This window comes from Pseudophryne corroboree, chromosome 3 (genome assembly GCF_028390025.1).
Source record: "Pseudophryne corroboree isolate aPseCor3 chromosome 3, aPseCor3.hap2, whole genome shotgun sequence".
Classification (NCBI taxonomy): Eukaryota; Metazoa; Chordata; class Amphibia; order Anura; family Myobatrachidae; genus Pseudophryne; species Pseudophryne corroboree.
This window is the reverse complement of record NC_086446.1, coordinates 400,311,622-400,545,698: the sequence shown is the minus strand read 5'-3', so window position 1 is coordinate 400,545,698 and position 234,077 is coordinate 400,311,622. Positions and strand designations below refer to the sequence as shown.

The following is a 234,077-nucleotide window of genomic DNA, read 5'->3' as shown; positions in this document are numbered from 1 at the left end:
TCCGAGTTGATCACACGTAGCAACTTTTTGCTGCTCATGTGATCAACTTGATGCCGCCTATGGGGGAGTGTATTATAGCATAGCTGGGCTACAGTCGCTTGTGCAGCCATGCTATGCTAAAAAAGTTTCCTGCAAAACAAGACCAGGGTCAGAACTACTTACTAGAGATGAGCGGGTTCGGTCTCTCTGAATCCGAACCCGCACGAACTTCATGTTTTTTTTCACGGGTCCGAGCGACTCGGATCTTCCCGCCTTGCTCGGTTAACCCGAGCGCGCCCGAACGTCATCATGACGCTGTCGGATTCTCGCGAGACTCGGATTCTATATAAGGAGCCGCGCGTCGCCGCCATTTTCACACGTGCATTGAGATTGATAGGGAGAGGACGTGGCTGGCGTCCTCTCCATTTAGATTAGAAGAGAGAGAGAGAGAGATTGACCTGATTTACTGGAGCTTAGGAGTACTGTAGAACTGTAGAGAGTGCAGAGTTTACTAGTGACTGACCACAGTGACCACCAGACAGTGCAGTTTTATTTAATATATCCGTTCTCTGCCTGAAAAAAACGATACACAGTGACTCAGTCACATACCATATCTGTGTGCACTGCTCAGCCCAGTGTGCTGCATCATCTATGTATATATCTGACTGTGCTCAGCTCACACATCTTATAATTGTGGGGGAGACTGGGGAGCACTGCAGTGCCAGTTATAGGTTATAGCAGGAGCCAGGAGTACATATTATTATTAAAATTAAACAGTGCACACTTTTGCTGCAGGAGTGCCACTGCCAGTGTGACTGACCAGTGACCTGACCACACTGACCACCAGTATAGTTAGTAGTATAGTATACTATATTGTGATTGCCTGAAAAAGTTAAACACTCGTATCTGACTGTGCTCAGCTCACACATCTTATAATTGTGGGGGAGACTGGGGAGCACTGCAGTGCCAGTTATAGGTTATAGCAGGAGCCAGGAGTACATATTATTATTAAAATTAAACAGTGCACACTTTTGCTGCAGGAGTGCCACTGCCAGTGTGACTGACCAGTGACCTGACCACACTGACCACCAGTATAGTTAGTAGTATAGTATACTATATTGTGATTGCCTGAAAAAGTTAAACACTCGTCGTGTGACTTCACTTGTGTGGTGTTTTTTTTTTTATTCTATAAAAAACTCATTCTGCTGACAGACAGTGTCCAGCAGGTCCGTCATTATATAATATATACCTGTCCGGCTGCAGTAGTGATATATATATATTTTTTATATCATTATTTATCATCCAGTCGCAGCAGACACAGTACGGTAGTTCACGGCTGTAGCTACCTCTGTGTCGGCACTCGGCAGTCCGTCCATGATTGTATACCACCTACCCGTGGTTTTTTTTTTCTTTCTTCTTTATACATACATACTACTACTACATCTCTTTATCAACCAGTCTATATTAGCAGCAGACACAGTACAGTACGGTAGTCCACGGCTGTAGCTACCTCTGTGTCGGCACTCGGCAGTCCGTCCATAATTGTATACCACCTACCCGTGGTTTTTTTTTCTTTCTTCTTTATACATACATACTACTACTACTACTACATCTCTTTATCAACCAGTCTATATTAGCAGCAGACACAGTACAGTACGGTAGTCCACGGCTGTAGCTACCTCTGTGTCGGCACTGGGCAGTCCGTCCATAATTGTATACCACCTACCCGTGGTTTTTTTTTTCTTTCTTCTTTATACATACATACTACTACTACATCTCTTTATCAACCAGTCTATATTAGCAGCAGACACAGTACAGTACGGTAGTCCACGGCTGTAGCTACCTCTGTGTCGGCACTGGGCAGTCCGTCCATAATTGTATACCACCTACCCGTGGTTTTTTTTTCTTTCTTCTTTATACATACATACTACTACTACTACATCTCTTTATCAACCAGTCTATATTAGCAGCAGACACAGTACAGTACGGTAGTCCACGGCTGTAGCTACCTCTGTGTCGGCACTGGGCAGTCCGTCCATAATTGTATACCACCTACCCGTGGTTTTTTTTTCTTTCTTCTTTATACATACATACTACTACTACATCTCTTTATCAACCAGTCTATATTAGCAGCAGACACAGTACAGTACGGTAGTCCACGGCTGTAGCTACCTCTGTGTCGGCACTGGGCAGTCCGTCCATAATTGTATACCACCTACCCGTGGTTTTTTTTTCTTTCTTCTTTATACATACATACTACTACTACATCTCTTTATCAACCAGTCTATATTAGCAGCAGACACAGTACAGTACGGTAGTCCACGGCTGTAGCTACCTCTGTGTCGGCACTGGGCAGTCCGTCCATAATTGTATACCACCTACCGTGGTTTTTTTTTCTTTCTTCTTTATACATACATACTACTACTACTACATCTCTTTATCAACCAGTCTATATTAGCAGCAGACACAGTACAGTACGGTAGTCCACGGCTGTAGCTACCTCTGTGTCGGCACTGGGCAGTCCGTCCATAATTGTATACCACCTACCCGTGGTTTTTTTTCTTTCTTCTTTATACATACATACTACTACTACATCTCTTTATCAACCAGTCTATATTAGCAGCAGACACAGTACAGTACGGTAGTCCACGGCTGTAGCTACCTCTGTGTCGGCACTGGGCAGTCCGTCCATAATTGTACACCACCTACCCGTGTTTTTTTTTTCTTTCTTCTTTATACATACATACTACTACTACATCTCTTTATCAACCAGTCTATATTAGCAGCAGACACAGTACAGTACGGTAGTCCACGGCTGTAGCTACCTCTGTGTCGGCACTGGGCAGTCCGTCCATAATTGTATACCACCTACCCGTGGTTTTTTTTTCTTTCTTCTTTATACATACATACTACTACTACATCTCTTTATCAACCAGTCTATATTAGCAGCAGACACAGTACAGTACTGTAGTCCACGGCTGTAGCTACCTCTGTGTCGGCACTGGGCAGTCCGTCCATAATTGTATACCACCTACCCGTGGTTTTTTTTTCTTTCTTCTTTATACATACATACTACTACTACATCTCTTTATCAACCAGTCTATATTAGCAGCAGACACAGTACAGTACGGTAGTCCACGGCTGTAGCTACCTCTGTGTCGGCACTCGGCAGTCCGTCCATAATTGTATACCACCTACCCGTGGTTTTTTTTTCTTTCTTCTTTATACATACATACTACTACTACATCTCTTTATCAACCAGTCTATATTAGCAGCAGACACAGTACAGTACGGTAGTCCACGGCTGTAGCTACCTCTGTGTCGGCACTCGGCAGTCCATCCATAATTGTATACTAGTATCCATCCATCTCCATTGTTTACCTGAGGTGCCTTTTAGTTGTGCCTATTAAAATATGGAGAACAAAAATGTTGAGGTTCCAAAATTAGGGAAAGATCAAGATCCACTTCCACCTCGTGCTGAAGCTGCTGCCACTAGTCATGGCCGAGACGATGAAATGCCAGCAACGTCGTCTGCCAAGGCCGATGCCCAATGTCATAGTACAGAGCATGTCAAATCCAAAACACCAAATATCAGTAAAAAAAGGACTCCAAAACCTAAAATAAAATTGTCGGAGGAGAAGCGTAAACTTGCCAATATGCCATTTACCACACGGAGTGGCAAGGAACGGCTGAGGCCCTGGCCTATGTTCATGGCTAGTGGTTCAGCTTCACATGAGGATGGAGGCACTCAGCCTCTCGCTAGAAAAATGAAAAGACTCAAGCTGGCAAAAGCAGTAGCACCGCAAAGAACTGTGCGTTCTTCGAAATCCCAAATCCACAAGGAGAGTCCAATTGTGTCGGTTGCGATGCCTGACCTTCCCAACACTGGACGTGAAGAGCATGCGCCTTCCACCATTTGCACGCCCCCTGCAAGTGCTGGAAGGAGCACCCGCAGTCCAGTTCCTGATAGTCAGATTGAAGATGTCAGTGTTGAAGTACACCAGGATGAGGAGGATATGGGTGTTGCTGGCGCTGGGGAGGAAATTGACCAGGAGGATTCTGATGGTGAGGTGGTTTGTTTAAGTCAGGCACCCGGGGAGACACCTGTTGTCCGTGGGAGGAATAGGGCCGTTGACATGCCTGGTGAAAATACCAAAAAAATCAGCTCTTCGATGTGGAAGTATTTCACCAGAAATGCGGACAACAGGTGTCAAGCCGTGTGTTCCCTTTGTCAAGCTGTAATAAGTAGGGGTAAGGACGTTAACCACCTCGGAACATCCTCCCTTATACGTCACCTGCAGCGCATTCATAATAAGTCAGTGACAAGTTCAAAAACTTGGGCCGACAGCGGAAGCAGTCCACTGACCAGTAAATCCCTTCCTCTTGTAACCAAGCTCACGCAAACCACCCCACCAACTCCCTCAGTGTCAATTTCCTCCTTCCCCAGGAATGCCAATAGTCCTGCAGGCCATGTCACTGGCAATTCTGACGAGTCCTCTCCTGCCTGGGATTCCTCCGATGCATCCTTGCGTGTAACGCCTACTGCTGCTGGCGCTGCTGTTGTTGCTGCTGGGAGTCGATGGTCATCCCAGAGGGGAAGTCGTAAGCCCACTTGTACTACTTCCAGTAAGCAATTGACTGTCCAACAGTCCTTTGCGAGGAAGATGAAATATCACAGCAGTCATCCTGTTGCAAAGCGGATAACTGAGTCCTTGACAACTATGTTGGTGTTAGACGTGCGTCCGGTATCCGCCATTAGTTCACAGGGAACTAGACAATTTATTGAGGCAGTGTGCCCCCGTTACCAAATACCATCTAGGTTCCACTTCTCTAGGCAGGCGATACCGAGAATGTACACGGACGTCAGAAAAAGACTCACCAGTGTCCTAAAAAATGCAGTTGTACCCAATGTCCACTTAACCACGGACATGTGGACAAGTGGAGCAGGGCAGGGTCAGGACTATATGACTGTGACAGCCCACTGGGTAGATGTATGGACTCCCGCCGCAAGAACAGCAGCGGCGGCACCAGTAGCAGCATCTCGCAAACGCCAACTCTTTCCTAGGCAGGCTACGCTTTGTATCACCGCTTTCCAGAATACGCACACAGCTGAAAACCTCTTACGGCAACTGAGGAAGATCATCGCAGAATGGCTTACCCCAATTGGACTCTCCTGTGGATTTGTGGCATCGGACAACGCCAGCAATATTGTGTGTGCATTAAATATGGGCAAATTCCAGCACGTCCCATGTTTTGCACATACCTTGAATTTGGTGGTGCAGAATTTTTTAAAAAACGACAGGGGCGTGCAAGAGATGCTGTCGGTGGCCAGAAGAATTGCGGGACACTTTCGGCGTACAGGCACCACGTACAGAAGACTGGAGCACCACCAAAAACTACTGAACCTGCCCTGCCATCATCTGAAGCAAGAAGTGGTAACGAGGTGGAATTCAACCCTCTATATGCTTCAGAGGTTGGAGGAGCAGCAAAAGGCCATTCAAGCCTATACAATTGAGCACGATATAGGAGGTGGAATGCACCTGTCTCAAGTGCAGTGGAGAATGATTTCAATGTTGTGCAAGGTTCTGATGCCCTTTGAACTTGCCACACGTGAAGTCAGTTCAGACACTGCCAGCCTGAGTCAGGTCATTCCCCTCATCAGGCTTTTGCAGAAGAAGCTGGAGGCATTGAAGAAGGAGCTAAAAGGGAGCGATTCCGCTAGGCATGTGGGACTTGTGGATGCAGCCCTTAATTCGCTTAACAAGGATTCACGGGTGGTCAATCTGTTGAAATCAGAGCACTACATTTTGGCCACCGTGCTCGATCCTAGATTTAAAACCTACCTTGGATCTCTCTTTCCGGCAGACACAAGTCTGCTGGGGTGCAAAGACCTGCTGGTGACAAAATTGTCAAGTCAAGCGGAACGCGACCTGTCAACATCTCCTCCTTCACATTCTCCCGCAACTGGGGGTGCGAGGAAAAGGCTCAGAATTCCGAGCCCACCCGCTGGCGGTGATGCAGGGCAGTCTGGAGCGACTGCTGATGCTGACATCTGGTCCGGACTGAAGGACCTGACAACGATTACGGACATGTCGTCTACTGTCACTGCATATGATTCTCTCAACATTGAAAGAATGGTGGAGGATTATATGAGTGACCGCATCCAAGTAGGCACGTCACACAGTCCGTACTTATACTGGCAGGAAAAAGAGGCAATTTGGAGGCCCTTGCACAAACTGGCTTTATTCTACCTAAGTTGCCCTCCCACAAGTGTGTACTCCGAAAGAGTGTTTAGTGCCGCCGCTCACCTTGTCAGCAATCGGCGTACGAGGTTACATCCAGAAAATGTGGAGAAGATGATGTTCATTAAAATGAATTATAATCAATTCCTCCGCGGAGACATTGACCAGCAGCAATTGCCTCCACAAAGTACACAGGGAGCTGAGATGGTGGATTCCAGTGGGGACGAATTGATAATCTGTGAGGAGGGGGATGTACACGGTGATATATCGGAGGATGATGATGAGGTGGACATCTTGCCTCTGTAGAGCCAGTTTGTGCAAGGAGAGATTAATTGCTTCTTTTTTGGTGGGGGTCCAAACCAACCCGTCATATCAGTCACAGTCGTGTGGCAGACCCTGTCACTGAAATGATGGGTTGGTTAAAGTGTGCATGTCCTGTTTATACAACATAAGGGTGGGTGGGAGGGCCCAAGGACAATTCCATCTTGCACCTCTTTTTTCTTTTATTTTTCTTTGCGTCATGTGCTGTTTGGGGAGGGTTTTTTGGAAGGGACATCCTGCGTGACACTGCAGTGCCACTCCTAGATGGGCCCGGTGTTTGTGTCGGCCACTAGGGTCGCTAATCTTACTCACACAGCTACCTCATTGCGCCTCTTTTTTTCTTTGCGTCATGTGCTGTTTGGGGAGGGTTTTTTGGAAGGGACATCCTGCGTGACACTGCAGTGCCACTCCTAGATGGGCCAGGTGTTTGTGTCGGGCACTTGGGTCGCTGAGCTTAGTCACACAGCTACCTCATTGCACCTCTTTTTTTCTTTGCGTCATGTGCTGTTTGGGGAGTGTTTTTTGGAAGGGCCATCCTGCGTGACACTGCAGTGCCACTCCTAGATGGGCCAGGTGTTTGTGTCGGCCACTAGGGTCGCTTAGCTTAGTCATCCAGCGACCTCGGTGCAAATTTTAGGACTAAAAATAATATTGTGAGGTGTGAGGTATTCAGAATAGACTGAAAATGAGTGGAAATTATGGTTTTTGAGGTTAATAATAATATGGGATCAAAATGACCCCCAAATTCTATGATTTAAGCTGTTTTTTAGGGTTTTTTGAAAAAAACACCCGAATCCAAAACACACCCGAATCCGACAAAAAAAATTCGGTGAGGTTTTGCCAAAACGTGGTCGAACCCAAAACACGGCCGCGGAACCAAACCCAAAACCAAAACACAAAAAATTTTAGGCGCTCATCTCTACTACTTACCCTGTGCAACGGATCCAGCGACAAAGGTCCCGGGATTGACGTCAGAAATCCGCCCTCCAAACACCTGAACACGCCTGTGTTCGGATCTCCACGCCCGGAAAACAGTGAGTAGATGCCCCGGAACGCCTCCCCGCTACCAATCTTCTTGTGATCGCCACTGCGATCACTTTCAGCGCTGGTGACCATCGCCAGGCAACAATGCGCATGCACATTGTGGCCGCCGTGCAGCCGCGGCCCCGACCCGTTCGCACCATAGCGAAGACCCGTTGCGTGCGAACGGGTCGGAATGACCCCCATTGTCGGCCATGTCTTATATAATCAGAGTTGATTGTTTTACATGTCCATTGACAAAAATTTGCTGTGTTCTCCACATTAGATGTATGTATATCCAGGGAAGAGTTTTGTGCCGTATACCAGTATGTTAATAATAAATTTCTTTATAGGAATGGCTGAAATATACAGAAGAAATCTGTATTAAGAGCTCAGAGTGCTGGGCATGCCACCATAGTGACGAAAATGGGGGCATTGCTCTCGGTCATGGCTAACCTGCAAATCCACACCCCCTTCTTATGGGCGCACACCTTCGGCATGCAGAAGTGTTTCAACTTGCATATGAAGAATGTTGGGAGGTATGCCACTGTCTCACTTGTGCTCCAATAATTACATATTTTGGAATTTTAGATATGGGATTCTCAACATGTACTTTTGTGGGTCAATGTGCAGGGTTTCAAAAGTTTGCACTGAGATCACCTATTTTATCTCATCCTTTTATCTACTAATTGGAAATACTTTGCAACTTTCAGAGGCATTTCTGCAGGAAAGTGCATTTGGGGATTCCACTCCAGTGAGTTAAAAAAAATGTATACACTCAAAAATGACAGATGTTTTTTTAAAACCTAATGAGTGTAAACTAAGCAATACAGTATTTTAGATTTTACATTTTGCATTGGTCGAAGCATAAGGGGGTCCGAGGCAATAGACCACAAAAGTCCTGTGGTTGAAAATGTATGTGTGCGTTTTGTGTGTGTGTGGAGGGCGGGGTGGGGGTGTTAATGTCATCGCTGCTTTTATCTTTTTTTCTGTATTTACCTTCAAATTAATACCATGAGAAAATAAATTACTTAAAATATTAAAAAGCTAAAAACAAATAAAAACAGCAAAATAAATATAAATAAAACAACACTTTGTTACACAATATCCTTTTTGGGACTGTGAATGACATTTTATTTTTTTCTGTGCTTTAAAATCATAGGCCCTCATTCCGAGTTGTTCGCTCACTAGCTGATTTTAGCAGCATTGCACACGCTAAGCCGCCGCCCTCTGGGAGTGTATCTTAGCTTAGCAGAAGTGCGAACGAAAGATTTGCAAAATTGCGAATAGAAATTTCTTAGCAGTTTCTGAGTAGCTCGACACTTACTCTGCCACTGCGATCAGTTCAGTCAGTTTCGATCCTGGTTTGACGACACAAACACACCCAGCGTTCGCCTAGGCACTCCCCTGTTTCTCCAGCCACTCCCGCGTTTTTCCCAGAAACGGCAGCGTTTTTTCACACACACCCATAAAACGGCCAGTTTCCGCCCAGAAACACCCACTTCCTGTCAATCACACTTCGATCACCAGAACGAAGAAAAATCCTCGTAATGCCGTGAGTAAAATACCTAACTTTTGAGTAAAATAACTAAGCGCATGCGCTCTGCGAACAATGCACATGCGCAGTAAGCGACTAATCGCAATATAGCGAAATTCGGCAACGAGCGAACAACTCGGAATGAGGGCCATAGTCCCATAGGTTTCTAGTCTTGAAATAGGAAACTAGGACACCCATGTGCAAGGCAGGACACTGGTTTTAGTGTTTACATGACAGCTTGGGCTCCCCCTCAGACTCTCCACCTCTCTACAAAACATCAAGCGGGCTCTCAAGACCCACTTCTTCACCAAATACAGCCAAATCTCATCCTAAGCCTTCTGTGGCCCATGCTCACTTTCTACCCCATCTGTGTCACCTCCGTTTGTGTGCCCCTCTCCTTTAGAATGTAAGCTCTCACGAGCAGGGTCCTCTTCCCTCATGTGCTTTTACGTCTCTTACTTAACTTATCTTCTTTTCAATACTCCCTTTGATGGCACCAAATACTTCAGTTCATACTTGCCTACTTTTGAAAACTAGTTTCAAGGAGATTCCAGGCGGCAGCAGAATGCGCAGTTGAGGTATGTCTCTAGCTCCGCCCCAAGGGCATTTCTAGCTCCACCTATGGGCGTATTTTTGCAATCACGGGTGTGTCCTGCAATGGCAGGTGAAAACTATACTACTAAAAGCAGCAAAAAAGAAAAAGAAAAAAAAAAGAGTAATAATATACAGTAGGTGCACGATATATTAATGTACCATGTACATTTGAGAGACATTTGTGAGAAGAGATGGACAAAAATGAAATCTACAAACACTGGTGTGGGTTTGTGTATATATGTATCTGTGTGTGTGTATATATATATATATATATATATACATATACACATATACACACACACACACACACTACTACACCCATATTTACATACTGTATATACGTATTACATCTAGTACACACAGGACCATAATACATTACATTATACACACAAACCCTCTCCCATATTATACCCAGTACTTTACAATACCGGAGGGACATCTGTGTGCGCCGTAGGCGTGCGGCCAAAATTAGGGGCATGGCCTCGTGGATAGAGGTGTGGCCTCACAGGAAGTGCCACGATTACAAGCCATGCCCCTGTTTTTGTTACTATGGGGGCATGAACAGCGCTCTGTGAGTTGCTGGTCATGTCCTGCATCCTCTCTACTGGTGAATAGACGCTGTGCACATGCGGACAGTGTCTATTCCCATGTGAGAGGGTCTGCCAACTGCGGGACACTGATAAATGGGAAACAAAGCGCTGTGAATAGCAATGCCTTAAGAAGATTTAAGAAGAGGAAAGAAAAGAATAAACGTTAAAGAAGGAATAGTAATTAAAAGAAGAAAAAACTAAATATTAAAATTAAATAAATAAAAATTAAATAAATAAATTTAAAAAATGAATAAAATCAATGTTTACAAGCTCTCTGTTGTAATTAAGCAGCTTTTCCGGTCCGTTTATATGAATAATTGCTGGAGTCCATTTTTTTCCATTCAGCAACCCTCATACGCTAACTGTCCCTGCAATCTACCTGTATATTGTGGATCCGTGACAGGTGTCTGTGATGCCGGGTGCTGTGCTGTGTTGAGCGGTCTGTGCGTGGCTGGTCTCCTTGCAGCTGGATGCGTATTCTCCGTGCTGGCGTCTTGTGCTCCTTCCGGTGTGGCTGCTGGCTCCCGTGGGTGGGACAACGGTACAGTCCGTGAAAAACTAGACTGTCCAACCAAAATCAGGACATTTGGGAGGTATGACATAAACATACACAGCGCCCCTCGCCCATATTACACCCAGTATCAGATTACATTGCATTATACACAGCCCCCCCCCCCCCCCCCCCATATTACACCCAGTACGACATTGCACATAGCACACACAGCTCCTCCATATGGGATGTAATCACGTTACCGGCGGTCGGCATCCTAAACGCTAGAAATCCTGACTGCATTCCAACCAACAGGGACTGTTCCCACTCGTGGGTGTCCCAAAACCCACAGACTTGGAATAGTACCTGTGGCGGACGCAGCGAGCAAGCAAGGAGCTTCGTTGCGCTCACCCCCATCCACCGACAATCTGGCAGCCGGGACCCTGGCGTCGGTATGCTGAACGATAGGATCCCGACCGCCGGTCACCCAATCCCAACCTCCCCATATTACACCCAGCACATGACATTATACACAGCCCCCCATATTACAACCAGCACATGACATTATACACAGCCCCCCATATTACTCCCAGCACATGACATTATATACAGGCCCCCTCCCCCATACTACACCCAGCACATTATACACAGCCCCCCATATTACACCCAGCACATTACATTATATACAGGCCCCCTCCCCAATATTACACCCAGCACATTATACACAGCCCCCCCATATTACACCCAGCACATTACATTATATACAGGCCCCCACCCCCATATTACACCCAGCACATTATACACAGCCCCCCATATTACACCCAGCACATTACATTATATACATGCCCCCTCCCCCATATTACACCCAGCACATTATACACAGCCCCCCCATATTACACCCAGCACATTACATTATATACAGGCCCCCTCCTCCATATTATACCCAGCACATTATACACAGCCCCCCCCCATATTACACCCAGCACATTATACACAGCCCCCCCATATTACACCCAGCACATTACATTATATACAGGCCCCCTCCCCCATATTACACCCAGCACATTATACACAGCCCCCCATATTACAACCAGCACATTACATTATATACAGGCCCCCTCCCCCATATTACACCCAGCACATTATACACAGCCCCCCCCCCCACATATTACACCCAGCACATTACATTATATACAGGCCCCCACCCCCATATTACACCCAGCACATTATACACAGCCCCCCATATTACACCCAGCACATTACATTATATACATGCCCCCTCCCCCATATTACACCCAGCACATTATACACAGCCCTCCCATATTACACCCAGCACATTACATTATATACAGGCCCCCTTCTCCATATTATACCCAGCACATTATACACAGCCCCCCCATATTACACCCAGCACATTATACACAGCCCCCCCATATTACACCCAGCACATTACATTATATACAGCCCCCCTCCTCCATATTATACCCAGCACATTATACACAGCCCCCCCCATATTACACCCAGCACATTATACACAGCCCCCCATATTACACCCAGCACATTACATTATATACAGGCCCCCTCCCCCATATTACACCCAGCACATTATACACAGCCCCCCATATTACACCCAGCACATTACATTATATACAGGCCCCCTCCCCAATATTACACCCAGCACATTATACACAGCCCCCCCATATTACACCCAGCACATTACATTATATACAGGCCCCCACCCCCATATTACACCCAGCACATTATACACAGCCCCCCATATTACACCCAGCACATTACATTATATACATGCCCCCTCCCCCATATTACACCCAGCACATTATACACAGCCCCCCCATATTACACCCAGCACATTACATTATATACAGGCCCCCTCCTCCATATTATACCCAGCACATTATACACAGCCCCCCCCATATTACACCCAGCACATTATACACAGCCCCCCATATTACACCCAGCACATTACATTATATACAGGCCCCCTCCCCCATATTACACCCAGCACATTATACACTGCCCCCCATATTACAACCAGCACATTACATTATATACAGGCCCCCTCCCCCATATTACACCCAGCACATTATACACAGCCCCCCCCCCCCATATTACACCCAGCACATTACATTATATACAGGCCCCCACCCCCATATTACATCCAGCACATTATACACAGCCCCCCATATTACACCCAGCACATTACATTATATACAGGCCCCCTCCCCCATATTACACCCAGCACATTATACACAGCCCCCCCATATTACACCCAGCACATTACATTATATACAGGCTCCCTCCTCCATATTACACCCAGCACATTGCATTATATACAGTCCTCCCATATTACACCCAGCACATTACATTATATACAGGCCCCCTCCCCCATATTACACCCAGCACATTACATTATATACAGGCCCCCACCCCCATATTACACCCAGCACATTATACACAGCCCCCCTATATTACACCCAGCACATTACATTATATACAGGCCCTCTCCCCCATATTACACCCAGCACATTATACACAGCCCCCCATATTACACCCAGCACATTACATTACATACAGGCCCCCTCCCCCATATTACACCCAACATATTATACACAGCCCCCCATATTACACCCAGCACATTACATTATATACGGGCTCCCTCCTCCATATTACACCCAGCACATTGCATTATATACAGCCCCCCCATATTACACCCAGCACATTTACATTATATACAGGCCCCCTCCCCCATATTATACCCAGCACATTATACACAGCCCCCCCCCCCATATTACACCCAGCACATTATACACAGCCCCCCCCATATTACACCCAGCACATTACATTATATACAGGCCCCCTCTCCCACATTACTCCCAGTGCATTACATTATACACAGCCCCCCCATATTACACCCAGCACATTACAAACAGCATACATACCCCCCTCCCCCATATTACATACTATTATACACAGCCCCGCCTCCATATTACAGCCAGTGCCATATTACACCCAGTGTCACATTACACCCCCAACCCCCATGACACTCTGCAGTCTGCACCCCTGCACCCACCTGGCTATCTTGCTCCTTCCTGTATGGACTGGGAGCTGTGTGGGAGGGCAGCACAGTACAGGAACACCCAGTGAGAGCCGAAGAGCAGTTAGACTGGTACACGCTGCTGAGTGAGGTGGGAGGGGCTAGGCACAGGGAAGCAAAACACTGCTTCAGAGGGCCTCTCAGTGTGCACAGCAGGACAGCTGACGCTGCGGCTGCACACAACCCTGCGGTGGCTGCCTGAAGTCTCCCGTGCAGGCCCCTCCCCCGAGCCTCTCTGGAATTGCGCATGCGCAGTCCAGATTTTTAATTACGGACCTTAAAATCCGGGAGGGCGGACAAGGTATGCGGGGCAGCGGGATGCTCTTTTAAAAATCGTGAGCCTCCCGCTGAATGCGGGAGGGTAGGCAAGCCTGCTTCAGTTTTCTGCCACCCTGATAATTATTTCAGTGCTGTTTACTGGCGCAGCTATGTTTATATACCCTGTTCTTGTCCTATATTGTATTGAACTGTAAGTCACTGTCTTCATGTTTTGCTTATTTGATTACTCTGTAATTGCAGATCCCATGTGGCACCATATAAATAAAGGATAATAATAATATATACAACAAAACACCATAATGGACGCTAGCAATGCAGTGCAAATGTTATTGTGGTGTTATTTCCAAATCATATATATTTTACACTTCAACTAATACTGAAGTGTCGGATTCCTTGATTGAGTCTTGTCCCAGACAGGGACTGTGCCTGGATTATCATTATATGTCTTGCTACCTTGAGAGCCAAAGGGTGGGGGAGTTGCATAGCAGAGCAGCAGGTGAATAGATGCTGTATGCGGAATACATATGGGAGACCGGCAGACGGAATGCCGGCTGTCACTATACCGATAGCAGCATACCGTCAGTCGGAAATCCGGCTTTGAGACAGCTCGTCACAGGTTATATTCCCATTAAGGTGGTGGCATGGACCCACCACCCGAGTAGGAATATGGGGCAGCGGTCTGCATTTCACCAGCTGTTGGGATTCTGGCATCGGTATTCTGAATGCCGGGATCCCAACAGCCAATATAGTAACTGCATTCCCTGTAAGCATGTGCATGGCATTACACAGTGCTATAGAAAGCCTGGGGCAGCCCAGCATCTACCATAATGCTGGGCTGCTTCCAGGGAAATTAAAAAAAAAAAGGATGTGCCCCTTCAAGCATGCCCATACTGGCTTTCAGGGCACACATGTACATTTGGAGCCCACAAGCATAGGCGTGCGCAGCAAATTTAATTAGGGGGTGCACCGTCAGAGGGGTGTGTCTAGCACTGCCTTTTGGGCGTGTCTAGCACCATCTATTGATGTCAACACAATATAAAATATCCACCCTTCTGCCAATCCTAATAAAGCAGATACATTGTCAGATGTTGTGGTGTGAACCAAACAAACACCCCTGATGGCACTAGCTGCAATTAAACTGCTCCTCCTCAGCCTGGTCTGGCTGCTCCTCTCTTTCCCCCGCAAGCTGCAGCAGCTTGCTTACAAGTCAGTCACTCACTGACACTGACAGTCGCAGACTAGTACTGCTGTTGCTGGAAAAATGAGTGACGTGTCAATGCTGCTGCCGGCCGCCTGCCAGTATTGAATTTGTCTTCCTAAGAGGAACACTGGCTGCATGCTGATCCTCAACAGTGTCTGGCGTTGGCATAGCATCGAAGGAGAGAGGTGGGCATGTGGCGGGTGTGACGGGTGGGTGGTGGCATCCTTGATTAACCCAGGCGTCCGGTCAGTAATGCAGTCCTGACAGGGTGCAGCACAGAGTGGACAGTAATCGGCCTGCTCGGCAATCGCTGCATCAGGCATGTGAGATCGGGGTGCCAGACATTAGGGGATGCCTGTGCGCACCAGGCACCCCCCCTGCGCACACCTATGCCCACAAGTCCAGATTTAACTAAATGTTGGAAGGTATGCTATGGAGCCTACTGAGTTTTAAAATATGGCTCTATACTTTTTATTACCAACACAGAATTAAGGCAAATCAATACTTTCTTAACTTCTTGAGTTTTTTGACTAGTGGAACTTCCAGTGCATGTGTTGGTGGGACTAGTATCCTAGGTATAAAATAACTGCCTTATACTCAGCCAAACACTATCCATTATAATAGCAATATACCACTTAAACTAGAGTATTTATAGTGGTTCTAAAGACTTTGGCTGGCAAATGTTACTTTCCTACCTGGGAAATTGTAAGCTTTGTGTTTTGAGCATAGAATTCAAATGATAGTGGATGCTGAAGCACAGGATAAAAATATAAAACGAAGAGAGTGATAGAACAGTAGAAGACAAGTACTGAGTTCTTGACAGATGGATGTGCATTAATCAAATGCTTGGGTAAACAGATGAATGCGAAGTCTGTTTTTTTTTTGGTTTTTTTTTAAATAGTTGCAGGGAGGAGGCCTCTCGGACTGTACAGAACAGGAAGTTCTAAAGGGAATGTGGGAGTGTAAGGGTTAGAGGCTTGGGCATTGAAGGAAAAAGACAGATACTGTTAATTGTTGGAAAGCTGTTCATTTACATAACTTAATGCCTTCTGAAATTATGCAGCAACAATATTAACAGATAAGGTTCAGATCATTTGTGGGTGTGTATGTGTGTGTCTGTGCGTTTGTCTGTGTGTGTTTGTCATCTATTCAGCTGCCACTCCACATCTTCATGTATGCAGTATATGCCATGTATTGACAATCTTCCCCACATTATAACACTAGAAGATACAGTATAATGTGATTCCAATAATAGCGGCCATGTGAAATCCAAATGACTAAAGGGCAGATAAAAGGGTCTGTTTATAGATATCAGTGTAGGAAACAAACAAAACACATCCTTAGAATTATAGGACTGATGCATTTTGTATCAGACACAAGTAGGTGTATTATACGCTCATCCAAAAATGTGATTGTCTCACACAATGGAAGTTACCCCAAATCCACAGAAAAATCTGCCAGTCCTTCTACACTTCTCCCACCAAATGAGCTTTTGCAAACTTAAGTTCCCTCTTTCTTCCAGTGACGTAGAAAAAATACTATTGGGTTGAGATCCTGTTCGGACCTCCCATTGGCATACACAGTCCAACATTGTGAAACATTCCCCAAGGCCTAATCCCTGCAAGTTTCATTGACTTTTTTTATTTTAAATGACATGATAACCAACTTTTCTGGACTAACTAATTTTTTACTAAATTAGTTTTCAGTGTATGAATATGGTAATGGCGTGACTCTTAGGCAGAACACATTAGTTTTGCTTTTCTTTGAAAGGCATGGTGTCTGTAATAAACAATTAAACAAATAGCAGACATGATATGTATTTATAATTGCACTGTAGTGTCAATAAGTAATAATGTGTGACATAGAATATTTCATAATTTCATGCTCTCCAGCATCTGCAGATGCAGCTCTACCGCCATGCTGAGTGTGTTCCCATTCTGCTTAGGCAAGAGCCTGCTCCTTTCTATTTCATTGTATAGTGCCTTAAGCCTTGATTCTTAGCTGTTGTACCTTGGAGCCAAAACCTGTGGGCATCCCATCACAAGGCGCATCACATCCTTGTTTCCTAGTGATGACTGCCTTGTCATTTAGACTCTGTCTCTTAGATGGGCCATGACTAATTACATGGATACAGTGGTTCTTATCATACAGTCAATGACACATCCTATAGTCATGTTAGTTTGTTTAGGCCATGAACTCTGCTGATCTTTTTTTGCCTACGTTGGCTATTTATGACCTCTCTGAATGAAAGAAGAAGCCTGGTGCCAAACAAGACAAGATTAACCAGTGTCTCCAATTTTGACTATGCGATTTCCCCAGAGGCCAGAAACACAGATATTGACTATTTGTACTTTCGATTTTGACTATGTATGATTTTGACTAAGTGCCAATTTTGACTATACTTTGTATAGTACACTATATAGTCAAGATGACTTGCCTGTACAGTCTATCTAGCCTTGCGATACCGACCAAGCGGTTTGCACTAACTTTCCTTGCGATTTTGACTATATAGTCAAAATTGTAAGGATAAAATCTCACCATGTGTACACACCTTAAGGCATGTCTACCAATATGGCTTCTCTTTTTAGTTTAGTATCGTCTTGTGCCACTTATGTTACTATACCTGTAATGCTTGCACCTGAACTGCAAGGGGCTTTTTGATAAAACCAAGGTGGAATTAGCAGGTTGTAATGTTCCAGCATCTTTTGATGAACTCTTTATCCTTTGTAATAAAGCATATTTGCTGAGTTTAACCTGAAGTAGCTTTCCCATATAAAGCATGGAGGAACTTCTGTAGCAAACATCAAAAGGTTATGTTAGATATAAAAAGTTTATTGTTTTAATAAAGCATTTTCTTGAGTGGTAAATACTTTTCAACAATTTTTTTAAATAAATGTATTTTTTAACTTTTCAATTTTTTCCCAAGTGGAACTGAATGCTGAAGTGTAACAGGTTTGCAAATAATAGCTTTGCAAATGCTTTATCACTGTATATTAATAAACATACCCCCATGATATGCTGTACAGACAATTTACAGTACACTGGGGGTAATTCCAAGTTGATCGCAGCAGGAATTTAGTTAGCAATTGGGCAAAACCATGTGCACTGCAGGGGGGGCAGATATAACATGTGCAGATAGAGGTAGATTTGGGTGGGGTGTGTTCAATCTGCAATCTAATTTGCTGTGTAAAAATAAAGCAGCCAGTATTTACCCTGCACAGAAACAAAATAACCCACCCAAATCTAACTCTCTCTGCACATGTTATATCTGCCTCCCCTGCAGTGCACATGGTTTTGCGCAATTGCTAACTACATTCCTGCTGCGATCAACTTGGAATTACCCCCCCCTGTCTGAAATGTGCATCTGTCCATGGTCCTGAATTTATCTCTAAACAGTACTTAACATACAGGAGTCAATTCTATTCCCTGAATAGACATTGCGGGTACAAGTGCGACACTGTAGTTGGGCACTAAAAGTCCCAATGGATAGTAATATCAATATTTTTATTATGAATGGTACGCATTATTATCTATTATAATAAGAAAGGAAGCAATATGTTTCTTGATATTTATATAGCGAGGCCCATACTATTTATTCTAAATATAATTGGAACAAGTATATTTATTACTTTTATTGAGGCAGTATGTTTATTACAAATATCATGCATTAGATTTATTTAAAATTAACTAAAGGGCAATATATTATGACTTTTTAACATTATGGGGCAGATTTAACGAGTGATATTCTTATTATCACTTGTCCCGAATGATAAATAGTGCTCCATCTAGTCAGCTCTTATCTGTCATATTTCACATAACAGGAGCTGGTTGGCTGGAGCATCATTTATCATTTGTAAGGAGTGATAACAAAAATATCACTTGTTGTTAAAGCTGCCGCTATATCTTGAAACATATTTTAATTTCATACTGTGCAGTGAATGGAGGGGGAACCTTGCCCCTTATGATGGCAGTGTCCTGTTAGCATCACCAGCAGGTTTCAAAGCACATTCAAACCGCTAAATTGTAAACCTGGTGGTTTGGAGTTTAAACTGTCTCCATACTGTACATGCTGTAGTAAATTTGCCCTTGGTTCACAAACCTATATATTAGTGTTATAACAGCAGACCCTACTATCTTTTTAACAGCTTTTTTCAAATCATATTGCAATTCATTATAAGCATGGCAGTAGAGAGCCTGGCCCAGGAACTTTTCAGGGGGCGTGGTCTAATCACAAGAGGTGCGGCCATGCACCCCTAGGGAAAAAAACCCAGAATAAATTGTATTTTAAGCACTACCCTGGCCACACTGCAGCCCAGCACACTGCACCATAGGCGTGCACAGCACATTTCATTAGGGGGTCCACCATCAGTGGGCATGTCTAGCACCACCTACTGGGCGTGTCTAGTAATGCATGTTGGGCGTATCTAACACCGCCTATTGACAGTCCTTTTCATTCCATATGCACCTTACCTATATGGTGGTTTGTCACAACAGGGAACCTCTGAAGAAATGTATCCTTCCAGGGTAGACAGCTTCTTCAGTAGGAATTCACATGGTACGTAGGATATCACATGTTTGTGTAGGAATATAATAGTGTCATCATCATACAACAGAGGTTCAAGCAGACTTGTGTCACCTCCTGCCCTCTGCATCTCTCAGCCACACCATCATCTCCTCCCTGTGTCTCTCAGCCACACCATCATCTCATCCTTGCGTCTCTCAGCCACACCATCATTTCCTCCCTGCGTCTCTCAGCCACACCATCATCTCCTCCCTGCGTCTCTCCACCACGCCATCATCTCCCATCTGCATCTCTCACCATCCCCATTCACCTTACACTTACATTACACCGCACAGTAGTGTCTGTTTAAGTCACATTACACCACACAGTAGAGTCCCTTATACACTTTATACCACAATAGTATCTCTTATACATGTTAAACCACAGTAGAGCACTTTATACACATTATGGCAGGTAGCCCCTATACCTCTACCTTATTCCTCCTTCTCATCACAGGGGGCAGGGAGGGGGGATGGTGTGTGTGTGGGTGTCTCTGCCCAGCAACAGTTCACTTACATAATTCTAGCAACCGACAACGATACTCTGAACTCCCAATTCATAACACCAGAAGTGGGGGACAGGCGCACAGAGAATCCATTCTGTCTGCCCAGCGCTGCCTGCTACAATGGCTGCAGCACTGGCAGACCAGAAGAGGAGGGACAAGCACACAGGGAATACACTCCCCCTGCCCAGATCTACTGGCTGTAATGTCTGCAGCACTGCCAGAGCAAGAGAGGGGGGACAGCAGCCCTCAGCACACACAAAGGAGGCCAAAGAGGTGTACATTTTTGGTAGATGCTAGAATCAAGTGGCCTAAAGGACCTATTATTTCAAGGGGAAGAGCCACGACACCAGGGGAGGAGATAGGCCAGCGGGATAGTTCTTCTACTATCCACGCCACCAACTACTACCTCTAGCAGAAGCGTGGCGAGCGAAGTGAGCCCGCGACTGAACATTTCAGGTACCCTGTTCATGCATGGCTCCTCCCCCTGGTGATGTGGCTCCTCCCGTTGGTGATGGCAGAGGTCCCTTACCCAACTTGGATTTAGAAGTAACCATACATTTTTGTTATAGTACAACACTGCCAATCCTACCAGGTTCCTGTTCCCTTGCTGACTCACCTTGCCCCCTCTCTAGTGCTGCCCAGGGGTTGTGCTTATTTGTAGTCTATCTGCTGATTTTTCCTATATATATTATGAATTATAATTTATTATGCTGTCCATGTAATAGTTTTTAAGCAGAGGCATGCAATTTATACCTTTATCTTTTGTCAGTTATTAATGTATGCATGTGTTTAGAATGCTGCTTTTACCTGGACTGCACAGGAAACCCATTTTCATTCATAATATATAGGAAATCTGCTTAACTGCCTGGCCTAGTCCCCAGCCTGTGGTCAGGGCCAGCAGCAGAAATCTTGGGGCCCGGCACATGTCTACGGCCCCTCAACACCCCCCACCCACCTTGTCCCCAGACCCACACATCCCTAAATTATTAATATTATAAAAAAAAGAGATAGTATTAATTAAACTGGGCCACTTGCCAACACAGCCTGGTAGCGCCGCTATAGTGCATGGCATATATTCTAATCCTCAGTGGATTGGACAGTACAGCAGTGACATATCAGGGAGGGAAGAACGGGTGACCGCAGAGTCATGCGGTGCATCATGACGTCATTCGGGGATCGGACCAAATGACCAGGGGGCTACCAGAGGGGGGTGTACGGCACTGTATGCCTAATTAAATGGGTTTTATTTTGCCTACCTACATTACATGGCCCACATCAGGTGTGTGGCTGTCACGATCCTTTCATAATCCACCACTGGGTTCCGCAGACTATGTTTAGTGCACAGAACCTCAGGCCCGGACACAGGTGTCCCCTTTGATCCCCCGGTTGCTGGGCCTGCCTGTGGTAGGGTTGTGATTTGTGGCTATCACACCCTGTATCAGTGCCCTGTGTTTATTTATTACCTCTGGAACCAGATTTAACTAACCCCTACATGGTGGCCGCTTAAACTGAAGCATCCACTAGTTATCACCTAAGTGATATTTATTACCTACAGCCCCACACTGGCCTGACACTCTCTCTGCCTCTGCATTCTGCGCACAGCGTGGCTCACCTCTACAGCAGCTGGCACTGCGGGTTCGTCGACTTGCAGATGGTGTCCACTCCAGTTTCCTCCAGCCTGGACACAGCAGCATCGCCTGACAGCTTTAGGTACATGCGGCTCTCCCCTCCCTTCCCGGCCGTGGGCAGAAGTCTCCTACTCGGACACATGCCGGCATCACAGAGACACTCCGCCTCCTTGCTGCTCTTCCCCGAGCCCCGACCACGCTGCTAAGCAGGCAGGGGGAGAGCCCTGCCACCCGCCCCAACGCCGGAGCCTGTCTGCCCACTGCCTGCTGGACTGGGGATCAGGACAGAGACAGGCAATGAACCTCCTGTTGCTGCACTCCACGCAAGTTCCCGATGACAGCAAGCATTTTTGAGGGGGGTGCCAGACATTAGGGGGTGCCTGTGCGCACCAGGCACCCCCCGTGCGCACGCCTATGCACTGCACCATGTGCTAGCCTGAGGAGAAGAGCTGCAGCTGCTGCCAGGTAAGTAGGGGGGGGGGGGACCTGGGCCTCCACTGGGTCCCTCCATCAGATCTGGGCCAGGTACTTAGAACCCCCCCTCTCTACGCCACTGATTATAAGAGATTAATGCAAATGGTATTACCTGTAAACAAATAATAAGAATTTACTTACCGATAATTCTATTTCTCGTAGTCCGTAGTGGATGCTGGGAACTCCGTAAGGACCATGGGGAATAGCGGCTCCGCAGGAGACTGGGCACATCTGAAGAAAGCTTTAGGATCACCTGGTGTGCACTGGCTCCTCCCCCTATGACCCTCCTCCAAGCCTCAGTTAGGATACTGTGCCCGGACGAGCGTACACAATAAGGAAGGATTTTGAATCCCGGGTAAGACTCATACCAGCCACACCAATCACACTGTACAACTTGTGATCTGAACCCAGTTAACAGCATGATAATAGAGGAGCCTCTAGAAAAGATGGCTCACTACAACAATAACCCGAATTTTTTTGGTAACAATAATTATGTACCAGTATTGCAGACAATCCGCACTTGGGATGGGCGCCCAGCATCCACTACGGACTACGAGAAATAGAATTATCGGTAAGTAAATTCTTATTTTCTCTGACGTCCTAGTGGATGCTGGGAACTCCGTAAGGACCATGGGGATTATACCAAAGCTCCCAAACGGGCGGGAGAGTGCGGATGACTCTGCAGCACCGAATGAGAGAACTCCAGGTCCTCCTCAGCCAAGATATCAAATTTGTAGAATTTTACAAACGTATTTGCTCCTGACCAAGTAACTGCTCGGCAAAGTTGTAAAGCCGAGACCCCTCGGGCAGCTGCCCAAGATGAGCCCACCTTCCTTGTGGAGTGGGCATTTTAAGATTTTTGGCTGTGGCAGGCCTGCCACAGAATGTGCAAGCTGAATTGTACTACAAACCAACGAGCAATCGTCTGCTTAGAAGCAGGAGCACCCAGTTTGTTGGGTGCATACAGGATAAACAGCGAGTCAGATTTTCTGACTCCAGCCGTCCTGGAAACATGTATTTTCAGGGTCCTGACCACGTCAAGCAACTTGGAATCCTCCAAGTCCTTAGTAGCCGCAGGTACCACAATAGGTTGGTTCATGTGAAATGCAGAAACCACCTTAGGTAGAAAATTTGAGGACGAGTCCTCAATTCTGCCCTTTCAGAATGAAATATTAAGTAAGGGCTTTTATATGATAAAGCCGCCAATTCTGACACCCGCCTGGCTGAAACCAGGGCTAACTCGTCACTTCCATGTGAGATATTTTAAGTCCACAGTGGTGAGTGGTTCAAACCAATGTGACTTTAGGAAACTCAACACAACATTGAGATCCCCAAGGTGCCACTGGAGGCACAAAAGGAGACTGTATATGCAGTACCCCTTTTACAAATGTCTGAACTTCAGGCACTGAAGCCAGTTCTTTTTGGAAGAAAATCGACAGGGCCGAAATTTGAACCTTAATGGACCCTAATTTTAGGCCCATAGACAGTCCTGTTTGCAGGAAATGGAGGAAACGACCCAGTTGAAATTCCTCTGTAGGGGCCTTCTTGGCCTCACCCCACGCAACATATTTTCGCCAAATGCGGTGATAATGTTTTGCGGTTACGTCTTTCCTGGCCTTGACCAGGGTAGGGATCTTCAGGATCCGGCGTTCAACCGCCATGCCGTCAAACGCAGCCGCGGTAAGTCTTGGAACAGACAAGGCCCTTGCTGGAGCAGGTCCTTTCTTAGAGGTAGAGGCCACGGTTCGTCCGTGAGCATCTCTTGAAGTTCCGGATACCAAGTCCTTCTTGGCCAATCCGGAACCACGAGTATAGTTCTTACTCCTCTCCTTCTTATGATTCTCAGTACTTTTGGTATGAGGGGCAGAGGAGGGAACACATACACTGACTGGTACACCCACGGTGTTACCAGAGCGTCCACCGCTATTGCCTGAGGGTCCCTTGACCTGGCGCAATATCTGTCTAGTTTTTTGTTTAGACGGGACGCCATTATGTCCACCTTTTGTTTTTCCCAACGGTTTACAATCAGGTGGAAGACTTCTGGGTGAAGTCCCCACTCTCCCGGGTGAAGGTCGTGTCTGCTGAGGAAGTCTGCTTCCCAGTTGTCCACTCCCGGAATGAACACTGCTGACAGTGCTATCACATGATTTTCCGCCCAGCGAAAATCCTTGCAGCTTCTGCCATTGCCCTCCTGCTTCTCGTGCCGCCCTGTCTGTTTACGTGGGCGACTGACGTGATGTTGTCCGATTGGATCAATACCGCCTGACCCTGAAGCAGGGGTTTCGCTTGACTTAGGGCATTGTAAATGGCCCTTAGTTCCAGAATGTTTATATGAAGAGATGTCTCCAGGCTTGACCATAAGCCCTGGAAATTCCTTCCCTGTGTGACTGCTCCCCAGCCTCGCAGGCTGGCATCCGTGGCCACCAGGACCCAGTCCCGAATGCCGAATCTGCGGCCCTCTAGAAGATGAGCACTCTGCAACCACCACAGGAGGGATACCCTTGTCCCTGGTGACAGGGTTATCCGCTGAAGCATCTGAAGATGCGACCCGGACCATTTGTCCAGAAGGTTCCACTGTGCGTGGAATCTTCCGAATGGGATTGCTTCGTAGGAAGCCACCATTTTTACCCAGAACCCTTGTGCATTGATGCACTGAGACTTGGTTCGGTTTTAGGAGGTTCCTGACTAGCTCGGATAACTCCCTGGCTTTCTCCTCCGGGAGAAGCACCTTCTTTCTGGACTATGTCCAGAATCATCCCTAGGAACAGAAGACAAGTCGTCGGAACCAGCTGCGATTTTGGAATATTGAAAATCCAATCGTGCTGCCGCAACACTACCTGATATAGTGCTACACCGATCTCCAACTGTTCCCTGGATCTTACCCTTATCAGGGAATCGTCCAAGTAAAGGATAACTAAAATTCCCTTCCTTCGAAGGAATATCATCATTTCGGTCATTACTTCAGTAAAGACCCGGGGTGCCGTGGACCATCCCTACGGCAGCGTCCGAACTGATACAGTTCTGTACCATAACCTGAAATACCCTTGGTGAGAAGGGTAAATTTTGACATGAAGGTAAGCCTCCTTGATGTCCCGAGACATCATGTAGTCCCCTTCTTCCAGGTTTGCAATCACTGCTCTGAGTGACTCAATTTTGAATTTGAACCTCTGTATGCAAGTGTTCAAAGATTTTAGATTTTAGATTTTAAAATCGGTCTCACCGAGCCGTCTGACTTCGGTACCACAATAGTGTGGAATAATACCCCGTTCCCTGTTGCAGGAGGGGTACCTTGATTATCACCTGCTGGGAATACAGCTTGTGAATGGCTTCCAAAACTGCCTCCCTGTCAGCGGGAGACGTCGGTAAAACAGACTTTTGGAAACGGCGAGGGGAATACGTCTCGAATTCCAATTTGTACCCCTGAAATATTATCTGAAGGATCCAGGGGTCTACTTGCGAGTGAGCCCACTGCGCACTGAAATTCATTGAGAACGGGACCCCACCGTGCCTGAACTTGTAAAGCCCTAGCGTCATACTGAGGGTTTGGCAGCGGCGGAAAAGGGTTTCTGTTCCTTGGAACTGGCTGATCTCTGCAGCCATTTTCCTCTCCCTCTGTCACGAGCAGAAAAGAGGAACCCTTTTGTCCGCTTGCCAACCAGGACTGCGCCTGATAATACGGCGTCTTATTTTGAGAGGCGACCTGGGGTACATCCCCTCTTTTAAGGCAATACTTCCAAATGCCGTTTGGAATCCGCATCACCTGACCACTTTACTGGAATAATTGGACAACGCACTTATACTTGATGCCAGTCTGTAAATATTCCGCTGTGCATCCTGCATATATAGAAATGCATCTTTTAATTGCTCTATAGGCAATAATATACTGTCCTTATCTAGGATATCATATTTCCAGTCAGGGAATCCGACCACGCCAACCCAGCACTGCACATCCAGGCTGAGGCGATTGCTGGTCGCAGTATAACACCAGTATGTGTGTAAATACATTTTAGGATACGCTCCTGCTTTCTATCAGCAGGATCCTTAAGGGCGGCCATCTCAGGAGAGGGTAGAGCCCTTGTTTTTACAAGCGTGTGAGCGCTTTATCCACCCTAGGGGGTGTTTCCCAACGCACCCTAACCTCTGGCGGGAAAAGGTATACTGCCAATAACTTTTTAGAAAATATCAATTGTTATCGGGGGGAAACCCACGCATCATCACACACCTCATTTTATTTCTCAGATTCAGGAAAACTACAGGAAGTTTTTCCTCACCAAACATAATACCCCTTTTTTTTTTGGTGGTATTCATATTATCAGAAAAGTGTAAACTTTTTCCATTGCCTCAATCATGCAATGTGTGGCCCTATTGGAAATCACGGTTGTCTCTTCACCGTCGACACAGGAGTCAGTACCCCTGTCGGCGTCTGTATCTGAGGTAACGGGCGCTTTAGGGCCCCTGTATGAGACGTCTGGACATGCACAAGCTGAGTAGCCGGCTGTCTCATGTCAACCACTGTCTTTTATACAAAGCTGACACTGTCACGCAATTTCAACAGTACATCCACTCAGGTGTCGACCCCCTAGGGGGTGACAACACTATTTCAGACACTCTACTCCGTCTCCTCATCATTTTTCTCCTCATACATGTCGACACCAACGTACCGACACACAGCACACACACAGGGAATGCTCTGATAGAGGACAGGACCCCACTAGCCCTTTGGGGAGACAGAGGGAGAGTTTGCCAGCACACACCAGAGCGCTATATATATACAGGGATAACCTTATATAAGTGTTTTTCCCTTTATAGCTGCTGTATTGTTATATACTGCGCCTAATTTGTGCCCCCCTCTCTTTTTTAACCCCTTTCTGTAGTGTAGTGACTGCAGGGGAGAGCCAGGGAGCTTCCCTCCAACTGAGCTGTGAGGGAAAATGGCGCCAGTGTGCTGAGGAGATAGGCTCCGCCCCTTTCTTGGCGTCCTTATCATCCTTTTTCTGTATGTTTTGGCAGGGGTTAAATGCATCCATATAGCCCAGGAGTTATATGTGATGCATTTATTTTAGCCATATAAGGTTTTTTTATCGATTTATTGCGTCTCAGGGCGCTGCCCCCCCCAGCGCCCTGCACCCTCAGTGACCAGAGTGTGAAGTGTGCTGAGAGCAATGGCGCACAGCTGCGGTGCTGTGCGCTACCTTATCTGAAGACAGGATCGTCTTCTGCCGCCGATTTTTCCGGACCTCTTCGCTCTTCTGGCTCTGTAAGGGGGACGGCGGCGCGGCTCCGGTGACCCATCCAGGCTGAACCTGTGATCGTCCCTCTGGAGCTAATGTCCAGTAGCCTAAGAAGCCCAATCCACTCTGCACGCAGGTGAGTTCGCTTCTTCTCCCCTTAGTCCCTCGATGCAGTGAGCCTGTTGCCAGCAGGTCTCACTGAAAATAATAAACCTAAACTAAAACTTTCACAAAGAGCTCAGGAGAGCCCCTAGTGTGCACCCTTCTCGTCGGGCACAGAAATCTAACTGAGGCTTGGAGGAGGGTCATAGGGGGAGGAGCCAGTGCACACCAGGTGATCCTAAAGCTTTCTTTAGATGTGCCCAGTCTCCTGCGGAGCCGCTATTCCCCATGGTCCTTACGGAGTTCCCAGCATCCACTAGGACGTCAGAGAAATATAAAATTATTTCTTATTTGCATATGCTGTCTCAAGAGGTACCTCAAGTAGGCAATCTGTGGCACCCCAGCTGCTGTGAAATTACATATCCTAACTTGCCCTGCCACAATTTTAGCATGAACTAACATCAAATCAATGGGTATGCTGGGAGGTGTAGTTCCACAACAGTTGTAGTGCTCTAAGTTATCAGCTACCTAATGTATATGACACACTAAGAAATTACCCTTAAGGCATTGCCACACTGGACGACATGAACGATGAATGGTATTGTTCATTATTTTAACTTCCCAGACTCCCGGATGAACAATAATGAACGAGATTGAGTGGCCACACTGAGCGATTTCATGAACCACTGAACGATATGCACCAAGTCGTCAATTATATAGCCAGAATTGAGCTGACAGGAGAGACTACAGATGACCTCATTGACGACCCGCAGGAGCGCGCATTGTTCATCATTCACACCGGCCACACTGGGCGATATTTTAAACGATGTCACTCAGAAGGGTGAAAATGAGCAATATCACTTTTAATTATCTTCCATTCTGGCAATGCCTTAAGTCAAAGACAGTGGAGTTCTTGAGCAGCACTATAAAGAAAACTCTACAAAGTGACACTGCACCATACAAATGAACCATAAAGTCAGGGCCGTAACTGGGGGGGCTAAGGGGGCATGCGCCCTGGGTGCAGGATTTGAGGGGGCGATAAGGAGTTACAGAGTAGCAGGGTTTTTTTTTTAAAGCGGCAGTGTTGTGCTGCTCCTGTAAGACAGCAGACGGCTCCTGGGGCAGTGTCTCTGATCCACCTGTCTGGCTGCAGCTGCCTCCGATGCTGTTCAGGTGAGCTTCAGTACCTGGGATCTCTCCTATGTCGGCTACTGTCTTAAACTCTCGTCTTTGCCATACAGTGCTGCGACTAGTGTGCGGTGCACTGTACAAGCTATAGAAGCAAGCTGCTGGTGCTGTGTTATTCAGCAGGCTATGATTCCGGCTGCCTGCCCAGCACCAACCGATAACTAGCTGCAGGCTACACCACACTGCCCAGGGCTTATGCTTGCTAACAAGTGCAGTAACTGATGTTACAGAAATCAAAGGTTCAAATGCTACCTGACTACTTGACAGTGGAAACTTAGAGCCTGGACAACCTCCAGCTCTCACCGAGTGTCACTACAGCAGCTTTGTGGTGAGTTTAAAGACAGACTTTATTATTGGCACTGTGCTCCCAGGTAGCAGTATCAACCTCCGCTTTGCCTACCAGATGGGGGGATTTGGTGTACTATATAGGGTATGTAGTGTAGTGTATAGGGGCATGTAGTGTAGTGATGTAGTTCAGCGTCTAGGGGATGTAGTATATCGATATAGTGCAGTGGATAGGGGAATGTAGAGCAGTGATGAAGTGTTATGATATAGGGCGTCATTCCGAGTTGATCGCTAGCTGCCGTTGTTCGCAGCACAGTGATCAGACAAAAAAATTGGCATTTCTGCGCATGTGTGCGTATGCACCGCAATGCGCACGCGCGACGTACTGGTACAAAGTTCTTTGTGGTTTTGCACAGGTTCTGGCGAAGATTTCAGTCGCATGGCACAAAGCAGGATGATTGACATGAAGTGGGCGTTTCTGGGTGGTAACTGACAGGTTTCAGGGAGTGCTTAGCAAAACGCAGGAGTGCCAGGGAAAACGCAGGCGTGGCTGGGCGAACGCTGGGCGGGTGTGTGACGTCAAAAGCCGTCCTTCCAATGTTAAAATCAACGCACACGAAGAGTAACTACAGGGCTGGTCTTGTTTTGCACAAAATGTTTTTGTAGGCGCTCTGCTGCACAAGCATTCGTACTTCTGCAAAGCGAAAATACACTCTCCAGTGGGCGGCAACAATGCGTTTGCACAGCTGCTAAAAACTGCTAGCGAGCGATCAACTCGGAATGACCACCATAGTGCAGTGATATAGTGCAATATATGGGGACACACAGGGGAGCATGTAGTGGGGCATGTGACTCATAGGGCATTTGAGGCACATAGGGAATATTGTCCAATAGTGTCCCCCTTTTTTTTTCTTCAACATTTTTCATAACCTAAGTATTTTAGTCTGACAAGGTGTTTTTGTGTGTGTGTGTGTGTGTGTGTGTGTGTGTGTGTGTGTGTGTGTGTGTGTGTGTGTGTTTGGAGGGGGGGGGGGGGGGGGGAATTACTGCCTTGCCCTAATGTCGAAAATCCTAGTTTTGGCCCTGCTAAAGTGTCCTATAGCCAATCACTTAACAAAAAACAAAACTATCCTAAATGGTTCATACTGTAATGTGCTGTATTAATTAGACATTTTATTGTATTCATTTTATACATTTATAGCAGATCATTTAGAAGAGTATGCTGAGCATGATTCAAGCTTTAAAGAAAATCTTAAATAAAAAAAAACAGTAAAAAATGCAGAAAATCATAATCTATTAGTTTAAAGGAGACATTAATGGTTTCAACATCTTTTGTAGCACTGAACAAAATAGATAAGCTGCAGGAAAATATTTTAGCGTTATAATAATATCACTTTATCTACACCTACATTTCCCATTATATATAAAACAAAGATAACTATATGTTTATTTTTTCTGTGTACAAATATACTGAAAACATTGTCAAAAGACATTCAGCATTGCAGGTAGCTATATTTAATGTGCCAAAGATCTGATATCATCCATCTGCTTGTGTGTTTATAATAGACTGTAGAATGTCATTGGTCTTCAGACTGGATAACACATGTTTGGGTAGTCTAGCCTGCACTATGTAGCCTGCTCTGATAATAGATCAGTCTGGCTCTATTTATTTTATGTATGACATTCTTTCTTTTTTAAATCAATCAGGTTAATTTAGTTTTGTTTAGTTTTTTTTGGCGGGGGAAGAAGAGTTTGCATTATCAGTGGAAGGCTGTGGATGGGGGTGGTCATTCTGAGTTGATCGCTAGCTGCATTTGTTTGCAGCGCAGTGCCCAAGCAAAAAAATGGCAGTTCTGCGAATGCGTATGCGGCACAATGCACACGCGCGACATACGGGCACAACGAACGATGTAGTTTTGCACAGGGTCTAGCGATGCATTTCAGTCGCACTGGTTGCTACAGAGTGATTGACATGAAGTGGGCGTTTCTGGGTGGCAACTGACCGTTTTCAGGGAGTGTTCGGAAAAACGCAGGCGTGCCAGGGAAAACGCAGGCATGGCTGGGCGAACGCTGGGCGGGTGTGTGACGTCAAATCCGGAACTGAATAGTCTGAAGTGATCGCAAATTTTTGCAGGCGCTCTGCGATAAAAACGTTCACACTTCTGCTAAGCTGAATAAATAAATTACACTCCCAGTGGGCGGCGGCATAGCGTTTGCACGGCTGTTAAAAACTGCCAGCGAGCGATCAACTCGGAATGACCCCCCGGATGCAAAGAGGAGAGCAGAGCTCTGTAATGGTAACACAGGTCTAATGAGCATTCCCTTTATTTCTCATATATCTTTAAATGGGTTTCAGTGGATACACATATGGTTTCTTTATAATTATATGCGATTGATATACACAGACTTGTTCTTCTCTTAAAGTGAGAGGAAAATGTTATCTTGTGCAGCACCATCATAGGGGCTCCATGCCTTCCGGCATCCAATCTGCTCCTATCCCCCACTTGCCATACCTCAATAGTTACCACAAGTACTGATTACAGTAGGGTGCACAGTACAGAATGACAACCAACAACATGAATATAGGAGGTGCTTTTTCTCCCTCCTGGTACCACCGTTCTTCTACTCACTCTGCTAGTTATTATAGCTCAAATCCATTGAATTTATAGAGCATAAGTAAGTGGTATTACATTGCAAATCCTCCCATATTCAGCACATTGGCTGGGGGCAGAAACAAAGGCTTTTCTTTGTGCACAATAAGGATTGGGGATTGTATTGGAGGTAACAATACAAATACCTCTTCAGATTGCTTAAGTAGTAGAAAACCTCGGAATACGTGTGTAGTGATTGCTTTATAAATGTATACAGTATACCACATTCAGAGATAAGACATTACCAGTTACTGGGCCAATTACTGTAGGAGACAGTGGTAAGTATGGGAAAAAGAAAAAGCACCTACCTGTATATTATATTTAAAAAATATATTTTTGAGACTTCCAAAAGATTAAGGGGTCTGTTCATTAAGATCCCCCACACACACACATGCACGCACACACACACACACACACACACACACACACACACACATAGTCACAGACACACACACACACACACACACACACACACACACACACACACACACACACACACACACACGTAATTGAGTATCATACTGCCTTTCAGTGGTGAATGCAAGTGTCCCAGACCAATTTGTCACTGCAGGACAGCCACTCGGAAAAGCTACTGTCCTGGAACCTTGGCACTGCCATTTTTACAAAGTTTACAAAGTTTGGCAATGTAAGGTGTGAGTACGCAAGTATGCATACAGTAAGGGTCGGATCACGCAGAGAGATCTGAATGGATTCCTCTTCACAGTCCAGAACTCCTTTACAATATGATTTGGGAAGTAATGCCTTCTGAAGATGGCATCAGTTCTTGTTGTAATCAAACTATGAAAACTTTTCAAGAATGCCCTTTACTTAAAACATGTGGAGACTACTATTTCCTTGTGTGTAACAGGCCATTCACATTAACAGGCCCCTATCAAAGTGTAGCTGGAACCTTACGGTGATGTAAGATAAATATACAAAATGCTGGTTGAAAGAATATAAAAACACAATAATGGAGTACAATCTACAATCAGAAAGGTGGAAAATTGCCTTCAAAGAGATTCAACTTTCCCTCCTCCCATTGATGTCATCCTGATTGTCTGCTAGACACAAATGCTATGCCCTACTCATAGATGTTGTTATTGAAACCTAAAATGGTAGACAGTAGGAAAGGTCGACAGGGTCAAAAGGTCGACATGGAAATGGTCGACATAAAAAAGTAGGCACAATTTTTTTGGGGGGGTGTTTTGTCACTTTTCTGCCACAAACAAGCCCCATTAGTATACTGTGTCCCCTGGCATAGCTTGCTTCGTTCAACATGCTTTGGGCAAGGTGTCTCGCTCTGCTGCCGCTGCTCTCTGCACAGGTTACTATTCCCAATCGTACTGTAGTCCACATGGATGGTAAAGTATGAAAAAGTTGTAAAAAAAATAAATAAGATTTTACTCACCGCTAAATCTATTTCTCGTAGTCCGTAGTGGATGCTGGGTACTCCGTAAGGACCATGGGGAATAGACGGGCTCCGCAGGAGACTGGGCACTCTAAAGAAAGATTTAGGTCTACCTGGTGTGCACTGGCTCCTCCCCCTATGACCCTCCTCCAAGCCTCAGTTAGGACACTGTGCCCGGAAGAGCTGACACAATAAGGAAGGATTTTGAATCCCGGGTAAGACTCATACCAGCCACACCAATCACACCATATAACTCGTGATAGGAACCCCGGTTAACAGTATGATAACAATGGAGCCTCTGAACAGATGGCTCGCAATAACAACCCGATTTTTGTAACAATAACTATTTACAAGTATTGCAGACAATCCGCACTTGGGATGGGCGCCCAGCATCCACTACGGACTACGAGAAATAGATTTACCGGTGATTAAAATCTTATTTTCTCTGACGTCCTAGTGGATGCTGGGTACTCCGTAAGGACCATGGGGATTATACCAAAGCTCCCAAACGGGCGGGCGAGTGCGGATGACTCTGCAGCACCGAATGAGAGAACTCCAGTTCCTCCTCAGCCAGGGTATCAAATTTATAAAATTTTGCAAACGTGTTTGCCCCTGACCAAGTAGCAGCTCGGCAAAGTTGTAAAGCCGAGACCCCTCGGGCAGCCGCCCAAGATGAGCCCACCTTCCTTGTGGAATGGGCTTTTACAGATTTAGGCTGCGGTAGTCCCACCGCAGAATGCGCCTGCTGAATAGTGCTACAAATCCAGCGCGCGATAGTCTGCTTAGAAGCAGGTGCACCCAGCTTGTTGGGTGCATATAAAATAAACAGCGAGTCAGTTTTCCTGACTCCAGCCATCCTGGAAATATAAATTTTCAGGGCCCTGACTACGTCCAGAAACTTGGAATCCTCCAAGTCCCTAGTAGCCGCAGGCACCACAATAGGTTGGTTCAAGTGAAAAGCTGATACCACCTTCGGGAGAAACTGAGGACGAGTCCTCAACTCTGCCCTATCCATATGGAAAATCAGATAGGGGCTTTTACAGGACAAAGCCGCCAATTCTGACACACGTCTGGCCGAAGCCAGAGCCAACAACATAACCACTTTCCACGTGATATATTTTAAATCCACAGTCTTAAGTGGCTCAAACCAATGTGATTTCAGAAACTCCAAAACCACATTGAGATCCCAAGGTGCCACTGGGGGCACAAAAGGAGGCTGAATATGCAGAACTCCCTTGACAAAAGTCTGAACTTCAGGCAGTGAAGCCAGTTCTTTCTGGAAGAAAATAGACAGGGCCGAGATCTGGACCTTAATGGACCCCAATTTGCTTGCAGGAAATGCAGGAATCGACCCAGTTGAAATTCCTCCGTTGGGGCCTTCTTGGCCTCACACCAAGCAACATATTTTCGCCAAATGCGGTGATAATGTTTTGCGGTGACATCCTTCCTGGCCTTGATCAGGGTAGGGATGACTTCCTCCGGAATGCCTTTTTCCTTTAGGATCCGGCGTTCAACCGCCATGCCGTCAAACGCAGCCGCGGTAAGTCTTGGAACAGACAGGGTCCCTGCTGCAGCAGGTCTTGTCTGAGCGGCAGAGGCCAAGGGTCCTCTGCAAGCATCTCTTGAAGCTCCGGGTACCAAGCTCTTCTTGGCCAATCCGGAGCCACGAGAATAGTTCTCACTCCTCGCTTTCTTATTATTCTCAGTACTTTGGGTATGAGAGGTAGAGGAGGAAACACATAAACCGACTGGTACACCTACGGTGTCACTAGAGCGTCCACAGCGATCGCCTGAGGGTCCCTTGACCTGGCGCAATATCTTTTTAGCTTTTTGTTGAGGCGGGACGCCATCTTGTCCACCTGTGGTTTTTCCCAACGGTTTACCAGCATCTGGAAGACTTCTGGATGAAGTCCCCATTCTCCCGGGTGGAGGTCGTGCCTGCTGAGGAAGTCTGCTTCCCTGTTGTCCACTCCCGGAATGAACACTGCTGTCAGTGCTAACACATGATTCTCTGCCCATCGGAGAATCCTTGTGACTTCTGCCATTGCCCTCCTGCTTCTTGTGCCGCCCTGTCTGTTTACATGGGCGACCGCCGTGATGTTGTCTGATTGGATCAGTACCGGCCGGTTCTGAAGCAGGGGCCTTGCTTGGCTTAGGGCATTGTAAATGGCCCTTAGCTCCAGAATATTTATGTGAAGCGAAATCTCCTGATTTGACCACAGTCCTTGGAAATTTCTTCCCTGTGTGACTGCACCCCAGCCCCGAAGGCTGGCATCCGTGGTCACCAGGACCCAGTCCTGTATTCCGAATCTGCGGCCCTCTAGTAGATGAGCCCTCTGCAGCCACCACAGCAGCGACACCCTGGTCCTTGCCGACAGGGTTATTCGCTGTTGCATCTGGAGATGGGACCCGGACCATTTGTCCAACAGGTCCCACTGGAAAGTCCTTGCGTGGAACCTTCCAAATGGAATCGCCTCGTACGAAGCTACCATTTTTCCCAGGACTCGTGTGCATTGATGTACCGACACCTGTCCCGGTTTTAGGATGTCTCTGACTAGAGATGACAACTCCTCTGCTTTTTCCACTGGAAGAAACACTCTTTTCTGGTCTGTGTCCAGAATCATTCCCAGGAACAGAAGACGTGTCGTCGGGACCAGCTGTGACTTTGGAATATTGAGAATCCAGCCGTGCTGTTGTAGCACTTCCCGAGAAAGCGCTACCCCCACTACCAACTGTTCCTTGGACCTCGCCTTTATCAGGAGATCGTCCAAGTACGGGATAATTAAAACTCCCTTCTTGCGAAGGAGTATCATCATTTCGGCCATTACCTTGGTAAAGACCCTCGGTGCCGTGGATAACCCAAACGGCAGCGTCTGGAACTGATAGTGACAGTCCTGTACCACAAATCTGAGGTACTCCTGGTGAGGAGGGTAAATGGGAACATGGAGGTACGCATCCTTGATGTCCAGGGAGACCATGTAATCCCCCTCGTCCAGGCTCGCAATAACCGCCCTGAGCGATTCCATCTTGAACTTGAACCTCTTGATATAAGTGTTCAAGGATTTTAGATTTAAGATGGGTCTCACCGAACCGTCCGGTATCGGTACCACAAACATTGTGGAATAGTAACCCTTTCCTTGCTGAAGGAGGGGTACTTTGACAATCACTTGCTGTGAATACAGTTTTTGAATAGCCACCAACACCGCCTTCCTGGCAGAGGGAGTTGCCGGTAAGGCAGATTTTAGGAAACGGCGGGGGGGAGACGTCTCGAATTCCAGCTTGTACCCCTGAGATATTACTTGAAAAACCCAGGGATCCACTTGTGAGAGATCCCACTGAGCGCTGAAATTCCTGAGCCGGGCCCCCACCGTCCCCGGGTCCGCCTGCGCAGCCCCAGCGTCATGCTGTGGACTTACCGGACGCGGGGGAGGACTTCTGCTCTTGGGAACTAGCTGTGTGTTGCAGCTTTTTTCCTCTACCTTTGCCTCTCGGCAGAAAGGATGAGCCTCTAGCCCTCTTGCTTTTCTGGGGCCGAAAGGACTGTACCTGATAATACGGTGCTTTCTTTTGCTGTGGGGCAGCCTGTGGCAAAAAGGTCGATTTCCCAGCAGTAGCTGTGGACACGAGGTCCGAAAGACCATCCCCAAACAGTTCCACCCCTTTATATGGCAAAACTTCCATGTGCCGCTTAGAGTCGGCATCGCCAGACCATTGCCGAGTCCATAACCCCCTTCTGGCGGCAATGGACATAGCGCTTATTCTTGATGCCAGCCGGCAAATATCCCTCTGTGCATCACGCATGTATAAGACTGCATCTTTTATATGCTCAATCGTCAGCAAAATATTGTCCCTATCCATGGCATCAATATTATCTGACAGGGAATCTGACCACGCAGCAGCAGCACTGCACATCCAAGCTGATGCAATCGCTGGTCGCAATATAATGCCCGTGTGTGTGTAAATAGCTTTTAGGGTAGCTTCCTGCTTTCTATCAGCAGGTTCCTTCAGGGTAGCCGTATCCGGAGACGGTAGTGCCACCTTCTTTGATAAGCGTGTCAGCGCCTTATCTACCCTAGGGGGTGTTTCCCAACGTGACCTATCCTCTAGCGGGAAAGGGTACGCTGCCAATAACCGTTTTGAAATTATCAATTTCTTATCGGGGGAAGTCCACGCTTCCTCACACACCTCATTTAATTCCTCAGATGTAGGAAAAACTACAGGTAGTTTTTTCTCACCAAACATAATACCCTTTTTTGTGGTACCTGGGGTATTATCAGAAATGTGTAATACATTTTTCATTGCCTCAATCATGTAACGGGTGGACCTATTGGAGGGTACACTAGTCTCATCATCGTCGACACTGGAGTCGGTATCCGTGTCGACATCTGTATCTGTCACCTGAGGTAGTGGGCGTTTTAAAGCCCCTGATGACATTTGAGATGCTGGAACAGGCACAAGCTGTGTAGCCGGCTGTCCTATGTCGTCAAACCTTTTGTGTAAGGAGTTGACACTTTCACGGAATTCCTTCCATAAGTCCAACCACACTGGTGTCGACCCCGCAGGGGGTGACATTACATTCACAGGCATTTGCTCCGCCTCCACATCATTTTCCTCCTCATACATGTCGACACCGCAGTACCGACACACAGCAGACACAGAGGGAATGCTCTTACAGAGGACAGGACCCCACAAAGCCCTTTGGGGAGACAGAGGGAGAGTATGCCAGCACACACCAGAGCGCTATATATCACAGGGATATCACCTATAAAAACGTGTTTTCCCCTTATAGCTGCATAATATATTTATACTGCGCCTAATTTGTGCCCCCCCTCTCTTTTTTACCCTTTTCTGTAGTGCAGGACTGCAGGGGAGAGCCAGGGAGCTTTCTTCCAGCGGAACTGTGAAGGAAAAATGGCGCCAGTGTGCTGAGGGAGATGGCTCCGCCCCTTTTTCGGTGGGCTTTCTCCCGCTATTGTAAAAGTTCTGGCAGGGGTTAATAAGCACCCATATAGCCCCTGGGGCTATATATGGTGCCAGTTTGCCAGCCAAGGTGTTAATATTGCTGCTCAGGGTGCCCCCCCCAGCGCCCTGCACCCATCAGTGACCGCAGTGTGTGGTGTGCATGAGGAGCAATGGCGCACAGCTGCAGTGCTGTGCGCTACCTTGGAGAAGACAGAAGTCTTCAGCCGCCGATTTTCCGGACCTTCTTGCTTCTGGCTCTGTAAGGGGGACGGCAGCGCGGCTCCGGCAACGGACGACGAGGTCGGGTCCTGTGTTCGATCCCTCTGGAGCTAATGGTGTCCAGTAGCCTAAGAAGCCCAAGCTACCACCACTTAGGTAGGTTCGCTTCTTCTCCCCTTAGTCCCTCGATGCAGTGAGCCTGTTGCCAGCAGGTCTCACTGAAAATAAAAAACCTAACATATACTTTCTTCCTAGGAGCTCAGGAGAGCCCCTAGTGTGCATCCAGCTCGGCCGGGCACAGAAATCTAACTGAGGCTTGGAGGAGGGTCATAGGGGGAGGAGCCAGTGCACACCAGGTAGACCTAAATCTTTCTTTAGAGTGCCCAGTCTCCTGCGGAGCCCGTCTATTCCCCATGGTCCTTACGGAGTACCCAGCATCCACTAGGACGTCAGAGAAAAGTATTTATTTTTTAAACTTGTGTCTTATGTGTGTCGACCATTGTCATGTCAACCTTTTGACCATGTCGACCTGTTGAACTGTCTACCTTTTACAGTACTACTGAGCCACTTCCTTCCTTTATGGGAGATGTATCAAGTATTCAAGCTCTCTCTAAAAAGTGGAGAAGTTAACAAAAACAATTAATTGTCATGTCAAAGACATTTCAAAGAGTGCAAGATAAATGGCAGAAGCTGATTTGTTGCTTTTGCACAACTTTCCCCATTATTTCCCTCCAAGGCTTGATACATCTGTGACTGTGTGACATCAACACACTGAGCAGGGCCTCAGAGCACGTGTCTATGGGCTGAGAGGGGTCCCCCTAGCTTCTTGGCCGTCAGATGTGTCCTCTCTTGAGCAGCCCTGGGTCCAACACATAACCTTGATCTGTAGGAAGATAAAGATAACCTTTACAGGGCCTAATGACACTTGTGGTTGTAGTACTAGTTGAACAATTCTTTTACTGCCGCTTCCCTTGGAAATTAAAGAGAGCTCAAGCTGGGTTGCTATTACCTATTGCTATTTTTATGCAAGGTCATTAGATATAGACTGCTAATCTACAATTGTAATCTACTTCATGTCATTTTTTTTCTTCTCATTCCCATAGCCAAGAGATAACAACAAACAACATCAAACAGGCACCCACCTTATGTTTTACAATAACAGCAGCTTAAAGATCTCAACAATAATACTATATGGTAAAACATTCTCTTACTCCAACTACATACCTCCAAACATGACCCTCTCCAGGAGGGACACAATGCTCTGCTCCTGGACTTCCCTCTTAATGTATGATTGCCAGCACCTGTAGTGAAACACCTTTCGTATCCATTACCCTGTTAAACTGTTAGGATCTCCTGCTCTGTGCTGCCACGTCGTCATGGCAACAGGGAGGCAAGTGTTAGCGAAGTAACCTGAGCGCAGCTGATACTCCGGTCCGGGTTTTTACTGTGTAGTGGTTACAGGCTCTGTGCACGGCAGGGAATCCGGCGCTGGTTTTGTGCTCACAGTCTGTGAGGTCTGAGTGGGGCGTGGACAGCACCTGCTATATAAACCATCCTCTCAGGCTAGGCAAATGCTGCTGAATCTTTGTTTGTTAGTCAGTTCCAGAGAGTTAGCTAGTACTGTGTGACTTTGTATTTACTTGTTGCTTACTGCGAATAGGCCTTGGGATTCGGTACTTCATTCTGCCAATCCGGACCTAGCAGTAAGACTGGAGTCAGTTGTTTGACCTGCTGGGGTTCTTTTGCTATTCTGTGAACCCAGCAGGTTTGCGGCTGTACTCTCAGACCTGCTTGCTTAATCATCCCTCACTGTGCAGGGCGTCCAGGTGTCAGTTTAGTGGCAGTAAGCTGAACCTGTGCCCTGCAAGTGGGGGTTAGGATTGTGGATACTCTCCTTGTGTCTATATTTCTATCTCTGACCAAGGAGTTTATTCCCACACCCGTTGGTAACCCTTTGGGGTTTTTTCTGTTGCTCTTAGCAACATCATTTCAGGTGCTCCACATGTTAAATCACTACACCTCGCTTCATTGTCCGCTCTATTCCATCTGAGCATTCCTGACACTAGGGAGACACCCAATTCCTGAGCCTTTGGGCTTCTCCGTTCACTTTGTGTTTATTAGTTATTCCATCACCTCCTGTGTATGTTATGTTATAATGTCTGTGAGTTCGTTTGCTTCGCTTCCCTCTCTGTTCATACACCGGTATACTCCTGTTAGCACTGGTGTGTGTAACATAAACACAGGTGACTGCAAGCATAAATTAAGAGAAAAGTCCAGGAGCGGAGCATTGTGTCCCACCTGGAGAGGGTCATGTTGGGAGGTATGCAACTAGTAGAATGATGAGGTATATGCCTGGAATCTCACAGTCTGTGACTGACCCCGGGTGACCCAATTGACTCAGCTGCAGCATTCATTCCTAAACACTCAGGTGTACTCCTGCAAGATCATGGACTATTAGAAGCACAAGTGGAGTGAGTGCCTGGGAAACAGTAATGGTCCCAATCACTAGACTTGTAATTGATAGCAGAGGAGCTTTAAGAGAGGAGGGGACCCATGTGCAGTCTCGGATTGGGCCCCCTCCTCTCCGGCAGTGCAGTAGACTCTGGCATTGTGCTAGAGTCTACTGCGCATGCGCAGGTCTGCAGGAACATGGCACCTGAGCCGCATTTCCAGTGACATCTCTATTGCACATGGGTGAATCACTGGAAAATAGCTCCGTGGTCCATTTTCTGCGTAATATTTGCTGCTATGCTGCCAGCTCACGGCCGACGGAGAGGTGAGTGTGATTAAATGGGTGCAGGGTGTGCAGTGTGTGGCCCCCTTGGACACAGGGTCCGTGTGCACCACACACCTAGCACCCATTATAGATACACCAGTGGTTAATAGCAAGATTTATTCTGGGGAGGGTGAGGGTCGTTTTCACCCTTTTTTTTTTTTTTTAACTTCCTCTTTATCTTCAGATTTGATGCTAAAATATCTTGATGTTTGGACCTTTTCATTATGCCCTCTATCTTTACTAGCAGGTCCTAGCTGAAGAGAAACAATCCCACAACCACCATGGTTTGAGAAGATGTGGTGTTTGCTGCATTAATCCTACATTTTTAATTTAGGCCCATACATTTATCCTCGTTCTCATCAGGCCATCAAACATTTTCCACTTAGCTTGTGGTGATTGAATGTGTTTGCAAAATATGAACAAGCTTGGATGATCTTCTTATAAATAATCATCTTACCACCATAACCAAAAGCCGAGATACAAGTATGTGCAGAATACAGGAGATTGTTGTCATATGCAGGGAGTGACCAGTTCCTGGCTGAAATTCCAGCAGCTTCGTTCATGTTGTCATAGGGCTCTTGGTAGCCATCATAATGACTTTATTTCTTGTCTTATCACTATCTTTGGAGGGATGTCCTGGACTTGGCAATGTTCCTGTCGCACCTCAATTTCTTCACATGTTGCAATGCTCCACAGTTCATATTATGCCTTTGAAGCCTTCTTCTGATTTGAACAATGAGAAAGTGAAACTGTAATTATTTTGAAAGCTCCTTCAGAACATCTGTCTGAGTAGCATGTACAATAACTTTCAATGCTATCAAGTGTGCTGATTCTCTTTGCACATGACTTTGTGAATGTGATTAACTCTAAACACAGCTACAGTCCTTTTATGAAAAGGTGTGTACATTTATGCAAATTGTGTATTGTAGGTTTTATATTTAATGTATATTCCCTAAACAATGTCTATTGATTTTTCAATGATATTCGATTGGATCCAATGGATCCAAGGTTACATTGGGAGGTGGAGTCTTGAGGGGGTACACTGTCCATTTTTACTTGTAGTGTACAGAGTTTCTGACATTTAACTAGCACATTCACTATAATGGGATATTACATTTACTGGAAGCCCCATTGAAATTAATAGGCTTTGGAGATAAAATGGGAAATGCTCTGTGCCACTTGCATTCTGGAAATATGGTTAAATAAATGTGACATTTTCCAGGGTGTATCAATCATGGATATTCCACATGAGAATTGCCTATAAAACTAATGCACAAACACATGGGGCCGGTGTAATGAGGTCCGAGTTGGCTGGAGGTGAGTGGCCGAATGTGGAAGTTATTTCAAAAACGTCAATCATGTATAAGGCAAAACCATGCCTTGTACATGATTGCCACTTTAAAAAAAAGTCCGGGTTCGGCCAGAAAACCTGCTGGCCAACTTGGACTTCATTACATCCAGCCCATAGCATTTATATGCTTTTTCACATGTTGTTTGCACTTGCTTTTTTTCCCCTCAAACCCATCACCCAAACCAATGTGCCACAGGACTTAATAAGAAAGCCAGAAGCAGGGAGGGGGAATATATAAGCAATTTAATGCATTTGAAGAATTGTACTACACATTGGGGGTCATTCCGAGTTGATCACTCGCTAGCAGTTTTCAGCAGCCGTAAAAACGCTATGCCGCCACCCACTGGGCGTGTATTTTAGCTTAGCAGAAGTGCGAACAGTTGTATCGCAGAGCGCCTGCAAAAAAAATGTAGTGTAGTTCCAGAGTAGCTCAAAACCTACTCAGTGCTTGCGATCACTTCAGACTATTCAGTTCCGGATTTGACGTCACAAACCCGCCCAGCATTCGCTCAGCCACGCCTGCGTTTTCCCTGGCACGCCTGCGTTTTTCCGAACACTCCCTGAAAACGGTCAGTTGCCACCCAGAAATGCCCACTTCATGTCAATCACTCTGCGGCAACCAGTGCGACTGAAATGCATCGCTAGACCCTGTGCAAAACGGCATCGTTCGTTGTGCCCGTACGTCGTGCATGCACATTGCGCCGCATACGCATGCGCAGAACTGCCGTTTTTTAGCCTGATCGCTGTGCTGTGAACAACGCAGCTAGCAATCAACTCGGAATGACCCCCATTATCCTTACAACTAATCACAATCAATGCCTTTGTATAAATACCTCACCATACTGTAGTAGTAGTTATACTTATGAATAGATATACACATGTGCCATCCTGTATAATACTGACTAAGGGGCTATCCTCTGTGACTTTGCATCAATCTAGGCCTAGGGATGACAGGTCCCTTTTAAAGTTTGATTTTTATTTAAGTAATTTGGAAAAACACATTACCATGTACTGCACTTAGTACACCATATATGTTAATTATATTTCCTTTGTATGAAATGTAACTAACGTTTTGGTTTGCTAAGGAGACATCTACTATATGTCTCCAAATTGAGTAAATGAAAAGATCTTTTTATCAGCCGCTGGAATTAAATAATTTGTAGGGCATTTTATTATTCTATTAAAAAAGATGACGTTGGTGTTGAGGTTAATTTCACAGACACACAAGAAAGGTGATTTGCAGATTTAGCCTTAAGTGTTTGTGTCTGTGTGAATTATAAGCAATCTGCTGTAGTCAAGGCTAATAACATTAGGCTACACCAATATCACACTATATATGTATGAGTCTAGACTACCAAAGGAATTTACTGATTTGTATGAAGGTCAGACATCAGAACGTATATCTATATATCTATGACAATATACTCATCAATAGGAAAACAGAAGGCAAACAAACAATATAACAGAAGGATTGCGTTACATCCACAAAACTCAGGATAATTATGTGGCCTCTCATCACTTCTACCATGAGAACTCTAGGATCAGGTAAAAGAGATAGATCAAAGAAATATAAAAAAAACAGGCGCTACTTGAGTTGGTTTTCTAAGCAGCTGTAACAGGAGATAGTCACACTCCACAGGTTGAAACAATAGACATAGACAACAGCGCTTAAAACTGAATTCACATAAATCAGATACACATGTGGACCACACAGTAATCCTCAATACTAAACCATTTAATAATGAATCTACAAGTGTTAAAATAGCATAGTCATGCACCTATAAATGTAAAAATAAAAATCAACAACAATGATAAGATGCATATGTGTGGGTTCAATAGAGAAAAATCCTGGACTGAATGAGTGCCAGATGAGGGTGAATATTTCAGTCATATGACTTGTGGCAAATGTTCAAATGGTGGAAATAGTTACCGGTCCTTAGGCAATTGCCAGGGTGAGTTCCAATTAAGCGTTGATCCAGATGGATGCCAGCGGATATTCAGCGCAATTTAAGGAGTCCCTTAACCTTCAGTGCTTGGACCGTGCACAGTTGAAATCCATGTAATGAAGTATCCAGATGGATGATGACGGCACACTTTATGTCCTCTGAACACAGGGGTAAACACCTGACGCGTTTTGCTGTCTATGGGCAGCTTTATCAAAGGTGACACTGTATGGCATCAGACCCCTTTATATAGGGTCACTGATTAGATCACTGCTGGCACATATGTACCATAGCATATTTGTGTAAAATAATTATAAAATCCTATATTAAACATAAACAAGGAGGCAAACTCCAGGATCAGGCTTACTTTTAGCCAGTTAAGTAGTTAAAAATAACAATCAAAAAACAAATACTCTCTCAAATAAGGATGCCCGGTATCCGGACTCCAGGTCGACAACAAAAAGGTCGACACACCTTAGGTCGATGCCAATTGGTCGACACACCTTAGGTCGACATGGGCAAAAGGTCGACATGGGCAAAAGGTCGACAGGAACAAGGTCGACATGGAAAAGGTCGACATGAGTTTTTCACAATTTTTTTTCTTTTTTGGAACCTTTTTATACTTAACGATCCACGTGGACTACGATTGGAATGGTAATCTGTGCCGAGCGGAGCGGAGCAAAGGCACCATGCCTGAAGCATGGCTAGCGAAGCGAGCCATGCGAGGGGACGCGGTGCACTAATAGGGGTTCCCGGTCACTCTACGAAAAAACGACACCAAAAAAACATAAAAAACTCATGTCGACCTTTTTCCTTGTCGACCTTGTTCCTGTCGACCTTTTGTCCATGTTGACCTAAGGTGTGTCGACCAATTGGCGGCGACCTAAGATGTGTCGACCTTTTTGTTGTCGACCTGGAGTCCAAGACCCGGATGCCCTTTAGTCTATTGATGCCATTTCTATAATGGGTGCACACCCTGCACCTATATATTATACTGATCCCTTTCGGAGTCCTGCGGTGGCGGCCCTGCACTGCATACACAAATCACTTGGAAAATGTCCGCCATGGCCATTTCCGAGTGATTTGCACATGCGTACTGGAGATGTCACTTGGAACAAGCGCGGATGCCATGTTCCCGGAGACCTGAGCAAGTGCAGTATTCGCTGCAAGAGAGGAGGGGGTTTGAAACTGAGGCTGCACGTGAGGCGTAGGCCCTCTCCTCTCTTAAAACACCCCTGGTTGATGTATTGCATGTTGCGCTAGTCTTTAGCACTGAAAATGTTATGAGGCAAAAATATATATAAATATATAAATCAAATCAATCTATCAACCAACCAACCAACCAACCAACCAACCAGCCAGCCAGCCAGCCAGCCAGCAATAAGCTTTGAAGACAATGAAATCAAGTGTTTAATTGACTGCTACTGCTTAGTGTAAATGTATTATATCGTTACTATGTCAACATTCAGAATGTTGACACTGTAATGTACATAAACATGTTGACATTATGTCAGCGTCGGCATGGCAAATATAGACATTGTGACCATGTCGAAATCCTAAATGACGACATTCAGACCACGCTGACAATTCCGGTATTAACATTATGAACAATAACATGGTATAGCACACACTAACTTTTACCCCTGAATGCAATTTAAGTAAATTAGCTCTTTTGACCCTCAAACTTGTTTTTTAAAGATATAAAATAAATGAAATTGACAGAAATCAAGAAACCAAGGAACAGGGGAGGAAGAGGCTTTTCAGATGTCATGCTATATTATTTATCTTCACATACAGTATGTACCAGAGGCGTCACTAGGGTTGGTGTCACCCGGTGTTGTAACTCATGGTGTCACCCCCCCCCCCCCCCCCCCATCGACCTACTCTCGTATCAGTTCATATAGAAATCCCTGAGAGCAGGGGCCAGTGCTAGGGTGTTTGGAACCCCCAGCAAATGACAAATTTGCACCCTCCCTCCATACGCAATAAAGGGACAGTGCGTGCTGAAGGCACACATAGCAAAAAGAGGGGTGTGGTCTAACAAGGTAGGGGCGTGACCACCAATAGTACCCCCAATTCAAATTATGACACACAGTAGCACACAATAGCATACAATATTATTCACATTACACTGCACGTAGTGCCCATGATCCATGTTACATTACGTTACAACACATAGTAGTGGCCCTTATACACAATACCCACAGTCAGGGCTGGAAACATAAATGGGGGGCCCTATACACTGATATCTCTTGGGCCTCACCCCCTAAACTCCCCCCCCCCCCATAGGGCAGAGTTTGTAAGGGGGGGTTCCAGAGATTTACTATATTGATAGTGTTTGTGTTGGTAGGCCTGATAATAATTTTCTTTTAATTAATTTGTGGGCAGCCCAGAGTGCATGCTTTAAAAAGCACTCTTAAGCACTGTGTCCCCATTTATTGTTCCCCTGATCCTAGGGACCCCTCTGGGGACTTGGGGCCTGGTACGGGTGTCCCCTTTGATCCCCCTGTTGCCGGGCCTGCCCATAGTCCTAGTGTCCCTTAGAAAACAGTAGTAGTGCCACATATAATGCCCACAGCAGTAGTGTCCCCTACACATAACGCGAACAGTAGTAGTGTCACATATAATGCCCACAGTAGTAGTGCTCCTTACACATAACGCCAACAGTAGTAGTGCACCTTACACATAAAGCCAACAGTAGTAATGCCACACATAATGCCCACAGTAGTAACATAGTAACATAGTAACTAAGGTTGAAATAAGACAATCGTCCATCGAGTTCAACCAGTTTTTGGTCTTCTATGCAGTCTTATTATAGGACTAGTTATTTTTATGTTAGGACTAGTTAAATTAACTATAATGCGTGCCTACGCACCATAACCCTGAATATCTTTATCCAATAGGAATTTATCTAACCCATTCTTAAAGGTGTTGACTGAGGGGGTAATTCCAAGTTGATCGCAGCAGGATTTTTGATAGCAGTTGGGTAAAACCATGTGCACTGCAGGGGGGCCAGATATAACATGTGCAGAAAGAGTTAGATTTGGGTGGGTTATTTTGTTTCTGTGCAGGGTAAATACTGGCTGCTTTATTTTTACACTGCAAATTAGATTGCAGATTGAACACACCCCACCCAAATCTAACTCTCTCTGCACATGTTAAATCTGCCTCCCCTGCAGTGCACATGGTTTTGCCCAATTGCTATCAAAAATCCTGCTGCGATCAACTTGGAATTACCCCCTGAGTCCGCAGTTACTACTCTCTCAGGCAGGGAATTCCAAACACGTATTGTCCTTACTGTGAAAAAACCTTTTCGCCTCAATGTGCGGAAACTCCTCTCCTCTAACCTAAGCGAGTGACCATGTGTTCTCTGTGCTGATCTTATAGAAAACAGGTCCCTCCCAAGCTCTGTGTATTGACCCCTTATATATTTGTAGATGTTGATCATGTCCCCTCTTAGTCTCCTCTTTTCCAATGTAAACATGCCTAGCCTTGCAAGCCTTTCCCCGTATTCCAGCGTCTCCATGCCCTTGATTAGTTTGGTCGCCCGCCTCTGATCCTTTTCTAGCTCCAGGATATCCTTTTTGTAATATGGTGCCCAAAATTGCACACAGTATTCAAGATGTGGCCTCACTAGTGATTTATATAATGGGAGTATAAAACTCTCGTCCCTTGCATCAATTCCCCGTTGTATGCATGCTAATATCTTATTAGCCTCCTTTGCTGCACTCCTACTTTGGATACTGCTGCTTAATTTGTTATCTGTGTGAACCCCTAAGTCTTATTCCAGTAAAGAATCCCCTAATATTACCCCATTTAGTATGTAGGTGTAATTTTTGGTCTTGCCCCCACAGTGCATTACCTTACACTTGTCTATGTTGAATCTCATTCTCCATTTTGCTGCCAATGCTTCCAGTTTAGTTAAGTCGTTCTGAAGAGACTCGGCATCTCCCTCCGTATTTATAACCTTACACAATTTAGTATCGTCTGCGAAAATTGACACCATGCTCTCTAGCCCTACTGTTAGGTCGTTGATGAAAATGTTGAACAAAAGTGGTCCAAGTACAGACCCTTGTGGCACACCACTTAGTACTTTAGTCCAATTTGAAAATGATCCATTGACCAAAATGCGCTGCTCCCTATTATCTAACCAATTACTGACCCAAGTGCATATTGTGCTCCCTAGCCCTATTTCTTGTAGCTTATAGATAAGACACATGTGTGGTACAGTGTCGAAAGCTTTGGCAAAGTCTAAAAAGATTATATCCACCTCCTTACCCTGATCCAGGTTCATTATCTTTGTTGAGATTTTGTGTTAGACCCTGCTTTTGGTCCTCTCTAGTAAATACCATTGAAAAAAACTTGTTTAGTTTGTTTGCTATGTCATTATCATTTTTGATTGAGACTCCCGTCTTGTCCTTTAAAGGGCCTATACTCTCCTTCTTTAGTCTCTTACTGTTGATGTACTTAAAAAAAAATTGGGATTTGCTTTGCTTTCATTTGCTACTAGTCTTTCAGTTTCTACTTTAGCCACTCATTCCTTTTTTGCATATTTTGTTACAGTCCTTATAGTGTTGAAATTACTCCGCATCCCCCTCAGATTTGTATTTTTTAAATGCTCGTCTTTTTTTGTCCATTAATTCCTTTATATTTTTGTTAAACCACATTGGTTTGGGATTTTTATTCCTTTTTTTGCTGCTGGTGGGAATAAATTTATGAGTAGTGCTTGAGGACCCTCCCACCCCTTTCCGTATATATATTTAGCGATTTTGTGCTCCGTATTCCCCTTCCCTTATATTTATTTAGAATTTTATACTACCTCTTATGTTTTTTATGCTCATTATTACCCATATATATTTTATATCCATCACACTCCACTCCTATTTTTTGCCCATCAACACCTTAACCCACCCCTAATATATTTTATGCCCATCAGACCCCATTAGTTATATACCTTTAGCATATCAGCCCCCTCACCATCCCCTTATATAATGAATACACATAGTAACATAGTATCTGAGGTTGAAAAAAGACAATTGTCCATCGAGTTCAACCTATTTGTGGTCTCCTATGCATGATGATTTGACTAAAATTTCTGACTGATGCTGATGTCAGCCGTTGCATTTTATCCCTATTTATAGTAACTATAATGCATGACTATGCACCATACCCCTGGATATCCTTATCCATTAGGAATTTATCTAACCCATTCTTAAAGGTGTTGACAGATTCCGCCATTACAACTCCTTCAGGCAGGGAATTCCAAACACGTATTGTCCTTACCGTGAAAAAGCCTTTACGCTGTATTGTGCGGAATCTCCTCTCCTCTAACCTGAGCGAGTGTCCACGAGTCCTCTGTGTTGATCTAACCAAAAACAGGTCCTGCGCAACCTCTTGGTATTGTCCCCTTATATATTTGTAGATGTTGGTCATATCCCCTCTTAGTCTCCGCTTTTCCAATGTAAACATGCCTAGTCTTTCAAGCCTTTCCTTGTATTCCATCGTCTCCATGCCCTTAATTAGTTTGGTCGCCCTCCTCTGAACCTTTTCTAGCTCCAGGATATCCTTTTTGTAGTACGGTGCCCAGAATTGTACACAGTATTCAAGGTGTGGCCTCACTAGTGATTTATATAACGGGAGTATAATACTCTCGTCCCTAGCATCAATACAGGTTGAGTATCCCTAATCCAAAACGCTTGGGACCAGAGGTATTTTGGATATCGGATTTTTCCGTATTTTGGAATAATTGCATCGCATAATGAGATATCATGGTGATGGGACCTAAGTCTAAGCACAGAATGCATTTATGTTTCATATACACCTTATACACACAGCCTGAAGGTCATTTTAGCCAATATTTTTAATAACTTTGTGCATTAAACATAGTGTGTATACATTCACATAATTCATTTATGTTTCATATATACCTTATACACACAGCCTGAAGGTCATTTAATATAATATTTATAATAACTTTGTGTTTCAAACAAAGTATGAGTACATTGAGCCACAGAAAACAAAGGTTTCACTATGTCACTCTCACTCAAAAAAGTCCGTATTTCGGAATATTCCGTATTTCGGAATATTTGGATATGGGATACTCAACCTGTACCACGTTTTATGCATGCTAATATCTTATTAGCCTTCTTTGCTGCAGTCCTACTTTGGGTACTACTGCTTAGTTTGCTATCTATGAGGACACCTAAGTTCTTTTCCAGTACAGAATCCCCTAATTTTACACCATTTAGTAGGTAGGTGTAATTTTTGTTCTTGTTACCACAGTGCATTACCTTACACTTGTCTGTGTTGAAGCGCATTCTCCATTTGGCTGCCCATGCTTCTAATTTAACTAAGTCGTTCTGTAGAGACTCGGCATCCTCCTCTGTATTTATAGCCTTACACAATTTGGTATCATCTGCAAAAATTGACACCATGCTCTCTAGACCTTCTGTTAGGTCGTTAATGAAAATATTGAACAATAGCGGTCCTAATACTGAGCCTTGCGGCACACCACTTAGCAGTTCAGTCACATCTACCCCTTATCTATCCTACACTTTTTTTAATGTTCCTTTTAGTTGGCTGTAACTTGGGGCAGTTCTTCAAGGAATGCAGCAGGCTGCTTCAGGCAGCAGAGTGCTGGATGTAGTGCCAGCCAGGGACATATAGATGCGGGTAGCCAGAAACAGCCGAAGCCAGGACAGCGCACTGCTGCATTATAAACATACATCAGCTGTGGTAGACTACCCACCTCGTGACCCTCCCCACATACTGCCAGCGCGGCCAGTTAGACAGTCACTGGAGCCTGTGTTGGATGGCAGAGGCAGTAGCTCTGTGATAGGGGCCGGGGATTTAGCAGTGCTTTATGTTAGCTGAGAGGGATACAGTGCAGAAATGAGTGCAGTACTTGGTGTCACCCCCATGGAGTGTAACATCAGAGCCAGTGGCGGAACTAGCGAGCGGTGGGCCCATGTGCGACAAAATGGCTTGGGCCCCCCCCTATCCCTATCCCATGAGGAGGACCTGCTCAGGGAAGTGGATACCTAGCAACAGTGCCGTAACTAGACATTTTAGCACTGTGTGCAAGAAACGGCATCGGAGACCCACCCCTGCATGCAAAACAGGGGCAGTGCGCGTCGTAGGCGCGCGCAAAAATACATAGTGGCGTGGCTTCGTGGGGATGGGGTGTGGCCACAAAATAATACCAATTCGTAAAACGGTGCACAGTAGTCTCCATTATTCAAATTACGCCGCACAGTAGCACCACTACACCAGGTAGAGACCCTTTTACACCTTACGGCGGACAGATTCCTCTTTTTACACATAGCGGCAGACAGCGTCCCCTTGTTACACATAGCGGCAGACAGCGTACACTTTTTACACATAACGGCAGACAGCGTGCCCTTTTTACACATAACGGCAGACAGCGTCCCCTTTTTAAACATTACGGCAGACAGCGTGTCCTTGTTACACATTACGGCAGACAGCGTGCCCTTGTTACACATTACGGCAGACAGCGTGCCCTTGTTACACATTACGGCAGACAGCATGCCCTTGTTACACATTATGGCAGACAGCATCCCCCTTTTTACACATTGGGGCAGGCAGATTCCCCCTTTTTACACATTACGTCAGGCAGATTCCCTCTTTTTACACATTGCGTCAGGCAGATTCCCCCTTTTTACACATTGCGGCAAGCAGATTCCCCCTTTTTACACATTGTGGCAAGCAGATTCCCCCTTTTTACACATTGCGGCAAGTAGATTCCCCCTTTTTACACATTGCGTCAGGCAGATTCCCCCTTTTTACACATTGCGGCAGGCAGATTCCCCCTTTTTACACATTGCGGCAGGGAGATTCTCCCATTTTACACATTGTGGCAGGCAGATACCCCCTTTTTACACATTGTGGCAGACAGTCCCCCTTTTTGTAGAAAGAAAGATAAGAAAGAAAAGAAAGAAAGAAGAATTATACTTACCCTCTCCGCTGGCTCAGGCTCCTCGGTGCAGCTTCTGGTCACTCACGATTCCCGGGCAGGAGAGAAGGAGGAGGAGGGAGGTGGAGGAGGGAGCCGCAGCAGCACTGTATTATTGGTGGAGGCGCTGCTGCTGCCCCTCTGCTTCACTATAGGCTGTTCTCGGAAGACAGCCTATAGTGAAGCAGAGGGCCAGCAGCAGCAGCGCCTCAACCAGTAGTAAAGTGCTGCTGCGGCTCCCTCCTCCACCTCCCTCCTCCTCCTTCTCCCCCCTACCGCTGCTCCTCTCCTCTCCGGGCGGCTGTGTGCTGCGGGCAGCGGTTGCCCGCAGCACACAGCAGCATGTAATGAGTCAATTTGACTCATTACATGCTTTGGGCCCCTGGACAGAGGCGGGCCCGAGTGCAACGCACTGGTTGCACTGGCGGTAGTTCCGCCTCTGATCCGATCGCTCTTCACTGCACTCCAGGTCCTTCCTCTTTTAACGCAGCAGCACTCAAGTCTCCTTCCGTTTGTCCCTCCCAGAATGGTATGCGGTGCTGGAGTGCGCGATGACATCATGAGTGATGTACAGCACCCGGCATCATCTCCAGAGAGATTGCGGCAGTATGGACCTGATGGCGCGCAGCGGTGAATGTGTTTGACAGTCCGGCTCATGAGTCAGTGGGGGTGTGGGAACTTGGTGCCCCAGGGAGGAGTGGGTGCTGCCACGGGCATGTCTGTCAAGTCAGTGGTTGGGATGGGGGTGCGTGTGTGCAGCTCTTTTTGGTGTCACCCCATTGAAGGGTGACACCCGGGTGCGGGCCGCACCCCCCTCATGACCCCACTGGGATGTACCAAGCAGATGTAACATTTGTCCCACCCAGATCTACTGGAATTTGGCTGGATCTGTCTTTCCATGAAAGAAGGTGTTTTGGGGCAGCACCTGAACATTGCATGGAACCGCCCTACTTATGGGTGTTGTGTGTATGGGAAATCAAGCCTGTTTCTGACGGATCTCTTGCACCTAGCCTCAGGTTGGTGCAAGTGTAGATGCTAATTATGACGTTTGCAGCTGTTGAAGTAAAATCAATGGCAGCATGCAGTCACATAAAGCCACATTATCCCTATGGAATCTCGCATTACCATAACGCCGTAAGGCAGGTATCCATGGCTGTCCGCAAACACAGAAACTTTGCATGCGACTCAGAATTAGCCCCTTAATCTAAATTTACTTGGTTAAACTTTCTTGCATGTCATCCTAAATAGTGTAGACTGCCCCAAATATATTCCATCTCCTCCAATCATTTTTGTTGTTCTGTTTGAGACAACAGTAAACTTAAATTAAACTTACACACTGCAATTTATTTATTCCACTGTACTGTTTAATATTATTTTGTCTGCAACAGTTTCTTCAAAAAACACAAAGTTAAAAAATAAAATAATAGTTTAACACCTTGCAATGATACATCAGGCATAATGTCATTATTGCATTTCTCTGCTTTGGCTAGCACTCATATTTACCAGCATTCCCTTCTGGAATTAGACCATAAATATACAATCTATAGTACTGAAACACACACGTCATGTCCATTACAGATAAGGCCACATCTCTCTTCCAGCAGGCTGCTGTACCTCCAAGTACATCTGAACCTTTTGGTCAGATTATCTACCACAGCAGTTGCCATCATGTCTCTTTTGTTGTATATCATTATTAAAAATAAAAATTGTATATTAAATATTCCACTAAATAATAATGTATTTTTAACTTTCATAAGTGGGAAGATTTGCAGCTAATATGTACAAAAGTGAAAACTTATTGTGCATATTGTCACTATTGAAATATAAGAACATTTTAAGGGACAAACACTCAGTTTGGAAATTAGTAATTGGGCAACGTAGAATTGTACAGTTAAATAGTAATTAATTCTCTCAGGAAATTTCCATGAAAACCATCTAATATCTACAAAACAGTCAACAACTAGGATGCAACCAAGTAAATCCTCTACTCCCACAATGTTGACACTGAAATGTATACTTGACTTTTATAAAATCAGTTATGGAGTATGATTAATAACTGACATATAGCGTTCCATCTGCTTTCTCTAATTGATCATTACCCATTCTCAGAAAACATATAGATCATACAGACTCCATGCTTACATTCATCATCCAATAATGTAATGATCATCTGTGAAAAAGAACACTTTATTGTATGATATTCAAGTAAGAAAGAGTTCTAGTACACCCAGTAGCGGTTCTTGCCACAGGAAAGCAGGCTTTTGCCTGGGGCACTGCTGTCCCCAGGGTGCCGCCGCCGCCATGGCAAGAGCTGTTACTGATCCCCGCTCCCCTCTCCCCAGTTGCAGCAGACGCCGTGGGCTGTGTGGGCGCCTGCTGTAGCCGGCTCCACTAACAGACACTAGAGGTCATAATTGACCTCCAGTGTCAGTGCGGCATTGCTATGGGAGCCAGAGATGGAGGGCAGTGCAGCAGCGGTCCAGAAGCAGGAGTGGGGCTGGTAAGTTTTGTGTAGTTGTTGTTTTTTTATTGTGTGTGTTTGTATTCGGCGCTATGGGGCACAGCTACAGGGATCACAACTACTGGGGGCACAGCTACTGGGGGCAGAACTACAGGGGTCACAGCTACAGGGGGCAGAACTACTGGGGGCACTACTATTGGGGGTACAACTACAGGGGGCACAGCTACGGGGCACAACTACTGGGGCACAACCACTGGGGGCAAAGCTACTGGGGGCACAGCTATGGGGGGCACAGCTACAGAGGGGCACAGCTACAGGGGGGCACAACTACTGGGGGCACAGCTATGGGGGCACAACTACAGGGAGCATAGCTACTGGGGACACAGCTACAGAGGGATAACTGTGGCCATGTCCCTACTTTTGGCCACATGCCTTCGTCGCCCAGTAGCTCTACTTTAAAGGGGGGGGGGGGTCACAGACACTTTCTCCCTGGGCGCCACAAGGTCTAGAGCCGGCCCTGAGTACCCCATTCCCCGCTATATTTAGCAGCCATGTACATTATGCTGAAAATAAAGCATGAAAGCAGGAATCACTGCTTGCTTCATTAGACCTTGGCAGGGCCAGCACCACCATCAGGCAGCTTTAGATAATTGCCTATGGTGCCAGCGCCTGGAGGACAATGCTGGGTCCAAATTAACAATTGTACAGTAGGATGACTGATTATTGGTGGCCGGTCTCTGTATTTGTGGTTTCTGTGATTGGCCTGAGTAGCCACACTATCACATTCATAAAAAGTACACCTGTGATTGGGGAGGGGACCGGGGGAGAGGCTCCTTTGTAGAGAAAAGTGTTTCCATCGGTGATAGATCACGCATGCTCCTAGAGAACTCACAGTAAAAACTGACTTGCAGACCAAGCAAAGTGGAAGAAGAAAGAAATGGATCTGATGACATCTCTGAAACACATACAACAAACAGCCTTGTGGTTAGTGTGAATGTGTAAAGTACTGTAATGTGAATTTCTATGTAAAGATAAAATCAAATATAGTGTTAATTTCAGTTTATTATGTGAATAAGCAGCACTTTCTGATTACTGCTGCCCTATCTCGATTAGACTACTGCAATGCCCTCTAACTAGGTCTCCCAACAAAAGAACTGCACCTCTTACAGCTGGTACAAAATGCAGCTGCCAGCCACATACTGTAACACACATTCTCTACTCCCTCCACAGGCTGCCTGTAAGATGGCGAATCGTCTTCAAGATTGGCTTACTGACTTTCAAAGCCCCAAATAACCAGGGCCCTAGGTACCTTACGCAGCGTCTGATTCCATACTGCCCTACTCGTTTACTGCGATCTGTAGATGAAGGACTTTAGCAGTACCTATAATCTCCCGTAATTCATCTGGGGGTCGACCTTTTAACCATGCGGCTCCAACTCTATTGAACTCGTTTTCCCGCACAGCTTGAGAGTCCCCCACTCTAGAATCCTTCAAAAACAGACTCAAGACTTTCCTGTTTACATGAATATTCCCTTAATTGTCCCTTTAGTATCTCCATGCTCTCTGTATTTTCTGAAAAGCTTTTCTGTACTTCATTGTTTATGTACTGTATTATGTCATTCTAGCTGTTAAGCGCCATGAGTCCTATTGGGGATAGAGCTGTATATAAATAAAATTATTATTATTATTATTATTATCATTATTATTATTTGTTGTTCTGCTTTAGAAATCCAGCTCTACAGTGTAGCATATTATATTACTGCACTTCTGCTCAGCTATTCTGTTCGCCCCCCCCCCCAAAAGCCAGCATGTCCCCCCTATCAGTCTGCTCCCGGCCCTGTCATTCAACCCCTCCTTCCCCCTTTCAGTATTTTTCCAGCACTGTCCCCCACCTCCCTTGGTTTATCCTTCAATGTCAATGCCCCATTGCCTGTCTTATCCCCTTCCACTTCTTAGTCAGCACATTTTTGACCCCCTTCTAATACCCCTCCCGTTTTTCCCCATCCATTGTGTTGTTCACACAGACACCATTTGGGGACAGCCCCATCATGCTGCTGGCAAGGGAGACTCTTACCTGTTCTGGTTTACCCCTACATACACATCCAGCACAGGGTCCTGCTCTGCCCAAGTACAGTTCATTCCCCTTTTTTGTCAGACACTTTAAATGGTCATCAGCATGCAAATTTTCAGTCTGTCCTCCCCCGATGCTTTCTATGTACATTGCTGCCACCCCTACCTTCCTGTACCAAACCCCACCTCCCATAGTCCCTTTTACTGTTTCTTGTGTGACCTGCCAGGATGATGCTGATGTGGACATAAGATCAACAGGGTCATAAGGTTGACAGTAAAAGTAAATATGTAAACACAGTCAAAATATCTACAATAAATAAATGTAAACAGTAAAAACGTTGACGCCGTTTGAATTTCAACAGTCATAAGGTTGACAACCAAAATGTTAACAGTTCACAGACAGGACAGTGGAGCTCAGGAGAAGCAGATGGCTGCACGCTGCAAAGCATCAGCACAAACACTCATCCCATACAGGCTATCATACTCTCATCAGCGTGACCACCCACAATGGTGGTTCACACATCAGGACACATAAGGGACTGCTGCCTAAAAGGCTAAAAGCAGATGTGATTCCATCCATAAGGTTGGCTGTGTCTGCTCTCTCACCTCATTGTGCACAGTGAGGAAGCAGGGGTAGCGCAGTTGTACACCTTTTGCCTAGCTATACACGTCTAACCCATAAAGGATTTACTCATGACAACTAATAATCTATGACAAGCGTACTTGTTTATACTGACTGTGATGCATGCTGCTAACATGGAATATGACAGCATTTTACTAATGCTGTCTGGAGCATTAAGATGCGTTTGCTGTCTATGGACAAATATATATTATCTGTGATGCATGCTACTAATTTGACATACAGTATGACTGCATTTATTTTCACCTGGGGGTAAATTTACTAAGGTGGGAGATTTTTAGAACTGGTGATGTTGCCCATAGCAACCAATCAGATTATATTTATTATCTGTTAGAAGCAGCTAGATAAATCGTAAGTAGAATCTGATTGGTTGCCATGGGCAACATCACCAGTTCTAAAAATCTCCCATCTTAGTAAATTTACCCCCTGCTGTCTATGAATTGTACTGTCTTAGTTGATACCTATTATAATTAATTATTGGGTTACCCAGTAGAGAACCCTATCATATTGCATTAGGGTCCAGAGCTCCCAACAAGTTTTGCACAATTTATTGGTTACATTGCTTAATTTGATATATGATTGCATTTATCTGTTGGATTTTACATGACACTGAGATGAACCTGTTTTCTATATGCTCAATAGATAATTGTTGTGACTCCGATTACCAGTATTAGGACACTCATCAAGCCTTATAAATTTGTACTGGGGTCCATAGGAATATTGGCCCTCATTCCGAGTTGTTCGCTCGCAAGCTGCTTTTAGCAGCATTGCACACGCTAAGCCGCCGCCTACTGGGAGTGAATCTTAGCTTATCAAAATTTCGAACGAAAGATTCGCAATATTGCGAAAAGACTTCTCTGTGCAGTTTCTGAGTAGCTCAAGACTTACTCTTCCAGTGCGATCAGTTCAGTGCTTGTCGTTCCTGGTTTGACGTCACAAACACACCCAGCGTTCGCCCAGACACTTCCTCCATTTCTCCAGCCACTCCCGCGTTTTTCCCAGAAACGGTAGCGTTTTTTCACTCACTCCCATAAAACGGCCAGTTTCCGCCCAGAAACACCCACTTCCTGTCAATCACACTCCGATCTCCAGTACGAAGAAAAAACCTCGTAATGCCGTGAGTAAAATACCAATCTTCATAGCAAATTTACTTGGCGCAGTCGCAGTGCCAACATTGCGCATGCGCAGTTAGCGGAAAATCGCTGCGATGCGAAGAAAATTACCGAGCGAACAACTCGGAATGAGGGCCATTGTGTCATATTATTTGTATCATACCTGATGCCATATGTTTATTATACCCCTTTCACACCGCCAACGCCGGATCCCACCCAGGAATTGGAAACCGGTCCTTCCCGGGTGGGATCCGGCATTGGACGCTGTTGCTGGCTTCCCCAACCCGGGAATATGCCGGGCGGGTTGCCATAGTGGTGGGGGGCGGAGCCGGCAGTGGGGGCGGAAGCGGCGCTGGGAGATGAGATCATCTCCGCGCCGCCTCTCCCTGTTGTAGTGAACGGGTGGGAGCCCGTTTACACTGCCATTGACGCGGTATTCAACCCGAGAATAACACTGCTTTATTCCCAGGTCGAATTGCCGGGTCAGGGGACCCAGGATTTCGGCTGTGCCGCTTTCACACCGCATGCTGACCGTGTCGACCCGGCAATATGCCGGGTTGATACCAGGTTATTTGTGCGGTGTGAAAGGGGTATAATTTGGACCATGTTTCAGATGTGCAGCTGCAAAACTCCTGCAATGTCTGTAAGAGCTCCTCTACCACTTTCACATCGCAAAAATAACCCGAGTTATTGCCAGATTGTTGTCGAATTGACCCGGGTCAAGGTGCAGTGTGAAAGCGCCAAAGTGAATAACCCGGGTCAAGCAACCTGGCATTTCCACCCTGGGTTAAAAGAAGGGTTTAACACGGGTCGGTCCAGGTCGTTGTGCAGTGTGAAAGCCTCTGACCTGGGATATTCAACCCGGGTCTCAGAAAAAGGTGCTGATTGGCTATTTATGAGTCTGCTCAGAGCAGTCCCCTACCCTCCTTTTATTTCCTTTGAAACCTCACCAAGGTGAGCCAGAAAAGTCCATTAAATCACATCACACTGTTTGACCCGGGTTCAGTGTGAAAGGCACCAACACAGGAAAAATCCAGGAATAGCCCAGGTTGAAACTGCAATGTGAAAGGGTCTGAACCTGCTCGGACCCGTGTCGGGCCTGAGTTCAAAAGCCGGGTCTGACCTGGGTTTGCGATCTGAAAGCTGTATCAGTGACAGTACTGGCATCATTTAGAGAACGTGCATATTATTTTTCATTCACATGATGCAGTATCAACTATGTAAACATTTTCGCTTATGAAACTTTCACTCTAAATCCTGATGAATTAACTTTAAAACTGATTTTGTGGTGGCTGTGTGAGTTATCCCTGTTCCCTTAAAGGTGTTACTATTTTTTCACAACCAGATAATTATTAGGGAACATAAACACACACACAACTTTGACCACAGTAAATGTATTGACTTTTTTGTGACACGGTTAAATTCCTTGTGACAACAAAGAAATAGTATAGTACATATTACAATAGTACTATACAACACCCATAGGGGGTAATTCTGAGTTGATCGCAGCAGGAACTTTGGGGGTAATCCCAAGTTGATCGCAGCAGGAGATATAACATGTGCAGAGAGAGTGATAGGCCCTACACACTGGCCGATTTTTTGAAAGATATGAACGATCTCGTTCATAAATGAACGAGAACTCGTTCATATCTTTCAGTGTGGAGACTCCAGCGATGAACGATGCGCGGCCCCGCGCTCGTTCATCGCTGGTCTCCCGTCGGCTGTGCATGCAGGCCAATATGGACGATCTCGTCCATATTTGCCTGCACTTCAATGCAGCCGCGTGACGGGGGGAGTGAAGAAACTTCACTCCCCCCGTCACTGCCCCCCCCGCCGCCGGGTCGCTCATCGGCCATATCCGCCGTCGGGCAGCTCGGCGGCGGGTCGGCCAGTGAGTAGGGCCCTTACGATTTGGGTGGGGTGTGTTCAATCTGGAATCTAAATTGCTGTGTAAAAATAAAGCAGCCAGTATTTACCCTGCACAGAAACAAAATAACCCACCCAAATCTAACTCTCTCTGCACGTTACATCTGCCCCCCCTGCAGTGCACATGGTTTTGCCCAACTGCTAACAAAATTCCTGCTGCGATCAACTCAGAATTACCCCCATTGGCCCTCATTTCGAGTTGTTCGCTCGTTGACGATTTTCGCAACGGAGCGATTAAGGCAAAAATGCGCATGGTATGCAGCACGCATGCGCTAAGTATTTTAGCATAAAATTTAGTAGATTTACTCATGTCCGAACGAAGAATTTTCATTGTTGAAGTGAAAGGAGTGTGAGTGACAGGAAGTGGGTGTTTCTGGGCGGAAACTGACTGTTTCTGGGAGTGTGCGGAAAAACGCAGGCGTGCCAGGATAAAACGCAGGAGTGGCTGTGGAAAAGGGGGAGTGGCTGGCCGAAAGCAGGGCGTGTTTGTGACGTCAAACCAGGAACGAAACGGGCTGAGCTGATCGCAGTGTAGGAGTACGTCTCGAGATACTCAGAAACTGCTAAGAATTACTCTTTCGTTCGCAATTCTGCTAAGCTAAGATACACTCCCAGAGGGCGGCGGCCTAGCATGTGCATTGCTGCTAAAAGCAGCTAGCGAGCGAACAACTCGGAATGAGGGCCATAGTGCATATATGCTTTAAGGCCCTCATTCCGAGTTGTTCGCTCGCAAGCTGCTTTTAGCAGCATTGCACACGCTAAGCCGCCGCCTACTGGGAGTGAATCTTAGCATAGCAGAATTGCGAACGCAAGATTAGCAGAATTGCGAATAGAAATTTCTTAGCAGTTTCTGAGTAGCTCGAGACTTACTCTGCCACTGCGATCAGTTCAGTCAGTTTAGTTCCTGGTTTGACGTCACAAACACACCCAGTGTTCACCCAGACACTCCCCCGTTTCTTCAGACACTCCCGCGTTTCTCCCAGAAACGCAAGCGTTTTTTCGCACACACCCATAAAACGGCCAGTTTCCGCCCAGAAACACCCACTTCCTGTCAATCACACTACGATCACCAGAACGATGAAATTTCTTCATTAGGCCGTGAGTAAAATACCAAACTCTTTTGCAAATTTACTTGGCTCAGACGCACTGCGAACATTGCGCATGCGCAGTTTGCGACTAATCGCTCCGTTGCGAAAAAATCTTACGAGCGAACAACTCGGAATGAGGGCCTAAAATGGGTTTAATTTCTATATAACAAACTCTCCTTCTTTCAATTTTTATGTTTGTCTATGCCCAATTTATTTTAACTTTCATAATAAAAGCTAAGTTTTAATTCTTTAAATCCTTTAATTACTGTAAGCATGATACTTCTGTCTTCTCTTCATATACTCTATGGTCAAAATGTTGAGAGTTATAAGAAAATAACATACGCTGCTACAAGACAGCCAGCAGGTCAGGTGCTGCTAATAGTCTGCTGCTTAGACACCTGTGAGAGCCACCAGGCTAAGAGCAGTTAAATAGTTCATTTTAAAAAGAAATTGCCTAGGATCCCCTCTCCCAAATCCATAACCAGCTCTGGACCTCTCAGCCTGGGCTGGTATTGGAAAATCGTGGGGAGAAATGAAGTGGAGTTTCCCCTATTTTCCAGCACTGGGCTACATCATCTGGGGACATAACCAGGGCCGGACTGCACTTCTGGCAATTGCCCGCCGGAAGGGCTGATGGGCAGGTGGGCCGGTCCAGTCAAAGAGATGCCGGAAAGGCAGTGCGCACCACAGCTCCTGGCTCTCTGTTTGTGCCCCCACCACTGGAAGTACCTGATTGTAATGTGCGGACATGGCTCCATCCGTCATGCGTGCGTGCCTCCATGCCGAGCACACACGCGCCTTCGACACTCAGATGCCAGAGCTGAATTCTGGCCCCAATCCGTCCCTGGACCTAACAATATAGCAGGGTATCAATATAGCAGTGTGGGTATAGCAGTGTGGGTTCCCATTGCCAACACTTTAACCAGACCTAAACTAGTCAGCCCAGGGCTGTAATCCCTTGGAAAAAATGGGGTCCCCCCCCCCTCTCAAGGTACGACCAGCTCTGGGATGAAAGGCCAAGGCTATTTCCTGCAACCCTGGGCGGTGGGTGCGGGGTTAAGTTCCTGAATGCCTACATGGAACAAAGAGGACTTAATTCCTTCATTGTATATTACATTGGAAAATGAGGGTGTGTGGGGGAGTGTATTTTCGATAAAATACTAAAATATGCGGAATGTATGTCCTGTCTTTATATTAATATTTTCTTTATAAGCGGATCACAGGTGCCAGCGGTCCATCAATATCCAGGCATGCTGGCACTTGTGGTTCTAGAAGTGTCATCATTCCGGAGCAGGCTATTAGTCCGCCTGTAAAGTACAATATTATTAACTCTTTAATCCCCATTAACTGCTTAGCTACTGCTTAGCAGTGCTGTTTCTAGACAATTTGGCTGCCAGTGCGAACGGCGAACAGTAACAAAAATGTACTCCCCCCCATAGACATTCTAAAATTCACACCCACTACAGACATTAACAAAACTATTTTGCGCGTGCCTTTGCTAAAATGGGCGTGGCCTCGCTAAATGGTTGTGGTCTCGTTAACATGGGTGTGGCCTTGCAGGAAAAGATTACCTTACACCCCAGTTTTTGTCCCTGCACCAACAGAACTCAGCCACCACAGGAAAGAAAAAAATTCCACCATATTAAGCCCCACACAATAATGCCTCCTGCACCATATTATGCCCCCTGCACCATATTATGCCACATACTGCAATGCCCATGATACATTATGCCCTACAGTAAGTCTTTTAATTACTTTTAAATTACCTGTTCGTTACCAGGGGTTTTATGCTCTGGGTTCCATGTTTGTTGCCAGTGGTTTCATGCTGTGGGTTCCATGCTCATTGGCAGGGGTTTTATGCTCCAGGTTCCATACTCATTGCCATGGGTTTCATGCTCTGGGTGTCATTGCTCATTGCCAGGGGTGTTTAATGCTTGTTGCCAGGGGTTCCATGCTTGTTGCCAGGGGTTTCATGCTCTGGCTCTGGGTGTCATGCTCGTTGCTAATGCTTGTTGCCAGGGGTTTGTAATGCTCCTTGCCAGGGGTGTATACACATTTGCGCCAGGCCACCAGCACTGCTATCCTACTCCATCTCCTCCCGCCCATAGTACTGTGCTCGGGATGATATCATGATGCAACCACGTAATTTTGTGAAACTCCGCCCCCTGAGTGCAGTACTATGGGTGGGAGGAGTGGGAGCACTTTAGCAGCCAGCAGATGTCACGGCGGGCGCCCCATGTTATCGCAAGGCTCGCCTGCCACTAGAAGCAGCACTGCTGCTCAGCACATGTCAGCTTTTTACTCTTTTGTGGTTTGTTTTAAATTTTGCACTAATTAAAATGGAGATGTGGTTATGTAGATATATAAGATTGTTGTTTTTGTGTCTTTTCCTCTATTTCTTGGCAGTTGTTGAATGAGAAATTAAGACAAATTCCTCCATGAACATCATGTGCTTTTTTCTAGCAGTTAAAGAAAAAAAATGATGTATTATATTAAGGTAATTATCTCCAAACGTTCTGCTTCAAAGCAAATTTTGCAGTCACAGAAGCAAAAACACAATCCTTAAAAAAAGAAGAAGAAAGAATGAGAACGAGCCTGCACACATATCTATTGTACAGGCTTTCTAATATAATTTAGAAATTCTGCTGTAGTAGCAGAAAACACTCTCAATTAAAATAGCAATTTCCCTGCAGTTTACAGCAATCATTTACGCTAAACCATGATAAAAATGTAGACTAATAACATACCAGCTTACCGGCTTCTTTTTACAAGCAAGTTTTTTAATACAAGATGTGGCTGGCATTGGGGGAATTGGTGTATCTTCTCTGAATTAAGGGGGTTATTTATTTGTTATTACTAGTTACTTATATAGCGCACACATATTCCGCAGATCTTTACAGAGAATATTTGCCCATTCACATCAGTCCCTGCCCCAGTGGAGCTTACAATCTATATTCCCTGCCACACATACACATTCACGCTAGGGTTAATTTTGTTCAGAGTCAATTAACTTACCAGTATATTTTTGAATTGTGGGAGGAAACCGGAGTACCCGGAGGAAACCCACGCAAGTACGGGGAGAATATACAAACTCCGCACAGTTAGGGCCATGGTGGGAATCGAACCCATGACCTCAGTGCTGTGAGGCAGTAATGCTAACCATTACACCATCCGTACTGCCCTACAGTTATTCAGATCTGATCGCAGATGTGCTAAATTTCGCACATCTATGATCAGTTTCTCAGACATGCGGGGGGACGCCCGGCACAGTGCTAGTCCGACCTGCATGTTTGACCCTACATCCCCCCCCCCCCCCCCCCCCCCGCAAGGGTGCAAAAGCATTGCACAGTGGCGATGCTTTTCCACGTGCTGAGTAGCTCCCTGCCAGCGCAGCTCCTGCGCGCTGGCAGGCCGCTACTCGCCGCATCCCATGTCGAAAGGGCTGTGTGTGATGTCACGCAGTCGCCGCGGCCCGCCCCTGCAATGGTCCGGACACGCCAGCGTTGGCACGCCCCTTCCCGCTCCGCACCCGCCTCTGCCTATCAATCAGGCAGAGGCGATTGCAGCCCTGAGATGCTGATAGCATCTCACTGCAGCGGGTTCTAACACCATTGGCATGCCCCCTCCCGCCCTGGGTCCGCCTCTGCCTGTCAAACAGGCAGAGGCGATCGCAGCCTTAAGCCCTTGCTGGAGTGTGCACACTCCAGGAAGGGCCTCAGACTGCAGCGATCTAGTCTGAATTAAGCCCTAAGAAAGCAGATAAAGAATAATTTAAGTAAATATAACAAACATATATTTATATATAGCCAGGGCTGCCATCAGATATTGTGGGGCCCGGGACTGACAAAATCCTGTAGGCAGTGGCCCCAGGCTCTGTACTCCATCCCTATTTGACAACATGGGGTATATTTACTAAAAGTCAATTTTGGTTGATGTTGGGTCAAGCTTTGATCGCTTTTGTGTTTCAGGATGTAAATCACACATTTACTAACAGATGATTTTTGACATCCTTTTTAAAAAAATATGTCAAAAATCATCTGTTAGTAAATGTGTGATTTAGAGGTATTTTTACTTAAAAATTGATCTGGGTAGATTTTTGGTCAATGTTTGGTCGATTTTTTATTTCAGGTTCTAAATAGAGATGAGCGGGTTCGGTTCTCAGAGAACCGAACCCTACTGGACTTCACGTCATGAGCCTGGATCCGAGTCAGGCTTCAGTTTTCCCGCCTGACTCGGAAACCAGAATGAGGCAAAACGTCATCATCCTGCTGTCGGATTCTCGCTGGATTTGGATTCCATATAAGGAGCTGCACGTCGCGGCCATTTTCCCTCCTGTCTCAGAGAGTGTAGTGAGAGGATGTGGCCTTTTTTATATATTATCTGCCCTCCTGTCAGACACTGCAGTGCCACTCCTAGATGGGCCAATTGATTGTGCCGCTTAGCTTACTCGTACAGCTACCTCATTGCACCTCTTTTACATCTTTGCATGATGTTCTGTTTGGGGCCTTTTTTATATTTGTCCTCCTGTCTGACACTGCAGTGCCACTCCTAGATGGACCAATTCTTTGTGTCACTTAGCTTAGTCATACAGCTCCCTCATTGCCCTCTTTTACTTCTTGGCATGATGTGCTGTTTGGGTACTATTTTTTTTAAGTGCGCTTTTATCTGACACTGCAATGCCACACCTAGATGGGCCAATTTTTTGTGTTGCTTAGCTTACTCATACAGCTACCTCATTGCACCTCTTTTACATCTTTGCATGATGTGCTGTTTGGGGCCTTTTTTTAATTCTGCCCTCCTGTCTGCCGCCACTGCAGTGCCACTCCTAGATGGGCCAGGTGTTTGTGCCGCACACTTGTGTCGCCTAGCTTCGTCATACAGCAACCTTGGTGCACCTCTTTTTCATCTTTGCATCATGTGCTGTTTGGGCCATGGTTTTTTAAGTGCCATCCTGTCTGACACTGCCGTATAAGTCCAGGGGTACTGCTGTATTAGTACAGGGGTACTGCTGTATAAGTCCACCAATTACAGAATTTTTGATAAATGACAGGGGCGTGCGGGAGATGCTGTCAGTGGACTGAAAAATTGTGGGCCACTTTCGACATTCAGCCACTGCATGCCACTACTAGATGGGCCAGCTGGTTGTGTCGCTTAGCTTAGTCAAACAGTAACCTCGGTGCACCTCTTTTTCTTCTTTGCATCATGTGCTGTTTGGGGCCTATTTTTTAAATCTGCCATCCTGTCTGCCACTGCAGTGCCACTCCTAGATTAGCCAGGTGTTTGTGCCGCACACTTGTGTCGCTTAGCTTAGTCATACAGCCACCTCGGTGCAACATTTTGGCCTAAAAATATTGTGAGGTGTTCAGAATAGACTGGAAATGAGTGGAAATTAATGTTATTGAGGTTAATAATACCATAGGATCAAAACTACCCCCAAATTCTGTGATTTTAGCTGTTTTTGTGTTTTTTTTCCAAAAATCATGCAGATCTAAAACCAAAACATGAAAGGGTGGTTTTGGCAAAACCAAGCCAAAACCAAAACACGAGGGGGGAAATAGAACCAAAACCAAAACACGAAAGTGCCCGCCACACATCTCTAGTTCTAAATTCCACATTTACTAACAGATGATTTTTGCCATTTGGTAAATGTGTCATTTACAGTAGACCCTTAAACACAAAATCGATAAAAAAAATCTAACAAACATTGACCAAACATCGATCAAAATTGACTTTTAGTAAATATGCCTCCACATGTTGTGATGTCACATATAGGTGGAACGCCGCAGAACTCCAGGAACAACTTAGTGAGCCAAGGCGCAGGAAAGGCTTGATTTTAAGAAGACCTCCCTGCCGTAATTGCACAGCTTGGTGAAGTTCTCCAGGTATTGGCGGTAGGAGCCAAGGGTGGGCCCACCTTTCTGCCTGGACCCAGGACTTCAGTCCCGACAGTCCTACCCTGATGGAGGCCCTGCAAATGGGTGTGGTATGTTAGATAGAATAGTCTTAGGTCGACAGTGTCTAGGTCGACCACTATTGATCAACAGCAAGTAGGTTGACAGGAACTCTAGGTCGACATGTACTAGGTCGACATGAAAAAAGGTTGACATGCGTTTAAAAAAAATGATGTCATTTTCTTCGTAGAGTGACCGGGAACCCCATTTAGTGCAGCATGTCCCCGGTGCCTCGCTGTGCTACCGATGCACTCGGCACAGGTTACCATTCCCAATTGTAGTCCTCGTGGATCGTAAAGTATGAAAAAAGAGTCCCTGTTGACCTAGAGACCATGTCAACCTACTTACTGTCGACCAATAATGGTCGACATAGACAGTGTCGACCTAGAGACCGGATCCCCTGCAAATAGCACTCCAATGGTTACTATTATGTTTGATACATATATATAATGGACACCCTTCTTTCAAATGGTTGCAGCAGATTCTTAATTAAACTTGCCCCATTGTCGGTATGAGATTTGAGGCTTGCCCCATTGTCGGTAAGGACTGAAGAACTATTGCGAAGTGCTTGATGAACAGAATCATAGATAGGCATTAAAAAAACATAACAAATACATGTAATTGAATTTTTAGAGTAACATTTGGAAATGTTTTATTGAAAAAAGTTCTGCAAGAAGTGAACATGTGTGTGCTGTCTGATTTGTAGTACAGACTTGTGTCCTGCGTGTACAGCATAACTGTGTAAATAGTGCTGACTGGTACAAATCACAGATTTTTTTTCTGATGCGTGTAATTAGTACCATTAACTATAGAGGATATAAAATGTCTACACAACCTTACTACAATTGTAGGTTATAGCTGTGTTCAATTAATGAATCACATTACCGCAACCACATCATTATAATCAGAATAATTAACCATCCATTCAAGTAGTCATCAACATCCGCATAATCTGTATTAACCCCCAACCACCACCAATACCAATACTCAGTCACCACTAACCCCTCCTTCCTATGTTATCTTTTACTCCAAAACTTCATTATCAACTCCATTATAAACCTCTAAATTATAACTAAGGGGGACATTTACTAAGCAGTGATAAGAGCGGAGAAGTGAGCCAGTGGAGAAGTTGCCTATGGCAACCAATCAACACTAAAGTAACATCTATAATTTGCATACTATAAAATTATACAGAGCTGCTGATTGGTTGATGAGGACACTTCTCCACTGGCTCACTTCTCCGCTCTTATCGCTGCTTAGTAAATGCCCCCTTAACTCCTCCATTTTGCATTCAGGCATTTCTGTGTGGACTTTTCATTTCTCTTTTAAATCCTTCTGCAGAATTAACCTGGGTTGATTTACATCATGTGTAATATAGAAAACAATCTAATATACAGAGTGTAGCGTCTTGGAATATATATTTTTTCATGAAGTAAATAGCCACTTTTGTGCATCAAGTTGAAAGCGTAATTGTTACATAAAGAGTCCAACTTTGTACCCTCATAAGTGGGATCCAGACAGAGGATCTGATTTACACTCAAACACTGGGCTGATTCAGTCACAGCTGTTCAATGTTTTGTTTGTGTCTGCATTGGTGCTGCAGTGTACGTGTGCCGCAATGCTGCTGCGGCTCCAGTCGCAGTTTGGGGTAAGCCGCAGCCTGATTGACATGCTGCAGCCATATGGAGGCGACCATTTTAGGGGCATGTGGAAGCCAGTGGTTGCATCTTTCGATGCAGATTCACTGGCCTCAGCAGTTTTCTTGTGATTAATATTTTGAGCACCCTATGTTCACCATGATGGTGATACGATGCTGCCGATGATAGAAGCCAGGGGTGGTAGTCTCATTATACAAGACACCACCTTCAGCATTACTATAACTTCACTGCTCTGCTGCGGCTAAAGTCGCAGCACCGACACTGCTTTAGTCCACCTCTGAATAAGGCCCAGAATCTTTAAATAAAGTTGCTCTTACTAGGCATAAAGCATACCCGCTTACATTGTTGTATTTATGGTTTGCCCAGGAGGAGTTTGTGTCAGATAATGGGAAGAGTTTTATAAGTGAAAGGTGCACTGCATCATGGGAGGGCCCACAGCTATGTACACTCAATAACATACCTCCCAACATGACCCTCTCCAGGAGGGACACAATGCTCTGCTCCTGGACTTTTCTTTCAATGTATGATTGCCAGTACCTGTATTGAACAGGTTAATGGATAAGAAAGGTGTTTCAGCACAGGTGATGGCAAGCATAAATTAAGAGGGAAGTGCAGGAGCAGAGCATTCTGTCCCTCCTGGAGAGGGTCATGTTGGGAGGTATGCAATAACACTCCATTTTTTAATCCTGGGTGAGGGGAATTTGGGCAAATCTGCCAAACTGAATCTCTTTAGATTTATGTATCTTACATCCAATATCTCAAAGTCATTTCCACAGCTGTCTTGATGAATACACTATAGGAGCCTAATTCTGGGTTGGATGTACTTCTGTTACAGAAGCAAATAGAGAGTTTTACCATACAAGGCTTGTGCAAAGGTGAATTTACACACTTTTGCACACCTGCGATCAATTTTGAGTCAGATGGATCTCTGCCGGATTTCGCTTAGCGTGAAATGGGCTGAAACTAGGCAGCAACATGCAAGAGGTGTCTAGATTGAGTGTCATAGGCATGTAGGTAAAGCTCAGTGTGATTCTGAATCACACACATGGAGAAGGGAAGATTGTTTCTCAATGCCGGTTCTCACATTAACTGAACGTAATCTTATATTAGCATAATGCAGTAAATCAGGCTAGCGCAGCTTCACACAAAACCAGTCAGTGAGCTTCCGACTCAGGCCCTAGATCTCAAGCAATGGTCCTGTAGTATCTTTCAGCACTGTAGCTGGGATTCTCTAATCAGCTTTATTTATTATCTAATGAATAGGGTTGCTCAGAAGTCAGTAATGATGAACTGTTACATGTCTGCTAGTGACATAAATATCTAGTGACTTACATACTGTATCTCCAAACAAACTAGTAGGCAGTATGAACTGTTATGTAAGGATAAAACATTCAGGAAATGCAATTTTCTTTGTGACTACATATTGAACACATTCATGGCTAATTAAACATGTAGTTAAAAATACCATCCTATGATTCAGACTCATGGTAGATAATTTGATCTGCAATTGCTATTTGTATATAGGAGTGTCCCGAATGTGGGCAATTCTAGACAACAGATGTACAGATCCTGCATGTGAAACAGGTTCCTCAGTCCATCACAGTGAGGAACATTCCTGTGCAGATCATGCAGCATTTGTAATAATATTATTAAAGGAAATTCAGTCATTGATCTTTTAGAAGGCATGTGGTTGATACAATCAAAACATTTTGCTATATGGCACAGAAAATGCTGTGTATTTCAGGCAATGCCCCTGCACAAGGCCATCCAATCAATATTGTAGACCCTGGGCAAAGCAATTCACTGGTGTCCCTACCCACTGCATTCACGGGAGTAACTTGAAAATAAATTACCGCCCATTTGTCTAGTTTGCCTATGCCTAGGGCCGGCTCTGGCTGAGGGACAATATCAAGGTCTCCCGTCAGTGGGCTCAGTTGCAGCACTAAATACAGTACAGCAGCAGGGAGGTGCGAGCAGAGGCAGCAGACGCCTCGTACAGTGTATCAGCAGGCAGTAGATCCAGGGACTACTGGGACTGATCCCAGTTTATGCTGCACTTGGGGAGAAGGGGGTGTGGAGGCATCAGTGCTGGGACCAGCACTTCATGGGCTGACAGTGTAGTATGTGGGGTGACAGAGTCCCAGAAAGGTGATGGTAAGCCCTGCGAGCTGCTGCCACTGCCAGCACCATGTAAATGAAGGGTATCTCTTTGTGAGATATGCGTAATTATTTTTGATAGGTGGCTCAGTGGCTGGCCCTGCTTCTTCCCTACAGCAGCGCGGCCATTGTTACCCCAGGGCCATTAATAATTGTGTGCCAGCGGATCACTGCGGACCCCACAATCCCCCTGCCTTGAGAGAGATGGGGATGAAGCACATATAAATGTCATGTTCCTGGTGGCTCAACCTGCAGCAAGTGGTGGGTGTCAGGCATTACTGCCTGTGGCTTAGTGTAAGCTCATGTAGGGGTGGGGTGGGGTTGAGGCATTACTACCTACCGTTCATTGTAAGCTACGACAGAGGTCGGGCATTACTGCCCCAGGCTGCAAGCTCTGGGAGTAGGTCAGCAGATGACAGGCCCTTAGGTTATTAAGCCCATGCAAAGAGACAGCCCTGCCCCTGCAGGCTGTTGTTCAGACCAGACTCAGTGTGAACGTGAGAATTTCAGGAAGACTAGCTAAGAGGAAAGATGCTCCAGTACAGATGAACTGTAATTATTAGAAACCTAATGTTGCAGACACAGAGTTCAACGCAAGTCAGTTTGCCAAGCATATCTTGTGTTTTTTTCACACTGCATGCTGTAGAACCAAGTCTATGCCACTGTGGGCAATGCAGAATCCTACTTATCTCATACCCATCTCCACTTGTGATTGAGTAGATGAAACAGGGGAGGTCTCGCTTAGTCTATGTTTATATGTGATACTGTATGTTGAGGAGATTATGGGCTATGTGGAGTTCAATGTACATGTAAATATGCCTGTTTTCACACTCATCTTTTGTCTTAGGTATAGGGTGGTATAAGTAAGTGGCTAAAATGATGGCGGCTAAAAAACATGCATGTGGATACAGAAAGTCCAGCTGCATAGATGCTTACAACTTAGCGGGAACAATTGTGTCCAAAAAAGAAAAGAGTACCAGCGCTGGCTGTTTTGTGAAAAAATGAATAAAATCAAATATAAACAGCTTGTTAAAAATAACACATTTACTGTATTTGACACAATAAAACTCACAGTAAGAAAATAAATAAATGAATAAAATGCCACATATAAAACTGTGCTAGTATGCAATATTGCCACAATTATTGGTATTCCACAGTGCTGGCTAGGATTCACTCATGTGGGAATAATGTCACTGGAATGTGCATCAATAATCGGCTAAATTAGCATAGATCCGATATTTTGCAATCATGAAGCTGTTACCAGTAGTCCAGATGCATATGTTGTCCACCTTAATATCAGCTGGAAAAGAATGTCCTTTATTGGTGCTGCATATTTGGACCAACCTAGGAAGGTGCTGGAGTGTTATTGGTCCCATTAATCATAGGTGGATGTATCACATGACCGCATTTGATTCAGTGGAACCACATACTCTGATTGGTCATTACTAATAAGTCCCGATCACGTGACCTTACAAGTCACCCGACCGGAACTATACAGCCTAAATAGACTAATTAAAATCTGTCTAACTCTGATTTGTAATATTTTTTTATGTTTTTTTATGTTTTTTAACCACCTATGAATAATTGTACCAATAATGATCTCCTAAGTATACATTTTAGTATGTTTATCTAAACGGCTTGTTTTAGTGTTAATGATGCATATCAGGTGCAATTAATTATGCCACTTAACAGGGTATAAAAGGAATCCCTGTGAGCCACCACACATATGCTCCTGAGGAAGCTGGGTCTAATACACCAGCGAAATGCATTGAGCTTCTTAATTTACTGTGCCTGCCCCTTGGAATACACCACTATTGCTGGCGCCTATTGGTCACTCGTCTGCAACTCCGGGAAACCTACACTGCAGCACCTTCCTGACAATGTCAAATGTTTTGAAGGGTTAACTCACCACTATGTGAGAGTGCTGAGCTGCAGACAACACTGTGGAGATAAGAGAAACAGAAGTGCAGAGACTGAGGGGTATATTTACAAAGATTCGTGTTTTGGCCGTTTTGGAGGGCGTTTGAACTCGAATGGTATCGGGTGCATTTTACTGCAACTTTTTGAATCCTGATACGGTCATTCACTAAGCTGCCGACTTTTCACAATTCGTATTTTCCGATGTCGATGTGATTCGTAACGTAATATCAGGCAGTGTTTTATGGGAGTGATGAGTAAAACACTGCCTGACAAAACACAAGGAATCCCGGCCGGATCTGTGAGATCCATGCAGGGCTTCATTGTGTACCTTAAAAAGGTTTTTAAAGTGTTTAAGAATCTGGAAAAAATTGCGTGAGGTCCCCACTCCTAAGCATAACCAGCCTCGGGCTCTTTGAGCCGGTCCTGGTTGAAAAAATATGGGGGAAAAATTGACAGGGGTTCTCCCGTATTTGATCAACCAGCACCGGGCTCTGCGCCTGGTCCTGGTGCAAAAAATACGGGGGACAAAAAGCGTAGGGGTCCCCCGTATTTTTTGAACCAGCACCGGGCTCCACTAGTCAGAGAGATAATGCCACAGCCGGGGGACACTTTCCTGATTGGCTGTGTGCTCCTGTAGTGTCTGTGAGGCAGCACACGGCAGAGATACAGTGTAGCGCCTATGCTCTCCATTGTAGCCAATGGTGAGAACTTTGCGGTCAGCGGTGAGGTTACTTTCGGTCAACCGCTGACCACAAAGTTCCCACCATTGGCTACAATGGAGCGCATAGGGACCCCTTTCAGTGCGTGGTCGGGTTTTTTTTTGTTTTGCCAAGTACGTGGATTATTACAAAAGGACACGACACACAGGATTTAGGTGAGTATAATTTTATTTTCAGGTACCCTGGAATCGCCGTCGAGACGTGGGCCGAGTCGGCATGTGAACATAGGTAAGTATGTGTGTGTCGGAATGTATGTAATAAAGTTGTACTTTCAAGGTGTGTGTGTCTTGTTTTTATTTGGGTATTTTTTTTGCAGAAGAACTATAGGTACCAGCGGGCCCGTTTAACACCCGCATGCTGGTACTTGTGGTTCTCCAAGTACCAGCTTGCGGGGGAGGCTTGCAGGGACTTGTAGTTCTTGTGCAAAAAACAATATTCTTTTATTTTACACTTGGCTATCAGCCCCCCATCCGCAGCCCATGGATGGGGGGGGACAGCCTCGGGCTTCACCCCTGGCCCTTGGGTGGCTGGTGGGGGGGGACCCCTTGATTTAAGGGGTCCCCACTCCTCCAGGGTACCCCGGCCAAGGGTGACTAGTTAGTGATTTAATGCCAGGGCCGCAGGGACCTATATAAAAGTGTCCCCCGGCTGTGGCATTATCTCTCTGACTAGCGGAGCCCGGTGCTGGTTCAAAAAATACGGGGGACCCCTACGCTTTTTGTCCCCCGTATTTTTTGCACCAGGACCAGGCGCAGAGCCCGGTGCTGGTTGATCAAATATGGGAGAACCCCTGTCAATTTTTTCCCCATATTTTTTCAACCAGGACCGGCTCAAAAAGAGCCCGAGGCTGGTTGTGCTTAGGAGGGGGGACCCCACGCAATTTTTTTTCCTGTTTTTACACTAAACACACCCTTTCCCATAGATAACCATGCACAGATCTCACTGATCCGTGCATGGTTATCCCAACTCGACTGGAAAAAGCAGGTCTATTTTTTTGCTGCTTTTTTTAACGAATCGAAAAAAAATAGACCCGCACTTGAGCACTCAGAAACTAACACACAAATACGAATGAATAGTGAATACCCGTATTGTATGAAATAACAGCCGCGTTTGACCGATGGTCTATTAATTCGTATTTCAGAACTTTGCCAATCAAACCATTACGAATAGACCAGACACTGCCGAGTTTTCTGCTTAGTGAATTCCCGGATTGGGACTTAGAAAAAAAAACACAAATCGGCCAAACTCGGATTTTTACTGGCCTGAGAGAGAGTTTACTTTCACTTTCTGCTCTCACTGCACGCACAGCTGATCCAAGGCAAGGGACCACAGGGATAGTTTCTGACAGCCGTGCTGAGTGAGATAGTGAGTGTTGGGATTCGGGCTGCATGTTGATGTGTGCGCAGCGCTGGGGGACAATGGAGGAAGTGCCCCTACACTCCTGGAGCCCGGCGGCAAAAGACTCCATTGTCTCCCGAAGTTCCGCCTCTGTGTAAGCCGCTTAGTAAATGATATTGCTGCCCCTTTAGTACAGTTTTCCCCTCTAAATTGTTACTAATAAGGCATTAATGAAGTGCCAGATGCAAAATGTGGGTACTAAGGGTCTAATTCATGATTGTATGCAATGCCGATGTTCACACAATGGACGAATTATCAGCATACTGCGCATGCGCCAAGGTGCTTTCGCGCTCGCGCTCGCACTGAGAGCTCCCCCAACCTGGCTTCTAAAAATGAGGTAGCACAGACATTATAAAGAAGGCTGTCCCCTCTTTCAAATGATGTGGCCTCTTAGTATTTATTGATATTGTTATGTGCTACTGAAAACCAAAGGTTTCTGTACATGTGTGTGCCCTATAATGCCCGTAACTTCATAATTTACAAAGGTAGTTCACACTTTTGACAGAGGAAAGACCCCTTTTTGAAAGGATGTAGCCCCAAATGGCTATTGTCTGGTGATCACCTTCATTCGTCAGACTATATCAGCCAGCACCATAGAAATATATTGTTTTCCATACATGGGAGAGCACATTTTGCCCTATATCCCCTGTTCTGGCCCACACATCTTTGTTTGAAACACACACACACACACACACACACACACACACACACACACACACACACACACATTTCACACAAACAAAAACACACACACACACACACACACACACACACATTGAAGGATCTAACACCCAAACCCCCCTCATATTTAATCGGATTCTGAGTGGCATGCATCGGCATACACTTTTCAATCCAGCTATAATAGCCTGCTTGCTATCTTATGCTAGTATGATAGTATCTGTCTATCCGCATCCAATAGATCCATCTGAAACAGGTGTCCCATTTCTGTCCACATGCTGCGAATGAGCACGGAAGTCAACTTACACGCCCCACAATACTCCCAAGACCCTCCCACACTCCCACAGCACAAGATGGATTACTTTTATGAGATTGCATAGGCACTGTCTGAACATGTTCATTCCACGGAAAGAGTGCATCTGTCCTCAGGGCTGTAGAGGGTCACGCCGGGCTCCGGTCTAGGGGGCTTGGCTTAAAAGGGGCGTCAGGAAGTGGGTCCCTTCTCTCTGGCCAGTGCCATCTTCCCAGTGATATTTGGGGAAATGACGCTGGCCACTTGAGAGCTTTCTATGTGTGGCACCATCTTCCCAAATATATAACCGTCATGGCGATGCCGGCAACAGCGCAGTTATACTGGGGGGGTATTGGACCAGGGCCCCCTCTTGGTCCCTCCAGCAGTCCAGGTAATTTGTACCCACCCCCCTCTCGGCGCCACTGCCTGTCCGCACCTTCAGACTCTGTCCATATGCATGGTAAGGCACATCTGCAGTTTGCGACTGCTTTCTGTCACGCATATGCAGTTTGCAGATATCAATTGGACTTGCATCAGACTCACAATCAGACCCATCGTGTCAAGTAAAATGCAGTAGATTTACTAGCTTAAAAAATGGCACAGTAGGCCTTGTCTGGCTGCGATATACCTGCAAGGTTAGCATTTACATTAAGATTGAAAATGTGCGTTATCATTTTCAAGTGCAGGTCTTATTTTGTGAAAACCTAAAGAAAGTCCTGCTGGTTGAAATTATGGAACAGTGACTTATTGCCGAAGGAAGAACTGCAAAGTGTGTATTTCTGGTGTTTATTTTTTCTTTTTGTAAATGTGATATATATATATATATTTTTTTTTTCCAGTTTACTTACTCTAAAAACTAGGTGCGTCTTATGGTCCGGCGCGTCTTATGGTCCGAAAAATACGGTATATATATCACATTTGCTTCTTGTTCTCTTCATTGAAATTTCAGTAAAAAGCACTTTATTACAGCATTTTATTACATTTTATTTCATGTGTTAGAATAAGTAGAAAGACTAATGATGTTTCCTGAAAATGCAGTATTCTGAAAAAAACAAGGCATCATTTGTGTGGGTATTGCATTAAAAAAAAAATCAGTGATGTTATTATTGGAATGTGATGAGTGCAAATGTGGAATAAAAATAACTGGAAAGGGGAGAAGAAAAACCTTGGCAGTGAATGGGGTTAAATATCCTCTAACTCTATCCCTTCCATCAAGTTCATGCTATTCATCATAATCCTTATGCACACAGCTACTCATGGAGAGCAGTGGCCATTTTCTTGTAACACATATCCTCAATCTTCTCCCCAGTATTCCCTCCATTGTGGGCAAACAGTGATGACATTGTGCGTTACTCATATACAGTGTGCCGGAATGCCTATGGTCCGCCTCGCTCTATAGCTGACTTGATAGGCTCAGCTGTCAGTCAGCAGCCCCCTGCACCGGCCTCCACATACAGTGTGCCAAGATGCCGATGGTCCGCCTTGCTCTATGGGCCTTATTCAGAGATGGATGCAGATTGCTGTATACGCAACCAGATCTGCGTACATCTCCTCACATGCTGGGGGCTGCCGAGCACAGGGCAAGGCCACACAACATGTGTCAGGCCACCTCCCGATGCGCCCGCAATTAGATTGCGGACACATTGAAACTAAAGTGTCAGGCAGTCAGCCACCATTTTTTTAACTGTAGCGGCTGCGTGTGATGTCATGCAGCCACCTCGAAAACAGTGTCGGTCTGCCCCCATTTGGACTGCCCCATCCCCCAATGCCGCATCGCCGCCCCACAAATGCCCGCCACTGTCAGTCACATTGTGATCGCATCCATCTGGGATGCCACCACAATGTGTAGGGTTGCACAGCCGCGATGCGGCCGATACGTATGCACAGTTTGCCTCCATTGACTGCATCAGCAACCGGCTCTGAATAGTTGATTATACAGGCTCAGCGGTCATTCAGCAGCACCATGCACCGACCCCCACATACAGTGTGCCGAGATGCTGATGGTCCACCTCACTATATAGCTGACTTGACAGGCTCAGCTTTCAGTCAGCAGCACCCTGCAGAACGCCCCCTCCCTCCTAAATACAGTGTGCTGAGATGCTGATGGTTTGTGTCTCTCAATCGCTGACATGACAGACTCAGCTGTCAGTTAGCAGCCTTCCCCCTGCGCCGCCCTCGGCTCCGGCTCTTACACACAGTGTAGCACTCCTGGTAATTTTTGCAAAACGTAGCCCATAAATTATAGCGGCTAACTCCATCTACAGCTGTTTCTATGTGGGCTGCGGTTGCTGACGGAAATGGAGGGACCATGACTGTTTTTCGGGGATATTCCACAAATATTGTTTTATAATTACGCCCCTTTACCCTTTTGAAATTTTTTAATTATTTTGTCTACTGTTTTATTGGAACAGAAAATAAGTGCACCGTACTATCTGTTCCTTGGCCCTCATTCCGAGTTGTTCGCTCGCAAGCTGCTTTTAGCAGCTTTACACACGCTAAGCCGCCGCCTACTGGGAGTGAATCTTAGCTTCTTAAAATTGCGAACGAAAGATTCTCAAAATTGCGATTACACACCTCTTAGCAGTTTCTGAGTAGCTTCAAACTTACTCGGCATCTGCGATCAGTTCAGTGCTTGTCATTCCTGGTTTGACGTCACAAACACACCCAGCGTTCGCCCAGACACTCCTCCGTTTCTCCAGCCACTCCCGCGTTTTTCCCAGAAACTGTAGCGTTTTTTAACACACTCCCATAAAACGCCCAGTTTCCGCCCAGAAACACCCACTTCCTGTCAATCACATTACGATCACCAGAACAAAGAAAAAACCGTGAGTAAAATTCCTAACTGCATAGCAAATTTACTTGGTGCAGTCGCACTGCAGACATTGCGCATGCGCACTAAGCGGAAAATCGCTGCGATGCGAAAAAATTTACTGAGCGAACAACTCGGAATGAGGGCCCTTATGTGCTGATTGGTGACTGCAATTCCAAAACACTGCACAAAATATATAATTTAAATTAACCTAAAATAGATTTATTACTTGGCAAGATACTGTTTGTGCCGGAGTATATTTCAGGACATTATACTGCAGATTATGATTTACAGAGCACACGGTAGGTGTCACTGTTGAACTGATCTCTTTTGAACTAATGCATCTGTGCTCTACAGACTAATGAAGGAAAATATAATATGAAATTGATTGAAAGCTATGCCATGTAGCAATGTATTAGAACCACAAGTAGCTGGAGTGCATGTTTTAATGAAAGTTACTTAAACCAAAATATAGTCATAAGTGTTATACTTAGAGCTTAAGTTCCTTATTATCATTTGTCATGTTCTGTAACCATAATTGCATGTGTATATTGGCTGTGTAATTAAATCACTGCTAAAAAAAAAAAAAAACCCTTGAGGGAGCAGCTATTTGAAATACATGTAAATGGAATTTCAGACATGTTGGTAATATGTTTAGTATGCTATAGGTAAATTACAGCATATGTATTTTTTTTAAACCTATGTAAAAATGGATAGTCGGGAAATAGGAAGACGCAGTTCCACTGACACCGGCAGCCAATCCCCATCCGACATTCTGTATGGTTGCTCAATAGACAGCCCATCAACTGCAGCATTAACATACTTTTGCAGTAGTGGCTGTTACTGCTTAGTGACCACCTCTGAATAAGGGGGTAATTCAGAGTTGATCACAGCAGCAAATTTGTTAGCAATTGGGCAAAACCATGTGCACTGCAGGGGGGGCAGATATAACATATGCAGAGAGAGTTAGATTTGGGTGGATTATTTTGTTTCTGTGCAGGGTAAATACTGGCTGCTTTACTTTTACACTGCAATTTAGATTTCAGTTTGAATACACCCCACCCAAATCTAACGCTCTCTGCACGTAACATCTGCCCCCCCCCCCCCCCCCCCTGCAGTGCAAATGGTTTTGCCCAACTGCTAACAAATCTGATGCTGCGATCAACTCTGAATTAGGCCCAAGGTTCTATATTAGGTTATAGCAAATAAGATTTCATTATAATAGTAGGGTTATTTATATTTTATGATATACCAGATTAAAATAAAATTGTTAATTGATTTATACAAAAAACAAAATGTGTGGATGACACTGACAGTAGATCAGAGAGTACATTTACTAATTAATACTTTTCAAATCCACCTCGTTCTGTTTTGGCTGCTGAATTTAAAGAGGCAATAATATTAAATACAAAATAAACCTCTTTTTTATTTAATATTATTGCTGTTTTTAATCCAGCTTCTGAAGTGCCTTTCAAAATTGATGTATAGCTAATTTAACCCTAAATATAAACAGATGTGGATGTTTGAATTGATTGAAAATACAATTTGTAAAGTTGAAAAAAATCTTAAAAATGAGATAAAATTTTACTTATTTGTTCCAAGGATTGAATCTAGGACCTCTGTGCTTTATTGTCTGCTGTGCTCCTTACCTTGTATGCTATTGGAGACTGCACTGTTGGCTCGATCGCTCTCCCTGTTATCTAGTTATGTGTATTGTCTCCATTCCGTTTCTGTCTTCTCTGCTGTAACAAGCAGGGCTAGATCAATGGCCACGTTTGGGGCTGAAAATGATCAAGAGCCTACAGCTGGAAGCAGTGTATGTGGTGCTAGTGCTGTGGCCGTGTGGCTAGTGTCATAGAGGGCATATATAGCACCTCCCTCTTACTGCCTCCCATCCTATGGTTCATGCAATAAGTAAAGAAAGTGGAAAGTAGGAAATACATCCCACCCAGAAGTGGGAAGTTGTGTTAGCACGTAGGCCGAGTGTAGTAAGGGCCTGTTGGAGCAATTGAATATCAAATCATACTAGAGCCGAGTGTGTTCGGTTTCCTGGATACCGAACTCACACGAATTTTGCAGTTCTGAATGTATCCAAGTCCCAGCTTGGTTCTTCATGCCGGGCTCAGATCTATAAATGAGTAAAACACAGAGATCCTGATGTTGATCTCTGTACTTTGGTCTGGTAAGCTTCTTCTGCCAGATCCAATCAGCAGCCACTACCATGGCAGCTGTCTCTGATTGGATCCTACTTCATTTATGTTATTCCCTGATTATGGCTACTCTCCACTAGCACCTACGAGCTGTCTGTGCCCAGCAGCAGCACACACCTCATATTCCTGTGGCCCAAGGGGCCCTCTCTCCCTGCCAGCTCCACAGTGCTGCTGCTGGCAGTATCTTGGGGGATGGGGAGGGGAGTATCCTGGGGCCAGAGGGGAGTGAGCATCCTGGAGCCTGTCAGTGCTGCTTTCCCTGCATCTTGCTCCCACAGTGACATGCTGCTGGCTACTATAATGTAAGTATATGGGTACCTGCTGTTGCTATACTGTATTTGTAAATTTTGTATATGGGTACCTGCTGCTGCTGCTGCTGCTATATCTATATGGAAACTTGCTACTATAATGTGTATGTATATATGGTGACTTGCTGCTATAATGTGTATGTATAATTGTATATATGGTGACATCCTGTTATAATGTGTCTGTATATACAGTATGGTGACATGCTGTTATAATATGTCTGTATATATGGTGACATGCAGCTATAAAATGTATGTATGTATATATATATATATATATATATATATGATGACTTGCTGCTATAATGTGTATGTATGCATATATAGTGATATGCTGCAGCTGCTAAAGTTTAATGCATGTACTGTATATAGTGACATAGATATGCTATGTGAGTCATGTAACTAATGACGACCATCGATCATCAATGGTTTGCAATGATCGATGGTCTATGGCCTCTACATGTGATCAACCTGCAGTATAAGAAAGCGGCTCCAGTAAAGACAACATTCTCTGTTTTCAAAGAGAGCAGAGTGAGAATATATCGGAGCAGGGTACAGAACTAGGGTCTGCTCCGATATAGGGGTTTATTTTGAGACGGAGGCCAGGTGCTGCAGTCCATTCAGCCCAGTGATTAATTTGGGCCTGGTAATAAGCCCAGCTAGTTCCCAGAAATAGCCAGGAGTATATAACGCTTGTTAGCACACTGGAGGTTTATGGATCATTTGGTAACTTTCCTTTCCTCCAGCCATAATGTGGATATTTTGATCTGTACTTGTTGCATTCTTCTTTTTATTCTGGTTGACCCTAGCCTGTGGTCTTGTGCCTGCTGTTGTTTTGTTGTTTATCCAGTCTCATCCTCCCTCTGAGATGTTTTATCGATCTTGTTATTCTGTTCCATTGATCCGTTAGTTTGTTTAGTTGTTGTTACTAACCTTCCCATGTCTCTCTATTCTGTATTCTGTTCCTATCAACCCCATCTTGTCTCAGTGTAGTTTCTTTTCGAGATGGTATCAGATACAACACTCGGGATGCCGGCAGTCAGAATACCGACAGCGGCATCCCGACACTCAGGATCCCGACACCTAGTTAGTGAGTATACTTCCCTAATCCCTATCCTCCCTAACCCTCCCTCCTCGCAGCCTGAACCCAGCCCCCCCATCTGTCTAACCCTAACCCTCACTCCCTCGCTGCCTAACCGTAACTCCCCCCCCCCCGCAGCCTAACCCTAACCCATCCTCCACAGCCTAATGCGCAGCTGACCTAGTGCATACACATCGTATAGTGACATCATGCTGCGGCCGGCCCGTATATACTAGAGATGAGCGGGTTCGGTTCGTCAAGATACGAACCCCCCCGAACTTCACCTATTTTACACGGTTCCGAGGCAGCCTTGGATCTTCCCGCCTTGCTCGGTTAAACTGAGCGCGCCCGAACGTCATCATCCCGCTGTCGGATTCTCGCGAGATTCGTATTCTATATAAGGAGCCGTGTCGCCGCCATTTTTCACTCGTGCATTGGAGATGATAGAGGACGTGGCTGCGTTCTCTCAGTTTCTGTGTTCAGTGTGCTGCAAATATCTGTGCTCAATGTGCTGCAAATATCTGTGCTCAGTGTGCTGCAAATATCTGTGCTCAGTGTGCTGCAAATATCTACGTTCTCTGCCTGAAAAATGCTCCATATCTGTGCTGCATTGTAGTATATAGTAGGAGGACAGTGCAGAATTTTGCTGACCACCAGTATATATATAGCAGTACGGTACAGTAGTCCATTGCTCTACCTCTGTGTCGTCAAGTATACTATCCATATCTGTGCTGCATTGTAGTTGTGCGCAGTATTATAGTAGGAGGACAGTGCAGAATTTTGCTGACCACCAGTATATATAGCCGTACGGTACAGTAGTCCATTGCTCTACCTCTGTGTCGTCAAGTATACTATCCATCCATATCTGTGCTGCATTGTAGTTGTGCGCAGTATTATAGTAGGAGGACAGTGCAGAATTTTGCTGACCACCAGTATATATATAGCAGTACGGTACAGTAGTCCATTGCTCTACCTCTGTGTCGTCAAGTATACTATCCATATCTGTGCTGCATTGTAGTTGTGCGCAGTATTATAGTAGGAGGACAGTGCAGAATTTTGCTGACCACCAGTATATATATAGCCGTACGGTACAGTAGTCCATTGCTCTACCTCTGTGTCGTCAAGTATACTATCCATCCATACCTGTGCTGCATTGTAGTTGTGCACAGTATATAGTAGGAGGACAGTGCAGAATTTTGCTGACCACCAGTATATATATAGCAGTACGGTACAGTAGTCCATTGCTCTACCTCTGTGTCGTCAAGTATACTATCCATCCATACCTGTGCTGCATTGTAGTTGTGCGCAGTATTATAGTAGGAGGACAGTGCAGAATTTTGCTGACCACCAGTATATATATATAGCAGTACGGTACAGTAGTCCATTGCTCTACCTCTGTGTCGTCAAGTATACTATCCATATCTGTGCTGCATTGTAGTTGTGCGCAGTATTATAGTAGGAGGACAGTCCAGAATTTTGCTGACCACCAGTATATATATATATATATATATATATATATTATATATATATTTATCTTTGCATCATGTGCTGTTTGAGGACTATTTTTTTAAGTGCCATCCTGTCTGACACTGCAGTGCCACTCCTAGATGGGCCAGGTGTTTGTGTCGGCCACTTGGGTCGCTTAGCTTAGCCATCCAGTGACCTTGGTGCACCTCTTTTTTTCTTTGCATCATGTGCTGTTTGGGGACTATTTTTTTAAGTGCCATCCTGTCTGACACCGCAGTGCCACTCCTAGATGGGCCAGGTGTTTGTGCCGCCCACTTGGGTCGCTTAGCTTAGCCATCCAGCGACCTCGGTGCAAATTTTAGGACTAAAAATAATATTGTGAGGTGTTCAGAATAGACTGGAAATGAGTGGAAATTATTGTTATTGGGGTTAATAATACTATGGGATCAAAATGACCCCCAAATTCTATTATTTAAGCTGTTTTTGAGGGTTTTTTGTAAAAAAACACCCGAATCCAAAACACACCTGAATCCGACAAAAAATATTCAGGGAGGTTTTGCCAAAACGCGTCCGAATCCAAAACACGGCCGCGGAACCGAATCCAAAATCAAAACACAAAACCCGAAAAATTTCCGGTGCACATCACTAGTATATACAGTTTTGGATGATACATCCAAATTAAGCCGCATTCACAGCTGACGGCGGGGGCCGATAACGATGCACGGAACAGCGAAGCTGTTTCAGCACAAAAAAAAGTGCTGAAAAAGTCGGCTTATACTCGAGTATATACGGTACATAAAAATGCAAATAAAGTATTTCTAGAATGGCTATAATGCAGTACATGCTTTTATATAGTATCTAATATATTATGTTATACTGATTTCAATAATACTATACTACAGGACGGCATTAAGCTAAGTGTGTTTAAATCTGTAAAAGACTTTAGGAAAAGAAGGAGAAAACATGGTTTATTTCACAATGCACCTATTTTTATTTAACCTTGCTGCTAAGGATAAAGAGGAAAGTCAAGGTTCCTGGAAGTCACCGCGGTCTAAGAGATGGTTTTCATCTCATTCTTCTATCCTATACATAAAAAACAGAATATTATATAGTTAAAAGCTACACGACAGGTGGAAACAGAAATTACAATCAAACATATAATGGGAATGGCATTGAATCATTTTAATTTATATATGCATAAGGTACATTTGTAAAGATAAATTTGGCTTAGAATTATGATTTAACATAGCTTTTCTATATGTTCTAGATTTAAGAAAATAGAAATAAATAACTCTAAAAAGAACTGCCACTTTTAGAAAGAGCAGCTCCCATTCCTGTACTTGCATATAGGGGGTAATTCCAAGTTGATCGCAACAGGAAATTTTTTAGCAGTTGGGCAAAACCACATGTTGGTAATATGTTTAGTATGCTATAGGTAAATTACAGCATATGTATTTTTTTAAACCTATGTAAAAATGGATAGTCGGGAAATAGGAAGACGCAGTTCCACTGACACCGGCAGCCAATCACCATCCGACATTCTGTATGGTTGCTCAATAGACAGCCCATCAACTGCAGCATTAACATACTTTTGCAGTAGTGGCTGTTACTGCTTAGTGACCACCTCTGAATAAGGGGGTAATTCAGAGTTGATCACAGCAGCAAATTTGTTAGCAATTGGGCAAAACCATGTGCACTGCAGGGGGGGGGGGGGGGGGGGGCAGATATAACATTTGCAGAGAGAGTTAGATTTGGGTGGGTTATTTTGTTTCTGTGCAGGGTAAATACTGGCTGCTTTATTTTTACACTGCATTTTAGATTGCAGATTGAACTCACCACACCCAAATCTATCTCTCTCTGCACATGTTATAGCTGCCCCCCCTGCAGTGCACATGGTTTTGCCCAACTGCTAAAAAATTTCCTGCTGCGATCAACTTGGAATTACCCCCATAGTGGACTGTAGTGAAAACAGTAGGGCAGATGTATTAGCCTGGAGAAGGGATAAAGAAGTAATAAAGCAGTGATAAGCGCAAGGTGATAACACGCCAGCCAATCATTACAGATTTGAAAAATGACAGTTAGGTTCTGACTGGCTGGTGCGTTATCACCTTCAACTTATCATCACTGCTTTATCACTTCTTTATCCCTTCTCCAGGCTTAATACATTTGCCTCATTGAATCTAGTTAACATCCCTTTGAATTCCGTGGTCTTTCCAACCCCCATACGCAGGGCCGGCAACAGAAATCTTGGGGCCCCGTACAGTGATATCTCTATATATATTATGCATCTCCCTCTCTCCTTTATCTCACACACCCCACAGTCTGTCTCTCCCCAATGACTCCATGCTGCATTCCCGGCTCCCTAAGCCCATCCCAAAGCCCTGTATCCCCTCACCAATTCACTCTTACCCTGGAGAGGGACTCACCTGTGCTGCACTTCCCAGACCCGAACACCGCACAGCAGACCACACCAGAGGAGGCCGGTGTGGGGCACAGGAATCCTGGCCATCAGAGCTGCTGCCATGTCCTTTAACTGCCTGCAACAGAGCAGGACCCAGAAGAGCGGGCGCACAGTCACTATGTGTGAGAGGCTCCTGTCACTCTGAGGCTGCAACCACACCACCTCCAGCTCGCCGCCCTATTTAGACAAGATGGCTTACATCCCTGCAGGGCACTTATCAACATATACTTGGGACCCCTCTGATCCTTGGGGCCCGGTACAATTGTCCCCTTTGACTCCACCTGTCGCCGGTCCTGCCCATAAGTTATTCAACAGGGTCTCCCCATCCAATAAGGGAAGTGCAAAACAGATTTCTTCTCATTAATTCATATCAAAGAAACAAAGGAATACACAATGCTATCAGCTACTACTAATGGCAAGTACAGCTGGCAAGAGAACAGTGGGAGTGGATAAGGGAATGAATCACGCTACTGGACTGGGGGAACTTTTGCATTGGCTGGCATTATTTAAAAGTGGACTGAGGACTCTGCGCTGTGTAATCTGAAATTGTATAACCCTCGATATGTATCTATAGCTATGAGTGACCGGGTGAATAGAGTTAAGAAATGCAATTTAGCTTTAAAGTTGTTCAATGAATGTGAAAGATACATCGGCTACATTGTAGTATGAATATGTGCTTTAGGTATTTTATCGTGAAGTGTAAGAATATGGATGCACTTCTTAGCAAGATATCACACAGACTGAATGTGTTGTCCATTCGCTTTTCTTCAAAGTCTATTGAACCTGGCATACAGTATTATTGATGATGTCTTAGCTAGCTGGCCAGGAAAGTCTAATTGGCCTTAAACAAATTGATCCAAACAGAAACTGGAGTATTTATATTTAATTAATAATTGATAATAAATTGCCTTTATACAGTATGTGGCTTTTATTGCTGACCTTTCCGGGCTAGACTAGGTGTGCAAGAAGATGCTTTTTGTGACACTAGATTATTTTACATACTACAGTTACATTTTCATTGAAATAATTAAAAAGAGGGATATTGGATGGTGTGCGAGGAACCATTAAACTCAGACCAATAGACTCAAAATCTACAAGATCTGTTTGCAGTATTAATAGTTTTAAATATGTACATGTTATATATTAATAGGCTCATTAGAGGGGAAATATGGACCCAACATGGTTAATTAACACTGATGAGTTTACAGCACATGCAGATTACGTAGTTCATCCTAAGGCAATGTAGAAATAAGAACATTGACAATTGATCACTGTATTATCAACAGGGGGATCTGAACCAAAGTGGAAGGTCAATATAATATATTTTCTTCCTTAGTAATCTGGAGAACTTCTCCCTCTTCGGCATCTCCTTTATGGATTTGGATAATGCATCTAAGCTGCAATTCCCTGTTCTGCCAGTGCTGATCCACTGATCTGATCAGCCAACCAGGGAAGTATCTAGGCAGTTCCCAGGTCTTCCCATGCCTGGGTTGAGGGATCGGCAAAATCCAACTTGTTGAAAATACTCACTTTGCGAATTCCGACCCAAACATGATCGTAATCGGTGAGTCAGCAATTTTTAACAGGATTCTTCTGACCTACTGACAAATCAACGATCACCAGGTCAGCATTGGCAGAACGTGGAATCACAGCTTAGATGTAGAGCATTACTTTTCTTTTTTTGCAATCAAATTCAAATTCATACATTAAAGCTGGGAACACACTTCTTTGGGACCTTCCGCTGACCAACCCGTTCACCTGATCATTGGTTGCCTTTTGGGTCTCCTGGTTTTTAAACATGCTTAAAACCAGGAGACCTGACTACTGACCAGTCGACCAGTTTACAAGTGTGTAGGCTGCAGACATCGGAGCTGGCAACCAAACTCTGGTTCTGGCAGCTCTGCACACCGTCAGCGTGGCAGTGGTGCAGGATCTGGAGGGATACTGGCACGTCCACCGATGCTGCGGGAACTGGAGGATGTGGTGGTTATGGCGGCAGTTTATTGCAGTGGGTCTGGATCCTGGAGTATCTAATCCCTGTCAAACATTAATTCAGAATTAAGCAGACGTACTGTGGTGGCTTTTCCTGCTTCAAAATTGGCCAAGGCAAGCAATGTCATTGCCCTGCCATCTTGTGCAGGCTAAGATTTGCCAGAACGAGGCAGGGGCAGGCAGTCCAATGGTGGAGGAGGAGCTGAGAAGAGCTGCTGAAGACTGAAGATACTGGAGAAGCCCTGGTAGTGGCAGCCATGCAAAAAGAACTTAAAAGATCAATACCCCCCAAGTGAATGCTTATGGTCATTAGGTCGACAAGACTTAGGTCGACAGCTAATAGGTCGAACACTATTGGTCGACGTGCACTAAGTCGACATGATCATTAGGTCGACATGAACTAGGTCGACATGGAAAACGGTCGACATGAGTTTGTCAACATTTTTTCAATTTTTTAAAACTTTTTCATCCTTTTTACGATCCACGTGGACTACAATTGGGAACAGTAACCTGTGACGAGCGCAGTGACAGTGGAGCGAGGTGAGCCATGCGAGGGGACACAGTGCACTAATTGGGGTTCCCCGTCACTTTACGAAGAAAATGGCACCATAAATGACACCATAAAAAGTAAAAAAAAACTCATGTCGACCTTTTTACATGTCGACCTTGTTCTTGTCGACCTAATGACCATGTCGACCTAGTCATCCTGTCGACCCAGTGCATGTTGACCAATTATGGTCGACCTAATGATTGTCGACCTAAATCTTGTCGACCTAATGACCCATACCCCAAGTGAAGATGAAAGAAGGTGCCACTGCAGCAAGCCGTGGGGATACGCCGGCCACGAAAAGCACTTTCAGGCTACCACTGCCCCAGGTGAAGATAGAAAAGGATACCACCGCAAGCCCTGGGGAAGCAAAGGAGCTTACAGACCACCACCCCCAAAGATGAAGATGTAAGAAGGGGACGACGCCACAGCAAGCCCTGCGGAGGTAGCGGCCAGCAAAATAGCTTAAAAGCCACAGGCCCCTTCTCTCCCAGTTGAAGGTGCTGTATAATAAATTATTGCCACATTAGGTTCTTGTCCTTATGTTAATATTTTCCTTACAGGCAAACTACAGGTGCCAGTGGGCCATTATTGTCTGGGCATGCTGGCACTTGTGGTTCTCCAAGGCCAGCATGTTGCGGCTGCTTTGCTGGGACCTGTAGGCCACCCATGAAGAACAATATTATCATACCATAAATCCCACACCCACCATCATCAGGTATGCTGGGCATAGTCCTGGGTTTTCAGCCCAGATCTGGTTGTTGCTCAGGAGGGGGAAACCAGATTTATTTTTTGGGGCACCCACTTTCCAAGGAATTCCATCCCTGGGCTGACCAGTTTTGGGCCTGGTTAATATGATGGCAGGGGGACCCAACACTGAGTGTCCCAGTGTTATGGCATTATGCCCCTGGTTGGTTCAGCCTGGTGCTAGTTGTTGGAAAATAGGGGGACCCACACACTGGTTTTCCCCCCAAATTTCAATTACCAAATCAGGCTGAGGGGTCCAGTTGCTGGTTATTGATTTTTTTGCTGAGACTCCACATATTTATTTTTTTGTTTAAAAATTAAAATCCTCTGTCCCCATCCCCCATGATGTTAATAATTCTTCACCTCCCACCTTCACGATTGTTATGAATTAAATTCCTCTCTTTCCCACCACATATTAATCATTAACAAACTCCCCTTCCCCCACAGCCAAATGTATTTTTTCAGCAGATTGTTTCCGCAGACGCAAATTGGAGGTCTACTGAAAAATTGGACAAGTGTGTATGTGTGTGTGTGTGTGTGTGTGTGTGTGTGATTTGATATACATTGTAGAAGAACTGGGTTGTATCATTTAAAATTTGGTGGGGGGTTTGCGTTTTATGGTAAACTACAAAGATGGGGGGGGGGGGGGGGTTACTGAGAAGTACAATATGTACAAAAATAAATGCTGTTGGACATAAAACAAAGTGATCTAACAAAAATACAGCATACTAATAAAGTTGCAGAAAGATTGCTGACAGGTTCAGGCCAGCAGATATATTTGATAAATTCTGCAACCGACTCTTACTATGTCCTATGATCATTAATAAAACCTTTCATACTGTAGGTATTAATAGAACAATTATTTCAAAACACAGCAGTGAAATCACCTTCCACTCATCTTCCCATTTCTTGTGATCATAGCTTGGTTTGCTTTCTTCAATCCTCTTGTATATTTTCTGGTTCTCTGTAGTGATCCTCACAATGTCTTTGTTGCATTTCCTTCTACTAAGACTATGACACAGAAAATAAATGTATAATTGTAAAAAAGACAGTATATTTATTTAAATGGGATTTATAAAGCTTAAAAGACCACATCAAAATCTTCTACCATGACCTTGGTATCCTAACAGGATATATAGTCATGTGATGGAGTGGAGGTGTGGACCTGTCAGAGTGCATTTCTGATTTCTTGTTGATTTCAAATTAAAAAAACAGCGGTTTACTCTTTTACATTTAGATTCATTTTCTCTCTCTCTCTCTCTCTCTCTCTCTCTCTCTCTCTCTCTCTCTCTCTCTCCTCACCTCCCCTCTTTGCCTTTTCAATGGTTGTCTGGCACTGTTCAGTGCTGGCTTTGAGTGTGTCTCTCTCCTTGCTCTCCGTTGACTTTTCAGTGCGTCTCTCCCCTCGTCCTCTGCTGTCTTTTTCAATGTGTCCATCATTCAGTCACCAACTGAATGTTTCAATGTGTCTCCTCCACATTCCCTTAGGGCTTTTTTAATTTTCTCTCTCTGGACGGGATGTACTAAGGGTAAAATGTGGTCCAAACTACCATTTTTTGGAGGTTTGCTCCAATTCCCATATTTATCAATCCCCAGAAAACAAAAGTTTCCAGAGCTTTTACCCGATAGGCTACACCATCTATATATGGTGTTGCCTATAGAAACGTATGGGCACCTATCTGCAAATAATTATTATGAATTATTCATGCATTCTGAGTTCATAAACAACGCTCTGCATGAGGTAAGTGTTGGCATGACTCGCATGCAGTATGAAATGCATGATACATCCCGCCATCTATCCCCACTGGCTTTCTGTGGCTCTCTCTTTTTCTTTCTCTTTCTCAGAGGTCTATTCATAATGCAGAAATACAGGGCTTTTCTCAGCTTCAAGCCACTAATGGAGCAGATTACCGTGGAGAAGTTCCTGATTTCTCCAGTGGCCTCCCTGCTCCACGGCTGAATCGCATCATCCTAACCCTCTGTTCTACATTCTCCATGTACCCCATCTGTGTTACCCCTGTCTTTCTACCCCTCCCCTTTAGAATGTATGCTCTCACGAGCAGGGCCCTCTTCCCTCATGTGCTTATCCTTTCTTACTTTAATAATCTTCAACTGCATCAACTCCAGCAGTCTTCTGCCACCTGATACTTATTCCAGTGTCATCTGCTGATGTAACTATGTGTATTTACCCTGTACTTGTCCTATACTGTCATCAACTGTAAGTTGCTGTTTTCCTGTTTGATTATTTATGTACTCTGTAATTGGGCGCTGCGGAACCCTTGTGGTGCCATATAAATAAAGTATAATAATAATAATAATACTTTAGTATGGTGAGTGTGATTCATGAAGGAGCGGAAAGCTCAGCTTTCCACTTCTCCATGAAGTTCTAGTTCGCCATCTCAGGATGGCACAACCTGAACGGTGGTGCTGTAACTGCAGGGAAGCTCAATGCTTCCCTGCTCTCTTTCCGCACCTGGCGCTGGCTCCACTCCCCTGACCTTCCATTACCCTCTGCGGCCTTCCGGGAGGTCAGCAGGTCGGTGCATGCGCAGAAGTAACCTCCGGTTGACTCCAAGCACTGCAGAGGGGGACCGCCAGAGAAGAGAGCATTGCTGGAGCCCGGGACACTGCATCGCTTCACCGGAAGGGTGAGTATATATGAATTGCTACTTATAACAGCTATAAATTGCATTTAACCGATGCAATGTATAGTGATAAGTATCAATTCATTTTTCATTATTTTTGTTTTTATGAATAGACCCCTCAATCTCTCCATCCCATGCTGGCAATTTGATGAATGGCTTTTACAGTAAGTCACTCTCCTCATCCCTTGCCAACATTTCATTGTGTCTTTCTCCTCATCCTCTGTTGCTCATCATTAGAGTCTGTATGTTCTCTATCTTAGCAGTATGAGCTAAAAACTGCAGGGCTAATGGGGTTGTTTGTCCATTCTGTTACTGCAAAAGCTGGTCATTAATAAATAGGTGGAAGAAATAAATTGGAGCAAAATTGCCATATTGCCCATACATGCCAGGTTGTTATTGAACATGAACTGTACAAAAAAAATTACAATGTATAATAACATGTGTGGCACCATGTCGTGTACTCCCAGTTCAGAGTTGGACTGACTCATCAAGGTGTTGCCGGAATCTGCTGCCAGTCCATGTGTATGCTGGGTCAATGTTTGGAAGAAAACGGCTATCTGCACTAGCACCTACAATCAGTATCGTTGTGACATCAGAAATGTTGATTGTAATTGTGGGAGCTGGGTGCCTCTAAACATTGCCCCAGCATACACAGACTGGCAGCGGATCCCGGGAACACCTCAGTGAGCCAGTCAACTTCTGCGTCAGCTTGAAAATGTCATACCCCAAGAGCTTGGGCGGGAGCGAGTGTGGCATGACATCATTACATCTAGATGCGCACATACAATATGATTCTATTCTATTGGCTGTTAACACAGGGGAATTGGAGGCAGAGGTGGGAAGCTATAACGCGACTATCGTCTTCCCGGTCAGTATCAGTAACTGCATTCCTGCCCAGGCAGACGCTAATTAAATTTATAAATTCGTGTTTCAGGCTAATGGGTGGTCCAGTGCACCCCCAGACCACCCCCCAGTTTTGCCTATGCCCAAGAGGTATAGGTACACCTGGCTAGGAACCAGTGATCTACGATTGTGGCATATTTATTCACAATTGTATGATTGTTATTGGTCTGGAACTTAAGTAGTCTGAGTAAGACATATCCTGAGATACATAAGACAGAACATATGGTGGCAATACAATTTTTGTTGCACGCATATTTTCAGAAGCACATTCAGGTTGTAATTGCTTCCTACTCTCCATGCAAAACTACCTTAATAATATTAGAGAGGCGTGTGGCCCAGGGACGGACTAGGGTTAGCAGCCCTGGCATTGTAGTGTGCCGCATAAAAAGAAGGCATGGTCACAGCTCATGGGGGCTTGCTACGAGTCACGGGGGCCTAGCCTTTTGGCGCATACCTACAGTATAATGAGTAAGGAAAATTTGGCTCTTATGCATAGTTAAAATGTTTACATATTGGTGAAGTGTGATCCAGGCACATAAATGAAATTACAGTATCTTACTATCTGCTCTAACCAGATTCGCCAATTAAAATACCCAATGTTAGCAGGCAGATCATTAAGTGTCTCCTCAAAACAGTTGAAAAAGAAAATGATTGACACCTCAAATGGCACAGTACAAAAGTCACTGAAAGACAACGCTTAATAAATGACCCTTACACTACCTATGGTTAAACACTGTGCTCCCAACACCTTACTATCAAATATTAAACTTTTTTAGGGGGTTATTCAGTATGGATTGCAAATTTTGCTAAAAAGCAGAATTTGCAATCTGTTCTTTTGCCTGCTGGGGGCCACCCATCGCTGGGCAATGCCGTCCAGTATGCTAAATGGCAGCCACCAGCTGCGACCGCAATTTACATTGTGGTTGCAGCAGTTTTGGGCGACCCCCTGCAGCCGCAGCTAGGCTGCATATGCAGGCAGTAAGCCACCATTATTCCCATCGGAGCGGCAGCGTGTGACATCATGCAGCTGCCCCGCCCCCGTTTTCCGTGCGTCACCCCCGCAACGCTCCGTCACCAGCTCTGTCCACTCCACGAATACCTCTGCCTGTCAATCAGACAGAGGCGTTCGTACCCACTACGACCCGAATGCATTTGGCGGCCGCGCAGGCACAGGACGGTACTTGTGCGTGCGCACTGTCGCCGAGGATGAGGTTATTGCAGTCGCGTCGCTTAGCGATGCAACCTGAATAACCCCCGTAATACAGAAAAGAAAACAAGGTGCAATCTGTATGTTTCTGTTTCCAACACATAATATGCATATTGGTGAACAGACAGTTTTCTTGTGCAGACTGCTCTGCCCTGTAATGCTGAGATAAAAGAGGCAATCAAGTGGTTTGGTGCACATGACAGATAGGGGCTAGAAATCTAATTAAAATTGTTAGAAATTTTATTTTTCTCCAGTATGTGAAGAATTTAATAGAACAGTATTTATTCTGCAGCCAGAACTCAGCTTGCCCAGCTTATGGGGCACATTTATTACCATCCGCATCCAAGGATGCGGATGGCATGTAATAAATTTGCCCAAACTTGCACTGCGATAATTGATTACATCGCAGGGATGTATCAATTATCACATGCAGGGACAGAGCTCTTTTTTCGTAAAAAATATTCCGATGTCTTGCTGCGCATGCGCCACCCCCGTCGACATTGGCACTATTGCCGCCGCCTGGTTGAACCCCCATCGCGACTAATCCCTCCACGCCGCGGACCCCCCTTCCTCGCAGGATAATATACTTACCAGTCCAGGGAGCCGGTCCACGCTGCTCCTGCTCGGCTGCCGGGCACTGTGCACTGCGGTGACCCCCGGTGCTGAAAAGTGCTTTGCAGCGTCACTTTACTACACCGGTGTCACAGTGGGGGACCCGGCATCCAGCAGCGCTCACCGGAGCAGCAGACACCGGCTCCCTGGACTGGTAAGTATGTGGGGAGGTTTTTTTACTATTTTTTTTTTACACTTTGATCAGTCCATCGGACACATAGGGGTATATTTACTAAAATTTGTATTTTTCAGAATGAGCTTAAAGTTCAAACACGAATGACATCGAATGTGTAATTTTGCAACTTTTTGAATTTATTACGACTCATTTACTAAGCTGTCGTATTTTAAATTTTCGTGTTTTCCGATGTCGATGTCATTCGGATTTTTTGGCAGTGTTTTACGGGAGTGAATAGAAAAACACTGCCGACATTAAGACAATGAAACTCGGCCGGATCTGTGAGATCCGTGCAGGGTTTCATTGTGCATCTTTAAAAAAAATAAAAATAGTTTAAATTCGTTAAAAAAAATGCGTGGGGTCCCCCCTCCTAAGCAAAACCAACCTCGGGCTCTTTGAGCCGATCCTGGTTGAAAAAATATGAGGAAAAAAATGACTGGGGTTCCCCCATATTTAATCAACCTGCACCGGGCTCTGCGCCTGGTCCTGGTGCAAAAAATACGGGGGACAAAAAGCGTAGGGGTCCCCCATATTTTTTACACCAGCACTGGGCTCCACTAGTCAGAGAGATAATGCCACAGCCGGGGGACACTTTTATCTTGGTCCCTGCGGCCCTGGCATTAAATCACTAACTAGTCACCCCTGGCCGGGGTACCCTGGAGGAGTGGGGACCCCTTAAAGCAAGGGGTCCCCCCCCTCCAGCCACTCAAGGGCCAGGGGTGAAGCCCGAGGCTGTCCCCCCCATCCATGGGCTGCGGATGGGGGGCTGATAGCCAAGTGTAAAATAAAAGAATATTGTTTTCTGCACTAGAACTGTAAGTCCCTGCAAGCCTCCCCCGCAAGCTGGTACTTGGAGAACCACAAGTACCAGCATGCGGAGGTTAAACGGGCCCGCTGGTACCTATAGTTCTTCTGCAAAAAAAATACCCCAATAAAAACAGGACACACACACACCTTGAAAGTACAACTTTATTACATACATTCCGACACACACATACTTACCTATGTTCAGATGCCGACTCTGTCCAGGTCTCCACGTCGAATACAGGGTACCTGAAAATAAACTTATACTCTCCTACATCCAGTGTGTCCTGTCCTTTGTTTGTAATCCACGTACTTGGCAAAAAAACAAACCGCATACCCTGACCACGCACTGAAAGGGGACCCATGTTTTTTACACATGGGACCCCTTTCCCCATCTGCCGGAACCCCCCTAACTTCTGTCAAAGAGGGTCCCTTCAGCCAATCAGGGAGCGCCACTTCGTGGCACCCTCCTGATTGGCTGTGACCACCTGTAGTGTCAGTGAGGCTGTGCAGTGAAGATACAATGTAGCGCATAGGCGCTCCATTGTATCCAATGATGGGAACTTTGCGGTCAGCGGTTGACCGCGAGTAACCTTTTCTGGAAGTAACCTCGTACGCCGATTGCTGACAAGGTCAGCGGCTGCACTAAACACTCTTCCGGAGTACACACTGGAGGGGGGGAAACTTAGTTAAAATAAAGACAGTTTCTGCAAGGGCCTCCAAATTGCCTCTTTTTCCTGCCAGTATACGTACGGACTGTCTGACGTGCCTACTTGGATGCGGTCACTCATATAATCCTCCACCATTCTTTCAATGGTGACAGAATCATATGCAGTGACAGTAGACGACATGTCAGTAATCGTTGGCAGGTCCTTCAGTCCGGACCAGATGTCAGCACTCGCTCCAGACTGCCCTGCATCACCACCAGTGGGTGGGCTCGGAATTCTTAGCCTTTTCCTCGCACCCCCAGTTGTGGGAGAATGTGAAGGAGGAGCTGTTGACGGGTCACCTTCTGCTTGACTTGACAATTTTCTCACCAGCAGGTCTTTGAACCTCTGCAGAGAGATACAACGTAGGTTTTAAATCTAGGATCGAGCACGGTGGCCAAAATGTAGTGCTCTGATTTCAACAGATTGACCACCCGTGAATCCTGGTTAAGCGAATTAAGGGCTCCATCCACAAGTCCCACATGCCTAGCGGAATCGCTCTGTTTTAGCTCCTCCTTCAATGTCTACAGCTTCTTCTGCAAAAGCCTGATGAGGGGAATGACCTGACTCAGGCTGGCAGTGTCTGAACTGACTTCACGTGTGGCAAGTTCAAAGGGTTGCAGAACCTTGCACAACGTTGAAATCATTCTCCACTGCGCTTGAGTCAGGTGCATTCCCCCTCCTTTGCCTATATCGTGGGCAGATGTATAGGCTTGAATGGCCTTTTGCGGCTCCTCCATCCTCTGAAGCATATAGAGGGTTGAATTCCACCTCGTTACCACCTCTTGCTTCAGATGATGGCAGGGCAGGTTCAGGAGTGTTTGGTGGTGCTCCAGTCTTCGGCACGCGGTGGCTGAATGCCGAAAGTGGCCCGCAATTCTTCGGGCCACCGACAGCATCTCTTGCACGCCCCTGTCGTTTTTTAAATAATTCTGCACCACCAAATTCAATGTATGTGCAAAACATGGGACGTGCTGGAATTTGCCCAGATATAATGCACGCACAATATTGCTGGCGTTGTCCGATGTCACAAATCCCCAGGAGAGTCCAATTGGGGTAAGCCATTCTGCGATGATGTTCCTCAGTTTCCGTAAGAGGTTGTCAGCTGTGTGCCTCTTATGGAAAGCGGTGATACAAAGCGTAGCCTGCCTAGGAACGAGTTGGCATTTGCGAGATGCTGCTACTGGTGCCGCCGCTGCTGTTCTTGCTGCGGGAGGCAATACATCTACCCAGTGGGCTGTCACAGTCATATAGTCCTGAGTCTGCCCTGCTCCACTTGTCCACATGTCCGTGGTTAAGTGGACATTGGGTACAACTGCATTTTTTAGGACACTGGTGACTCTTTTTCTGAGGTCTGTGTACATTTTCGGTATCGCCTGTCTAGAGAAATGGAACCTAGATGGTATTTGGTACCGGGGACACAGTACCTCAATCAAGTCTCTAGTTGCCTCTGAATTAACGGTGGATACCGGAACCACGTTTCTCACCACCCAGGCTGACAAGACCTCAGTTATCCGCTTTGCAGCAGGATGACTGCTGTGATATTTCATCTTCCTCGCAAAGGACTGTTGGACAGTCAATTGCTTACTGGAAGTAGTACAAGTGGTCTTCCGACTTCCCCTCTGGGATGACGATCGACTCCCAGCAGCAACAACAGCAGCGCCAGCAGCAGTAGGCGTTACACTCAAGGATGCATCGGAGGAATCCCAGGCAGGAGAGGACTCGTCAGACTTGCCAGTGACATGGCCTGCAGGACTATTGGCTTTCCTGTGTAAGGTGGAAATTGACACTGAGGGAGTTGGTGGTGTGGTTTGCAGGAGCTTGGTTACAAGAGGAAGGGATTTAGTGGTCTGTGGACTGCTTCCGCTGTCATCCAAAGTTTTTGAACTTGTCACTGACTTCTGATGAATGCGGTCCAGGTGACGTATAAGGGAGGATGTTCCTAGGTGGTTAACGTCCTTACCCCTACTTATTACAGCTTGACAAAGGCAACACACGGCTTGACACCTGTTGTCCGCATTTGTGTTGAAATAATTCCACACCGAAGAGGTGATTTTTTTTGTATTTTGACCAGGCATGTCAATGGCCATATTCGTCCCACGGACAACAGGTGTCTCCCCGGGTGCCTGACTTAAACAAACCACCTTACCATCAGAATCCTCCTTGTCAATTTCCTCCCCAGCGCCAGCAACACCCATATCCTCATCCTGGTGTACTTCAACAGTGACATCTTCAATTTGACTATCAGGAACAGGAAAGCGGGTGCTCCTTCCAGCACTTGCAGGGGGCGTGCAAATGGTGGAAGGCGCAAGCTCTTCCCGTCCAGTGTTGGGAAGGTCAGGCATCGCAACCGACACAATTGGACTCTCCTTGGGGATTTGTGATTTAGAAGAACGCACAGTTCTTTGCTGTGCTTTTGCCAGCTTAAGTCTTTTCATTTTTCTAGCGAGAGGATGAGTGCTTCCATCCTCATGTGAATCTGAACCACTAGCCATGAACATAGGCCAGGGCCTCAGCCGTTCCTTGCCACTCCGTGTCGTAAATGGCATATTGGCAAGTTTACGCTTCTCATCAGACGCTTTCAATTTTGATTTTTGGGTCATTTTACTAAACTTTTGTTTTTTGGATTTTACATGCTCTCTACTATGACATTGGGCATCGGCCTTGGCAGACGACGTTGATGGCATTTCATCATCTCGGCCATGACTAGTGGCAGCAGCTTCAGCACGAGGTGGAAGTGGATGTTGATCTTTCCCTATTTTACCCTCAACATTTTTGTTCTCCATTTTTTAATGTGTGGAATTATATGCCAGTGTCAATAGCAATGGCCTACTACTATATATACTGCGCACAACTGAAATGCACCACAGGTATGGATGGATAGTATACTTGACGACACAGAGGTAGGTAGAGCAGTGGCCTTCCGTACCGTACTGCTATATATACTGGTGGTCACTGTCAGCAAAACTCTGCACTGTACTCCTCCTATATAATATACTGGTGGTCCCCAGTGCCCACAATAAAGCAGTGTGAGCACAGATATATGCAGCACACTGAGCACAGATATGGAGTGTTTTTCAGGCAGACAACGTATACTGGTGGTCACTGGTCAGCAAAACTCTGCACTGTACTTCTCCTATATAAGGGTCTAGGGGGGAAATACCGCACTGGTCTACAAATTTAACGAATAAATATAATAACCAAAATAGACTGATATAAAGAAAAACCTTAATTTCTTATTTCTAATTTGGTGGTGCACCCTGAGTCAATAGTAACTAGTAGCAACAAGGGAGAAAAAAGAGACTCTTTTGTGGGCGCACTCTTGTCTTAAATTAGCGTATGAAACGATAAGAACAATCTTCTAAAAATTAACTTTTATTAATACAATAGTAAAATATTCAGTGGTCAAAACAGCATCAAGATAATATTTAACAGCAATAATTGAGCTGATATTGGAAAGTATAATGCAGTACTACAGTAAATAGTAATTAAATGCCGAAAATCGCATAATAACATTCGCTGCCGATGTCCCAGGTATAGAAAAATGTATTAGCCCAATCAATAAACGTATCAAATAAGGCACATAAGTGCGCTAGCTAAATGCTAGTGTAATTGAAGTGCCTGATGATGTAATAAACCCAGCTATCGTAGGAAAAGACAGAAAAAGAAAAAAGGTGTAGGGAATGAGATAACAGTGTGAATCTGCTGTCAGTGTTAGACTCTGAGCGTTATAAGCCAATCTCTTCTCTACTAAACTGAGTATTCTTCAAGGGTCGCCCACTTGAGTACTGGCCCAGCCCGACACTGATTAGCTTCCAAGATCGGACGGTTTTTGGGCGTTACCAGTGTGGTATGATAGTAGAGACAACAGGAGAATCCGATGCTACTGGAATCACTGATGAGAGTTCACGAACTACATAGTAATAAGGAGTGTCAGAGATAAGATGGATCTGCTGCCAGTGTTAGACAGGGATCGACCCTGAATTAGTGGTGAGAGTCCATGAAAAAATAGAAAAAGAAATGAAACAGACAAAAGCAAACGGGACTTCTAGGTGCCTAGTGGAAAAAAATCCCTCTAATCCAATAGCCGAAAAAGAAACTAATGTTAGAATGGTCCGAGACGATTCGTTCTGGGGCTAGATATAAAGTTCAGCAAATATTGAACATTCATCTGCGCCATACATTAACAAGGGAAAAATTTATCTAGGTAAAGCACTAGAATACAGTATACTAGAAGCCTATGATATTGTGTGCTGAGAGATTGCAACACTTATGATACTAGTGTTGCATAAGCTGTTAATATTTAAGCATTGTAGCAGATACAAAGAATGTCACTGGAGAACTGGTATCAAACAGATATGGATGAATAGGTAAATAAATATCTGATTGGTTAAATATATCCTAGATTCACAAGTGAACAAATAAACAGATGAATGTGCACAGACAACAGATTTCCTTATTATTGCAGTTGTAATAAGTACATAAAGCACATATTATTAATTGTTAAATGCATGAACATGTATGAAAGAACAAGAGTTTTTTATGGAACGCTGACAAAACAGTTGCATAGGTGCTAATAATAAATGAAAAAGATTAAATTACAGTATAATAACTGGATCGGCAGTATGATAATGTGAAAGAACAAGGGGGGAGGGGGGTGGGGGGGAGAGAAAATGGCAATGGGACACTGATATTACCGTGGCAAGGTGCGAGAGCTGCTGACCGGTAAAGGCGGTTTTAATTCCCGTCGTGACCCGTCCGTGGGTGCGGTGAAATTGTCTCGAGCACTGAGACACTGTCCATGCAGGGCCATGCGTGGCCGCCCGGCAAGGTGCAGGCACTGTGGAGCTTGTTAGCAGACGTCTGCAGTATTGTCCGTGAGCCCGGACGGGCGCCGGAGTCCCGTGAGGAAAGGAAGTCAGTCCAGGAAGAGGTCACCTGGAAACGGACCCGAAGAGGCGTCGGACAGCAATGGGTGTGTGACGCCGGGAGCGGAGAAGCTGGGTTTGAAGATATGTCGGGCAACGGAAAACCGAGGACGGCAGTCGAAAGTAGGAGAGGGAAGACGCGTTTCACCCGTGACCGGGCTTGATCACTTCCTGTCTCGGGCTATTGAACCCTGCTGATATAAATACTGGCTGGGCTGACGGATGTCCAATCAACTCCTTGATTGGACATCCGTCAGCCCAGCCAGTATTTACATCAGCAGGGTTCAATAGCCCGAGACAGGAAGTGATCAAGCCCGGTCACGGGTGAAACGCGTCTTCCCTCTCCTACTTTCGACTGCCGTCCTCGGTTTTCCGTTGCCCGACATATCTTCAAACCCAGCTTCTCCGCTCCCGGCGTCACACACCCATTGCTGTCCGACGCCTCTTCGGGTCCGTTTCCAGGTGACCTCTTCCTGGACTGACTTCCTTTCCTCACGGGACTCCGGCGCCCGTCCGGGCTCACGGACAATACTGCAGACGTCTGCTAACAAGCTCCACAGTGCCTGCACCATGCCGGGCGGCCACGCACGGCCCTGCATGGACAGTGTCTCAGTGCTCGAGACAATTTCACCGCACCCACGGACGGGTCACGACGGGAATTAAAACCGCCTTTACCGGTCAGCAGCTCTCGCACCTTGCCACGGTAATATCAGTGTCCCATTGCCATTTTCTCTCCCCCCCCACCCCCCTCCCCCCTTGTTCTTTCACATTATCATACTGCCGATCCAGTTATTATACTGTAATTTAATCTTTTTCATTTATTATTAGCACCTATGCAACTGTTTTGTCAGCGTTCCATAAAAAACTCTTGTTCTTTCATACATGTTCATGCATTTAACATTTAATAATATGTGCTTTATGAACTTATTACAACTGCAATAATAAGGAAATCTGTTGTCTGTGCACATTCATCTGTTTATTTGTTCACTTGTGAATCTAGGATATATTTAACCAATCAGATATTTATTTACCTATTCATCCATATCTGTTCGATACCAGTTCTCCAGTGACATTCTTTGTATCTGCTACAATGCTTAAATATTAACAGCTTATGCAACACTAGTATCATAAGTGTTGCAATCTCTCAGCACACAATATCATAGGCTTCTAGTATACTGTATTCTAGTGCTTTACCTAGATAAATTTTTCCCTTGTTAATGTATGGCGCAGATGAATGTTCAATATTTGCTGAACTTTATATCTAGCCCCAGAACGAATCGTCTCGGACCATTCTAACATTAGTTTCTTTTTCGGCTATTGGATTAGAGGGATTTTTTTCCACTAGGCACCTAGAAGTCCCGTTTGCTTTTGTCTGTTTCATTTCTTTTTCTATTTTTTCATGGACTCTCACCACTGATTCAGGGTCGATCCCTGTCTAACACTGGCAGCAGATCCATCTTATCTCTGACACTCCTTATTACTATGTAGTTCGTGAACTCTCATCAGTGATTCCAGTAGCATCGGATTCTCCTGTTGTCTCTACTATCATACCACACTGGTAACGCCCAAAAACCGTCCGATCTTGGAAGCTAATCAGTGTCGGGCTGGGCCAGCACTCAAGTGGGCGACCCTTGAAGAATACTCAGTTTAGTAGAGAAGAGATTGGCTTATAACGCTCAGAGTCTAACACTGACAGCAGATTCACACTGTTATCTCATTCCCTACACCTTTTTTCTTTTTCTGTCTTTTCCTACGATAGCTGGGTTTATTACATCATCAGGCACTTCAATTACACTAGCATTTAGCTAGCGCACTTATGTGCCTTATTTGATACGTTTATTGATTGGGCTAATACATTTTTCTATACCTGGGACATCGGCAGCGAATGTTATTATGCGATTTTCGGCATTTAATTACTATTTACTGTAGTACTGCATTATACTTTCCAATATCAGCTCAATTATTGCTGTTAAATATTATCTTGATGCTGTTTTGACCACTGAATATTTTACTATTGTATTAATAAAAGTTAATTTTTAGAAGATTGTTCTTATCGTTTCATACGCTAATTTAAGACAAGAGTGCGCCCACAAAAGAGTCTCTTTTTTCTCCCTTGTTGCTCCTCCTATATAATACAGCTGCTCCCCAGTCCCCACAATTAAGCAGTGTGAGCACAGATATATGCAGCACACTGAGCACAGATATGGAGTGTTTTTCAGGCAGACAACGTATACTGGTGGTCACTGGTCAGCAAAACTCTGCACTGTACTCCTCCTATATAAGACAGCTGCTCCCCAGTCCCCACAATTAAGCAGTGTGAGCACAGATATATGCAGCACACTGAGCACAGATATGGAGTGTTTTTCAGGCAGACAACGTATACTGGTGGTCACTGGTCAGCAAAACTCTGCACTGTACTCCTCCTATATAATACAGCTGCTCCCCAGTCCCCACAATTAAGCAGTGTGAGCACAGATATATGCAGCACACTGAGCACAGATATGGAGTGTTTTTCAGGCAGACAACGTATACTGGTGGTCACTGGTCAGCAAAACTCTGCACTGTACTCCTCCTATATACGACAGCTGCTCCCCAGTCCCCACAATTAAGCAGTGTGAGCACAGATATATGCAGCACACTGAGCACAGATATGGAGTGTTTTTCAGGCAGACAACGTATACTGGTGGTCACTGGTCAGCAAAACTCTGCACTGTACTCCTCCTATATAATACAGCTGCTCCTCAGTCCCCACAATTAAGCAGTGTGAGCACAGATATATTGAGCACACTGAGCACAGATATGGAGTGTTTTTCAGGCAGACAACGTATACTGGTGGTCACTGGTCAGCAAAACTCTGCACTGTACTCCTCCTATATAATACAGCTGCTCCCCAGTCCCCACAATTAAGCAGTGTGAGCACAGATATATGCAGCACACTGAGCACAGATATGGAGTGTTTTTCAGGCAGACAACGTATACTGGTGGTCACTGGTCAGCAAAACTCTGCACTGTACTCCTCCTATATAATACAGCTGCTCCCCAGTCCCCACAATTAAGCAATAACTAAGCAGCACAAATATTATTAATAAACGGAGAGGACGCCAGCCACGTCCTCTCCCTAACATTTCCAATGCACGAGTGAAAATGGCGGCGACGCGCGGCTGCTTATATAGAATCCGAATCTCGTGAGAATCCGACAGCGGGATGATGACGTTCGGGCGTGCTCGGATTAACCGAGCCATACGGGAGAATCCGAGTATGCCTCGGACCCGTGTAAAATGGGTGAAGTTCGGGGGGGTTCGGTTTCCGAGGAACCGAACCCGCTCATCACTAGTCATGATGAATAGTGGTATTGTCAATGTCAACATTACAACCATGTTAACATTCTCATGTCGACATTCCAAATAACAAAATTATGATTGTTGACAAATCAATTATTTTTATGTTTTTCTCTAACGTCCTAGAGGATGCTGGGGACTCCGTAAGGACCATGGGGATAGACGGGCTCCACAGGAGACATGGGCACTTTAAGAAAGACTTTGGATCTGGGTGTGCACTGGCTCCTCCCTCTATGCCCCTCCTCCAGACCTCAGTTTGATACTGTGCCCAGAGGAGATGCGTGCACTGCAGGGAGCTCTCCTGAGTTTTCTGCAAAGAAAGTGTTTTGTTAGGTTTTTTATTTTCAGGGAGCACTGCTGGCAACAGATTCCCTGCATCGTGGGACTGAGGAGAGAGAAACAGCCCTACTTCTCTGAGTTTCAAGGTCCTGTTTCTTAGGCTACTGGACAACATTAGCTCCAGAGGGAGTCGGAACACAGGTCTCACCCTGGAGTTCGTCCCAGAGCCGCTCCGCCGTCCTCCTCACAGAGCCAGAAGATAGAAGCCGGGTGAGTATGAGAAGAAAGAAGGCTTCAAAGGCGGCAGAAGACTTCGTGAGCTTCAATGAGGTAACGCACAGCATTGCAGCTGTGCGCCATTGCTCCCATACATCTCACACACTCCGGTCACTGTAAGGGTGCAGGGCGCAGGGGGGGCACCCTGGGCAGCAATATAAACCTCTGTTATGGCATAAACACAGATATACATGTACAGCTGGGCACTGTACATGTATATAAAGAACCCCCGCCATGTTTTTGAATAATTTGAGCGGGACAGAAGCCCGCCGCCGAGGGGGCGGGGCTTCTCCCTCAGCACTCACCAGCGCCATTTTTCTCCACAGCACAGCGCTGAGAGGAAGCTCCCCGGACTCTCCCCTGCTTACTGAGGTGACAGTGGGTTATTCAAGAGGGGGGGGGGGGGGGCACATAATTGGCGTAAAACAAGTTATTTCAGTGCTACTGGGGGAACACTCTGTGTTTTGCCTGGGTTATATAGCGCTGGGGTGTGTGCTGGCATACTCTCTCTCCAAAGGGCCTGGTGGGGAACTGTCTTCAGATAAGAGCTTCCCTGTGTGTGGGGTGTGTGTCGGTACGCGTGTGTCGACATGTATGAAGTGGAAGGCTCACCTAAGGAGGAGGGGGAGTGTATGAATGTCAGATCTCCGTCGGCAGCGCCGACACCGGACTGGATGGAGATGTGGAATGTCTTGAGTGCTAATGTAAATTTATTACATAAGAGATTAGACAAGGCTGAGGTTAGGGAACAGTCAGGTAGTCAGACCATGCCTGTCCCTGTGTCTCCGGGACCTTCCGGGCCTCAGAAGCGCACATTATCCCAAATAATTGACATAGATACCGACACGGATTCAGACTCCAGTGTCGACTATGAGGAGGCAAAATTACAGCCAGAAGTGGCTAAGGGCATTCGATATATGATTATTGCAATAAAAGATGTTTTGCATATCACAGAGGAACCCCCTGTCCCTGAAATAGCCTGAGGTCACTTTTCTATCCTCGTATGAGCTGAGCGAGCTGTGCGAAAAGGCTTGGGAATCTCCAGACAAGAGGCTGCAGATTCCCAAAAGGATTCTTATGGCGTATCCCTTCCCGCAGACGGATAGGATACGATGGGAGTCTTCTCCTAAGGTGGACAAGGCTTTAACACGTTTATCAAAAAAGATAGCGCTGCCATCACAAGATACGGCTACCCTCAAGGATGCTGCTGATCGCAGACAGGAGGTTACCATGAAGTCCATTTACACACATTCAGGTTCAATTCTTAGACCGGCAATGGCGTCGGCCTGGGTTTGTAGTGCTGTCGCAGCATGGACAGACTCCTTATCTACGGAAATTGAGACTCTAGATAGGGATACCATTTTAATGACCCTAGGGCATATGAAAGATGCTGCGTTATATATGAGGGATGCTCAAAGAGACATTTGTTTGCTAAGTTCCAGAATAAACGCTATGTCTGTTTCTGCTAGGCGAGTCTTATGGACCCGGCAGTGGACGGGTGATGCCGACTCAAAGAGGCATATGGAGTCTTTGCCTTACAAAGGTGAGGAGTTATTTGGAGAAGGCCTCTCGGACCTGGTCTCCACAGCTACGGCAGGTAAATCGAATTTTTTACCTTATGTTCCCTCACAGCCTAAGAAAGCGCCTCATTACCAAATGCAGTCCTTTCGTTCCAATAAAAGCAAAAGAGTACGAGGATCGTCCTTTCTTGCCAGAGGTAAGGGCAGGGGAAAAAAGCTGCACACAGCTAGTTCCCAGGAGCAGAAGTCCTCCCCTGCCTCTGCAAAATCCACCGCATGACGCTGGGGCTTCCCTGGGGGAGTCCGCTCAAGTGGGGGCACGTCTTCGACTTTTCAGCCACATCTGGGTTCATTCACAGGTGGATCCCTGGGCAATAGAAATTGTTTCTCAGGGATACAGGCTGGAATTCGAAGAGATGCCTCCTCGCCGGTTTTTCAAATCGGCTCTGCCCGCTGCTCCCTCAGAGAGGGAGTTAGTGTTGAATGCAATACAAAAATTGTATGTTCAACAGGTAGTAGTCAAAGTTCCCCTACTGCAGCAAGGAAAGGGTTATTACTCAACCCTGTTTGTGGTTCCGAAACCGGACGGTTCGGTCAGACCCATTTTGAATTTAAAATCCCTGAACTTATACTTGAAAAAGTTCAAGTTCAAGATGGAATCGCTCAGGGTGGTCATCGCCAGCCTGGAAGGTGGGGATTTTATGGTTTCCCTGAACATAAAGGATGCATACCTTCATGTTCCAATATTTCCTCCTCATCAGGCATTCCTGAGATTTGCTATACAAGATTGTCATTACCAATTTCAGAAGTTGCCCTTTGGGCTTTCAACGGCCCCGAGAATTTTCACCAAGGTAATGGCAGAAATGATGGTGCTCCTGCGCAAGCAAGGGGTCACAATTATCCCGTACTTGGACGATCTCCTCATAAAAGCGAGATCTCGGGAGAAGTTACTGGACAGCGTGTCTCTGTCTGTGAAGGTGTTACAGCAACACGGCTGGATTCTCAATATCCCGAAGTCACAGTTGGTTCCTACGACGCATATGACCTTCTTGGGCTTGGTTTTTGGACACAGACCAGAAGAAGGTTTTTCTTCCATTGGAAAAAGCTCAGGAGTTCATGACTCTGGTCAGGAACCTATTGAAGCCAAAACAGGTGTCAGTGCATCACTGCACTCGAGTCCTGGGGAAATTGGTGGCATCGTACGAAGCCATTCCTTCGGCAGGTTCCATGCGAGGAACTTCCAAAGGGACCTACTGGACAAGTGGTCCGGGTCACATCTACAAATGCATCAGAGGATCACCCTGTCCCCCAGAGCCAGGGTGTCTCTCCTGTGGTGGCTGCAGAGTGCTCACCTCCTAGAGGGTCGCAGGTTCGGCATTCAGGACTGGATCCTGGTGACCACAGATGCAAGTCTCCGAGGTTGGGGGGCAGTCACACAGGGAAGAAATTTCCAAGGTCTTTGGTCAAGTCTAGAGACTTGTCTCCACATCAACATCCTGGAATTGAGGGCCATATACAACGCCCTACGTCAAGCGGAGGCATTACTTCGCAACAAACCAGTTCTGATTCAGTCGGACAATGTCACCGCAGTAGCTCATGTAAACCGCCAACGCGGCACAAGGAGCAGAGTGGCAATGGAGGAAGCCACCAGGATTCTTCACTGGGCGGAACATCATGTAAGTGCACTGTCAGCAGTGTTCATTCTGGGAGTGGACAACTGGGAAGCAGACTTCCTCAGCAGACACGACCTGCATCCGGGAGAGTGGGGACTTCATCAGGAAGTCTTCGCGCAGATCGCAAGTCGGTGGGGACTGCCCCAAATAGACATGATGGCGACCCGTCTCAACACAAAGTTACAAAGGTATTGCGCCAGGTCAAGAGATCCTCAGGCGATAGCTGTCGACGCCCTAGTGACACCGTGGGTGTTTCGGTCGGTTTATGTGTTTCCTCCTCTTCCTCTCATACCCAAGGTGTTGAGAATAATAAGACAGAGAAGAGTGAGAACAATCCTCATTGTTCCAGATTGGCCACGAAGGACTTGGTATCCGGATCTACAGGAATTGCTCACAGAAGATCCGTGGCCTCTTCCTCTAAGACAGGACCTGCTGCAGCAGGGGCCCTGTCTGTTCAAAGACTTACCGCGGCTGCGTTTGACGGCATGGTAGTTGAACGCCGGATCCTAGCGAAAAAAGGTATTCCGGATGAGGTCATTCCTACACTAATAAAGGCTAGGAAGGACGTGACATCAAAACATTATCACAGAATATGGAGAAAATATGTTTCTTGGTATGAGGCCAGGAATGCTCCTACGGAGGAATTCCATCTGGGTCGTCTCCTTCACTTCCTGCAAACTGGAGTGAGTTTGGGCCTAAAATTAGGCTCCATAAAAGTTCAGATTTCGGCCTTATCCATTTTCTTTCAAAAGGAATTGGCCTCTCTACCTGAAGTACAGATTTTTGTAAAGGGAGTACTGCATATTTAGACTCCTTTTGTACCACCGGTGGCGCCTTGGGACCCTAACGTGGTGTTAGGTTTCCTTAAGTCACATTGGTTTGAACCACTCAAAACGGTGGAGCTAAAATATCTCACTTGGAAGGTGATCATGTTGTTAGCCTTAGCTTCGGCTAGGCGGGTTTCGGAATTAGCGGCTTTATCACATAAAAGCCCCTATCTGGTTTTTCATATGGATATGGCAGAAATGCGGACTCGTCCTCAATTTCTACCTAAAGTGGTCTCATCCTTTCATATGAACCAACCTATTGTCGTGCCTGTGGCTACGCGTGACTTGGAGGATTCCGAGTCCCTTGATGTGGTCAGGGCTTTGAAGATATATGTGGCCAGAACGGCTAGAGTCAGGAAAACAGAAGCACTGTTTGTCCTGTATGCAGCCAACAAGGTTGGCGCTCCCGCTTCAAAGCAGACTATTGCTCGCTGGATTTGTAACACGATTCAGCAGGCACATACTATGGCAGTACAGTAAACAAAATAACCTCCAAGCGCTAAAGTCTCAAATATTGCACTTATAATAATTATACACTCTTATACTTAAGTAGAGATTTTTTTAAAAGTTTTATTACAGTATATATATACATTAATTCATTTATTGCATAAATATATAAATTTCATGAATAATTGGTTAAAAAGAAATAATTCATAAATTTGAAATATAGAAAAAAGTGAGTCCTAATACCGGTATACTACACGTAAAACAATACAACATTAAACATATATTTATTGGTGACACGCCTAAGCGGATTATTCACCTAAAAAGCAGCAACTTATTTCATGCCAAGTGAATGTGTCCCTTATAAGGTATAGGGTATCATCATCTGATCTTGAAGTGACTTTTTAGAAATTGTTAAAAAAATTCCAAAAAAAAGGTCCATAAATGTTCCAAATCTTTCTTGACCAAATGGTTGGTAATCACTTTAACAAGTTGTATTATCCTCACAACTTACTTGTAAGTCCATATGTCAAAGGGAACCAAAGCATTCTGTGTCTGCCGGCAGACGTGTAAAGGTGCTCTCAGATCGACTAGTTTCGCCTGTCTGCGCAGGCTTCATCAGGATACTGATGAAGCCTGCGCAGACAGGCGAAACTAGTCAAGAAAGATTTGGAACATTTATGGACCTTTTTTTTGGAATTTTTTAACAATTTCTAAAAAGACACTTCGAGATCAGATGATGATACCCTATACCTTATAAGGGACACATTCACTTGGCATGAAATAAGTTGCTGCTTTTTAGGTGAATAATCCACTTAGGCGTGTCACCAATAAATATATGTTTAATGTTGTATTGTTTTACGTGTAGTATACCGGTATTAGGACTCACTTTTTTCTATATTTCAAATTTATGAATTATTTCTTTTTAACCAATTATTCATGAAATTTATACAGGTTGAGTCTCCCTTATCCAAAATGCTTGGGACCAGAGGTATTTTGGATATGAGATTTTTCCGTATTTTGGAATAATTGCATACCATGAGATATCATGGTGATGGGACCTAAATCTAAGCACAGAATGCATTTATGTTTCATATACACCTTATACACACAGCCTGAAGGTAATTTTAGCCAATATTTTTTATAACTTTGTGCATTAAACAAAGTGTGTCTACATTCACACAATTCATTTATGTTTCATATACACCTTATACACACAGCCTGAAGGACATTTAATACAATATTTTTAATAACTTTGTGTATTAAACAAAGTTTATGTACATTGAGCCATCAAAAAACAAAGATTTCACTTTCTCACTCTCACTCAAAAAAGTCCGTATTTCGGAATATTCCGTATTTCGGAATATTTGGATATGGGATACTCAACCTGTATATTTATGCAATAAATGAATTAATGTATATATATAATAAAACTTTTAAAAAAATCTCTACTTAAGTATAAGAGTGTATAATTATTATAAGTGCAATATTTGAGACTTTAGCGCTTGGAGGTTATTTTGTTTACTGTATTGTAGTTGGGAAACGTGGATTCCCCTTTTTTACCCCCATAGCAGCTTGGACATCAAATAGCGTAAAGCGCAGTCCTTTCCTTTGTTTTGTTTTCTGAAAGTTTATTACATACTATGGCAGGATTGCCGTTACCAAAATCGGTTAAGGCCCATTCCACTAGGAAGGTGGGCTCTTCTTGGGCGTCTGCCCGAGGGGTCTCGGCACTACAGCTGTGCCGAGCTGCTACTTGGTCGGGGTAAAACACCTTTGCAAAGGCCCTCATTCCGAGTTGTTTGCTCGCTAGCCGCTTATCGCAGCAGTACACACGCTAAGCCGCCGCCCTCTGGGAGGGTATCTTAGCTTAGCAGAATTGCGAACGAAGTATTCGCAATATTGCGAAAAGATTTTTCTGTGCAGTTTCTGAGTAGCTCGAGACTTACTCTTCCAGTGCGATCAGTTCAGTGCTTGTCGTTCCTGGTTTGACGTCACAAACACACCCAGCGTTTCGCCCAGACACTCCCCCGTTTCTCCAGCCACTCCCGCGTTTTTCCCAGAAACTGCAGCGTTTTTTCACAACGGCCAGTTTCCGCCCAGAAACACCCACTTCCTGTCAATCACACTCCGATCACCAGAATGAAGAAAAAACCTCGTAATGCCGTGAGTAAAATACCAAACTTCTTAGCAAATTTACTTGGCGCAGTCGCAGTGCGAACATTGCGCATGCGCAATTAGCGGAAAATCGCTGCGATGCAAAGAAAATTACCGAGCGAACAACTCGGAATGAGGGCCAAAGTTCTTTAAGTTTGATACCCTGGCTGAGGAGGACCTCATGTTTGCTCAATCGGTGCTGCAGAGTCATCCGCACTCTCCCGCCCGTTTGGGAGCTTTGGTATAATCCCCATGGTCCTTACGGAGTCCCCAGCATCCTCTAGGACGTTAGAGAAAATAAGATTTTAAACCTACCGGTAAATCTTTTTCTCGTAGTCCGTAGAGGATGCTGGGCGCCCGTCCCAAGTGCGGACTACTTCTGCAAGACTTGTATATAGGTGGTCATTCCGAGTTGTTCGCTCGCAAGCTGCTTTTAGCAGCTTTGCACACACTAAGCCGCCGCCTACTGGGAGTGAATCTTAGCTTATCAATATTGCGAACGAAAGATTAGCAAAATTGCGAATAGACACTTCTTAGCAGTTTCTGAGTAGCTCCAAACTTACTCGGCATCTGCGATCAGTTCAGTGCTTGTCGTTCCTGGTTTGACGTCATAAACACACCCAGCGTTCGCCCAGACACTCCTCCATTTCTCCAGCCACTCCCGCGTTTTTCCCACAAACGGTAGCGTTTTTTCACACACTCCCATAAAACGGCCAGTTTCCGCCCAGAAACACCCACTTCCTGTCAATCACACTACGATCATCAGAACGAAGAAAAAACCTCGTAATGCCGTGAGTAAAATACCTAACTGCATAGCAAATTTACTTGGCGCAGTCGCATTGCGAACAATGTGCATGCGCAGTTAGCGGAAAATCGCTGCGATGCGAAGAAAAATACCGAGCGAACAACTCGGAATGACCCCCATAGTTTTTGCTTACATAAGGGTTATGTTATAGTTTCATTGGTTCTGGACCGATGCTATGTTGTTTTTTCATACTGTTAACTGGATAGTGTATCACAAGTTATACGGTGTGATTGGTGTGGCTGGTATGAATCTTGCCCTTGGATTAACTAAAATCCTATCCTCGAACTGTCCATCTCCTCTGGGCACAGTTTCTCTAACTGAGGTCTGGAGGTGGGGCATAGAGGGAGGAGCCAGTGCACACCCAGATCCAAAGTCTTTCTTAAAGTGCCCATGTCTCCTGCGGAGCCCGTCTATCCCCATGGTCCTTACGGAGTCCCCAGCATCCTCTACGGACTACGAGAAAAAGATTTACCGGTAGGTTTAAAATCTAATTATTTCTTCAAAAAAAAATATCTTAGAATACAGAGAAGTTAAGCAAGATGTGCATTTCTCTTCTGCTTTTATCTGAAGGGGGCCAGGGGTCATCCACAACATTTGCTGAATGCCCTGTGACTCCACCCTTTGCTCCTCCATTACTGGGCTGTGCCCTTTTCCTGCCTGCCCCAGCCTTTCGTTCTTTGCCCTGACTAATCAAGACTATTCCTTCCCCTATCCATGCCAGGCTTTCTTCTTCCTCCACCTGTGCCAGGCTTACTGCCCTTCCTGTCTGTGACATTCTTTCTTCTTCTGTCTCCTGCTTTTGTGTATGTGTACATTTCCATCTCTTCTTTGTGTGTCTGCTCCTTTTTCCCCCCTTTTTTTCCAGTATATGTATGCCTGTCTGTAATATATACAATGCATCCACATCGTGCCTATTCTGTGTGATGATGGCACACAGAGGTCAAGGGTCAAGTAGTAGAGCTCTCAGCAATATTAATTCAGCAAGCATTGCATGGGTCACATAAAAAAAACAAAAAAACAGCTTTTTATCTACAAAACCATTTTGCAACCATTTTTTCTGTTTTATTAATTTTAAAGATGAGACTTAAAAGCTTTGCCAGGGAAAGGATTTGGCATATGGAGGGACTTTTTGCGATAAAAAAATTATCAAAATGTTATTTTTATATAGATACATATATATATATATGCAGTTTCTACTGCCACAACATTTTCTGTATCAGAACTCCATCTATTATGCATCAGAATGTTTAGGATTATATTTATATATTACTAGATGTTCTACCCGTTCTTCGCACGGGAGTTTCTGATTTGCACGGTTGTAAATATAAATGAATAAATACAAATTTGGTAAATCTATAGAGATGTAAATTTGAGACGTCTTAATGTAAGTAAATATTAATCCTTGGTTCTTGCATTACCCGAAGGGCACCTGTAGCAGATAGATAGATAGATAGATAGATAGATAGATAGATAGATAGATAGATAGATAGATAGATAGATAGATAGATTATTACTATTCTGTGTTTATTAATACTCTTTTGGGTTTTTTACTCCGACAAATGGGATTGAAATCACACGTCAGGGCGTCCGGGTAACTAGGCACAAATGCAACAACCCTGGCAATTGAAGCACTGAAGTACTGCTGCCATTAGGTTAACTCCTTGATAACATTACATCATAGCCCAGAGGTCACCCCTAACACCTCCTCCCTCTGCCTCCCCTCCCTCCTCTTGGCCACAAGGGACTACTTGCTGCTGGGTCCCGCCACTACCCGTACCCGGCTCAGTGACAGGGAGAAGCCCTCTCCTCTGGTTCTCCAGCATGTTGTTTGTCTCTCTCTGGCATTCCCTGCCACACAGGCCGGGTGTTGGATGGCTGCTAACACAGGTCAGATTCAGACTCTTCTTGTTATTCATGACGTGAGACTCCGCCTCACTCCAGGCCCCGGCGCCCCACTCTCTCTGCTGGAGACCTTGGGTGACCAGGGAGACAGAAAAGGCATCTCATCCTCTAGCCCTCAGCCCTATCCGCTGTCAGTGAGACTGGTGTCCCCAGCAACCAGCAGTGCAGAGTGGCAGAGGAGTGAGGAGGCTTGGGGGAAAAGAAAATCACCAGCAAAGGGATAAGGACGGCGTGAGAGGTTCACCTATAGAGGTCTCAGAAGGCCTGGTGGGTGTCGCAGGGTCACCAGCAGGTGGATGAAGAGGACAGGACAGGATTAATACGGTGACCAAATGTTAGGGCTTATGGCCTACTTATAACAATTTTAAAACGGGGGGGGGGGGGGGGGGGGGGGAGAGCAAATATCTGCCTTGCCCTGGGTGAGTAGAACTTCTAGCTGATGGGGGCTGAACTTGGACTGAAACGGCATCGGGAGTGTCACTATTAATCACCGCGACCCCGAAAACTATGGATTTTTACATGTCACCCCCTTCCCACCCCCACCCATAGGGGCCAGTCCAACCCTTTATATAGCCAGATGATGCAGGCTTGGGACTCAAATACTTAAAATATTTAAAAGTGTTCTAGAAAGAGCACAGCCTAAAATCCGAATCACATTAATAGAGTCAACTATAGTAGTGGTGATCTGGACAAGGTGGGATCTGTGGAGACATAGGGGCTGACCTGATAAATGTTATGATTTGGGACACTGACTGGTAGCATAATTTTATTTATATCTGGCATCACTCTGTCACCTCAGTAGTGGTTCTTGATACAATAGAGACTTCTAGCTGAGCAGTTTTATTTATTTATTTTTTAAGTGGAGTTTTAGTTTTTTTCATTGCACTGCATAAATTTGATGTTATTTGTGTATTGTTTGTTACATTAGCAGAACTACAGAATGGTGGGCTAAGGTGAAACAATATGCATTGGGTCCCCCTCCTATATTAAAAATAGGGACAACACGCGGCGCCCAAATGGTGTTACAGTGTCAAAACTAGGATTTTTGTCACCCGGAGCAGGAATTTGGCGCTTCCCCATTTCTGTCACATGGTCCCCAGCTGCGTGTTCTACTACATGCCCTCTGTGTGTCCCCATACGAAGCACTGCATCACTGCACTTCATTACACTACATGACCCATACACTGCACTGCATCACTACATTACATGCCCCTATACGCTGCACTACATCACTACACTACATCCCCTACAACACAACATGCCCCTATAAACTGCACTACACCACTAAACTATATGCTACACTACATCCCCCTATATGCTACGCTACACTACACTGCATACTCTATATGCTATACTTAATCCCCCCTATCCCCACTGCAGATGTGAGGAAAGCCATTGAGGCCCAAAAATATAGTGTTTCAGATGGGAAGGCAGAGGGGATTTGAAAGCAGACACCATATCACACAAGTAGCTGTCTCAAAATGGTGTCTTAATGCAATCCATGAGAGACCTGTACTAACAGAGAGGTCTGGGGGCAACCACTGGCGCCGAAGATTCACCACAGGATGCGACCAGTCAGATACACAGTGTTTGCAGCTGCAGGGAAAATAAACTCTGCTACTGCTCTCAGAGGGACCAGAAGGTCCTTCTGCCTTCCCACAGCCTCCCCGAGTGTTTGGTGCTGCCGATCATTGCTGATCGGTCAGCACATCAGGGCCCCCCACCCGGTGGCTGCAGAGAATAGCACCCGCTCGGGAAGTGTAAATTAACCCCCCCAAGACCCTCCTGAGTACCTGGTGGCTGTCCAGGCTTTAAAAATGAAAGCCGCAATGGTGCCGATGTTTCCAATCATCACGATGTTCCGATGGTGGTGACCGATGTTCGGGAGGGAACTTTTTTCCCCCGAATATTATTTTTTTATACATTTGTTTTAAATAAAATCACTTTAGATACTGTAAGTTTATATATGTGTTCTTTACCTAACTCATGCATTTAAAAAAACACCGACAATTTTTGGAAAAACAATTTGTCAGTTAAGTAGTTAAACATATTACGTCACACAGTAGTGGTCTATGTACACCTTACACCACACAGTAGAGCTCCTTAAATACGTTATGCCACACAATAGTGCTACTTATACACTTTACACCACACAGTAATTACGACGGTGTGTACGTCATGTGCACGCCAACATTTACTACCAGGAGTGCACTATTTCTATATCTACATAGATAGATTAGAGTACTGCAAGACTTCCCTTCTTTATTTTTTTCCTCTAAAACCTCTCTAGGATTTTTTTTATAACAGCAATGTTATCAGTGGGAGCTATTAGGTGTTCCTATCGTGTTGGGTACGGGATCCCAACGGCTGGAATCCCGGCAGTCAAAATACGCTTCACTCGCCACAGGTTCTATACCCACTCCATGGGTGTCGTGGACACCCAGAAGTGGGAATAGCTGTGGCATTCTGGCGGTGGGATTCCGGCATCTGTATTTTGACCGCTGGGATTCCGACCGCTGGGATTCCAACTACATCCCGTCTTATCACATGGAGCAACTGCGGTCGGAGCTACAGTGAAAAAGACCAGAATCTTCCTCCATTGGATACAGCAGTATGTAGGAACCTGTGGGATGGAAGGAAGGGAACATTTAGGACATCTACCTAGTAATGGTTTTAGGCATATGCTGGCTATGCAGCTGAGTAGGGCGCTGCATAGAAGAGGGTGCCCTGGCTCAGCTGCATAGCCAGCGACATGCTACAGTACCTTGTCTTCCCCCTGGTATCTAAACGCTACCGTAGTTGCCTGCCTGGAGATGCCCACAGCATAAGTGTTAGTGGCGCCAGTGTCCAGCATCGCACTGTTTCACAGTACAGTGAAGAAACGTCAAATAAACCATGGCCCCAGACACTGGCGCCAATAACACTTCCTGCTGTGTGCATCTCCAGGCACGCAACTTACCAGGGGGGCAGACAAGGTAATATTACAGACAGTGTATTATTAATATTAATTTATTAATATTAATATAATTAATGCAAATAATTAATTCATATAATATTAATATAAGTAATATTAATGTGTAAAGGGCACTACTAAGGTGTGCATAATGTGTAAGGGGCACTACTAAGGTGGGCGTAATGTGTTAGGGGAACTACTACGAAGGGCATAATATGTATGGGGAGCTACTACGGTGTGCACAATGTGTAAGGGGCACTACTATGATGGGCATAATGTGTAACGAGCTCTACAACTGGGTTTTTTCCATGAGACCAATCCCCCTTAATTTTTTCTGAAGTACTCTGGGGGAGCTAAGTATAAATTCACTTACCAAAACATTTGGCCTCAGGCCGGCCCTACATCTACGATATAATCCTACACAGCGTGTGTGTCTATGGCATGTGCAGTGAGTGTGTGAGGGGGAATTAGAAGAAAGTTTAAAAGAAAGAGAAAAGAGGGGAATATAGAGATTGGGAGTTAAAAAGAGTGAGATCATTTTGCACGTTCACAAACTGGCAAATGATAGGTACAAACTACTAGTATGGTGATGGTGACAAAAGAGAGTGAGGTGGGCATATTTCACATTTTCACTTTAAGACTTGTCATATACTTGTGTCATGGGATCCCAGGAGTTACCATCCTGAAGATCAGAATGGTGACAGTGGCATCACGATAGTCAGAATCCTGGAGGTAAGTACTGGGGTTAGGGTTAGGCACCGAGGAGAGGTTAGAGTAAGGCTGTGTGAGGGGTGGTTAGGGTTAGGCTGCAGGATGGGACAGCTAGGGTTAGGCTACAGGGGGGTTTGGTTAGGGTTAGGCTATAGGAGGGTTAGGATTAGGGTTAGGGTTAATAAACTCACTGGGAATTGTCAGGATTTTGAAAATTGGGATGCTACTGTCGGCATTCTGACTGTCAGGATGGTGACTGTGGAGATATCAATACCATTCCCATGTCACATGTGATATGGAAAAGTATAGGTTAAATGTGACTTTTGAGTATATTTATTAAAGTCAATAATAACCCATGATGTGTGTTAAGCACAGGGCACCATATACCGTAGATACTGTCAGGGCCGTTACTACGTGTGTGCCAAGTGGGCTTGGCACACAGCGCAGTTGCCCTGAGGGCGCACGGCCAGCGGCATGTAATGAGTCAAATTGACTCATTACATGCCGCCTCTGAAGTCTGCGCCGTGCGCCGCAGCCTCACTGAGGAGGAGAGCAGCGCTGGGCAGCGGAGAAGGAGGGAGGGGGACTGGAGCCGCAGCAGCGCTATTTCATTGGTAGTAAGCGCCGCTGCAGCAGCCCCCTCTCCTTCTGTATTGGCTGCCTGGCGCTGCTGTGGATGCTGGGATGGAGGAACCACATCCCAGCATCCACAGCAGCGCCAGGCAGCCAATACGGAAGGAGAGGGGGCTGCTGCAGCGGCGCTTACTACCAATGAAATAGCACTGCTGCGGCTCCAGTCCCCCTCCCTCCTCCTCCTTCTCACCTGCCTGCACCGAGGGAGCTGCACGAGGAGCCTGACTGTCAGATGGTAAGTATCTCTCTTTCTTTCTCTCTCTCTCTCTCTCTCTCTTTCTCTCGGGGACACCGTCTGCCATAATGTGTAAAAAGGGGGTCTGGCTGCCGCAATGTGTAAAAAGGGGGACTGCCTGCCGCAATGTGTAAAAAGGGGGACTGCCTGCCGCAATGTGTAAAAAGGGGGACTGCCTGCCGCAATATGTAAAAAGGGGGAGGGGGACTGCCTGCCGCAATGTGTAAAAAGGAGGACTGGCTGCCGCAATGTGTAAAAAGGAGGGCTGGCTGCCGCAATGTGTAAAAAGGGGGACTGCCTGCCGCAATGTGTAAAAAGGGGGACTGCTTGCCACAATGTGTAAAAAGGGGGACTGGCTGCTGTATTGTGTAAAAAGGGGGACTGGCTGCTGCAATGTGTAAAAAGGGGGACTAGCTGCCGTAATGTGTAAATAGGGGGACTGTCTGCCGTAATGTGTAAAAAGGGGGACTAGCTGCCGTAATGTGTAAATAGGGGGACTGGCTGCCGCAATGTGTAAAAAGGGGGACGCTGTCTGCTGTAATGTATAAAAGGAGCTATACCTGGTGTAGTGGCGCTACTGTGCAGTGTAATTTGAATAATGGAGACTACTGTGCACCGTAGTATGAATTGCTATTATTTTATTGCCACGCCCCTTCCCCATGAAGCCATGCCCCTATATATTTTTCGGCGCGCACTTCCCTTATCTTACATGTGGGGGCGCCAATGTCATTTCTTGCACACAGCGCTAAAATGCCTAGTTACGGCACTGGATACTGTACACCAGTGGTTCTCAGAAATTTAGTATAAATCATAAAAATATGAATAATCCCACCGTTTATTTACTGTTTAATGACAGACGAGTAGAACAGTAGATATTACCTCCATAAATAACAAGTGTTCCAGTTGTCCACTGCACCTGGGCCGCGCATGATCTGAGAGATTTTCCCCAGCAGCAGCTGGTTAGCCCTTTCTATCACAGCAAGTCTTTCTTTTTCCATCTGTATGTAAAAGAACAAGGCAGGAGCTGAGTCTATTAATTTATCTACACCAAACTGACTGTTAGATTGTCATTATCTCATTCTAGCTGATGTGGTAGCCAAACCACAGGTTCTACAAGTATAACATTAACTTTAAAAGAAATTACTGAGATACTGCTGTCAGGTTCTAAATGCAGCAAGAAAAAGATGAATATATTTCCTAAATCACTAATATCCCACTCACAAATAAACACTAAAGGCAGTGGCATATCTATAATGGGTGCAGTGTGTGCAGTGCACACGGGCCCCTGGGTCCAGAGGGGGCCCACACCGCACACACTGCACCCATTTCTTTTATACTTACCTTCTGGTGTCTGTGTGTGGGCCCCCTCCTCTCCCGAGTCCCGTAGCTGACAGCGCTGTTGCCGTTCTGAGTGAGCGCTAGAGACTCGGCTACCACGCCATTTTTTCGGAGACTTGCGCTTGTGCTATACACCCTGGCACTGTGCCAGTGTCTCTTGAGCTCAGAGCGCTGCTGGCTGCGGGAGAGGAGGGCGCCCACACACGGAGACAGCACACGGGTCCCCTCCTCTAAAGGGGTGCATGCATATATAAAAAAGGTGGAAACCTCCATGTTTGTTATTTTTAAATGAACAGAAATAGATAAAATACATTATTTTACTTAGAATTAAAATATATTTTTCTTTGTCACCAGATTAATCTCATTTTATGATAGTTCGAACTAGGCTCACTGAAAATAATAGGTACTCAGATTTTACAGAAACATTATGCCTGTCTCCAGTTGGGTGTGTGGCAAGGTATAGACAGCCAGATGAATGAGACAAATTAGTGGAAACATCTAGAGCAGGGGTGTCAAACTCAAATTCATCGGGGGCCGCATCAGCAGTTTGGTCCCCATCAAAGGGCCGGTTGTATCTGTAGGTCTATCCAAAATTTACCGCTCCACCTGCCTTATATGTGCCCAGCCATCTGCCCCCTTTTAAAGTGCCCAGCCATGTGCCCCCTTTTATAGTGCCCAGCCATGTGCCCCCTTTTATAGTGCACAGGTCCCCATTTTACACATTGCGGCAGGCACAGGTCCCCATTTTACACATTGCGGCAGGCACAGGTCCCCATTTTACACATAGCGGCAGGTACAGGTCCCCATTTTACACATTGTGGCAGGCACAGGTCCCCATTTTACACATTGTGGCAGGCACAGGTCCCCATTTTACACATAGCGGCAGGTACAGGTCCCCATTTTACACATTGTGGCAGGCACAGGTCCCCATTTTACACATTGTGGCAGGCACAGGTCCCCATTTTACACATAGCGGCAGGTACAGGTCCCCATTTTACACATTGTGGCAGGCACAGGTCCCCATTTTACACATTGTGGCAGGCACAGGTCCCCATTTTACACATAGCGGCAGGTACAGGTCCCCATTTTACACATTGTGGCAGGCACAGGTCCCCATTTTACACATTGTGGCAGGCACAGGTCCCCATTTTACACATTGCGGCAGGCACAGGTCCCCATTTTACACATTGCGGCAGGCACAGGTCCCCATTTTACACATAGCGGCAGGTACAGGTCCCCATTTTACACATTGTGGCAGGCACAGGTCCCCATTTTACACATTGTGGCAGGCACAGGTCCCCATTTTACACATTGTGGCAGGCACAGGTCCCCATTTTACACATAGCGGCAGGTACAGGTCCCCATTTTACACATAGCGGCAGGTACAGGTCCCCATTTTACACATTGTGGCAGGTGGTGGAAGGAGGGAGAGAGAGAGAAAGAGAGGAAGGGAGAGGGGCTGACTTACATTTGAAGCGGTTCTCGCCGCTCTTCAGCCGCCTCTCCCTCCTCGTCTGCGCGGCTCCCTTCTCCCTCCTCCGACGGGGTTTCGTTGAATGACGCGTTTGCAATCGCGTCATTCCGCGAAACCCCGCCCCCCCCCCCCCCCCCCCCGAGCTGGGCACTCGGGAGAAGGGGGTTTCATGGCGGCGGCACCGCGGGCCATCAGACGAGGTCTGGCGGGCCGGATTTGGCCCGCGGGCCTTGTCTTTGACACCCCTGATCTAGAGGCTGATTCTGAGTTGGAGGAGGATGTGGCTTCATCTTTTGCCGCAGCTTTGTCTGCGCTTTATGCTACTGCCAGACCTGACTTTTGTAATACTGAGACGCCCCCTTGCAGCACATGCGGCGGCAGTCTTAGTGCTGTACGTCTTTCGACACACTATCAGAAGCACCACTGTTCTCCATCTGACCATGGCCTCCTCTGTCAGTGCTGTGCATCTTGGGATGCAGACGCTTAGAGCGATCTGTTTAGCCATACCCTTATTATCTCCCAGGAACGCCCACTGCATTTTACAGACCCTGCATCTAAATATTTTCTGCATCTCTGAGCACTAGCAATCAGGATGCATGCGCTGTGCAACTGGTATGCATGCGTAGATTTATAACATCGCCCAATTGCCTGGTGATTGGCATCATGTCCCACTCACAGTCAGACCCATCAGCTCACAGTCTGTACAGTGATAACATATAACTCTATTTAGGACTTTCTTTACCCTTTATATATTGTAGTATGGAGTGCTCCATGAATGCTCCTTTACTGAAGCATTTTCCTTTACCGAGATAGCCACCATTTGGTCTCCTGCACATGAGTGGCGCCATCTTGATACTGTATTGCATCCGGCCACTCATCGCTATTATAGCAGTGTTTATTAACACTGTATGCTTAATAAAAATCACAAAAGACAGCTCTCCCTATAAGAGCTGTTTTTTGCGATAGAAGGACTCCTGGGTTTATGACTCAGATGATGCACGTGTGCTGCTGGGGGGGTGCTGGGAGGGATCTAATTGGATCCATCTCAGGGAAGTCTTTGATATGAGACCCATAGGCTTTGCATTCCGGAGCTTGGTGCATACGAGAAAAACAGTAAAAATTCAGAAAACTGCATTTTTTCGGGGGTATGGCCACATTTTTAGCTATGATGCATCCCACACGGACGCATTCCACTCAGCTTCAGAGACCTGCAAGTATCTGTATGTTCCACTCAAGCACAGCTCCATCCATATTACTAAATATATAACATTGAGTACAGCTGTACAAACAACTTCTAACCACAATACAGACCCCTATTAGCGCGAGTGGATCATTAAATTCAGTGGAATGGATAAATATGGGGTGGAACAAATAATTGGTTCAATTGCGACGGGCCCCAGAGACCTATCTGCACAGGTCTCAATTATAGGACAACTAAAAAAAGTAAACAAGAAGGGCCGAGCTAGAGAGACAATAATTAATATTCAATAATGCCGGTGGTTCCAATTAATACATATTTATTTCACACACAATGAGGCATTTAAAAGATACTCATCACTGGACAGCAAATAAAAACAATTACTGGATTCATGTAACAATATAGAAAGTAGCAATAGAAGTGTAGTAACTGAATCTGCAACATAAGTTGCAATTCAAACTGTGCATGTATCTTTTTTTTCTCGTTAGATTACAGTCCAGATAAAATAACTGAAAAATTGTAAATAATATCTGATATTTTCAGAGCAAATTACCAGCTGAGTTCCATATAAGCCACTGTAGATAAAAAAATTATAGATCCAACCAGACTCTGGTTGAAAATTCACAGGTAGTCTTTAGATACAAGCAAGCACACTTATACAGTATGTTAAGAGCTACTGCTGGGAGCCACTACTCACTCTATCCCTGCTGTCCGGGACCCATTTGTAGGTGAGAGGAGGAGATATAACCCGAGCATCCTCGGGTGATATAGCTGTAGATAGCGACAACCGTATCAGTGCAGCGGCTGACTCCGGATGACCATAGCCAATTGAAAAACAGTGGATGGTATGCAGCTGTAGATGGCAACAGCCATGTAAATACAGTGGCTGACTCCGGCTAAATGCAGCCAAGTGGGAGACGATGGATGTGGCTATGGCCCTCATTCCGAGTTGTTAGCTCGCAAGCTGCTTTTAGCAGCTTTGTACACGCTAAGCCGCCGCCTACTGGGAGTGAATCTTAACATAGTAAAATTGCGAACGAAAGATTCTCAAAATTGCAACTACACACCTCTTAGCAGTTTCTGAGTAGCTCCAGACTTACTCGGCATCTGCGATCAGTTCAGTGCTTGTCGTTCCTGGTTTGACGTCACAAACACACCCAGCGTTCGCCCAGACACTCCTCCGTTTCTTCAGCCACTCCCGCGTTTTTCCCAGAAACGGTAGCGTTTTTCCGCACACACCCATAAAACGGCCTGTTTCCGCCCAGAATCACCCACTTCCTGTCAATCACATTACTATCACCAGAACGAAGAAAATACCTCGTAATGCCGTGAGTAAAATACCTAACTGCATAGCAAATTTACTTGGCGCAGTCGCACTGCGGACATTGCGCATGCGCACTAAGCGGATAATCGCTGCGATGCGAAGAAATTTACCGAGCGAACAACTCGGAATGACCACCTATGTGCAGGAGCTGCCACTGGTGAAACTGTGATAAATAGCGGCTTGTAGTGGAACCCTCAATTCTCCAGCTAGCACAGGGAGTCCTAGGGGTATATTTACAAAGATTTGTGTTTTGCCCGTTTTGAAGGGTGTTTGAACTCGAATGGTATCGGGTGCATTTTACTGCAACTTTTTGAATCCTGATACGATCATTCACTAAGCTACCGAGTTTTGCACAATCGTTTTTTCCGATGTCGATGTGATTCGTAATATCAGGCAGTGTTTTACGGGAGTGATGAGTAAAACACTGCCTGACAAAACACAAGGAATCCCGGCCGGATGTGTGAGATCCGTGCAGGGCTCCATTGTGTACCGTAAAAAGTTGTTTAAAGTCTTAAAAATTCTGAAAAAAATTTTGTGGGGTCCCCCCTCCTAAGCACAACCAGCCGCGGGCTCTTTGAGCCGGTCCTGGTTGAAAAAATATGGGGGGGAAAATGACAGGGGATCCCCCATATTTAATCAACCAGCACCGGGCTCTACGCCTGGTCCTGGTTCCAAAAATACGGGGGACAAAAAGCGTAGGGGTCCCCCCGTATTTTTGAAACCAGCACCGGGCTCCACTAGCCAGGTACATAATGCCACAGCCGGGGGACACTTTTATACTGGTCCCTGCAGCCCTGGCATTACATACCCAACTAGTCACCCCTGGCCGGGGTACCCTGGAGGAGTGGGAACCCCTTAAATCAAGGGGTCCCCCCTCCAGCCACCCAAGGGCCAGGGGTGAAGTCCGAGGCTGCCCTCCCATCCAAGGGCGGCGGATGGGGGGCTGATAGCCTTGTGAAAAAATGTGAATATTGTATTTAGTAGCAGTACTACAAGTCCCAGCAACCCTTTGATAAAGTCACATGATCTGTGACGAAACGCATCAGGACCCCGCCTACTTGCACACCTTGACTTCATCTTATCACACAGGTAGCAAGCTGCTGTCCATAGCCTGTGACAACTCGGCCTTCGCCGCGGCTTCCTCCTCCACCGCCGGTAATTTTCATCTGCTTGCTGAGTTTGTCACACTCGAATTCCCGTCCCGGCTTATCCACCTGCTGCCGGTGATTTCCATCCTCTGGGTGAATTACAGAGAGATCTCGGCTCCGGTCACGGCTTTGCTAACTGCCGCCGGTGACCTCCGTCAGCACGTTGCTGATCAACTGCTTCCATCCATTCAGGGATAAACACACTCTCTCCTTCTGCTGCATTATTCAGCGTTGGGCACTGCTGGAACATACGACCGAGGACGCTCGGTCGGGACCAGCCCACGGAGAGGTATTTATTCATACAGCAGTTTTGTTTGTTGCCACACTCAGACTTCCTATTACGGCCTCCGTTTATTAACATCTGTTGTTCAGCTGCTTACCTGATTGTGGATCCGCATATGGACATTCAATTTGATCTGCTTCCTCATTAAAACCGGAGGACATTATACAATTTTAAGTTCAAGCTGTTTCTGTTTTATATTTTACTATATTGCATTATAATATTGTTTTTACGTGCTTAATCAATGCTATCCATATAATAAAACATTTCTACATTCTTACATGTCAGCTCCTAATTAGCATATATATGCTCTTACACATTGCGTAGCCACTCTCTTTTTCTTATCCCACAAGTCCCAGCAAACCTCCCCCACAAGCTGGTACTTGGAGAACCACAAGTACCAGCATGCGGAGGAAAACCGAGCCCGCTGGTACCTGTAGAACTACTACTAAAAAAATACCCCCCAAAAAACACACACCGTGAAAGTATAAGTTTATTACATACATGCATACACACATACTTACCTATGTTCCCACGAGGCTCGGTCCTCTTCTCCATGTAGAATCCACGGGGTACCTGTGAAAAAAATTATACTCACATAATCCAGTGTAGAATCAGACCTTTGTATAATCCACGTACTTGGCAAAATAATAAAACGGAAACCCGACCACGCACTGAAAGGGGTCCCATGTTTACACATGGGACCCCTTTCCCTGACTGCCAGGACCCCCCCTGACTCCTGTCAAAGAGGGACCCTTCAGCCAATCAGGGAGCGCCACGTCGTGGCACTCTCCTGATTGGCTGTGTGCTCCTGTAGTGTCTGTCAGGCAGCACACGGCACAGATACAATGTAGCACCTATGCGCTAAATTGTAGCCAATGGTGGGAACTTTGCGGTCAGCGGTGAGGTTACTTTCGGACAACCCCTTTTTGTCCCCCATATTTTTGGAACCAGGACCAGGCGCAGAGCCCGGTGCTGGTTGATTAAATATGGGGGAATCCCTGTAATTTTCCCCCCCATATTTTTTCAACCAGGACCGGCTCAAAGAGCCCGAGGCTGGTTATGCTTAGGAGGGGGGACCCCACACAATTTTTTTTCCAGTTTTTACACTAAACAGACCCTTTCCCATAGATAACCATGCACAGATCTCACTGATCCGTGCATGATTATCCAAACTCGACTGGAAAAAGCAGGTAAATTTTTTGCTGCTTTTTTTAACGATTCGAAAAAAAACAGACCCGCACTTGAGCACTCAGAAACTAACACCCAAATACGAATGAATAGTGAATGCCCGTATTGTATGAAATATCAGCCGCGTTTGACCGATGGTCTATTCATTCGTATTTCGGAACTTTGCAAATCAAACCATTACGAATAGTCCAAACACTGCCGAGATTGGTGCTTAGTGAATTCCCGGATTGGGACTTTGAAAAAAAAAACACAAATCGGACAAACTCGAATCCCTAGTAAATATTGGCCCTAGACGCGTTTCGTCGATTCCTGTGACTTTCTCGATAGGCAAAGGGATAGAAGGACTCCTGCGTTTATGACTCAGATGGCGCACATGTGCTGCCGGGAGTGCTGGAAGGGATCTAATTGGATACCTCTCTGGGAAGTCTTTGATATGAGGCCCATAGGCTTTGCCAGGGTCGGACTGGCCCACAGGGGAACAGGGGAAACCACCGGTGGGCCCCACTGCCTGTGGGCCTTACTCCTCCTCTAGGGATCAAGTTCCAGACTATCCTAGTGCACTGGATTTATGCATTATACATATGTTACATTATACTTCACAATAATTTGGTTTATTATATACAGTATTTACCAAGGGGCACAGAACATATAATGGTTAGCCAAACCTCTGTGGTGGTTGGCCACGCCCCCACTGGAACCTGGCTACACCTTTAAGCATGGGCCCCTACAGCAGCATCCCCCCGGTGGGCCCTTCATGCCCCAGTCCGACACTGGGCTTTGCATTCTGGAGCTTGGTGCATATGAGAAAAGCAGTAAAAATTCAGAAAACTGCACTTTTTCGGGGGTATGGCCACATTTTTTGCTATGATGCCTCCCTCATGGCCGCATTCCTCTCAGCTCCAGAGACCTGCAAGTATCCTGCGCTGTATCATGCACCACTACCTTCATACATCACCAGCTGGTGCTCTGTATCTTCCACTCAAGCACAGCTCCATCCATATTAATAAATATATAACATTGAGTACAGCTGTAAAAACAACTTCTACTGCACTTCAAATAAACCAAACATTTGGTGTTATGGGCCTAATTCAGAGATGATCATAGATGTGCTAAAAGTAGCACATCTACGATCAGACATGCAGGGGGACACCCAACACAGGGCTAGTCCGACCCACATGTCAAGCCCTACCACGGTGGTGATGCTTTCGCACCTAGTGAGTAGCCACATGCCTTCGCAGCCTAGCTGCGGTGGCATGTGACTACCCATCATGTTTTGGGTTTCAGCGGCTGCGTGTGACGTCATGCAGCCACCGCGGCCCGCCCCAGCAACGGTCTGGACATGCCTGCATTGTCCAGACTGCGCCCCCCCAACGGCATTGAAACCCCGCTGGCATGCCCCCTCCCGTCCTGTGTCCGCCTCTGCCTGTCAATCAGGCAGAGGCGATCACAGCAGTGAGATGCATTTGCTGTGTGCGCACGTGCAGTTCAGCCACTGAGCGTGCGCACAACACAAAGGGCTTCAGGCTGCGATCACTACCGTTGCAGTGATTGGGTCTGAATTAGGCCCAGTATTTGGTTTGTTTAGTGGATCTGATCTCTACTGGTGTGTACTATTGTAACTTGCATTCCATCACTAATAGTACACACATATCAGCATTATAAGCACAATAAAGCAAAGGTGAGACTTAAATTTGCCGGGCAATAGCCCTGGGATTTCAGCCAAGGGCCAGTTGTCACTTGGGAGGGGGAACCACATTTTTTTTGTGTGTGTGTGGGAGGGGGTGTTTCTTGATTTTCTGAGGGATTCCAACCTTGAGCTGGTGCTTGTCAACATTATGGCAGGAGGGCCTCACACTCTCGCTGCTATAACCAAGGGTTAAATTGGGGGGGAACGGGGTGGAACTGAGTTCCACCACCTGTAATGGTAGGTGGAACTAGTTCCACCTCCTCCATGGCCCTACACAGTAACTCCAACAGAAAAGCCTGCCCCACCACCCTTGTCAGTGGATGATGTGGGTGGCGCTAGTGTCACTGACGAGCTGCAGCTACCACCCTCCCTACCTCATGGAGCTGCTGGAGGGACACGGGCAGTAAGCTGCTGGAGTAGCAGAGACAGAGATGTGTAAAAGGTGCACTACTGTGGGCATTATGTGTAAGAGGCACTACTACTGTGGGCATTATGTATAACGGACACTACTGAGTGATGTAATGTGAATAAGGGGCACTACTGTCTGTTGTACTGTGAATAGGGGGGCACTACTATGTGGTGTAAAATGAATCAGGGGCACTATGTGCAGTGTAATATGAATAAGATTGTTTTACTTTGCGGCGTAATTTGAATTGGGGGTAATATTATTTGTCCACACCCATCTTTGTGAGACCAAACCCCTTTATTTGTAACTGGGGGATGCCTAAACCCTAGCACTGGTCCTAATGGGAGGGGGGTAGGTGGTGGGGGAAATGAGTTCCATCGCCTCTCCTGGACAACTTTAAGCACTGGCTATAGCATTATCACTCCTGGCTGGGTAAGCAGAGTGCTGGTTATTTGAAAAGAGGGCAACCCCACACCATTTTTTCTCCCTATTTTTAACCAGCGGCACGCTTTAAAAAAGTTATTTAACTATTTCTACTGAACAGAATGAAGCTTGGACAGGTCACAGTGCTCTGCGCAGTGCTTCTCCCAATCTCGTCAACCACAGGCAGGTCTATTGTTTGGGGTGGTCTAAAACATTGATGGTACTTTGCTTTTCAAATACGGTTCTATTTTATTCTAAAGTGTGGCATCTTGCCAGTTATGCAAAGGATTTGGCCCTAGTAAACACAGCAAGACTGCTGGGATTTAAATCACACTGCATAATATATTTTGTCCAGTTTTAATCTATACAAATAAAAGACAGAACAGTTGTAATACAGGATTTTTTTTTATATCCGGTATAAGAATTACATTTATTAAGAATGAGGACAACTGTTGCTATTGTGGCTTTGAAAGATATGGACAAAATTCCATATAGATATACTTTGAACTTTAAAAATAACTTATTTTAACTACAATTGATTTAGAGTATACATTTTTAGTCTTTGACCTCAAAACTGTGATGATTTCATAACTTCAAAGGTAAACAAGACTAACAATATATCATCATGTGAAACTGTTGCAAATCTCTTTACAAATTGTCTTAAAATTAATAAATATCCTGAAAAAAACATTACAGAGACCAAATGGCACGAGTAAATACAGTATACAGTATGGGTTCACTACGGCTGGCCGGCGGTCGGGCTCCCGGCGACCAGCATACCGGCACCGGGAGGCCGACCGCCGGCTTACCGACAGTGTGGCGAGCGCAAATGAGCCCCTTGCGGGCTCGCTGCGCTCGCCACGCTACGGGCACGGTGGCGCGCTACGCGTGCCACACTATTTTATTCTCCCTCTATGGGGGTCGTGGACCCCCACGAGGGAAAATAAGTGTCTGTATGCCGGCTGTCGGTATGCCGGCTGTCGGGCTCCCGGCGCCGGTATACTGAGTGCCGGGAGCCCGACCGCCGGCATACAGAAGACCACCCTACAGTATGCATAACGTGCCATTTTCCATTAATCCCTTTGTGTGGTCAGTTTAAGATGGTATGTTCCTTTCAGATCTAGCATAGTAAATATTTTATTTCCCCATTATTGATTGAATATGTCATTTACAAGGAGAAAGGGACATACATTCATTATAATTTTTTAAATTGAAAGAACCTTTCAATTTACACATCAATGAAGTGACACATACTGTAGGGCGGGATTCAATTCTTTTCACCCCTTTCCACACCATTCTGTTTCTGCCCTCAGGGGCATGGTATCATTATTTCAGCTCGCTACCCCCGGAGTAGGGAGTCACCCAACCCTTTACACAGCTAAACCTGATCACTATGGGCGCAATATGCACCATAACGGAGACCATTTTAGAAAGGAAATTGGGCGTGATATATCATTTGAATCCCACCCATAATATGAAATACAAGGAAACAAAACGAGCACAGTGGAAATGGAAAAAGGGTTGCTGAGGAAGAAATGCACTGGATTTTAGAGGTGAAATACATTGGATTCTATCACATAATTCTATGAAATAATTTGCCTTATATTTGTGTACAGGCATTTTCCATGAACAGCTAAAGTCAGCAAATGTAAGACAACTTCTTGAGTGTTCAGTCTGAATCCTTCTATAATCTTTCTGTAATATCTGATATCATGGACCATGGAATTCTAAATGAGTGCATACAAATTTTCTGTGGACTCTATGTTCTCACTTGCAGTTCACAGAACGTGCCAGTGCTTGGATGTTCGGCGCCCTCCTACAAATATAGTAACAAAGTAACATAGTCGGTGAGGTTGAAAAAAGGCTAGTAGTCGAGTTCAACATGAATTATATTGTATTCCCTATTCTATTCAGGTTAAAGGCTATATCCTCGAATATCTTTTTCCGTTAGAAATTTATCTAACCCATTTTTAAATGCATTGACTGAGTCCACCATTACAACATTCTCTGGCAGTATATTCCATATTCGTATTGCCCTTACAGTGAAGAATCCCTTCCTGTGCTGAGTACGAAATTTCCTCTTCTCAAGCCTTAGGCGGGTGTCTGCGCGTTTTGTGTAGAGGTCTCTTAGTAGACAAATCACCTGATAGCTCCGCATATTGCCCCTTTATATATTTGTAAACATTAATCATATCTCCTCTTAGCTGCCTCATTTCTAGTATAAACATATCTAACCTAGAAAGTCTCTCCTCATAGTCCAGTGTCTCCAACCCCTTAATCAATTTGGTAGCTCACCTGTGAACCTTTTCAAGTTCTAATATGTCTCTTTTATAGTGTGGTGCCCAGAACTGTACACAATACTTAAGATGCAGCCATACCCAGGGCTTAAAGTGGTCCTGGAGAGGTGGTGGAACTCATTAAACCCACCACCTAACACCCTCCTCCACACACACACCCCTCACATTAAACAAAGCCAGGGCCAGTGCTAGTGTTTTCGGACCCCCTGCAAACTATAAATTAGTGTTCTACTTCCCATACTTATAAAGGGACATTGATCTCACAAAGAAGCAGCGTGGTCACACAATAGTATCCCCAATTCAAATTACACCACAAAGTAGGACAAACCTATTCACATTACACAGCATGTAGTGCCCCTGATTCATATTACACCACATAGTAATGCCCCTTATTATGGTTATGTCAATCAATACTGCCATTTACTCATGTTGCGCTACACAGTGGTACCCTTTATACATGATATGCCGCACAGTAGTGCCCCTTATATACAATGCCCACAGTAGTAGTGCCCCTTATATACAATGCCTACAGTAGTAGTGCCCCTTACACATAATGTCCACAGTTATAGTGCCCCTTATGTGAAAAATAATTACCCAAAGGTAGTTTACGCTGGCGCTACAAAAAATAAAAACTATTCCAGCACACAGGAATTGATATTTATATATTTATTTAAAATACATATAAAATATATATCTCTCAACAGACTTTCTATTAATTAGTCTATATACAACCACCAGCCGGTATTACAATTACATTATTAAAACAACACAAATCAGTTTAGCTGGATATAGGTATATAGATTATACAGCCCCTTTTCACAGATGTATTTCCAATCTATTCCTTTATATCCAGCTATTAAGAAAACATTATAAAAAAGCAGAAGTAGGTGACAGCAATTCTTCTCCATAAGCCCAGATAAATATAACAGCTTATTTTAAAGATGATATATCCTTTCTTATCATGAAAAGGTGTTACTTTTACTCTCTATTTATTAATTGAAGAGCTACTGTGGTTAAATTGTAGCAGTTCATCTGACACAGTTTCTTATATGGACAAAGCTGGCAACATTAGTCCTTCCACTGTCAAAATGTAGACACAAAAATTTTAAACAGCTCACTGATAACAATGTATCCAGTTGGTGTCAATTTAAATCCACATCAGCTGTTCAAAAGATTTGTCTTTGGGATATGACACAGTTTGCAACAATTGATATAAACTGTGAGTGTGTGATCTCAGTTCAGCATATAATCTGGCCAGATATTTGTAAAAGTTGTAGGTGGTATCACCACTATGGTCTGCTATAAATGATCCTCCCGGCTGCTGGCGCATTAGCCTTGTAGTGCAGTCATCTCTGGAAGACCCTCCGGTTCCACCGTCTCAGTATGCGTGCACAGCTCGTGTTTTAGATGGATACCGGTCTGGAAATGCAGATGTACGGCAAGTATCGATTTGATGCGTTTCCCCACCTCCTTTTGGAATCGGCGGCTTCTTCAGAAGTCGCCAATTCCAAAAGGACGCTCAAAAGGCTGCTCATTTGCATATGTGATTGTTAACAACCATCTCATCTCATACCATGACCAAACAACAACAGACAATAATATAGACAATATTCTAAACCATATTATGGAAATAGTTGCATAGATCTCATACTAAAGTTCCAAGTTATAAAGATGTATTTTAATTATGTTTTTCCTTCAGTCACATGACCGCAGAATAAGTTAACATATCAGTTTGTGTAAATCCGAAAAACCCGGAACAATATCCCTCCAGAGTGATATAAATAAGTATAATGGGGACTGCATATGTTAGAACGAACCTAAGTTAACATGACAACTCTCTTCATTACAGGTGCACTCAGCCTGGACAGATTGATCTCACCACAGGTGGGGTGCAAAATGCATCCATTGTGTCACTCCATCTACCATGTAGTGCATCATCCCTCTTGCTAGGTCGGCACGTGACCCTATACGTCACCTCCGTCTGTTGGTTTCTATTGGTTAGCAGCTGGGTGTCATGGAAATGCGTCTCTACGTCGGACTCACGTGTCATCACTACGTAAAGCTGCCAACCACAGTAATATTTTATCAATTTTACATATACATAAAACTAGAATGAACACTGAAGCCTTCATAAATGGATTTATCAATCCCTTTGAACTAATAATGTTCCTTATTCTAATATAGATAATCATATATATTTTATTATTAGTAATATCCATATACATAAAAGAATGTGTGTATATATATATATATATATAAATAATAAAAAAAGAATAAAATTAAATCGGAAAAGTGGGAGAATTAGGGACACATCACACTATTACGTGGTTGAGTATGTATGATTATATTAATACAGCTAGGAGCATTTAGAGAACTGAATTGAGTTCAACTGCTTCATTCAAGCCTAAGGGATATATAGTGTTTAGTTTGAACATCCAATATAGTTCTTGTCTGCACAATATCTTATACCGGTCACCTCCTCTCTTGGTGACCTCAATATGTTCAATGGCTGTCAGGTGGAGGGAACTTGGATCACCTCCATGAGAATCCCTAAAATGTCTTGAAATATCTATAAGTCAGCCAGTAGACTAACAGTAAAACTCAACTCTGAATAATATTTTTTTATCACCTTCCTGTGTCAAATTGTGCAGAAGATCCTCTGCGGTTGCTGACCTTTTCATCATACAGTCAGCTAACAGCCCTGATCCTGGTGATTCAATCCCAACTTTAGTGGTTGCCCTGCTATGTCTGGACTTTGGAGGTAATTCAGATCTGATCGCAGCAGCAAATGTGTTTGCAGTTGGGCAAAACCATGTGCACAGCAGGTGTGGTAGATATAATATTTGCAGAGAGAGTTAGATTTAGGTGGGTTATTTTGTTTCTGTTGCTTTATTTTTACACTGCAATTTAGATTTCAGTCTGAACACACCCACCCAAATCTAACTCTCTCTGCACATATTATATCTGCCCCCACCTGCAGTGCACATGGTTTTGCCCAACTGCCAACAAATTTGCTGCTACGATCAGATCTGAATTAGGCTCTTTGTCCCCACTGCTCTGCTAGGGAAGTGAGAGCCGTGTGCACCTAACAGTAGTGCAAAGAGCTTTATCCATGTATTATTCATGCATCTGATGGGAAGTAGATGAGAGTGGCCTCACACAAGTGAAAACAGTACCCAGCACTGTGCCTAAAGGAGAGAATAATCACTCAGGTGAGATGTCCATAGCAAATATTCCTCTTCCCTGTTGACAGCAGCCCCCCCCCCCCCTCCTCCTCCTCAAATGACTGGCTTTTTCAGTGGACAACTACCATTGCATTCCCCCGGTGGACCATTTATGCTCCAGTCTGACACAGATTATCACTGTACTTCCTCTATATCAGTAAATACTCTTATTTTCAGTATCCAAAGCTCATGGACACAGGAATCTCTGAGGGCTTCAAGAACAAAGGAAGAGCTATATTTGTGTTTATCATTCTGTGTTACTCTGTACTAATTCATAGAAGCACCAAATATCTATACGTAATAGTTGTAATACTGCAGCCTTCTTCTGTACTTACATGGGGGCATATTTACCACAATGTGAATTTCAAATGAGGTTTTACTGTGAAATGTTTGCCCCTAATAGCAATATGGTAATGTAAATGACTGCCAGAATTTACCAATATACTAGTACTGGGACAGAGCTAAGACGAATGAACATGCACAGCTGTCGGGCTGTGCATGCACCAGGTCCAGCCAGCGGGGAGGAGTCCGAAAGATCCTTTTCCATAAAAAATGAACACAATACATTAGCCCATAGGCTGCTAGCTATTGGGACCAAACTCTAGAATACTTCATATTCCGGAACTTGGTGAATCTCAATTTTAGCAGCCCACATAGAAAACGACAGTATAGGGGTTGGTTTAGCAAATGAAAATCTTCGGACCACAGCAGACATGTAGAAATTCTGCTACATTAGAATTTACGACTATGGACAGAGTTGGGACAAATTGGTTGATTAATTTTGCTATGTGATGTGGCTGTAGTAGGACTCGGGACACATGAATAAATCCAATAAAATATGTTACATTTTGTGGCCAAATTAAGAATATTTTGTGCAATATTAAAAACTAAATAATATACTGTACCTGGATTTTTTTCATTTGAATACAGTGATGTAAAGGTATCCAGGGAGGCTTATTGTCAATTTCAGATTTGGCTGTAAAATAATTGAAAAAGTAAATTTGTTCCCAAATAATTCTATCCATAAAAGGTTATTACATCTTGAAAATGTTATAGCGTAATACATAAAAATTGGGTCTGTATATAGTTGTATATCATACATCTAACACATCTGTTCTGTATATACTGTAGTTGTATATCATACATCTAACACTTTTGAACTCATGACATCACATGTATGATAATGTGCGAGTCACAATACTAGAAGTACAGATCACAATAAAATAATTACAGTAAAATAATTGATTACAAACCAATAAAGAAAAGACTCCTCGAAATCCCGAAATAACATTATTTTTGTAACCAATCTCAGTAAACTAGCCTATCTTCTTAATATTTGAATTATATATTAATTTTCTATTTTTTCCAATGAGAGCTACTCTTCTAGTTGTTATATTCTATTTAAATAAACTTTTAGCGTCATAGGGGTATATGCAATTACGATCGAATTGCCGCGAAAGTCGGAAAACGGGACATTTTCGACAAAAAAACATGTCGAATTGGATTCGTCAATGCAATACAGTACTTTTCGTCAAAATTCCTTCCGTTTCAGATTCGACTTTTTTCAAATCGACATTTTCAAAATTCGACATGTCTGCAATGGTCAAAGGGGGTCATTCCGAGTTGTTCGCTCGTTATTTTTTTCTCGCAACGGAGCGATTAGCCGCTAATGCGCATGCGCAATGTCCGCAGTGTGACTGCGCCAAGTAAATTTGCTATGCAGTTAGGTATTTTACTCACGGCATTACGAGGTTGTCACGAACCGGTCTCTCACCTCTGCGGGTTCTGGGGTTCGTCCGTTGCCAGTGCGGTTGCTCGCGGTGCTGTGCGCCCGTGTGGGGACGCGGTGCGATCAGTGGCACAGATAATGCAGAGTCTGGGAACTGGGAGTGCGGGGACCAAATGGCCTAAGGCACTGCGGTGTGTCTGCTGTATAGGAGGTGGCCATGTTGGAGACCAAATAGGTAATACAGAGCACTTGTAAAAACACCTGTGGGCAGGTGTAAGCCAATCCCGTGCTTGTGCTGCCTTTAAGTAGGCTGGGATTATGTTACTCTGGGCCAGTGCTTTGTTGTATCAACGCTGTGCTCTAGCTCTGAGCTCTCTCTGGGCATTCCTGTGTGATTCCCGTGGTCCAGATATCGCCTCCGTTCCCAGAGGTCCGTCTGTAGCCTTCACTGCTAAAGATCCACCGGCTCTCCGCTGTGCTGTCAGTTAATTGCACACCTACTGGAAACAGTTGGATTCCCAGAGTCTTGCATGAGGTTACCTTGTCTGCCTGCCTTCAACCATACAAAGTTTGGAGGATTCCACTACCCTCAGCTGTTCGTTTGTTCTACTCTGCATTTAACCCGTTCATCACCTTGTCATCTGCTACAGTTTTCACAGTGATCTCCGGAACCCGCAAGTAACCCAATTCAGTACTTTTATTTTTTATGTTACCATAACAAGGATAATTCTTCACAGCCTCTCAGTTAACTCTCAAAACTTCATTGCAAATCCTTACAGTTATTTCTTCATGTCTGCATTACCCAGTTAAACACATTCTGCAGTTCAGCATCAAAGCTTGTTTATATTTGGACAATTCAACATTTATTCATCAGCTTGTTTTATATACAGTTCCATGAACATTTCTTTTATTTGTTTTTGAGATTTATCCTGCATATTATTTCTGCCATTCCTGCAATACTTCAGTATAATATGATGATTAACAACTTATCATTTAACTCTTTACTGAATTGTTATTTTTAATAAATATATGAAACGGAACTTTCTTCGTCCTCCCTGCTTTCTTCATACCCCAGCACCTACACCTGTGGTTGGTCCCGGGTTAACGGATTCACAAAAAAACCCGGACCTGACAGTAAACACTGGCCACATGGATCCGTCAAGTGACCAATTTGCAGGAAGCGGTGCTACGTCAGATATCCTTTCCCGTCTGGAAAACCAGGAGTCTATACAGACACAAATAGTGCAGTTTATGCAAACTATGGCAGACCGTTTAGAGACTCTTCATACGGCTATTAAAACGTCTCAAGTCCAGATTCCAACTTCGGTTGTCCCAGTTACCACTACAGCTTCTCCTGTGACGCTGCCTACGTCCCGCTTGCAGTTACCCTCTCCGAGTAAGTTTAACGGAACTCCAAAACTTTGCAGAGGATTCCTGAATCAATGCGAGATCCAGTTCGAACTGTTGTCCGCCAGTTTCCCATCAGCTCGTTCTAAGGTTGCATATATTATTGCCCTCCTCTCCGGTCAGGCTCTGGAGTGGGCATCACCATTATGGGAAAGAGGTGATCCTATCCTCTCTAATTACAAGGAGTTCGTATCATCCTTCCAGAGACTATTTGACGAACCAGGCAGGACCACCTCAGCATCTTTGGAGATTCTCCGTCTACGTCAAGGTTTACGTCCTGTCAGTCAATATATTATTCAGTTTCGCACGTTGTCTTCAGAGTTAAACTGGAATGAGGAGGCCCTGATCGCCGCGTTTTGGAATGGACTTTCAGAGAGAATCAAGGATGATTTAACTATTCGGGATGTGCCAACTAAACTGGATGAATTGATTTCTCTCTGTAACAAACTTGACCTACGCTACAGGGAGCGATGTTTAGAGAAATCCAGGGCAGAGCGATCCAGTCCACATTATCATCCTAGGCCTCGACAAGATTCTTCATCACAGTCTCCGGTAACGACAGAAGAACCTATGCAGATTGGGTGCTCTCGTCTCACAGAGGAGGAACGACTTCGTCGTCGACAGGGTAACCTCTGCATGTACTGTGGGTCCTCCGAACATTTAGTTAAATTCTGCAAACTCCGACCGGGAAACTCTCGCTCCTAGCTTATTCAAGAGAGGTTAAGCTAGGAGTTACTTTAGAATCACGTTCTGGGAAAGAGCCGACCTTGTCTATTCAATTAGAAGTTCCAAGTTCTACAGTGAAAGTTTCAGCTCTCCTAGATTCCGGGGCAGCCGAGAACTTCATCTCCTCAGCCTTTGTCTTACGGTCTAAAGTTCAAACCATGCCTCTGGAAGCAGCAGTTGCTGTTACAGCAGTGGATGGAAGTCAAATTCCAGATGGTATAATTACTCATCGAACCGTATGGCTCAAGATGAAAGTTGGTGTGCTCCATTCCGAATACATCTCCTTCTACGTGATTCCCAAAGCCTCTCAAGATGTGATACTTGGTTTACCTTGGCTGCAGAAACATAATCCTCAACTTAATTGGCAAACCATGGAAGTCCTTTCGTGGGGTAAATCTTGTACCAAGGACTGTTTAGCCTCAATTGTACCTCTGCGGTCAATTAGCCTTCCCGACCTACCTCCGGTGTATCAATTCTTTGCGGATGTTTTCAGTAAACAAGCAGCAGACTCTCTACCTCCTCATCGCGAATGGGACTGCCCAATCGTCCTGGTTCCGGGCAAAACCCCTCCTAGGGGACGAATTTATCCGCTATCCATCCCAGAGACGCAAGCTATGTCTGATTATATACAGGAAAATCTAACCAAAGGATTTATCAGACCATCTTCTTCACCTGCAGGAGCCGGATTCTTTTTCGTTAAGAAGAAGGACGGTGGGTTACGACCATGCATAGATTACCGTGGACTCAATGAGATCACTGTGAAAAACAAGTACCCATTACCCTTAATTCCAGAAATATTTGATCGGGTAAAGGGAGCTACTGTGTTTACAAAATTGGATCTCCGAGGGGCCTACAATTTAATCCGCATCCGGGCAGGGGACGAGTGGAAGACTGCTTTTAATACCCGGGATGGGCATTACGAATACCTTGTAATGCCTTTTGGTCTTTGTAATGCACCTGCAGTTTTTCAAAGCTATGTAAATGAACTTTTTCGTGATCTTCTCTACAAGTGTCTAGTAGTGTACCTGGATGATATCCTAATATTCTCTAAGGATCTAAAGTCTCACCGTCACCAAGTTAAAGAGGTACTGACACGTCTGAGGAAATATCGACTTTATTGTAAGTTAGAGAAGTGCACCTTTGAAGTATCTTCCATACCGTTCCTTGGTTACATCATTTCTGGATCAGAGCTATGTAAGGATCCCGGTAAGGTACAAGCTATCCAAGATTGGACCACTCCTACGACTCTCAAGGGGATTCAGCGATTTCTTGGCTTTGCTAATTTCTATAGGAGATTCATTAAGAATTATTCTACGTTAGCTGCTCCCATTACAGCCCTAACTCGCAAGGGAGCAAATCCTACGAACTGGTCTTCTGAAGCAATCAAAGCCTTCTCTGATATAAAGCAAGCCTTTGTGTCAGCCCCCATTCTTCGACAGCCTGATTTGAATCGTCCCTTTCTACTAGAGGTGGATGCATCTACAGAAGCAGTAGGAGCTGTGTTGTCACAAGTCTTTGAAGATAAAAAGGTCCATCCCTGCAGATATTTTTTCCCGTAAGTTCCTCCCGGCCGAACGTAATTATGCAATCGGTGAGCAAGAATTACTTGCCATCAAGTTGGCATTTGAGGAGTGGAGATACCTTCTAGAAGGAGCACAACATCGCATTACAGTTTATACTGATCATAAGAATCTTCTATATCTGCAGTCAGCTCAGTGCTTGAATCCACGACAAGCTAGATGGGCGCTTTTCTTCACACGATTCAATTTCAAGCTCACCTATCGACCAGGGTCTCAGAACAAAAAGGCAGATGCTCTTTCTCGGTCCTTTGCTTCTTCTGAATTAAATGATGCTACCACGAATCAAGCCATTGTGAATCCTATGTCCTTTTTAATGACTCGAACCTCTCCAGTTCCTCCGCCTGGCAAGACCTTTGTCGCCACAAATCTTCGTAAACGGCTGCTTACCTGGGCTCACTCCTCTTCCTTCATGGGTCATCCTGGGGTTCTAAAGACTCTGAAATTTATTCAACAGTCTTATTGGTGGCCACATCTCAAAGCCGATGTCCAAGAGTTTATAGCAGCATGTCCTAAATGTGCCCAACATAAGAGTCCAAGAAGTTCTCCACCAGGTTTATTACATCCATTATCCATACCCAAACAACCATGGACTCATATCTCAATGGATTTCGTGACCGATCTACCTCCATCAAAAGGGCAAAAGACCATTTGGGTGATAGTGGATCGATTTTCGAAAATGGCACATTTCATTCCATTAACTGGGTTACCATCAGCCCCTTTACTAGCCAGATTGTTCTTCTCTGAAATCTTCAAGTTGCATGGCCTTCCTCGAGAGATCATCTCTGATCGGGGAACACAGTTTGTGGCCAAGTTCTGGAGGTCGCTTTGTTCATCTTTAAATGTCAAGTTGAATTTTTCTTCTGCATATCATCCTCAGACAGATGGACAAACTGAGAGAGTAAACCAAGACCTTGAAACATTTCTCCGGCTATATATATCGTCCTCACAGGATGACTGGGTTGACTACCTTCCATTGGCAGAATTTGCTCATAATAATCTCTTCCATTCATCTTCAGAATCTACGCCCTTTTATATTAACTTCGGCTTTCATCCTCGTGTGCCAGAGTTCCATCCATTGCCAGCCGTAGAGGTTCCAGCAGCAGATCAAGAGCTTCAACGTCTATCTAGAATCTGGAGTTGTGTGCGTAAGTCGTTGGTCAAAACTTCCGCTCGTTATAAATCTTTTGCAGATAGAAAACGTAAAGCTGTACCGAATTACAAGGTGGGAGACCAAGTTTGGATTTCTACGCGCAATCTCAGGTTTAAAGTTCCTTCTAACAAATTTGCTCCCAAGTTTATTGGTCTATTTCCCATTGTAAAGGTACTCAATCCTGTGTCATACAAAGTCAAGTTGCCACCGTCTTTGAGAATTCCTAACGCCTTTCATACATCTTTATTGAAACCTTTGATTCTCAATAAATTCCGTACTACCCAGTCCAAATCTCCTAAAGTTCACTCTTTGCAGGATGAGGAATTTGAAGTTAAAGAGATTGTGGACTCACGTTCCCGATATGGACGTTTACAGTTTTTGGTCGACTGGAAGGGTTACGGTCCGGAGGAGAGATCCTGGGTTTTTTCTGAAGATGTTCATGCTCCAAGACTGGTACAGAAATACTTCTCCAAAAATCCTGATAAGATTTAAAGGTGTTCGGAGACCACCCTTAGAAGAGGGGGTACTGTCACGAACCGGTCTCTCACCTCTGCGGGTTCTGGGGTTCGTCCGTTGCCAGTGCGGTTGCTCGCGGTGCTGTGCGCCCGTGTGGGGACGCAGCGTGATCAGTGGCACAGGTAATGCAGAGTCTGGGAACTGGGAGTGCGGGGACCAAATGGCCTAAGGCACTGCGGTGTGTCTGCTGTATAGGAGGTGGCCATGTTGGAGACCAAATAGGTAATACAGAGCACTTGTGAAAACACCTGTGGGCAGGTGTAAGCCAATCCCGTGCTTGTGCTGCCTTTAAGTAGGCTGGGATTATGTTACTCTGGGCCAGTGCTTTGTTGTATCAACGCTGTGCTCTAGCTCTGAGCTCTCTCCGTGCATTCCTGTGTGATTCCCGTGGTCCAGATATCGCCTCCGTTCCCAGAGGTCCGTCTGTAGCCTTCACTGCTAAAGATCCACCGGCTCTCCGCTGTGCTGTCAGTTAATTGCACACCTACTGGAAACAGTTGGATTCCCAGAGTCTTGCATGAGGTTATCTTGTCTGCCTGCCTTCAACCATACAAAGTTTGGAGGATTCCACTACCCTCAGCTGTTCGTTTGTTCTACTCTGCATTTAACCCGTTCATCACCTTGTCATCTGCTACAGTTTTCACAGTGATCTCCGGAACCCGCAAGTAACCCAATTCAGTACTTTTATTTTTTATGTTACCATAACAAGGATAATTCTTCACAGCCTCTCAGTTAACTCTCAAAACTTCATTGCAAATCCTTACAGTTATTTCTTCATGTCTGCATTACCCAGTTAAACACATTCTGCAGTTCAGCATCAAAGCTTGTTTATATTTGGACAATTCAACATTTATTCATCAGCTTGTTTTATATACAGTTCCATGAACATTTCTTTTATTTGTTTTTGAGATTTATCCTGCATATTATTTCTGCCCTTCCTGCAATACTTCAGTATAATCTGATGATTAACAACTTATCATTTAACTCTTTACTGAATTGTTATTTTTAATAAATATATGAAACGGAACTTTCTTCGTCCTCCCTGCTTTCTTCATACCCCAGCACCTACACCTGTGGTTGGTCCCGAGTTAACGGATTCACAAAAACACCCGGACCTGACAGTGGTTTTTTCTTCGTTCTGGTGATCGGAGTGTGATTGACAGGAAGTGGGTGTTTCTGGGCGGAAACTGGACGTTTTATGGGAGTGTGTGAAAAAACGCTGCCGTTTCTGGGAAAAACGCGGGAGTGGCTGGAGAAACGTAGGAGTGTCTGGGCGAACGCTGGGTGTGTTTGTGACGTCAAACCAGGAACGACAAGCACTGAACTGATCGCACTGGCAGAGTAAGTTTCGAGCTACTCAGAAACTGCACAGAGAAATATTTTCGCAATATTGCGAATCTTTCGTTCGCAATTTTGATAAGCTAAGATTCACTCCCAGTAGGCGGCGGCTTAGCATGTGCAAAGCTGCTAAAAGCAGCTTGCGAGCGAACAACTCAGAATGACCCCGATAATGTGGCTTTTCGACAAAAGTATATTCAATTGAAGAATGTCGATTCGACAACAGTGCTTTTCGACAGCAATTTCGGCAATTTCCTTCCGCCTCACTTTGCTGGCGGGATCTAATAAAAAAAAAATTTTAAATGTATTTTTTTTTGCTTTTTGGATTGCTAATAGCATATCTATTTATATTTGAAGGGATTATTCTACTTGTTTGTCTTTTTTTGACTCACAAGTATTATTTAATTGATTTATTAAAAGAATATTTTTTTCTTCACTCTGCTGAGGGAAATGTACCCATGATTCCACAGTTTTACCCAGGATACACTTCTGCAAAGCCCCTCCTATCTCCTCACTCCCATTTTTGAGACTCATGGGAGAGGAGCCATTACAGTCAGCTCTCTTGTGGAATCGTTTTTTTAGGACAATCCCTGCGTTTTAAAACACAATCCTATTTTTGTACTGACTACAATAATGGAGCCTTTTTCTGACCAGATTGTGATGTTCATGCTGGCTGCAAGCATGGAGGAAGAAAGGACTGGTGAACATCAGAATCAAAGTCAGCAAATGTCTGCATATGGTGAGTCAGTAGTGCGTGTTTCATTTCCACGTCCACGCCAGTATCGCACTAGGCGTGAACTGGAGAATCTCAGCGAGTTCGAGGTGATTCAAAATTATCGCTTATCGACTTGCGACATATATTCGCTGTACGCTCTGTTGGAGGCCGACCTGGAACCTCGGGCACGGACCAATCGCGCAGTCAGCGGTTTCCAGAAACTGCTGGCTACGTTACATTTTTTTGGCGTCAGGCACATTCCAGCCTACACTGTCTCAAACATGCGGTTTTTCACAGTCGACACTGTCGCGCTGTATAACCCAGGTCATTAGGGCTTTCCGCAAATTGACGATCCAGTTCATCACATTTCCAGATACGGACAGCGGATGTCGTGAGATCAAATTAGGCTTTTTTACCAAATACAATTTTCCCAATGTTCTGGGCGTGATTGACTGTACCCACGTGCAGATCAGACCGCCATGGAATTCAGAAGAATGTTTTCGGAACCAAAAACATTTCCATTCCATGAATATACAGGTGGTCTGTGATGCCAACATTAAATTTTTAAATATTTTTGTGGGATTTCCTGGATCGTCTCACGACTCCTTCATCCTAAGCCAGTCATCGCTGCTTGAGAATTTCGAAAACAGGAAACATGCCGGGTGGCTGGCTGTTAGGTATTTATTTGAATTTTTATTTATTTATTTATTTTTATATTACCCACCATTTTTTTCATTTCCATAGGCGATGCAGGTTATACCAACAAATCGTGGCTCTTGACCCCATTGTCTAATCCTGTTGGTAGAGCAGAAAAACGTTACCAAGAGACACACAAAGCATCGAGGCAAATAATTGAGCGTGCCTTCGGTGTACTTAAAAGCCGGTTTAGATGTTTAGATACTTCTGGTGGTGCTCTTTTGTATTCACCGGCAAAGGTTTGCGGCATGGTAAATGCATGTTGTATTTTACACAACATATGTGTCGCAAACCGTTTGCCGGTGACTCTTCGTCGCAGTGCTTTCCGACGCGGGAACCGTTCTTCTGCTCTACTGGTAGGTATGGATGATGGAGATGATTCCCGACGGACATTGATCAAAAGCTTTTTTTCCACTGCCTGTGAGTATACTTGTAACATTTGTATTATCATGTAAACTGAGATTGTAATATTCTAAAAAAAAATCTTAATTTATGTATTTTAGAGTTTTACGTCCAGTTGACGCACCTTCCCTGGACTGTTTTCCAAGTTTCGTCCTGTTGACGACCTGTTACCCCCTGTTTTCTCCTGTTGTTGGGTTGCCGCAAATATTGGACCCGTTTATCCAACTCTACCATGGGCAACCTACTTGTGATGTGGACCTGAACCTCCGCCACATAGCAGACAAGCCCCCTCAGGTGAGATGTATTGCTCAAAGCTCCCTCTTGTCCAAGTCACCCCGGCATGTCCAAGTTGCAGCCCTCCGGCATTTGAAAAACTGCACATCCAATCATGCCCTGACAGCAATGCTTACGCTGCGTCAGGGCATGCTTGGATGTGTAGTTTCTCAAGTGCCGGAGGGTTGCATTTTGGAGAAAGGCCGCTGTAACCTGCTTGTGTCAAAGTGTTGCTTGTACCTTGTCTTTTCCAGAGAAGGGTGACACTATTACCAATAACTGGAACCTCATACTATTCTCTTCCTCAGGTCTTGCGGAGTATCCTTCCCAAGTGGCGTGGATGTGAAGAGACACGACAGTTCTTCTGATGTACCATGGCATGGGCGACCTACTTGTGATGTGGACCTGAACCTCCGCCATGTAGCAGACAACCCCCCTCAGGTGAGATGTATTGCCCAAAACTCCCTCCTGTCCAAGTCACCCCGACATGTCCAAAGTGTAGCCCTCCGGCATTTGCAAAACTGCACATCCAATCATGCCCTGACAGCAATGCTTACGCTGTGTCAGGGCATGCTTGGATGTGTAGTTTCTCAAGTTCAGGAGGGTTGCATTTGGGACAAAAAGGCCGCTGTAACCTGCTTGTGTCAAAGTGTCGCTTGTACCTTGTCTTTTCCATAGAAGGGTGACAATATTACCAATACCTGGAACCTCATACTATTCTCTTCCACAGGTCTTGCGGAGTATCCTTCCCAAGTGGCGTGGATCATCATGGATGAAAAGGGACACAACAGTTCTCCTGCTGTACCATGGGCGACCTAATACCACTGCATCTCATATATTACATTTTATTTACCAATAATTTAAAGAAAAACACAAAACTTCTAATTTGAAAAATTTATTGAAGAAATATAATTGTATTTTATTTTGGAATAAAATTAAAATGTAATAAAACAAAAAAAAAGTAGTGTTTGTTCTTCTTTACATTCTTTTCTTGTGTAGATATCTGTGAAAAAAATCCATATTAAGTAAAGACACTAATGATGTCATGTTCATTCCTTTCCAAAGAACATTTGTGGAACCACACAGCCCAGCATGACCCATTGCTGGGCTGTGTGGTTCCACAAGGGCATGCGGTCCAAAGTGGAATAGTGGTGTCAGTGGTCAGCACTTTGACACGCCTGCACTTGTGGAACCACATAGCCCAGCATGACCCATTGCTGGGCTGTTTGGTTCCACAAGGGCAGGCGGTCCAAAGTGGAATAGTGGTGTCAGTGGTCAGCACTTTGACACGCCTGCACTTGTGGAACCACATAGCCCAGCATGACCCATTGCTGGGCTGTGTGGTTCCACAAGGGCATGCGGTCCAAAGTGGAATAGTGGTGTCAGTGGTCAGCACTTTGACACGCCTGCACTTGTGGAACCACATAGCCCAGCATGACCCATTGCTGGGCTGTGTGGTTCCACAAGGGCAGGCGGTCCAAAGTGGAATAGTGGTGTCAGTGGTCAGCACTTTGACACGCCTGCACTTGTGGAATCACATAGCCCAGCATGACCCATTGCTGGGCTGTGTGGTTCCACAAGGGCAGGCGGTCCAAAGTGGAATAGTGGTGTCAGTGGTCAGCACTTTGACACGCCTGCACTTGTGGAACCACATAGCCCAGCAATGGGTCATTGCTGGTTAGCCCAGCAATGGGTCACTTAAATTTTCCACCCAATCCTATGAATAAGCCAAAAATAAACACTAGTGAATAGTAAATTCACACAACAGTGAAAGCCTATTGTACACCAATACAAAAAGGAGTTTTTCTGTAAAAAAAAAAAGTGGTATCAGAATAGCTCTTTGGCCCATCATACATGTAGCCACAAGGAGCTTTCATCCGTTACCACACGCGCCCGCATACATGCCCGCGCATGTATGCCTAGACAGAAAGCTCCTTGGTAGTATCCGGTCGACAGTGGGGGAGCCCAACACAAACATAACATTATTAAGAAGAAAAAAAAACTAATGGGAGGGAGAGAAAGGGATACATGAAAAACATAAGAGTAAATAAAACAATACGACCGGGCTTATGGTGGTTGTCCGTCCGGATCCTCATCTTCCTCCTGATGGGGCGTCGATGCCCTGGGCGGCTGGGGAGTGTGTTGACTTGGCCTCGGTTGCTGTGCGGGTGTAGATGATGCGGCCGGTGTTGGTGGTGAAGGCATCTGGTGGGTGGGGTACATCCCTGTGTATCCTTGGTACAGCTGTGACCGTCTATACCAGGATGGTGGTGGAGAAAGGGAAGGAGGCGTCCATGTGGCTTGTGATGGCGGAAGTGGTGGTTCACCAGCGTGTTGATGAGCTGGCTCTGGGAGCTTATCGTACATCATCTGCAGTGTGGTTGCGATGATCTGTTGGCTGGATGCGGAATGTTGATGGCTCTCCGACATGTTGTCAACGCTGTGTGCCAGGCATGATGTGTTCTCCACCAGCCGGTTGATGGATGTGGCCAGAACGTGAAGGATGTCCATAGTCTCCATGTGATCTTCTCGTCTGGTCCTTTGCGTTTCTGCCGTGCTGTTGGCATGAGCCTTTTGCATTTCAACCAGACCGTTTGCCATCTTCTCCATTATCTTCTCAATGGCGTCCAGTCTGGTTTCAACGACATTCGTGTAGGTATCCTGGCGGGCGGTCATCTCTGCTGCCAGGGTGTGTACCCTCTGAACATTTGAGGCATCCTGCCCTTCCTGTACGTCTGCCACCAATTGCATTTGTGCAGCTGAAAAGAAAATTAGAAATTAGTATACACATTCACACATTTGTTTGAAGGCTCACAATTCGATATTTACTCACACAGGGATGTAGAAACAGCGGGCTGCTGCACTTCCACCTTGTCGTCCGACGAATCCTGTAGGAGATCTGGCCTGAAGAAGGGACCAATCCCCAACGCCAGTCCGCTGCTGGTCCGTGGCACCACTGTTTGCAAAATAAAAATAAAAATTAAAGTTAATAAACTATACAAAAATGGTGACCCCCCCAACACCCCTCCCATCCCCCCCCCAAAAAAAAATACAAACCTTCTCCATCCGCTGGTGCCGCTGCTCCAGGAGCTTCACTTGTCCTCAATTCTGGAGACTTTTCAAGGGTCTGGCTGGATACTTCTGCACGGCTGTCTTCAAACCCAAGAAAAGTCTCGTCTGTTAACCCTGTAGACTCAAACAGTTCGGGTGATGGGTTCACAAGGGTAGTGTCTCGTTGAGGCTCTTCGGTCTCAGTGCCAGAGCTCCTGGAGAGATGACGAGCTGGTGATGGCCTGCGCGCAGGAGATGTACTTAGGCGCCCAGCTGGTGGTGTGGTCGCCGAGGGTGTCTGGCGCACAGGTGACATTCTGTGCGCTGATGTCTAGCGCGCAGGTGATGGTCTGCGCGCTGATGATGTCTGTTGCGCAGGTGACTTTCTGCGCGCTGACGATGTGTGGCGCGCAGGTGATGATCTGCGCGCTCCTGATGCTTGCTGCGCAGGTGATGGTCCGCGCGCTGCTGCCGATGCCTGCTGCGCAGGTGATGGTCCACGCGCTGCCGATGTCCTGCGCGCAGGTGATGTCCTCTGGGCTGGCGTGTCTGGGGAAAAAGAACAAACACATTAGCAAATAAAAAAAAAAAAAGATTAGTGCAGCTCATCTGAAAGTTTTCTTACCATCAGGCCTCCTTTTGGACTGCTTGTCTCCCGCCGTCTTCCGTCTTCTTGGCGAATCTTCCTCCTCTGGAAAGCCAGGACGGCTAGAGTCCACACCTCCGCGAACTCCTTGGACCATGGCAGGGTTCATGCGCCTTTTAATAACGTCCTCCCAGGGTAGCCACTTCAGATTGAGAGCCGGACCACCTCCCGTAGCTGTCTCATGTCGGCGCTGAATCCCCATCTTCTTCTTGGTCTGTCTGCGGCAATCACTGTACCGCTTCATGCAGTTTCTGGTGCTCCGGCGGTTTCCAGATACTGCAGTGACTTGTCTCGCGATGGCATCCCAGATGTTTCGCTTGGTCTTAGCTGCTGTGGTCTGTGCCCTTGGTCCATACAGAACGTCGTAGGACCTGTCGACGCCATCCACTAGGGCACAGTTTTCCGCCTCAGTGTATCTGGGTCCACGCGGCTTCTTCTGTCCTGCGTCTTCACCAGAGGCTTCCTCCTCCGACTGATCCTCTGGCTGGCTTCTTGCCTTTAGGGATTAAAAAAAAAACATGCATTTAATAAGATCGGTATGTACCTGTGAGTGTCAGTATCCCTGGCAGTGCGCAAAGATAACTGTAGGTGTGCATGGCAGTGAACTGTAGGTGTGCATGGCAGTGCGCAAACTAGGGTGTGTCAAGTTGGATGCTATTGTGTCTGCAGGTGTTGTCAGTATTTACCTGTCTAGGCCTTTTCTTTTTCTTTTGCTTCTGTCTTTGGTCCCTTGACGACCGCGGCTGGTCACTGGATGCCTGTTCGGTCGTATCCTCCTCCTGGGTCGGCTCCCACTCCTCATTGCTGTGCAGGGAAAGTTCTTCTGAGGGGTGGGGGGAAGGGGGGGATCGGGGACGCTTGTCCCTGGACATCTCTGTTGTAAAAAGTAAAAAAATATTTTTACAAATTTAACACACATTACAAAATTACATGCAACCACACTTCATGCTGCTGGGACCCCAGTGCTCAAGCTGGACCAAACAACAAAAAAATTGAAAATTATAAAAAAAACCACAGCCAAACAAGCCAAAACCCCCGTACAAGCATCCCTGCACATGCTGGTGGTCAACCAGTGCTACAAAAGGAGCAAAAAACTTGCTTTGGAAACAAACTACACCACATGTCGGCCACATGGCAGAAACCGACACGGTCAAAGTCAGCCCAAACAAGCCAAAAAGTACCTCCAGCATGTGCAGGCATGCACCAGTGCTAAAATATGAGCCAAAAAACATGTTTTGGGAACAAACGACATCACATGTCGACCACATGTTGGATACCGACACGGTCTAAAATCACCCCAAACAAGCCAAAAAGCATCCCTGCACATGCTGGAGGTCAACCAGTGCTAAACTATGAGCAAAAAAACATGTTTTGGAAACAAACTACACAACCTGTCGGCCACATGGCAGAAACCGACATGGTCAAAGTCAGTCCAAACAAGCCAAAAAGCATCCCTGCACATGCTGGAGGTCAACCAGTGCTAAACTATGAGCAAAAAACATGTTTTGGGAACAAACGACATCACATGTCGACCACATGTTGGATACCGGCACACTCTAAAATCACCCCAAACAAGCCAAAAAAGCATTCCTGCACATGCTGGAGGTACACCAATGCAAAATCATGACCCAAAAAACACTTATGGAAAAAAAACAAACGTGAAAAACTACCCCCAAACAAACAACTTCCAAAAAAACATGCAGCAATACAAGCAGGAGCTATATACACATACCTGCACACATATACATACCCCAAACACCCCAAAGCAACACCACATGTACACCTCATGGCACCCCCCCACCCCCACTACACAAACACATACATGCAACGCCAGACCACATGTGGTACTTACCTAGAAATGTAGAAATCGCTCCAAAAACGACTCTCCTCCGGGGTAACAGGTATCCTCCTGTCCGTCCTGGATTAAAGCCTGCTGGGTGTCCAAACGATACCACAGCAAACAACACCAATTTGCTAGCTCTGCAGCACCTCACCTCCACTCTGCAGGTTCACAAAATGGCTGCTGAGCACGCAGCAAACAAGCCCTATTAAAGGGCTGAAAACGGCGGGAAGTCGAATCCAGGACGCCCACTACTCGACGATTGGTCCGCTATTCGACAAGGGGAGTGTCGAATGCGTTTTGTATTGCATATGTCGAATTCATGGTCCCGGGCGTGCCAAAGTTTTGTCAAGGAGTGCCAAAGTTTTGTCATGCTAAAGAAATGTATTGCTCTTACTTATCTCTGCCAGCTACATTTATCATTGTATTCTCTAAATTGATGTCAAATTAATCTTTATCTGACCAATGTAAATGACCCCAATAATTCATTCTGTCTAATAATGTAACTAAAAAGCTGAACATGTAATGACTGTGCAACACAAAAGAACAAAACTCGTTTTGTTTTAATATAAAATTGAGCAGTCTTTGCTTGTGTCTTGTACCATTTCATCTGATCTTACCTCCAAGTGACTATGCAGTGTGATGCAGTTCTTTGTATACTGTATTGTGATGTCATAGGGGTGCTGTAAATGTTGAATTTCATTGATTGTGATGTCATAGAGGTGCTTTTGATTTTGAATTTCAATGTATTTAGATTTAGTATAGGTCCTGTCAATGTTGAATTTTATGGATTGGGTTGTCATAGAGGTGCTTTTGATTTTGAATTACAATGCATTGTGATGTAATAGAAGTGCTGTCAATGTTGAATTTCATTGATTATCATGTCATATAGGTGCTGTCAATGTTGAATTTCAATGATTGTGATGTCATAAAGGTGGTTTCAATTTTGAATTACAATGCATTGTGATGTCATAGAGGTGTTTTCAATGTATTTCAATGATTGTGATGTCATAGAGGTGGTTTCTATTTTGAATAACAATGCATTGTTATGTCATAGAGGTGCTGTCATTGGTCAATTTCATTGATTGTGATGTCATAGAGGTGCTGTCAATGTTGAATTTGAATGATTGTGATGTCATAAAGGTGCTTTGATTTTGAATTTCAATGTATTTTGATGTCATAGATTTTTTTTATACTGCATTTCAATGATTGTGATGTCATAGATGTGGTTTCAGTTTTGAATTCCAGTGCATTGTGATGTCATAGAGGTGGGTTCGATTTTGAATTACAATGCATTGTGATGTCATAATAGAGGTGTTTTCGATTTTGTATTCGAAAGATTATGATGTCATAGAGGTGTTCTTGATTTTGTATTTCAATGATTGTGATGTCATAGAGGTGCTGTAAATGTCGAATTGCAATGCATTGTGATGTCATAGAGGTGCTGTCAATGTTGATTTTCATTGATTGTGGTGTCATAGAGGTGCTTTCGATTTTGAATTGTAATACATTTTGATGTCATAGAGGTGTTTTCGATGTTGTAGTTCAAAGAATGTGATGTCATGGAGGTGGTTTTGATTTTTGATGTCATAGAGGTGCTGTAAATGTCGAATTGCAATGCATTGTGATGTCATAGAGGTGCTGTCAATGTTGATTTTCATTGATTGTGGTGTCATAGAGGTGCTTTCGATTTTGAATTGTAATACATTTTGATGTCATAGAGGTGTTTTCGATGTTGTAGTTCAAAGAATGTGATGTCATGGAGGTGGTTTTGATTTTAAATTACAGTACATTGTGATGTCATAAAGGTGCTCTAGATTTTGATATTTAATGCATTTTGATGTCATAGTTGAGCTTTCAATGTCGCCTTTCCATGACTGTGATGTGAAAAAAGTGGTTTTGATTTTGAATTACTGTACTGTATGTTTCTAAATGCACTTGTCTATTTGTACTGTTATTTCTGTCTGCTGCAATATAAATATATTTATAAAAATACAAAGCAAAACAAATAAATGTTGCATACAACATAACATTCTCTTTAAAATGTATTTGCAATCAACATTCAGTGATGAGCAGGAAAATTCAAACACGAAAAATGTAAAATAGAATGCCGTTAGAAATGAACTGCTGCCGCTAATAAATTATAGAGTATAGCATGTAATCCAACAGATGCATTGGCCCCAAAGGTAAATAATATGCTTGCTTTGGGCATCCTAAATTGCCAGGAATATAGTTTGGATTTAATTAATTTACTTGAATATTTTTATGAAGCTTAGACTTGGGGATGTATCCGTGCTCTGGAATCACATTCTGTGAAGGTTTTATAATCCATGTCGGAATAGTAAATTTTATGAGCTGTGAACATGCTGAAAATAAAACATACTGTAGCTTTGTGTAAAATGTTTTGTGCAAAGAATAGAATTGAACTTGTAGCATTGGTTTAGTCAAATGCAAATCCCACCTTCAGGGATATTAGATTTCTAGTGTCTACCATAGCATGCACAATAGTATGTACAGTATATTTATCCAGTTTGGTTTTTTTAAAGAGCAGTGTACAGTAAATACTCAATTGCTTTGTCCTGAACAACATAGTTTATGGAATATATGGGGTCATTTATTACCAGCAAAAAAAAAGCTTGTTTATGTGGAATTTGAGTGTCCACCCATTGCCAAATATTTAGTGATAAAGATTAAAGATTATTTACTGACAGTCATAATTTTTACTAACTTGTGTAAAATGAACATATAACAATAAATATATCCGATAGCAAAAAAGTTGTCTTAGAAAATGCAAATCAGGGGTTTACAGTAATAGATTAGCGCAGTATAGTGCATTTCATATGTTGCTGAGTGATGTTAGTAAGATTCTTCATTGTCACAGATGGTTATGAATGGCAAAAAGGCCGTTCCATAGAGAAAATAAACCTCTGGATAGCTGTGTACCTGGATTGGCAGAGTGATAGGTTTGTGAAGCAAGCAGCCACATTTGTGGAGAAGCATAAGTGTGCACAGGTAGACTGAAGGAGATAGGTAGACTGAAGGAGGTAGGTGGACTAAAGGTATGGCAGCTGAAGTTTGGATCAGGCACACCTAATTTTGAGGAGCTTTCATTTTATGTACCAACAATATTCTAATGAGAGAGCGCACTCTAGGCACACTTTGAGCAATGTGATAAAAAGCTACTCATATACACATTTTAAAGTGACACATGTAATAGAGGCCATACTGATGTCCCTTCACAGTCATGATTGTGTAGGCATTCTAAAATCACTTTATACAAGTATTTAAATGCTTGTCCTGTACATAATATGCATTAAAATGAACATTTTCTTTATTAAAATTGTAGCTTTCTCAAATTTTGCGCATAGCATAAACAGAGGTATTTTTATTGCAGGTAGGTAGTTATATGGAAAGAAACTTGGCTTACTGCAATTAAAATGTGTATTGCGCATAATGTATAGTGCTTAAAGCAGGGAAGGGGAACCTTTGCCCCTCCAGCTGTTGTTGAACTACACATCCCAGTATGCCATTCAACAGTTTTAGCATGGTCAAATAGCAAAACTGTAGCAAGGCATGCTGGTATGTGTAGTTCAACAACAGGTGGAGGGCCGAAGGTTCCCCATCCCTGGCTTAAAGGGAAAAGCAGTTACTACTTCTGCTGGCCACCCACTGTCATCGTGCTACTCACTCCAAGAAGTGTTGTAATCACTGTCCGAGTTGGACAATCAAATTGGATGACAACAAGCCATTTGGTACTCAGGGTGAGTGGCCAGATCATTTCTGGTATAACTGGGCACTGCAAAACTGGACGCTGACCACACTTGAGGCCAATAGTGGTTATATTCTGACCTCATTTATCAACATACCGTACTAATATAACATGATATGATAAATGATCCAACCCAACTGATTTTCATTGGTTCATTGGATTTATTTTGGGGTACTTAGTTTGGGAATATTAGACCATCTGGTGATAATGCTGCTGATATTGCAATGTGCATGTGCATTGACCTAATTACTTCTTTTTTTTATTTTGCTTTACCTTGTTATAGTGCAGACAGGGCTCCTTTGTTACACAAGGCTCTTACAGTAGTTGATAGTGGGAAGATTTAGGAAGGAAGGTGAGTAGCAGGAAACAGAATATGGTGGAGATTGTGATAAACTTCCAAAGTCTCAGTCCACACTACTGACTCAAATCCACTACTCTGCCCATGAGCTTGGGCAGAGCTGGGATAAGGCATTCAGGGGCTTGGGACACTTAAGATAGGGGTTACCCTATGATCTAAAATCAAGAGCATAGTTAGAGGAGGGCAGAGTTACTGGAAGGCGGAAAATATTAAAGAGGTTGCCAGACTAATTCCATCACAAAATAAATATATATTTTACACGTCTTCAAATCAACTGTGTAAAAGTAACATTGCTGAATGTTACTACTACTGTTACTTTGAGCACAAATCGTATCTGTCCTGCCTGTCTTTGAGAGAAAACCAGATATGCAAGAAAATCAAGTGGGTTTCAACTTAATGCCTACAGGAAGGGTCAGAGCCACTGACAAGAATAAGAGTATCTGATCCCCTCTCTCTCTCTCTCCCTCATTGCCTCTCTCTCTCTCTCTCTCTCCCTCCATCTCTCTCCCCCTTGCTCTCTTTCTCTCTCTCTCTCCCTCCATCTCTCTCCCCCTTGCTCTCTCTCACCTCTCTCTCTCTCTCTCTCTCTCTCTCTCCTCTCAGCTATCGTGTTAAAACCCCAGTTTTTTTTCTGTCTGTCTCCCCCACTGATACTTTTCATTCATGTCTCAGTGAATTCTTTCAGTCCAATTTACTGTGTTTACTCCCTCCACCCTCTGCCTCTACCCTTCTCCCTCTCCCTATCACTCACTGCCCATCCCTTTTACCCACTGTCTCTCCCCATCATCCTCTATGTCACCCACTGACTCTTCCTGACGTCACCCACTTTTTCCCCCTATTGCATATATACAACATTCCCTTTGAGGCAATGCCCCTTATTGCAATCTCACACCCTTGTTATGAGACCACACCCACTTTTACAGGATGCGCACACCTTAGTCTCATGCAAAATAACCCCGTCTCCACCTCTTCCCCTATAGTTATTTTCCCTCCTGTCATTTTCTTCTGGATCCCCTCCTGATTGTGTTTATGAGACATAAATAACTATTTTAATCACAATGTGAAAATTCTGATTATCTCATGCATACATCAAAATCCACATGCTGGGACAGAGCTTGTGATAAAGCTCTGTCCCAGCGAATCCCTTTTCCTTCTATTCACCTTGTATTATTCACATTTGCGACAGTGCAGATGTTACTATGCATGCAACGTCAGCTCAAAGTAACAGAGAGCTGAGCCATGAACTCTACAGCTGAGACTCCTGACAGAGAGTACCCACACTGATGCTGAACAGAAGAGAGGCCCAGAGGAAAGATCCAATGCTGGATGTTTACTCAGTCACACTAAGTTATGTGTGTGGCTTCACATGGCTGCAGGGAAAATATGCACCCAGAGACAGCACTGACTGTGGAGGGACTTTTTGAATTACCTGTATATCCACAGTAAAAGAGCGGGGCACATTACAGTGTGTATATAGGTGGTCATTCCGAGTTGTACGCTAGCTGTTTTCGGTCGCAGCACAGCGATCAGGCAAAAAAGCGGCACTTCTGCGCATGCGGCGCAATGCGCATGCGTGACGTACTTTCACAACAGCCGATGCAGTTTTCCACAAGTTCTAGCAAAGCATTTCTGTCGCACTGCTGGCTGCTGAGTGATTGACAGAAAGAGGGCATTTCTGGGTGTGTACTGACCGGTTTCAGGAAGTGTTCGAAAAAACACAGGCTTGCCAGGAGAAACGCAGGCGTGGCTGGCTGAACGCAGGGCGTGTTCGTGACGTCAAAACAGGAACTGAACAGTCTGAACTTATCGCAAGCGCTGAGTAGGTCTGGAGCTGCTCTGAAACGGCACAATTTTTTTTAAGCCGCTCTGCGATCCTTTCGTTCGCACTTCTGCTAAGCTAAAATACACTCCCAGAGGGCGGCGGCTTAGCGTTTGCACGGCTGCTACAAACTGCTAGTGATCGAACAACTCGGAATGACCACCATAGTGAGCTACAGTGTTTGCTGATGTGTCTTATATAATGAAAGAAATGAGAACAGAATTTATTTAAGCTACAAATGGAACCACGCTAGACGTGGCTCCGTCTGTGACTAGTCACAACCGCCCGGGCGCGCCTGGACGCTATGAGCGCCTCCGATTTTACTTGAATGGAGAGCGTCTCCATACGGGCGGGCGCATGTGCCCAGACAATGACGCTCAGAATGGGAAGCGGACGGATCGTCTAGTCATGCCGGGAGTGCACGTTTGCAATGGGGCCGCTGTAGATAAGTTCCATCGGTAGTGTACTAATTGTTAAAATAAAACTTTGCAGCCAGCACCAGAAAATAAAGATATGTTATTGCCATAGTTTATGGCAATAAGGATTCTGTATTTTCCCAAATGTACCTTTGGTGAGTCGCAGGGACAAGGACTCCACATTGCGATCACATTACTTCCTCCTTTGCTCCCTCAGTTGTGCTACTACGCCTGTGCCAACGGACGTCTGCACATGTGCAAGCTGGAGCCGCTGGGGGCACCAATGTCTATTTTGACTCCGGGCACCTGGAACGCTTGCCCTGGGGGAGAGGAGAGAGCTAGGAAACTGCACAGCTCTCTTCCTATAGCCTTATCGCATCGTAGAATGGAGGGAAGCCTGCATAGTGCCAGCGGGAAATGGTGTTATTATTGCAGGGCTCCCTTCATTATCTTTTTTACAATTTGGGGTTAGAAAATTTTAGTAGATCATATATCCCATTGCAAATTCGCAAAATGAGATCTGCTTAATAAAAAAATAAAAAAAAATGTGGTTTGAAGCACCTAGCAATGCAATCTTCATTTGTAAACTTTTGTGATACAAAATGGGTTGTTCTGAAGAGCTCAGTGACTTCAAGCGTGGTACTGTGATAGGATGCCATCTCTGCTGGACATTCCAAGGTCATCTGTAAGTGATAGTTTTACGAAGTGGATGCATTTTGGAACAACAGCAACTCAGCCACGAAGCAGAAGACCACTTAAAATCAGAGAGCAGGGTCAATGACTGCTAAGGCGAATGGTGCTTAAAGGCCGCCAACGCTCTGCTGATCCCATAGTTGAAGAGTTCCAAACTTCCACTGGCATTAATGTAAGCACAAAAACTGTGCGACGGGAGCTTAATGGAATGGGTTTCCATGGCCGAGCAGTTGCATGCAAGCCTCACATCACCAAGTCCAATGCCAAGCGTCGGATGGAGTGGTGTAAAGCACAACGACACTGGACTGGGGAGCAGTGGAAACATGTTCTGTGGAGTGACAAATTATGCTTCTCTGTTTGGCAGTCAGATGGCTTTGGTGGATGCCAGGAGAATGTTACCTGCCTGACTGCATTATGCCAACTGTAAAGTTTGGTGGAGGAGGGATAATGGTATGGGGCTGTTTTTCAGGGTTTGGGCTAGGCCCCTTATCTCCAGTGAATGGCAATCTTAGGGGGTAATTCCGACCTGACCACACGGTAGTTTTTTTCGCTGTGCTGCGATCAGGTCAGAACTGCGCATGCGTATGCACCGCAATGTGCAGGCGCGTTGCACGGGCACAAAGCGGATTGTTGCTGTGCGATGGGTTGTACGAAGAATCCATTCGCACGAATGATCGCAAAGAGATTGACAGGAAGAAGGCGTTTGTGGGTGACAACTGACCGTTTTCTGGGAGTGTTTGGAAAAACGCAGGCATGTCCAAGCGTTTGCAGGGCGGGTGTCCTGATGTCAATTCCGGCCCCGTACAGGCTGAAGTGATCGCAAGGGCAGAGTAAGTTCAGAGCTACTCAGAAACTGCACAAAATGTTTTTGCACAGCTCGGCTGCACATGTGATCACACACATGCAAGGCTAAAATACACTCCCCCGTGGGCGGCAATTATGCGTTTGCACGGCTGCAAAAAACAGCTAGCGAGCGATCAACTCGGAATGACCCCCTTAATGCTTAAGTATACCAAGACATTTTGTACAATGCTATGCTTCCAACTTTGTGGCAACAGTTTGGGGAAGGTTCTTTTCTATTACAACATGACTGTGCCCCATTGCACAAAGCAAGGACTATAAAGACATGGGCCTTCATTCCAACCTCGTCGCACGCAGGTGATTTTTTGCACTGCTGCGACCAGGTAATCACCGCGTACAGGGGAGGGAGTAAACGCTGTGCAGGGGAGCGATCGCTTGTGCAGAGCTCAGGACTTACTCAGCCGCTGCGATGATAAAGCCTGGATGTGACGTCAGGATCCCTCCATGGAAACAGCCGGGCACGCCTGCGTTCGGCCGGACACTCCCAGGAAACGGTGAGTTGACACCCCCAGTCGGCCTCTTCCTGTCAATCTTCTTGCGCTCGCCGCTGCAAACGCTTTAATTCTTTTCATCACTGCCAGGCGACGGCCGTTGCTGGGCAGTGACACGCCTGTGCATTGCGGCCCGCACGCATGCGCTGTTGAGACCCGATCACACGGCTGCAAAAAACTGCAGCGTGTGATCGGGTCAGAATGACCCCCATGGTTTGATGAGTTCACTGTGTGGAAGAACTTGACTGGCCTGCACAGAGCACTCCATCAAGCACCTTTGGGATGAACTGGAACGGAGATTGCGAGCAGGCCTTCTCGTCCAACGTCAGTGGCTGACCTCATAAATGCTCTACAGAATGAATGGGAACAAATTCTTAAAGAAAAACTCCCAAATCTCCAAAGCCTTCCAAGAAGAGTGGAAGCTGTTATAGCTGCTAAATTGCTGATTACAGTGTCATTACAGTCCCTTTTGGTGGAATGGCCATTTGTCTGAATACTTTTGTCCATAGAGTGTATCAATTAAAGCCCCATTTAATTAATTTATCCCCGACAACCTCAATTTGTTTCTGCCCAAGAATACACACACACACACACACACACACACACACACACACACACACACACACACACACACACACACACACCAACAAATGCAGAGGTTTACAGATGCAGTCAAGCTGTATATGCAGTCACAGAAACAGACTCACAGATGTAAGTTTAACAGATACAGAGACGCATGCAGACAGTCACAGATACCCAGTCACAGATGCAGTTTCACACATACAGAGGGTCAAAGAAACAGTCAGGCATGCAGATGGTCATGCATAATAAGTTATACAGTGCAGTCACACATGCAGAGTGTCACAGATGCAGAGTCAAACCTGCAGAGGGTCAATGAAACAGTCACATACAGTATGCAGAGAGTTACAGATGCAGAGTTACACATGCAGAAGGTCACACAAGTAGTAATAAATCTAGAGGTTCATGCAGGCAGTCATACATACTTAGAACTAGTGATGTGCACCGGAAATTTTTCGGGTTTTGTGTTTTGATTTTGGATTCGGTTCCGCGGCCGTGTTTTGGATTCAGACGCGTTTTGGCAAAACCTCCCTGAAAATTTTTTGTCGGATTCGGGTGTGTTTTGGATTCGGGTGTTTTTTTTTACAAAAAAACCTCAAAAACAGCTTAAATCATAGAATTTGGGGGTCATTTTGATCCCATAGTATTATTAACCTCAGTAACCATAATTTACACTCATTTTCAGTCTATTCTGAACACCTCACACCTCACAATATTATTTTTAGTCCTAAAATTTGCACCGAGGTCGCTGGATGGCTAAGCTAAGCTAAGTGACACAAGTGGCCGACACAAACACCTGGCCCATCTAGGAGTGGCACTGCAGTGTCAGGCAGGATGGCACTTCAAAAAAATAGTCCCCAAACAGCACATGATACAAAGAAAAAAAGAGGCGCACCAAGGTTGCTGTGTGACTAAGCTAAGCGACACAAGTGGCCGACACAAACACCTGGCCCATCTAGGAGTGGCACTGCAGTGTCAGACAGGATGGCACTTCAAAAAAATTGTCCCCAAACAGCACATGATGCAAAGAAAAAAAGAGGCGCACCAAGGCGCACCAAGGTCGCTGTGTGACTAAGCTAAGCGACACAAGTGGCCGACACAAACACCTGGCCCATCTAGGAGTGGCTCTGCAGTTTTCTAGTGAGAGGATGAGTGCTTCCATCCTCATGTGATAAAGCCTGGAGGTGACGTCAGGATCCCTCCATGGAAACAGCGTGACTAAGCTAAGCGACACAAGTGGCCGACACAAACACCTGGCCCATCTAGGAGTGGCACTGCAGTTTTCTAGTGAGAGGATGAGAGCTTCCATCCTCATGTGAAGCTGAACCACTAGCCATGAACATAGGCCAGGGCCTCAGCCGTTCCTTGCCACTCCGTGTCGTAAATGGCATATTGGCAAGTTTACGCTTCTCATCAGACGCTTTCAATTTTGATTTTAGGGTCATTTTACTGAACTTTTGTTTTTTGGATTATTCATGCTCTCTACTATGACATTGGGCATCGCCTTGGCAGACGACGTTGATGGCATTTCATCGTCTCGGCCATGACTAGTGGCAGCAGCTTCAGCACGAGGTGGAAGAGGATCTTGATCTTTCCCTATTTTAACCTCCACATTTTTGTTCTCCATTTTTTAATGTGTGGAATTATATGCTAGTATATCAATAGCAATGGCCTACTACTATATATACTGCGCACAACTGAAATGCACCACAGTTATGGATGGATAGTATACTTGACGACACAGAGGTAGGTAGAGCAGTGGCCTTCCGTACCGTACTGCTATATATACTGGTGGTCACTGTCAGCAAACTGCAAAACTAAAATGCACCACAGGTATAGAATCTAGATGGATAGTATACTTGACGACACAGAGGTAGGTAGAGCAGTGGCCTTCCGTACCGTACTGCTATACATACTGGTGGTCACTGTCAGCAAAACTCTGCACTGTACTCCTCCTATATAATACTGCTGGTCCCCAGTCCCCACAATTAAGCAGTGTGAGCACAGATATATGCAGCACACTGAGCACAGATATGGAGTGTTTTTCAGGCAGACATCGTATACTGGTGGTCACTGGTCAGCAAAACTCTGCACTGTACTCCTCCTATATAATACAGCTGCTCCCCAGTCCCCACAATTAAGCAGTGTGAGCACAGATATATGCAGCACACTGAGCACAGATATGGAGTGTTTTTCAGGCAGACAACGTATACTGGTGGTCACTGTCAGCAAAACTCTGCACTGTACTCCTCCTATTTAATACAGCTGCTCCCCAGTCCCCACAATTAAGCAATAAGCACAAATATTTGCATCAACATTAATAAACGGAGAGGACGCCAGCCACGTCCTCTCCCTAACATTTCCAATGCACGAGTGAAAATGGCGGCGACGCGCGGCTGCTTATATAGAATCCGAATCTCGCGAGAATCCGACAGCGGGATGATGACGTTCGGGCGCGCTCAGGTTAACCGAGCAATACGGGAGAATTCGAGCATGCCTCGGACCCGTGTAAAATGGGTGAAGTTCGGGGGGGTTCGGTTTCCGAGGAACCGAACCCGCTCATCACTACTTAGAACACAACCCCTCGCTCTCCTCCGCTGCTTAAAGGCCAGAGCAGTCCAGCACAGCAGTTGTAATTAATGTTCCAAAGGGAATACTGAGTTAGTGGGGCCAAGTATGTGCTTGGGGACCAATGGCAAGCTCCCATTTTGTTCACTAAAAAGACGTTCTTTTATGGCCACTCATGTCTAAAAAGAAACCCATGAGGCTATTGCACGTTTTAAGTAAATCATTTACCTTTTACTTTACATTGCATCTGACTTGTACACTAAGTTTTAGTATTTTATCTTCACTGGATTTTTCAGTATTTTTTTCCTTTCCAACTATTTTTATTATTTTGACACCTTGTAACATTATCTTTTTCTTAATTGGGAATGCTCCTGCACATCTGACAATTTTTTATCTAGTATTTATTGTATTATTTCAACACTTTGCTTTTCCTTGTAAATTAATTGCACTTATTATATAATCTACAATTAATACAAATAGTTTTTCCTATATTTTCAGATATTTTCTCCATCTTCACTTTTACCAATACTGTGTATGGGGTTATTCAGGTTGCATTGCGATACTGCAATTTACCCTCCATGGTGCAAATGCGCACTCGCAGGTTCCGTCCTGCGCATGTGTGGCCGCCAAATGCGATCGGTTCGCAATGGATGTGTACAGCTCTGCCTAACAGACAGACAGAGGCGTTCACAAGGCGGGCGCGGGTGGCGATGACGTACCGTTGCGGGGGAAGAGCAGGGAAAACGGGGGCGGGGTGGTGGCATTTTTGAGGCGGCTGTGTGACATCACACGTGGCCACACTAATGTAAAATATGGTGACAGCCCTACTGCATACGTAGCCAGTGGCGTAACTAGAAATTTTTCTCCCCCAAGCCAAAAAATTCTTCGGCGCCCCCCTCCCCCCCCCCCTTCATGCTCCATAATCGGGAGCAAGAAAGGGATAAATATGCGCGCGCCAAAAAAGGGGCGTGGCTTTGTTGGAGTGGGCGTGGTTTCGCATAAAGGGGCGTGGCATTGCAGGAAAAGACTACCTTATACCCCAGTTTTGCAACCTGCACGCCCATATGTTGGCCACCACAGGAAAGAAAAATAATCCTGATTCATGCCCCTTACATTATTTGTCATTTTTCCTCCTTATAGTAATGCCCAGTATACATTATGCCACATACTGCAATGGCCCTTAGACATTATGCCGCACACAATAATGCACGACACAATATGCACACACTGTAATGCCCCCGACACATTATGCCACACACCGTAATGTCTGTGACACATTATGCCACACACCGTAATGCCTGTGACACATTATGACAGGAATCGCAATGCCCGTTATACATTATGCTACACACTGCAATGCCCCTGATACATTATAGCACATACAATGTCTGTGACACATTATGACACACACCGCAATGTCCGTGATACATTATGCCACACACTGCAATGCCCGATACATTATAGCACATACAATGCCTGTGACACATTATGCCACACACTGCAATGACCTTGAGACATTATACCACAATGCCCGTGATATACTATACCATACACCGTAATGCCTGTGACACATACCGCAATGCCCTGCCCGTTATACCCTATGCCACACATCGCAATGCCCGTTATGTATTATGCCACACTGCAATGACCCTGAGACATTATACCACATACCACAATGGCCGTGATATAGTAAACCACACACCGTAGTGCCTGACACATTATGACACACACCGCAATGTCCGTGATACATTATGCCACACACTGCAATGACCCTGAGACATTATACCACATATCACAATGCCCGCGATATAGTATACCATACACCGTAATGCCTGTGACACATTATGACACACACCGCAATGTCCGTGATACATTATGCCACACACCGTAATGCCCATTACACATTAAGTCCTACAGTAAGGCTTCTAATTACTTTTCAATTACCTGCTCGTTGTCAGGGGTTTCATGCACTGGGTGTCATGCTCGTTGCCAGGGGTTTCATGCTCTTGGTTCCATGCACGGTGCCAGGGGTTTTCATGCTCAGGGTGTCATGCTCGTTGCCAGGGGTTTCATGCACTGGGTGTCATGCTCGTTGCCAGGTGTTTCATGCACTGGGTGTCATGCTCGTTGCCAGGTGTTTCATGCACTGGGTGTCATGCTCGTTGCTAGGAGGTAGTCCTTGTTGCTAGGGCTGTGCTCCCAGTGCCACATATGTCCCCAGTGCCAGATATTCCCCCACGGTGCCAGGTACTTACATGCCCCAGTGCCAAATATAGTCGTCCCCCCCATGTGCCAGGTACACATATACCCCCCCAGTGCCACATATGCCCCCAGTGCCACATATGCCCCCAGTGCCAGATATGCCCCCAGTGCCATATATTCCCCCCCAGTGCCAAATATGCCCCCAGTGCCATATATGCCCCCAGTGCCAGATATTCCCCCCAGTGCCAGATATTCCCCCCCAGTGCCAGATATTCACCCCGTGCCATATATGCCCCCAGTGCCAGATATTCCCCCCCAGTGCCAGATATTCCCCCCGTGCCATATATGCCCCCAGTGCCAGATATCCCCCCCCGTGCCATATATGCCCCCAGTGCCAGATATTCCCCCCAGTGCCATATATGCCCCCAGTGCCAGATATTCCCCCCCAGTGCCATATATGCCCCAGTGCCAGATATTCCCCCCAGTGCCAGATATTCCCCCCAGTGCCAAATATTCCCCCCAGTGCCATATATGTCCCAGTGCCAGATATCCCCCCCAGTGCCAGATATTCCCCCCAGTGCCATATATGCCCCAGTGCCAGATATCCCCCCCCAGAGCCATATATGCCCCCAGTGTCAGATATTCCCCCCAGTGCCATATATGCCCCCCGTGCCATATATGCCCCCAGTGCCAGATATCCCCCCAGTGCCATATATGCCCCAGTGCCAGATATCCCCCCCCCAGTGCCAGATATGCCCCCAGTGCCAGATATTCCTCCCTCCCCCCCCCGTGCCATATATGCCCCAAGTGCCAGATATTTACCCCCCCCCCGTCGCTTTTTGGCGGGACACGGAGGGCACAGCTCGTCTCTCCTGTGCCCCTCCTGCTGCATCATCTCCGGCGGCCGCGGGTCTAATAGGGGGAAGTGCCGGTTCGTGAGCCAATTAGAGGTCAAGGACGGCACTTCCCCCTATTAGACCCGCGGCCGCCGGAGATGATGCAGCAGGAGGGACACAGTGAGGCGCGCTGTGTGCCCTCCGTGTCCCTCCAAAAAGCGGCGGAGGGAAGGGGACTGCAGACTGACATGCGGACGCTCGTCCGCGTGTCAGTCTGCTGTAAATCAGTGGCGCCTCCTCGCCCCTCGCCCCCAAGCCACCGCGAGGACTGCGGGGGCAGTAGTTACGCCACTGTACGTAGCCTAGTTGCGGCTGCAGGGGGAGCATCCTTAATTTCTACATGAGCGATGTGATCGCAATTGTTTTATGAGTGCATCACTGTGCCCACCAATTAGCGTGCTGGGTGACCTTGCCCTGCGATAGGCGGCCCCCAGCATGCTACAGAAAGGATTGCAGATTATGTTTTTTAGCAGAATCTGCATTCCGCGCTGAATTACCCATAGTCTTTAGTCTTATCACTTCTCTTCCCATAATCCATTTTTAAACCATTCAATTGTCTAAATATGTTAGCATGTACTAGGGTTGCAATCAGATATTGTGGGGCCCCAGTAGCGCAGGCATGGGGGGTTTCCGAGTACCTGGAAACCCCCCCTGATGAGCCAAATGTTTTATTGTTGAGACGGAGACAGCACTGTCTCCGTCTCAGCAAAAGCTGCGATCGCGACCGCGACCACGGAGCTGCTGCAGCACCAGCAGAGAGCTACAGTACGTAGCTCTCTGCATAGTGAAAGTCCGGAGGGAGCTGCTGGCGCCACAGCAACTCCCTCCGTCCCTCCCTCCCTCATCACAGAACTCCCGCTCCCAGTCCCTGGTGGTATGTATACCACCATATATTTATAAAGTTGTGATGTATGTACTATCTATGTATATATATATATGTGTGTATGTATGTATATATATATATATATATTTTTTTTTTCTTTCACCAAAAGGGCGGCACTCATCCGACTTTGCAAATAAAACACTGGATCCTGTGCAGTTTCAACGTTTCAGAATTTTTACTGTAATCCTTTTGTTTACTGTAAAAAGTCTGAAACGTTGAAACTGACACGGGATCCAGTGTTTTATTTGCAAAGTCGGATGAGTGCCGCCCTTTGGTGAATATATTGGTTATTCGGTCTTCTTACAGGGGCCGTCTAACGGGAAGGCACCGACGCACATGAAAATTGTGGACAGGGAATGCCGGCTTCCCCTCACAAGCTATCTCTCTCTCTCTCTCTCTCTCTCTCTCTCTCTCTCTCTCTATATATATAAATATATATATATATATATATAGTGTGTGTGTATTTATGTATGTATGTATGTATGTATGTATGTATGTATGTGTACTTATTCATTTGGGTATATGTATATATATATATATATATATATATATATATATAATATAGTATATGTATATATATAAAATATATATTATTTATATATATATATATACATATATATATATATATATATGTGTGTGTGTGTGTGTATATATAATATACACATACACACCCGCGGAAACCCCCCTGAATAAATCCTGCGTTTGCCCATATATATATATATATATATATATACATATATATTATACATATAATATATATGTTAGAGATGTGCGGCTGGCACTTTTCGGGTTTTGTGTTTTGGTTTTGGATCTGGATTCCATCTTATATTTTGGATCTGGATTGGTTTTGCTAAAACCACCCTTTCGGGTTTTGGTTTTGGATCTGGATGATTTTTTAAAAAAACACACAAAAACAGCTAAAATCACAGATTTTGGGGGTAATTTTGATCCTACAGTATTTTTAACCCCAATAATAATTTCCACTCATTTCCAGTCTATACTGAACACCTCACACCTCAGAATATTGTTTTTAGGCCAAAAGGTTGCACCGAGGTAGCTGGATGACTAAGCTAAACGACACAAGTGTGCGGCACAAACACCTGGCCCATCTAAGAGTGGCACTGCAGTGTGAGACAGGAGGGCACTTTTAAAAACTAGGCCCCAAACAGCACATCATGCAAAGAAAAAAAGAGGAGCATCAAGGTAGCTGGATGACTAAGCTAAGCGACACAAGTGTGCGGCACAAGCACCTGGCCCATCTAGGAGTGGCACTGCAGTGTCAGACAGGATGGCACTTTTAAAAACTAGGCCCCAAACAGCGCATCATGCAAAGAAGAAAAAGAGGTACAATGAGGTAGCTGGATGCCTAAGCTAAGCGACACAAGCGTGCGGCACAAACACCTGGCCCATCTAGGAGTGGCACTGCAGTTGCAGACAGGATGGCACTTTTAAAAACTAGGCCCCAAACAGCACATGATGCAAAGAAGAAAAAAGGTGCAACGAGGTAGCTGGAAGACTAAGCTAAGTGACACAAGTGTGCAGCACAAACACCTGGCCCATCTAGGAGTGGCACTGCAGTGGCTGAATGTCGAAAGTGGCCAGCAATTTTTCGGGCCACCAACAGCATTTCTTGCACGCCCCTGTAATTTTTAAAAAAATTCTGCACCACCAAATTAATTGTATGTGTAAAACATGGGATGTGCTGGAATTTGCCCAGATGTAATGCACACACAATATTGGTGGCGTTGTCAAATATCACAAATCCCCATGAGAGTCTAAGAGGGTAAGCCATTGTGCGATGATGTCCCTCAGTTTCTGTAAGAGGTTGTTAGCGGTGTGCTTCTTACGGAAACCGTGGACACACAGCATAGCCTGCCTAGGAACGAGCTGGCGTGTGTGAGATGCTGCTACTGGTGCCGCTGCTGCTGTTGTTGCTGCGGGAGGCCATGCATCTACCCAGTGGGCTGTCACAGTCATGTAGTCCTTAGTTTGCCCTGTTCCACTTGTCCGCATGTCCGTGGTTAAGTGGATACTGGGTACAACTGCATTTTTCAGGACACTGAGGACACTTTTCTTAATGTCCCTGTACAGTCCAGGAATTGCTTTCCTAGTGAAGTGGAATCTAGATAGGATTTGGTACTGGGGACACACTACCTCCATCAATTGTCTAAATCCTACTGGTGCCCCTCTCTCCTCAGTCCCTCGATGCAGGGAGCCTGTTGCCAGCAGTGCTCCCTGTAAAAATACAGAAAAAATCCAAACAAAAATGCTTTCTAGGCAGAGAACTCAGGGGAGCTCCCTGCAGTGCACCCATTTCCCTCTGGGCATAGTGTAAAACTGAGGTCTGGAGGAGGGGCATAGAGGGAGGAGCCAGTGCACACCCAGAATCCAAAGCTTTCTTAAAGTGCCCTATCTCCTGCGGAGCCCGTCTATTCCCCATGGTCCTTACGGAGTCCCAGCATCCTCTAGGACGTTAGAGAAAAAGAGCTAGAAATATATTGGCAGATTCCAGTCATCCAAATTACTCAGTTTTTGAGAGATTACCATCACAAATTGGTGCAATGGCGGATACCGGATGCACGTCTAACACAAACATAGCTGTCATGGCCTCAGTTATCCGCTTTGCAACAGGATGACTGCTGTCATATAATAATAATAATAATAATAATAATAATAATAATAATAATAATAATAATAATATTAATACTTTATTGTCATTAACAAGACAACAATGAAATGTCAATGACATTTTTCAATAAACATCCTGCACAATAAAGCAAACAATAAAACAAGTCTCACTTATAAATTATCTAAATTCATTTAAACAGTTTAGTGCACGTATAGCTGTTAGAAAGAAACTATTAAGCATACGTTTTGTATGTATACGTACACTTCTAAAAAAAATTTGTGATGGTAATCTCTCAAAAACTGAGTAATTTGGATGACTGGAATCTGCCAATATATTTCTAGCTCTTTTTCTCTAACGTCCTAGAGGATGCTGGGACTCCGTAAGGACCATGGGGAATAGACGGGCTCCGCAGGAGATAGGGCACTTTAAGAAAGCTTTGGATTCTGGGTGTGCACTGGCTCCTCCCTCTATGCCCCTCCTCCAGACCTCAGTTTTACACTATGCCCAGAGGGAAATGGGTGCACTGCAGGGAGCTCCCCTGAGTTCTCTGCCTAGAAAGCATTTTTGTTTGGATTTTTTCTGTATTTTTACAGGGAGCACTGCTGGCAACAGGCTCCCTGCATCGAGGGACTGAGGAGAGAGGGGCAGACCTACTTAAATGATAGGCTCTGCTTCCTCGGCTACTGGACACCATTAGCTCCAGAGGGGGTGAACACAGGTTCGTCCTGGGCGTTCACTCCCAGAGCCGCGCCTCCGTTCTCCTCACAGAGCCAGAAGTAACGAAGCCAGAAGACGCCTCAGGCGGCAGAAGCCTTCAGAGCTTCACTGAGGTAACGCACAGCACCGCAGCTGTGCATCATTGCTCCCATACACCTCACACACTCCGGTCACTGTAAGGGTGCAGGGCGCAGGGGGGGGGGGGGGGGGGGGCGCGCCCTGGGCAGCAATATAAACACCTCTTATGGCAAAAGACTATATACATGTACAGGTGGGCACTGTACATGTATATAAAAGAGCCCCCGCCATATTTTAATAACTTTGAGCGGGACAGAAGCCCGCTGCCGAGGGGGCGGGGCTTCTCCCTCAGCACTCACCAGCGCCATTTTCTCTCCATAGCACCGCTGAGAGGAAGCTCCCCGGACTCTCCCCTGCTTTGCACACGGTGAAAGGGGGTTTTGAAGGAGAGGGGGGGGGGCACATATTTGGCGTTTTATTACTACACAGCGCTGCTGGGGAAAGGCATTCTGTGTTTTTTTTCCAGGGGTATAGCGCTGGGGTGTGTGCTGGCATACTCTCTCTCTGTCTCTCCAAAGGGCCTTAAAGGGGATACTGTCTTCAGAAAGAGTTTCCCTGTGTGTGTGAAGTGTGTCGGTACGCGTGTGTCGACATGTTTGACGAGGAAGGCTCGCTTAATGTGGAGGGGGAGTGCTTGAATGTCATGTCGCTGTCGGCAACGCCGACACCGGAATGGGTGGATATGCTGAATGTCTTAAATGCAAATGTAAATCTACTGCATAAAAGGTTAGACAAGGCTGAAGCTAGGGATCAGTCAGGTAGCCAGACCATGCCTGTCCCTGTGGCGCCTGGTCCTTCGGGGTCTCAGAAGCGCACCATATCCCAGATCGATGACACAGATACCGACACGGATACTGACTCTAGTGTCGACTATGAATATGCAAAATTACAGCCGAGGGTGGCAAAAGGTATTCGGTACATGATTATTGCCATTAAAGAGGTTTTGCATATTACTGAGGAACCCCCTGTCCCTGACACGAGGGTACACATGTATAAAGGGAAAAAGCCTGAGGTCACTTTTCCGTCCTCATTTGAGCTAAGCGAATTGTGCGAAAAGGCTTGGGAATCTCCAGATAGGAGACTACACGTTCCCAAAAAAATTCTTATGGCGTATCCCTTTCCACAAACGGATAGGATACGATGGGAATCTTCGCCTAAAGTAGACAAGGCGCTGACACGCTTATCCAAAAAGGTGGCACTGCCTTCTCAGGATACAGCTTCCCTCAAGGATCCTGCTGATCGCAAGCAGGAAATTACCATGAAGCACATTTACACACATTCAGGTACTATTGTTAGACCGGCTATGGCGTCGGCCTGGGTTTGTAGTGCTGTCGTGGCATGGGCAGATTCCTTATCTACGGAGATTGACACCTTAGATAGGGATGCCATTTTAATGACCATAGAGCATATCAGAGATGCTGCCTTGTATATGAGAGATGCTCAAAGAGACATTTGTTTATTAAGCTCCAGAATAAATGCTATGTCTATTTCTGCTAGGCGGCTCTTGTGGACCCGACAGTGGACGAGAGACGCCGATTCAAAGCGGCATATGGAGTCCTTGCCTTACAAGGGGGAGGAGTTGTTTGGAGACGGCCTCTCGGACCTTGTCTCTACTGCTACGACTGGTAAGTCAAATTTCTTACCTTATGTCCCCCCGCAGCATACAAAAAAGGCACCTCATTATCAAATGCAGTCCTTTCGTTCCAATAAGAGCAATAAGGTACGGGGATCGTCCTTTGTTGCCAGAGGTAAAGGCAAGGGAAAAAAGCTGCACACAGCTAGTTCCCAGGAGCAGACGCTGGGGCTTCCCGGGGGGGACGCTGGGGCTTCCTGGGGGGAGGCAGATCTAGTGGGGGCACGTCTTCGGTTTTTCAGCCACGTCTGGGTTCGCTCGCAGGTGGATCCCTGGGCATTAGACATTGTTTCTCAGGGATACAAGCTGGAATTCGAAGACGTGCCTCCTCGCCGGTTTTTCAAATCGGCTCTGCCGGCTTCCCCGTCAGAGAGGGAGCTAGTGTTAGCCGCAATCCAAAAATTGTATATTCAACAGGTGATAGTCACAGTTCCTCACCTCCAGCAAGGAGAGGGATATTACTCAACCCTGTTTGTGGTCCCAAAACCGGACTGTTCGGTCAGACCCATTTTAAATCTAAAATCCCTGAACCTGTACTTGAAGAGGTTCAAGTTCAAAATGGAATCACTCAGGGCAGTCATCGCCAGCCTGGAGGGGGGGGGGTTGGATGGTGTTCCTGGACATAAAGGATGCATACTTTCATGTTCCGATTTTCCCCCCTCACCAGGCGTTCCTGAGATTTGCTGTACAGGACTGTCACTACCAATTTCAGACGTTGCCGTTTGGGCTTTCCACGGGCCCGAGAATTTTCACCATGGTAATGGCGGAAATGATGGTGCTCCTGCGCAAGCAAGGTGTCACAATTATACCATACCTGGACGATCTCCTCATAAAGGCGAGATCTCGGGAGAAGTTGCTGGACAGCGTGTCTCTGTCCATGAAGACGTGCAGTTGCACGGCTGGATTCTCAATATACCGAAGTCCCAGCTAGTTCCTGCAACGTGTCTGACCTTTTTGGGCCTGATTCTAGACACAGACCAGAGAAAGGTTTTTCTTCTGATGGAAAAGGCTCAGGAGCTCATAGCTCTGGTCAGGAACCTATTAAAGCCTAAAAAGGTTTCAGTGCATCATTGCACACGGGTTCTGGGGAAGATGGTGGCTTCATACGAGGCCATCCCCTTCGGCAGGTTCCATGCGAGGACTTTTCAATGGGACCTCTTGGACAAGTGGTCCGGGTCCCATTTACAAATGCATCAACGAATCACCCTGTCTCCCAGGACCAGGGTATCTCTCCTGTGGTGGCTGCACAGTGCTCACCTACTGGAGGGTCGCCTGTTCGGCATTCAGGACTGGGTCCTGGTGACCACGGACGCAAGCCTCCGAGGCTGAGGAGCAATCACACTGGGAAGAAATTTCCATGGTCTCTGGTCAAATCTAGAGACTTGTCTCCACATCAACGTCCTGGAGTTGAGGGCCATATACAACGCCCTACGTCAAGCGGAGGAATTGCTTCGGGAAAAACCGGTTCTGATTCAGTCAGACAATGTCACGGCAGTGGCTCATATAAACCGCCAAGGCGGAACAAGGAACAGAGTGGCCATGGCAGAAGCGACCAGGATTCTACGCTGGGGGGAAGGCCATGTAAGCGCGCTATCAGCAGTGTTCATCCCGGGGGTGGACAACTGGGAGGCGGACTTCCTCAGCAGACACGACCTGCATCCGGGAGAGTGGGGGCTTCATCAGGAAGTCTTCGCACAGATCACGAGTCGGTGGGGACTGCCTCAGATAGACATGATGGCATCCCGTCTTAACAAAAAGCTAAAGCGGTATTGTGCCAGGTCAAGAGACCCTCAGGCGGTAGCAGTAGACGCTCTGGTGACACCTTGGGTGTTCAGATCGGTCTATGTGTTTCCTCCTCTTCCTCTCATACCCAAGGTGTTGAGAATAATAAGAATAAGCAGGGTCAGAACAATCCTCGTTGTTCCAGCTTGGCCAAGGAGGACTTGGTATCCGGAGCTGCAAGAGTTGCTCACAGAAGAACCGTGGCCTCTTCCTCTAAGGCAGGACCTGCTGCAGCAGGGGCCCTGTCTGTTCCAAGACTTACCGCGGCTGCGTTTGTCGGCATGGCGGTTGAACGCCGGATCCTAGCGGAAAAAGGGATTCCGGAGGAGGTCATTCCTACCCTGATCAAGGCCAGGGAGGACGTGACATTGAAACATTATCACCGTATATGGCGAAAATATGTTTCTTGGTGTGAGGCCAGAGCTGCTCCTACAGAGGAGTTCCATTTGGGCCGTCTCCTTCACTTTCTTCAAACAGGAGTGAATTTGGGTCTAAAATTAGGGTCCATAGAGGTCCAAATTTCGGCCCTATCTATTTTCTTTCAGAGAGAATTGGCCTCTCTTCCTGAAGTACAGACTTTTGTGAAGGGGGTGCTGCATATTCAGCCTCCTTTTGTACCTCCGGTGGCGCCTTGGGATCTTAACGTGGTATTACGTTTCCTCAAGTCACCTTGGTTTGAACCACTCACTACAGTGGAGTTGAAAAATACCTCACGTGGAAAGTGGTCGTGTTGTTGGCATTAGCTTCGGCAAGGCGTGTTTTAGAATTGGCGGCTTTATCACGAAAAAGCCCATACTTGGTTTTCAACGTGGATAGGGCAGAGTTGCGGACTCGTCCTCAATTTCTGCCAAAAGTGGTCTCATCTTTTCATGTGAACCAACCTATTGTCGTGCCTGTGGCTACACGGGACTTGGAGGATTCCGAGTCCCTGGATGTGGTCAGGGCTTTAAAGATTTATGTGACCAGAACAGCTAGAATCAGGAAGACTGAAGCTCTGTTTGTTCTGTATGCGGCCAACAAGGTTGGCGCGCCTGCTTCAAAGCAGACTATTGCTCGCTGGATCTGTAACATGATTCAGCAGGCGCATTCTACGGCAGGATTGCCATTGCCTAAGTCGGTTAAGGCCCATTCCACTAGGAAGGTGGGCTCTTTCTGGGCGGCTGCCAGAGGAGTCTCGGCATTACAGTTGTGCCAAGCAGCTACTTGGTCGGGGTCAAACATCTTTGCAAAGTTCTATAAGTTTGATACCCTGGCTGAGGAGGACCTCCTGTTTGCTCAATTTGTGCTGCAGAGTCATCCGCACTCTCCCGCCCGTTTGGGCGCTTTGGTATAATCCCCATGGTCCTTACGGAGTCCCAGCATCCTCTAGGACGTTAGAGAAAATAAGATTTTACTTACCGGTAAATCTATTTCTCGTAGTCCGTAGAGGATGCTGGGAGCCCGTCCCAAGTGCGGACTTCTTCTGCAAGACTTGTATATAGTTATTGCTTACATAAGGGTTATGTTATAGTTTATCGGTTGAACCGAGGCTATGTTGTTGTTCATACTGTTAACTGGGTAGTTTATCACAAGTTGTATGGTGTGATTGGTGTGGCTGGTATGGATCTCGCCCTTAGATTTACAAAAATCCTTCCTCATATTGTCCATCTCCTCTGGGCACAGTTTCCCTAACTGAGGTCTGGAGGAGGGGCATAGAGGGAGGAGCCAGTGCACACCCAGAATCCAAAGCTTTCTTAAAGTGCCCTATCTCCTGCGGAGCCCGTCTATTCCCCATGGTCCTTACGGAGTCCCAGCATCCTCTACGGACTACGAGAAATAGATTTACCGGTAAGTAAAATCTTATTTTAACACTCTATTTTCATAAAGGTCATACAGTATACACATGGTAAGGACACACCAATGACCCTGCCTGCAGTTCTGACCACACGTTCCAGGGAGGCCCTTTCAGCCACAGTACAGTTCCCATACCATACTGTTACCCCGTAAGTCAGAACACTCTCTACTATACTGCGATAAAACGTAATCAGAATATCTGTACTCAAACAAGCAGCTTTAAGTCGTCTTAAGAAAAAGAGGCGCTGCTGCGCCTTCTTAACTAAGAAGGTACAGTTTAAAGACCAGGTAAAGTCTCTAGAAATATAAATGCCCAGAAACTTAAAATAATCTACCTCCTCAATTTTCATGCCGTCTAAAAAAACAGGAAAAAACAGGAAGTAGCGATCTCCGACTACCTGTACTTCATCTTCCTCGCAAAGGACTGTTGGACAGTTAATTACTAAGTTGAAGTAGTAGAAGTGGTCATCCGACTTCCCCTCTAGGATGACGATTGACTCCCAGCAGCAATAACAGCAGCGGCAGCAGCAGCAGTCGGAGGAAGTGGTTCTTGATCTTTCCCTATTTTATCCTCCAAATTTTTGGTCTCCGTTATTTTTCTGGAGTTATATAGCAATATGCGACACAGGAGAGCATACCTCTACATCACACAGGGCAAACCCTGTAAAAATTATTTGGATTCAATATTAATAACCCCTTTATTTGGAGTAAATAATATACAGCACAGGACAGCACCACTGGACTTATACGACAACACCACTGGACTGGACTTATACAGAAGTACACTGGACTTATACGGCAGTACCCCTGGACTTATACAGCAGCACCACTGGACTGGACTTATACGGAAGCACCAATGGACTGGACTTATATGGCAGTACCACTAGACAGGACTTATACGGCAGTACCCCTGGACTCATACAGCAGTACCCCTGGATTTATACAGCACCACCACTGGAAAACCCGCGAGAATCAGACAGCGGGATGATGACGTTTTGCATCGTTCTGGTTTCTGAGTCTGGCGGAAAAACCTGAGCCGGACTCGGAACCGGGCTTGGGTCGTGATTTCCATATTGAACAGATAGTACCTGGGTGCCCTCCCACAGTCCAGCACGGAACCATGTAGAGAGAATAGAGTAGACTCCATGGGTTTACAAATAAATAAAGCAACTACAGTACACAATCTCAAGCATCAGCGTTTCAGGTGCTCCTTTATTTTTGCACCTTTCGTCAGGATAAACATACAATCAATTTTTACCTTAAATACCATCCAGTGCATAGATCCGGTCACCGCTTCCCCCCATACATACAGGGCACAGGGTGGAGGTGTGTGGGTACTTTGGAGAGGCTGTCGGGCGAGCGGCAGCACCTCCTGTGGTGGCTTGCTTTGCTGCAGGCGGTGATCCTGGTCCTGGCCGGCGTCCTCCCTCTGTGTGGTGTGGAAGGAAGCGCCGTGCATGAAACACTCTGCAGGAGGAACAATGGGGCAGATGTATTAACCTGGAGAAGGCATAAGGAAGTGATAAACCAGTGATAAATGCACCAGCCAATCAGCTCCTAACTGGAGCTGATTGGCTGGTGCATTTATCACTGGTTTATCACTTCCTTATGACTTCTCCAGGTTAATACATCTGCCCCATTGTACAGCGGCTAACTTGAAAAGGGCCTTGCCGGATACCTAGGAAATAAAGCCAGTGACCCAGGTACTTTCTCCTCTAATATGTTACCTTGGTGAAACTGTTACTGGGTGATATTCTATAGTCTGTGACATATATAGTAGGGAATTCTCCCTCTGATTTGGGCCACTCCTGTTGCTCCTATATATCTTCTTGTCCACACTGCTTGACATATGGGGAAGACATAGAAGGCTGCAGCCAGGCTTGAAAAATTTGCAAGAACACAAGCTACTCGGCCACCTTCCATGGCTCAGTGTCCCCCTCTGCATCAAAATCTGTCTTAATGTCACCTCCTGGTCCTGCAGAGGATGCCAGAGGATGCTGTAGTTGCAAGTGAGGTACGGCTGGTGGATTAGATCAGCTTTGATCAGATTTGTCCATTATCCGTCAGGACCTTCAGAAGGTGCGGGAACATGTGGGGGAAGTGGAGGCTCGCACTTTTACCCTGGAAGACACGGTAACCTCGTTAAGTACCCGTGTGGATAAGCTGGACTCTCAGATGTCTGCAGTTCATAGAAAGCTTACTGATTTTGAGGGGCGCCTTCGCAGAAACAATAAAAGTTTTGTAGCTCAACCGCAGCGAGAGGAGGGATCTACACCCAAAAAAATAATTGAAACATGGCTTCTGGATGTCTTTGATGTGGATGCATTTTCTAAGTTCTTTGCTGTAGAGAGGGCACATCGAATACCTACGCGTGCTTTGCCGGGACTAGGTACAGTATGTCACGGTTGGGGTAGGGTTACAGGGTATTGGATTTTTGTTTTCCTTTGAATATTTTATTCATTGTTGTCCTTTTACTTTTTTGTGTATTAATGTGGTTGTCCGTATGGTAACTTGGAGTATGGATCCATGTGATTTTGGAATTACGTGATGGCCTCAGTGAAGTATAATATTCTTACATGGAATGTTCGGGGATTAAATGATAAAATAAAATATTCTCTAGAGATAAGGCAAATTAAGCAATATGCGGCTGACATAGTGTGTCTCCAGGAGACACATCTTTTAGGTGGGTGATTGATGTCACTTAAAAAGCCTTGGGTTGGGTGGGCTTACCACTCAACATTTACCTCTGCCTCACGGGTGTCACTATCTTTATTCGCAAAAATATCTATTTTGTGTTAGATCAGGTGCTGTCAGGTCTGTAACTATGTCTGTTCCTGGAGGGGGCACTAGTGGGTCAGTGGTGGTGCAGTGGAGGAAATGAGGAGGCTGCAGTAAGTTGCAGCGCATGTGCGCAATTATGTTTTATTTTGCACACAGAGGTATGAACAGCAACTGGAGCAAATGGCAATATACCAAGGAAACTGACAGAGGTATTATTACAGTCACAGGTAATGAGCTGGTCTGGAAACCAGTGTGATTAGCAAACAGTGATGATCGGCCTGGAAGCCGATGGCGAAGATCGATGGCAGGCTTGGAAGCCGATGGTAAACAGGATCAATATGCAGTATGTAAGTAATGCAACCAATGGTAGTAATTACAGGCAATAAGTAACTCCGGTAATCGGTGTGGAAACCAACAGCAATAGATTCACACAGTCAGTAGAAACGCACAAAGTTCACAAAGCCAAGCAAGTTGGAAATTACAAGCTGGTTGTTTAAAGTGCTGGATGCAATAGCACAGTGCTGAATGCAGATTAACAACACACAGGTGAGAATGGTAAGGCAACACCTGGAGAGAGTCTTTTACTGCATGAATAAGTGGTAGCAGACTGTGGAAGAAGTTGTAGCAGAGCTGGATGGCTGGTGCTTGTAGTTCTATGGAGATACTGGAGCTAGGAAATAACCGGAGACAGGAGACTGGAGCCAGGAGATGCTGTGCACTAGATGCGACGCGTTGTTCAAGATGAGACTGAGCTGATGTTCTGGATTTATACCCCCTGGTCAGCAGGCATTGGATGCTTGACTCATGTGTGCATACACAGCGCAGGATTGGGTGTTGCAGGTCAGCTGCTCGCAAGTGTCATGGCGGCGCCCATGCTGTACAGATGGCGGGCACACGACGGGGTACATGCTGGATGGATACACAGTGACAATGGGTACTGCGCTCCGCGGACAGGGCATTCATGCAGCAGCAAACTGGGGCTATAACCTCCGGAGGCCTGGTAAGTGAAATACCACTGAACGCTGATTCCTGACAGTACCCCCCCTTTTATGGGTGGGCACTGAACACCCCCAAGGCTTGGAAGGAAACAGACTATGAAAAGCTTGAATTAACCGTGGAGCATGTACATCAGTGGCATTGACCCAACTCCTCTCTTCAGGACGATAGCCGGACCAGTCAATCAGATACTGTAGACGATCATACCGACAATGGGAATCCAGGATCTTCTCAACCTCATACTCTACACCCTGATGAGTTTGAACTTTTGGAGCCGCTGGAAGAGCTTTCTGAAAACGGTTAAGAATCAGGGGTCGAAAGAGAGAAATATGAAATGAGCTGGGGATTTTTAAATAAGGAGGTAACTTCAGCTTGTAGGCCATTGGATTGATGACACGTTCAACTGGAAATGGCCCAATAAACCATGGAGAAAACTTCATAGAAGGAAATCTGAGAAGGAGAATATGGGTGGATAACCAGACTTTATCACCTGGCTTTAAACTAGGAACTGCTCGCCTTTTCCGATCAGCAAAGAATTTGTACTGGTGAGATGCTTTCTTGAGAGAGAGATGAATCTTTTTCCAAATCTGAGAGAACTGCTGAAGAACTGAAGCAGCTGCGGGTACATCAACAACGGGAAGATCTTGGAAATCCAGAACTCTGGGATGTTGACCATAAACTGCAAAGAAAGGGGTAGTATCGGTGGCTGTATGGTAACGGAAATTGTGAGCAAATTCAGCCCAAGATGTAGACTCTTAAAAAGGTTTCAAGCTCCTGGTTTACTCTCTCTGTCTGCCCATTCGTTTGCGGATGATATGCTGTGGAGAACTTGAGTTTGACTTGCAAGGCGGAAGATAAGGCCCTCCAGAATCTTGCCATAAATTGAACTCCACTGTCGGATATAATCTCAATTGGAAGTCCATGTAATCTGAAGATTTCACGTAAAAATTGTTGTGCAAGTTTTGGAGCAGAAGGCAAGCCAATGAGGGGAATGAAGTGGGCCATCTTAGAGAACCTGTTGACCACTACCCAGATGGTATCGTGCCCTTTGGAGGGAGGTAGATCCAAAATAAAATCATTTGACAGATGAGACCAGGGACAACTTTGTATGGAATTTGGCAACAGTTGACCAGCAGGAGCTTGACGAGGAACTTTATGCTGGGCGCACTTGGGACATGAAGCCACAAACTCTTGGATATCAGCTTTCATACGAGGCCACCAGTAGGATTGAAACAAGAATTTATAAGGTTTGAGAATCCCAGGATAACCAGTGAACTTGGAAGTGTGAGCCCAAGACAGGAGATCTGGACGAAGCTTAGGAGAAATTAACATCTTGCCAGGAGGCAGAACTAGAGATAAATTAGTGGAAGCAAAAACTACAGGATTGAGAACTGAACGAGAGACTTGTTCTGAAGATTCTTCAATGGAACTCATGGAGCATGATAAGGCGTCCACTTTAACATTCTAGAGCCAGGACGAAACTGCAACTTGAAATTAAAATGAGAAAAGAATAAGGCCCACCTTGTTTGACGAGGATTTAGACACTGTGCTGCCTTTAAGTAAAGGAGGTTCTTATGGTTGGTATAGATGGTAATGGGAAACTTTGCACCCTCCAACAGATACCTCCATTCTTTGAGGGCCAGTTTAATTGCTAGAAGCTCCTGGTCACCGATGGAGTAGTTAATCTTGGCGGGCAAGAATCTATGGGAGAAAAACCCACAAGGGTAAGTTTTACTATTGGCGCCAGCTTGGGACAAGACTGCGCTAATGACAACCGTCGTGGCGTCCACCTCTAGAACGAAAGCCCTATTGACATCTGGCTGCTGTAACACAGGAGCTGAAACAAAAGCTTGTTTAATTTTTTGAAAGGCAGATAGTGCTTCTTCGGACCACTGGGAAGGATTCGCCCCATTCCGAGTGAGGCAAGTAATTGGGGCTATTAATGTGGAAAATCCTTTGATGAACTTTCTATAATAGTTGGCAAAGCCAATGAAATGATGAACCGACTTGAGTGTAGTGGGAAAAGACCAGTTCTCTATGGATTCCAACTTAGCTGGGTCCATTTGAAGATCAGAACCAGAAATTATGTACCCTAGGAAGGCATTGAAGAAGCTTCAAAAGTGCACTTAGACAGTTTACCATAATGATGATTCTGTTGAAGACGTTGAAGAACCTCTTACACTTGTTGGCGATGGGAAACCAAGTCACGGGAGAAGATCAGGATGTCATCTAGGTAGACTACCACATACTTGTACAGAACAACTCAAAATATTTCATTGACAAAGTTCTGGAACACCGCCGGGGCATTACTTAGTCTGAAGGGCATCACTAGATATTCATAGTGGCCATCGCAGGTGTTAAAGGCGGTTTTCCACTCGTCGCCACTTCGGATCTTAAAGAGATTATAAGCCCCACGGAGATCTAACTTGGTAAAGGTACTGGCACCTTTGACTCTGTCAAATTGTTCCGTAATTAATGGCAAGGGGTAGCTGTTCTTAATGGTAATATCATTTAAACCTCGGTAATCAATGCAAGGGCATAATCCTCCGTCTATTTTCTTGACAAGGAAAAACACCGCTCCTACTGGAGATGAAGAAGGACGGATAAACTCTTTCTGTAGATTCTCTTTTATGTACTCACTCATGGCTAGAGTTTCAGGAACGCAGAGAGGATATGTGCATCCTCTGGGTGACTTTCTCCCTGGGATGAGATCAATGGGACAATCCCATTCTTGATGGGGAGGCAGAACATCAGCGGCCTTTTCACTGAAGACGTCAACAAAGTCCTTGTAGGCCTCAGGAAGTTCGGACTGGGGTTTTAACCCTGAAGATCTCACTGGACGGACTTGAGCCAAACAGGAGTGGAAACAGGAAGGACTCCATGCTGTGAGCTGTAGTGTGGACCAGTCGATTTGTAAGTTATGCAATTAAAGCCAGTATGATCTAATAAGTGGCTTTAGGAATGACCAAAAGTTCAATGAACTCAGAATGAAGGAAGCTCACTCCCAGGACCACTGGCTTAGTTTGCTGATTGATGGAATGCTCAGCAATATGACTACCGTCAACGGCAGTGAGGTAGACTGGGTGAGACAACTTTGAAACAGGAAGATGGATCTTTCCCTCCAGGAGATGGTCATGTTGGGTGGTATGGTTGTAGAATGTAGAGTCAGGAAGACATCCCTTGCAGAAACTGTATAATCTGCTGTTGTGCAGCCTCTTGACCATCGAGTCGTGACACTAAACTTTAAAGGGCCCCTGCCCCACACTCTGACCACCGTCCGGGTCCATGGATCTTGAACAAACTGTCAGGTCTGTAACTGTGTCTGTTCCCGGAGGGGGCACTAGTGGGTCAGTGGTGGTGCGGTGGAGGAAATGAGGAGGCTGTAGTAAGTTGTTGTGCATGTGCGCAATTATGTTTTATTTAGCACTCAGAGGTATGAACAGCAACTGGAGCAAATGGCAATATAGCAAGGAAACTGACAGAGGTATAATTACAGTCACAGGTAATATGGCTGGTCTGGAAACCAGTGTGATTAGCAAACAGCGATGATCGGCCTGGAAGCCGATGGCGAACATCAATGGCAGGCTTTGAAGCCGATGGTAAACAGGATCAATATGCAGTAGGTAAGTAATGCAACCGATGGCTGTAAATACAGGCAATAAGTAACTCCGGTAATCGGTATGAAAACCGACAGCAATAGATTCACACAGTCAGTAGATATGCACAAAGTCCAGAAAGTCAAGCTAGGCTATAGCAGGAGACAGTTGGAAATTACAAGCTGGTTGTTTTAAGTGCTGGATGCAATAGCACAGTGCTGAATGCAGATTAACAACACACAGGTGAGAATGGTAAGACAGCACCTGGAGAGAGTCTCTTACTGCATGAAGAAGTGGTAGCAGACTGTGGAAGGAGTTGTTGCAGAGCTGGATGGCTGGTGCCTGTAGTTCCACTGAGAATTTGGAGCTAGGAAATAACTGGAGACAGGAGACTGGAGCCAGGAGACGCTGTGCACTGGATGTGACGTGTTGTTCAAGGCGATGAGACTGAGCCGATGTTCTGGATTTATACCCCCTGGTCAGCAGGCATTGGATGCTTGAATCATGTGCGCAGACACAGCGCAGGATTGGGTGTTGCAGGTCAGCTGACCGCAAGTTTAATGGCAGCGCCCATGCTGTACAGATGGTGGGCACACAGCGGGGTGCATGCTGGATGGACTTCAGGGGTACACAGTGACAATGGGTATTGCGCTCTGCGGACAAGGCATTCATGCAGCAGTAAACTAGCATCGTGACCTCCGATAGCCTGTACACCAGCGCGCTGGTAAGTGAGATACCACTGAACTCTGATTCCTGACAGGGGCAGGTTGACTCTCAAGGCCGTTATGTATTCTTGCACTGCAGGTTGAATACCGTTCCAGTATTGATTATGGCTGTATTTATTCCTCCACCTTTTTCTTATGTATAGTAGTTCTTAGGAAAGCAGCAGAATTTATGTAGCTATCACCTGATACACCTTCTATGGGCAGGATTCAATTCTTTTCACCCCTTTCTACACCCATTCTGTTTCTGCCCTCGGGGGCATGGTATCATTATTTCAGCTGCTGCCCTTGGAGTAGCGAGGAACCCAACCCTTTACACGGCTAAACCTGATTAGTATGGGTGCGATATGCATGATAACGGGGATAATTTTAGACAGGAGATTGGGCGTGATATATCATTTGAATTCCACCCTATGTGTCTGGGATACTTTAATAAGGTACTAGATATGACAATGGACAGGATTAGTTTAATGCCTACTGGTGTTAAGGATGGGGGGGTGGTTTTGCTAGGATGCTGAAGGAAATGGGACTTGTTGATTCTTGGAGGACGAGAAATATATGGCAATTTTCATTTTTCTCCTCTTATCCCTCATTCTCCAGGATCGACATGGCTCTTCTTACCAGAGATCTTCTACCTAGAGTACACTCTGTGAAATATGAAAATAGGGGTATTTCAGATCATTCCCCAGTGTCACTGTCGCTGGATTTGGGAGGTCAGCGGGGTCAGTATTATTGGAAAATTAATACATTTTGGCTGACACGTATGGGTAATGGTATAGAACTAGAGACAGCTTGGCTGGAGTTTTTTTTTCATAAATGAAGGTATTGTTCCTGTAGTGGTGGTCTGGGATACATTTAAATCCTTCTTGAAAGGCACTTTAATTGAAACAGTGGCCAGGTTGAAACGTTCTTATAAGAGTCATGAACTTGAATTGGAGGCTTCATTTTGTGAGCTGGAGGCTGCATATTTAGCAGATGGTGAGATTGCATCTAGGGATGCGTGGCTGGCTGCGCAAGGGATGAGGTGGAGCTGTTTGGTGGAGAAGGCGCAGTGTAAACATTACACAACATTGTAGCTATGCTACCAGTGATAGACCAGGGAGTTATTTAGCAAATTTAGCCAGGGTGGACCACCCATCTAGCACTGTAGTAGAAATTTATAGACAGGATGGCACTGTGGCAGCTAGCTCGCCGGATATAGCTGAGACTTTTCTTCACTATTACCGGTACCTCTATAGTTCCCGACAAACGTGTAGTACAAATGAGATTCGTGCTTATCTTGCTAATACGAATTTTCCAATAATGTCTCAGGAGGCACGAACCATGTTGGACATTTTGGAGGAAGTGATTTCGGCCATCCATTCGTTTCCTGGGGGTAAAGCACCGGGGACTGACTAGCTCCCCTTAGAGCTCTATAGAAAACATATTGATTTTTATGCGCCCAAGCTGTTGAGTTTGTTACATCAAATTTTTGAAAGTGAAATCCTCCTTGGTTCTATGAAGCAATAATTATTGTTCTGCCTAAACCTGACAAGAATCCCCGTAATGTAGAATCCTATAGACCCATATCCTTACTTCCCACCTACATGAAAATTCTTGCAAAAATACTGGCCACTCGATTTAACCATGTCATCACCCAAGTTATTCATAGTGATCAGTCTGGATTCATGCTGGGTAAATCCACATCTATTAATATTCACCGTTTGTTTACTCAGTTGCAGGCATCTCACAGAGGCACCTCTACTTCCATTGTAGTGTCCTTGGATGCAGCCAAGGCGTTTGACTCTGTGGAGTGGAAGTTCCTGTGGGAGGTCATGCAGTCCTTTGGCATCGGCCCTGATTATATTAAATGGGTGAAGCTGTTATATTCTGCTCCGGTGGCCAGGGTGTCTGTAAATAATTTTATTTCCACATAAATTCCATTGCAGAGGGTGACACATGAAGGGTGCCCCCTCAAACCGATTTTATTTTCTATGGCTATTGAGCCACTAGCGTGTATGATACAGGACACCTCAGATATTAATGGACTTACGCTAGGTGGCAGGGAGGACAAAGTAGCCCTCTACGCTGACGATATATTATTATTCATAGCAAATTATGAGATTTCTATGCCCATAGTCTTGGCGATAATAAATAATTTTGGTAAGCACTCTGGCCTACTGATCAATTGGGACAAATCCTGCATTCTCCCATTTAAAGGAGAATGTCCATCTGTTATTCTTGTTCAGTTTCCCTTTCGATGGGTTAGTGTATTAAAATACCTGGGAGTGTGGATTGCAAATAACCCCTCCAGTTATTCTACTTTAAATATTATTCCCCAGACTAACTATTTGAAGACACGATTGGCGGTGTGGAGAAAGTTGCCCCTATCTCTCACGGGCTGGGTGAACCTGGTTAAAATGTTTTTTCAACCAAAAATTTTGTATATTCTCCAACACTCTTCAGTTTATGTTCCTAAATATTTCAGGTAATAGATGGATATCATTGTTATGGGTAAAGAAAAGGGCTAGATTGAAATTAGATACCTTGACTAGGTCTAGGCCTGATGGAGGACTAGCACTTCCCAATTTCTACCTATATTATTTGGCGACGCAACTGGCACACTTACAGACTTGGGTCTGTGACGGTGACACCTATGGCTTGCCAGCAATGCTAGTAGAGCAGGTTTCACCTGGACATACACCGGTACAGTTTCTACTGAGTGATGTCTTGTTGGTTAAAGGTCCTTTACTGATTAAGCAGGCCATATTAGTTTGGAGGCAGGCTGAAAAGATATTAGGAACTCAGGGAATAGACCCCAAAACTCCTTTACCTTGTTCGCAGAGGCTTTCAGAATTAGAAGAGTTACAGATGCTGGAGTCTTGGGGGAGTAGAGGAATACACTCTTTGGGCCAGCTATACGAGTCAGCCACACTTAAATTGTTCCAGCAGTTGCGGCAAGAGTTCTCCCTTCCCTCTGCATATTTTTATAGGTACTTGCAGCTTTGTCACGCCCTTCCTACTCAATTTGTTGAGGAAGCTCCGGATATTCAGGACTCCTCTGTTAAAGCGATGGTGCGCGCCGCTGGTTTGCGACATTTGGTATCCGTTTTTTATTCTGGCCTGCTACAAGCACATCATAACAATGCTTTATCTTCTCTTACGTTGGCTTAGGAGGCAGATCTGGGTGTAATTCCAAATGACTGTTCGCACCTTCTTCTTTCAAACTTTTTAAAATATCCCTCCCAAATGGCTGTCGCCTTCTCTAGCATCTTCAATAACTGACTACTCTGAGGCGGCGGCCATTTTATGAGGGACATTTTCTATAATATTCCATACTATCTGCTGCACTGATATGGTGTGACATCATGATGTCACGCCGCACCTTACAATAAACTTTATTCTACAATGGGGGGCCCTCTCATTAGTAGTTTTCTACTTTGCTGCATCATGGGCAGCAGACAGAGTGTGAACGGGGGCCCACCATCAGGTTACATCAGGGCAGAGATGGCAGCAATAGTGGTGGGTGGTATGAGCGGCCTGGCCCTCTCCTCTCTGTCAGAGTGGCCAGGAGGCCTGGGACAGTTGTCCCCATAGTATCCCCTTGGTGGCCCTGGCATATATTGTACAACTCCAATCACTCTGCTATTCTACTTTGGATTTATGTGCTAACCACTGCATCAACCATCTGTTATTTTACTGTAACTTCTATAATTATGTAAGGTATATTTCCATTGTGTATTTTAATTGCAATTAAACCTTATGTTTTTTCATATTTATGACCATCCTCCTACCTTTTCCCACCTTCCTATCTCCTTAACATGTTATCTCACTGTAACTCCCCCCACCTGCACCTCCGCATCTCTAACTAACCCTTTTACACCACCAGTCATCCTGTAATCTTTCTCTAGTCCTCTCAACCACTTACAGTGCATAGTTATATTCATTGTATTTTTCCATAATCCACACAATTTAATGTGATTTTAAAGGCATAGTCACGTGACTGTTTATGTTATGTAGCCTGGCCAAATTCTGCAATGTCTGGTTTGGAGGTGTCGGGTCCAGTCCGACACTGTGTTGTGGTGCAAATTGCATTATAGTGCCCGCACTTCCCACTACTCAGTGCCTTGCATTGTGTCTCCCAGACATTTTCAGATAATTAGCAAGTAGGAACTACACTTGTCAATGTGAATAACACTACTGTTACCATGATAATGTCACAAAACACTATACAATAGCCAAATGTAAATTTAAGAAACAAGATGAATCAGTAATAGAAATAAATATTTTAAAACAATCCATGTTGGAGGAGGGCAATCCATCTGACAACTAGAGTCTGTAATTATTGCTACCACCATTTGCTTTGTAATATTCCCTCTCTAAATAAAGACCTTCACTATCTCTGTCACTGAGAATAATTACTTTAAGAGACAAAAGCTTAAAATAACATTCAAAGAATGGTACAAGCTAAAGCAAATATATTTCTGCCTTAAGTATAGGTTTTCACTGCAAAGTAACCTATTTATGTTGCAAACATTTAGAATGCTACAAAGAGACCTTTATTAATTGGAGCAAATGAGGGCGAGTGGGAGTTAGAAGGATTCATCCACAATTTTGGACACGAATCCAACTCCAATTTTACTGTAAATTGCACATTAATCCAGATTACAATTACTAAATGACAATGCTACCAAGTAAAGCAGTGACACTGAAATGTTATATACAGATGAAAAAACTATTGAAATATAGGACCTTGGATCCCAATTTGCCATTTAAAAAAAAATAGAAATGTTAGTACTCTGTGTGGTGCCATAGGAAGTAATGGCTGTCGCCTGATCTGAGCAGGAAAACGTTTTCTGACAAAAAGTAATTGGAAAAGCAGTGTCACTGGCACATAAATGTTTCCTAATCCTTAAGAGATCACCTATGGCTCTGGTGATCGTGCATCCTGTGGGAATTGCTTACAAAGCTGTGTTTAGTTACCAATCATAGAGAAGATGCATTAAGTATTAATTTCTTAATGCTTTATTTTGAAACACAATGATTTTAAAATAACACATTTATAAAGTACAGTGATACATGAAATGTACTGCAATGCCAGTCTGGAATACGTGACCTACATTGGATCCTTCTGAAGGATTGTACTGTATGTGCTTTGTGTGTCTTGCAGTGGTTCTTGGAATTCTGCCAGTTCTAATGTCCTGTGGAGCTGATTGATTTTTTGTGAAAAAATACTATTTTGGACCTTTAATTTTCATAGCTAAAAATTTGACTTTCATGTCATAATAAGGCAAAATGATGAAAGGTGATACTTGAATAACAAATTTGTGGACTTTTTTTTGTAGTAGACCACCAAATGATTGCTATGCTTGATTTTTGCCTGTTTCCACATTTGACATTTTTCTACTATACCTTCCATAACCCCAACTGTATAAGCAGCAGACTGTACATGATCAGAATCTGATACCTGCCTTTGCCCATGTACCTTGACTTGTTTACTTTACTTAGCCTAGGTACACACTATACAATTATCTGGCAGATAGTCTGCCAGATTTAGCTGGTTGGAATTAAAATTTGGTAATGGATGAGAGCAAATGGCAATCGACCATTTGCTCCCAAAAACTGCAAAATGGACAAAAACAGTCGTTCATCCAAGTTGGTTAAATTTGTGTTTAACCAATATGTATGAATGACAGGTTTTGTTTTCCAGTGTTTGGGAGCAAATGGTCGATTGTCATTTCCTGTCATCCATTACCAGGATTTTCATTCCAACCTAGTAGATCTGGCAGATTTTCTGCCAGATAATTGTATAGTGTGCACCTAGCTTAACTGTGGTACTCCTTAAAATCTTTAATTACAAACAGGGCCATCTTAACAGTAGTGTGGGCCCCTGGGCACAGCAATGCAGTGGGCCCCCTACCCATTCTCCAGCGGTAGGGGTGGGGGGTGCTATCAGCGGCAGCTTTGATGTCCCATGGGCGGTAGGGGGTGTTCTATCTTCCGCTCAGCATGTAGTACCTGGAGCAGTCATTTCTGCTCATTACTCCTTTACTGCACAGATGAGGTTAAACTGTAGAAGGGGGCATTGGGCTGAATGAAGGGGCCCTGCTACATGACTTTCAGAGTGGCAGGGGGTGTTTAATACGTAGGGTAGGAGTGGATGGTGGAGTGAACTTAATAGTCATCATTTTCTGGTGGGAGGGCAGCTTACTTGACTGCAGATATCTCAAGTTCCTGAAAATAGATTTCTTAGCTTTGAATGGGATAAAACACTAGAGAGCCCCACCTTTCAGGAGGTATCAGGGGATCAGAGTTCAGGAGCCAGAACAATCCACCAATGAAAATATAAAACTACATACCAGGCGTGTGGAGCTGGAGCAGGGACCAGCTGCTTGAAGGTTGATATCTTTGGTTCTGGGCATGTTAGCGGCAAGCTGCCAGTGTCCACCAAAGGGGGAGAGTCCCAGCTTTTGGACTATACCCTCAGAAAAACTCTAAGTCAGACAGAACCTGAGATATTTGGCTTGGAAGAGCAATTAACAGGCTTGAATGGGGACCACTGCTTTAAAGTCGGATTACTCCGGTTCCCCAGGGCCGATTTTCAAAAATCTGGTACTCCTGGAAAAAGGGGACCCTCAGCTATCCTCACAGGGCCCTTATACTCCTGGGGCCCTTGGGCAAGAGCCCACTGAGCCCATATGAAAAGATGGCCCTGATTACAAATGTATCCAAAGATACACCTAAGTTTTACTTAGGTGTGAATCAATGGGAAATAGAATATTAATGCTGAGGGTGGTCAAATAAAAAAAAAAAAAAATTGATGATAGCAAAAACCCAAATGTTTAATTTCAAAACTTAATACAAACATTACTAACTATAATTAATGTAAAGTGTGCCACTGCTTTCAGCAAATAGATAGCAGCGTGAAGTTTAGCTGGATGGTGCAGAGCTAGACCAACATGTCAGCATTGTTGAGAATGGCAGAAGATCCTGGACTGCCTTCTTGGAAAGTGCTGGATACTTATTTCTCATGCTGCACCAGAACTGAGAAATTGCAACATTTGCAAACAACACATTGAGGAATTATATGTCATATTGATGAATGATTCACATTCACATGCAGAAAATACATGTGGCTTCTGTTTTCAAAATGGTTTCGTACCCAAAAATGTGTCTTTAACTTACCCTTTTGTTTTGGCAGGAAAGTATTGCTTTAGTAACTTTCTGACCTCTATGTGGTGCACAATTTTTGCAGAAAAGTGTCCAGTTCCATTTTGTCAGATGTCTCCCAACACATCCTCCATATAGTCTTTCATAAGAGGAAAACTGTTGAGTTCATTGTTGCAGAGTGAGAGGGACAAAAATTCCAGCTTCTTTTTGTTTGCATACATTTTGTCATTCAGTGAAAATGATTAATTGCTTTCCATGCAGGGAAAGATTAACTTTACTCATTTTTCTTAAGATATCCAGTAAAGGGTATATTCAATAAGAGTTGGAGCCATTCCGACATGCAGTTGTCGGAATGGACCCGACAACCCCTATTCAAAAGAGCGGGCAAATCCGACTGTCGGATTTGGCCGCTCCAGTTGGCATGGCCTGCTGGTGCTGTCAGCGGCGCCTGGGGGAGGGAGCTGTCTGCGGCGCCGGGGTTAGCGGCCTGCCGAGAGGAGGTGTTATCCGCAGGCCTGGGGGAAGGTAAAGGCGGGCCGCCGGGTGGAGGTGACATCGGCCCGCCGGGAGGAGCGGTTGGTGGGTGGCCAGGAGGAGGTGGGGGCGGCCAGCCGGGAGGAGTTGTTGTCAGCACCCCTGGGGGGAGGTAAAGGCGGGCCACCAGGTGGAGTTGAAGGCGGCCACCCGGGGGAGACGGAGCGGGCAGCGGAGGAGACGGGGGACCAGCAGCTGCAGCAGCGGAGGCTCACGGTAGCGTCCACCCGGCTCCATCAAGCGGGACGTCGCTTGCTGGAGCCGGGAGGACGCTGCCGCTGGGTTCCTGCCGCTCCCCCCGTCTCCTGCTCTCTGCTCACTTATCTCAATCTGACTTTTTTTAAAGTCATTAGCTCCTGTTCCTCTCGGTACATGTAGTAGTACACCATAATAGTGCATACTGTACAACAAAAAAGACCTGTATATGGTATTTCTCTTTTCAGGACTTGCGCAATGAGTTTGCGGTGCCTACATTGAGAACTGCTGATATAGGGTGTGATTGCTGTTAGAGATTAATTAGATTCAAATTGTTTAATTAGATTTTATATTAATCACTCAGAAACAAAGGGGGTAATTCAGACCTGATCGTAGCGATCATCCACACTGACATGTGGGGGGACGCCCAGCACGGATCTAGTCCGCTGCGCATGTCAGGCCCGGCCTCACCGCACAAGTAAAAAAGCATTGCACAGTGGCGATGCTTTTGTACTTGAAGGGTAACTCCCAGCCAGCGCAGCTCCTGCATGTTGGCCGGGAGTTACTCATCATCGTGATGGTCGCAGCAGCTGCGTGTGACACCACGCAGCCGCTGTGGCCCGCCCCCCGCACGGTCCGTCCACGCCTGCGTTGGCCGGACCATGCCCACAAAATGGTGGCCAAACGCCGCCATGCTGCCCCCTCCCGCCCAACGACCGCCTCTGCCTGTCAGTCAGGCAGAGGCGATTGCTGGGCTACGACAGCCGTCGGCCGTCTGGCATGCGCCGGCGCACTGCGGCACTGGTGCATGCGCAGTTCTGACCTGATCGTTATGATGAACGGCAGCGTGCAATCAGGTCAGAATAACCCCCAAAATGCATTGGTCATGAAATACATCTCGTGACTCTCCCAACATTCGAGCAAAAGACAGAAACTATGCAAAAAACTAAAATAAAGGGATATTATTTTTATTCATCCTGCAAATACCAAAGAGAAAAAAACAACACTTTTTATTAACCTTATTGCACATTACCTAATAAACCCACATCTTTTATAATGCAAAATAATAGACAGGACATAGGGCCTGATAAAGAGTAGTACACAAACTTTGTTAGTGTACTACTTAGATGTTAGAAGATCGGTACATGGTGCAGGATCTGTATGGCGCATGCGCCGGTCTTCTACTGCAAGATCTCTTGCAATTCCCTGAATTCATTTGGGAGTGTGCTAGGGGCAGAGATGACCAGCATTCCTGAAAAAGTGGATGTACCACCCCTACTTTATGGGAGTGTGGAGATCAGGGTCTGCATTTTCTTCCGCAGATTTCCTGGCTTTGGGGAACTGCAACGGCCAATCTGAGTTGACTCAGGCTCACTCAGGTGGCCAGTTTTCTCATAGTGATCCGATGCTTCATCTTAGGATGCAGCAGCCGATCACAGGAGCGGGCAGAAAACATCTATTTACACACCTTTTGCTGCATGAGCAGATTTTCACATAGCAATGTGAACTGCATCCACCTCTGAATCAGGCCCTTGGTTCTGATGGCTACAGTCGTTAATAATACCGGTTGCCTTTCTAAGGCTCTATTGTACATATATGTACTGAACAGAAGGTTACTGCTGACCAATGTCAAATTCAGCAGATTGACCATTTTCCTTAGTGATTGAAACATCCTAATGCTAAGGATAATCATAATGTATATAATAAAATCAAGTGCTGATAAAAATGATGTCATAACATTGGTATGGACATCGGACATAATAGGCATGGCGTGTCTCTCCCACTGAGCCTGATTAAAAAGAAATTTCCCATACTGATCTGAGTTGCATACAAAAGTATAGCAATTCAGAGCATGTATTGGCGGTCGCCCATCTGTGAGTTTATGCGAATGGCATACAAACTCCTTCCCTTGTGTACATCCTTGCAGCTGAGTGTGCAAGTAGTGAGACGGCCGCTTTAAGTGCCTGTGCATGCACTAATAATGATTGGGTCATTCTTATACTCCACCAATAGTCACACCATCAATAATTGCACCATCCCTATGGCAGCAGTTCCTACATATGACCACAGCCTCCTAAGCTTGCTGCTGTGTGTCTATGAATGCAGCAGCTTGCATTGTCACATCTGCGACATTGCCATAATATGCCAGCTGTGTGCCCTACTAGCATCCTTCCAGTCACTGCCGAGGAACACCTATCACTTTTCCACCCACTTAATATCATATGTGCTGGTCACATTAGCAACTCTGCATACATTCTGTGTAACTCATACATCAGAAAATACGACACATTCATAGCTGCAAATATCGCTCAACTACGTGAGCATCGGCATTGCGCATGGACTGCATGTGACTCTCTAAGGATACATACATATATGAAGATGAAGTATGGCAGTTTATACAGATCATAAAAGGCAAATAGTCATATCTCTCACATTGTTATAACAAAAAGTATAGAATTAGTAACATAGCTGATTCAGAGTAACATTAACATTAACACTGTATATTTATGCTAATTATGTGCAATAAGGTTGAAAATTCCACCTAAATGTGGAGAAGATGATGTTCATCAAAATGAATTATAAATTCCTCCGGGAAGACCTTTACCAGCAATTGTCTCCAGAAAGTACACAGGAACCTGTGATGGTGGATTCCAGTGGCGACTGAAAGGGGTGAGGAATCGGAGGAAGAGGAGGAGGTGGACATCTTGCCTCTGTAGAGCCAGTTTGTGCAAGGAGAGATTGATTGCTTCTTTTTTGGTGGGGGCCCAAACCAACCAGTCATTTCAGCCACAGTCGTGTGGCAGACCCTGTCACTGAAATGATTGGTTTGTTAAAGTGTGCATGTCCTGTTTATACAACATAAGGGTGGGTGGAAGGGCCCAAGGACAATTCCATCTTGCATCTCTTTTTCTTCTTTGCATCATGTGCTGTTTGGGGACTATTTTTTTAAAGTGCCATCCTGTCTGACACTTCCGTATATGTCCAGGGGTACTGCCATTTAATTCCATTGATTTTGCCATTTAATTCCAGTGATTTGGATGTATTTTTCCAGTGATTTTGCCATTTAATTCCAGTGATTTGGACATATAATTCCAGTGGGAATTGTTTGTGTCGCTTGGCTTAGTCATACAGCTACCTCATTGCACCTCTTCGACATCTTTGCATGAGGTGCTGTTTGGGGCCTAGTTTTCGAAAAGTGCCATCCTGTCTGACACTGCCGTATGAGTCCAGGGGTACTGATGTATTAGTCCTGGGGTACTGCTGTATAAGTCCAGTCCAGTGGTGCTGTCTTGTGCTGCATCAGTCCAGTGGTGGTGTGTTGTGCTGCCATAAGTCCAGTGGTGGTGTCCTGTGCTGTATATTATTTACTCCAAATAAAAGGGTTATATACATTACTTATATTATTATCCAAATCATTTTTACAGGGTTTGCCCTGTGTGGTGTACGGGTACGCTCGCCTGTGCTGCATATTATTATAATAGCTCCAAATAAAAGGGTTATTATTATCCAAATTAATTTTACAGGCTTTGCCGTGTGTATGTGTGGTTTATGGGTACGCTCTCCTGTGCCATCAATATTGTGCGTGTATTACATCTGGGCAAATTCCAGCACATCCCATGTTGTTTGTGTCGCACACTTGCGTCACTTAACTTAGTCATACAGCTACCTCATTGCACCACTTTTTCTTCTTTGCATGATGTGCTTTTTAGGGCCTAGTTTTTTTAAGTGCCATCCTGTCTGCAACTGCAATGCCACTCCTAGATGGGCCAGGTGTTTGTGCCGCACACTTGTGTCACTTAGCTTAGTCATACAGCCACCTCGGTGCAACCTTTTGGCCTAAAAACTATATTGTGATGTGTTCAGAATAGACTGGAAATGAGTGGAAATGAATGTTATTGAGGTTAATAATACCGTGGGAACACAATTACCCCCAAATTCTGTGATTTTTAGCTGTTTTTATGTGTTTTTTTTTAAAAAAACATCCAGATTCAAAAGCAAAACACGAAAGGGTGGTTTTGGCAAAACCAATCCAGATCCAAAACACAAGGATGGAACCAGAACCAAAACCAAAACACGAAAAGTGCCCGCCGCATATCTCTAGAGGGGACCAGTTGCAGCGTCCACGCACATGCGCAGCTCTCCGGGAACATGGCGCCCGGGAACATGTGCGCATGCTCAAATCACTTGGAAATGGTTGTGGCGGCCATTTTCCAAGTAGTTTATGCCCGCTGTGGAGTACCGCGGGATTTCTGAGTGGTAAGTATAATATATGGGTGCAGTGTATGCGGTGTGGGCCCCCCTGGACCCAGGGACCCGTGTGCACCACACACCCTGCATCCATTATACAAAGGCCTATGTCCACACACTTGCCCCATGACCAGTCAAGGGTAACAAGAGAATGGAAGTGCAATGGGGGAGTAACTGTGCCATTAACATGCCCCTGGGGTGTGCATGTCACGCTGTATTAGGGGGAGTAGCTGCACCCCTTCTTGTGCCAAAGCCTCCCCAGAAGTCTCTGCCTGCTACCAGCTACAATTGTTATTCTATTACGTTTTATATCTAGTATTCCCCACACCGCATAGAAAATAATGTCATCTGGACAGAGCCATATTTACCTTCTGTTTCATGTCAATGCATAGTATTCTTCTTTATCATGATCCTCTCAATGTATTGCACCATGTAATACATTGCTTTAGAAAAAGGATTATAATATTAATAATACATTCCACTTCATAGCTATGTATTATATGATAAATAACATGTTTGCACCCTGCGTTAACATCACTTTTAAAAGAGATTTGCATTTGAGATGTACATTTTGAATTCTGAAAGGGCATATTTTATTTTACGTTCTGCAGCTTCAGGTAGAAATCCACATTGTTGGGTTTGCTGAATGTGCCCCTTAATATGATCATATTTGGGCAATGAAAAATACATGATTGAAATAATTTTCAAGGCCTCCTGCAAAATTGACAGTTGATGTTGAACCTGACCGAATCAATCTGTCACATCACTGCCTTGCAGCTGTTGCAGATTTCCATTACTGCTTGCGCTACACATATTACATTATATTGGAGGCAGCTGTCATAATGCACAAACATTCCCTTACTTGCTTCCCTAATTTAATTAACTCATTTTCTGCCAGGCATTCTGCCCCTCAGTGCATTACAGAAGCCGCTAATTTTAAAGTGGACAATAACAAATATGTCAGGGTAGTTGTCTTCATCAATTCTAACAATAAAGATCACATTTGTGTTCTCACCTAGTTTTATGGTTCACTAAAGCAAAATAAATTGTCCAGCGCAACAGGCTAAATTGAAATGCAAGGTCAATGGTATGAATAAAAAAATAAACCTCTCATCACGTATATGAATCCAACTGTGGGTTGATTCCATAAACCCAACCAAGAGTCCCCAGGTCCTCAGTAGTTGGGTATCCATAAATATGTATATTTAAGCAGGGCAATAACCATCCAACATTGTTAAAAAGGTCACTTTATTACCACAAAGTGATCAGCATCTGCATATTCAAATGTCACCAAATGATTGTCCAGAAGTTGACATTTCAGTCCCCTAACGGACCATTTCCAAGACCATACATCAAGACACCATCACCATGAGAAATCATGAGAAATGTAATATTCACATAATTTTACCATCAGACACTTTATCAGTCCATTCATTACTTTAAACAATATCACCTGCGGCTCCTCCACCATGCACATGCGGCTGGAACACTTCCTCAAGTCTCTGCAAATGGAAAGTGACGTACAGTATCTAGCTCCACCACCAAGGAAGTCAGTGCGTACATGCAATCCACTGCAGAACGCAAGCTGCTTAGGCTCTTTCTTATATAATGTGGAACATTTATAGGTTATACATAAAGTAGATTAGGTTACATATTACAATACCATACTTATTTGGACTTCTAGAAGCTTGTCAGTGATATTACATATACAATACTAATTTTATTCAATGAAAACACAAAAATATATAACGGAAATAAGATGTCACAAAAACCACATACAGATATTGTATTCATCCATAGTGAAAAGCCATCTAGACTCCTGCTGTAGTAATCACCTTTTGCTATCACCACACCTTGTAGACTTTGGCACATGATCAATTAACATACACTTCAGTGTACTGTAGGAATCAGGTGTTTTTTTTACTAAAGAAATGTCACACCGTAGGAGTGTCACTTTCTCCACCTGATATACTGTAGCTTGTTGAATGGAGGAACGGTGGTTAGCCATTCTCTCTCTGAATTCTCTCTCTGAATGAGAGCGGCTTGTAAAGTCACCAATCTAAAAGGGCAATGCATTTAATAGCAAAACCTGGGATGTGGGGAAGAGGCTGCTTTCATAAGCTGTCACTTAGTCAATAAAACCCACACACTGAGGAACCATCCTTTCGCCTATATTCGATGGTGTACAAAACCCTGCATGATGAACCAAAGATTATAGATTTTCTATATATGCTCTCAAGTGTCACTTACAGGACTTTTTGGAAATAGACACATAGGTTGTGTATATCATAGGGTCATACACCTTGTAATATAGCAATATTACCAACAGTATTATTCTGGCAATGTCGACATTGTGAATATTGACGTTTGACATGTCAGCATTTTATACCATTCAGACAATGTCAACATTCTGGTGTTGATATTCTGAATATTTACTTCATATATCCCAACCTATACTGTGCCATGAGGAAGTGGAAACACTTTCTAACTAGAGATGAGCGGGTTCGGTTTCTCTGAATCCGAACCCGCCCGAACTTCATGTTTTTTTACACGGGTCCGAGCGACTCGGATCTTCCCGCCTTGCTCGGTTAACCCGAGCGCGCCCGAACGTCATCATCACGCTGTCGGATTCTCGCGAGGCTCGGATTCTATCGCGAGACTCGGATTCTATATAAGGAGCCGCGCGTCGCGGCCATTTTCCCACGTGCATTGAGATTGATAGGGAGAGGACGTGGCTGGCGTCCTCTCCGTTTAGAAATTAAAATAGATAGGAGAGTGAGAGTGAGACACTTCATTTACTTACTGGAGCTTAGGAGGAGTTATACTAGTGACTGATGACCACTGACCAGTGACCTGACCACCAGTGCAGTTTTATAATTTATTATTATTTAATAATCCGTTCTGTTCTTGTTCTCTGCCTGAAAAAAACGATACACAGTGACTCAGTCACACTCACATACCATATCTGTGCTCAGCCCAGTGTGCTGCATCATCTATGTATAATATCTGACTGTGCTCACACAGCTTAATTGTGGGGGAGACTGGGGAGCAGTTATAGGTTATAGCAGGAGCCAGGAGTACATATTAAACAGTGCACACTTTTGCTGCCAGAGTGCCACTGCCAGTGTGACTGACCACTGACCACTGTGACCAGTGACCTTACCACACTGACCACCAGTATAGTATATTGTGATTGAATGTCTGCCTGAAAAAGTACACTCGTCGTGTGACTTGTGTGGTGTTTTTTTATTCTATAAAAATTAAAAAACTCATTCTGCTGACAGACAGTGTCCAGCAGGTCCGTCATTATATAATATATACCTGTCCGGCTGCAGTAGTGATATATATATATTTTTTATATCATTATTTATCATCCAGTCTATACTAGCAGCAGACACAGTACGGTAGTTCACGGCTGTAGCTACCTATGTGTCGGCACTCGGCAGTCCATCCATAATTGTATACCACCTACCCGTGGTTTTTTTTTTCTTTCTTCTTTATACATACTACATCTCATTATCATCCAGTCTATATTAGCAGCAGACACAGTACAGTACGGTAGTCCACGGCTGTAGCTACCTCTGTGTCGGCACTCGGCAGTCCATCCATAATTGTATACCACCTACCCGTGGTTTTTTTTTTCTTTCTTCTTTATACATACTACATCTCATTATCATCCAGTCTATATTAGCAGCAGACACAGTACAGTACGGTAGTCCACGGCTGTAGCTACCTCTGTGTCGGCACTCGGCAGTCCATCCATAATTGTATACAACCTACCCGTGGTTTTTTTTTTCTTTCTTCTTTATACATACTACATCTCATTATCATCCAGTCTATATTAGCAGCAGACACAGTACAGTACGGTAGTCCACGGCTGTAGCTATCTCTGTGTCGGCACTCGGCAGTCCATCCATAATTGTATACCACCTACCCGTGGTTTTTTTTTTCTTTCTTCTTTATACATACTACATCTCATTATCAACCAGTCTATATTAGCAGCAGACACAGTACGGTAGTTCACGGCTGTAGCTACCTCTGTGTCGGCACTCGGCAGTCCATCCATAATTGTATACCACCTACCCGTGGTTTTTTTTTTTCTTTCTTCTTTATACATACATACTACATCTCATTATCATCCAGTCTATATTAGCAGCAGACACAGTACAGTACGGTAGTCCACGGCTGTAGCTACCTCTGTGTCGGCACTCGGCAGTCCATCCATAATTGTATACCACCTACCCGTGGTTTTTTTTTCTTTCTTCTTTATACATACTACATCTCATTATCAACCAGTCTATATTAGCAGCAGACACAGTACAGTACGGTAGTCCACGGCTGTAGCTACCTCTGTGTCGGCACTCGGCAGTCCATCCATAATTGTATACCACCTACCCGTGGTTTTTTTTTCTTTCTTCTTTATACATACTACATCTCATTATCATCCAGTCTATATTAGCAGCAGACACAGTACAGTACGGTAGTCCACGGCTGTAGCTACCTCTGTGTCGGCACTCGGCAGTCCATCCATAATTGTATACCACCTACCCGTGTTTTTTTTTTCTTTCTTCTTTATACATACTACATCTCATTACAAACCAGTCTATATTAGCAGCAGACACAGTACAGTACGGTAGTCCACGGCTGTAGCTACCTCTGTGTCGGCACTCGGCAGTCCATCCATAATTGTATACCACCTACCCGTGGTTTTTTTTTTTCTTTCTTCTTTATACATACTACATCTCATTATCAACCAGTCTATATTAGCAGCAGACACAGTACAGTACGGTAGTCCACGGCTGTAGCTACCTTTGTGTCGGCACTCGGCAGTCCATCCATAATTGTATACTAGTATCCATCCATCTCCATTGTTTACCTGAGGTGCCTTTTAGTTGTGCCTATTAAAATATGGAGAACAAAAATGTTGAGGTTCCAAAATTAGGGAAAGATCAAGATCCACTTCCACCTCGTGCTGAAGCTGCTGCCACTAGTCATGGCCGAGACGATGAAATGCCAGCAACGTCGTCTGCCAAGGCCGATGCCCAATGTCATAGTACAGAGCATGTCAAATCCAAAACACCAAATATCAGTAAAAAAAGGACTCCAAAACCTAAAATAAAATTGTCGGAGGAGAAGCGTAAACTGGCCAATATGCCATTTACCACACGTAGTGGCAAGGAACGGCTGAGGCCCTGGCCTATGTTCATGGCTAGTGGTTCAGCTTCACATGAGGATGGAAGCACTCAGCCTCTCGCTAGAAAACTGAAAAGACTCAAGCTGGCAAAAGCACCGCAAAGAACTGTGCGTTCTTCGAAATCCCAAATCCACAAGGAGAGTCCAATTGTGTCGGTTGCGATGCCTGACCTTCCCAACACTGGACGTGAAGAGCATGCGCCTTCCACCATTTGCACGCCCCCTGCAAGTGCTGGAAGGAGCACCCGCAGTCCAGTTCCTGATAGTCAGATTGAAGATGTCAGTGTTGAAGTACACCAGGATGAGGAGGATATGGGTGTTGCTGGCGCTGGGGAGGAAATTGACCAGGAGGATTCTGATGGTGAGGTGGTTTGTTTAAGTCAGGCACCCGGGGAGACACCTGTTGTCCGTGGGAGGAATATGGCCGTTGACATGCCTGGTGAAAATACCAAAAAAATCAGCTCTTCAGTGTGGAGGTATTTCAACAGAAAAGCGGACAACAGGTGTCAAGCCGTGTGTTGCCTTTGTCAAGCTGTAATAAGTAGGGGTAAGGACGTCAACCACCTCGGAACATCCTCCCTTATACGTCACCTGCAGCGCATTCATAATAAGTCAGTGACAAGTTCAAAAACTTTGGGCGACAGCGGAAGCAGTCCACTGACCAGTAAATCCCTTCCTCTTGTAACCAAGCTCACGCAAACCACCCCACCAACTCCCTCAGTGTCAATTTCCTCCTTCCCCAGAATTGCCAATAGTCCTGCAGGCCATGTCACTGGCAATTCTGACGAGTCCTCTCCTGCCTGGGATTCCTCCGATGCATCCTTGCGTGTAACGCCTACTGCTGCTGGCGCTGCTGTTGTTGCTGCTGGGAGTCGATGGTCATCCCAGAGGGGAAGTCGTAAGCCCACTTGTACTACTTCCAGTAAGCAATTGACTGTTCAACAGTCCTTTGCGAGGAAGATGAAATATCACAGCAGTCATCCTGCTGCAAAGCGGATAACTGAGGCCTTGACAACTATGTTGGTGTTAGACGTGCGTCCGGTATCCGCCGTTAGTTCACAGGGAACTAGACAATTTATTGAGGCAGTGTGCCCCCGTTACCAAATACCATCTAGGTTCCACTTCTCTAGGCAGGCGATACCGAGAATGTACACGGACGTCAGAAAAAGACTCACCAGTGTCCTAAAAAATGCAGTTGTACCCAATGTCCACTTAACCACGGACATGTGGACAAGTGGAGCAGGGCAGGGTCAGGACTATATGACTGTGACAGCCCACTGGGTAGATGTATGGACTCCCGCCGCAAGAACAGCAGCGGCGGCACCAGTAGCAGCATCTCGCAAACACCAACTCTTTCCTAGGCAGGCTACGCTTTGTATCACCGCTTTCCAGAATACGCACACAGCTGAAAACCTCTTACGGCAACTGAGGAAGATCATCGCGGAATGGCTTACCCCAATTGGACTCTCCTGTGGATTTGTGGCATCGGACAACGCCAGCAATATTGTGTGTGCATTAAATATGGGCAAATTCCAGCACGTCCCATGTTTTGCACATACCTTGAATTTGGTGGTGCAGAATTTTTAAAAAAACGACAGGGGCGTGCAAGAGATGCTGTCGGTGGCCAGAAGAATTGCGGGACACTTTCGGCGTACAGGCACCACGTACAGAAGACTGGAGCACCACCAAAAACTACTGAACCTGCCCTGCCATCATCTGAAGCAAGAAGTGGTAACGAGGTGGAATTCAACCCTCTATATGCTTCAGAGGTTGGAGGAGCAGCAAAAGGCCATTCAAGCCTATACAATTGAGCACGATATAGGAGGTGGAATGCACCTGTCTCAAGCGCAGTGGAGAATGATTTCAACGTTGTGCAAGGTTCTGATGCCCTTTGAACTTGCCAAACGTGAAGTCAGTTCAGACACTGCCAGCCTGAGTCAGGTCATTCCCCTCATCAGGCTTTTGCAGAAGAAGCTGGAGACATTGAAGGAGGAGCTAACACGGAGCGATTCCGCTAGGCATGTGGGACTTGTGGATGGAGCCCTTAATTCGCTTAACAAGGATTCACGGGTGGTCAATCTGTTAAAATCAGAGCACTACATTTTGGCCACCGTGCTCGATCCTAGATTTAAAGCCTACCTTGGATCTCTCTTTCCGGCAGACACAAGTCAGCTGGGGTTGAAAGACCTGCTGGTGAGAAAATTGTCAAGTCAAGCGGAACGCGACCTGTCAACATCTCCTCCTTCACATTCTCCCGCAACTGGGGGTGCGAGGAAAAGGCTCAGAATTCCGAGCCCACCCGCTGGCGGTGATGCAGGGCAGTCTGGAGCGACTGCTGATGCTGACATCTGGTCCGGACTGAAGGACCTGACAACGATTACGGACATGTCGTCTACTGTCACTGCATATGATTCTCTCAACATTGAAAGAATGGTGGAGGATTATATGAGTGACCGCATCCAAGTAGGCACGTCACACAGTCCGTACTTATACTGGCAGGAAAAAGAGGCAATTTGGAGGCCCTTGCACAAACTGGCTTTATTCTACCTAAGTTGCCCTCCCACAAGTGTGTACTCCGAAAGAGTGTTTAGTGCCGCCGCTCACCTTGTCAGCAATCGGCGTACGAGGTTACATCCAGAAAATGTGGAGAAGATGATGTTCATTAAAATGAATTATAATCAATTCCTCCGCGGAGACATTGACCAGCAGCAATTGCCTCCACAAAGTACACAGGGAGCTGAGATGGTGGATTCCAGTGGGGACGAATTGATAATCTGTGAGGAGGGGGATGTACACGGTGATATATCGGAGGATGATGATGAGGTGGACATCTTGCCTCTGTAGAGCCAGTTTGTGCAAGGAGAGATTAATTGCTTCTTTTTTGGTGGGGGTCCAAACCAACCCGTCATATCAGTCACAGTCGTGTGGCAGACCCTGTCACTGAAATGATGGGTTGGTTAAAGTGTGCATGTCCTGTTTATACAACATAAGGGTGGGTGGGAGGGCCCAAGGACAATTCCATCTTGCACCTCTTTTTTCTTTAATTTTTCTTTGCGTCATGTGCTGTTTGGGGAGGGTTTTTTGGAAGGGACATCCTGCGTGACACTGCAGTGACACTCCTAGATGGGCCCGGTGTTTGTGTCGGCCACTATGGTCGCTTATCTTACTCACACAGCTACCTCATTGCGCCTCTTTTTTTCTTTGCGTCATGTGCTGCTTGGGGAGGGTTTTTTGGAAGGGACATCCTGCGTGACACTGCAGTGACACTCCTAGATGGGCCCGGTGTTTGTGTCGGCCACTAGGGTCGCTTATCTTACTCACACAGCTACCTCATTGCGCCTCTTTTTTTCTTTGCGTCATGTGCTGTTTGGGGAGGGTTTTTTGGAAGGGACATCCTGCGTGACACTGCAGTGACACTCCTAGATGGGCCCGGTGTTTGTGTCGGCCACTAGGGTCGCTTATCTTACTCACACAGCTACCTCATTGCGCCTCTTTTTTTCTTTGCGTCATGTGCTGTTTGGGGAGGGTTTTTTTGGAAGGGACATCCTGCGTGACACTGCAGTGACACTCCTAGATGGGCCTGGTGTTTGTGTCGGCCACTAGGGTCGCTTATCTTACTCACACAGCTACCTCATTGCGCCTCTTTTTTTCTTTGCGTCATGTGCTGTTTGGGGAGGGTTTTTTGGAAGGGACATCCTGCGTGACACTGCAGTGCCACTCCTAGATGGGCCAGGTGTTTGTGTCGGCCACTAGGGTCGCTTAGCTTAGTCATCCAGCGACCTCGGTGCAAATTTTAGGACTAAAAATAATATTGTAAGGTGTGAGGTATTCAGAATAGACTGAAAATGAGTGGAAATGATGGTTTTTGAGGTTAATAATACTTTGGGATCAAAATGACCCCCAAATTCTATGATTTAAGCTGTTTTTTAGGTTTTTTGGAAAAAAACACCCGAATCCAAAACACACCCGAATCCGACAAAAAAAATTCGGTTAGGTTTTGCCAAAACGCGGTCGAACCCAAAACCAAAACACAAAACCCGAAAAATTTCCGGCGCTCATCTCTATTTCTAACGTCATCTTTTATAAGGACAGTGACTGTATGGATATATGGCAACAACCATGTGGCAATATTTTCCACCATACCGTCCTTATTGTTAGTTGTTTCTATCTAATCGATTTTAAACAAAAAGAAAAGTGGTTAAGACATTAAACTAATTCTAGGAATCAGGGACGGACTGGGGGGTCTAAATCAGCCTTGGCAGTGCACTATGGGCCTAAATCAGACCTGATCGGTGCTGTGCGTATTCGCCAGACAGCCCTGCGATCACCTGTGCCTGATTAACAGGCAGAGGTGGTTGCTGGGCGGGAGGGGGCGGGCGGCATTTGGCCGCCGTTTAGGGGCGCGGTCCGGGCAATGCAGGCATGCCCGGACCGTTGTGGGGGAGGGGCAGGCCGCGGAGGCTGCGTGACATCACACACAGCTGCTGCGACCCTCACAGCGACGAGTATCTCCTGCCAGCGTGCAGGAGCTGCGCTAGCAGGGAGCTACCCCTAAAGTAAAAAGCATCGCTGCTGTGCGATGCTTTTGTATTTGTGCGCGGGAGGGTCGGGCCTGACATGTGGGGCGGCTAGCCCTGTGCTGGACGTCTCCCCACATGTCTGTGTGACTGATCGTAGATGTGTTAAATTTCTAGCACTAGGTGACGTGTGGCTGGACCGGCCCATCAGTCCATCGACCATTTTGGTATTTGCCAGATGGCCAGTCTGGCCCTGTTAGCAATATTTGGCACTGAGTGGTGGTATTAGGAGCGGTCTAGCAGGGTGGCCATCTGGGGCACTGCTGCCTGAGGGCGTGGCCTCAGTCACCCGCTGCTCACACTGCGCTTGCACCCCCAGCCCTTGGTGGCCACTTCTCGATACTCTAAATTGGGGATGTTGCCTAGTGGGTAGGTGGCGTGACCTTGTGGCAAGTGCTGTGATTGTGGGCCATGCCCCCATTTTTTCGCCAGTGTGGGGAACATGCCGAGTGCTATGTGAGCTGCTGGCATGCCCTGTGGGACAGTTGCGAGGTATGCTGCTGCGACTGGACTCAGGACAGAGAGCTGGTGGCTGGTGAGTAACCACACACACAAAACAAACACACATACTCTCTCTATAGGGGGGCTCTACCTGGCACAATATGTATAAGGGGTTTTATCTGGCACAATGGGTATAAGAGACTACCTGGTCCAATGTGTATAAGGGGCTACCTGACGCAATGTGTATAAGGGGCTACCTGGCACAATGTGTACAAGGGGCTTTACCTGGCGCAACACATATAAGGGGCTCTACCTGGCATAATGTGTATAAGGGCTCTACCTGGTGATAAGTGTATAAGAGGCTCTATCTGGTGCAAGGTGTGTAAGGGGCTCTACCTGGTGCAACATGGGTAAAGGTCTCTACCTGGCATAACATGTGTAAGGGGCTCTAACTGGCGTAACATGTGTAAGGGAATCTACCTGGCATAACATGTGTAAGGGGCTCTACCTGGCGTAATGTGCATCAAAGGATCTCTACCTGGCGCAACATTTTAAGGGGCTCTACCTGGCATAATGTGTGAAATGTGCTCTGCCTGGTGTAACGTGTATAAAAGGGGCTCTACCTGGAGTAATGTGTATAAGGAGCTCTGCTTTACTGCAGTGTAATGTGACTGACGGACAGTACTATGCAATGTAATGTGAATTGGTGCTATTCTGTGGATACGCCCCTATATTTTTGTTGTGCACTCTTCCTGTTTTCAATGGGGGATGCGCCAAAAGAGATGTTCACCCTTAGCACCACAAGGTCTAGAACCGGTGCTGCTGGCACTATCTACATACAGTTACTGTACATGCACAGAGGAATGCTGGCAGCATTTTACATAAGTGGAAAGCACAACTTCCCACATATGGGCAGTATTTGCTTGGTCCACTAGATTTTATACCCATCTACTAGTTATCCAGTTTCCAGTCATTTTGGATACATGAAAACTTGATGAATAATGATGTAAACTAGATTGAGTCAACTTTTATGGCACAATTCCCATCTCAGTGGTGACAGGATACTGTGTCGCCCTATTTCTATTAGAACAATATGCAGCATGTTGGATTGTCTGTTTCCATTCAATCAATTGAATAGTACTGAAATCAAAGCATAAAAATAAAGCTAAATATAAATATATCACACTTTCATATGTCGCACAAATGCACCTCCATTGCCAATATTCTGCACAGAGGCCAGTCGTATACTGCATAGAGGCACCCACAGGTGTCACACAAACACTGCACAGAGACACAACCCAGTGACAGCCATATACAACACAAAGACACACCCAGTGCCATTCAAATATAGCACAGGATCTATTATCCCCATTACCAGCATTACACTGTACAGAAGCACTTCCCAGTGCCAACCATAAACTACACAGCAACACCAACCACAACAATATATACACTGCACTGTGCCAATCCTCGAATGCCAGCCAGCCATAAACTGGTCATGGGCACTCCCTCAGTGCCAGTATAAACAGCACAGATCTTGTCTGTGCCACTCCTCTGATGCTTGCCACAGCGATGCTACTTGCGTAGGTACAGGTGCCAGTGCTGGGAAGAACAGAGACTATAGGGGTTCAGTGCCGTTTCTAGCCAGGGCCGTTTCTAGACAATTTGGCTCCCAGTGCGAGATTTCAAAATGCGCCCCCCCCCCCATTGCTATAAAAAAAAATTGCGTGCCCCCCCCATACAGCTATAAAAAGAAAAAGCATGCGCTCCCGACAAGGGTGTGTGGCCTGATTAAAATGGGCGTGGTCTCATTAAAGTGGGAGTGGCCTCGTCTGATATCATCACGCCCACCACAGGGGAAAAAAAATAAAAATAAAAAAGTCCCCATTTTACACATTACAGCAGGCAAGTGTCCCCATTTTACACAGCGCGGCAGGCAGGTGTCGCCATTTTACACAGCGCGGCAGGCAGGTGTCCCCATTTTACAAAGTGCGGCAGGCAGGTATCCCCATTTTACACAGTGCGGCACTGTTTCTAGCGGCGGGCGAGCCGTGCAACCGCACGGGGCGCCCGCCGCGGCACTTTGTGTGTCCTTATCTCCTCTTCTCCCTCTTACCGAGCGCTCCTGCTCGGGGGCGGAGTTTCGCGGAATGACGTGTTTGCATCGTGACGTCACGACGCAAATGCGTCATTCCGCGAAGCCCCGCCCCCCGAGCAGGAGCGCTCGGGAAGAGGGAGGAGAGGAGATAAGCCTGAAAGGAGGAGGCGGCCGGCGCGAGGGACGTGAGGCGGCCATCCGAAGAGCGGGAAGATGTAAGTATTATCTCTATCTCTCTCTCTCCCCCTTCCTTCCCCCCCCCCCACTTGACACCTGCCTGCCGCACTGTGTAAAATGGGGATATCTGCCTGCCGCACTGTGCAAAATGGGGGCACCTGCCTGCGTACTGTGTAAAATGGGGATATCTGCCTGCTGTACTGTGTAAAATGGGGATACCTGCCTGCCGCACTGTGTAAAATGGGGATATCTGCCTGCCGCACTGTGTAAAATGGGGACACCTGCCTGCGTACTGTGTAAAATGGGGATATCTGCCTGCCGCACTGTGTAAAATGGGTACACCTGCCTGCCGTACTGTGTAAAATTGGGGCACCTGCCTGCGTACTGTGTAAAATGGGGATACCTGCCTGCCGCACTGTGTAAAATGGGGATATCTGCCTGCCGCACTGTGTAAAATGGGGACACCTGCCTGCGTACTGTGTAAAATGTGGATATCTGCCTGCCGCACTGTGTAAAATGGGGACACCTGCCTGCCGTACTGTGTAAAATGGGGGCACCTGCCTGCGTACTGTGTAAAATGGGGATATCTGCCTGCCGTACTGTGTAAAATGGGGATACCTGCCTGCCGCACTGTGTAAAATGGGGAGATCTGCCTGCCGCACTGTGTAAAATGGGGACACCTGCCTGCGTACTGTGTAAAATGGGGATATCTGCCTGCCGCACTGTGTAAAATGGGGACACCTGCCTGCCGTACTGTGTAAAATGGGGGCACCTGCCTGCGTACTGTGTAAAATGGGGATATCTGCCTGCCGTACTGTGTAAAATGGGGATACCTGCCTGCCGCACTGTGTTAAATGGGGATATCTGCCTGCCGCACTGTGTAAAATGGGGGCACCTGCCTGCGTACTGTGTAAAATGGGAATATCTGCCTGCCGCACTGTGTAAAATGGGGACACCTGCCTGCCGCACTGTGTAAAATGGGGACACCTGCCTGCGTACTGTGTAAAATGGGGATATCTGCCTGCCGCACTGTGTAAAATGGGGATACCTGCCTGCCGCACTGTGTAAAATCGGGATACCTGCCTGCCGCACTTTGTAAAATGGGGACACCTGCCTGCCGTGCTGTGTAAAATGGGGACACCTGCCTGCCGCGCTGTGTAAAATGGGGACACTTGCCTGCTGTAATGTGTAAAATGGGGACTTTTTTATTTTTATTTTTCCCCCCTGTGGTGGGCGTGATGATATCAGATGAGACCACGCCCACTGTAATGAGACCACTGAGACCACGCCCATTTTAATCAGGCCACACACCCTTGTCGGGAACGTTTCTTTTTATAGCTATATGGGGGGGGGGGGCACGCAATTTTTTTTCTAGCAATGGGGGGGGGGGGGGGCGCATTTTGAAATCTCGCACTGGGAGCCAAAGTGTCTAGAAATGGCCCTGTAGGGGTTACAGTAAATGTACCCTTCATCTATGTTGTCAGAGGTGTGAAAGGCAGACCTATTGCTTTTGACAACAAATGTGGTGGTAAGAACAGTATGCTCTGAATGTAATTTCTGCTGCTGCAACCCTTATCGCTGTACCACTGCTCACAGCTCTTTCTCAGCAGATGGACAATGAGTATGATAATGGCCTCTCATGTATGCACTATCCACCAGATTAGACTATTTTGTGTACTAGTTTCCAGAGTGAATACTGCTACATACATTAGCCACAAGACTGGACCCTACTCGATCTTGGGCGCTGCTTTGTATAAGAAAGTAAAGAATAATGAATAGACTCAATTAAAAATGATTGTAGTGAAGTAACTGCTTTACGTTGAATTAGATAATATGTGGTAAGTGGGTGCCCAGGCCCAAACCCATGACAGCACATGCCAACCTCCTCACTGCCTGCTGTTCAGACAAAATCCCCAGTAGGCAACTCCTAGAGGTAGTCTTATACAGCATACAGTCAGGGCCAGCTCTACTATTAGGCAGCGGCCTAGAGGCCCGAGATCTGGGAGGCACCACTCAGTCTGCCTGTCATTAAGGATGTCTCTGTGAGAGGCATACTTGTGAAAATAATTCAGACAGCGGCTGTTGGACATTTAAGATCCGGAAAATGGGTATTGGTGTGTGGGGTGGGAGGGGTGTGGTGGAGAGCAGTAGGCTAGGTTTTGCTTAGGATGCCAAGAAACCTAACAGCGACAGTTATTATAAGAATAGCTGGAAATCATAAACAACACCTTAGAAACCCTAAACAGCAGGCGATCATCACAGCTGTATAAGGGAGGTTGGTGTGACCTGGGCAGCCATTTCCAATTGTTTAGTTCTCACAGACCCCGGGTCTGTACCCAGGGGTACATCTAGGCATCCTCCGTGTATCCCTGGCAAAGTAAGGGACTGACTCCGCCCCCATATTTGAAATGGGGAAGGCGCGTATGCCAAATAAAGGCCATGGCCACACAATAGTACCCCCAATTCAAGCTACACCACACAGTAGTATCTCTTACTCACAATATACCACACAGTAATGCTGAGGCCGGAATCCCTACTGCAGACATCCCGGCCATAAGTATGCTGGGGACTCCTAGGGTTAGACCAAGTGGGATTATTGGGAGGGGGTAGATTTATGCACCACTGGGGAGGCTAGAGTAGACTGCCGGGCGGAGGGGGTTTGTTAGGGTTAGGTTGCGGGGAGGTTAGGGTTAGATATCACCATGGAGGGTTAGACTGCGGGGGATTTAAGTTATGGAGAGAGTGGTTCGGTTTATGCACCACCAGGGAGGGTTAGGGCCGCCACCTGATGTCCTACTCTGTAAACATGGGGACCAGCACATTAATGCAAAAAAAGTGATTTAATCATAATACAAGTCATTAATAAAAGACATACATCAATCCTTGATGGTGGCATAACAGTAAATGTCATAAACAGTACTGTGCAGTCCATGGGCAAATAACACTGGCTGCCGCTACTGCTGCTGTAGTTGTTGCAGGGCGTCACTGCGGGTGAGGAACTGCACGGGGAAAGGAGGACTGGTCCTGCCTCTAAAATGTGAGCCTACCCCTTGGCCGCGGCTGGCACCGCCGGGCGGTGCCCATCCTTGATTGGCGCCTCTGGCGAGTGCCATCCTGACCTATGGGTAGATACGCCCCTGCTTGTCCCTCCCCACATTTGTTCCTGAGAAGTCTAAGCCTGAGGAATCACCATTCCCTTCTGCACCTGCAGTCCCCAGTGTAGAGACAAATCTGACAATGGTCCTGAAAGAGAAAAAAGTAGCAATACCAAAAAAGGTTCTCATTTTTTTTCGTCCCATTAAAAAAAATTGTTTTTCTTTTTGCAAAAAATATATGTTCCATGGGAATACTAATTTTATTTAGTTCACATATTTTTTTTTAATTCACCCCATAATAAATGCATTTTTGTTAATAAACATGATTCTGTTTTGATTCTTAGCATAAATATATATGTTACATGTAAACAAGTATTTCATGTACATGATTGTTTGTACCATGGTTGTGTCTTTAAGATAATTCACTATGTGACTGTGACAAAAAGTAGAAAATTCCTTGTCACCTAAAACCGATAATTATTTTTTTGTGAATTGGAACAAAACAATTTGCTGTGATAAACACATGGAATGATGATAATTATGTAACATATAATAAGAATTTACTTACCGATAATTCTATTTCTCATAGTCCGTAGTGGATGCTGGGAACTCCGAAAGGACCATGGGGAATAGCGGCTCCGCAGGAGACTGGGCACAAAAGTAAAAGCTTTAGGACTAGCTGGTGTGCACTGGCTCCTCCCCCTATGACCCTCCTCCAAGCCTCAGTTAGGATACTGTGCCCGGACGAGCGTACACAATAAGGAAGGATTTTGAATCCCGGGTAAGACTCATACCAGCCACACCAATCACACCGTACAACCTGTGATCTGAACCCAGTTAACAGCATGATAACAGAGGAGCCTCTGAAAAGATGGCTCACAACAATAATAACCCGATTTTTGTAACTATGTACAAGTATTGCAGACAATCCGCACTTGGGATGGGCGCCCAGCATCCACTACGGACTATGAGAAATAGAATTATCGGTAAGTAAATTCTTATTTTCTCTGACGTCCTAGTGGATGCTGGGAACTCCGAAAGGACCATGGGGATTATACCAAAGCTCCCAAACGGGCGGGAGAGTGCGGATGACTCTGCAGCACCAATTGAGAGAACTCCAGGTCCTCCTCAGCCAGGGTATCAATTTTGTAGAATTTTACAAACGTATTTGCTCCTGACCAAATAGCTGCTCGGCAAAGTTGTAAAGCCGAGACCCCTCGGGCAGCCGCCCAAGATGAGCCCATCTTCCTTGTGGAGTGGGCATTTACAGATTTTTGGCTGTGGCAGGCCTGCCACAGAATGTGCAAGCTGAATTGTACTACAAATCCAACGAGCAATAGTCTGCTTAGAAGCAGGAGCACCCAGCTTGTTGGGTGCATACAGGATAAACAGCGAGTCAGATTTTCTGACTCCAGCCGTCCAGGAAACATATATTTTCAGGGCCCTGACAACGTCTAGCAACTTGGAGTCCTCCAAGTCCCTAGTAGCCGCAGGCACCACAATAGGTTGGTTCAGGTGAAACGCTGAAACCACCTTAGGGAGAAACTGAGGACGAGTCCTCAATTCCGCCCTGTCCGAATGGAAAATCAGATAAGGGCTTTTACAGGATAAAGCCGCCAATTCTGACACGCGCCTGGCCCAGGCCAGGGCCAACAGCATGACCACTTTCCATGTGAGATATTTTAACTCCACAGATTTAAGTGGTTCAAACCAATGTGACTTTTTTGGAACCCAAAAACTACATTGAGATCCCAAGGTGTCACTGGAGGCACAAAAGGAGGCTGTATATGCAGTACCCCTTTTACAACGTCTGAACTTCAGGGACTGAAGCTAGTTCTTTTTGGAAGAAATTTGACATGGCCGAAATTTGAACCTTAATGGACCCCAATTTCAGGCCCATAGACACTCCTGTTTGCAGGAAATGTAGGAATCGACCCAGTTGAATTTCCTCCGTCGGGCCTTACTGGCCTCGCACCACGCAACATATTTTCGCCAAATGCGGTGATAATGTTTTGCGGTTCCATCCTTCCTGGCTTTGATCAGGATAGGGATGACCTCATCCGGAATGCCTTTTTTCCTTCAGGATCCGGCGTTCAACCGCCATGCCGTCAAACGCAGTCGCGGTAAGTCTTGGAACAGACAGGGTCCTTGCTGAAGCAGGTCCCTTCTTAGAGGTAGAGGCCACGGATCCTCCGTGAGCATCTTTTGAAGTTCCGGTTACCAAGTCCTTCTTGGCCAATCCGGAGCCACGAATATAGTGCTTACTCCTCTCCATCTTATCAATCTCAGTACCTTGGGTATGAGAGGCAGATGAGGGAACACATACACTGACTGGTACACCCACGGTGTTACCAGAGCGTCTACAGCTATTGCCTGAGGGTCCCTTGACCTGGCGCAATACCTGTCGAGTTTTTCCCAACGGTTTATAATCATGTGGAAGACTTCTGGGTGAAGTCCCCACTCTCCCGGGTGGAGGTCGTGTCTGCTGAGGAAGTCTGCTTCCCAGTTGTCCACTCCCGGAATTGCTGACAGTGCTATCACATGATTTTCCGCCCAGCGAAGAATCCTTGCAGCTTCTGCCATTGCCCTCCTGCTTCTTGTGCCACCCTGTCTGTTTACGTGGGTGACTGCCGTGATGTTGTCCGACTGGATCAACACCGGCTGACATTGAAGCAGAGGTCTTGCTAAGCTTAGAGCATTGTAAATGGCCCTTAGCTTCAGGATATTTATGTGAAGTGATGTCTCCAGGCTTGACCATAAGCCCTGGAAAATCCTTCCCTGTGTGACTGCTCCCCAGCCTCGCAGGCTGGCATCCGTGGTCACCAGGACCCAGTCCTGAATGCCGAATCTGCGGCCCTCTAGAAGATGAGCACTCTGCAACCACCACAGGAGGGACACCCTTGTTCTTGGTGACAGGGTTATCCGCTGATGCATCTGAAGATGCGACCCGGACCATTTGTCCAGCAGGTCCCACTAGAAAGTTCTTGCGTGGAATCTGCCGAATGGGATTGCTTCGTAGGAAGCCACCATTTTTTCCAGAACCCTTGTGCATTGATGCACTGAGACTTGGCTCGGTTTTAGGAAGTTCCTGACTAGCTCGGATCACTCCCTGGCTTTCTCCTCCGGGAGAAACACCTTTTTCTGGACTGTGTCCAGGATCATCCCTAGGAACAGAAGACGAGTCGTCGGAACCAGCTGCGATTTTGGAATATTGAGAATCCAATCGTGCTGCCGCAACACTACCTGAGATAGTGCTACACCGACCTCCAACTGTTCCCTGGATCTTACCCTTATCAGGGAATCGTCCAAGTAAGGGATAACTAAAATTCCCTTCCTTCGAAGGAATATCATCATTTCGGCCATTACCTTGGTAAAGACCCGGGGTGCCGTGGACCATCCATACGGCAGCGTCTGAACTGATAGTGACAGTTCTGTACCATAAACCTGAGGTACCCTTGGTGAGAAGGGTAAATTTGGACATGAAGGTAAGCATCCTTGATGTCCCGAGACATCATGTAGTCCCCTTCTTCCAGGTTCGCAATCACTGCTCTGAGTGACTCAATCTTGAATTTGAACCTCTGTATGTAAGTGTTCAAAGATTTTAGATTTAGAATCGGTCTCACCGAGCCGTCCGGCTTCGGTACCACAACAGTGTGGAATACTACCCCGTTCCCTGTTGCAGGAGGGGTACCTTGATTATCACCTGCTGGGAATACAGCTTGTGAATGGCTTCCAAAACTGTCTCCCTGTCAGAAGGAGACCTCGGTAAAGCCGACTTTAGGAAACGGCGAGGGGGAGACGTCTCGAATTCCAATTTGTACCCCTGAGATACCTGAAGGATCCAAGGGTCTACTTGCGAGTGAGCCCACTGCGCGCTGAAATTCATTGAGACGGGCCCCCACCGTGCCTGATTCTGCTTGTAAAGCCCCAGCGTCATACTGAGGGCTTGGCAGAGGCGGGAGAGGGTTTCTGTTCCTGGGAACTGGCTGATTTCTGCAGCCTTGTCACGGGGCAGAAATGAGGAACCTTTTGCCCGCTTGTCCACGAAAAGACTGCGCCTGATAATACGGCGTCTTCTCATGTTGAGAGGCGACCTGGGGTACAAACGTGGATTTCCCAGCTGTTGCCGTGGCCACCAGGTCTGAAAGACCGACCCCAAATAACTCCTCCCCTTAATAAGGCAATACTTCCAAATGCCGTTTGAAATACGCATCACCTGACCACTGTCGTGTCCATAACCCTCTACTGGTAGAAATGGACAACGCACTTAGACTTGATGCCAGTCGGCAAATATTCCGCTGTGCATCACGCATATATAGAAATGCATCTTTTAAATGCTCTATAGGCAAAAATATACTGTCCCTATCTAGGGTATCAATATTTTCAGTCAGGGAATCCGACCACGCCAACCCAGCACTGCACATCCAGGCTGAGGCGATTGCTGGTCGCAGTATAACACCAGTATGTGTGTAAATACATTTTAGGATACCCTCCTGCTTTCTATCAGCAGGATCCTTAAGGGCGGCCATCTCAGGAGAGGGTAGAGCCCTTACAAGCGTGTGAGCGCTTTATCCACCCTAGGGGGTGTTTCCCAACGCACCCTAACCTCTGGCGGGAAAGGATATAATGCCAATAACATTTTAGAAATTATCAGTTGTTATCGGGGGAAACCCACGCATCATCACACACCTCATTTAATTTCTCAGATTCAGGAAAACTACAGGTAGTTTTTCCTCACCGAACATAATACCCCTTTTTGGTGGTACTCGTATTATCAGAAATGTGTAAAACATTTTTCATTGCCTCAATCATGTAACGTGTGGCCCTACTGGAAGTCACATTTGTCTCTTCACCGTCGACACTGGAGTCAGTATCCGTGTCGGCGTCTATATCTGCCATCTGAGGTAACGGGCGCTTTAGAGCCCCTGACGGCCTATGAGACGTCTGGACAGGCACAAGCTGAGTAGCCGGCTGTCTCATGTCAACCACTGTCTTTTATACAGAGCTGACACTGTCACGTAATTCCTTCCAACAGTTCATCCACTCAGGTGTCGACCCCCTAGGGGGTGACATCACTATTACAGGCAATCTGCTCCGTCTCCACATCATTTTTCTCCTCATACATGTCGACACAAACGTACCGACATACAGCACACACACAGGGAATGCTCTGATAGAGGACAGGACCCCACTAGCCCTTTGGGGAGACAGAGGGAGAGTTTGCCAGCACACACCAGAGCGCTATATATATATACAGGGATAACCTTATATAAGTGTTTTTCCCCTTATAGCTGCTGTATCTTTAATACTGCGCGTAATCAGTGCCCCCCCCTCTCTTTTTTAACCCTTTCTGTAGTGTAGTGACTGCAGGGGAGAGCCAGGGAGCTTCCCTCCAACGGAGCTGTGAGGGAAAATGGCGCCAGTGTGCTGAGGAGATAGGCTCCGCCCCCTTATCGGCGGCCTTATCTCCCGTTTTTCGATGTATTCTGGCAGGGGTTAAATGCATCCATATAGCCCAGGAGCTATATGTGATGTATTTTTTGCCATCTAAGGTATTTTTATTGCGTCTCAGGGTGCCCCCCCCCCAGCGCCCTGCACCCTCAGTGACCGGAGTGTGAAGTGTGCTGAGAGCAATGGCGCACAGCTGCGGTGCTGTGCGCTACCTTATTGAAGACAGGACGTCTTCTGCCGCCAATTTTCCGGACCTCTTCTGCTCTTCTGGCTCTGTAAGGGGGACGGCGGCGCGGCTCTGGGACCCATCCATGGCTGGGCCTGTGATCGTCCCTCTGGAGCTAATGTCCAGTAGCCTAAGAAGCCCAATCCACTCTGCACGCAGGTGAGTTCGCTTCTTCTCCCCTTAGTCCCTCGATGCAGTGAGCCTGTTGCCAGCAGGACTCACTGAAAATAAAAAACCTAATTTAAACTTTTACTCTAAGCAGCTCAGGAGAGCCACCTAGATTGCACCCTTCTCGTTCGGGCACAAAAATCTAACTGAGGCTTGGAGGAGGGTCATAGGGGGAGGAGCCAGTGCACACCAGCTAGTCCTAAAGCTTTTACTTTTGTGCCCAGTCTCCTGCGGAGCCGCTATTCCCCATGGTCCTTTCGGAGTTCCCAGCATCCACTAGGACGTCAGAGAAAACATAGTGAGAAATGTGCAAAGTCAAAGAGACATATGTGGAAGGTCATAGCCAAGATAAATTCATATATGTAATGACTCAATGGGTAAATTGTGTGTGTACTGTATTTCTTTACAAAAGAGAATAATAATAATAATAATAATTAGAGATGAGCGGGTTCGGTTCTCGGAGAACGGAACCCCCCGAACTCCACGTGGATTAGCTCAATATCAGCACTTAGTATCTGTGCTGCATTCTGGTGACCAGTATACTACAGTACAATAGTCCAGTGCTGCATCTCGCTGCTCAGTGTCAGTTCTAGTATCCTCATCAGTGCTCAGGATCAGTGCTCATTGTCTTGTGCTGCATTGTGGTGACCAGTATACTACAGTACAATAGTCCAGTGCTGCATCTCGTTGCCCAGTGTCAGTTCTAGTATCCTCATCAGTGCTCAGTATCACTACTCATTGTCTTGTGCTGCATTGTGGTGACCAGTATACTACAGTACAATAGTCCAGTGCTGTTCTCGCTGCCGAGTGTCAGTTCTTGTATCCTCATCAGTGCTCAGTATCACTACTCATTGTCTTGTGCTGCATTGTGGTGACCAGTATACTACAGTACAATAGTCCAGTGCTGTTCTTGCTGCCGAGTGTCAGTTCTAGTATCCTCATCAGTGCTCAGTGTCACTACTCATTGTCTTGTGCTGCATTGTGGTGACCAGTATACTACAGTACAATAGTCCAGTGCTGTTCTCGCTGCCCAGTGTCAGTTCTAGTATCCTCACCATTGCTCAGTATCACTACTTATTGTCTTGTGCTGCATTGTGGTGACCAGTATACTACAGTACATTAGTCCAGTGCTGTTCTCGCTGCCCAGTGTCAGTCCTCATCAGTGCTCAGTATCACTACTCATTGTCTTGTGCTGCATTGTGGTGACCAGTATACTACAGTACAATAGTCCAGTGCTGTTCTCGCTGCCCAGTGTCAGTTCTAGTATCCTCATTAGTGCTAAGTATCACTACTCATTGTCTTGTGCTGCATTGTGGTGACCAGTATACTACAGTACAATAGTCCAGTGCTGTTCTCGCTGCCCAGTGTCAGTTCTAGTATCCTCATCAGTGCTCAGTATCACTACTCATTGGCCCTCATTCTGAGTTGTTCGCTCGCTGCTAATTTTAGCAGAATTGCTAATAGGCTAAAATCCGGCAGTTCTGCACATGCATATGCACAGCAGGGCGCACGCGCTAAGCAATTTTACACAAAACTATGCTATTTTACTCACGGGCGAACGTAGCTCTTCAATCGCTCTGCTGATCGTAGTGTGATTGACAGAAAGTGGGTGTTTCTGGGCGGAAACTGGCCGTTTTCAGGGAGTGTGCTAAAAAACACAGGCGTGCCAGGTAAAAACGCAGGAGTGGCTGGAGAAACGGAGGAGTGGCTGGCCGAACGCAGGGTGTGTTTGTGACGTCAAACCAGGAACTAAACGGACTGAGGTGATCGCAATCTAGGAGTAGGGCTGGAGCTACTCAGAAGCTGCAAGGAAATTGCTTTCGTTAGCAATTCTGCTAATAATAGCAGAATTGCTAATCTTTCGTTAGCAATTCTGCTATGCTAAGATACACTACCAGATGGCGGCGGCCTAGCGTGTGCAATGCTGCTAAAAGTAGCTAGCGAGCGAACAACTCGGAATGAGGGCCATTGTCTTGTGCTGCATTGTGGTGACCAGTATACTACAGTACAATAGTCCAGTGCTGTTCTCGCTGCCCAGTGTCAGTTCTAGTATCCTCACCATTGCTCAGTATCACTACTTATTGTCTTGTGCTGCATTGTGGTGACCAGTATACTACAGTACATTAGTCCAGTGCTGTTCTCGCTGCCCAGTGTCAGTCCTCATCAGTGCTCAGTATCACTACTCATTGTCTTGTGCTGCATTGTGGTGACCAGTATACTACAGTACAATAGTCCAGTGCTGTTCTCGCTGCCCAGTGTCAGTTCTAGTATCCTCATCAGTGCTAAGTATCACTACTCATTGTCTTGTGCTGCATTGTGGTGACCAGTATACTACAGTACAATAGTCCAGTGCTGTTCTCGCTGCCCAGTGTCAGTTCTAGTATCCTCATCAGTGCTCAGTATCACTACTCATTGGCCCTCATTCTGAGTTGTTCGCTCGCTGCTAATTTTAGCAGAATTGCTAATAGGCTAAAATCCGGCAGTTCTGCACATGCATATGCACAGCAGGGCGCACGCGCTACGCAATTTTACACAAAACTATGCTATTTTACTCACGGGCGAACGTAGCTCTTCAATCGCTCTGCTGATCGTAGTGTGATTGACAGGAAGTGGGTGTTTCTGGGCGGAAACTGGCCGTTTTCATGGAGTGTGCTAAAAAACACAGGCGTGCCAGGTAAAAACGCAGGAGTGGCTGGAGAAACGGAGGAGTGGCTGGCCGAACGCAGGGCGTGTTTGTGACGTCAAACCAGGAACTAAACGGACTGAGGTGATCGCAATCTAGGAGTAGGGCTGGAGCTACTCAGAAGCTGCAAGGAAATTGCTTTCGTTAGCAATTCTGCTAATAATAGCAGAATTGCTAATCTTTCGTTAGCAATTCTGCTATGCTAAGATACACTACCAGAGGGCGGCGGCCTAGCGTGTGCAATGCTGCTAAAAGTAGCTAGCGAGCGAACAACTCGGAATGAGGGCCATTGTCTTGTGCTGCATTGTGGTGACCAGTATACTACAGTACAATAGTCCAGTGCTGTTCTCGCTGCCCAGTGTCAGTTCTAGTAACCTCATCAGTGCTCAGTATCACTACTCATTGTCTTGTGCTGCATTGTGGTGACCAGTATACTACAGTACATTAGTCCAGTGCTGTTCTCGCTGCCCAGTGTCAGTCCTCATCAGTGCTCAGTATCACTACTCATTGTCTTGTGCTGCATTGTGGTGACCAGTATACTACAGTACAATAGTCCAGTGCTGTTCTCGCTGCCCAGTGTCAGTTCTAGTATCCTCATCAGTGCTCAGTATCACTACTCATTGTCTTGTGCTGCATTGTGGTGACCAGTATACTGCAGTACAATAGTCCAGTGCTGTTCTCGCTGCCCAGTGTCAGTTCTAGTATCCTCATCAGTGCTCAGTATCACTACTCATTGTCTTGTGCTGCATTGTGGTGACCAGTATACTACAGTACAATAGTCCAGTGCTGTTCTTGCTGCCGAGTGTCAGTTCTAGTATCCTCATCATTGCTCAGTATCACTACTCATTGTCTTGTGCTGCATTGTGGTGACCAGTATACTACAGTATAATAGTCCAGTGCTGTTCTCGCTGCCCAGTGTCAGTTCTAGTATCCTCATCAGTGCTCAGTATCACTACTCATTGTCTTGTGCTGCATTGTGGTGACCAGTACACTACAGTACAATAGTCCAGTGCTGTTCTCGCTGCCCAGTGTCAGTTCTAGTATCCTCATCAGTGCTCAGTATCACTACTCATTGTCTTGTGCTGCATTGTGGTGACCAGTATACTACAGTACAATAGTCCAGTGCTGTTCTTGCTGCCGAGTGTCAGTTCTAGTATCCTCATCAGTGCTCAGTATCACTACTCATTGTCTTGTGCTGCATTGTGGTGACCAGTATACTACAGTACAATAGTCCAGTGCTGTTCTCGCTGCCCAGTGTCAGTTCTAGTATCCTCATCAGTGCTCAGTATCACTACTCATTGTCTTGTGCTGGATTGTGGTGACCAGTATACTGCAGTACAATAGTCCAGTGCTGTTCTCGCTGCCCAGTGTAATTTCTAGTATTCTCATCAGTGCTCAGTATCACTACTCATTGTCTTGTGCTGCATTGTGGTGACCAGTATACTACAGTACAATAGTCCAGTGCTGTTCTCGCTACACAGTGTAAGTTCTAGTATCCTCATCAGTGCTCAGTATCACTACTCATTGTCTTGTGCTGCATTGTGGTGACCAGTATACTACAGTACAATAGTCCAGTGCTGTTCTCGCTGCCGAGTGTCAGTTCTAGTATCCTCATCAGTGCTCAGTATCACTACTCATTGTCTTGTGCTGCATTGTGGTGACTGACCAATATACTACAGTACAATTGTCCAGTGCTGTTCTCGCTACACAGTGTCAGTTCTAGTATCCTCATCAGTGCTTAGTATCACTACTCATTGTCTTGTGCTGCATTGTGGTGACCAGTATACTACAGTACATTACTAAAAGTCCAGTGTCTTGTGCTGCATCTTGCTGCTGTAGGGTGCGGTGGTAGTGTCCTGTCACTGTGCATAGTTCATCATCATTCCAGTCACAGTGGTATCTGGTATCTATCTAGTGGTATCTAATTCCAGACATTACTGCTGTCTAATTCCAGATATATTACTAGCATATAATTCCACACATTAAAAAATGGAGAACAGAAATTTAAAGGGCAAAATAGGGAAAGATCAAGATCCACTTCCACCTAGTGCTGAAGCTGCTGCCACTAGTCATGGCAGAGACGATTCAATGCCATCAATGTTATCTGCCAAGGCCGATGCCCAATGTCATAGTAGAGAGCATGTAAAATCCAAAAAACAAAAGTTCAGTAAAATGACCCAAAATCTAAATTAAAAGCATCTGAGGAGAAGCGTAAACTTGCCAATATGCCATTTACGACACGGAGTGGCAAGGAACGGCTGAGGCCCTGGCCTATGTTCATGGCTAGTGGTTCAGCTTCACATGAGGATGGAAGCACTCATCCTCCCGCTAGAAAAATGAAAAGCGTTAAGCTGGCAAAAGCACAGCAAAGAACTGTGCATTCTTCTAAATCACAAATCCCCAAGGAGAGTCCAATTGTGTCGGTTGCGATGCCTGACCTTCCCAACACTGGACGGGAAGAGGTGGCTCCTTCCACCATTTGCACGCCTCCTGCAAGTGCTGGAAGGAGCACCCACAGTCCAGTTCCTGATATTCAAATTGAAGATGTCACTGTTGAAGTACACCAGGATGAGGATATGGGTGTTGCTGGCGCTGAGGAGGAAATTGACAAGGAGGATTCTGATGGTGAGGTGGTTTGTTTAAGTCAGGCACCCGGGGAAACACCTGTTGTCCGTGGGATGATTAAGGCCATTGACATGCCTGGTCAAAATGCAAAAACAAAATCACCTCTTTGGTGTGGAATTGTTTCAACAGAAATGCGGACAACTGGTGTCAAGCTGTGTGTTGCCTTTGTCAAGCTGTAATAAGTAGGGGTAAGGACGTTAACCACCTAGGAGCATCCTCCCTTATACGTCACCTGGAGCGCATTCATCAGAAGTCATTGACAAGTTCAAAAACTTTGGGTGACAGCGGAAGCAGTGCATTGACAACTAAATCCCTTCCTCTTGTAACCAAGCTCCTGCAAACCACACCACCAACTCCCTCAATGTTAATTTCCTCCTTAGACAGGAACGCCAATAGTCCTGCAAACCATGTCACTAGCAAGTCTGACAGGCCCTCTCCTAACTGGGGTTCCTCCGATGGATCCTTGAGTGTAACGCCTACTGCTGCTGGCACTGCTGTTGCTGCTGCTGGGAGTCGATCGTCATCCCAGAGGGGAAGTCGGAAGACCACTAGTACTACTTCCAGTAAGCAACTGACTGTCCAACAGTCCTTTGCGAGGAAGATGAAATATCACAGCAGTCATCCTGTTGCAAAGCGGATAACTCAGGACTTGACAACTATGTTGGTGTTAGACGTGCATCCGGTATCCGCCGTTAGTTCACAGGGACTTAGAGAATTGCTTGTGGTAGTGTGTCCCCGGTACCAAATACCATCTAGGTTCCACTTCTCTAGGCAGGTGATACCGAGAATGAACACAGACGTCAGAAAAAGAGTCACCAGTGTCCTAAAAATGCAGTTGTACCCAATGTCCAGACTAAGGACTATATGACTGTGACAGCCCACTGGGTAGATGTATTGCCTCCCGCAGCAACAACAGCAGCAGCAGCGGCACCAGTAGCAGCATCTCGCAAACGCCAACTCGTTCCTAGGCAGGCTATGCTTTGTATCACCGCTTTCCATAAGAGGCACACAGCTGGCAACCTCTTACGGAAACTGAAGAACATCATCGCAGATTGGCTTACCCCAATTGGACTCTCCTGGGGATTTGTGACATCGGACAACGCCACCAATATTGTGCGTGCATTACATGTGGGCAAATTCCAGCACGTCCCATGTTTTGCACATACAATGAATTTGGTGGTGCAGAATCTTTTAAAAAATGACAGGGGCGTGCAAGAGATGTTGTCGGTGGCCTGAATAATTGCGGCCCACTTTCGGCATTTAGTCACCGCGTGCCGAAGACTGTAGCACCAGAAAACACTCCTGAAAATGCCCTGCCATCAGCTGAAGCAAGAGGTGGTAACGAGGTGGAATTCAACCCTCTATATGCTTCAGAGGATGGAGGAGCAGCAAAAGGCCATTCAAGCCTATACATCTGCCTACGATATAGGCAAAGGAGGGGGAATGCACCTGACTCAAGCGCAATGGAGAATGATTTCCACGTTGTGCTAGGTTCTCCAACCCTTTGAACTTGCCACACTTGAAGTCAGTTCAGACACTGCCAGCCTAAGTCAGGTCATTCCCCTCATCAGGCTTTTGCAGAAGCGGCTGGAGAGATTGAAGGAGGAGCTAAAACAGAGCGATTCCGCTAGGCATGTGGTACTTGTGGATGGAGCCCTTCATTCGCTTAACCAGGATTCACGGGTGGTCAATCTGTTGAAATCAGAGCACTACATTTTGGCCACAATGCTCGATCCTAGGTTTAAAGCCTACGTTGTATCTCTCTTTCTGGCAGACACAAGTCTGCAGATGTTCAAAGACCTGCTGGTGAGAACATGACCCGCCAACAGCTCCTCCTTCATTTTCTACCGCCACTGGAGCTGCCAGGAAAAGGATAAAATTTCCAAAACCACCCGCTGGCGGTGATGCAAGGCAGTCAGGAGCAAAAACTGACATCTGGTCCGGACTTAAGAACCTGCCAATGATTACTGACATGTCGTCTACTGTCACTGCATATGATTCTGTCACCATTGAAAGAATGGTAGAGGATTATATGAGTGACAGCATCACTGTAGGCATGTCAGACAGTCCGTACGTATACTGGCAGGAAAAAGAGGCAATTTGGAGGCCCTTGCACAAACTGGCTTTATTTTACCTAAGTTGCCCCCCCTCCAGTGTGTACTCCGAAAGAGTGTTTAGTGCAGCCGCTCACCTTGTCAGCGATCGGCGTAGGAGGTTGCTTCCAGAAAATATGGAGAAGATAATGTTCATCAAAATGAATTATAATCAATTCCTCCATGGAGACATTTACCAGCAATTGCCTCCAGAAAGTACACAGGGACCTGTGATGGTGGATTCCAGTGGGGACGAATTAATACTCTGTGAGGAGCGGGATGTACACAGTGAAAGGGGTGATGAATCGGACGATGATGATGAGGTGGACATCTTGCCTCTGTAGAGCCAGTTTGTGCAAGGAGAGATTGATTGCTTCTTTTTTGGTGGGGGCCCAAACCAACCAGGCATTTCAGCCACAGTCGTGTGGCAGATCCTGTCGCTGAAATGATGGGTTTGTTAAAGTGTGCATGTCCTGTTTATACAACATAAGGGTGGGTGCATAAGGGTGGGTGGGTGGGCCGGGCCCAAGGACAATTCCATCTTTCACCTCTTTTTTTATTTTATTTATCTTTGCATCATGTTCTGTTTGGGGACTATTTTTTTAAGTGCCATCCTGTCTGACACTGCAGTGCCACTCCTAGACTGGCCAGGTGTTTGTGCCGCCCACTTGGATCACGTAGCTTAGTCATCCAGCGACCTTGGTGCAAATTTTAGGACTAAAAATAATATTGTGAGGTGTTCAGAATAGATTGGAAATGAGTGGAAATGTGCTTAATAACGACAGTGCTGTCAGGTATGCTTGTGAGTTGACAAACATAGTCATAATGCCATCTGTCAACATCACCGTATTGTATTTGCACCTCCATGGTACAAATTGCATGTCTCCTTTCATGTGTACAGTGTGTCCATAAAACTGCTGGTTGGCAGCGACTGTATTTTATGAATCTGCCCTTACTGAATATTTCCTACATGAGAATGCCCCTCCCCGCACCCTTGCTGCGTCTGCGGTAGCAGGGCCGATTCGTGCAAAATCTGCATTAGGCTCAAAATATATAAAAATGATAAAATAAATAGAAATTACATTAAGCTGGTCATTGATAGGCTATAGAAATAAGGTTCAGAAATGTTCTTTTCAGCAGTGAGTAATACAGTAAGTTGTTTTTTCTGATATCTGTACCTACCTATGTATTTGGTGTTTATGATGGCCACAAGGGCATCAGTTTGGTTATACAGCTGAGCTTTTATTCAAATTTTAAATACTAACACTTGCACATGTTACATTACATTTAATGAGTATTTACAGAAACTGTTATGTATCCTATTTAAAACTAGAGATGAGCGGGTTCGGGTTTTACTCGGATTTACTCGGTTCTCAAAACGGCATCTTATTGACTATCCAAAACAAGAGACATCCGTGAGCCAATAAGATGCCGAGTTGAGAACCGAGTAAATCCGAGTAAAACTGAACCCGCTCATCTCTATTTAATACATTAGTGGATTTTCTAGGCCTATAGAAGGCATTAGGATTTCCAGGCTTGGCCTGGCAGTCTGACACTTGATAGAAAGAAACACTGATTTGTCTGATATTTAAATTAGGCTACATTTATAATAGTTCTGGACTGCATTTTCTGTACACTACCCACTTCAGTAATTGTGGTACTATAGAGTCTATGGATTGACACAACTGAAAGCTGCCAGTGAATATGGATCTGTAGGCCTGATTCAGAGATGGACGGAGTTAAGTACAGGATCTGTGTCTTTGGACGCAGCTGCTGTGCGAAAATATGCTAATGTTGCAGGAGATGTCCAGTGTAAATTGATGCCTCCTGTATGATTCACTGATCTGCTGCGACGTCCAAAGACGCAACATCATATCATCTGTGTGAACATCGGTCATCTGAGTAACTCTGTGTCTGAGGACACAGACACTGACTTCTGCACGCCCTGAAAATGGGGCAGATGAAAAAGAGAAAAAATCTTTTGGATGTACCAGCATTAAAATAAATGTGCCCATTAATTTCAATATTATTTCCACAGTTGTGCTAATAACTTCACTGAACGGAATAGGCTTATTGAAAGGAATAGGAAACGTTTGTTTGTGGAGTTTTTAAATAGAATAGTCTGACACTTGGGGACATATCTGTAGCTGTTACAAATGATTCTGCATTTGTTTTCCCATCTCTCCAGTGCGCCTCAGAAGTATTAATTGTTTTATTTATATATCAATAAAGATTCTGAACCAAGACTTCATAATGTTGATTGATGTCATAAAAAGCAAATTAACTCTGTTGGAGGGCCCCATTCACATGGCAACAAACATACAGGATTATTTGGAATACACATCTGTAATATGGTAATCAAATGTCTGACTATTATTATTATTATTATTATCCTTTATTTATATGGCGCCACATGGGATCCACAGCGCCCAATTACAGAGTAAACAAAGAAGGAAAACATGAAGACAGTGACTTACAGTTCAATACAATATAGGACAAGTACAGGGTATATAAACATAGCTGCGCCAGTAAACAGCACTGAAATAAGTATCAGGGCGGCAGAAAACCGAGGGATTTGGTGCCGTCAAAGGGAGTATTGAAAAGAAGACAGGTTAAGTAAGAGATGTAAAAGCACATGAGAGAAGAGGTCACTGCTCCTGAAAGCTTACATTATAAAGACTATAACATTACTCACCAATCTGGCTAATATTAATAAACAAAAACTGACATAGCTATCCTCACTTATTTCAATTGAGTTTATACATGTAGCACACACACTGAAATGAATGGGCAATTAAAAATAAACTTTGCTTATATAGTACCAACATACTATGCAGCATTTTACAGAGATTGTCTCAGTGATACTTGCAGTGTAATATAGTATCTATCTATCTATCTATCTATCTATCTATCTATCTATCTATCTATCTATCTATCTATCTATCTATCTATCTATCATTCAGAGAAACAAACATTATTAAATGAGGTTAATGCAAAAGAAAAATCATATATGTAAACATACCATTTCTCACTCGTGACATGTGGCATTGGTAGTGGTAGTTGTCCCATTTTATCTTCAAAGTGTTATTTTTTCTTTGATTGCTTACTATTGCAGGGAAGGCCAAATAATCTACGGTGTTCATTCTTTTTCAATCACAGGTAAGAAGTGAGCAGCTGATTCACTGGGTGGCATCACATAACTATTCTTGGAGAGGTTACTATGGCAACTCCTAATGTGACATCAGTGATGAGAGGCATTCCAGGCAAGTCAAATTGCACACTACAGTCATGTAATGGGGTACCAGGATCTGTGCATAAAAGCAAATTTAGATCTATTATAGGTTAAGTAAAGCAATGACAAGTAAAATGAGAGCAAAATGCAATTTTATGACCCGAATTATAATAGAAATATAAAGTTTCATGACAGGAAAATACTTGGCCACCCATATTAGCTGCTCCTTAGCTACAGAGAGTGTACTAATATTAATGATGTTGTCAAATCTAATTGGGCTATTATTTATTTTATTTACCTCAGTTAGAGGGCCATTCTCATTTTAAGAATTTAATATTTGCATCTAAACCAAACAGATGGCCCCCATCCCTCATCCATTTATTTTTGTATGAATGGTCGGTGTTATACTTTATGTCCATCAGATGCAGCACCAGCAGAGGGGAATATTCAATTGAAGTCGGAAAGATGGCAGTTTTCGACTTTTTCAGGTCGGAAGGGGTTCCGACCTATTCAATCCCCAGCTTTATTATCCGTCAAGTCTGGGAATTCAACTTGTCAGAAAGCACGTGGGTCAGCGGAATAGCTGCCGATCCGCGTGCTTCTGTCAGAAATGGGGCCAAATCCAACAGGTTTTGGCGCTGTTTCCGACCATCTAAATCCGGCTTTAAAAAAAGTCAGATTGAGATGAGGGAGCTGAGAGGAGGAGAGGGGGGAGACCAACGGGGATATAGGGGAGAGCCGCAGGGTGACGGGGGAGAGCAGCGGCTATAGCAGCGTAGCAGGAGGATGTGGCACAGCCGCCGCTCACGGCAGTGTCCGAAGTCTCGCTTGCTGGAGCCGGGTGGACGCTGCCGTGAGGTTTGGCGGTGGTGCCCCATCCTCCTGCTATGCTCTGCTGTAGTCGCTTCTCTCCCCTGTCTCCCCACTGGTCTCCCCCTCTCAGCTCCCTCATCTCAATTTGACTTTTTTAAAGCCAGATTGAGATGGTCATTGAATAGCCCTTGTCGGATCCATTTCGACAAATGCATGACGGAATGGATCCGACTTTAATTGAATATACCCCAGAAGCTCTGTGGATCCCCCACTTTGGTCAGTGTGCCCTTCGTCACACTTCTTACCTTGGCAGGTGGGAAATAGATTATATAATCCTCTCCTCAGAATGGGTATGTGAGGCTGAGCTGGAACATTATAACACAGCAACACACTTACAGCTAATCACTGACATGGAGGAGGGCTGTGACATCATAACTAGTGGTACAAATAGAAATTCTTTCTTAGTAGTACTGATAGTAAAAATGGGCGTGATCACGTGTCATGAGGGGGTGTGGTTACATGAAACTAGGGGAGTGGCTACATGATAATAGGGGCATGGCAACATTATACCACACACTGCAATGCCCCTTACAAAAATTATGCCAAACACCGTAATGCCCATTACACATTATGCCACACACTGTAATGCTTATTACACATTATGCCATACACCGTAATGCCTTACATATTATACCACACACTGTAATGCCTGTTACATATTATACCACACACAGTTATGCCACTGAAACCATTTAATGTCCCACACTCAAAAATGCCCCTAAAAAATGATGCCCCAGTGGTGGGCTGGTGGTACTGAGTATCACCACCATATTTCTTAATGGTACTCCTTACCACCCCTTACCACCAGGGCCGGTGCAAGGTTTTCCGGCACCCTAGGCAAAACTGAAACCTAACCCCCCCATATTTACATTACATCACAGTAGTGCCTCTTATTGATGTTTCATCACACAGTAGTGTCCCATGTTCACGTTACACTACAGTAGAGCCCATTTACATTAAACCACACAGTAGAACACATCCATGTTATGCCACACAGTAGTACTGCCTGCAGTGTGCTTTGATGGCTCCCAGGGTACACATTATACATAACAATGAAACGACATTATATATGTATTATATAAACATATATATATATGAATCCAATCTTTTTATAATATAATATATTCTTTTCATGAAACCCAGTGAGTGCCTATTATGTTTCCTTCTTTAATTATAGTTGCAAATGCTAGTCACTCCCCTTCGTGTATATACATTTATTGATTCTGTGCCCCATATCCCCTTTCCTGTTTATAAATAAATATAAAGAAAAATACGGGCAGTGCGCCGTAGGCACGCAAAAAATGTAGGGGTATGGTTTCATGGGGAAGGGGGTGTGGCCACAAAATAATACCAATTCATACTACAGTGCACAGTAGTCTCCATTATTCAAATTACGGTGCACAGTAGCACCACTACACCAGGTAGAGCCCCTTTTACACATTACGGCAGACAGTCCCCCTTTTTACACATTACGGCAGACAGCGTCCCCCTTTTTACACATTACGGCAGACAGCATCCCTTTTTTACACATTACAGCAGACAGCGTCCCCCTTTTTACATATGGCAGACAGCATCCCTCTTTTTACACATTACGGCAGACAGCGTCCCCTTTTTACACATTACGGCAGACAGCATCCCCCTTTTTACATATTATGGCAGACAGCGTCCCCCTTTTTACACACTATGGCAGACAGCGTCCCCCTTTTTACACATTATGGCAGATGGCATCCCCCTTTTTACACATTACGGCAAACAGTGTCGATAGAGAGATAGAGAGAGAGAGAGACACACACAGACAGACAGATAGACAGATACTTACCATTTCTCCCCGCTGGCTCAGGCAGTCAGGTTCCTCGGTGCTGGCAGATCCCGGGCAGGGGAGAAGGAGGAGGAGGGAGGGGGACTGTAGCCACAGCAGCACAGTGTAATTGGTGGTGGCACCGCTGCAGCAGTCCCTCTGCTTCCGCATTGGCTGCCCGCCCGCCGCTGTGAATGCTGGGATGAGGGAAGTGCATCCCAGCATTCATAGCAGCGCCGGCCTGCCAATGCGGAAGTAGAAGAACTGCTGCTGCGGTGCCACTACCAATTACATAGCGCTGCTGCGGCTCCAGTCCCCCTCCCTCCTCCTCCTCCTCTGGGTCCTCCCCTGACGCTGCTCCTCTTCTCCTCCGGCGGCGCACACAGCACAGGGGGCTTGTAATGAGTCAATTTGACTCATTACAAGCCGCTGACATAGTTGCTGGCTGTGCGCCTTCAGGGCGCCTGCGTTGTGTGCCAGGCACACCTGGCACACACGTAGTTACGGCTCTGGTTTGTACCACCTCCCCTCTTCCTGTTAATTTCAGTTTCTTTCTCTATACTCTCCTCTCCAGCCTCCTCTGCACTTCTGCCTGCCTGGCACTGTTGGGCTGAGGTAAAGTGTTACTGGCTTGTGGGAGTCGAAAACTACTTGGTGGACACGCTGACACAAGGCTCTGCTGCTGCTAACAGTCAGGGTGGTGACATAAGGAAGGGGGTAATCTAGGTAAATCTAGGTGAAGGGGGTAATCTAGTGCTGACAATGGGTCGCACTGTGTCACATCAACAAGAATTGTACCCTCCAATAAAGGTCACTAAGTGGTGTGTGAGAAGTACCAGCAGTGTCCCTGCTTACTTGTGTTGATCCTCCTCTGGAATGGACACCAGAATCCCATTAGGGCTCCCTCTGGATGCTGACTCTGCAGTGCTCTCTCCTCCAGGCTCTCCCCGTTTGCAGCTGCTTGCTCTTTCCCTTATATGGGCGTGCTGAGGTCACTGCAAAGCCCTGTGCTCTGCGGAGCTTTCTCTCCCTCCCCTGTCAGGGATTCCCTCACTGAAGCTGCCCACCATACACTCCTTATATGGGCAGGAGTGTCATAGGTCATCTCTGCTCCCGATGCTCTCTCTTTCTCTCACAGTGGAAATCCCCGCTGTCACTGCAGTGCCACTGATACAAAGGCTGCCAGAGCACTCCGGGGCTTACACACAGTACTTCAGCCTCTGCTGTCTGCCTCAGATGAACGGAGCCGATCAGCGCTCCTCACAGATCCTCCGGTCACAGCACGCCCCAGAGACTACCCTTCCTCCAGGCACACTGCATTTTAACCCCTCGCCTCAGGAGTCCCCGGACGTTTCCCACGCTGACTCTCTCCCCAGTGGCTGTACAACCAGGTAGGAAGGCTGGCCGTACTCCCCTTTTACACCCCCTGTTGCAGTCAGGAAGGAGGAGGGAGGGAGGATAAGACTGCGGGCTGCGATTCAGCAGGAGCATGCCGCCCCCTAGTGGCTGCCGCCCATAGGCAGCTGCTTGAAGCTGCCTAATGGTAGCGCCGGCCCTGCTTACCACCCTACTTTCAGCACTGATCATAACACAGTAACGCACTCACAGCCAATCACTAACATGGAGGAGGGCTGTGACATCATAATACAGTACCACAGTCACAGCCAATCGCAGAAAAGAAGTTAACAGCTGCGCTTCTCTCAATGTTAGCAGCTGATGCTCAATGCGCCCGACACACTCAGCAAGTGGAGAAGTTTCCCAAAAGCAATAAATCAGTGTATGTCATGCCATAGACCAGGGGTAGCCAACCCTTGTCCTCGAGACCTACTAACAGTTCACGTTTTCCAGCTCACCTATCAGTTGCACAGGTGTAGTCATTACTCACTGACACATTTTAAAAGAGCCACAGGTGGAGCTCATTACTTAACTTGTGATTCTGTGAGGAGACCTGAAAAACATTCACTGTTTGTAGCTCTCGAGGACCAGGGTTGGCTACCCCTGCCATAGACTGTGCTACTGTAGATAACTGACATAAGCTGATTGGTTGCTTTAAGCAACTTCTCCACTTTATATCCCTCCAAGGGGTTTATTTACAGTACTAAGCATTGGGTTACATATATGGCACTTCTTTTTTTAATTTCCTTTTCATTTCTGTTTATTAATTTATTTTTATCTGTCCGTACCATTAATTGCGTGTTTCCATGTAGAGATGGTGTTATCTTTTGGATTAAGAGTTGGAGAGAGTAGATTTTCCATTTCCATAAATCCATAAATGTCATAAGTGATCATCTTCCAATGAGACCTATGCACATATAAGAGAAGAGATGAGAAAACTCAGTGAAAACTGTAATTTAACTGCCTTTTTTCTTTTATATAAATAGGAAGAAGACAAAAAATGTCTTTTCTCCAGCCAAAATGCTGGAAAAAAGTAATTGTCTAATTGTTTACTAATAGAGCCTTAGGGGGGTATTTATCAAAGCATGTAAATAAATAAAGCACTAACCAATCAGTTCCTAACTGTCATTTTTCAAACACAGCCTGTAAAATGAGAGTTAGGAGCTGATTGGTCCGTGCTTTATTTCTCTCTACTTTATCGCTCTCCAAGTTTTGATAAATACCCCAGTTAGGGCCCCATTTACCAATAGATTTTACTAACAGCAGCATATATTGTTTAGTATCGCAGTGATACAAACGAATATGCAGTTGGCATTCAACATTACTTACCAGCGAGTTCCAGCGATGTACCTGTACCCTCCACAACGGCATCCTCTGCCCTCATGCTGGCAGCCTACTGCTGCCAATGAGGGGCTGCTG

General features: G+C 45.5%; 1 protein-coding gene across 3 annotated transcripts; it reads right to left on the bottom strand.

Annotated features, from left to right (window-relative positions):
• Positions 1-85,532: 85,532 nt before the first annotated feature.
• Positions 85,533-232,207, bottom strand: CFAP97D1 (CFAP97 domain containing 1). 3 transcript variants are annotated; one of them, XM_063963572.1, is made up of 7 exons: positions 229,711-229,798; positions 228,383-228,668; positions 145,922-145,992; positions 136,942-137,012; positions 120,926-121,044; positions 91,200-91,323; positions 85,533-85,648 (listed from the first exon to the last, which is right to left on the bottom strand). In XM_063963572.1, exons 2-7 carry the CDS (start codon positions 228,427-228,429, stop codon positions 85,631-85,633), a joined length of 450 nt encoding a protein of 149 aa, XP_063819642.1. In that variant the 5' UTR covers positions 228,430-228,668; positions 229,711-229,798; the 3' UTR covers positions 85,533-85,630. The 3 variants fall into 3 exon arrangements, with proteins under 3 accessions (XP_063819642.1, XP_063819641.1, XP_063819640.1); XM_063963571.1 differs by lacking the exons at positions 145,922-145,992; positions 229,711-229,798 and adding an exon at positions 232,119-232,207; XM_063963570.1 differs by lacking the exon at positions 145,922-145,992 and having other exon boundaries at positions 229,711-229,797.
• Between the last annotated feature and the right edge of the window lie 1,870 nt (positions 232,208-234,077).

What these genes read in the sequence shown, in the direction of transcription:
- CFAP97D1 (XM_063963571.1), bottom strand. Translation starts at nt 228,503, where the DNA reads ATGAACACCGTAGATTATTTGGCCTTCCCTGCAATAGTAAGCAATCAA. An exon ending in CATGTCACGAGTGAGAAATG is followed by an intron (nt 137,013 to 228,382) that starts GTATGTTTACAT and finishes ATTATTTTACAG; the next exon opens with CCAAATCTGAAATTGACAAT. An exon ending in TTCAAATGAAAAAAATCCAG is followed by an intron (nt 121,045 to 136,941) that starts GTACAGTATATT and finishes TTTTACATACAG; the next exon opens with ATGGAAAAAGAAAGACTTGC.